The sequence below is a fragment of the Chlamydotis macqueenii genome, chromosome 1 (assembly GCF_036417535.1).
Source record: "Chlamydotis macqueenii isolate bChlMac1 chromosome 1, bChlMac1.mat, whole genome shotgun sequence".
NCBI classification, from domain to species: domain Eukaryota; kingdom Metazoa; phylum Chordata; class Aves; order Otidiformes; family Otididae; genus Chlamydotis; species Chlamydotis macqueenii.
Window position 1 is genome coordinate 120,745,627 of NC_141556.1, and position 232,327 is coordinate 120,977,953.

The following is a 232,327-nucleotide window of genomic DNA, read 5'->3' on the forward strand; positions in this document are numbered from 1 at the left end:
AATCCTTAACAGGTGGCCTGAATTTCTTAAGTTATTCAGAAAACAGCAGCAGCTCCTTACATTGAGGTCAGAACTCAAAGCAGGAGCCTGAGTTCATATGCTAAATCAAGAGGTATACACATGCACTTGTATATGCGCGCGCACGCGTGTGTGTATATATATATGTACACACACACACACGAGTTGCAGCACAAATGGGGAACAAGCTGAAAGGGCTGGATTTTACTGCCCAATAGTTACAGAGAGTCTAGCTCAAAAGAGAAGCAACAAAATGATCAATAACTCCTGAAATCTAACCTTCTAATTTTCATGATACGAAGGGTAGTCAGTATAGGTAGCCCATTGTAGCCAAGTGACAGAAAGGCAAAACTGGTGGAAAGAGTGGGTTTCTTCTGAACTCCTCACATTCCTCCCCTGCTCCATCACAGGGTCCCTCTGATGGGCCACAGTCCTTCGTGAAACTGCTCCGGCGTGGGTCATCTCTTCCACGGGGTGCAGTCCCTCCAGAACAGCTGCCCCAGTGGGCCCTCCACAGGCCACAGCCTCCTTCAGGCATCCGCCTGAGCCAATGTGGGGTCCTCCATGGGCTGCAGGTGGATCACTGCCCCTCCATGGACCTCCATGGGCTGCAGGGGGACAACCTTCTCCACCATGGTCGTCATCACAGGCTGCAGGGGAATCTTGGCCAGGAACCACATTACTCCTCCCCCTCCTTCTTCACTGATCTTGGCGTCTGCAGCCCTTCCTCTCACAAGAAATTCTTCGCCATCGGGTTCTCTTCACATCTCATTCACTTCTCATCTCCTCTCTTCTTGCAGCCAGGCTGGGCCGAGTTGGGCCCAGTCGGCTGCCCAGTGGGAGGCCAGAGGGTGAGGCCTGCAAGGCCCACAAGGCTCGCGCCTCCCCCTCTCTGCCCGCACTCAGCTCCTTCACATCTTCACATCTTCTCTTCCTTTTTTTTTTTATTTTTTCTGTTTTCCCCTTCTTAAATACATTATTGCAGAGGCATCATCATGGAACATTCTGCTACCAATTTACTCGGCCTTGGCCAGCAGTGGGTCCACTCTAGGCCCGGCCGAGTCCACTGAACAAAGGGGAGCAACTTCTAGAAGTTTCCTACAGAAGCTGCTACCGGAGCCCCCCCCCACTAAAAAAAAACCACAGGAGGTTACAAAAATGTATCAAAACCATATTCTCTTTCCTAAATAGAAGAGCAAGCTGAAATGTGCAGGGTCATGTGTGCTGTGGTGACTGTCACCCCGCCGCAGGGTGCGTGCGTTCAGCTGGGCGCCAGCTCTTCACTTTCCTCTTGTCTGGGTTAGGGGTTTGGAAGGAAGATAGTTTGCTTAGCACTGAGAGGAATCCACTACCACAGCTAGTCTGCGTGTCTGCTTGCAAAATGGTGCGGTTGCTGAAAGTGGAGAGAAACCTTCTGGTTTCCTTGCCCTGATTTTTCCAGTGGCAGTTCTCAAAACAGGAGTCACCAGCGCAGAAAGGCAGAACTGGGCTGACTGACAGAGTTGAGATGCAGGCAGAGAAGCCTGAGAATGTGCGTTTTTAGGACTGATACCTGTATTAGAGCTACATTAGAGAGACTAACTTTCCGTACACTTCACTGTCAGGCAAAGCACAAGACTCTAAACTTACCCCAGATTTCAGGAAATAATTTTTTTGCGTAGGATGAAATCCCTCTCCGGCAAAGCACCTAGTAATGGTGAATGGTGAGATTCCCTGAATATCTGAAGTAGAACTAACATATCTAGTTCTCAGAACAATTTTCACATCGCTGTCATTTGAAATGAGACCTCCTGGTAGAAAGGTTAGAGATGATGTAAGTCATACCGTAACAGGGAAAACAGAGCTCCTGTATTTGCCTGCTTGAAATCCTCTAATAAAATAATGCATCTATTGAAGCAGCATCTAAATGCCATTTCTGTGTGTCATCAGAAAGGAAATGTTATTCCCAAGCACAGACTGGTTCCTATACACAGATTTTTTTCAGCCTTCCCAGACCCATAGAGGCAATCAAAATGGATGATTAGCAGGTCTGGTATGTTCATCTTATGCATTCCTGTAAACATCAGGAACTGCCTTCCACATTGTTTTTGCTGTGTCCGTTTTTCAAGCACAGTTGAAATTGTCCACATAAATGGGTTCTGCTGAGAACAACAACAACCAACCCTGTGATAAACTGTCTTGCTAGTCTCGTTTTTTAGGCCAAAAAGTGGATCTAGTAAGCACTTGGGTGCTGCGTGACTTTCCAGCAAGTTTAGTATTCTGTGGCATTGAGTATTTTCAAGCAAATTGTCCAAGCAATTACTTTGTGAATTACAGTTCGATTCACCCAGAAACAAATCTTGGATCGTTTCGGAGCATGCAGCCTTTGCTGGACTCTGGCCGCACAGGTATCCAGGCTGTCTGCGGCAGCTAATGCTCCCGGGGGATGTGCTGGCTGGCGGAGTCTGGGCTGGGATGCCAAGAGCAGGATGCTTTCACAAAGTGATCTGTGGTGATGGATTTTGTGTCTCAGGAGGACTTGGCCAAACTTAAACCGTCTCACCTTTAGAATATGAAGCAGAGCTGGTTGCTGAAGCTGGCAGGCTCTCAAGCAATTGTGTCAAAAGAAACACGGAGCAGAGGTATCCAGGGAGCAGTGGTGGCACTGGGGAGAAATTAGACTCTAGAGCTGCGAGAAGAGCATGCGGCTCTTCCAGGGTAGTGCCGGGATGTCTTAATCTTGTAGGAGGTTTGGATATCCTTGTGGAGGACTCTGTGGAAATTCCTACAAATAACAATCAGCAATGCAGGAACAGCTAGTAATGGTGATGGTTTGCATATTGCAGTATGATGCTATAGCATGCTAGCAATATTTAATTCATGGTAGCCACCACATGTCTCGAGGGCATGTGTGTTAGGGGGTGGGGGGCATGCTCATAACACGTGCCATACCTTAAAGATTTTTAGAGACTGACACAGGCACATGTGCACACAGACATGTACATGACCCAGGCACACCTCTGAACAGCAGCTCTTCGGCAACAGGCGCAGCGCTTCAAACGAAACTCCAATCTCAGTCACTGTGGGAACATGGTGTGATTGGGTTGGAGGAGGGGAGAGGGATGTGTAGAAGACAAATAGACTGAAAGTACCATTTTATTAAGAGAAACAAAGCGATGTGTTGCCTTTGGCCTTGTCCCTAGCAAGCACAAGGGTCAAGCACTCATACGCTCCAAAGCAAGCAGGGCTTGGCGTCTCTGCAGGAATCCTGTTTTGCTGGTAAGTGGTTCTGGCTCTGTGGCTTTTCTACTGCTTGTGGGCACCGTTCCTTGGCAGAGGGAAGGCAGAGAGCTCCTGCAAGCAGTGTAACCAGAGCTGGATGGCAAACGGCGGGAAGACTGCACCGCTCAGATGAAATGGGGCAGGGGGAAAAGCATGGAGCCTCTTCAGCCATGGCGGGTGAGGACACTGGGGCAGATCGTGGGGAGCAGAGCACTAATCAGAGGAAATGATGATGGAAGAGCAGCGGGAGAAACCAAAAAGAAGAATAAAAGTGCAAGGAAAAAGCGTGGGGATGAAGAGAAGAGATGGGTACAATGTTGTGCCCTTCTTAGTGGAGAGCTGCTGGGTTTACTTCTGTATGTTCTTGATCTTCTCAGTTTCTTGTCTGAAAATTTGTTTGCTGCCTATTGGAAGTTTTTAGGCAGTGGCTGAGAGCCAACAGTGCATTTTCATCAAACATTTGGGCAGAGGGAGAGATTTGAGGAGTGGAAAACCTTTCCATTCAGTGTCCAGGTTGTGTGGAAGCAGCTGAAGGTGGGAGGATAAGGATTTTAAAAAAATATCTGGGTGAATCCAGTGAAATCCATTCCAAGAAGAAGGAAGAAGAAGAAAGAAAGGAAGAGGAGGATGAAAGGCTAGGAAGGAGACATGGCTTCAGCTGTGCTGGAGTGCGATGGGAGAGGATCCAGCCACTAAAAAAAGCTGCTCTGGAAGAAGCTTCCTACTAAAAGACAGCCACTGTCACACAGGGAACCCTCAGGGACAGCCACGAAGGTTGTCCCCGATGATGGTCCCTCAGCTACTCTCAGTTTTGAGGCTAAATACAAGCTGCAGGGCTACGTGGTGATGCTGGGTCCTTCCCTGCGCAGGAGCTAGGAGGGGAAGCACAGGCTTGAGCTGGTTTTATTTGTCTCTTGCAATATCTTGGACTTTAATGTTCACATCTCAAAACCAATGTTACTGGTCTCAGGGTTCGCCTGGGACCACCTCCAAGAAAGGGAGGGTGTGGGAGCGAAGGTATGGGCTGAGACCCAGCACTGTGGTGAAAACTTGGGCTGTGCAGGGCAGAATCAAATGGAGGATCATAGAATCATAGAATCATGGAATGGTTAGAGTTGGAAGGGACCTTCAAAAGTCATCTAGTCCAACCCACTGCAAGAAGCAGGGACATCCCCAACTAGATCAGGTTGCTCAGAGCCTCATCCAGCCTGGTCTGGAATGTTTCCAGGGATGGGGCATCCATCACATCTGTGACAGTGTTCTACAATTCGCACTGTAAAAAATTTTTTCCTAATATCCAATCTAAATCTACCTCCCTCTATTTTAAAACCATTACCCCTTGTCCTGTCACAACAGGTCCTACTGAACAGCCTCTCCCCATCTTTCTTGTAGGCCCCCTTGAGGTACTGGAAGACCGCTATCAGGTCTCCCCGGAGCCTCCTCTTCTCCAGGCTGAACAGCCCCCACTCTCTCAGCCTGTCCTCATAGGAGAGGTGCTCCAGCCCTCTTATCATCTTCATGGCCCTCCTCTGGACCTTCTCCAACATGGTCCATGTTCTTCCTATGTTGGGGGCTCCAGAACTGGACACGGTACTCCAGGTGGGGTCTCACCAGGGCAGAGTAGAGGGGGAAGAATCACCTCCCTCGACCTGCTGGCCACGCTCCTCTTGATGCAGCCCAGGATGTGGTTGGCCTTCTGGGCCACAAGGGCGCATTGCTGGCTCATGCTGAGCTTCTCATCCACCAACAGTCCCAAGTCCTTCTCCTCGGGGCTGCTCTCAATCCATTCTCCGCCCAGCCTCTATTTGTGCCTGGGATTGCCATGACCCAGGTGCAGGACCTTGCACTTGGCCCGGTTGAACTTCATGAGGTTGGCATGGGCCCACCTTTCCAGCCTGTCAAGATCCCTCTGGATGGCATCCCTCCCTCCAGTGTGTCGACGGCACCACACAGCTTGGTGTCATCAGCGAATTTGCTGAGGGTGCACTCTATCCCACTGTCCATGTCGCCGACAAAGATGTTCAACAGGGCCGGGCCCAACACGGACCCCTGAGGGATGCCACTCATGACCTGTCTCCACTTGGACATCAAGCTGTTGACCACCACTCTCTGAGTGTGGCCATCCAGCCAACTCCTTATCCACCAAATGGTCTGTCCATCAAACCCATGTCTCTCTAGTTTAGAGAGAAGGATGTCGTGCGGGACAGTGCCAAAAGCTTTGCACAAGTCCAGGCAGGTGATATCCATTGGTCGTCCCTTGTCCACCGATGCTGTCACCCTGTCATAGAAGGCCACCACATTGTTCAAGCACGATCTGCCCTTGGTGAAGCCATGTTGGCTGTCACCAACCACCTCCTTGCTCTCCATGTGCCTTAGCATGGTTTCCAGGAGAATCTGCTCCATGACCTTGCCAGGCACAGAGGTGAGGCTGACTGGCCTATAGTTACCCGGGTCGTCCTTGTTCCCCTTTTTAAAAATGGGGGTTATGTTCCCTCTCTTCCAGTCATCGGGGACCTCACCAGACCGCCACGACTTCTCAAATACAATGGCCAGTGGCTTGGCAGCTTCATCTGCCAGTTCCCTCAGGACCTGCTGATGGATCTCATCAGGTCCCATGGACTTGTGCACCTTCAAGTTCCTCAGAGGTTCCTGAACCTGCTCTTTGAGTACAGTGGGCGGTTCTTCATCCTCCCAGTCCCTACTTGTGCCTTCCACAGCTTGGGTGGTGAGACAAGAGCCCTTATCAGTGAAGACTGAGGCAAAAAAAGTCATTGAGTACCTCAGCCTTCTCCATGTCCTGAGTAACCAGGACACCGGTTTCCTTCCGGAGGGGGCCTACATTCTCCTTGGACTTTCTTTTGTCCCCTACATACCTATAGAAGCTTTTCTTGTTGCTTTTTATATCCCTGGCCAGATTCAGTTCTGTCAGGGCTTTAGCCTTCCTCACCCAATCCCTGTCCACTCGCACAGCCTCTTTGTGGTCCTCCCAGGCTACTTGTCTCAGCTTCCACCCTCTATAGGCTTTCTTCTTCACTTTCAGCTGGTCCAGGAGCTCCTTGCTCATCCACGCAGGCCTCCTGGCCTTTTTGCCCAACTTGTTCTTCATCAGGATGCACCTCTGCTGAGCTTGGAGGAGGTGCTCCTTGAATGTGGACCAACTTTCCTGGGCCCCTCTTCCCTCCAGGTCTGCCTCTCATGGCACTTGGCCCATCAGGTCCCTGAAGAGGCTAAAGTCCACCTTCTTGAAATCTAGGGCTGAGAGCTTGCCGTGTAGTTTCCTTGCTGTCCCATGGATCTTGAATTCCACTGTGTTGTGGTTGCTGCAGCCAAGGCTGTCCTTTAGTTTCACATCCCCCACCAATCCCTCCCTGTTGGTGAGTACCAGGTCGAGCATGGCACCCCTCCTTGTTGGCTCCTCTACCGCCTGCAGGAGGAAGTTATCATCCACACATTCCAGGAATCTCCTGGACTGCCTGTGCCCTGCCGTGTTGTCTCTCCAACAGATGTCAGGGTGGTTGAAGTCCCCCATGAGGACCAGGGCCTGTGACCGTGAGGCTGCTCCTATCTGGCTATAGAGCGCCTCGTCTGCTCTGTCCTCCTGGCCAGGTGGCCTGTAACATGGAGAAAGGATGGAGAAAGGGTAGTGAAAAATATTTACAAAAAACAAAATCTGGTTTTTTGTGTGGCACTTCCTTCCCCCATAACCTACTTCCATTTCATTTTCTGTAATACTTCAGACCTGCCCTTTCTCCTGACTGTACTATTAATTTATGATATTTACTGTTTTCCTCGGGAAATGGAATCATGTTACTGCATGAAAATCTGAGTTCAATTTTGTTCCTTAGTGAAAGTTTCTGGCTTTCAAAGTTTTTCACGTATGTGACCTGGATGAAGGGTCAGGTTCAGAAAATAAGACAAGTAAAAAGAAGAGCCACAAACGTGTTATTTGAAAGCAGATGTTAATGATTTCTCATCCAATCTTTAGAGTTTCTTTGGTCATGACCTATGATTTTTAGAAACAGCGATGATGCCAATAAAGAGACGTCTGATGGGTGATTGTCTCGGTAATGCTCCAGGGGAAATGCATCACTGAATTCAATGTAGTTTTGGAAACTGCAAGAATAGTTAAAAATTTCCCCATTTCATGCAGTCTTCAGTATTCTGGTGGAGCAAATCAGGCACTTTCTGTGCTACCTGAGGCTTTTGTCATCCTTTTCACACAGTGTCTGTGGCTCAGTTCTGGCCTCCCACCCTAAAAGATAAGACTCTTTAATCTCTTTATTGAGAAAATTTGCTCCTGCCTTTTAATGGAAACAGCACTGAATGATCTCTGCAAACAGAACAAATATGGGGAAATATTTGCATTATAGGAAAATGTTATATATTTGAGCTATTATTTAGCTATCTAAGAAGGTCTGGTGTTTTAAAAATGACGTTGAAATAGAGAGTCTAATTTTTTATGTACTGCAAGAATTGTACGAAGTCCCTTTATACTGCCGCCTCCCAGGAATTCACACTGCTAGCTCTAATTTTTACGGGATGCAAGTATGATGCAGTCGAGGTACAATCTCCCACCCAGGGTCTGAACTTTGCCAATGGCCCTAGCTTGCTGAAGAGCAACCCCAATTAGTGAAACATTTTGTAGCCGTTCCTGCTGATGAGATGGTGGGTCGGTGTTATAAGGAGGGGGTGATCGGCAGCATGCCGACGAGGAGGCACCCAGGGATGAGTCACGGATAAAGCAACGATTGCCTCCTGCTCTGCCCACATCAGGTTTTCAGCCCAGACACTAAAGTGCATGGATCCCCCAGATCCCACATCTCCTGAACGTATGGAATACGTTATGCCAGGCTGGTACTGGTATTAGCGACCCTTTGTTCACCTTCGCGTTACCAAGAATTTAGGGTGTCGGAGGTCCGCTTGTCAGAGAGATGGAAGCAGATGATTTACAGTGAGTCACTCAACAGCTCTGTGCTGCTTAGATGGCAGTCTCCCAAAACAGGCATCTGAAGTAACTTCACTTTCCTACACCGTATAAAATGCCAGGCAGTTTTCCTCAAGTCAAGCCATGTATCGCTTCCCTCCCATCTGGGAGCATGCTCAGGCTTTCCTGCCAAGAGCGTGAGCCAACCTTGCCCGGCAGAGGGAATTGACTTTTCCACTTCTTGGCTATCACCCCTCTGAATGATCTAGCGAGTCACTCCAGACACAGTTAATTTCATTTACTTTTTTTCTCATCAGCTCTTGAAAGTTCCAGTTGCGTCTGCTCATTTCTTCCATGACCTTATGAAACACACAGCTTTTATAGCTGGGCTTTCCCAGAAGCTCTCTACCAGGGATCCGGCACGCTGACTGCGTGTGTCGTTAGCAGCTAGTTAGGGTCTGCGTGCCTAAGTATGTATTGCGTGCTTCATATCGTATACCGCAGGGCCGAGGGCAGGACTGGAAGGCACTCAGGTACTCTTGGCTCCGTGTCAGTACTTTAAATGCAGGGCTAGGAACAGATAGCTGGGTTGCAGAGATGGGAGGGGAGTGAGAAATGAAGGGAAGAGGTGGAACATGGGAAGTAGAGATGGAAAGGAGCCTGAAAATCAAGCAGATTTGCTGTGACGGAAGGGGGTGCAGCCAAGGCTCTCCGTAGGTGGATGGCAGCACACCACACCATGGCATGGGGTACGGCAATGCCCAAAGTCCTGGCAGGGAGAAGGGGTCGCCTGGGGAGGTGATGCAAAGCACTCTTAGCAAAATCAGGACGTAGGGTTATCTGTGCCATTGCATTTCAGGGCCTTTGTTGTGGACCTGATGCTAGTGCTGCAATGAAAAGAAACGCTTGTGGAGGCTGAGCTTCCTCCGCACCCAGCAGGGATAGGCAATGGGTTTGCACCGCTGGGAGACCTTCAAGAAATCAACCTGGGGACCTGCCAGGTATTGCAAGTGCTTTAGAAAACAGATTACTAGAAAAAAAAAATTGCTAGCATAGAGCTGGAGAAAGGTTTTGTCCTCATTAGACAAAAGAGGAAAGTCAAGAAATGCTAGATGCTGTAATGGACACATGCTTTCATAAAGTGGAAGGATTGCCTGTGGCTTGGGACTATTCTCCTTCTCCAAGCCAGTACTGCACACATGGACAAGTATTTGTGAGTTAACAGGGTTTGCTGTTTTCACTTTCTCAAAATTTGAGCCTATTAACTGGTATGTGTGAGTGTTGAGACACAAGCGAGAACCACTGGTACCAGAATTCTAGCAATTGTAAACAGAATAAAGGCAGTATTATCACCAAGGTGGCCAGCGTTGTTGGATTAAAGAGCAAGGTTGGTTCCTGAGTAATACTGCATCTCCAGCCCACGAGACTCTATATCTGCATCCTGGTGCCCTGGACCAGCCACATCAGGAGATGCCACAGCTCCTTTCCAGCTTACGTGCCTGGGGGTTTGCCATGGAAAGCGGGATGCAGGCAATTATGACTGCACCGCGTGGATTGGGGCTGGGTGGGGGCTTAGGTGAGCAACGAACACAAATGTTGCTGGAGTTAAGAGTGAGGTGAAGGGCCAAATACAGGCTTTCAGGGCCCATGTAGACAAATCATGTAAAGGTCTGAGTGTTAATAATCAGTTGTTCTGTAATTAGAATTAAATATGATCATTTCCAGGACAGGTCCTGTGGAGCTTAACATGAGCAGGCAATGCGCCCTTGTGGCCCAGAAGGCCAACCGCATCCTGGGCTGCATCAAGAGGAGCGTGGCCAGCAGGTCGAGGGAGGTGATTCTCCCCCTCTACTCTCCCTGGTGAGACCCCACCTGGAGTACTGTGTCCAGTTCTGGAGCCCCCAACACAAGAAGGACATGGACCAGTTGGAGAAGGTCCAGAGGAGGGCCACGAAGATGATAAGAGGGCTGGAGCACCTCTCCTATGAGGACAGGCTGAGAGAGTGGGGGCTGTTCAGCCTGGAGAAGAGGAGGCTCCGGGGAGACCTGATAGCGGTCTTCCAGTACCTCAAGGGGGCCTACAAGAAAGATGGGGAAAGGCTGTTTAGTAGGGCCTGTTGCGATAGGATGAGAGGTAATGGTTTTAAAATAGAGGGGGGTAGATTTAGATTGGAAATTAGGAAAAAATTTTTTACGATGCGAGTTATAGAACACTGGAACAGGTTGCCCAGAAAGGTGGTGAAGGCCCCATCTCTGGAAACATTCAAGGCCAGGCTGGATGAGGCTCTGAGCAACCTGATCTGGTTGGAGATGTCCCTGCTCCTTGCAGGGGGGTTGGACTAGATGACCTTTGAAGATCCCTTCCAACCCTAACCATTCTATGATTCTATGATTCTAAAATTTCCATATACAGCAAGCCATTTGCTTCCCATAGTCTTATGGAAGGGAGCAAGAGCTGGACTAAGAAGGTCGGTCATGCTCTGCAACAGGCATGATGGGGGAGCTTACGCTGGTATAACCATCAGTTTAGCCGTTAACAGCGTAACCACCATGGAAAGTTAATTCCTGCATAGACTTCACCCTGACTCATACGTTTGTGGGGGAGAAAAATCTAGAAGCAAGAGTGGTGAAGCACCAAGGATGGTGAAAGGAGGAAGAGAAGACTGAGCAAAGTAGGGAAGGGGAAACCCTCCCAGCTCTAGGGGCAATCGGGCATTTTAGTGGGTTTGAATGAAACGGTGTGGACAGATAAAGCAGTAAGATGAGGCTCTGTGGGAATGTTGAGACAGACAGCCACATGCAAGAGACCTTCAGCTGAAGGAGGGGACCTGCAAGAGAAGGAATTAGTGGGCAAGGGAAGCAGTTGAGAGGCTTAAATATGGACCAGGTAAGGAAAAACATTGATTTATTTAAATTATTTTTCTCTGCTTTTTCTTCTAGGCAAACTTTGTTCAAAATATATCATCTTCCTTAAAGTGGCTGGCTTGAGTCATGCTCTGGCTGCCCAAGTGATTTGGTGTTGGGTCCAACCCCACACAGTCTCCCTGGGAGGGCACAAGGCGGGGGCAGGCACCGCAGGTAGGGCACTGAGAGGTCTCACTCCATCACAGAGGGCAAGGAGAGCCAAAGGGCAGCAGGGAGTGAGGAAAAAGGGTTCAGGGCTGACATATGGAAATGTGTTTCTCTGAGGAAAACTGAGCTGGAGATCTTTCACTGAAAGGTTTAACTTTTCTGGCTTTTTTTTTTCCCCATCACAATCCCTTTGAAGATTACCACCCTACTTACCCCAAGTTTGGATGTGCAGCTGCTCGCAGCAGGTTGCAAGGGGCACTTGATTTCTTGAGTGCTGCAGGAAAACTAAATTTTAGAGAGGCTGGGGGTCATGCTCTGCAGCGGGTGCCACTGTGTGACCACAGTGACTTTAGGACTGGTGAAGTGAGCCCTGGAAACCCTATCCCATGGCTGTAAATTGGTGACTGGGAAAAAGATGGATTTTGGGAGACTATTGCAAAAGGATGTTGCTGCCTCGAGATGTGTCTGGCAGGGGCAGCTCCATGGAGGGGCCATGTGGGCTGGCAGACCACCGTGCTGCCCCCACCTTGTCCTTGATTGCTCACTGCCTCCGTCCCTTCTGCACAGTCACAGCCACAGTTGGGGCGATGGACGGGATGGGGACGGTGCCACACCACCCCAAATGAGCCTGCATGGAGAGTGTCTTGGGCAGCCCTCTTTATCACTAAGCCTTTTCACTCACCCTTTCAGCAGCATTTGCAGCAGGGGGGGATCTCGACCCACGAAAAGACAGTGCGGATGTGTTGTGCCTCCACAGCAGTCAGTCCAAGCGCAAACCGGGTAGGATCTGAATGAATATCCTCCATTTACACCTTGGAAACCCTAATAAAGCTGCCTCTGAGCCACATACATGGAGCAGATGCCAGGACCAGGAGCCAGAGGCACCTTTTTTTATTCCTTGGGAGCACTCCTTGGGGTAAGTGACATCTGGCTGGGGCGCTGCCAGACCATTGGGCCAAAGGCTTAAGCCCCAGAGCTCTCTGAAAGGCACATCTACTGGGGAGGATGGCGTGCACAAAGTGGTGTGTGTTGGCCTCAGTAAACAACTGGGCAGAGAAGGCAAAGCTGAGCTGTGCAATTCTTGACGTGCCGCCTGCGGTCCGGGGAGTAATAGCCTGATGCTGCCCATGGCTGTTCAAACTGCTTCTTTAATTCAAATGATGGAGAAATGTCCTCTGGCGTTCTGTTGCCAGGATTTGGCCCAGCTGTTGAACAGTTGAAGGGTTCCTTAAGATGCGATAACTCTTCCAAGTCATTTTCAGCCACGTTACACAGCTCATAATGAAATAAGGAGATTTGAGAGGGTTAATCCAGCTGAGGGAAGGCAGAGACATCATGGGCCTGTACATCCTTTTTGATAAATGCCATCTTTTGCCACCTTTCAGGCATGGGCCTGAGCTGTGCCTTAGATTTCAGCAGGCTCTTAGCATCATTTCTGAGAGCTCAGCTTTCGTAGATTCACCTTTACATGAAAAGTTATTGAAAAGTGCAGTAGTTAGCAATTTTACAGCAAAGCCATTTTTTTCCAACAAGTATCAATGTAATTAAGGTGGGGGAATGTGTGCAGGTGCTTAAGAAACACAATTTGAATACACAGGGACAATAAGTATGACAAGGAGAGTGGAGACGCAAGAACAGGACCATCACGTGGATTTCAGAGCCTGTCTTTTTGCTGATTGGAGAAGCTGGTTGCTTTTTAAAACAGAAATCAAAAGGTAAGTGCTCACCGGTGTGAGATTCTGTTCACTGGATGTCTCAATGTTGTGTGATCAAATCCTGCAAGGCACCGGTTACCTTGTCCAACTGCTCTTGGAGCAGGTCATCACGGGGGGAGATCTCAGACCCCTCCTCTACAAGACCAAACGCCCCATCTGCGTCCCCCAGTGTAAGTGCTCTTCCTGCTTCTTTCTAAATGGCTGCATTTTTGTCATCACGGCCATCTTCCTCAGGTACCTGCTGCTTGTCGAGGTCAATCAAGTCACTCAGCAGTGAACGATGGAAAAACAGGGTTAAGCAATGCTTAGCAGAGCAGGGTATGAAATGATCGGTCGCAGAAGTCCTGACTGATGTACAGAAGCAGTGGGGTTGATGTGGAAGGGCTGTCACAGGGGGAGAGGCTGCACCCACCACAAAATAGCCATGGGGAGAGCCTACGACATAGCCTAGGGGATTAGCCTCCAGGATAGCTTGCAGGATAGACTGTAACATAGCCTAGGGGTAGCCCATGGGATAGCCCATGGGATAGCCCTCCAGGGACAAGGGCTCTCTCCTGGAAGACTTCAAGTGTCTGCTCCAAGCTGGTAGAAGAAATATGTGAAGCAAAGGTTTGCACATCCCAAGAGAGTCACCTTGGTGCTGGCTCTGAGAGGGCATTAGGAGTACCACTGGCTTCAGTCCGAAAGGCCATCCTAGCTCTGGCTCCCAGACTGGCTCTGGGACCTGTTCAGCCCCACCGGCTCTTAGGAATCTGCTTTGCACAGCAAACGAGCCCTGGCTGTGTGTCGCAGGGGCAGCAGAGGCTGCACGTCGTGCCGTAGTCCACAGGGCCACATTGGCCTCCTCTGCGGGTCAGTTGTGTCTCACTCAAGTGGCAGCAAGGGCCTGGAGGTGGGCAGGGAAGGCAGCACCAATCCCGCTCCCACAAGCCTGGCTCTCCCAGGCTGCAGCGCAAAAAAAGGCCGGGAAATGTTTTTGCAGCTCTTCCAGTGGAAGCCTCAGAAAACACTGAGAACTAGTGCTTGCAGGACGAGCTGTTTCCAGCTGCTGTGTGTGCTTGCAGCCCGTCAGACAGCCCACGAAGGCAGAGGAGCCACTCTCTCCAAAGCTCCCTTCCCTCCACGACCAAGCGTCACCCACCGCTCCTGCCGCTTCGGCTCCTTGCAGGCACTGCTGTACAGCACAGACAGGCAGCTGATGGCATTTGGCACCCGCTCAGAGAATCGGCTGTCGGATGCTTTGCTCCCTCCTGGTTTTCGGCTGCGCCTTCCCATGGGAGATGCCTTTGCCAAGATACTTCACGTTCCCTTAAATAACAAATTCCTCTGCTTTGGGGGGTGGCACGGGTGGCGTTGGGTGACAGCATGGGCTTTACACTTTCTTGGTGCTTCTGGAGCTTACAGGGGGAAAAAAAAAGCTGCTGCTTTTTCTTTCCATTCTTGTACTGATAACAGGAGGGATGTGGGAATTAAGCTGCTGAGTTTGGGCGGTGACGGCCTGAGCCCCGGCCACAGCGAGTGTCTGAAAAGGCACTTCCAGAGCAGGGCACGGCTGAGAGCCTGTCACACCGCTTGCAGGGTGCGGGCATCTCACCAGAAGGATCAGCGCCAATTAATAATTACGGTCCTATTTCAGCATAAAGACAAATGACTTCTCCCACCACCCTGGCGAAGGAGGTTTTTCCCCCTCCCCTCGGCCCTCCCAGGGGATAAGCGCCACTTGGTCTTGTGTGTGACAGGAGCTGGGCAGCCCCAGGGTCAGCGCTACCATGCGGGTGCCCAGCAGCTCTCAGCCCTAAAGCCGAGAGGGGCTGTTGCTATGGGGATCGAGAGGGCATTTGCAGACAGCATCCGGAGCCTGTGTCTTTCCCCATCCGAGGCAGCTGGATTTGGAGGGAAGCAAAACTAAAAGGAGGTGGCTGAGAGAGACAGAGGCACAGCAAAATGCATGCATGTTAGAGGAGGGACCTTCCCAGAATGAGAGTACAGTGGGATACAGAAGAGCGGGGACACCGAACTGTCAGGCAGCGGTGACTCGGCTTAGTAGGATAAACCTTGTTTTCTGCTCTGTTTGACACTGGAAAAAAGTGCAAAACTATAGCAAGATGGGATCTGCCTCCTCAACTTACCGGCCCAAGTGTATTTATTTGGATATTGATGGAAGAATTCAAAAGGTACTTTTGCTGTTTTTCACAAAGTAGTGGCTCCGGACGCAGCAGCGGCTGCAGGCTCCGTTTGCTGCACGACCTATTTCTGTCACACGAGTGAGACGCGTGTTTGCATTCAGCACCGTTGCGGGCTTCAAAATCTCTTTTTAAGGGGAAGAGGGGGGGATGTTGAGTGGCTTCTGCTTTGTACACGGGTGTTTATTTAAAGGGGAAGGGGAGGATGGCAGCAGGGGAGGGCTGGGCACTGCCAGCTCTCGCTGCCTGCGTGGGGATCCTCGGCTTAGCAGCCGTGCAGGCTTCCTCTCCCGGAGTGGCGTCGCGACGTGTTTACAAAGTTTTGCTTGCGGAGAGGTTTTCACCCAAGCAGTGGGAGCTGGGAAGCACGAGGCGCCCAGTTATTTAGAGATCGCCTGCTTGGGGGGGGGTTTAGCGATGGGCATTTTCCTACCGCCGAAAGCAGGCAGGTGCCTGGCTGCTGTGGGATGGGGTGTGCTGCTGCATCGCCGGGGGGATGCGGGGTCCCCGCCACCGTTGCCAAGTTGTTCGTAAATGGCCATGAACGTTAATTAAAACTTCCACTTCCATTAGCCTGCCTTGTTTGCTTAACCACGGTTCACAGCGCAGGGGAAACTGCAGGGGAAATGTATTCTGGCTAAAAGGGAGAGCTTTGCACGCTGTCGAGCTGACAGCCCACGGCTTTTAAACAGAAACAATGCCGCCGCATTTTCGTAAGTCGCCTTTTTCTTCTTTTTATCAGCAATTCTTTGGCCACAAACCAAGTGCCTTTTTTGTGACAGAGTGAAAGTGGCCGTGAGGCTGAAGAGCAAGTAAACTCTGACTTGCAAAATTCAGATCTCTCTCTCTCATCTTCCTGCTCTAAATTTTCATTTCACCCAGCCTCGCCTTTTGTTTCTTCTTTGACAAAGCAGCAGCAAAGAGACCCTTTCCCTTCCCTCCCCTTTGCTGTACGAGTGACCACAGAAATGAAGTAAAGGGGAGAGCTGATACTCACAGTCCTGTCCCACAGCGCATGCCTCCATTGCCTACAGTCCCCTCTGCCACTGCCCTGGAGACCCACCGTGACTGCCAGAGTCCCATCCTGAGGAGCAAGACCTGGGAGAATCCAAATCCGTGCCAGGTTCCCCAGAGCAGGCTGCTCCTCTTCGTCTGTTTCGGAGGGCTTAGACGTGACGGTGGTCACTCTGCCACCGCGGGCTCCTCCGTACCGGTGGGCAGGAGTGTGCCAGCTCTGCTGAGCCAACGGCACCACTTCTCTTTTTGCCGGGGCTTAATGAGTTGGTTGCCTGATGACCCCCCAGAAGCAAGGCTTGTACGGAGCTCCCTGACTCTTTACAGTTCAATAGGAAAATGTGTTGGTATTTTGAAAAGATGGTGAGCGTTCCCATAGATGTTCATAAAGCACATCTTCTGTTGTCTACTCTGGTTTAAAAAAAAAAAAAAAGAAAAAAGCATTTCACAGAACCAGTCTCTGGAGAGTAGTTTTGACACTAAAAATGCAGAAGAGACACAGTTGCATGAGCAAGCAAATGCAAACTCCAGCAGCATTAAGGTTTTTTTTCTCAATAAACGTTATCTGTTTCTTTTGTCAGATGTGAAATTCCATCTGTGCAATGTTTGGAAGGATTCCTGCAGTAAAAATGCTGTGTAAATGGGGTTCACCCAGGGGTAAGCAGGGCATATCTCAGATTCTCATGCTTCCTCAGTAACAACATCATTAGAAAGAAAAAAAAAAAAAAAAGCAACCCATAATCTTCCAAGGAATGCAGTACTGGAGGCTTCTAAAGCGAACTTATTAAATCAATGCTAAACCACTCGTCAACCCACTAACGGGGTATGAGCTTCATGATAGCAGCATTTGTTGAGTTTGAAAGGGCTCAGCTCCAACTTGCAACTGGCTTGCAGGACATCACAGGGTCGTGCAATAGAACCGGGCATCATACGATAGTGTTCATTGTGATGGCAATTATTCACAGGTCATTTTCAGTTTCCACGGCCTAATCCCGAATTTCTACCAGTGGAGCTGCAGGACATGCTGCTGACTTTGGGAGAAGTTATTTCACCTTGGTGCTGGGGTAAATGAAGGGACAAACCAGGCTCAGAGAGCCACATGCCGCATCGCCCAGAAACCTGCGTGTCGCAGATGAGCACTTGAAAGTGCTCTGTGACAGCGGTGTTGAATTAGGCTAAGTAGGTTTGTGTGTCAGCAGGTCCACAGGGACACAGTGGGGAGGGCAAAGGGACGCGGTGACTGTTGGAGGAGAGTTTGCTGGCTTCGAAACCTTTCTCAGTAGTCGTTGAAATAAAGGAGGCACCATCAGCAGGTGAGGTGTTGAATGCAAGACCGTGCCCGAGGCCAGCATGTCCCCAAGGAAGAGCAGAGGTCCATACCTGCAAGGCCAGGCACCGTGAACACCCAGGAGCCCTCCTCCTGCAGAAGCGGAGCGAGAGGCTGGGAGCAGAGGGGAGCCCAGCTCTGTGCCGCTGTGCATCACTCCTACATCATACTGAGGAAGCCTAGCCCTCACCTCAATGACTTCCTTGGCTCCTGCTCTCCCCCCTTGGCCTCATCCCGCCGGCACCCGCAAAGGCTCCTGGTCACTTGTCAGAGTGATAAACTGACCTTTCAGAGGCATGGGCAGGCACAAAATGGTCATCACCGAAGCTGACCACAGGGATGGGCCCTCCTCCAGTGGGCAGAGGGGACTGAACATCTCCCCATGCTGGAGCAGCAAAGGCTCTGCTTTGGGAAGGACATGAGATGACCCATCCCGGCCCAGCAGACACCAACTATGGAACCTGCCACAGGCACCTGAGCTCAAGATCCCCAAAGGGGTGGCTTTTGTGTTCACCAGCAGAAGGCTTCAGGCTGCTGGTAGCTGTGTCCTGGCTAAGTGGCAGAGGATGGGGGTCTTCTGCCAAGGTGGTGGAGGTGGAGCCGAACGTGAAGCAGGAGGTGGAGGGGACAGCCATGCCGGGGCTGCTGGAGAGGGAAGATCAAAGGCTTTGCAGCGTTACAGCCGCATAGCGAACTGAGGCTCTGTGCAAACCGGCTTCAAAGAGGTCACTTGTTCTCAGAGCTGGTTAAAAAAACAAAGTTACAGCATAATGTGCTTTCTATCCAGCACCTATGTAAAGGAGATGCATGCCTTGGGGAAACAAGCACTGCTCAGTTTATTTATTTTTAAAGGAGCCTCTTGCCCAGAGACACCCAGCAGTTCATTACTCGCTTGCCTGGACGCACACCTCCCTCTGTGCTTCGCACGCGTGCCCCGGGCTTAGCACACCCGTGAAACACGTCCGTGTCCCGCCGCTGCCACAGCCTGGCCTGCAGCCAGGCAAAGGAGAAGACAGTGGGACGGGGGGAAGCCATGGCCATGTTTCATACAGGATAAGGAGATCTCGTAGTACCACCGTGGATGGGGATTTCTTGTTGTTCTCGGTGTGCCACCAGTTTGGATCAAGCACCCAAACGCCCAGCCCGCCGGCAGAGAAGTGAGGTTTGCTGCACCAGACTTAAGCTGGATCTGGAATCTTATTTTCCCTCATAAGGTTATTAACCCTTCGGCTGCGTTTTAAAGAAAAATTCCTATTGACTCTGTTTCGAATTAAAAATCCACTAGCAAGAAAATGTTCTCCAGCTCATGCCCAATTTTTTTTTTCCACAAAGAAACTACTGGGGAACATTTTCTTTTGACCTTTGAGATTTAAATGGTAGCAGAGCTGAACCAGCCAGTGGCCTTATTCCTAGGTGGGTGGCTTCATGACTCTCATTTTAAAATGTCACAGGTGGTGGCTTTGCTTACTGAGTTGTAAGGAGTTCCTCTGAGAAAAATGCTTAATTCAAGAGGATTTCTGTTTCCAGTGTCTTAATCAACATCATATTTGTAAGAAGGATGGAAAGTTAGAAGGGTACAGAGCCTGAACTAAATGGAAAAAAGCAAAGGACTGCGCCTTTGACAAGGACTCAAGGAAATCACTCAGGGTGGTATTTTCTTCCCCTTCAGAAAGCACATAAAGAATTTTTGAGTCATTTTGCTGGTTTACTGAGTCATTCTGGATGCCAAACACAGAAATTACCTTCTTTTTTTTTTTTTTCTCAAAGAAATGTCTTGAGTTCGACTTTTCTGAGTGTCTACCGTACTGACCTGTGGACCATCCACAGGCAGCGTTCATCTTGGCCCAAGGTCCACGACAAACAGAACAAAGCTAAGACTGCATTTTAGGGCTGTGGTTATTGCACTGAAACGTCAGCACAATAGGAATAATTTCTGTCATGTGAGCTTTTCTTTTTAATTAAAGCAACAGCAACTGTGGCTAGATGCTAACAAACCCAACAGATTTTTCCAAAGCTCACTGTTCTATTTTTAACACGCCAAACTGGATTCAGATTAAAACCGAAACACAGCAGAAAAATAATGGCATGGTGATCAGTTCAAGGCGACTAAATATTTTTGCATCCCCGTGACTCTCGGCAAAGCAGGGCAAGCATGCTCTGTGGTGCCCATGGAACCAATCCCCATCTGTTTGGACCAGGGATTTAGGGCAGCACGTTTTCAGCTGCCAACCATCAGAGGCATGTGCAGAGGGGAGCTCACAGCCAGCCAGGACGTGGACACCTCTGGGGACAGCTCTGCCTGGTCGATGTTCACAGGTTCTTCCCACACATGGACAAGCCAATGTCAAACCCCACTTTAGTGTGGTGAGGCATAAGTATGTTTTTGTGGGATCAAGGTCATTTTCTTAGTGCTGGCCGATCTCTAGGGGTGAGGGAGGGTGCAAGGTAGCACAGCTTGAGTCTGGCCAATGGTCTTGGCTAACCTTGGCTCTCCGATTTTAGCTGGCCCCAGTGAATTCAGGGTGGCTGCTAAATGTTCTTGTTGTAAATCAACAAGAAATGAACAGCAAGTTCCTAAAAGTCCATCACATTACAGCACATAAACATTTTAAAGAGTAAAAACGGCTTAAAACCAAGCTTTTAAAAAAGTGAGAGAAAATGTCGTACCTGAGGCCTCTCTCTATCTCCTGCTCCCCCTTCCATTTCCTCCTCAGTGAGGGCTCCTCAGAGCATTTAAGGTGCCAGACCAGAATCCTAGCATAGCTCCATAATTCCTGCATAGCTCCGTAATTCTTCTGTACCCATCACCCAGAAAGGCTTGTTTACTGCTCTTTATCTTTCATGTGCAGACTATTATAGTTATTACAGTTTATGTTCACATTAGCCAAGACAAAGTGTAGGTCTAACACTCCCCTGCTAGCCTTACCTATGGATTCAGACCAGCCAATCATAGCAACGTACGCTACTCACATACAAACTCTTTGGGCTTAACACAAACAAGATGTCCTGGTTCTGGCTACGATAGAGTTAATTTTCACCTGAGCTGGGAGAGGAACCAGAGCTGGTGGCACCTGTGGCTGGGGCACAGAGCTGGGATAGTTCACTAATTAGCCAAAAGCTAGGATAGTTTACCCAAATTAGCCAAAGGGCTCTTCCATCCCATGTGACATCAGGCTCAGTGTATAAACTGAGGAGGATACTAAGGAAGCTGAGCATCAGGATCAATTGTGAGATATTGTACTGTGAATTACATGCTTTGTATTTTCTGTTATTAGTTTTGTTTTCCATCTCTACTTTCTTTTCCTCTGTTGTTCTTTGAAACTGTTTTTGTCACAACCCACAAATTTTGCCTTCTTTTGTTTCCCAATTCTTTTCCCCATACCACTGGGGTAGAAGTGGGGGAGGGAGTGAGCGAGCGACTGTGTGGTATTTTAGCTGCGGAGTAGGGCTAAACCACAACACAAGACAAAACCATTTTGTTTCTATCACCTTTCTAGAGAACTTACTTCTACAGCTCCAAATTGGCCTTTCACTGGCCTCTCACCCTACCTGCTTTTCCTTACTCTGTTTATTAACATCACCCTTCTAACAGTCTTATATTATCAAGTGGGTTGTAATGTCAGATGTTAATTGTGTGAGTAGTTTTGAAACAAGCAGCCTAGCTTCACTCACATTTAGCGAGGACATTTAGTGCTAAAGCATCCTTATTATCCAGTTTATGAAATATTTTAAGCTTATTGCATTAATGTGCTACAGGGTTAATTGCACTTAGTACTCCATTAGCACCAACTGTGTGCCCTTTTTATGTTAAGTAAAGCCAGAGTATAAACACTTCTGTTATTTGCCAAAGATTGCAGTACTTTTATGTCTGCTGCAGAAAATACAAAAACTTCCAGCTCAGCCTCTCACAACCAGCCTCGCTGGTCCCTGGCTGCATTCTGCCTTTCATCATTAGTCCTGAAAGACGGAATAGTAGCAATATGTCCCTCAGTATAGTCAGCAGGTTGGATTCCTCTATGAGCCCCAGTGACTCTAAGAAGTAGTGAGATCCTTCCTTTCTCTTAGTCACAGAGCCAACACTTGCCATGCTGTCCCACTCAGTAGACCTCCAGGATTGCCCTGGGTGTCACACATAGGAGGGTACAGTAGACATTTTCTCTTTCCTGAAAACAGAAAAATCTCTTTTCCCATAGCTCTGTTCAGGGATGTTATAAGGATGGGAATTGCGACTTACCGTATAGCCACGTGCCTCAGGATCCTGATACATCAGCTCTGTCTGGCAGCTCCTGTTTCTCATTTTAGGGTAATGTATATAATTAGGAAATGAACAGGATTCACCCCACTTAACTGTTAATTGTAGCCATCTAAGAGTTAGTGATGACTGCTGCAAGCTAGTCACACAGGTTCCCCCGTAGTCAGCGGGGAGGCGGGTGGTACCTCCAGAGGATGATTCATCCCATCTTAAACCGATTTTTGGAGACGTGTGGGTTGACTTACCCTTTGGAAGTTGTCCTCTGTCTCTACTAGCAAGAGAGGGAGTCTAGCAGAGCAACATGCATGAGATGCCAAACTTGTAGGTGTTTGAACTTACGTCAGATGAATCCCACCAGTATGTTTCACTTAGGTGTCATGTTGAAATGAAAGTTGTCAAGCCGCGTTACTGCTCGAAGGTAAGCATGAATCAGCAGGACTGCAGAGCTCCGATTCTTGGAAGTAAAACATCTACGATGCTCCTTATCCTCTAACAGAAGTGGTGTTTGAAGACCTTGGGGGAGCCTTCATTTTTCCTCAGACTCTCAGCTGAGGGCTCTTGCGCTTTCTTCCCCACACACGCACATGAACACACACACTTATTCTCTATTCCTCTCTTAGAGAAGCTCCTACTGCATCAAACAGATGGCAAATCCAGCATACTATTTTTAATACTGCCTAACATTTGTAGCTCAGATAAATTGAGTGGTTTTCCAAATATCAACTGTTAATTGGTAAGAGAAATAAAAAAAAAAATAGGTATTTTGGATGTAGCTGGGCTCTTGCTATGCCTGTATCTGAATTCAAAGAATGAGAAGCCTGGGAGATGTTTAAATGTGGGATTTTAGGTAAGGCTTCTGTTGGATGTTCGGAACTATGACTGATAAGGTCATTTATCACCATTTTTTTGAGGAAGACCTATTTGTTTCCACATTTAGAAGGACAAATTCCTTCCAGTGATTTCTACAGAGTGGTGTCTAAAAGTTCTGGATCCTGCTTCATTTTGATATGGACAACAAAGACTGCTGCAGAAATAGATAGGAAAAATCACAATGAAAAGTTTAATGTCAGCCTTCTGCCTTAGCAATTCAGAAATCCTCCATGAAAGTGGCTGTAACAGAAGCAGCAACAATTTTCACAGTCACTGTAAGATACGTAACTGAGTTTTACCTGACTCTTTTCTGACACACTGTCCTTCAATCTCATTAGTGAAAAATTATCATTTTAGACTGTTTCAATTCTGTACTTTCAGCCCTGACTGAACTTTTAGCACTTCGTGATGTCTTTCATTCCGCTCAGTGAGCAAAGTCTTGAACACAGAAGGTAGGGACCAGCTAAAGGAGGTAGGACTGGGAACTGAGGATAGGCTGTCTTTGAAAAGATGTCTCCATTATTTATTTAGGAATTTTACTAGGGTGAAAAAAAAAAAACCCTCAATCACGAGTTAAATTCTTGGAAGAAAACTCAGTTATCAACAGCAGATCAGAACAAGATAACATTCTGGACAGGGTTTACAGTTTACAGAGAGGATTAGCTGTTCTTAGGATCAAATATAGAACAGAAATTGGATTTATAGGCTGTGTTTTTACCCATCCTATCTGAAAGCAAAATATAATGTGATTATTTGTAAGCTGGTAGGTTGCAGAGTGTATGCACTATGGTCCCTTAGTAATATCTCCATCACAATCCTTAATATTGAACTGCTCCTCTGAGTGGGAAAGCCAGCCAGAGTGGCAGGGCTCTTAATCTCTACTCTTTCTGAGAGAGCTTTTAAAATCCTTGTCCTCTACCAGATGGATTAAGAGACAATGGCCCCTTATTTCAGAGGAAGATGTTTCAAAAAAATGCAGAACTGTCTCCAGGAAAGAAACCAGTCCCACAGACGTGAGCTCTAGGCCAGGAACCAGGCAACCCCATCGAGTCATGCTGTCCTACTTTGCAGTCACTGCATGCGTCATCGAAATATTATTTCCACTCCAAAAAGCCTCAGTTATTATTCATTCTGCTTTTCCCCCCTTTGCTTCATGTTACTTTCCAAGGCAGGCAGACAGCATTCCCCACTTAAATCAAATGGCTACTTCTTGGTCTCGATGGAGACTTGTTAAAATGATCAAGCATTCATGGAAGACCAGTTTTCCTGTCATTTTTTTTCTACATACGGTAGAAGTTTTGCTAACAGTTACAAGGACAGAAATCTGAAATAATGTTAACTCTCAAATGGGAGTAATGAATTGTTTGCAGATGCTGCATCATTTTTGAGGAACGCATTCTTCATCCTCCTGGCACAAATCCAAGGGAGATGCAATTAACAGCATTTATATGTGGTTCATTTTCTTTGTGGTATTTAGCCTCTGCAGGCTGAAGCAGAGGCCTCTGTTTCCCTTTCCCATGCAGAGTATCGCCTCTGTGATTCTGCTTACATGGGTTTGACTCCGCCTTTGCTTTCAGAAATGACACTGGCAAATGAGTGTCTTGGGTTGTCTGGTCTTGCAGGAGACTCTCATACCACCAGGCAATATTTGGGTCCCCGTGTCCACTCTTTCTTGTAGGAGGTGCATCAGGAGCTGCATCCTTTGCTTTTTTGGGCTGTGCTGACCTGCATGACTATGCACTTTTTTGATGCATGTTATGGAGAAACCTGGCTGTGCCCTGTATGTGCATGATCTTGGCCTACTGCCACAGCTGTAGAAACTGCTACAAGCAGTGGCTTGGCACCCAGGCATAGGAACAGGGACCTAAGCAAGACAATGACTGTGGGTCTGAGACAGGTTTGAAGGGAGATGAAGTCCCTCACTGCTGACTGTGGGTCTGGATCAGACCCACAAACAGTGTCAGAAAAGTATCATCACGGTGACCTGGGCTGAAGAGCAAAGGCTTCAGGACATCTGCCCAAGTAAGGACATCTTTACAAGACTGGATAAGATGCTCGCTTCTCCACCCAGTGCCAACACGGCTGCCTATCCTCAAAGCTGCACGTCAACCATATTCCCTGGTCACCAGAGAACCCATGTGTCCCATCTGGCTGAAGTATGGCTGCAAGCCAAATGCCACTGTATTGCCTTCATGTTGCTAATGTCCCTGCAATGATAATGGACTTTGGGCAAATAAGATTCCTATACTGTGCTGGAGCCATCAATAGTACATAGTACTGTCCTCCTGTCTCTCCAAAATACATTCCAATTGTATTCCATCAGCACAACTGACATTATTTGGAACATAAACCTGCAGGCAGTAACAGGGACAATCGCATATTGGTGGGAAACATCTGGGGCTGGCTGATTTGTTTTAGAACAGAAGTTGGTCAGAAAAGCTCAGCAGGTTGCAATAGAAGAAAACTTTAGTAGCGTGTGCTCTTTGATTTAAAAAAAAAAAACAGCTAGCTGAGGACAACCATCCTGAGATGAGTATCAAAGTGAGGTGGGTGATTCACAAATCCACTTTTAGCAAACTTAAGTAAAAATGCCAAGTATGGAAAGCTTAAAAGCATGTATGGAGATACTATTTTCTAGATTATGAGCTATCTACAGTCTGTTTTGCTTCCCACTCTTTCGCTATTACATACAGTAAAGGAAGCATTAAAATTCATCCTCAATGCATTGAAAGCTCCTGCTGCTTCCTGTAAGTCAGGCCAGCTTTCTTACCTTTAACGTTTCTAATTTATTTTTTTTTTTAATCTTTTCCTCTCTTATCTGTCCTGGTCAATAGTAATTATTTCCAGAATAAGAAACCTCAATACCTGAAATAGCACTCCTGGCACATCACAAGCCTTTACCCTCTGTTCAGCCGCAATTAACATCATCTCCTCAGTTACTGTGTGTACTGGTTGTTGTACTCCCCAATACTCTGTCAGCCAGTTTTAGCAGCTATCACCCTGATAGGATGCTGTGTTCTGCTAGGAGCTGGGTTTCAGCCCTATCTGAACTCGATTGACTATGTTTTATTGCTTTGATTGCTGCTGTATTTTAATAACCAAGGGTCAATCACTGGGCAAAGCACACCCAAGCACTAATCCCACCCATTTCCCCGGTAGAAGTTACTAACTACATCAGCCATCAAGTGCCCTGATGTTTTATAAAGTAAAGATATTGCCTGGTGTGATCTCATCTGGGTCAGAATACAGGGAAAGTGGGTGTGCATGCACATATCAATCATGACACCTCTTGAGGTGACCATCATTGTTCTCTTTTTTTACCTCAAAACCCCTAATGCTTCCTTCAAGAGTAAGAGGGCTCCTCACTACCAGTCAAAACTGAGGTCTGAAGCCTTGTTTCAGCGTCAGCTTGAGTGTCAGCGCATCATACCCCAGGCAAAACAGGACTCAAGCAAGCTGACCAGATCTTGCCATTTTGTCCCGACTCTCCCAGTACTTCAGGCTCGTGATGTTCCAAGCTGTGAGCAGTCCTTAGCAGCTCCTCAGTGGCAGAGCACCCCACAGGCTGTCCCATGGCTTCACCATTGCCAGCGGCAGAGGTCCGGACCAGTGCCACGCGACACCCCTGGGTGAGAGATTTCCCCCGGTGTCTGTAAGGCACCTTAGAAAAGGCACATGGAACCATGCTACTGCAACACTGCTACGATTTAGGAATTAAAGCATTCAAGGGCCAAGACTGCTGGAGTGAGGCTGCAGGCTTAATTAACTCCTGGCACCTATGCCTTTCGGAAGAATCTTTAATTAGATGATGACACACTATTTTTCCAGCGTGGTCCTCACCTTGCAGAGCACATGGGGCCTGCTCTACCAACCAGATCCTGGAAGGGCGATGACCGCCCCCACTGCCCGCAGCCCCTGCCTCCTCCTGGCAGCACGAGGCGAGGCAGCAAAAACAAACCATTTGAAGGCCATCCCAGGTGATATGTTCCTCGTTTTCTGGGTCACTAGCCTCAAGGCTGAGCTGTGGGCATGCACATCCCCTGTGCCCACAATGGATGGCTATGGAAAATGTGCCTGACAATATGGGATGTTATGGGTAGTCATGGGAGGTGGAAAATAAGGTTTCCAGCAATGCACAGGCAAGGAGAGGAGACTCTTGACATTGATCTCCCTGTGCTTCAGACCTTACCTGCGAAATATCACTTTCTTGCTCCTCCTGAGTTTTGCCATTAGGTGTCCACAAGTCCCTCTGAGCTGCTGCATCCTGAAGGCTCCGGGGAGACCTTATAGCAGCCTTCCAGTACCTAAAAGGGGCCTACGAAAAAGCTGGAGAGGGACTTTTGACAAGGGTATTTAGTGATAGGGCAAGGGGTAATGGCTTTAAAGTGAAAGAGGGTGGATTTAGATTAGGTATAAGGAAGAAATTCTTTCCTGTGAGGGTGGTGAGGCACTGGAACAAGTTGCCTAGAGAAGTTGCGGATGTCCCATCCCTGGAAGTGTTCAAGGCCAGGTTGGATGGAGCTTTAGGCAACCTGGTCTAGTGGAAAGTGTCCCTGCCCAGGGCAGGGGAATTGGAACTAGATGATGTTTAAGGTCCCTTCTGACCAAATCATTCCATGGTTCTGACTCCATGAACCCGGTTGCTCTGTGGCTATTTCTTCTTCAAGGGTGCAAGGGAGCTCAGCTCCAGTGCTGGCCAGGGAAGCTGCCCTACCCCACACCACCACTGGCCTCTGCAGCCTGCAGCTGCCCTGTTAACACCAGCAGCCCCCAGACAAATCATCCCCGCTGCTCGCTGTTGTGCCTGCCTTTGAGAAGATGGACCTGACTGCAATGAGGCATTTTACTTCCAAGACAGGTTCGAAGCCTCCACCATAGTCAATCAAAAGTGACAGGCTTTCTGCCCCCCTACCCCAGCTGCAGAAGAGCTGCAGGAAGCACCATCATCCACATGTCCTAACAGACGCAGGAGTCTTGGGGAAACTTGTGGCATGGGATCACATCATTGAAGGCTGCATCACAATGGGATCAAGGGGATATTGGGTTCCCAGACCCACTGCTTGAACAGACTTCTCCACACAGGGGCTGCCTGGTGTGTGTGGAAGGGCAGGGGGATTGAGGGGTGCTTGGGGGCATGGGAAGATAATAGTGGCAAATTTTGTAATTCAAGGTCTGAGCTCTGACCTAACAGCAGGAATGATACAGCCTGACAGAGTGTAGGAAATTTGGCACAACTGGTGGAGGAAAAAAAAAAACCTTGGTTCTGTTTAAAGCTAGCTTAAGCTGGTATAGTCCAAAAAGCAGTGCCCTTTTATACCATCCAAGGACCTCCCCAAATCTGGGCTGTTTTTTTCCTAAATCTGGGTTTTTACAACCTTAAATTTACCATTGTTATCACCCTGCAGCAATACTACGTTATGAGACACCTTTTGCTCTCAGTTCACATACATTTCTGCTCCACTTCTGACCAGCGCAATTAGGTCTCCAGCGCTTGCTTGCTTTATTGAAGAAAAGCACAGGTATTAAACAGGAGTAGGGAAATATTCCAGCTCACAAATCAAATAAGATAATTGAAGTGGTACAATAAGCCTCAAAATTAGCCCAGTTTACCCCTGAGCAGAGTTTATATCTCACTTGGAACTAAACGTCGTTTCTCTTCTTTGTCTTCTTTTTTTTTTTTATTTTCCCCTGCTGCTGTTCGGTTTGGAAGGTGATCTTTAGTAAATATTGCAACTCCAAAGATATCATGGACCTCTTCTGCATTGCAACAGGGTTACCAAGGTAGGTCTCTTTTTTCATTTATGACATTCATTTAACTTTTGTTACTTTACTTCTGGGAACAATTTAAAGACAGGCCCCAAATGATTCATTTACCTGCTATTCAAGCTTCTCTCTCGTTCCAGTCTACTGGAAGAAGAAATTGGGGCAACCCAGAGAGCAGCAGCTGGAAAAGTACATGAAGCTCAGGCAGGCGTTGAGTCACCTCAATGCTGGCTGTGCCTGAAGAACAGAGTGGAATAGAGCAGAACAGAAGAGATACAGTCAAAAAAAATAACAGCAAGTGCAGAAGCCAAGCCCTCAGTGCACATGGGTTGTGTGCGGCTACCGGTTATCCCTCAGCGCTACATTTTCGGCCCTATTGAGTGAAACATAACCATATGTTTAGAACCTGACTTTTTAGGCAAAAACTTGGGGCCAACGAGAAGGTGATAAGCTTTATCTTTAGACAGACTACAATCTAGTCCCAGATATGGGATATTCAAACAAAAAGTATCCCAGCAGAAGCATTTTATAGAACAAAAATTTCCCCAAATCCATTGCCCAGGGCAAGTATTTCCTAATTTATGTTGTCCTGCAAAGTCCATGCATCTCTCCTGCTGTAACTTCCTGCAGGGTGTTTCTCTTACCCTCAAGCTGGAGAACAGCATCCAACTTAAATCTCTGTGCTGTGAGGGAGCCAGGGTTGGGTGTCAGTGTGTGTCGAGGTGGGAGAGGCCGGTGCATGGTGGAGGGTGGCATGGTCTAGCACACAGCCACTTTTGCACTGCTTATCTAGGGCGGTGGTGCAGGGGGAGGGAAGCCCCTTACTCACATCTAGAAGGAGGCATCTGCTGTCTGTATAACGGACCTTGCGCAGCGCAGGCTGGATGCACAGCAGCATGCAATAAGCTGTAGTCTTTACCTGTGCACAGACAGGTTCACAATACAGAAAAAATAAGCAAATCCTTTAATCATGGGTTTATTGCATGACTCCAGCTCTAGGGATTGAAAGATAAAATTGTCTGTATTGACTCAGAATTTGCATAAACTGATGAACAGAATTAATGTCCCTTGCTGTTTATCCTGGGCATTTCCTCACATTTGACATTGGAGAGGTTAGTAATTTTCATTTGCCTATGATGTCAAACATTTCCACTCATTACCTAGAAAAACTTTGTTTAGCAGTTTTAGTCATTCACGAACAGGGTGCATATTTGTCATTTTATTTTAATCAGAAGACTTCCAAACAAGTGCTCTTTTCAACCAGGCTCCTGGAGCCAGAGTAAACCTCCAAGGTTTACACCTGAGCCTATGAGATCACCGCTAACACAGTATGAAAAAAAAAAAAAAGGCCCCATATTCAGCAAGACATTTTTTGTTTTGTTTGGTTTGGTAAAGGAGAAACTAGACAATTTCAAGACATTCATAGCAGCAGTAGTCATTTGTATAGTGAGTCAATACATAGCTGCCAAGCCAATGTATCACAAAACATAGCTTTTTAATAGAAATTATTAATTGATGAGTCAACAGAATAGATGAGTTAGCAGAGAGCAAAGTCTGTTCTGAGATCAAAGGCGGGCACATTTAACATTTTGCCAGAAACACCTCTGGTAATTTAAATGGGTGAAGCATCAAGCCTACCCTGTCCTGTGCTTTGGTCCTTTCTGCACCAAGGAAAAATGGGTCCGAGACAGTGCCAGGCCAGGCCAGGAGTGCTGCAGGAGAGAAGCTGGCTATGCACTGTATGTAGCAGCACAGAATTTTGGCCAGCATTTCTAGGTCAAATAAACCTCTTTGAAACATGCTTTTCAGGAACACAACAATCTCCCTTCTGACAGCAGACAACTGTATGGTATCCATTGATCCCACAATGCCTGCAAACTCAGAGAGGTAAGCCTTGCTGCAAACAGCTCTTCAAAATGGGGTCAAGCCCAGGGGAAGGGGTGGTGGCTGCCTGCAGGTGACTTCTGTGTGCAGTGGGAGGTGAGCAACTCTGGAGGGAAGGAGATGACGGCAAGAATTGCATGGTGGCTTCCAACACTAATGCCTGCTGGTTTTGAAGATTTTTGCTTGTTATTAAAGTAGGAGTAACAGTCTGAGGAGAAAAATACCACTTTTAAGCGTTTAATGTAGAACATCTGTTCCCATCCCACTCTGTTCGCTGTCAAGGCTCCCAGCTCCTTTGTTCCCCCACTCCTTTATTGCTCTGCTAGGACACAACCATGACATTACTTGCAAGTTGAAGTCAAAGTCTTTGATGAGGTTAGGTCTCTTCCATGCTGGCTTTGGCCCTTCCCACCTCCAAATCTCTTTCTCTTTTTCTCCTTGGCTTCTTCTTGCTTGTTCAGCCTGGCACTTTTAGTTTCACTCTGACTGCTTGCAGTTACTTCTTCTGCTGTTAGTTACTTCATGGCGTATTTCATCATGACTTATCACTGGTATTACTCTCACTGACAACATGTGGCAGAGCCCCAACGGCTGGGAGAGATCTACAGCACAGGACAATGCACAAACATGGAGCAAAAAGATGATCCTCACCACTGGGACTCCCTTGTAACCTACAACATTTCCTCACCATCTCAGTCCACGGGCTATCAAGGCTTGCCAAAGAGGAGCCATTTTTACCATGTTCACTGTATGACCATATGGCACAAGAGAGATCTCTTTGTATCTAGTTCAGTAGTAAATCGGAGGTTTGTGTGTTCATAAAAAGTGCCCAGCGCATATTTGAACTGACAGGTTTTGAGAGAGCTTAGAATATATTCAGATAATTCTTCCTACTTCTCAGGGAGTACGGATGTGAAATGCAAACTGCTTTTTGAGTGTTACTAACATCAACCCTCTCTGACTCTTCCAGGTCTCCATACAAAGTGATACCTGTTGCCACGGGGCAGCTCTCAGGTAAAACAACCCTCTTGAACTAAATTTACTAAAGCTGAATTTGCAAACATTTGCACATGGAAATTACATGGCTATGATGCGAGAAAGGAAGATGATGGTGTCACAGTTGTAGCTATGGCAGAATAAGAAGCGTTTGATCACAGTGTTCTGGAGGAAAGCTAAAAAAAGTCCCCAGATTTCAAAGTATTTGAGGGTGAGGTGGAATGGCTGGGGTCCAGGGGACTTTCACAGTGCTTAGCTCTGCTCTGAGTCAGCACCACTGATGTCCCAGGGAAAGTCTTGCATGGAGTAGTGCTTTTTTTTCAGGCAACATAGACAATTTTTGAAAGTCTGTCCTGAAGGGTTTTGTTAAATTTGTTCATCTCTCAGCAAAGCTCTGCTAAACAGTTGAGCACATTTGAACCCCAAGTTATTTCCAAATGGCTGAGGAGAGAGCATAATTTCTGTGGTGGGCATGGTCGCTCCGTGTAATAAATATTTAAATATACCTGACAAGATTAAAGAAGGTCTGGATGAAAGAACACATCTGGAACACATTCCCCAGCACACAGCACTGTTGTACTCCACAGGCAGGACTGAAGTGGCATTTGTACCATTTGTCTCTTTGCTTGCCAGTGTCATGCTTAGGCCAGTAGCTCTCAGACACTAGAGCAGAGCATTTGCTTGGGGCTATTCCTGTAGAGATCTGGCTCACGGTCTCTCTCATCTGTGCAACTGCAGTATCTCCTGCCACTTGCTCTGAGGCAGCCTGAGCAAGAGCCCGAGCCTTGGAGCTATAGGGAGAGGCTGTGGAGCTATAGGGAGAGGCTGGCCACTGAGGCAGGGGCTGCAGGAGGATAGGAGACGTCAGCTGGGGACACAGTTTGGAGCAGTAAAATGGGAAGATAGGAGAGACAAGGGGTAAGAGGTTAAGATTATCTTGGAAACACAGAGTGCCCAGAAAGAACAAGAGGGAGCCAGAAAGTCTGGGGCTGGAAAAAGTAGTTCGCAGGAATGGGTGAGGCTCTTGCGACAGGACCAAGGCAGTTTTGCTGGTCTCACCTTGTCTTCTTGTTAATGCAAATTGCAGGTCTCACCTCTTCTTGCTTAGGGTCCTGTGTTACACAACAAAACACAGTGTCTCACAGCACTGTCTTTTTTTAGATGGGGAGGCGCAGGGAACTGAAGCCACCCTCTGAGGTACCCGCATCCGCTGTGGCAGAAACATCTGTAGGAAAAGGACACAGCAAGGCAGTGTAGGAGGATGTGTCGGGGGGATGGAGAGGCAACAGCAGGGAGCTTGTGCATGCAGAGAGCAAAGGCAAACAGAGAGCATAAAGAACAAAGAAGCTAGGAAAGAGGGAAAGACTTTATCACTGTAAGATTTGTGGCGAGGCATCACCAGGTCCCATGTCAGTGGCTGCCGCTGTGGTCAGAAGGAGGTAGTCAAAGCCGAGGGATGCAACGTGACTGCTAAGCGGGGAGAAACTGTCTCCTAAACTATTTCCTTATTGTAACAAACTCTGCTGGAACAACATCACTCTTCTGGTCCTGCTTTATCAGGTCAGAAAAGGTGGGGTCGTAACTGGAGCATGTGTCTCTGTGTACCAGCTGGTGTGGGGAACCAATAGCCATTTGCCCCAAAACGGAGAAAGACCAGCGAACAGGGCTGGCAGGACTCCACTGGGATATGCCACTGTGTCGTACCAGCCGAGAAGCTGATCGAAAGGCTTCCTAGAAAATCTGCCTTTTCTTTTTTTTCTTCTAACACGAAGCTAGCTGTATATTTTTATAAGATCATGTATGACTTTTCGCACTCTCCCAGGGCCCTAATTTTTCACCCTAGCTGACAGCACATGGCTCTGCTTTGTGCAGAGCACAGCTCACTGTGACTGCAAGGTCTCTCCTCCCTCCTTGCATCTTATAAAGCAAGGATTTCCAGAGATCTAAGCTCAAAAGGGCAAGAAAAATTCTGGTGGTAGGTTGCCAAAGCATAAGACAGAGTCTGCTGTGGAAAGAGGAAAGTTGAGCTGAGTGTGATGGAACTAATGTTCCTTGGTATCTGTTTCTCTTTCACATGGGTTGTCATTAATCTTAAGCATTCCTGACATTTTGCTGAGAGTAGGAAGAATAAACAGAGTGGGAAGTTGTTCCTCTTCATTAAAAGAAAAAGAACTCAGCTCTGTTCTAGCCTTTGCTTCTTAAACAACTCTGCCTGCGTGATTCTGCTTCCCAAAGCAACTCATCCAAATACATGCCAAAAAGGGGGTCACCTCGATTTTCACAGCAGTGGGAGGTAATGCACCTCTCTTCAGCAGTCTCCCAGGCAGCTGGAAAAGAGTGACGCATGCTTCAGTGGAACAAAGGCTGTAAAAGGTGAGACTGGAAAATATGATCCTTTGGGAGGAAAATATAAGCAGTGGCTTTTATCCAGCAGAGGAGATATCCACTGGAGTCCTACTAAGAAACTGTTCATTTCCTGGCCATAGTCATGGGAGAGGATTGGAATTAAAAAAATTATTATTCCAGTGAGTGTCCGTTGGATGCAGCGGCGATCGCCATATCACTGTTAGGTCAGTTGTCTCCAAGGCAAAGGCAGGGGCCCAGCTGGCCGTCTCTGAGCCTGTGTGGCCGTTGCATCACGTGCTGACCCTCCTCCCATGGCCCTGCACCAGAAGGCATATGCGGTTATCCAAGCAGAGCATCAAACCTCTGGTGCAAAACCCTTCCTTCTCTCTGAGGTGTTTAAACTTACAATCCCATCAAACAGGCATCTTCTCTATCCTGACAGTGGAAAAGCTCTGGTCTGCGTCCTCATAGTGGAATGGGCTCAAAACTCACAAACCAATGGCTGTGTTGTGGCTGTAATTAGTAGAGTTCAGGCACTCTGCAATTTTTATGGAGATGCCAATTAAATGGACAAATCCTGAAGTCTGTTCATTTCTGATATTCCAGAGAAAGGAGCTGTTGTGGAGCTCAAGTGAGGCTGACCCACTGCAGTCTTAAAACAGGGGGAAACACATGCAGGGGCTTTCCTATCACTCCAAAGTTAGGGCAGCAAAGCACGCAGGTGGCTGAACAAGTCCTTAAAGATCTCACCGGGGACGTGACCTGAAAGAGCATGAGATGTGCCGAGCTTAGCCCCAGCTCTCTCTGCACCTCTATCTCCAGCTTGTTCTGATGGGTCCTTCAACACAAGCATCATCCCTAAGGAAATGGTTGAGGAAACCCAAAAGAGCAGTGCCCGATCAGGATGGAGGCCAAGACGCGGGGAGAGCTCACCACCTGCCAGTCCTTGCTCAGCAGCCTCAGTGCCAGGGGAACCCCCCCAGCACATGCCAGAGCCACTTGCCCAGGCTTTGGGCAGCGTCTTCACCTCCCACTTCGCTTGCTGTTCAGTTATTCGCCTTTTTAACCAACAAGCTATCTAGCACTTGCAAGGAGAAAAACCCAGGCTCTCTCCCTAGGGATACTGGCTTGCAGTGCTAGCTCAATCAAGACCTGTGTAGCTGCCTGCTAGAAGGCTCACGTAGGAATCTGTGGTAGCCCTGCCTTGCCTGCCACTGAGCCCAGTGACAGCTACACCAGAAATCCACAGGGACTGAATGATTAAATACACAGGCACTTGTGCAGATTGCTACTGGTAAAGAGACAGAAGCTTGTCACTGTGTCTAAATCTTCTTATTCTCGGATCTCCCTCTTCTCCTTTTGGAGCATATTCACGCTCACAGCTCAGGCGAGAGGGAAAAGGCAGAGACTGAGAGAGAAAAAACCTCCTCCTGCCTGCTGCTCCTTACATGCATCCCACATGGATGTGTGCATCAGGATGGGGGCAATCAACTCCTTCAGGATTACTCACATAAGCAGGGACTTGCGTGCGGCAGCCCAAATTAACCTGAGCTGTCAAGCAAATTTGGCGCTTATTGTGATGCGATTTACGGACATAGGCCTGAGCTTTAAGCACACCCCTTCCTGAGGCTTTTGTCCACCTGGTTGTTTGGTTTTTAAATTCCTCTGACTGCCCAAATCCAACCACAGAAAGGGAAATACAGAGAGGAGCCCGAGCCAGAGGCACAGGCACACACGAGAAAGAGAGCGTTTGGCAGGAGTTCACCAGCCTGACGCTGGCAGGGAAAGGCAGGTGCCCATGTCCTCCCAGCCTTGCTTAGCCACAGCAGAAAAGGTGGGGGGAAACCAACCCACCCCCACAACCCCACACGCTCCCTGCTTGCACCCCGTTGCGGCTGACAGGATGGCGAGGGGAGTGAGGAAGGGCAGGAGGAAGGAGGTGGCTCCCTGGCCGTGATCTCGGAGGGTAAGATGGAAGCGGAAGAGTCACTGCCAAGCAGGGCGGTGTGAAGCAGAGGGTGCATGCCAGTGGGTTATAAACCATCTGTGTCAATGCACGCACAACCTGAGCTGCCCCAGGCTGTACCGACTCCCCGTCTGGCGGGGAAGGTGCGCGCTCCCTGCCAGCCCTCCGATCCGGCCGTGGCGGGGGTCGCAGGGAAAAGTGCTGCTGCCGTATTCCTCCGCACCTCATTTCTGCCCAGACCTGCTGGAAATGGGGCTGCCAGGAGGGAGGGCAAAATGACTCTTTGCTCAGCTCCCTGCTGAGCTTGGCAGGGGCCAGTGGGCGAGGAGCCGAAGTCCCTGTGCCAGCAGCAAGCACGGGAATAAGCTGCGGGAAGCCCAGAGAGGTCCGAGCTGGCCTGTGCCCTGCCCAGAATTACCGTATTGCAGCATCTTTTGGAGGGGGGTTTTCTAATTTTCATTTGTCAGCTCTAAAACGCCCTGCATATTGTGCAAAAATCTGACTTGCTGAACACTTGCATTTGCAAACGCTGCACATTCACAGTGCTGGCGGGAGGTGAGCTGAGAAGAGGGTCGCTGTTGGCTTTTGGGTTACTGCAGGCAGGAGCTGGTGACCCTCGGCAAGATGCATAGATGGCAGGTGCCCATGCTATGTGCAGGAGGATTTTATTTTCCCAGAGGGAATCACAGCAAAAAAAAATGAAGCAACTGAGGGAAAAGGTAACTGCATGCACCTGGGGTATCAACCCTGCCCAGAGGCAGGAAAAAAAAAAAGACGACAGAGAGTAATGGAGGGAGTAAAAGGACACCTAGCCTTCCTGTTTTACAAAGCAGCGGACAAACAAGACTAAATGATGTTGACGTGAGGTCTCATTTTCTTCAGAATCAGGTGTTAGCAGAGGTCTTCCCCTCGGAAAGGAACAGGGCAAAGAAATGGATCTTTGTCTCTTTAAGATGAGACGAACTGCCACTCTTAGTCATATATCTTTACTGCACCCTAGGGTTATAAAAACATACATCTTCATTTTGAAAGTCTTTTATTACATCCATAAACATCAGATTGCAGCTGACTGTTCCCTGGATGAGAATGTCCTAGTCCTCCAAGTGAGTTTTGACAGGGGGAGGGAGTGAAAGTTAAGATTTTTTTTTTTTTTCCCTTGCTGGAACAGTGTTTATAGGGAACTTGTCAGTCTCTGGCATGCTACAGCCACTGTCAGAGAGCTGAGCGGCACCGAAGTGAGAGGACACGGGTTTCTCTGCTTATTCTCACTGTTGGACTCGGGTACCGTCCCAGGTGCTGCATACGGTAAGCTTTCCTCCTGTCTTAAAGAGGACGGAGCGTTTGCTTTGTTTCAGCTCTTGGGTTTGCAAATGGGTTTTGTGAGAAAATTGGAAAATGGGTCTCTGAAAAGAACTAATCTCTTCATTTGTTCTGCTAGCCACTCCACTGGGAGTCAGATCACAGCAAAAAAAAAAAAAAAAAAAAAAAAAAGAGTGAATTAGATCTGAGACTTTCAGAGCACAGAGTGCTTGCTCCAGGGGTAACACAGGGGTAACAGCCAAATCGTTTTGGCCAGAAAAGTTAATGTTCTTTACAAGTATTTCTGACATCTCTAACATCTGAGGAACTGCAAATCCTTTCAACAGGTACAAGAGCTATTATTTAGAAATATGTTGTAAATGCTGGGCTGTATTTCTGCCTGATGTGTTTTGCCTGGGTGATTGCTCCCTCAGGCAAGTGTAGGAAGTAGCTTCAGAAACGCTGTCAAGGTACATGGGGTATAAATGGGTGTTCTGTAACCTGCGGCGAGTGCATACGAACACGCAATGTTTCCACTCCCTGCGCATGAGAAACCAAGAGTACATCCAAACTGCAGGCACGAGAACGACTGCAGCACAGTGCAGTTTAAATTAGCTGGTGGGGGGAAGGGGGAGCAATCTCAAAAGAGCAGCTCGCAGCCTAGCGAAGGTGATTTATGCTTCCCCTGTCTGTGTGAATACAGTGCGGACAGACTGAAAGATGGGAAAGCATTGCTATCGTACTTCCTTCCTAAAGCGTACTGTCCCTCAAAATCTAGGGTCTTGTTTTAAGGACTTGCTCGCTTTTCCCTGCAGTAGCGATTGCAATACTGTGATGGTCTTGGGAAGGGGCTAAGACTTCACCAGGCTGACTTTTCCAAGCTGGCTGAAGTGCTGGAGTTGGCAGTGGGAGGTGGGGAGCTACCAGTGCGAGCGCTGCAGTGTGGCAGCGATGGGATCCCCGTGAGTGCTGCCCCGCGGCAGCTCTGGCCAAGTTACACTCTCAGTGGAAAAGGGGTGGGGAAACTTGTGCTCTGCTGTGTCCATCCCACAAACTGGGAAGGGCGGACGTCGTTCTGCAAGGATAATCACTGTGACATCTCACATTTTCCTGAAGTTTATGCATAGCAGTATGATCCTTATGAATTTGCACCAACAAATGGGTCTCCAGGATAATGTCCCAGTTAAATCTGAAAGGCAAGCTGAGTTTTCTTGTGTTCTTAAGATTTTGTGTTGTTCATGGGCACTCTGGCACAGTGTGCTGATGGTGTAGGGGCACTCCTTGAGAGCCAGACCTTTCAAAAGTGAACAGTGATTCTGGGTGTCCCACCCAAGAAATGCGAAAGGGGTCTCTTTTCCAGAGTGCTGCCTTAAAACAAGCCACAGCTCTCAGAGACTCAGCACCCCTAAAAACACTTCTGAGAAACCTTGACTGTAATCTGCAGGCAGAGGAAAGCAGGTGAGACGAGGAGTCATTCCCAAATGCTGTCACTGTTGAAAGGACCAGAATGACGTTTTGGCTAAATGCCTTTCCATCAGAGCTAGAAGTCTGGGGACACCACTTTCCCAGGGGGGTTGAGGATGTCTTCTTTCCTCTGTAATTTTCTGTTATGTCTCTCTCCTGTTTTTTTCAGAGAAAGAAGAATTGTTCCAGAATTTATTGGGACAGATTGCCGAGCAGTTCTCGAGGTAAGAAGCTGAATATCATTATTAATTTAAATGATATTTCTTTTATCAGTCAGAAGTGAAATTTTCACAAGAGGCAGAGGGGCATTTAAGATCGCTTTCAAATCCCACTCTTCCTGACAAATTTAGGCCTGGTACACAGGTTATTTCCTGCTGACAGCAATATGGTATCTTAAACCAAAAGTGATTTTGGCAATTATCTTTGATCTAAAAAGGAGATCAACTATTAAATATAAATGTTCTTATTGTGCTTCTGCCCTTTTAGGCAGCAAAAGGAATGCTTCCTCGCTGAATAGTCAAATAACCTGGTTTGTTTCATTTTTCCCTTTATCACCCAAACATGTCTCTCCTCTGAGAGGATTTCTGAACATCTGTATAGCTGCTTAATTTATTCCAGCTGTTTTCAACAAGACAGATCTCTCCCACCATGGCTCCGCAAATCACCAGCATAAGTCAAAAGGAGGAGTGCTTCAGAGTTTGCAGACACCAAGCTGCTGCTCTTGGGCAAAGCATTATCAATTTAACTTGGCTTCCCTAGGGGGTACAATAACAAGTCACTGCCAAGAGAGGGGGTGATGAAGTGTTGCAGAGCAGCAGTACATTCCCAGGGCCATAACAAAATAATTTGTTGTTAATTTTTCTGAAAATTAAACTCAAGTGTATTTTCTGCCCAAATTTTAGAATTTCCATGGAAAATTTTATTTTCCTTATGGCACCCGCCATTGGACTGATCAGTCCTCTGGAAAATGTAGACATTTCTAGAAAAAGTCCTTTGTACCTAGGGTAGGTACGGCACTAAATGTATGACATTAATCCATGAGGGTTTTCTTTTCAGGGTTTTTAAAATCAATGAGCTGAAAACGGAAGTAGCTAATCACTTGGCAATGCTGGAGAAAAAGGTTGAATGTGAGTATTCGTATCATCGTGGGAACTGGTGCCTCTGAACCCCACTGCCTCCCTGACCCCCTTGTACCCCCATTCCATCCCGCTCCTCACAGCCCCTCCACTTTCTCCAGTCACTTGTAATTTGTCCAACCTTGAGCCCAAAAGGCGGGAGGCCAACCCTGGGGTGAGGGGCGGGGAAGGAGGGAAGCTGCCGATGGTGGCATCGGCTGGTGGGACGAGGCCAGGGAGGGACACCTGGCATTGCAGGCATCCAGAGCACCCCGGTGGGCTCCCCTTTGAGGGGCAGTCAAGCCCCCTGCTGAGCTTTGGTCTGGGCCACATCTTCCTACTATGTCCCTGTGGCAGAGGGTCTCCACCGCCCGCCTCCCCGTCCCCCACCTCCAAGCTCCCCGGCCTGCCCTCCCACATCCCCTCATGCCCCAGCCCTGTCTCCCCCTCCCCACCCCCTGTCACCTCCCCTGCACCCAGCAGTGACCCCCCTGTGCCTCTGGACGGGCACCCCCTGCAAAACATGGCCTCCCTAAAACACCAGGGGCCTAGAGCTCGCTGCTGCATTTTGTAATTAATTAAAGGATGGCACCGCAGCTGCCTTCCTTCTACTTGAAGTCAGATATTTGCACAGGTCAAACGTGTTGTCTTGCAGAGAGACTTTCTCCTTTCAGAAATGCATTTACGGAGTATTAAGCAGTGGGGCCAGTCCTCACTGCTGACAGAGGCCCAGCGCCAGCAGTGAGACCTGACGGTATTTCTGCTCAGTGTCATGTCGCATGCCTCCTGCTGCCAGGAAAGGGCCCGAGACGGAGCGAGGCCTTTCCCCGCAGCACGCGTGCACACTACACATGCAGCACAAATACAGCGTGAACACCAAAGCACCCATAAACGTAGTGTAGCATGGGCCGAAATACAGCTGGAGGATATGTCTCGTTGTCTCGCGAGGCAGTAATTTCTGGGCTGCAAACATGGGGTTCACCCCTCGCTGGTCATATCGCCCAGCAGACTACTAGGCAGCATCAATTTCCTTGCTTGTTCAGTGTTTTAGCAGTAACACAACCATATTCAGTTACTGTGCGACAACCAAGTTAACTTCATCTGGTCAAAGAGCTCCTTTTCTGGTTCGTGGGATTAATTTTTTCCTCCTTACGCAGCATCTGAGTTGTTTTTCAGGATATTATGCAGAACAGAAAGGCAGAGAAGGAGTATGAATAAGGCACTGCCACACAGCACTGTTTTGACACCAAAGGCCGCGTCCTCGCTGACACGCAGCATTTAAGTCAGGAGCGGGCAGAGTCTTCCCCAGCATCACAGCTGCAGCAAGCACTTTCTCACTAGAGCCTGCTGGAGAAAAAAAAAAAAGTTTCTGGTTCATGGAAGAAGTTGTTTTCTTGAAATTTCCCCTGACCAGAAGCTACCTTGACCCTGCAGCTGCTCAGTGAGATTGATGCTTTTGTCAGCAGGGAGAGGAAAAAATGTCCTTATTCAAAGAGCAGCTGCAGGGGAACCTCTCCCAGAGGCCACCCCAGGAGCAGGCTCCTGGTGCGGTGGGAGCCCTGCGGCAATGTCCGTGGAGGGGTCACCCTGCAGCGTGCCAACCCTCAGCACAGACCTCTCTCTCTTCAAGGAGCCCGGGGAGCAATCCCTCCCAGTCTGCTTGGCTGCAGTTTGCCCAAGGCTCCACTGATTCATTCTTTCGTTCAAAAGAAAAAAAAAAAAGAAGGAGGAAAAAAAGAGAAAAATTAGCTCAGTCACTGCATTTTCTGTGAAACTTCTGACCAACTCCAGTCCTCAGGGCTATGTGCCACCGACAGGAGCAAATGAGACAAGCATTCCTTCCTATCCCACCTGGCATCCTGGGGTGAGCAACTATCCCAGCCAGTTAGGGGTTGCTTGTACCCAAGGACCCCCTGGGACCCCTGGCTGCACCCTGCACACACACTGCCTTTCAGCACTGGCAGCCTGCAGCAGTGGAAGGGAGATAACAAAGATTTGCATGCCGCTGCCAGTGGGGAAGGGTTGTGCGTTTGCACTCTCTGGCACTTTATTACTGGTTTAGGGAAGGCAGCGTACCCAGAGCTGCTGTGCCATGCTGGTGAACTGAATTCGCTGGTCCCCAGACAAGGCTTCTTTCTGTAAGTGGGTCTCACCGCTGATGGAAATAGCAGCAGATGTAGCAATCTGCTGCCATTCTGCCTGAGCGCTTGCGATCGTATCTCCAGCAGCCTCAGCCTGTGGGAAGGAGCTCCCTGAGTTGCCTGTCTACATGTGCACCCATCTGCTCAAACTTGGACTTCCAGAATTTGCAGCAGAGCCAAATCCACATAATTTTGAAATAATCTTAGGCTTTCATGTTTAAAAAGCAAAACTGTGAGAGGAAGGGAGTGTCCAACCTCCCTGCTCGAGCTGGGCTCCCAGAGGTTGCTTTAAGAGCCGTGTTTCAGTGCTGGATTCAGCCCAAGGATTTCTTTAGACAGCACAGGGTCTTTTCAGAAGGTATTTCTTGCTGCAGAATAATATAATGGGCCCTTAATCAGTGCACATGACAAGGCCATTTATCATTTGTGAGCCAAATGTGAAAAGAATTGTGCTTTTGTTTTGCCTTTTCTCCTACCACCTTCAGAGATCCCTTTTCCACAACCTTCGCATGTGATCTCCAGGATTTCTTCCCCAGAGGGGATATGTGTGTGGGGATAAGTGCTCATGACAGCGCTACATCTGCACCTCGCATAAAATGTTCTCAGCTTCCTTCCCATTACTGTCTAGAGACCACATCACAAAGATGTGCTTCAAGGAGCCAAATCTTTTAACTGATTTTTAAATCCCAGCTAAAGCTTGTGACTTCCCCTTGGAAAATGCATCCATGCAGGGCAAGCACTGGGAATGCTTTGTCCTGTGGCTTGACTTACTCTGCTCCAGTGTTTGCACAGCAGCCCACACATGAATAAGGAAGCTGGCAAAAACCCTTTACAATTTGTAAGCATCACATCTACCTTAGGAAAATAATTATGTAAATTCTCTGCTCCCCTGGAGAGGTTTGGCAAGAAAACTAGAGATGCAATACGAAACAATGCTCAGGGCTGCCATTTTGCACCATAACTCCTTTTCTCTCTGCAGTTGCCTGCCCCAGTATCCTGTCAGTCCAAAAACTCCGCTTTGCTTCCACTGCTTCAAACAGGCACTGGCCACCATTTAGACAGCTTGGCAAATAGGCTAAGGAACTTCTCCTGGATGAATGCACCAGGGTGGCACATAGCAGCACAGGGCCTGCAGATCAGCTGCAGCTGATCATCTGCAATTGAACCAAGTACCCAAAAAAGTGCAGCCAGATATCCAGAATGAAGGTATTGAATAAGTAGGACAGCAGTCTGCCTGTATCATCACACTGTGATCACCCAAAGAAATTGGTTGCAACAATGCTGACAAAAAAAAACCGTTAATCTGGAAATGGGATTTTAAAGTGGGGGGTATCCCTGCAATCAAGCATAAATCAAAACCCTTTTCCTCTCCTCTCCTAGTATGTGGCATTTTGGGCTCGGTTCATATACCTCTCAGTTTTTCCCCTTCCCCAGTTCCAACAGCAATCTTTGTTGTTACCAGCATAAAGAAAACAAAACTGAGGTCTGTGCTTATCTACAGAGTTGTGCCCTTCCAAGGCAGTTTTTTTATCACTTACATGCTACCCTCCAGAGAAGTGTGATTTTGCCTATTATTTTCTAAGAAAGTGGCTGAATACTGATTGTACGATTGCACGTTCCCTCCGAGTTCCCTGAACCACAGCTTGTCCGTGCAAACAATGCGTTCAGTAAACAAACGAGCTGTGAAATGATTGCATGTACTTAATAAATGGTGCTGTATTATGTCCTTGAGCATGCTGATAGTTCAAGGAGAGGGAAAGAAAAGGGAGAATATTCTCATACTTGCGCTGCCTTAGGTTCTCAGAGCTACGTGGAATGAAGTGCATTGCTGCATAAACAGGCGATCAAACTTTTTGCCTTGTGGCTCATGTAATTACATACAGAAGGGGAATATAGGATTTTTCGTGCCGCATGCAGAAATAACCTTTGATTGCAAAATTGATTGGCAAAAAGAAGTGACAGATCTTCAATACCTAAAAAAAAAAGAAATCAATCGTTAGAGCAGAACTTTTCAACATTTCTCTCTCGCTCTCTCCTGCATTCTCACTTTGGTTTCTCTGTGTCTAGCTATGCCTCTCAGAGCTCCTTAATCTCTGCATGAACTTTCAAATTAAAAGCTTTTATCTTAATGGGAATTCTAATCCTGTCGGGACATGTTTGCCTAGCTGTGCTTATCATCCCATCACGGGAGGGTTTTTTTTTTGCTCAGGATTTCCTTTGATTTGGGTTCTACAGCAGAGAAGTGAAGGCACCGGAACAGCTGACTGCTACTAACAATTGTGGAAAAGCTGAGACGTTATAGCCATTCTGTGAATTAAAATGCTGTAGCTATTATCTAAAATTGGCAGCAGAGAATTCCTATGGGTTTTCAAGATATATCGCTTTGGCAGCACCTGCGTATGTGAGAACTGGGGCAGACTGTAAGAGCTTGCTGGCTCACTGGATAACCCCACTGTTAAAGCCCTTTGAAATTTTGCACAATTGTGAAACGAGATCCTTCGACTTTCGCCATGGTAACACCCCTGTTGTTTTCCTTTGTTGACAGTGGAAGGCTTGAAAGTAGTGGAGATTGAGAAATGCAAGAGCGACATTAAAAAGATGAGGGAGGAAATGGCAGCAAGAAGCAGCAGGTAAGTTCTGCTTTGGACCTAACCAAAGAACTAAGCATCTGGTTTCAAACTCTAATGCAACGTTTCTGCAGAATTGAGTTCCTTTCTGGGCTTAGGTAAAGGAGCAAGGAAACAAATAACCATTAAGGATAGGGGCTTTAATTCAACATTTGAAGATCAATAGCCATTCATCAGTTAAAATAGCTCAGCCCACGAGAATAGAGAAAAAGGTCTTGCAACAGAGAGTTATTTTTTGCCATACAGAATGGGAATTTTTCATCCAGATTTACTGGGAGAGAGGGAATAGGAAAAGAACTGCAAAGTGCGTTGTTTGGTTGGGAACGCTCGAATCAGTTCCAATCTATTCTGGGAAAATATCAAATAAATATGTAGCAGCTCTTCTAATTATGATCTCATGCTATTATAAAACATCCATATCAAATTCAACAAGAAATTGGGAATTTACTTTCTAATTCAAGGGCTCACTGTGATTGTGAAGCTTGGTTTTGCTGTAATTAAAACATCAGCAGAAAAAATAGCATTTTGTACGGTATGTGGTCTCGGCTGGCAAGTCTGCACTCTGTGTCACTGAAATAACCCATTAGTACAAAAACACAATCACTATGAGATTGTGAGAACTTCTGTGAAGGTTGCTGAAGAGGGATATACCACGTTGCTCAAAGTGTGGGTAAAGGGGACTTTTCTCAGCAAATGTAATTGTGTTATCTTGGCAGCTTCTCTCTTTTTCTTCATTTGGGGTCAAATTCTCTGACCTTTAATCAAAGCTGTTTCCTATTGAGGGCAATGTGAGATTTGCTGAAAGAATTAGGCTTTATAATCACTCGCTTTTATAAATTTTGCTCTCCAGATGTGTCAGGAGGCACAGTGTTAATACATTCCTATTAACTCTAAGGCCAAATTCAGCTGTCATGCTAGCATAAATGCAGAGTGACATTATTAACCTTGGATCTGCTCCAGATTGATACCCGTAGGATGGATTGCAGTTTTCCCCATGACTTGCATCATTTCTTGTTCAGGTGCATGAGGAAATCTCATTAGAAAAATCAGAGTTCAAATTGGCAGCAACCGCAAAAATATGCATGTTGATTTGTGCCGGGTGTGAAGTGAATAATGTGTGTGCCCATGCGTACGTCTACTTTTCCTCAACTATTTTGTAGGGAACTGGGAGAGCTGCATTTACGAGCATAGTGACGCACAGGCAGATAGGGAATTAAAACCAAAAAAGAAGTTATGGCAACTTCACATTCACCCAGTTGCCACCACACACATCAGGAAGCACAAGACTGTCCCAGCAGCAGCCATGACTCATTCCTGTCCCAGATCTTGTCACCTTACAATCTGTATTTTGTAATATAAACAGCAATCTGTTAGCAAGAAAAACAGGAACGGGGAGTGCTATGTCAGCTCAGTGCAGCTGTCTCCAGCTGAGGTGTAGCCTTCACTGAGGGCTTGTAGTGAGATATGACAGCTGCCAAAAGCCAGAGACCAGCATGGAGCATGATGCTGGAAAGCAGTGATAAAAACCAGTGCAGTGCTCAGCAGCAGGTAGTGCTGGGCACAGATGCCCAAGCTAGTTTCCTCTGAGTTCACACTGCATAGCTGCTTTCACTGAAGCGGGAGCCTAACTTGCTCTGCTCAGTGTCACTTTGTGCCATATCGATGTGGCAGCTGCTTTTCACGGCTCTTCTTGGTTGCTTTGCGCTGAGTCTTCCTCCTCCCAGCTGCACAAAAGCTCCTCCTCCTTGCACAGAATTCTGCCCGAAATTATCTGTACCCTAAGGGCTTGGGTCTCAAAGCAGCAGCTAGACATGGCTAGGTTCAGTGGAAAACCAGAGGTGGCTACCAGTCACCTCTTTTTGCTTTAAGAGTGAGGAGAGGATGCTCCTTGGTGGCTGGCCATTCAGAGGGAGTCCATTGGGAGCTGCTGAGGAATGAGCTGTTGTTCCCTATTCCCCAGCGACCCAGGCTCCACAGGAGCCATGCCACTAGCCCGCGGTGACCCCAGCCTAGAGGTGCTTCACCCCAGAGTGGCTGAGCAAGCTCTCTCCCATTGGCATGAGATACATACGTGCTGGGGGGGGGGGGGGGGGGACAGAGACACCCCAGGGCAAGTGGAAATGGTTTTGCTCCTATTAGATTTCTCATCCCTTGTGCAATGTCATTTGCTAGATAATGCATTACAGTTGCAATTAGGGATCACATCTGAATTTAATTACTGTACATAAGTATGTGTGAGTGCATCTATTCCTTCAATAATATCACAGTGTACACAGCTGTATTCTTGTATGTTCACATTTTCTTACATTTGTTCTTACATTACCAAACAACAGAGTGAGGATGAGCAGCTAGGTTTATGAAAGTCATCACAGCCAGTGAATTGTGCATCTCTCCTCTGCAGAAGAGCAAAGCAGCCCCATTTGTATCCCCTCAAACTGCTTTTGTTGCTAGTCTGCTTTTTGCACTCACTACTGGCAGATGCTAATAACATTACAGTGCCATTTAAAATCATGATCATTTGCAAATACAGTTTTACATTTCTAAATGTCTGATGCATCCTGGCTCTGGTGTGTTCCCTCATGTGGTAGGATGAAGGCTTCAATGTTTTACTACAGCTGGGAATTAGAGAGAGTTGGCTGACCCTCAGCTAACCCTGGCAGCCAGTTCCAATTAGGGCAAGGAATGCCCCAATCTCACTATTTTTATCCTACTGTTACCCCGCACAGTGGAGTTTTGAGGAAACAGCTTTAGAAACGATTAAGACAGCTTTTCACTAACTGAGAATCTCCTTAAACAGGGCAGGAAAAGGCAGCTGGTTGAAGCCAGCTGACCACCATGAGCTGTAAGATGACATAACTTTCGCCGGATTCACACACCACCATCAGAAATGATAGTAGACATCAATGTTAAGGGGAGAAAAGAAAAGAGACCCAGACCAATTCCCAACAGAGAAGAGAAGTGCTAAAAAGAGATGTAATTCAGAATATGTGAAATAATTTTTAAAGGGAGAAATAAAGTTAATGGAATATTTTGGTTGGTTTCTTTTAGCTTCATTTTGCAGGCAGCTTGAAAAATGAGAAAGGATAATCCAAATGTTACGACTACAGGGATAAATGCAAAATGCAAGCAGATCAGCCTCACATCAGAGTTATTAAAGTCCATGTGACCAACTGCCTGGGAAACACGTGATGAGTTAAGGTATCACGACTGCCGTGGGTGTTACCACAAAGCTCTTAGTTTTAATGTGCCCCCCATGGCTGCAGGACAAGAAACTGCTCTCGCACTGCAATGCAGCGACCTAGATGTTCCGCAAAGGCTGTCAGGCTGGTGTGCGCCTCCCACTGTCATGGTCCTCTGCTCAGATGGGATAGCATCATCTTGGCTCTTCCACACGCAGAGGAAGAGTAGACAACTGGCAGTGGGTGCTGGTGTTAATAACTAAGCAAGTGTTAATTACCTATAATTGCTGTCAGTGGCTCCCTTCCTCCAGGACTGGGGAGCCAAGCAGACTGCGTCTGCCAAAGTTGTGCCTCGCTGCTGTTGTCCCACCTGAAGGGCACCAGACAAGATGGTCATGCCATTAAAAATGGATGGTCTTACCGAAGTTTTACGAGGCCTGGAGCTAGGCTGCGATAAGCCATGGGCTCAGTGGGTGCCTACGTGAGTAAATAAGCACAGGCGTGCCAGTGTCCATACTCAGTGTGGCCCCCGGCAGGGCTCTGCCGTCCTCGGACAACTATGTCTGCCAGGGTCAGCAAGCTGCTGGCTGAAAGGAAAGTTACTTGGCTTAAATAGAAGTGATTGGGTATTCATGGATACGTGCGTTAAGACAGACATGAGTAGACGGAGAAGGGACGAGGGGTGTTGCACAAGGGAACAAAACCCTAAAGAGGGTCACGCTTTTGAAGCATTTGAGCAATACCACATTAGAAAGGGAGAGGCTGGGAGTGGGGTGATTCTCTGAGTGATCCCTACTGAGATACCAGAGTACTTCCCGCATTTGTTGAGGCACTATGGTTCTGTTTCCACAATGTTGAGAGCTGAATATTTCATTTCAGGACTAACTGTCCCTGCAAGTACAACTTTTTGGATGAAAACAAGAGGCCGACTCCCCGGCGGGATGTACCATCCTACCCAAAGGTACCAGGCAATGCTTGCTCTTCTCATCATCCTGCCACACACTTGCCATCCTGACAAGTGCTGGTTTACAATGATTGACTCCCTAACCATCTACCTCCTAGTTATTCTAAATTCAGGGCCTCATCAAAATCCCTGGAAGCCAATGGAAAAAGCTGTTGTTGCCTGCAGTGACTTAAAGTTGGATCCTCAGTAGTCTTTAGTACTTGCAGGCTCATTAGCATTTGAAATGTTAATGAATATTTTGCATTCGTCAACATTTAACGCTCTTTTGTCTGGTTATATTTGTTTATTCTCCATGCTCATAGCAAACAATCAAAAATAGCCTATAAGGGTGTATTCTAATTTAAAATAGTGCTGCTGCCTGTTTTTTTTTTATTTAAAATTTTTTTTTTTAATTTAAAAAGTAATTTATGGGAATGCTTCACCTAGGGAAACAAAGAGAAAATGCTATATTGGATTCTCTCCAGAATGATTCATTGCCCCCATGAAAATGAGTTAGTGTATTTGCTAGAGAAAACAGTAATGCTTGAAGAAAAATGTCTACTCGGCAAGTACAAGTACAAATCCATAGTGATGAATGAGGCTGAAACCATGAAGCACACAGGATCTTTGGTCCTAGCACTGGCAGTCTTTGCCCGCAGGAATTATTCAAAGCTGCCAGGTTACATCTGCTCAGTGCCCAGCTCGCATCTTGACAAAACACCAGCTCACACACGTGCAAATCATAGTTTTACAGTGGGCATTTGCTTGCACACATCAAAGCTGACTCAGCCACTCTGAAGTTCGCGTGGTCCCATGTGATGCAAGTGTAGGATATGGACACGCATCCTTTCATATTTATCTTCAGAGCCTCAAAGAGCAACAAATTCTAAGTTCTGCTGTTTATTCTGAGAGAGAATATATGTCATGAGACTTACATTTCTTTTAATTAACTTTTGCCCAAGAGGCTTGTGCTCCTGACACTAACACGTTCTCGCAAAATATAGCAGTTCTAAACCAGATGTTTTCCCTTTATATCTGTCAAATCCAGCTTTGATGTACTGCTATGATATTAGGATCTTGAATTAGCAACAAGTGCTACGAAGAGTTGTGCTGATTGACTGCAGAGTAAACTGGTAGTCTGTATTTCTGTATTACCCCTAGACCAAAGCTCACAGGAGTTTTAGTTTTAGGAGTCTGGGTTCTGTTTGACAGATTTGCAAAATTTGTTATCAGTTGTCAGCTGCTGGATTTGTCCCACATCAGTGACGCTAGGAAGTGATGAGTACACTGAAAGATGTCATTACGATACTGTTATCAAGTAAGAAATCTGTACTGCTAATTCACAATTTTCTTGCAGAACATCATATTAAATGTACATTATATATGCAAATGCAAAAATCATTGCCTTCTCAAGAAGGAAGAGTAATCTTCAATGTTATTCTTCCTTGGATTAAATATCAACAAATGTGATGGATCAGAAAATTTAATTCACCTGCTCAGTACAGTAAGCCCAAACTAATTAGAGACAGTCGTGGTAAATGGGCCAACTGAAGCTACAAGGTTTTCTGTCCCAGAAGGCTCTGATCAACAGTCTTGAAAAGATGAATGAATAGAGTCCAGATGTCCCCTGGTCTTTTAACCCTCCACATTCATTTTTTTTTTTCATTTTATGTACAAATTGTAACAGGCTGATGAGCGTGATTTTGTTTTAAGCCTCTGAGTGTAATGATAAAAAATCACTTGAATCTTGCAGGCTGACAACCAATTTGAAAATGGGGGCATTCTTGAAGAAGTACTCAAAATGAGAGCATAAATCATCTGAAAGTAAATATATCATACCCACCAGCTAATTTAACAGTGTAAGCATAGACACTTCACACAATCCAGCCTGGACATCCTGGCATGACCATGAGCAACCAGTGGGGAGGCTGAGGAAGGGCAGGCAGGCAGAGGGAGAGATCAGTTGCTTTCTCCTTGGGAAATGTGGCCAAATCCCATGTGAATGGAACCCCAGGAGTCCCAGTGATGTGCCAATAGCAGGTCCCATGGCGGGGTGGGGGGCCCTTACTTACCCAACTGCCTTTTTGTCTGCAGTACATGCTGTCCCAGGAGACCATTGAAGCACTTCGGAAACCAACCTTTGACGTCTGGCTGTGGGAGCCCAACGAGGTAAGGATGCCATGTTAGCTGGGTTAAACACTCTTTCTGAGAGTCAGCAAGGCCAGAAGAGCCCTTTGAGATGGTCTGCAGAGTTTTTCCCCTTTTCTGGCCTTTACTCTCTGTACTTTCTTTATTTTCATATCACACCAGAATACAGTACTTTTTCCTAACAGATGCCAGATAGATTATACTGATTATCGTATCCTGTCTCGTCTTTATTTTTCCTTTAATCTCTTCCTAGTAATGTCTGACAACTGGTGCATTATCATTACTGCCATATGAGTTCTCTCGTGCCGTTTTATCTGAACAAATTGATGTCTAGCAAAGTGTATGCTTAAGCACATCATGAATAACTCTGCTCAAATCAGTAAAGCAGCGTGCTGCTGTGTGATGCCAGGCAGAGGTGCATGCATTGATTCACACCCTTAGGCAAGGTTTTTTCTGCAATGTATGGCAAAGAGGTTGCAAAGCTTTGTGCACAGCCTATTAGTATTTTCTTATTGCTTCATTTTCTTATTTTTCTTATTGCTATTAGTATTATTCAATGTTCGTCACTTGTATGGCAGAAGGTTCTGGAAGGTCCATGTGTAAACCTCTGTAGAAACTTGAACGGGAAGGATATTTCTGTAATGGTCAGCTTATAATATAATGTAAAACTAGATTCAGCAAATAGAAGCAAATCTCACCTAGGAAAAATGTAAGGGAGGGCAGGACTAAACTAGGGTTTTAGTGTTGGGTTTTTTCCCAAGGGAAAGGTTGGGTAGTTCCAGCAGCACCCCCAGCAGCAATCACCTTCATTACCTTCTCAATCAGATGTTGTGCATACAAGAGTCATTCTGGCCCAGCACCTGTAGATCAACATGACAAGGAAAAATACCCCATACTGCACCCACAGGAACAGCATTTTCCTTTCAGGATATTTCCTCTGCCTAGTAGAATAACAGAAGGGCTCTCTGGTGGCTTTAGGTCCATCTGCCATTCACAAAGGCTGGCAGAGCTTCCCTCGTGCTGTCCATGCCAAGCTGAGGCTGGTGCTCTGCATTTACTGCTCCCTCTCCAGCCTCTTTTCTCTGTACCACAGCCATACAACTGCTCAGAAAAAATGGCTTGCCCCCAGCTTTTGAATGCCTGTCAGGTCTTCACAGCAAGAGAGAATTACGACCTGCCAGGTGGACCATAACGCTGTTGGCTCATTGTTGTTCTGACTATTAAGAAAGAATAGGGAGAGACAAAAACCATTATCCATGGATTCTTGTGTGCTGAGACATAGTATTTTAGCAGAGTAACTCATTCAGAGTACTAGGAAACACTATATGGTGGCATGAAGGAGGCTAACAAGAGGGTGCGGAGATTAGACATGCCTTGCAAAGAGGAGTGCTGCTCAGAAACAAGATACTGCACAAACTCTGGTGAGTTGAGCACCATACGGGTTTTTCTCACCCTTTTAGCTCTGGTTTATGTTTACAGAGATTATTTCAATTCTGCCAATGCTTGTTTAGCAATGAGCATTTGCTTGCATGCTCAGTGTCAGGCAGGCAGGTTATAAACTGTAGTCTTCTGTAAGCAAATTAATAACGTTGTGCTCTGCAGCAGCTCAGTAAACAGAGCTACGCAGCAAGCTTGCATTCTCTTTCTCAAATGCCCACTCACTTTCGAGCCTTAGAAAAGTCCCATATTCAAGCTTTTGCTGTTGACCAAAAAAGCTGAAAATGAAAACTGAGATTCTCGTGTGTTTTGGGACTCAGAGCCACTCGCTACTCACCCAAAGCTGTCTTGGCAACAGCTGGAGGGAGATAGGCATTTCTGAGGGTAATTAAGCCCTTCTGGATCAAGTTTATTGTCTTGGAAAGTCTTTTCTGAAACTATTAGAAAACATATATTCTACCTCAGGGACCAGGAACAAGACAAGGTGGTTTACAGCAGAATGCTGGCCTTGTGATCTGAGCACAATTCAGCTCGTGACATTGTCCCTCAAGTCTTGCAGGAAAGTCTTTTTCTTCCTGTTCAGGTGACTCAAAACCAGCCCCCTTGTTACTGCATGAACTACGTATATTCCCTGGATACATATAAAGTTTCATTAGATGAAATCATTTTTCTGGAGAGTTTTTAAGAGCCTAAATAACAGAAACCTAAGTAAAAATGTCTCCAAGGCCATATTTGTGACGTTACACTGATCATGTTAGAACTCCTGGATCAGTCTACAGTCTAAGAACTGCACCTGCTAGTGTAATGCCTCCATTTCATCCCCTGCAGGTTTTGCCTTCAGAAATGGGAGTGCAGATACATAAACTCCTGAACTCCTGGAAATCTGTTCATTTCTGACCAGTGGCAGCTGTTAAGTGCCCAGACATATCAGATTGTCAATACCTTGCTTTTGCAATATTTTAAAACCCAGAAGATTAACCAGGAGTGGTAGTGCTAAACTACCTGCATCCCCCTTCCTACCACAGAGCAGATGTTGTCTAAAAGAGCGGCCTGCCTTTGCGTTTCAGCTGTTGGGATTCATAGTTACACTTCAGGGAGTGGATGATCACAAACCTGCTGCAATTTTGTAGAATTCTAATGGGAGATCTTTTGTTAATCAAGAAATTTGAGCTGAGATAGTGAATTAGGTCTTTCCAGTACCTACAAGTACAGGGGGCCTACAAGAAAGATGAGGGCAAACTCTTCAGCAGGGCCTGTTGTGATAGGACAAGGGGTAACGTTTTTAAAATAGAGGGAGGTAGATTTAGATGGATATAAGGAAGAAATTATTTACACTGAGGGTGGTGGAACACTGGCACAGGTTGCCCAGAGAGGTGGTGGATGCCCCATCCCTGGAAACATTCAAGGCCAGATTGGACGGGGCTCTGAACAACCTGATCTGGTTGGAGATGTCCCTGCTCCTTGCAGGGGGGTTGGACTAGATGGCCTTTGAAGGTCCCTTCCAACCCAAACCATTCTATGATTCTGTGATTCTATGATTTAGGAACTCATGAGAATTCTTAAAGAAAGAACATATTTTCACATATCTGGAATAAACATTTCTTTAAGGATCTCTTATTTTCTACTGTCATATTCTATACAGCTAGGCCCTGATCCATTTCTCTACAGCTAGGGCCTGTGGAGTCAGTGGAAAAACTCACTGAGCATTAGAACATATCCCAGCTGAATCAGAAAAATGGCAATACTTTTTGTGAGGAGGAATTGCTATGATACGCATGAATCAAAATTACTAGAGAGAGCTGGTGTAATTCAAAGCCCTGCACAAAACCTGTGAAGTCAACAACAATCTATCTACTTCAAAAAGCTTTCAGAACCTCTCTGTCTCCCCTTTTGCACCATCTTTAATCATGCAATCTTTGAACATCTTTCTTTCATCTTAACAAGAGGGCTCTGCAATCCTTCGGTGCTTGCAGGGAGGAAATTCACTCTGCAATGTGTGGTAAAGTCAAGTGCTGTTTACCAAGCCAATGACCTATCTGTTCCCGGCTGCAGATGCTGAGTTGTTTGGAACATATGTACCATGATCTTGGGTTGGTAAAAGACTTCAACATCAATCCTATCACGTTAAAGAGGTGGCTGGTAAGTATTTAAAACTACTGATATGTGCAATTTTTCAAATTCAAAAATCAATAAACAAAACATTTAGTCATGGAATTAACTTGACTCCCATGAGTAATCCCACAGAAAGCAGTCAATCTATGCAAATTCTTAAAATGTAAGTACTTCAGCAAATGTTTGCATTCTTGTGGTAACAGATGACATTTTTTTTAAACTGTTTTACATTTGTTTGCTGAGCTTTCTATTACTGAAAGCAGTTCATTTCTGTGAATGCTCTTGGTACCTACTGTAAATGGAGATAAGTGTCTTCAGATATGGCCAAAAAAACCCCAGTACATGCAATAATCGTTAAATATCCTAAATCAGAGAGAGATAAAGAGCAAGGCAGGAAGGAAAAGGAATTGCTGAAATGTTAAATAATTTTCTTTACCTTGGTCTTTAATGTTGACAATGTTGCAAAGATGCAAGACATGATAAAGATGAGATCATACCAAATCTAAGACATCTAAAGAAGAAACACTGGAGTATTTAAAAATCAATAAATTATCAGGTCCAAGGGAAAGCATAAGAAAGATTTTGCTAAAAAGCTGAAGAATGTACTGGCTTTCTCAGGAAAACTCATCACATTCCTAGAGGACTATAGAACAGTAAATATTTTATCCATTGTTTAAAAAGGATCTAGGGACAGCCTGAAGAATTCTGGTTAGTAGAACTTACATCTCTGCCTGACAAATTGATTGAAACAATAATTAAAACTGTCACGATGCAAAGTTAATTATATACATGTTTCATATGATTCCTGTAGTGAAGGATTGTATCTCACTAATCTCCTCTAATTGCCTGAAGAGTAAGGACAGAGTAGAGGGAACTGGTTTACATGATTGATGTAGACTCCCAGAAAGGCCTGAAGAAATTCCACAAATTCAGAAGGTGGTTAGAAAACCCACAGCAAAATACTGACTGGATTCGGCATATCTCAAAGTACAGCAAGAGCAAAACAGCTGGGCACCAGCGTACGCAGGGCAGTGGCTGTCACTGCTTGGTGTGCTGCTGCTGGCTGAAGCTAACAAGGCATTAGGCTGATCAGAGACTGGAATAAGGGATAAAATGGACTGATGTTACCATGTGTCCGTAGAAGGCATAAGGCTTACCTGGAATTTATGCCTAGGACTGGTTAAGTCTTTTTAGAAAAATAGTATGAGTACATTAAAGGAGATAGAAAAAATGATTGAGACCTAGGGAATCTCTCCTCGAAGAAGGCAGAGGAAAAGCTCAGTGTTGTTGACCTTAGAAAGCAGCTGAACAGAAGGGGTGGGATGAAACCAAATGCAATCAAGGCTAGCACAGAGTAGATAAAACAGAAAATTTCCTCCTCCTATCTCACAGCCTGAAAACATGGGAAACAAGGTGATATGTCCATGCACATCAACGTGCCACCCACACACATTACTGCAGGCGGCTTCCTATTAGCTTGTATCTCCAAGTAATTCATTACCACTAGCATTTAAGACAGCCTCATTCTGAATGAGGGGAGTTTATTCTGTAAGACAGGACAGGGTGAGATTTCCTTTCTTAAACAGTAGCTTCGAAGAAAGAAAGCCTCAAGGACTCTGCTTCAAATTATGATACTTCCCCAGGCACAGTACGGGCACCAGTTTCAACTTAAATGGGTGAGAAAAAGCCACCTCCTGCGTGTGCTTGCTTTCTTGCTCCCACATCCACCGGCTACAGAAATGTTCCAGAAAGGGGAGGAAAGGATGACTAATACAACCCAGCCGCTCTAGCCCTTCAGTGCTGTGAGTCAGGAGTCCCCTGGGATGCTCTGGGGTTCACTGCTGGATGTGCACGTTACATCCCTGCAGTGCTGTATGGTGCCTGGGCATGACCACGGTGTCGATGTGGAGGCTGTGTGATACTGCCCACCACCTGTGAGCCTGGCTGCCAACCATATTGTGCCATCAGTTATTAATTTTAATATAACATAATGTATTTCTGAAGTCCTTGCTGCAGCATAATCTGAATAGCTTTTGCAATCAAGTCCTCAAATACTGAAAAAGCCTTGAAAACCTCCAGTTCTCTTGACCTCGTCCAGAGCTTTGAGGTTTCCTAGAAGTCGGGTCCTAGGTTGAAGGGTTTGATCTTGATGAGGCTTGAGGACTTTTGAAGTAAATTCACTATTTGGCTGGAGAAGGGGACACGGATTCCTTCCATGTCATTAATTCAGGCTCAGTAGAAGGACGTGCATAAGGGCTTTTTAGGGTTCAGGCTATGGAGGATTCAGCAGAAGGGGTCCAGCAGTGCTGCTGATGCTTGGCTCTTTTGTGCAGGACAGGATACCAAAAGCTATTGGAAGAATGACTGTCGCACGTGTCAACCCAGCTGTGCCAGCTTCACTCAGCTAGCCCAGCTGACAGTAGCGAGGACACGTGGAAAAACAAGCTTTAGCTTACATTTGTAAAGAGGGCACGTAGCCAGGATCTGTAGAAAGTTAAAACACACAAAAATCAGTCCTGTGTGCCTATGTGGCTAAATCTCTCCCCTGCTGCCTAGCGTAGAAAATCCACTCAGGTATGCTAGTGCATGTTGTTTCACATCTTCACTTTGCCAGGCAAGACATCCCAAAGTGCCACCTCTGAGCATTTGCAAATGAAATAAAAACTACATTTCAGCCTTGAAGATTTCAAAGCTGCAATTTGCATTCATAGAGAGCTGAATGGGGATGTACTTTGAGTTCTTTACACACCTCAAAGTCGCTGTTTAGCCACCGCACAGTTTGAAATACAAATTCAGGATGAGAGCACAGACTCTCATCTCAAGACTGAGATGCGCTTGCAGCTGTGCTGGGATGTTTACCCATAGCTAGCTGGTATGAGAGAGAAGTCACTATGAGCTTTATCTGCTGACAAATTATTGAAAGGCAGTAATCTCTCACTCTCCCCCAGGAAGTCAGAGAGTGTCAGAGGGCCTTGTGCTGTCACTCTGTCCTTTCAGAAAATAACACCAGGCTCCACAGGACTCATGTAGGGATAGACAGTGCTTCCAGGGAGGCTGGGAAGCATATGTAATCATGTTTTTGTGAAGAAAGAGCTCTCCTGTCTCTTACTGCTTCGTTCCCTCTCTCTGCAGCTGTGTATTCATGACAATTACAGAAACAACCCCTTTCATAACTTCCGGCACTGTTTCTGCGTGACCCAGATGATGTACAGCATGATCTCGCTCTGCAGCCTCCAGGTATGCCCCCCACCTCAACAACATCACTCCGTTTCCATCATGGGGCACATGTTCATTCACTAAGCATCATGACACCTGGACCACTTTTCTTGCAAAACAGGCCACCATCTTGCTATCAAGTGATGAGCTTGGCAGTAGCTGCACTTGTTCAGTCCCCGGGGAGAGGAGGAGAGGTGTTGCATTTCCACCTCTGGCTGCCCACTCAGCCACCCCATCTCAGACCTCAAGCAGCTACAGAGCTTTCTGAGGCTGCTGGGACCTACCTTCACCTCCTGGATGTCCCAAATTCATACACTGAAGCTCTTTTGACACTCTGATAGCATGAAACATTTATGAATCTGATCCGAAAGCCTACTGAATTATGGTCTGTGGATATGGTCTTGTCTTCATCTGTGACACAAAATGTTCACACAAGAGGTTTTCTCCAAATGTGTGCTTCCACCCGGGTGAGCTACTGCAGATAATGCCTTGCATGTACTGTATGCAAGATTCCCATTTGACCTGTACTTTGTCCAGAACTATAGGCATCATTTATTTTCATTGACTGGATAACCTGTGCTTATATATTAATTTCATTTCTATAAATATATATACATATATATACACAGGTTTTATTCAGTTATAAAACCTCTTTCTTCTCCATAGTTAAACATCTCAGTTACTGGCCCAAGTCTATTTTCTCACCAGTAACAGTATGAAGAAAAACAGGCTTTAATGGAAGTTCATCCTATTCAGAAGCTGCGGGAATGCAACACTTACTTAATTTTTCTCGCTCTTTTCATAACTTCAGTTAATACAGAATACAATAGCAACTAAGCTATATTCCAGCCCTCCCTTAACTAATCAGGATGCTCAAATGACTTGTAAGAGACTGTACGAATATCTCAGTGCTTTTATATGATCTCTGCAGTAATAGCAAGTTTCAAGCAAATTGCCTTCTCTGAGCTGCTGTTATTTAATGCAATAAAGGCAAATCTGAGTCATTTTTACTGGAAGGGAAGGCAGAATTCTCTTTCTTGACTGAAGTAAATTGATCTATGGAAAAATACTTTGATTTGCTCAGAATTGCATTTCTCTAAAAAGTAAATGTGGGTGGGTTTTTATTTCTTTTCATTTATGGGGATAAGGGAAGCAGAAATTTTAGTACTACATTAATGTTTTGTACAGGAGAAATTTTCCCAAATTGACATCCTGATTCTCATGACTGCAGCAGTATGCCATGACTTGGACCATCCGGGCTATAACAATACGTAAGTCTGCCTCTTGCTTTCTCTGCCCTTAAAATTTATTAGGAAGGTAATACCAGCTGGCATTTTTGGTAGATCAGGTTTTCCTTCTCACAGCTTGAGCTGGCCATGACCTTCCTCCAAGGCCCTGCTGTTCACTCACACACAGGCCAAGGCAGATCTTCATGCAGAAAACTCAGGTCTGGGTTAGGGTTGCCAGCTGTCCTTGGCTCTGTAAGGAAAATTCTTTTTTCAGATTTCTATTCCAACACTTTCCCCCACTCCTGAGAAAACAAGGTAAAATGTTTCACAGCTGAGGGAGAGGGCATAAATTATTATAGCTCCATTGACTGAAATGGAATAATGATACTAAAATGCAAAGGGTGATTTAACTTACACATTATTTCATAATTGTAAATCATGAAGTGCGTATTATTCTATTTATTATCACATGAGGAAATTAGAATTGTTGACCCATGAACACTTTTGTGTGCCTGTATGTGTGTGTGAAAAAGAGAGAGAGAGGATTAATTTATTTGTAGTCATTCATTAAATAAGGGTAGAACCCAATTCTGACTGGGATCAGTGAGAATCTCTCTGTTGACATTAGTGGGAGGCTGAATGAAGCCCAGACTTTTCCTTCTGTGTTTGGTCTATGTCATTTTAAGCTACAGAGATTTGGTAAAATTAAAAAAAAAAAAACCAACAAAAAAACAACCCTACAGGGGAATAGTGCCTGAGATTATATTAAAGTAATATCTATCTTCTCTAAAAATCTGACTTAGTATTAACAATCAAACAACAAACTACAGCTAATTGAATAAGTATTAAAAAGAATGTAAATAAAAGTAAGCAGCATGGTTTAGAGCAGCTGGTGTGTGTCTGCAGGAGTTCTCATTGTTTTTCTTCACATCAGCTATCAGATAAATGCACGAACTGAGCTTGCGGTACGCTACAATGACATCTCCCCACTGGAGAACCACCACTGTGCTGTGGCTTTCCAGATCATTTCCCAGCCAGAATACAACATTTTCTCCAACGTCAACCAGGACCAATTCAAGCAGATAAGACAGGTATGAATGCTGCTCCCATCTGTGTCGTACAAACTGTTCCTGAAGATGTAAGCATGCACAGATTTCCCTGCTGTACAATGCCAGTGAATCACTCTCCCTAGAGGGTAGGATTGAAAAAGCCCCTCACACTGGAAGGATCCAAGAGGGATTCTTGGAAAATTTCCAGAGCAGCACTCCCTGGAATGTCTTGCTGAGAAATAATGAGTACATCCTGGCTATTAAAGCCTATGACATTTTGGGAGCAGATATTTATATTATTGAAGGAGCCAATTAGCTCTGACTGGGGAACGATTAAGCTCTCATAGAAGAAGTTTATGCTTTAAGATAATATTGTATTAATTTTAAGAGAGGCTTCAAAATTGGGAAAAGATTTACAGCAGCAGAGCACTTGTACTGTTGGAAGAGGCTCTGGTGGACTGGGAGTCATGACAGTTATCTCTGAGACAGTGAACAATGCTACAATTGCTAAGGGCCAAAATTTGGTCTTAGTTTCCACGTTACACCTTCCTTACACATCAGATGAAAAAGCAGACCGATGTAAGGGCTCAGATACCAGTCTGGTTGGAGTTACTGATTCTCCCAGTGCATGGGAAGCAGGCATGGGCCCAAAATTGAAAAATCTGTATGAAAACCCACAACTTTAAATTAACCCCATGTTTTCCTATCATAAACTCGACCTAGCAGGAGGATACAGAGCTCCTAACACATTGGCTGCATCTGGGTATTTCAAAGCCCTTAATCCAATAAGGATGAGCACAGAGGACATAACATATCTACTGATCTTCATCTCTTCCCAGGGCCACTAAGAGTCAGCAAGGAAAACCTATAGTGCTTTCCAAGGAGCCAAAAGTGGATCTTGGCAAACAGAATGTGGCTTTTAAACATCCTGTTCCACAGTTTGTTTTTCCACAATTAGTCAATCAGAAAGGAAAAACCTCAGTGCCTCTGGAATATCACACCATGTTACAGATCGATCCAACCATGATCTTCATATACCATGAACTCTTTATAACCCTCTTCCAGTTTGCTTGGCAGTTTCAAGTCAGAAACTTCCTCTTTCAGTGTTAACAATGTAATGCATCTGAGGCTTTTTGTGTGTAAGAAAGACCCTATTGCTCTGCAATAGTATACTTTCTAAAGAATGTCAAGTTATTATGTGAACATGTTTTCTTTGCTAGGGGATAATTACGTTAATCCTGGCTACAGACATGGCGAGACATGCAGAAATACTGGACTCTTTCAAGGAAAAAATGGAAAATTTTGATTACTCAAATGAAGAACACATGACCTGTGTAAGGAGGTTTTTTAGATTGTTATTTTTCTATGCATAGTGTGAAAGTTTGTAGATTAACATTTGTTTGTTTAAAAACCAAGATTATATATACATTATCAAAAACATTACAATATACATTATCGAAACCAAATACTTCCTACATCCTGTGCCCCACCAAAAAGAATTAAAATTTGGAACTGCTCTATATAATACAGATTATTTTGGCTTTAGAAATCCTGGAGACCCATTTAGAAATCCTGGAGGCTCATCAAGAAAAAAAATATATTTTCTCTGTCAGGATACAAATTATTATTGTCCATTATGGTGAGGCAAACAGTATCCACAAGAGTACAAACCCTAGTTTCCTCTACTTCCTAATCCAGTTGTCTTTAACATCCAGGGAAGCGTCTCCCCAGCTGCCACTGCGTGCTCCACAAACCAGTTCATGGTCACTTGTGGCTAAATCTCTTCCTGCAGCAGATAAGTGTGGGTCCCACTGTGACACATCCCAGTGCTACAGACAGGGAAACTGAGGCAGAGAGGGGATAAGTGATTTACACAGAGTAGCCGAGAGACTGGAATAGTATCCAGATCATTTAAGACCTCTGATTTAATCCTAAAATTGTCCTTTCTGTCTGAAAACATTGCCTCCCATTGCATTGTAAAGACACAGGTTCTGGCGAGGGGGAAAAGGGCTGGCAATAGGACTGCAGTACTAAAGTATTATCCTCTTTCAGCTGAAGATGGTACTGATAAAATGCTGTGATATCTCCAATGAAGTCCGCCCAATGGAAGTAGCAGAGCCCTGGGTGGATTGCTTACTAGAGGAATATTTTATGCAGGTAAGAATGGGGGAGAGATTAAATTGCACAGATCACTGCTTTTCCTGAATCCCACCTCAGCTACAGGTGCTCTGCTGTCTGGCAGCCCAGGCTAGCTCTAGGATGGAAAGACTTCTTTTACAGAAAGCGGGAGAAGGATGTCAGCAAGAAAAGCTGTTCAGAAAGCAAATGAGTGCAACTGACTGTAATTTGCAGATGAAAGACAATAGCAACCTAGAAATCCTAATGCTAGCAGACTGAAGCTTGTTCTCTGTAAAGTGGCTGCCTTACAAGTTCGTTTGAAATATAAATGATTTTTAAGCCAAAAGGGCAAAAGCAGCGGCAAGAAAAAGTTGTCAAGTAAATGACACCAAATATCACACAACAAGAAGTTCAGGGAATGTTCCCAGTTTGTGAACATTTGCCTAAAGAGAGAGCAGATGACTTGCTGAGGTGTGCAAAGTCAGACTTTAAGCTCCCCAAACCGCTGCTCCTCTCACTGGATTCCCTGCTGGACACAGTTTCTGCCTACATTAAAAAGGATCCCTGGAAGAGCAGCTCTCAGCTGCTGCCTCTGGCACGTGAGCTCCGGAGCAGCGTGTTCGTACTGCAGCAGTGGGATCTCAAGGGACACAGAGGTGCAGTGCTCTGAGGAGGAGATGCCAGAGCTTTCTTGTGTGTTTTGTCCATACCTTGATAGGGTGCATGCTGAGGAGGGCTTCTCACACCTCAGGTGATGTGTCAGAAACACTCCTTGCTCCCTGCATCTGCAGCTTTTTTACTCAAAATTACAGTATCTGTGTGCCTTACTGTTTTGGCCACCCAGCAAAAGCACCATGTGCCAAAAGGCCCAATAATTGAGAGATTTAAGTCTGTTACAGGGTATCTTTTTTGCACACACAGTCTCTGACCTTATGGCACATGAACCCACATAGAGACAGTGAGTTATGTGGTCAAGTAGCTTGGTAAACTCACTGCAGTCAATGGAACTGTTCTCCATTGACCCAGCTAGCCAGAACTAGTTTTAATGATTAGTAAAGAAGGATATGTAATTTCTGGTTGAATAGTCCAAAATAATCACCCTCTGGAGAATTATGAGGAAATTAAAGATGTATTCCTTCTCTTCCAGAGCAGCAAAAGCCATTACCACCTTTCTGAACGCTCAGAAATATTTTACCTCACGAGTCCCATGGGTTTGCAAAGGGGACCAGGTTACCTCATTGTCCTCTAAGCCTGGAGGTGAACACTTTCATGCCAGCACCATGCAGATGTAACTGAACAGAGGTTTCTTTATTCAGATGCTTGCTCTCAACAAAGCAGGATACATTGGCCCAAGGGAATCACATTGCTATTCTGTGCTATCTTCAGACACCACTGAGATCTGTACCTGAAGGCTACTGCTCTTTAGCTAGTGATCTGCTCAGTACCTTCTTCCCCTCACAAGCTTCTAGCCAAAATTAATATTTGTTAACTCTGGATTTGTTCCAGAGCGACCGAGAAAAATCTGAGGGGCTTCCAGTGGCACCGTTCATGGACCGCGATAAAGTGACCAAGCCGACAGCGCAGATTGGCTTCCTGAAGTTCGTTCTCATCCCCATGTTTGAAACAGTAACAAAGGTAAGTTGCCCAAGACTGGATTCAGAAGTGGGGGCATGCAGAGCTTCAGCATTTGCTCCAACAGGTGTTTAGTTAGCCAGGGAAATGGGGATGTACAGTTCACATTTTGCCTTTCAGCCCATTTCTAGCATGTACAGAGTAATGAATGCAAAAAGAAATGTTGATATTCTCTCTCTTGTTTTCACCTAGCTATTTCCAGAAGTGGAGGAGGTAATGCTCCAGCCCCTTTGGGAATCCAGGGACCGCTATGAGGAATTAAAACAGATAGATGATGCTATGAAAGAGGTAAGCTCTAAATATCTTATTGGTAAAGCAAACATTATGACTGAATAAGTCAAACATTATAATTTAATAGCAGTTTAATTCCAAAACAGTAGGAATGCTTATGGCATGAGAGATACCAGGCACTGCACAAGCACAGCCATGGGAAGGGAGCTGCTTGTAAAAGAGGGACCTGAAGAAAAAATCCAGAGGGCAAACACCTCTCCCAGGAAGGAGCTACATTTCACTGGAAAGGAGTAAGCCCGGGCTAGATTGCAGCAAAATGTCCTGAGGTCAGGCTGTTCAAGGCACTGCACCAGCAAGCATAAGTTTATTTTCTAGGAAGAAACTTCTACTGACATGGCTACCATTAAGGACGTGCCTGAAATTTCATGAGGAATTATTTTTATACATACAGCATCTAGTAGGATTAAATACACAACCAATGCAGCCATTTTATGGCCAGGCTGAGCAGGGACTTCCGTTTACAGAGTGTCTCTCACTTTGACATGTAAAGCTTAGAGGAGGTAGGATATACACGTAACCACATTTGCTCTCTCTGGCCACATCTGCATTGCCTGACAGGGCAGAGACCGAGGCCAGGCCCTGGGCGCAGGTGCCCCACACACGCAGTTCAGCAGCCGGCGTGCTGGCCTGGCTCCCACAGCACCCTGCAGCCTGTGGCACTGGGCCTGCACGCCTTCCTTGGATGCCTCTTCAAGTGCTTCTTTTCCCTGCCAAGGCAGACAACAAAACTTGCCCAAATGACATCACAGTGTAGGGGTTTTCTGACATGAACAGATTTATCATGTAGACAGGATACCCCATCCCTGGAAACATTCAAGGCCAGGTTGGACGGGGCTCTGAGCAACCTGATCTGGTTGGAGATGTCCCTGCTTCTTCCAGGGGCGTTGGACTAGATGACCCTTGAGGGTCCCTTCCAACCCAAACCATTCTATGAGTCTATGATTCTGTCAGTCACTCTGTCATTAAAATAAATTGGGAGGTGCTCTGGAACACTAGTTGGGCCGATATTGTTTGATATGTGGGAAATGAAGGTTCACTCACTTGATCATCCCTGCCTGGATGAGGGGAATAGTAGCTTTCTGGTGTAGCTCCCACCCCCATTGCTTGGGAGAAAGAGCTCCTCAGCAGCACAAATACGAAGGCTGGTTAATCAAAGAGCACATGCTTTGAGGGCACTAACTTATAAAGGAGAAGCAAGTCTTTTAGGCATTCTTCAGTTTAGAGTGGAGCATTTCTCAAAGGAGGGAAGAAGAACTTAAATATGACTGCCAGACTTTCTGAGTCCTATTCATCTTTCAAGTTGAGCCCAGATTTTACTTCTGCTTTATAGAAGCTGTCAAAACAGAAATGTTATACAAACTGATGGAGCTTTAATTATGGTGTATTGGCACAAGAGGTCTTAGGAAAACAGGAGATGCCTGAATTCAGAAATATCCTGAAACAAGAGTAGTTAGTTAATAATTCAAGGGCCTAGCACGGCAGATGATGAGAAAGACTGAGGGCTGTTTATTCTGGACACACATCCAGAGCTGTTTGAATGAAAAGGTGCCTGTGGTATACCAAACTGCTGCCTCTTATTTCCCAAGAAATGTTGCACATGCCTTGTGCAGAGATGAGCGTTTGACTCACAGCAGGGGTGGAAAGTGGCACTGTGTGAGTCAGGGTATTAATACTGCTTTGCTCTTCATTTTAGTTGCAGAAAAAGAAAAGTGAAAGTTTGACCACCGGCAGTACTGAAAAGTGAGACGAAGAAGCCTTTGAGGACAACGTAAGCCCTGAGGTTATTCTGTTTTTGAGAAATGCTGTATTTGCCAAACAGATGTGGTGGCTACATCAAAATCCAACTGGGACCATGTATGCAGAGAGGTGGCAGGCACAGGTGCGCTGCCTGCCCAGGCGCCTTGTCTACAGCCTGCAGCCTGCTCACACAGGCGCTGCCGCCGTTGGGCACCAAGGGCTCCCCTCACTCCGGCGTGTCCATCGCAGTCCCCTCGGCAGGACTTCCCCTGCGGACATTGCACAGGTTGCAGCATGGCTCAGATCTTCAGCAGCTTTGCCTTTTTGGTGACCATATTGACCACAGCCCGTAGAGACAAAGCGGAGTTTAGCTAAAGAGCCTTTTCTGGGAAATGATCCACTGGCATCCAAAAACAGAAGAAAAAGTTGTTTTAGTCAAGATACTGTATATACGTGTACAGCAGTGTGCTAATTACAGCATAGATGAACAGATGCTTATATTCTGACAGGGGTCCTGGCATATATTTTTGTTTGCCTAGTAGGCCCTAATGACACATTTCTCTGTATTATTCTCTGAATTTTGTAGTGTTCACAGTACATTCAGAAGCTCAGCATAGTGGATGCAATTTTTTTGTTTGTTTTTTACACTAGCGGAAATGAGAAGAAACCTTAGTAAGTTTGCAGGTTCGCTTTGTGGCCTGGTACAGCTAGATGTCACAGGATCCTTCAGCACGAGCAAATAAGGGAGCGCAAAGCTGAAACCACTGTGCAAGCATATTTTTATCCTCATGGATGCAAAAAGCAACAACAAGAAAAAAACTTCAAAGATGTACAGATTTTTTTTTACTTTTAAACTGATCTGCTAAATAATATATTCTTCTACAGAAATGGATGTAGTACTTGTTTTCTTTTTGCATATGTCTTCATGTAAGAACTGTCTCTGTTCCTAAAGACAAATGCTTTCATAATGAATACAAGGTAAGGGGCTGTAAAGTGGAGGGGAGGATAGGTTCTCCTCAAGAGCAGATGCTCTAGAAACATTTTTTTGTTGTATATTACATCATAAGTGCAACACCAAAAGAGCTTCAGTTCCTTGATGACTTTGTAAAGCTTGGGAGCCAAGCTCCGCCTGGAGTTGAAGTCATGCAAACAGACAGCAGGCAATACTGTGAGCAGCTCCTGCACACCGCCTCACCAAACGGGAGGCTGGAAGAAATCCCCCTTCCCTGTGCCAGTGAGAGGTGAGCCACAGCCACGCTGCTCACCCACTCGTGGTTTCTCTCACCGGGGAAAGGTTGCCCTCCCCAGAGATTTCAGCAGACAGGATCAGTTCCTATCACGGCATGGCTGCTGAGACCAGTGATTCACATGCACCCTGGCTTGCTGGCATTGCCTCCCAGCAGCTGTAGGTAAGCAGCCAGTGAAGCATTATGCACGTTGCTCTGGTCCTCCTTGGTTCAGTCCCAAGGCTGCCCCATCAACATTGCCCAGTGTGTTAGCAAGAAGGGTAGCACTAGCATTATGCCTCTGCGATGCTGCAAGCCACATGCATTGTCTTAGCTTGTTTTTCAGAAACAGATGAGCAGGTGGGGGCCAGTATTTCCCCCCATGACCCAGGAAGCACCTTAGGAAGCTCAGCCTCTCTGGCAGGTGTTTAGTACCAAGCTCACCACTGAACAACAAACCCTGCCTCCTGCTTTAGAAATTCAGATTCATTTTCCTGTTGTTTCTGCAGATTAATTCTGAGCTTAACTCCTTTTTCTCCCTCAGAGCCATTTCCCATGTTTGTTCTCTTTCCTTTGCACAAAACTATACCACTTCAGCTACTCTCCAGTCTCTCAGGGAGATCAATATTACCTTGAAACATCCATCCCTCTATCCTATTCCTGCTTGCGTATTTCCAGAGACCCAGGACAGACCAACAGCTAGTTCTCTCTGCTGGTGCCTCTTTCTGCCTGAGCTTCCTTCTCCTTTAAACAGCTTTTTGTGTGTGTGGTTTTTAGCTTCCTGCTGCAAACTAGGAAAGGGTCTAATCCCTGGATATGAACAGTCCTGGAGACCGCAAGGGAGATGGGAAGATCCAAGCACAAGGTCAGCTCAAGCTACACAGACATCTTCATGAATGGATGAACTAAATACTAGTTTTGATTAATCTCAAACTTTCAGTACTTGAAAGTTGGATCTGAATTATGTGACTTGGGCCTTTTTTTCTGTACTAAATCTTATAATCCAAAGTACATTGTGACCGAGATTGCTCTGCTGTGCAATTCTTCACTTCCTTTTCACAAATAAATCAATTTTACCATTTCCATTCAAGTGGATCTCCATCACAAATCAGCTCCCGAAGCAGATAGGCTGTGCAGGAGCCATAAGCAATTGCTTAGGATATGCCAAGTCCTTCACTGAGCTAGTTACATTGATAAGAAAACCTGCTGTAGGAACTTGACTACATCCTCCTCCCACTAAAATTGTGTAAGACTTAGATCCCGATACGAAGTTTTGTTTCAGTTGGAAGGATTTTCTCTAAACATAAACCCTAATCCAACAAGTATGTATGCATGCACTTCCACAACCCTAGTCATGGGCCCTGGCGTACAGTAGCTAACCGCATAGTGCAGGCTCCTTAGCTTTCTCTAATTGAAGTGCATGGGAGTTTGAGAACGGATGGCCCTTGGTGCTTGTTTTGGCTCCATCATTTTTAACAGCAAACTGAAAACTGTTTACTTGAGAGACATGATCGGAAGACGTTGGTGAAATCTCACTGACTTTATTGGAGCTGCATCAGAAACGTGGGGAAGGGAATGCAGTCCGTCCTCAGGGCAGCACTAGTGACTGTCATGGTGCTGCCATGTGCTGCGCGGCTTACTGAAAGAACGGGCAACATCCAGGCTGCTATTCACAGGCAGCTGTAAAAAAGACCACGTGCAATCACAACCAGCTATTGGTATAAATGGGAATACCACGGCATTTTTAAATCTAATTTGCCTTTATAATATTAGATTTCTAAGACACAATCGTCCCAACATATGTTTAACCAAGGGGAATGCAAGGCATTCTTTCATAATTCTAGTTTCTTATACTTTTTCCATAATATTTGATGCTGTGATTCATATGCAAATTAACAGATTTGAGAATCTTGGCAATCAGTCCATTAAAATGTCACACATTTTCAGGATGACATTTTAAAACTACACTTAGCATGAAAATTAAGTTTTTTGAGGCAGCCAGACAGATGTCTCAAATGTGATTTAATCTTTTCTCTCCCTAATCCAATGAATAAGAGTGAATATTATATCTCAGTGTTGTTCTGTCAGTTCTCTGTGCCTTACAGAGAACTTTCTACGAGCTGCTGCATGCATCTTTTCAGCATCACAACAGTGCCACATGCATCCCAGCCTTACATTGCTACTCCTATACTTGTGATCAAAGCTGAACATGAAACAGATTATAACTATTCCATGTCATTTAGCTTGGAAAACTAACAATGAGTCCTGTGATTCTACTTCCTATTTTTTTAAAACTATGAGGTCCCACAGCCCCATACTTACTTCATTTTTTAGCATGGCTTTCATAATGGGATCACACTCAGGCTATAGTATAACTCCATGTCTCGGGAAGGAAAAAGCTTTTTAAAAATGTGAATACCCCCACAGCAGCCAATTTGCAATGAAAATTTAGTGTGTGTTAAATACACAGGTTATGTAATGCCAAAGAAGTGTCTGTACATGGAAATTGTTAATCTCAGGGCTCCCTCTGAGCAGCAATAATAACAGCATCTGTTCCATATGGGAGTGAAGCTGGTACAGAGTATGATCCCATCAGGAGAAGCACTGTCAAGCAGTATTGAATTTTCCAGTTTTAAAAGTGAGCTTTTACTGCAAACTGCCCCTTCTATCTGAAAACATCTGAAGAACAAGTCTTAACTTTCTGTCTGGTTTGTGGTATTAAAAGCACACACACACTTCTTTTTTAGCCTCCTAGCATATTGTTGTCTTTTATTGTGAAGGTTTCTGTGAGACAGCAGACACAGTGGGGCAAATCATCTACTCTACTAAGGTAAAATCTCTGCATAGTTACCGCTTTCCCACACTACCATCTCCTCGATTTCCCTGAGGCAAGGAGCCTGTTAGTGACAAGCAGCACTCAGCCCCAGCCTGCAGGAAGGACACATGTGAAAGGACAGCTCTGATGTAAGGCCATCCAGCTGCTGCTCTGATTCCCAATAAAAAGAAAAAAAAAGACTTTCCAAGAGGTTGCTCTGGAATCAGGCACATCCCAGCTCCAGGCTGTGGTCCAGAGGACACCAGGTATGTCCTGCCCTCCTGAGCCACCCCTTTGTGCGCACAACCCTCTGCCATGCAGCACCCTTGCGATTAAGGTGTTCAGCACCAGCAAAGTGAAGCAAACACTTTCTGAAGTGTGTTTAAAACAGTTTGGATGCTGCTTTTCTAGGCAACTTGGCAGTGCAGTGGGCAATCTCTCCTTTCTCTCAGCTCTCCAGGGGAGTGCCTAGGCAGAGGTAAAGTTTGACTCTGGAAAACTGGCGCATTGGAGTCTTGGTCTGTGTATGGGTGTTATGACAGCACAAGAAACCAATAAGTCCTAATAATAAACCTAGGTCTGCCACTGGCTTCAAATACCACCTGGGGCAAGTCACCAAGCTAGGGCTTCCCTCTCCTTTCAAAAAGGAGACCCACCTCTGTAAAGAACTTTGTGGTATTCAAATGTAAAATGCTCCTCAGTGCAAGAACCAAGAGTTACTATTTTCAGAAAACATGACCTCATAGTAACTTCTGGCCAAAAAAGACTTATTAGATGTCCTCATAAAGGAAGAAGCTGCAACCAAGTCAAACATCTTTCTTCATGATCATGTTGTAGTAGATACAGTTCTTTGCTAGCAAGAAGTCATCTCACAGACACACAAAAAAAAAAGCTTTCTGACGATTTTGGCATGTAATCAGGAATTACAGGTGTGCTTAGGCACATGCACACACACAAAATGCCTATCTGTAGACATTTTTATAATACCACTGTTGGCTCTGTTGCAAGACAAACTTAGAACCAGGAGGGTTTGGAAAGTGTAAATTAGTCTTGTCACAGCCAACGTTTGCTATAATGTCTCTGAGGAAAAAAAAAAAAAATATCTGTTTTCCAAACTGTATGGAAGCACACTAACTGCTTGGCTGACAGACCCAGCAGATCCTCATCCCGAAAGGAAGCTCCAGCGTGACAGGGACTTGGAGCAGCTCTACTCCTTTTCTGCATGAAAAGAGCTTGCTCTCAGCCCATTGAGGGTGTTCTGGGCTCAGGACAGCTGGGACACGCTCCAGGCTGGGAATTGCAACAAGTAAATCAACACAAAAACATATAAATCGTCCTCAAATCTGTGTGCTCAAGCCATGCCTTCTAGCATGCTGAGTTAACAGCTCCCCTGGTTAACTTCTGCAAGCCAGATGCCTCAGATACTTTGGGGTTTTTTCCAGGCTTTCCCAGCTAGGTTTAGTGTTTAGCTGTGCATGGCTCACTCCTGGTGTCTCCGGCTGTTCGTCTACTGCAAGACCTCCCCTGTTCCCCACATCCAGGAGGTGAAAATGTCCCCCCACAAAGAACTGTTGGTGACAGACACATTGGACTCTTGTGCCCGGCCATGATCGCCCTCAGCAGCCAGTACTGCAAGGGCCTGAACGTAAATGCAAACGACTGGCAAAGTGAAGGCCACACGAACGGGACGTTGTCTCCGGGGTCATTCTGCTCCTTCCAGTTTCATATCAAGGAAGCTGGTTGAGGTTGCTTTTTGAAAGGGAGCTTCATTTTTGGGCTGGATGGGGTTTTTTCAAGCACTTTTCCATCTGGCCTTCCAGCACTTGGTCTGTTTTTCAAATCAACATGCTGGAAACACAGCAGCCATGTTTGCGCACTGCTGCAGTCAGTGCCTGGGGATCATCCAAGCTTTCTGTCACACAAAAGCCACCTTGTCAGGCCTTTACATTGGGGGCCGCATCAAATGGCACCAGAGGCTGAAATCCCCTCTTGCCGTTTAATTATAAACGTAGCCTGCAAGTGGGCCTGTGGCTCTAGAAAGCGTGACAGACAGACACTGCCAGACAGGGTGGAGGCAGTGGCAGCATGGGCTCTCGCCATGGGCACCAAGCTCCTCCAGGGAACTGCAAAGAACAGGCTGCCAGTCCTGGCTGAGGCCCTGAGCCACCACCGGCACCAAGGCACCCCAGCAGCCCCCATGGGAGGAGATGATGGGGGAAGAGGGAGCAGGGTGCCTCTAGGCTGCTATGGGAGTTCCTCAACTGCCACCCCCAGCCTGCCCCCTCAGCCCCTCAGGTTCATAAATGAAGGGAAGGAGGGGAGGGGTGGGGAAAAGCCTCTGACAGCCTCACAGCTTTGCGAATAAAAGCTACAGGAATAATAGATTTTCCGGTTTGATGAGCAAATTCCTCCCTCCCTCTCCCCCTCCAAATTTCTGCACTAATTGAAAGCTTAAAATGTCATTCTCTTTACTAAAAAAATCCTCAGCTAAATGAAAGGAACATTCAAAGCAATGCTTATATGTTGCTTCATTTTTGAGCTATTATTTCCCTTCCAAAAAATGTTATTAATTTTAGGTGAAATTATCCTTGAAACAAACAAACCCACAACGTCCCTATTAGCAATGGTTTCTATCACGTTTCCTTGCCCTGCTTTGAAACAACCTGCCCAATTTCATTTCAACCCTCAGGCCCTCCAGAGGATGGCGAAAGGCAGAGGACGGGGGTCAGGGTGAGGGGGTAAGCGCCTTGCACCCGAGAGGAGGCCAGCGCACCCCAGAAACGGGGGAAGAGCCTGGAATGGGGACTGGTGGGCCCAAACCCCACTCGCACTGGGAGTTTGGTGCCTCCTTCCCCACGGGCAGCTGTGCCCCAGCCGCTTCCCAGCACCGCCCAGGTGCCGCTGGGGTTGGCCGGCGGGGTTTGGCCGCAGGGAGATAGCTGCTTATCTTGGGGAAGAGCTGAAGAAATATGTTCCTAAAGGTTACAGGATAACAACTCTGAAACACTCTGTACTGCAGAAAGTTCACCCGGGCGATGTGCATGTCATAAATGACAATATCATTTCTTCCAGGCTGTGGGTTTTTTTTCCCTCACTCAAGACTTTGATCTTCCTCATCATGCTGGCTGCTGCGTGTGTTGCCAAGGGCAGATCTCCAGCTGCAGTGACTCCTCCCAGCTCCTCCGCTTGCAGAGGACAGGCCACTTGCTTTAGGGAAGGTGAGCCAAAGTTGTGTCATCCAGAGCTGGCGGAGGCTGGCCATGCTCTGCCAGAGAAGGGCAGCCAGTTTCGTCTCCTTCTGTAAGGCAGCCTGAGTCCAGGGATATCCTGGTTTGTAGGACTTCAGTGGACAAAAAGTACAGGAATCTCCCCTTTATTGATAGAGTTTCATTCTATTCTACCAGCTGTTTCATTTATTCATCCTGTCTGGTGATGTATTCATCAACCTGTGCTTCGTGTTGCTGTTTCCACCAGTGCAGAAAGCATCAGCTGCTGCCCAGTCACTGCACGGTGCTACGCACCTTCATGAGAGATAGGGCTGTGACAGGTCACCAAGCTTCATCCCCTCGCCAGTACATTTAAAAAGCAGCAAAAATGCATTCCCGTGCCTACATCTTATTTTATTTACATATTTTTTTAACTATTTTGACTAAGGAGAAAGTTGTGAAGGCTCAGGTAGAGGAACCCACAATTTTGAACTGCACTGATTATAGGCATTCATGTAGCTTCGTTTTGGTATTCTACAGAATCAAGGCTCAACATGTGTCTTTTGCATGAAAATACATTAAATTTAAGCTGATTAATATAAAAAGTTTGTACTAATTAGTATGGTAGAGCTCGTCCTTTTAAGCATCAGCTATGCAGGCTAACTCGGGAGGTTTACTTTTTTCAAAACTGAGATTAAAATCATTATTTCCAGCATAATAACCTTGTAACACTTCTGAATTTATCTCTAGGACAAAGGTCTTTTCTCATCCTAGTTGTTAAAATTTAACTAGGAAGACAATAGTAATCTCAAAAGATACATTGCCCACGGAGGGGGATTCGGTGGCGTGACTTACAAGAGGAACTCAAAGTCTGCAGAGCAAGAGTGGTGTTTGCAGACTGTAAAAGTGAATAACAACCTCTGGGACATTCTTTCAAAGAAGACGTGAATCCTGTCCTGTGCTGCATGAGAGGATTTGCTGTCCATACAGTGGGGGTCAGAATCAAAGCCCGTTTCTCAGATGGGGGTTGCTTTATTTTTTGAAATTTTTTTTTGAGCCCTGCCTTGTTGAGGGCTCAGCAAAAAGTTAAGTTTCACCATTGTAAGTTAGATCAGAATTTGTTCTCTGAATGCACGTTTACACAGTGCAGTCTTCTTGAAGCTGTGGGCAGGTGCCTCCTAGAAAATTAGTTTCTCTGTAAACAAGCCAGATAATCAAGAGCAGATAAAAGTGCCTGGGTTAGCCCCGGGTATGTGTGCACATGCTGCCCTTAGTCTACTATCCCAACAGTTGCTGTATTTTTACTGCCAGGTGACTGGCAGCATAGCCACAGATGCTCTGTGCTGTGGGGCTCCCCATTTCTTCCTTGCCCAGAGCAGGAGGAGGAGATATCACAGCAGACATTAGAGGGTGATTAGCAGCCAAACCCTTTTACCATTTTCCTCAGTGCACAGCAGGAACATTTTGGTCTGCAAGAAGAGGAGCTCATGCTCCAGCCTGCGTTCCCAGCAAGGCCAGCCCCCTTAAAGCACCACAGTAGCACAGCTCACCCTTTTTCGGGTGGTAGACATGGCAATGACAAAGGCACGATACCGATAAGGATGGCAGCACAGCTGTGACCTTGCTGTCAACACTAACACGTAGGGAAGCTGGCAGCTGCCAGGGCAGGGTTAGCTCTGCAGCAGGGATGCAGCTATAGCAAAAGGAAGAGCAAACTTGGCAACCCCAAAATCCACATCCCATGATCCCAGCTTCACCTTTAGCCTGCCTGGAGGGGGAAGGGGTCCCAGGTTTGAGGCTGCACATGTCTGTTCTGCCAGTGCTGCTGAGACCCTGAGGGGGTATCAGGCTTGGGAACGGCAGGCAGTGGAGTCCCTGCTGAGGACCTACTGTTGCATGGGGTCCATGCAACATCCACCTCCTACAGCAGTGGAGGTAAGAGCTGGCACTGCAAAGTCAGAGGGAGATAGGACATCAGCACCCCTTACATGGGCTTTGCATGTAAAGAATAAAACTGAGGACAGTGCTGCTCCTAGCTAAGGAAAAAAATGCCAGACTCTACTGCCAAGTAACCAACACAGAAAATAAGAAGCACTGGTCACTTGGACACAAGACCTAAATGCCTTCATGCTGTTGGTGTGTTTTTCCAGTCACAACACAGCATTTAACAAAGTAGGTCTGGCAGTTAGATTTGCATACAAATTTGCACACCAGCCTCATTAGACAAAATCCCAATTAAGCATTCAGTGCACACAAGCATGACAGATGCGCAGGCCTAACAGGTGTGCCATGTTGTGCTACGTGATGGCTGTGGTCTTTATATCAGACATGATTATACCCTCATCTGCCCAAATATGGATTCATTAGCTTGCATCAGCTCCATCCATTTCCCACGTTGTCCAAATATGAAACCTTTTATCTTCTCCAGTTTCTCATTTTTTCAGAATTATATTATTACCTACTCTATTCCATTAAGAACTCATTTTTTAGCCCATCTAAATGTATTCCTATGTACATAAAAGCTGTATAATAACAAGGAAACATATAGGAGCCTGACGTTTCTTTTTATGCTGGTACTTACAGTTCAAAATGTCCTAGAAGAATATTAATGATGTCTGTCTTTCACAGGTGAAGGAGACTAACCATCTGAAAAGACTCTCCATCTTTGGAAGCGTGCTGCACCTAGCATGCCATTTCATTATCCTTTCACAAAACATGTTGAAATCCCTTGGATGATACCCACATTAGTCTTCACACTCCCAACTGGACAACCAGTGTTAAAGAACTGCCAAAGGAGGATCAGAGAAGAAAACTAGGCAAAAATTTTTACATTTTCTGATTCTTAAGGAGTTAGCAGGGTGAGGAAAGTAATAGCCACTGTTCTCAGTGACTACATGGTGCTGACAATTAACAACTTTTGTAACTATCATGTCTGTAAAAGCCCCTGATCTCTTCAAACGTCTCTGCCAGGAACAGAATTCCGTAAGTAACGAGCATCAGCTGCCCATAGGCTCCAGCCTTGAGTGGCCCCACAGGCAAAGTTCCCCAGAAAGACAAGCAGGCTGCACAGCCGCTAAATTCACAACAGTTAAAGATGAAGCCAATGCTTACCCTCTCAACACTCAGACTACTCTGATTTTTTTTTACAGCATTTTCTTCCTCTAGATCAAGTTGAGATTAACCTGTTGGCAATTCTACATTAATCACAAATCCTAGTGAGGATCTCTGATGTGAATCATCCCAAACATGTTTGGCTCAGTTGCAACCCTGACCTCAAATCTTAGACTATATCTACCAAGTCTAAACACTGCTTCTGCGGTCTCGCTTTAATAAAAGCGGTTATCCACATGGGTATGTAAAAGAGTAACATTTCACTAGAAACCTCTCAATTTAAAATTTATCCAGCTTTCTCCAGGGACAACAATGTTCCACCAGGAAACAGACATCTATATGGATAAAATGAAAATGGGTGTCTCCCCTTCCTAGAAGAAGTTAGAGTACATGTCATTAATTCTCTTTTCACTTCTAATCCCACATATTACTTTCTGCTGGAAGACAACTTCATACCATGGTAGCCCTGAATTGTTGAGCAGTCTTCAAACATTAGGAGAAGCATGGTTTCTACCTCAAGGAGTTGACTGCATAATCCGAAATGGGACGTAACTGAATTTGAATGGTAAGAGGCGGGAGCAAAGCTTTTTGTAGTACATGCCCTAGGATGAGTGAGCAGATGACGGCAGTGCTCTGATGATGCTGAATGTTCTGCAGCAACAGAAGACTCCTCCTCCCACCCTCATTGCTCAGGTAGGTCCTACTTATTAACCTCTGTGTGTGAACACAGTGCTGGTACAATCTTTGGTCACCAAGAGATCTGAGAGAGAAGCCAGGACAGTCATGGAGATGTAGAACCCAATCAGTACAACACTAATTATACCACTCCAAAATGAAGTTACCAGTGCAAACCCATTTGCAGTTTTTTCAGTTGAACTTTCTTACTTGGCTTGTGGCAGCGATGGTCACAGAATGTTTCTTCTGCTGTAGTTCAGGAAAGATTTGCTGATTGCACCAATGCAAGCCATGGCAGAGGATGCAGGGAGTGATGCAGCTCCCTTGTACCCAGACAGAAGCCTGCTAGATAACTCCGCATAAAGGTAATCTGTTCACTTCTCGGAGGAGCGTGGCTGAAAGCTCGGATCCAGAGAGCCTTTCCCTTCCTCCCCTAGACCTTGCTGGGCCTGGTGTCACTCCTGCCTGCTCAGCTTATCTATTGATTTTAAATAAGGATAATTTAGATATGCTTTCCTCCTGCGTTGCATAATTTTATTGTTAAGTGGATGAGCTGAGCTGGGAACACTGCGCTCAGCTCAGTTAAGTGCAAAGAGCCCATTAAACTCGCAAGTGGGACAAAGCAAAGCACACTGGGGCAAAAACCGGGCTGGCTTTACCCTTCCCAGGAAAGGTTTTTCCTGTAAATGGGGTGTACTTGACTAACCACAAGCATGTGAGCTGCAAATCAATGACTCCAGCTGCCCAGGGAACAGGTCAGAAACGTCATTGCAGAGTCATGCTCACACACTTCTACCACCTCCCAGGCGAGCAAGGGCTCCGCCAGCTACAAGGGGGGTGCGGCTGCATTTCTTCCAAAAGGAGCGGCCTTTCCCCCCACCAGGGCTTAAAACAAGCGACCAGTGCTCACTGGGACTAAACTCCCTAAGGGACCTCATTCAGCCAGAGCAGACTGGGCTGAGCCTACGTGATGCGTTGCAGGAAGAGAGGAGGTTGCTCTGTCCCCACAGGGAGCCCGCCCAGTGGAAGCTGGGTGTGGGTAGGGAATGTGCAGCTTTAGATAGCACCATGCTGCAAACTGGGTGGACCAGCTTGAGACCAGCGCTGCCAGTAAGGTGAACGAGATACGTGAACTGGGAACCTCGTAAGAATTACAGTAGTTGTTATTAATTCACGCATGGGTTTCCCCTATGCTATCTAGATAATGCTGCGGTCTGTTTGGCTTCCCAGAAAGCATTAGAATAAGCAGACAGGGTGAAAAAGCCTCTTGCTTTTTGATTCATCCAACCCATTTTCAGTGCCTTCCTAAACATACTTATTGCTTATTAACAGGAAGCAAAAATGCAGCAGCAGCTTTTCCATGCTGGCACCTGGTACGTCCAAATGCAGCTGCTGTACCCAACTGTTTGCCCAAGCCGCTGCATCTCACCAACGAGCACGTTGAGTTTTAAGCCATTAACGTTTTACGCAGCGGACTCTCTATAGCTGCAAAGGTGAAACTGTCAGGAGGATTCTTCTCTTTGGATTTCTTTTTACTGTAGATCCTTCCTGTGCTGGGTTACAAAACCAGAACAAAACAAGCAAAAAAAAAAAAAAGAGATGGCTGAAACGTCCTGCTGGCTGTACCACGGAGTGTAGAGAAGGGACAGAGCCTAATTTGATATGACTGTTTTTGACAAGCAATTTGAAATCTCATATAGCTGGTTTTGCACTGAGCAAAGGGGAATCACTGGAGTCTTTTGTTCTAATTTGGCTATCAGTTTGTTGGTTTGTTCGGGGATTTTTTTTCCATTTCTATTTTTGGGGTTTGGGAGGAGTTTTTTGGTTTTTTTCATTAAGGCAGTGACAAGAGTGGGAAAAGGCTGAAAACTCAGTCTTACGACATAATGACAAAAGTTCCTACGTCTTTGTATTAAAACAAGCAGGTAGAAACTATTCTTCTCTCTAAAGAAACTCTCTTAAGAAATTTCAGGAAAATTGAGAACTACTGGTTGATTTTTATTGTTCTTTCTAGAAGCTGCCTGATGCAAACCAGTTCTGCCTTGTTTACAAAACAGTATTTCTTGGCAAAGTATTCCAGAAACGCAGTACATGCAAATCTTAAGACAGTGACTAATTATCCCAATTATTATTTCCTTGAAGATAAGAAGCCTTCAATTTCTAATGGCTGGTTTATTTGCTGAATACTGATGGCCTAGATATGATAATTAATTATTATTTGAGGTTAATCTAAATGGTACATAGATAATATGAATTCTTGCACAGACCAGGAAATATGAAAAAAAATCAGATCAATGTTTTTTATTTAAATAGCTGGTGTGTCCAATGCAGTGATAAAGGGGAAAAGTCAATGGAGAAATCTAAGACACCTAGCATTGCAGAAAACTAACTAGAATTTATATCAGATGCTGCCATCTTGACAACGTGCTGATGAGAAAATATAGTAACACAGTTCTTATTTAAAAGCACAAAACACTGGTGGGTTACAACACAGCTGTAAAGGTAGTTAATCAAGCTACATGCCTAAAAACTTGCACAGACGGAATGCTGAAATGGTTTAATTGGTGTTTTTCACATTAAGTACTGTGTTTCATAACTGCCTTTCCCCAGTAGCCACTTCACAAAGGATTAACAGCAACAGCTACTTGCTTACACCATGCTCTTTTCTTTAACACAAGGCATAGAAAACTCAACAACGCCAGTGTATACTGCTCCCTGGCCATCGCGCAGGATTTAGGTTGTCCCCTTCTCCTCCCACTGCGACTGAGAGGGGCGAGCGCCACAAGCTGTTCAATGGATATTGCTCTCTTCCCATGTACAAGTGAAGTTTAAGCCAAAAGATGACAGCAAGATACAATACAAGGTAGGATCTCCTTACTTTGTGTTAGAGAGCACTTTGGGTCTCCTAATAATGTTTGGGAGTTTTTTATTTGTTTTATTTATATATATCAGACTAGGTCTGACAGTGCAAATTAAAATTTCCATTCCAGATGAGACTATTAAATTCTTTTTTGCATCCCTGTGGACAACATGCAGAAATACTATATCCTGCTTGTAGATGGAAATCTGATCCGTCTCAGACAAGTGAACAAGCATACGAAGCTTTTCCATCGAGAGCTAGAGCCTTGCTGTTAACAGAAGGGGGGCTCCCTGACTGTGTTAATGTCATATTTGCTTCTACCTGCATTTGCTTCATGCTGATTCTCTGGAGTTAATACATCCACCTAGCTCTCATGTACTGTTTGAATTAAAAGGGGAATTAAACAACCAGCAGTATCTAACTTCTGTATCCCATGACATCAGTCCCACTGATTTTAATAAACTCTTACTGAAAGTCGTTGAGACTCGAGGCTGTTAAGTACTGATTAAAAAATGAGGGGTGACTGCTCCCAGGTATTCAAGTTATGCACCCAGGAACACCTGTCTGATGCATGCACAAACACACAGCCATTATCCCTATTAACAGAAAATGGAGGTGGGGGGAAATATAATGGTAAAAGAAATATGTTGCTGGTGCTGTGAGCTGTCTTGAACACAAAGCATCAGGTCACACAACGCATTCTTCACCTGCCTAATGGTTACTCACAGCTGTGGGGCAGCCTCTGAGGCACCCATAGCCTGGTAGCTCCACTTGGAGATGAGCTCTGATGGATTTTAGCTGCTAATCCCTGCAGGATGCGGTGGCAGCACACCACAGGCTTGCCAAGTGTCACACGCTGCACATGAGACTTCCACAATCACCAGTGGTGGTGAGGTGCATTTGCCCACATGCTGGGCATGGCGTCCCCAGCGCTGGCTGCAAGCTGTAACACTGCTGCTTGGGGACCTCAGCACCAAAATGTAGCTTGCACTCAAAGGTGCCCAGGAGAACCGCTGCTGCCACAGCCCCTGCTGGGTGCGTGACACAGCATGAAGTGAAGGATGATGCTGGAGAGAAAAACAAAAACAAAACTGATCATAGTGCAGAGCAAAAAGTCTGCGAGTTCTTGTTTTGAGTGTCAGGGGTGGAGACCATTGCAACTGTGCGCTGCTGCTGAGCTGTGCTCTGCACCCTGCTCCTCTGCTCAAAGCAGCCACGTGCCAGGTCAGTCAGCACCGACCTGTGAGTGATATCCATGAATTAATTTTTTATGAATTTACATAAATGAGTTTTGATTAAATTTTCAATTAGGCAAGGACAATGAATATTTTGTGAAACAGAATCTGACTTGAGCAAACCAAGTTACTTTGTATAAACAATCCATACCCTGCTAATGACTATATCCCTGAAGAGGAACAGAGCAACTGATAAAGAAAGAAAGAAACATCTTGCCCCAGAAGGTGCTGAAAGCTGGATGAATGTCAAAGGAACACGAAATAAGCAAGGATCTGCATGGGAAAGGGAGAACCAAGATAAGCAGAGAGTAACACGGCAGACGTGGCCCTGAAAGAGCAGGATGTTGCCGTAAATCTGCCAGAACAAAGAAACACCAAGATAGATAGGCTCAAGGAGAGCAGACCTGCCGAAGAAGTCCAAACAGATAATGAGGGACCAGGAGCATGAAAACATTTATTAATTAAGGGGATGTACATCCTTGCAGGTGCATAACATTGATAAAGATTGTGAGTAGTCAACAAAACTCCACTAATTAGTGTCCTTAAAGTGAACTCCCTCATTATAATATGAAAACTACACCTCTAGTGCTAAAATTGCCCCCTCCTCAGATTAAGACCCCTACTCACCAAGCATGCATAGTAAATTTTAGAAGTATTTTATCTTTAAACTAATGTAAGGAAAGAACTAACCATTTGCAGTTAAGTAGGTGTGACTGAAAGGTGGAACTGTTATTCTGAATTGTATAAATATATTATGTGATTCCAACCAGGTGTGCTCGTTTTGTGGATTTACCCCTAGCACCCATCTCTACATTGAAATTCAATAAATAAATACCTCTGCTCTGTGTGTAAGACTGGTGTACTGCACACCCCATAAATGAACAATGGGACAACATGAGAACTTGCTACCTGCATGTGCATGTAGGTGTGCCCTCAGCCACGGCCTTTATGTGCAGGCCCCTGCCTTCTGCAGTGACATTTCATCTCCTTGCAATGCTTGGTTTATCACTCAGCTGCTCCTTTGCCTTCCAGAGTCACATTAGTCCCCCAAAATTGGGGTTTTTTTCCCCACAGAATTTCTACTCCGACCTTGACCTGACTGAGGAAAGGGGATGTGCAGGTCACAGGGTAAAAAGTGCTGATGTGGGATATCAAGCAATGACCCACTTCAGGAGTGGAAGAGCCTTTACTCTTAGTTCTTGCAAGCCTTTACAGAATCCTGGTGTTCAGAAGTGCACGGTAACTTGTGCAAACACATTGGAAACAGAGATCTGTTGGCCTCTAGAGCCCTTCAATTCTCTAGCCATTTCTCTTCAGCCTCTGCATCTACAACTATTGACAAATCACATCCAGCCTGTTTTTTCTCATTGGCGAACTACCACACTCAGCTGAGTCATCCTGGCTTCGTTCACACCGCATCACCAGGACTGAAGGCAACAGGGACAACCAGAGTTAAGCCTGCAGGGCTTTTCCTTTGCAGATCAAAGCACTTCCTACAAAATATTTCAGCGAAGGAAGCTGAAGCAGACTTTGCAGTGTATCTAAATTGGCAGCAACTTTTTATTAGCCTGAGGGTATAGCAACTGTATTGAAGTGGGATTTTTTTTTTTTAAGAAAGGAACATTTTTGTTTACAGACATTTCTGTTCATAGAGTAAATGTGCTTTCAAAGTTTCGTTAAAAATGTAAGGATTGTTTTAAAGCATGCTACTGGACTGCATTTGATTAGGATTCCTTCCTGCCACAACAAATTAAAAAAAAAAAAAAAAATCACTGTTTAATAATGTGTTGCTGAAGGGGTTTCAGTGAAACCCAGCAATGAAGGTAGGAAGCATATGTTTCGGTTTAAAATGCTGAGGAAAAGAAACTCAGTATTTCTTCAACTTTTTCCTTACCTGCAGGGGACTTGCACAATCAGCACAAAAAAAGTCTAATGCAGTGTGCGGTGAACTTACGTGGCCTACAAATATTCCTGGCAATGGTGTGAGAGTTGCCAGTTCTACTATAAAACTACATCCCAGCTGACACAGTCCCTTTTTGCTAGGCACACATACTTGCTTCAGTTCAAGTTCAGAAAATAAACACAAGCAAGTGACATCAGGTTTAACCACTAGAAATAAAAAGTTCAAATAGCAGAGAGAGAAGTGTTCTCTCACTCTTCGTAGCAGTGGTGTTCACTCCTTTTTAATGATTTGCATTGTGTCTAATCCTTTTCCATGGAAGGTGTACGCACACTACAGTGGATTTAGACCTTCCAGCAAGTTTCCTTCCTCTGATCACTTTTCTCAGGCCCCTTTCAAGCAGTCCACAGACAAGCACAGCCTCATAACTTAAGCTCAGGAGCTGTCGGCATGCCAAAAAGGAAACAGGAAATGGAACAGGAAAGGAAAATTTGCAGGAAAAAGAAAAAAAAAGGTCCGAATTGTCTGCCAGATACCATATCTCAAGTCACTCCCACATGCCATGATCTGTCATGAGTTTAAATGTTGGAAGAAATTTTGGTTTTCTTCCAGGACAGCAGGCAGAGTGAGGATCACAACAGCATCCCACAGCCAATGAAGATGACTGCCAAGGCCTATGCTGCACTGATAAAACCGCTGGGCAAAAATATCCCTCAGGGGACAGTACAAATCAAGAAACTACCCAAACCAACTCCTAGGAAATGGCAAGGGCTCCACGTAACACAAGAGCCTTCAGGCACTCGGGGTGCTCAGCCAGTAACCCCCTCCTAGGGCTGGGTCTCCAAGCTAGGGCAGCTATTTGCCATGAAAGCCAGGGAGCCACTCTGCCAGGCCAGCCTGGTGGTGCAGGCACTCTCCTGAAAGACAGAAAAACACATTAGCTCAAAAGGCTTTGCTTCAGATTACGTGAAGTCAGGTCTGTTTATCTCAGCAGATTCTCTAGTAAGAGTTATTGTACCTGAGGGGTAAAACTCTCCATCAAGCCCAAACATACCTACCTACCACCTGGTCCTTTGTCCAAGAGCCAGCGTAACCCAGGAGCACTTGATTGATTTGGTGATACCCAAACATGGTATCGCCACTCACTTCAGAACCCCGGTTTGTGGATATTGAACAGAGGGGACTGAACTGCCACACAAGACCATAATCTTTGTGGATGTGACACTGCATTCTTATGCCATGTAACTGTACACGTAGTAGAAACTATTTCACCCCAAGGCAGCTACTGCCAGAACTGAGGCTTTTGACCAGGGCAGACAACACCACTCTCGACACTTCACAATTTTTGTTCAGAGACCTTTGCCAAGGCAGAAGGTTCTTTACTCGAAAGTAATCACCAAAAGAAATCAGACCCCGAAGGTGAAGGACTGGCTCTGTACTAATGCACTCAACGCTCTATCCTTAAGAAGGCATTTCCAGACAGAAGGAATAGGAGAATCCATGTGACACCCTACAGCAGGAGAAAGACTCATGGCCTCTGAGACACACAATAAGGACAAGAATGCAATTTTGAGCAGAGGTAAGTAGCAAGTTCTGCTTCACTGCTTAATATCTGATATTCTCAAAATAAGCTACATGTCAACGATGTCTTACACATTAGTGTAACTAAAAGTTGAGTGCAAAATTTTAAAGTGTCCAGATACTCCAAAGAGGACAGCTACATAAAGAGACCTAGAGAACTATTCATGGTTCATAGGCAAATTCTGAATACTTTTAATGGATTGTACAGATTTCTATACCTGGTTTTATGAAATACATTACATTCCACATAGACACAATGCCATCTGGTAGACGAATGCCTATCTTCTGACCTGTGATGAAGCAACAAGTGATCTCATAAGGCTCTCACTGATAACTTTTCAGAAAGATGTATTTCTTGGCTAATTGAAACATGAAAGAGTTCTTGCGGAAAGAAGCAGAATGCACTCCAAGCTTTGCTCATAGGCCTCTCAAACCATTCTCACAGACACACTAGGGTCATATTGCAATAGATGGATCTTCCAATAACACAAAGCTGACTGATACATTTTACTTTTCGGTGTATAAAATCTATTTTTATACTTCTTCCTATAGAAATATGCCACAAGTAAGAAGCAAGGGATTGGGAGCTGGGAAGAATCCCTACTATATAAATGGAAAGTGAAGGGTAAAAACAGAGATGGTGAAGTCTCCGCTAAAACTTTTCATATACAGCATGAATTTTGCTACATTCCCTTTCCCATAGCCAGGTACACTAAGTTAGTTACATTAACTAACAGACCTTTTAAAAAGTTAAAAACAAAATGAAACAAACAAAGAAAAAAACCACACCAACTTTAATCAGTGCACTTCCACCTGAAGAAGAAAGCCTGAACACAGTAGGCAAAAAGAAAATCCTGTTTCAAGGAAAATACCATCTCCAATATTCATATATCATGCATTAGAGATTGCTAGGACTGAACTGCTAACACTTGTATGCTGCTAGAAGCTGAGGCATATTGTAAATACATTTTCTGCGGCAAGCAGGATATTGTCTTATCAGGCTACCTGAAAACCTGAATCCAAACAGAAGTTTAAACCAGTCTTCTTCCATAATTCATTTTAGATTTAAAAACAGTCTGCAGTCAGAGCAGTTCCTTTCAGCAAGGCAAAAGTTACAAGCTAACAACGGGGTCATAGCGATGATTCTTCAGTCTTCACCTTCTTTGTCTGTCCATTCGAATCACATTGCAGATTCTGCTTTTTCTTTTTCTGCTGCTGTAACCTTTCTTCTTTCATGTGTAGGCTGGAGGCCATGTTATCAAACGAAATCTTGTAGAGACTGCTGTAGTGGTTCTCTGTGCCAACAAAACCTGCAATTGGACAAAGCAAGCACAAGTGTTAATTCCCTTAGCGGTCTCACCAATTACTTCCTGTACTATAATTCTAGATAGTGACATTTCAACTCATTTACTGTGTTCCTATCCACTTTATTAAATATCAGCAAATTTACGCTGGGTAAGCCTGATTTGTGTTGGTAAGCACATGTCCTGCGTTCACATAGCCAAGAATAGCTTCCATTTTTAGGCTAAAAAATTCGTCACAGAGGCAAGCACCTGATGTTGAGGTGAAGAGGGCACACAGCTCTCTCTACATGTTGGACACTTGCAGACTTCAAGGCTTTTGTTTTTAAAAACGACTGCTGTTGCAACTTACTGTTCGACATCCCACTGGAGTTGTTCCCCAAGATCTAAGCACTGCAAAGGGTGTATGCCACCTAACTGTGCTTAGCTGACTTGTCTCCTAGAGCATTAACTTAAAAGAAGCCCAAAGAAATAGACTTCAAACAGAGAGGTCCTGCAGCGCATGCACATTCCTGAACACTCATCCCGACAGTTCTGTTACACCTTCTGTGAATCCAGCATATTCCTCACACCATCTCCAAGACTGTAAGTTTAGACAAAGTTTAACAGGGAACTAACTATTATCCAAAAAAACCTCAATCAGATTGTTTCCGTAGAGAATACAGAACGGAATTAGCTGGCTAGGTCCACATTCCTAAAAATTGTTAGTGGTACCTGACAAAATCAGTTACCTCTAGTTCTCTTTGTATTCCTACCTCTTCCCACTTCCAAAAATTCTTGATCTTAAATGCCAAGTCCGGATTACAGAAGTCCAGTATTTGCTAGAGTTTGGTCCTGAAGCTAGAGTGCTACTGCACAGTAATGTAAATACAGCATCCCCTTGTTTCTTGGTAGACAAACAAAGCAACTGGTACTCAGCAAAGCACAAGATTTTACTTTAAAGGGTCTTGCACTCAACATAGTAACCAATTTACTGGCCTTTGGCCCTGGGAGAAATTGTGTGCTGTCAGTTTGAATATCCATGCTACTCTCTACTTGATCAGTTTACACTAAATCTTGCTCTATCTTTTTCTGGGATCAGTTGTAACAGAATGTCAAATGGTTCAACGTGCACTTCAGGATTGACCTATGCGTCTTAAAACCCACAGAATCAGCAATCAGGTGAAACAAGTTTACAAAAGGACAATACGCAGGCATTAAGACTGGATTCAAACAATATAATAACCACCTTTTTTAAAAGAAGTAACTACCTTTTCAAGCACTAATTACGCACTGGAATAAGTGCCTTGTCGTACTAATCAACAATAATAGACCCTGTCATCTGAGCAGTCCTCCTTTCCCAGCTGCAGCTGACTACCATGTATCACAGTAATTTGCTACACTGGCTAAATATGTTCAGAAACTCTTCCCCGGACTGTTCTTTTTACTTCTCTGTTGCCTATTTTCACTCAGACCTCATACTTCTAATTATCTGCCTGGCTCTAACTATCAAGTCTGCACATTTGCATGCAAACACTCTCCCTTGCAAAGGAGCACCTCGCTTCCTCTTAAGATTTCAAAAACTGTACCAACTCAATGACCAACTTAATGACAGCTACACTCTAAACCATCCAATACTAGGTATTAAAGAGACTTTACGTTAGACTGCACATTCTTGCAACTCTTCCATCTTTATGTATGGCCACCAAGACTAGAAGACCAGTGGGGACTGTAACACCTTTTTTAAGGAAGGTTCCCAGTCTCCCAGCAAAGTACAGGAGAAAAATTTCAATTAATCAACTCTTAATACATAATGAGATATCCACTAGCACATCTCACAAACCTTCTCTACCCTGCAGCCACCACTGCCATAATTTCAGCTTCTAAATAAAGTTGTGTGGGTTTTAAATACAAAAAAAACCCAGAAACATAGAGTGGTTCTGAACTAGTAAGCCGTGTATTACTTTTCTGCCAGAGACTGGGGGTGGGGCAGAAACCAAGAAAAAAAAATGAACCAGCCCTGGTATCAATCAGTTTCATCTGTGATACCACCCAGGGTCACACCCTCCAGCCACAGCATGCTCCACATAATCTGGTTTGCCAAGGTGGACCCGAATGGCCCATCTTTACAGCAAAGCTGCTCCTCCCACAGCTATTCCATTCTTACTGTCTCCACTGCACTTCTGATAAAGTGTCACGCCCAGGTAAGAGACGACAAACAACAGTATTCGGTATCACAGCTGTAAGACAGGCTCCAGCAGCTCTGTCACGGGGTGTTTAGATACATCCCCCTGATAAGGGGTCTATGTAAAACAGTTATAGCGCTATAATTCAAATCTAAATACCTATATCATTTTGTGATGACACACTTCATGATCTACGCTGGCTTCCATACCAGATGGAGTGAGGAAACTGAGAAAACTGAAAGACTAAGCGACTTCAACAGCCAGCTGAACGGACCAGAACTCCTATTTTGCACCTAAATCTTACGCTTTCTCTGTAAAAAATTGTACTGCTGGGCCTTTAGGCCAAATTTCTCACCTTCAAACACTGTCCAGTTGTCTTGAAGATATTTTGACATCTTCTGTAATCCTTTGTCATCAGTTACAGGCTAGGAAAAGAAGGGACATTGCATGCTATTTTGGGAATAACAATCTCATATTTCACAGCACACTGAAAAATGCAACAGCTCTCAGATAAGCATAGTGCAAGGAGAGCAAGTGTAAGCCCTCCGTGATCTCTTTTAGGGTCCTTTTTTCCAGGGCTACTATAGAAACCTGGCCCGAATTCTGCTGGTGAAGCTTTGCAGGTAGAAGAGAATGGATTCCCATTTACTAATCTGTGAGGAGAAGGAATATCACAAGGAACACATAAGGGTCAAAGAACATTCTTAGAAGTTTCATTTAAAACCTATACTATAACTATCCCATAATTAGCTCAGGACTAAAGAGGATAACAAGCAAGTTTCCAGTTGTTTAATAGGCTATTACAGAGAATGTGATAGCACATCCCTCAAATTTGACTCCTTAGTTTCAATTAAAAAAAAAAATCCCCTTAATGCTCCCAGAATGCCTTGTTCCCCAAAGAATCCCTCAGAGACAAGCATAGGAAAGGCTGTGTAGAAAGCACTCCTGAGCAAACCACAAAGGGATTTTGTTGTCTTGGGGGTTGTTTTGGTTTTTTTTCCAATAATCAAGTGTAGCACACAGAAAGTACAAGTAATGGTTTAAAATACTGAGTGCAATGGCTGACAACCACTCTGCTTGATCCCAGATGCCAGCTTTACCAGAGAAGAGACTGGTATTCGTAACAAGCTCTCAGCAGTTTCGTGTTATACACAAGTGAGAGAACTAGAATGAGATGTGCATCTATGACTTTTACTCAGTCTCAAGAGATAGAGAAGTGTGCCATTTCGCTTTCATGGAACACAGTTTAGTCCATTTTTGTTATGGCCTCAGGACAACGCACAACATTCAGGATGTTGGCATTAACAAAAGTATCTACCTTCCACTGTCCATCACATGGTCTGTACAATAGAAGAGGAGCTTCACTGTCTTCCTGCAAAATCCACAGATCTCCCGTTTCCTCAAACGCGATGTCCCAAACTTTGTGTTTCGAAGAGATTTGCTGTTTGTGAACTAGCTGCTGGGCAACAGCATCAAGTTGAAAGATGTAGACTGTGGAAATACTTTTGAGAGGAAAAACTTAATTATCATTATTACCAAATCCACCTACAGCCATGACTTGTACAGCAAACTACAAACACCCACTCTAATTTCAAACAGAGCCAAAGCAAAGTCATTGGGAATTGCAAAAAATACCCTAGCACTTCAAGGGAGTTTGCTTACATGATCTGAAGCAGAAGCTGTAAATATCTAAAACGTTAAATGGCTTTTCAAGTGTTATACGAAAGACAAAGCAGACAAGGATGCCTTTTCTTTAGAAGGAAAGGTAGTAAAAGGAATTTCATAAGGATTCCTAAGGATTTATATAAGCAGTGTTGCATCATAGCACACAGGACTTCACTTGAAGGAACAGGTAGCTGAACACCAGTAAAAGTAAAACAGGAAAGGAATTACATGCCAGGGAGAGGAGGAGGAAATGAGAAGGACAGGAAACCTTGACAAGACTGAAGAACAGGACTCTGGGACTGCACTCATCTCCATCTCTCCCATCAGCACTCACTCCTCTAACAGCCACAGCCTCTGTGTGCAGAGCTTCCTAACTTCCCTCGGACAGGTCCCCAGTGTGCCAGCTAGGACACCTCAGCTCCCTCTAAACAACACTGTTTAGAAATGCTGGGCTACGGAACTGGAAATAAAAGCCTGATGCAGAGCACAGTGGGATACAGAACTGGAAATAAAAGCCTGACGCAGACCACGGCATGGCCTCTGGGCTAAGTGGCACCAGCACAGCCCTCAGCTGACATGGCTTCCCCTTCCAGGGCGAGTTTAAATGCCCATGCAGAAGGCATGATGCGAAGCAACCAAGGCTCCTTGCTCTGGCAAAGAGCAAGCCCACCAAGGGGACAGATTGCCGATTTCACAGTACAGGCAGCTCTAGCAATTTCTCTCTTTCCTGTTGGCAAGCTTTTATCAGTAAGAACAGCTTCCTTGGCAGGCTTAAGGTGCTATGGCAAGAAGAGGGGAAGAGGGCTTGTCCATCTCTGCAAGATATTCCCCTGCCAGTCAGACTTGTAAGGTCCCTCAGTGCTTGGGCCCTTCAGCTCCCAAGTGCTCTCTCTGTATGCAAATACACACATTTCAAGCCAAAAGTTAACACACTCTCTTCACAGTTTTAAACTGAAGCAATGCTGTGGTTTTAAACAGAACAGCTGAACCATTACACAGGGGCAGAATATAGTAACAGAGGTTTGGCCGCTGTGCTGCCACAGCACCCTGAGCAAAACAGGACCCAAAATACATGGGTCAGGTGCAGTGATTTAGGGAGACATCCTGAGCAGAACTCCAATGCATCCTAGCTTTGTATTTCCTCCCGTGAGGGAAAGGCATCACCAATTCTGCCAAACTTAACTAACCTGGGTAACCCTTGCACGCACCTCTGTGTGCAGACTGAGTACAATAAGGACTCAGAGGCTCCCTGAGAGCCTGGGGCACTCAGAGATCCACCGTACCAAGTACTTCAGGCTAGAGGAAAGTTAGGATAGCCAACAGGGAAAGCTGCTCTTGCCTTTGCAGGAGCTGTGATTATTTTAGCCATTATTCCATTTATTCTTACCGGTCACACAGAACGGCAACATAACCACCTTGAGAGTAGTAGGTTATTCTTGACACAGGGTACTTCTATTAGGAAAAGAAAAAGAAACATCCTTGTAAGTTAAGACCATTTACAGGCAGAAAATTCACATTCCATTTCATGTCTTACCCTTTAAAATTTAGCAGATGTCTTAATTTACAGCAAATTAAGTAACATAATTACCTTTAAACTGCAGTCAAGTATATTTTTGTACCAGTGTTTGCTGTTCTGTGAAGTCTTCCACACTTCTCCCTTCACAGCCATCCAAATAGAGATCAAAGGTAACGGTTTTAGAGAACTACTCTTAATAGACAAACTAACAGATGAAGGAAAAGCACACCACCTTCAAACAGTCTCTCCTGCAATGCTAATGGCAAAAACATCAACATCAAGCCTTCTCACCCAGGATATCTATATTAGAGATTATAAAAACAAGCCATTAGCTGCTGTTATGTTTGTTGAAAAAAAAAGAAGATAAGTCATGCATAGCTAATATCCTTGCTGTGTTGTCTCTGTTTTCAACTGTTTCTGGGGGAAGCCATACTGCTCAACAGAAAACATGTTCTGAAGAACAAGGCAAGACTGCCTGAGGCCATTTTTCTCATTAAAAACAAACAAAAAATTCCACACCCAACAACAACAAAACCCTCCACATCATACCCCTAATAATTTAGAAGATACATAGTTTTATCTGGGAGAGAATCAGAGAAATACCTTTGTTTCACAAACCATTCTACTTGAAATATATAACAACTGATTTGAGGCTCCTCAAGTGAGCAGTAGGAACGTGGGAGAAGCAGAGAAATTGCAAGAAGATGCCATAGGGTGCTTTTTCAACAGTATCTGTTATGTAATGTGAAAGATGAAGCTGCAAAGGCAAAAGGCTGGTTCTCAAGTATATTTTATAAGCAGTCATAACACCAGTACTTCTGATTAATAAAACCTTCCTACTAAAGAAGTAGTGAGTTATTCCCTTTAGGGCAGGAAATACATCTTCTTGACACTCTACTGGCAGAATTCTGATGCATCCTCAAGTCCTCTTTCCTTTTATCCCCTTTCCTGCCTTCATGTCTTCCTCTAACAAGACACTGGTCACTAGACAGAACCTCTGGTTCACCAACTTAAACTGAATTTGGGAGTAACCACGGGATTTTACCCTTTGAGCTACCAGCTGACGTACAGGCATTGTCAGGGTGCTCGTTTCAGAATTTTGCAATCAATGTAGGAAAGCAAAACAAGCCATACAGCTTCCAAACATTCAAGTCAGCAAGTTTAATACCAGAAGCTATTTTGTCAACAGCACATGATGATAAACCAACTGTGGGAAAGAAAGTTAACTAATGGTACAAATATAGCTGAAAACCAGGGTTACACAGTGCATTCCAGCAGACAAAGAAAAAAAAATAAAATCCATTGTGTGATACAATCTCACAGGGGGGAAGCAAGAACAGCAGCATGCACATACTTTTCACTCACATACTTGATTGCCTGTTCGGACAGAAGAGAAGCCTTTATAAAAAACATTATAAAAAGGATTATACGTTTCAGAGCTCTTGGGAACAGATGGGACTAATCTCCTGCTACTCTGCAGAAATACTAAGTTGTTAGTCCATATTTAGCATTGGGACCCAAGACTCTGTTTAACATGGACACAAAAAATGCTTATGGTTCCAAATGCTGGGTAGGATGAGTGGGCTGAATCAGAAAGGTTCTCTGTAGCAAACACATCTAAATGTAGTTATTGCAGTATGGAGCCATTTACACTGCAGCTTTAGAGTAGAACTGACAGCTCCTATTGTAAACCACCAGTGGGTTCTTCAGACATTTGAGAGAACCAGCCAAGATACATATAAAAAAACCCCAAACCTGTGATACTTATTTCTAATAACAAAGCTCTGCCTGTCTCATGAGAAACCTGCAGGGCAAGTGCAGCAATGGGAAGTGCCCACCTACACAGCTTAGTGCTTTGTCAGAGAGACAAAAGGTTCTGTCAACTTGAAGTATGCAGCAGCTCTCACCCACCCTCGCTGGGGGAGGAAGGAGGCAGCTTTTTTGATTTGAACCAAGTGTTATTCACAGCTGGACTGAGACAAGAAAATGCATCTTCTTTGCAAGCTCTTTCCTTTCCATGTGGGAGTAATTTAACAATCAGCAACGTGAATACAAGCCCCAGAGTAGCATCTAGTTCAAGGACAAGCCTATGAAATCATCTAACTTAAAGAGGAGCTACAAGAGCCGTTTGCGATAAACAGATGTTCACCTGATACTCTCTGAACTTATTCAGCATTTATATGACACTGTTATCAGCCTGCCAACACCTTAAAATTAACTTTTGATGTAATCTGTGAAAGGAGGTGACTCTATGAAAAATTAATGTACTGGAGCACTGGGGTAGAGTTGTGCAATTCACGGTCTGGACTTTAAACAAGTTTCTGCTGTCAAGAGGATCAGACGAGGTGAAAGCTCTGGAGCAGGAAAAATATTTATATAGCACTATGGAATTAGAGAATTACTTCCATTCTAGTGGGAAAAATGAACTGGGGATCTGCAACCCATCAGCTGAAATTAATGCCACATTGCTCAAAAATACTCCTGCATTCCCAAAACAGACACATATTCATCATCTGCCAAGTGAAATCAGTGTACGTTTATGTGCTCACATGACCCACCATTACTGATGATTCCATTATCATCGTGCTTCAAGTTGCGTTTCACAAGCTCCAGTGCGTTCACAGTGGTTATCAATGGTAAAAATGAAATGCAACATGAAAGAAAAAACACTTATATCCCCATCTGATCTTTGGTTGCCAGAGTCATTTGCAGACAGCGTGCTAACTACAACCTACGAAGTGCTGACTCGAGATCATACCCTTAAATTCAGACTATAAATGTCACATTAGGTTGTGAAGATGATCTTTGATACACCTGGAAGCACAGCACAACTAAATACTACCACCAGATGTCATCTCTGTGATTTCTAGCATTATGATGCCAGCAAAACAGTCTTCCTTCCCCTTGGGTCCTGCTTGCCATTGAGATAGCTATTGTTTTGACAGAAGTACATATTGACAGCTGTGTAGCAATACAGCACAAAGGTGGCAATGCACTGCATTAAAATTTTAAATCTGTCACTTATCTATCTGTAATCACTGGGACACTGTCTGATCACTGTTCCAAGTATGCACAAACTCTGGAAGTCAACCGAGTCTTCTGCACCCCCACCATGCAAATTTAGTGTAACCAGAGACAGATTTTTAAAAGCCTCTAAGAGTTGGCAGTAAGCAGAATTTTGAGGATTCAAAGAACAGGTCAGCCTGAGGCTTCCACAACCACCATCAGGAGACACTAAAACATGCCAACGGGTAAAACAACTGCAAAACCCTGCAGGAATACAGGTTATTAACTGACATGTTATATTTACTGACTTACTCAGGTTTGTGGGTTTTCCCTTTCTCTCATTGATTACTCACACTGGGGTAAAGCAACTAAACAGAGACTTCTCAGACAGTCACAGGGAACCCCAGCTTTCTACTGAGAGACTCCATCAGTGTGCAGAGTATCCTATAGAAGGGACTTTATCAGGTATGTTAGGAAGCAAGAAAAGTATTACTAAACTACATCCAAAAGCATTCTAAGAGAGTTGGAGCTTTCTGCCCGGAGCTTTTTTTCTTCATTTTATTTTAAAATTAGTTCCTGCTTACAGCAACAAGTTTTTTTTTTCCTCTAATATTTGTTACTTTATCCAATTCAAGGGTTATTATACAGTTTAGTAATGTTTTTGATAGACTTATTTGTAAGCAACAGACTTAGGGTTCAGTGTGAGATCAAGCACCGTTAATTTACAACTTATCATTTTGCAAGCTATCTTGCAAAATGATAAGCCAGTCTAAGCAACAAGTACCATTTTAAAAATTAATAACAGGATTCTCCACTTCATAGCTAGTTGCTTAGTAGTCCTCAATAATCCAATAAAGCTAGAAGGCAAAGTATTTTAAAATAAAACCATTCTCCCCCTGCAAAAGAAAGGCCTCGCAACAATACTGCGGACATGGATTTGACAGCTATCAAACTATGCTGTTCCAACAGAGCATTCTTACTAGCTACGTTTGAACACAAAGCTAAAAGGCTTTGGCTTTGAAACTCCCTGAGCCACTTATTTCCAGAAGGCTATGTGTGGCAAAGTAATCTTGTAGGTTTGCCTCAGTCTTAATTCTCCCTTTCTCACTCAAATCCTGCTGCACCCAGACTACAAGAGGATATCAGCTACATGGACTTGTCACCTAATTTGGTACACTCGTTTTTTGCTTGTGAAAAAAAAACAGCAGTAGCTACTTTGATTTGGATTTCAAGCACTAGACTCAAGCTGAAATGAGGCAGAGACCTCATGAATGTGTACAAGAGGTCTCTGGCTCAGGTGTGCTTTAAACTGTATTTCTAAGTTCAGGAACAGGTCAAACTGTCCATATAGACAAAACTCTGAATTCCTGCTAACAGGAGCTCTAGGCAAAAAAAACAACATTTCCTGCATTTAAGCTTTGATGCTGTGATGCAAGTGCTTGCCCTCTTGGGCTTACGTACAGACAATAAGTTGCATGTTATTAGTCCAACACAAAGAACAACTTGCTGATGTCCTCTGCGCAGAAAAAACCCCTGAGTTATCAGGTCTGTCCCTACGAGCTTGGTCCTTCCATAGGCTGTGCTCCTAGTTCAGTTACTCAGAATTCCACTAACAAGATCAGGCCAGACCTACATAAATGGTAAAGAATCTCCAAGAGATCTCCAAGAATGGCTCCTGACTGCTGGGAGAGGCTGCACACAACACACTTCAACTAACCTAAACCACAACAAAATACAAGGGAGGAAAGATAGAACTTTTCAATTCCATTTCAGCCTGGATACAAATTCCACAGTGGTTTTGCCTCAAGAACCACGCATGGCTACAGGCGTCTCACTCACCTAACAACTGGAAGACAGCTGTGGTCTTCAGAGAAAAAAGTATTTTTAGAGATTCACATGAAAAACACACCCAGCAGGATGGATAGCAAGATGAATAACTCTAAAACGACCCGGCAGATTAGCGGCTGGCTTAATATGATGTACACAGCAGGGACAAGAACAAGTGCTGTTTCATTGCTAATAGGTTGTATGCCAATTCACGTGACAAGAAAGAACAAAATCAGAGATCAAGCACTACCAGAACCACTGCTTATATCAGATCAGCACCCAAATCCCAGTAGCACCATTCATGTACAGGCTGCAGGATAAGGAGAGCTCCTAGGGTATTCGATTTTCATATGGGTCTTGTACATTTTTGTTTTGGATACTGCACAGCTTCAGAACAACCCAAAAGGAACAAACCCAGTGTTTTGACTCCACAGGGCAGTGCTGCTGCAGGTGACTGGTTACAAACATTACAAGGCTTCTTTGTGCTTAGATAGAATTTCAAGTGTTAAAGTTGCAATTTAAGTTGTTTAAAAATGGGTGAATTTTTAGATCTTTCCAGTGTTACAGGATATTTTCTGGCTAAGAGAATAAGGAATTTATGTTTTGGAAAAAATAGCAAGTAAAGACTTTGTCCAGCATGCAGAACTTGTATTTGGGAAGAATTACAAACAGCTTCTTTTGGTCACTGCTTGGCACTTTTTAGAAACGCATGCAAGACATAGGAATGGACTGCAGGGACTTTCTTCCTTTCCCAAAATCCCAGGCTTTTGTAACAGTTTCTAGACCTCACATAGCTTCCAAACTCAATGAAAGAAGGGAGGCACCCCTAACAAAATGCAATAAACATGTCTGGGAGTCACAAGTATCAGGAAGACAGCAAAAGCACTAGCACACATGGGTGTACCTGGTCAGTTTTGGTTGTCTCAGGTTCACAGATGCTGCTTAGATGACAGCAGTACACTTCTTCCCCACTTTTGTACTCCCAAAGTCTCAGAGTTGAGTCCTGGACAGACAGAAGCAGATACAAGTTGATTACTAACAGCACCTCAGGCAGAGAGGCTACTTGTGGCCTTCAGCTAAATCCTATTTCCCTGAAGAGCTTCCCACAGAAGCTGCTAAATAGTCACTTAGTTAAGACCTCAAATTGCAGATAAAGCATTTTAATTAACATAATTTTCCCCTCAATTCTAAATTATTCAATCATGCTAACTTTAATTCTCCTTTTGAAGTGGAAATTGGGTAGCTTGAGGAGTGCATTTCGACTTTGTCTCAAATAGCACAGTAATACATGTGCTCAGCATTTTAATGGCAAGTCTTTTAGGTTGCCCTTCTCCACCCCTGTTCTTGTTATCATCCAAATTCTCATTTGATTTAGTAACCTCCTGCAGAGAACCTAAACACCCCTCTGGAAAAACAAAGTCATCAAAGAACATTTGCTAAGAGAGAAATACAGCTGCACACAGTACTAATGCTAGAGTTGCTTAAAGAATTAGAGGAACAAGAGACAAGAGCCTTAGAGAAGCAAGATCAGCTGAAACAAAATGCTAAGAATTACTATGGTCTTCACAGAAAACATAATTTGTTTCCTATGCAGTTTTGGTAGGCTGGGATACAAATAATATTTTTTCCCTTCTTTTAGACCAGCTCCATCTGATCTCTCTACAGGTCTGGCACAACAGCAGGATCCAATCAATTCAAGAAAAGGGCTGAGGGGAGGGAACACTCGCTTCAGTCCTCATCCAGACATTGTGTAGCACTGCCCTGCAAGCTCTAAACAACATGCACTGGATGTCCTATACAGACACAGAGACAAGGACATAATTCAGAACAAGTCTCACAGGGGAAAGCAAGTGGGAAGCTAAAGAGGGAAGAGTTTTCTCATCTTAAAAGCTCTAAAAAAAAAAAAAATCCGCGAATTTAAGGCTATTAATTCTCAAGACACTCACTATCATAGCAGGCTGGCATAATATCAATTTGATTCAAAGTTTTTTAAATAGTCCAATGATTAAAGATTGTCTGTGCTCCAAAGCAAGAGTTAATTATGAAGAAACACTGAGGACTTTGTGATTTTTCCAACCTAGAGATCTTAATAAGAAGTTAGCCTTGCTGTAAACACAGTAAACAGCTCTGAAATGATCTAGCAATAGAATGGCTGAACACTGAACAGAAAGCTGAGAAAGGGAGGGACGGAGAGAGAGGGTGTGCTGGAAACCACAAGAGATTATTCCCAAGGAACCTGGGGGAAACACAAGCAAACAATGGTTTTAAAGTCTAAATTTTAAAGAAAAATACTTTTTTGAAGGAATTGCAATACATACCCCAGAAGCTGACAACAGCAGATCAGGATAGTTGGGTATTACAAGTATTTTGCTTACAAACCTAAAGGGAAAGTAGTAAAAAGTTGAACTTTCTTTTGCGTGACACTCTGGTCTTTAAACACATGCAGCAAGAGAAAACACCAATTTGAAAGAGAGCCTTATAATAAACAAACAGATTCTCCATATCAAGCCAATGAGGAGGAAGAAAAAAAAAATATGTCTACATTACTTAATATAGTATATATACTACACAAACCACTGACCGCTTACTTAATAGAAAAAACTATTTCCCCATCTGCGACTAACGACTTCCTCCCAACCGAGAACATCGCCATTTACACTAAAAAATGCCAATGGAGACAGATTTACTCGGGTACCATGTTCCCCTTTCTCAATTCATGATGCACATTAACAGCATGAATCAATTGATGCTTTTAAAACACAACAGCAGCAACAATTCAGCTTTCAGAGTAGCACATCTCTCCTATCACAGCTGGAGATAATTCAAAAGCAATCTCTACAAAATTTTAAAACAAGCATGTGGCAATTTACCACCAGTGTCTAGATTCAGCCAGAAACACTGTTTTTCAGAAGTACATAACACTGCTATGTCTACCACAACTGCTGCGTAATGAGGACCTGAACTTCTGGAGTTTATTATTATCTTAGAGCTCAGCAACTTAAAATGTAGGGACATAAGCATGACAGTCTTGCTTTTGAAAACGGGCATAATTTTAAGGCTACTAAAAAAAAAGAAAGAGGAAAAAAAATAGAACGACAAGATTTGGTCACTTTCATGACAAAGCAATAAAGGGGAAGTGCATGCAGACATAATAGATCCAGCAAGAATCACCGTGCGCTCCACTGAAAGAAGAAAATCCAGGAGCGTGAAACAAGAAAACAATTATAGCTGCTTTGTGTAATCCTTTGCTTATCCATTCCTAATTTAAATACTGAATTTTTATTATATTTAAACCAATTTACATTAAGTGTAAATTAATGAACTCCTTGTGCAGACACAACAGCCCCAGTTTAGAACTATCTGACCATCAAGTTCTATTCAATAGAAAGTACACCTGTGTACACACAGAAACCGACCCGATCAAAGACTACTTAGCTCCTTAACAGGAGTAGTCTCTTGCTTTTATGCTATGCCAATTCTACACACGTTAGACTACCAAATTATATTATTAAAATCAGATTGACACTGCAAATTAACCCGTGTACTAAATGTTCTATTAAAACACCTTGGTGGACAAGTTTGGATAGTTTGCTACCCATATCTCAAGTTCCCCAGTCACATCATCTTTCTTTAACTCATTTCTGATATAGCAAGTTGATTGCACCATGTTGCATCATCTTATGGAAGAATGTGCCTGGAAGGGCATTGTTATCCCTCAGTTACTCAGCACTCAGACAAGGAGAATTACTTGCGTTCTCTGCCCTACGTAGGGTGATGTCTTCTCTGCTACCTTTTCACTGTGAACTTCAAAATGTAGCAGCAGTCACACAATAAAACTTGCAAAACTCCCCTACCTTACTCAAAAACCCTAACAGTTGACAACAAAAAACCTCCAAAAGCCCACAAAACCATGTAGAGATGGGAAGTAAACTCAAAAGACTTTGAAAATACCACAACTGACAGACATTTTAAGCAGTAAAATGTAGAGGGAAATGTCTTTTTAAAGTCTATTTGCCATTTGAGTCTTCTTCATGGAAAAAGACTACTGAGAAGAAAAGGGAAAGTACAGTCCCTTCTGTAGGCTGAAAAGGGAGTACTCATAACCTGGACAGAAGACAACCTTATTCCTAGAGCAAGAGAATGACTGGTCTTCTATTAAGTTAGAGCACATCTGAATCACATCAGTATAGCTAGTAGGTTGCTCTACTGCCTTCCACTCTACAGATCACTGTAACTACAAGGACCTTCACTTGAGGAAGGGGAAAAACAGGTTGCCCAGAGAAGCTGTGGATGCCCCATTCCTGGAAACATTCAAGGCCACGCTGGATGGGGCTCTGAGCAAGCTGATCTGGTTGGAGATGTCCCTGCTCCTTGCAGGGGGGTTGGACTGGATGATCTTTAAAGGATCCCTCCAACCCAAACCATTCTATGATTTTAAACATAGACCTAGCTGTTGTTTAATATGATTTGTGGAGACAATACTTTCATTCATTGAGGCGCAGTGAAGAGCTGCACACAATAACTTATGCACACAGCAAACTTACTCTTTGTGTCCCAGACAGAAGGATACAATATAATAAGGAGCCTTTGCCAAGCTGACTCTGATCTTCTCATCTCTGTCTGCAGTTATGATATATTGGTCATCAGGACTCAGTGCCTGTTGGTAAAGGGAGAGCTTTAGTGCCCAGTACTTGAATAGTTTTTTTAGTATAATTCTTCCTAAAGCTAAAAAAGATAAGCAGTGAACTGTTTCTCCTGAGCCTGAATGGAACATGCAAGCAGTAAGCCATGGTTTTCCACCAATAACGGAAGCATAAATGTTTTTGACAGCTCTCTGACTAAGGCAAGTGACACTGACTACTGGGTCCAGTGAAAGCCACTGAGCTTCCATGGCACAGCAGAAGTCCCACCGCATCTTAAAAAGAAAGAAACATCACATTGAAGAGCTCAACTGACATGACAGACTGGGTGAATTCCCATATACATTTCATCACCAAGTCTTCTGTGACTGTAACATGAAGACTTTTTAAACACTCACGCTCCCAGAACAGATAACTCTTCAGTAAGCTTATTTTCTCACCAAACTCTGCAGACGCAAACTCAGTAGGAAGAAATACAGACCACACTTGTATAAAAAAGAACTCCCAAATCTGGGACAAGAGCAACAGTGAGACCCAAGCATAAGCAGGAATGCAGGTTTGTACACTAACTATATGGAGGCACATCCTTACCACATCCAATACCAGAGACAAGTGACCCAGCTCAAGTTTTCCTTCTGCTTGGGGTTCTGTTATTGAGTAAGAATAGACATCGCCAGACTTGTCTGCAATCAGAATCTTATCCTCTGCAGCTGTAATAGTCAGGGAAGTGCATCTCCTGCTCACGGACCTGAAAGAAAAATGGCACAGTTTGAACAGCTCTGGATGGCAGTTTCAGCAAGTCTGGATTAAGACACAGTTAAACAGACTGAGAAACTGGACAAAAAGCTCTCAGATGCAACATTCTTGAAATGGCACCAGTGAGAACAATGTTAAGGAAGGGTATGGGGCTGAAATATCACTTCTGAGACCTATCAAATTATCAAACTTTGTAATAGCAAACATCTGGGGGGGGGTGGGAGGAAAAAAAGGAGAGATGCTTAAAGCTGCATGCCTCATTTTGCTTAGGTACTTTCTCAACTGAGCATTTGCCTAGGCAGCCTGCCAGTACTCTAAAGAAAGCCAGTAGACTATCTTGCACTCTGCATAACAAAAATACAAGTTAAATACGTAGAAACGAGAAAACAAAGTAGGAGTTCTCCTAGTAAAAGTCCTTTGCAGCAGCACATCTAAAAAACGTGTTGAAACTACTTCTGCAGTTGCCACTTCATACTGTAAAAGGCAGTCCTTCCTTGTGAGCATCAAGGACTCTTCCTCCTCGCAGAGTCAGAGAGATACAGTTTCAGGATACCTCGTCCAGGCGAAGCCCTGAGCTTGAACTCTGACTTTCCTTCATCATCTGCCAGTGTAGCAGACAACGGTTTTCTTACAACTTTTCGGACAAACATAAGGACCATATGTACCAGAAAACAAGTTTTAGAAAAGGTTTAACCACTTAGTCTGGAGAATGCTTTTGCAACTTATCAGCTACCATTATTACTGCTATTCCTTTCTTTTCAGAACACCCCTTTTCCAAAACTCTCTACATCCTGCGTGTTAACATAGGGCTGTGTACACTAGGGATCATAGAGAGTGGACACTTCTATTTACCTACTCTGAAATTTGGTGACCATCTGGAGGCAAAAGAACATGCTGTACTTCAGACAGGAAGACAGAAATTCTAATACTTTCTAGTGACTGTTTAATGGAACATCGTAAAAATGGGAAAATGTATAGAAGAAAGCCTACTAACACATTGCTGGCTCAGGCAACAGTTTCAAAATAGGTTACCATGCCAACAAGAAAAAGTCTTGCTCCAAGTTCATTGTACTGCCTTTGATCTTAAACACAAAGATTCTAAACTCCCCCTTGTTTGAAAACAACTTACTAGAAAAGCTAACACAGCGTGAAACCTTTTATACAGCCTGCCACAAAACACCGACGCAGGTTACATAGCTCAACTTTGGCATTCTTTTTTTTTCATGCAGAGACCCTTTCGCCTGTATTCCCAGTCTCCTAAAGGAAGCAGTGACATTCCCAAAAAATCCAGCTGTGGTCCCAGTTTATCTTTCAGCAGAAAACTGAAAAATCAAAAGATTATCCAACGGCATATTACGAGCAAGACATACAGCACAGAGCAGCAGGGAAGACAGAACACAGAATGAACAGAATTTGCCATTTCTGTTTTTGCCAGTGCTTACTTACTCACTACAACATTGGTTAACACACCAAAGGCTCATCATGTACCGTACACACACAGCCAAGCTGACAGAGACTCCATTTTCTTTTGCAACCAGGGCCTCACATTTGTCAGAGCCCACCAGAAGAAAAGATGGCACATGCTGAAGGAATGTCCTTCATGGTCTTCTTTTTATAGACAATTGTCACAAGCAGCAGCAGCAGAAAACTTGTAACTGGAGGACCTCTGGTGGACAGCTACAGATTGTTTTCTCAAGAGGATCATACTACAGAAGGTAAACAGTTGGCAGGCTCTCTAAACATATGCTTTTAGGGGAGTTCATGAACACCCCAAAACATCTTCTCCAAATCAACAGGAATAGACAGTGCACTCACTAAACTGCTCAGTATCACTCTTACAGGCCCAACTTCAGTGTTCACTAGGAGTGGGTAAAGTTTCAGTTCTTAAAAGATGCAAATACTATCTTTTGGCATTAGAAAAGATATTATCCTTTCCTTGGCCAATGATATCAACATCTGCATTCCCATTCTTGATGCGGGGCACACCACGCATCACTTGACAAGTATCTATGAATACCCAGTAACATTAACATTGTTTAATTATAAGGGGAAAAAAAAAAAAAAAAAGGAAGCTTAGTGATAAGAAATGGCAGCATCCCAAGTACTACTATTTTATAATTCTAAATTAATTAACAAAGTGACACGCAACATCCTGCTTCCTTACCTGACGCTAACACATTCCCAGGAAGGCTTTGTATGGAACAGAATGAGACGTTTGCTGTCATCTGTCAAGGCAAAATAATCTCCTGATGGGGAGAATGCAAAAGCTAGGATGTCATCACTTCCTTTATCTGTCGTTTTTCCATCCTGTCTAATAGAGAGAGGGGGAACAACAGTTCACAACCTGAGAGTTACTGAAATCCTTAAGAAGAGAAAGTTGTTCTCACACCAACAAGAAGGAGCATGAAGAAGAAAGTATAACAGTAGATTTTTTTGTGCTTAAAATGATGAGCCAACTTGAACATTAATACAAAGAAAAAAGCCAAGAAAAAGAAAACTCATATAAGGCCTAAGTCTGTATCATTACATGTTTAAAAATACATGCTAGGGTTTGTGCTAGTAGATCTTGACGCAAATTTAGGAGTAAACAGGAAAACTGACTAAAAGTAAAACAACATTCAGAGGTTGAATTTAAACTAAGAACGACTTTTTCAGTTTTGAAATTTCATGCCTTGGGAGAACAGACCTGAAGGAGTTGCGTACTGGTTTGTGTTTTTTTCTAACTGTCTTAGATGGTCTAATAAAAAATACAGTGTTTTCCCATAAATGTCTTCACCAAGAGAAGTCATACAGAATCACTGAAAACCAGTGTTTCTCTAAAAAAGAAAAAGGTGTACAGTCTCCCCTCTGGGATGAAACAGAAACAAACAACAAAAACCCCATACATATATATCCATCAGGGTTAGCAAAAAACACCCGATCATTGCCTGATTATGGAGTCATCTCATTACTTTCTTCTATTATCTTCACTGCCACATAACCTCACAAGGAGAGGCACCCTCTAGGAAAACAGCAGATTGCCTAAGCAGATTTTCTCACCCTTTATTTCCTAAGGTTGTCTTCTCCGCATTGATGCAATCATACACGAAGAGATTACCATCGCTGCAAATAAAAAACAACAGACTAAAACCACTGTAACTAGAACAACCGTGAGTTTAACTAGGAAAAGTGTCAGCTCTTTTGTAACATGCTTTTATTTTGCAGTTATTTGCGCAACTGACCCCTATCTTGAGGAACCACCTCCGTGGAACAGGCTCCCAAAGAACTACAAATGCGATAGAACTTTAAAACCTTGGACCGTACACATATGCAAAAAAAAAAAAAAAAAAAAATCGTCATGTGTTGGCAAAGTAATTGTGATATTTCACTTTTGTCAGGCTTGATGTATTTGCCACTAGCATTTACCCTGCGGTTCACACACCGTGACGTGCATCTCATAGTGCACATCCGTGCTACAAAACCGTTAAGATTAAGCAGCTTTAAAGCGGTATTTCAGTAACAGAAACCGCACATAAGGAGGGCCTAGAGGCCTGGGCTCGGTCACGCCGGGCTCTCCCAAAAGGCAGGCGCAGGCAGGGCCCCTTCCACGCTCCCACCAGCTGCTAGCAGCGAGCCCCGGCGGGGCAACCCCCGGCAGCGAAAAGCGGGGGGGGGGGGGGCCTCGGCCTCGGCCTCTGCCCCTCAGCCCCGCAGGCCCCACCCCGCAGCCGCCCCGCTCAGTACCGACCCGGACTCCTTGTACCGCGCTGCCAGGAGCCGGCTGCCGCCGCTGGCGGCCATCAGCGCCCCGCGAAGCGCCAGAGCCGGCCTGGGACCGGGGCTGCGGCCCCCCCCGCCACCGCCACCGCCACCGCCACCGCCACCGCCACCGCAGTCCGCCTCCATCCGTCAACCCCGCCACGTGCGCGCCCCGGCGGGCGCAGGCTAGACGCGTCACCGCGCGAGGCGATGACGTCAAGGCCGGCTCGAGCCGCGCCTGCGCGACTCCGTGAGGGGAAGCGTCCGTCCCGGCAGTGCCGTTAAGATGGCGGCTCCCTCGCTGCTGGGTTGCGGCCGGGCGGCTACCCGCAAGGTAAGGGGCAGGGTGGGCACCGGACGGGGAGAGGGGTGGTAGGGAGGAGCTCCTCGAGTGCTTGGCTCCTCTCGGTGGGACGTACCTAGCCGGTCACGTTGTCTCCCCCGGGCCCGGTGCGCCGGTGGCGGTGCACCGGGCCCGGGGGAGGGAAGTGCGCATGCGCGGGGCGGAAAAGCAGCCCCGCCTGTCCACGCCCCTTCGAGCAAAGGGGGCTGGCGGCGTTTCCGCGCATGCGCCCTGGGTTCGCGGGACCGGGGGGTGGAGGGGGAGGGGGTGGCTCTCCAGGGCTCCGCGTATGCTGGAGGTCGGTTTTGTCCCGCGTCCTTCATTTGTTTTTTTACGGTGCCTTGCAGGTGTTGGGGCTGGAGGCCCGAGGGCTGGCCCCCTCTGCGGCGCTTTGCACCAGGTCGGCGGGCTCCGGGATGCCGCCAAAGAGTAAGATGCTTGTTTTGTCCTGAGCGGTGGTGGGGTGTAAATAAATGCAAAGGGGTGTTCAAGCAGGAGAGCCGCCTTTTCTGGTGCTCAGACAGCAAGGTAGCAGACTTTCCCTGCGGCCTTGGGAGGTTTCTGTGCGCTGTGGTGGTGCCCAAACCTTTAAAAGTTTATCAGCCCGTCAGACTGAGAAGCACCTGTCTGAACTTCAAGTCCCCTGCTTATCATTAAATAGGCAAGAAGAGCTTAAAAATGGTCATGGCTGCATCTCTAAACAGCAGCTACTTAAGATGAGAAAGTGAAAGGTCAGCACTGTGTAAACAGGGATTTCTGTTCAAACATGGTAAGAAACCTGAAAGTAAAATCTGGTAGGAATGGGTCTGTGTGAGTTATATTTATAGGCCAAGCTATGAGCTTGACACTAAGGTGTTTACCTTCACCTTAATATGTTAGCTGCTGTGATGCTTGACCAGACTTAAGGAGAGTTACCACTACGCTTGTCCTAATACAAAGAAGCTTTGCAATTTGTTTGAAATTTTATGTAAATGAGCATAATGAGTTACTTTTCCCAATGGGGTGCCTAATCTGGTTTTGAACTTCAGATATTCCTCCTTGTCTTTTGAAATGTTTAGATTATGAGAATAAATAGTGTCCCATTTTACAGAAAGAGAGAAAGACTTGCAAGATCCAAATATCTGCTCCAGGCAACAGTGTCAAGTAGCTGCAGAAAACTATCACAGCCCTGTTTTATTAATTTTAGTTATAATGCTTCTCGCCCCATAGCTTTGCAAGCAAATTAAAACATGGACCTGGGTTTGCATGCAGCAGTGCATTTGACACTCAGAAGTATTTGAACTCCTTCTGTCCATGACCAAAGTCAAAACATGAATACAAATTTCAAAGAGGGATATCTTGTGCAAAATGCTGTTTGTAAATAGAGGCTCACTGATATAGTGAGTAGGCTTTCCATCCTAAATTAGAGATCCGGGTGGTTAAACAGCAAAGCTCCATGGGACTATATGTAGGAGTAATCAGATTTGTTGACAGCTTCTTAAATACCAAGGCAAATAAAAGCTTTGTTGCTCCATTAAGAAAGCCTTTGTTGCATAGATGGGTTGCTTGACTGAACAACAAATCCCTTTTAATTATAATTTTAAAGTTTTTTGCATTATTTTAAATGTATTTGAGATGTACTTTAGCATCAGTTTCTAGATTAGCTGTCCTGCAGCTCTGATTTCAGAAGGTGTCGGGAGACTTCTTAGGCCACCTCTTTTAGCCAGCTGCTGCCTCTGCAAATGGTTAAGGTGTATAGGATGCAGCTGTCTTTTTCAGATTCTAACTGGAACAGAGCGTGCAAATTTTCTTTACTTTGATAAAGTGGTCATGTTTGCTTACGAAGTCAATGATGGGGAATAGACCTGTAATTTCTGCCTGCCACCTTTCTGAGTGGGAACATGTTTTAAACACATTCCCATAATGGTGCTGATATTAGAAGCGTCTGTAAGAATGCATCTGGGAATAATATTCTTGTTACTGATTTGGATGTATTGTTCTTTTGACAGAGCGATGCAAATATAGATCAGGTGGTACGGAGTTTGACGTACCCTAACTGAAGTGTCTGTACCAGTTGTATTAGACATTATGATTAAAAGCTGAAACATGTTTCATTTTCACATATCCAAATATTACCGTTCAAAGTATTTTTCCAGTAACATCTACTGTTAATGGTCAAGTTGGCTGCCTTCTTGGTTTCATAGGCTGTCTTAACATTAATACTACTTCAACTTTTGCTCAGCTTTCACTTGTCTGTCATCCCTTTGGGTATTCTTATGTTAGTTTGACCTTCCTGTATGCTTCTTTGAAGAACTCTTGAATCCTGTGTGATGTTTCCTCACGTATTAGTTGCTGTAGGCTGCTGTTTGGCTGTGTTAGTCTGCGCAGGGAGTCAGGCTTCTTTCAAAGGTGACTGCCCATCCTCCTGCTTCCCCCTTGCACCTTCCATCTGGCAAAGAGAAGTATCTATCTGAAAATACTCAAAAGTATTACTTGTATAGTAAACTGATTTTTTTTTTAATTTGTATTTATGTTAGGAACTCTGTATTTCTTGCTTAAATACTTTGCTTTTAATTTCATGGGTCTGTCTCTTCTGTGACATTTTCATTTGGACTTTGCTAAAGACTTGCTTCTTTTCAGAACTAATTTTAGTAAGTCTTTGGATCATACAATACTAGTAAATTTTACAACTGTAAAATACTAGTAAGGGGGAAAAGCGTATCTAGTTTATGGTCTTGTAAAGTAGATCAGAGTTTCCAAGCTGTGCAGATAAATCTTCACAATAGACTGGAAATCTCTTGAATTACACTGCTGGTTGGAAGTGGTGCAACTCATAATGGAGTTGCCTTTGCTATAGCAAATTTTATCAGTGGTGTATCTTCTTAGTGTGCTCCCAGTCCTCTTTGTCCTCCTGTTTTCTGTAACCACAACAGTATTCGCTGCTTATCAGCCTCTTGAGGATATCATTTGCACAGGTATCCAAGCGGTATTAGGTACTCTCTGAAAGGGCCTGAAAGTTCCTGCTTTCTCTTCAACTTTTGGCTCCTTGTCTGGAGAATTCAGCTTAACGAAAGTATCCATGAGGGAGAAGAAATAAAGGCAGGCTATCATGAAGCATTATGAGATCTCCTAAGGCTTTTTTTACAAAGGGATCTCAAACCAAAAATAGGAAGTGGAAACAGTGAAGACTGGAGGAGAGAAGGTCTTGGAGAAATAATGTTAAACTGTGTTAGACACAATTCAGTTGGTATCTCACATGGACACATGAACAAGTAATACTTTCATGTGCAGCCTCAGGTATCTCTTATTCCACTACTGTGTCTCTTGGCAGTCATCCCTCCCTACTGCTTTAAAGATAACTATTGCAAGAGGCTGGCTATTGCTATGTCTTCTGCTTCGCTGGCTTGTTCGTAGACAAATATTATCTCTGTAGCAGCATATTTGAAGAGCTGGGCTAACAAGCAATCTTCATGTTCATCTGAGATAGGAAGGTGTCTGTAAACCATTTTCAGTGATGCAGAATTGAAGCATAGAGGCAAAACAGCTCTCATGAGGAGTCTGGCAAAGCAAGGTGCAAAAGATGTTATGTTATGAGTTTCAGCATCGCAGCAGCAAAAACTGTTAATTGCTCAATACAACTCTATTTTCTTTTACTTAAAATGTCTTAAAACTTTCTACTTCATAATACTTGTATTTAGTGTAATAACTTCTTTCAATTTACTTTTTGTACCAGATGATCTCAGTAAGTTAAAATTGTATGACTAAAATCGCTAATTAACAGCAATGTTGGGTATAATGATGATAATCCTCTTTATGCCGTTTCCTAGATGTGGTGGCACCACAGGGAAGCACCAAGCTGCTGGCCATCAAGGCACCAGCTGAATTTCCTAAAATGTTGTCTTCTAGCTCTATCCTAGTATCTGCAAACAAAGGTGAGAGCCTATCTAGTACTAACCTCGAGGAAGCTTCAAAACCTTCTGCCGAAGACATGAGGATGTTCATGTCAAGAAAAACTGTTGTTGCATTTCCTCAGCGAGTAGTTGTTTCTTCCCTTGAGGAGGACAACCTCACCACACCTGCAACAGAAGGAGGCTTGAGGGAAGAGTTAGTTGAGGAAGAAACTTCATCTTCATCCAGCTCAGATTCAGATTCTAGCTCAGATTCTGAGGGAGAAGGTGATAATGATTCAGAAGTTGCCATTAAAACCAAAGTTGAGTTTCCTAGACAAGATTCTGTCTTTTCTAAGAACATAGCAGTAAAGGCATCAATCCTAGCAAAAGAAAACTTGTCCCAGAAATCCTACAAAGAATATGTAGCTAAGAAGAAGCCACGCAAAACAGCAACTGATGTGTCTCCTGTCAAACAGGTTGCATTTTCTAAAATGTCAAGCAGCCATGAAACATCAAAATCCAAAGCAAGAGACCCCAAAGTAAAATCAACTCTAAAAGACCAGCAGAAGCTGGTCTTAAAACCACACACAGCTGAAAGCCATGACCTGACTGATGGCACTCATAAATCTGATTATTTGGAGGAAAAGTCCATTGGAACCCAGGTAGCAGCTATTCAGCTGAAAGGTTCATCAGTGACTCGGGAAGACAAAAAGCAAAAACTGGTATCCACTGGAGAAGAAAAAAAGGTGAAGGAAGACGAAAAGCGAAAACTGGTATCCACGGGAGAAGAAAAAAAGCTGAAGGAGGCACAGGTGTCAGAAGCAGAAGTAGAATCTGCTCCTAAACTAGAAGAAGAGACTTCTGAAAGCACAGTGTTGATCATGGGCACTACAGCAAAGGAGGAGACCATTCAGGAAGCAGGAGTCCAGGCTGGAGAAAGAAGTACGATAGAGGGTACAGCTTTAAATTATTTGAACTGTATTGATTCATCTGGGCTAGGGTTTAAGCTTTTTTTAAAGGGTTTCCAGATCTCTGTTCATGATGCTCTGCTCTTTATACTGAAGCTAACTGTGCAGCTGCGACTTTCTGGAAGATAAATTCTTGTTCATTGCTAATTGTTATAAGCGCTCAGTAATACTCAGTTTTCAGTTATGCTGTGAAAGGAAGCGATCTTCATTTCACTGTATTTACTTTCATAAATCAGTTACTTATAAAATTAAAAACAAGATTGTTTCCACTGTGAACAAAATCATGGGGTTTATAGGACAACATTTGTTTTCCTTCTTTTCTCTGAAGGATTTGGTAGCTGCGTTTCTCCTGACCCAAATTTGATCCCATCTGATTTTTTTGCTTAAATCCTGCTGTCTTTCTTTTCTTTTTTTTTTTTTTTTACTATCTTGCAGTGTTTCAGATTTCAGTAGGCTTCACGAGATCACAGTGTAATACCAGAAATAGGTATTGATTCTGAGATTGGTAGCTGGTGAGTCGTGTTGAAGTAGCACGGATTTGACTTTATAACCCAGCTTTTGTAGTGAGTGGGGGAGGAAACAGTGATATGTCTTAGGAAAGAGCATCACGCACCATATAATCTCCCTAGCTATACTTCCCTATCTAACTTACTCTTCTTATTTACTACTGCTCCTGTTAACTTACAGTTCTCATTCCGTGTATTTCAATAGCAAATGCCCCTCTGTCCTGATCTGTATTGACTTACCATTCTTGCCTCTCAACTTTGGCAGCATACCACTCTTAAGACCCCCATCCTTCTGGCTGCTGCTTTGAATTAAAGAATTTGCCTGCTTGGAAGTAAAAGCAGCATAATTGTAAAGCTGCCTGAATATCACCCTTCAAGTGATAGCCTTGCGGAAAAGGCCCAGGAGGTCCAGGTTGACAGCACGTTGAACATGAGCCAGCCATGTGCCCTTGCAGGAAGACCACAAGTGGTAACCTGAGCTGCATTAGGAGGAGTGTTGTGAGCAGGCTGAGGGAGGTGATCTGGCCCTGGTGAGATGCACCTGGAGTGCTGTGTTTAGTCCTCCCCAGTACAAGAGAGATGTGGAGCTACTGGAAAGAGTCCAGCGAAGTGTCACTAGGTTGATGGAGGGACTGGAGTATCTCTCCTGTGAGGAAAGGCTGAGAGAGCTGGGACTGTTCAGGCCGGAGAAGGGAAGGCTCTGGGGAGATACCCTCAATGTATGTAAATACCTGAAGGGAGAGTGCAAAGAAGACAGAGCTAAGACTTTTCAGTGGTACCCAGTGACAGGACAAGATGCAGTGGGTACAAACTGAATTACAGAGGTTTGCCTGAACATTAAAAAAAAAAACCACTTTTTTTTTTTTTTTTTTTTTACTGTGAAAGTGATGGAGCACTAGCATAGGTTGTCCAGAGAGGTGATGGAGTCTCCATCCTTGGAGTTATTCAAAGGCTGTCTGGACATAGTCCTGGGCAGCCTCCTCTAGCTGACCCTGCTTGAGCTTTTGGGGTTGGACCAGGTGACCTCCAGAGGTGTCTTCCCACCTCAACCTTTCTGTGACTCTGAGAAGTGTCTAACCAGGTTAATTGACAAATAATTGCTTTTGTACATCAGTTTCCAGGATACAGTGCTGAGTAAAAGACCTGCCTTCTGTTTTAAGGGGTTAATCAGCTTATCATTTGATCTTAGTACAGGCAAGTTCACACCCCTTTACTGCTGGTGTAATGTCTTTGGTTGCCAGAGGGTAGCAAAGAGTCAAATCTAGCTGTACCATGTTTGACAACATCACTGGTATCTCCAGGCATATCTTCCTTTTGAGGCCACCTTTGTGAACAGCTACTGCTTTTCCATGCTTAATGTTCACAGTTAATGATAATATGTTCTGTAATCTGTGCTCATGTCCTTTTCCTGTGTTCTTTTGTTCATCTGTAAACTCTGCAGCAGGCACACTGAAGATGTAAAAGCAATTTTTCCCATTATAAACCCGGATGTTATGGTGATGTCATCTACTTTGTAGAGCAGGCTTGCTAAGCAGTCAGCAAAAACTGCTGACTTTAACTGCTAAGTAAGTAGTAAAATAGTAGCATGGAAGAACATCCTGTGAAATGCTTGCTCTTCTAAGAGAGAAAGTATAGATGAAGTCTGCAGTATGGGGAGGATAAACTCGGAGATAAATTTTTCTTTCAGGAAGCCAAGTACAGTGTATTTGGGCAGGAAAAATGAGACTCCATCTGCTCTTCTTCCTGAGCATCTGTCTCTTAATTTGGAACAACTGTCTCTTGCAGGTTGAATGTACACTTGCCTACACTTGCCTATTCTTGGGGCTATTTGCAGCAAAGACTGCATCATCTGGCTTTTATATCTGTAGTGTTGTCTCCTATGAGCTGTCTCAGTAGGAACTGAGCAGTAGGCACAGCGATATTTCCCTTCACGGGTTGTGTGTGGTGTTGTGCTGAAACCATGGCTTACTCCATTGCGTTTCATAAGCAAATCTTGCTAAATGTTATGGATACATGCTCTTAAACTGAAAACATTACACTACAATAATGATGTTATAATTAAAGGGAAATTCTGGTGTTCAGTTGCTTGAGTTCCTGTATTTCTATTGTAGACAGTTGTATTACAAAAAGAAGCTTAATACACTCTAACCTAAACCACTACATACAAATTTATATAACAAAGCTTTTCACTAGATTATACTTCTGTCTTTCCTGTTGTTAAAACTCTAGGTATATAAGAATAAATTAATATTGGGAGTAAAGCTTTATTTTGTGCAATTTCCTTGATTGTAAAATCAGCCCATAACAAGAACCTTCTATCTAAATGGTACTGCCTAAATTTGCATAATATTCTAAAAGTGTAAGAATTAATGTTGACTTTAATGTGAAGTAAGGAGTTCTGAATAACTTTATTAGGTTATGCTTTTAGGAAGAAGAGCTGATATAAAGTTTAAAAGTATATATTTAGAAGAAAGGAAATTTACATCAAAGGCTCTTGATATATTACTGTTCAGTATAACCACATTTGAAATTAAACTCTGGAGATCTCAATAATTCCATCATTTCTCCCCATGGAAAAAGTTCAGTCTGAAAAATAGTTCTAATAGCTGTATCACATGGTCTGACATGATGATGTATCATTTGTACTGCTGCTTTGCCTCTCCTGGCTTGCTAAGAATGTCACCTACTGTGCTGGCTGGAGTAAAAACCAAGGCAACTATGAAGAAGCCAGAAAATGCAGACATATGCCTTTGAAATATAAATGAACTGTTCTGCCCTGTCCTCCCCCAGCATTAGGTGGTAGTTTGGATTTGAAAACCTGTGAACCTGTGCTGTCTTAGATGACTTATACTGATTCCTTTTCCCCTACGGCATACTAATGTGCTGCTTTAGGACCAGATAACGTACCAGCAGAACTCAGTAAACTTATCCTTTGTTATAGTTGCATAGTTGCTGACTTTTTTTTTTTTTTTAATGTTGACTGTATGAGGGATCTGACAGTATATGAAGACTGACTCATTAATTAAGAATATTGCCCTCTGGTGTGGCATCCTTATAGTCACCAGTTACTGTTTTTTTTTTTTTCACAGAGACCACAGCAGCTGCTGAGCCTGCTCCAGAAGAATTTGATAATTCTACCTACAAGAACCTTCAGCATCATGAATATAACATATATACCTTTGTTGATTCTGTGGTGGTTCTCTCAAAATTCAGGCAGCCTCAGCCATCTTCTGGAAGACCATCACCAAGGCACTGAAAGAATCACATTTAAAAGAAATGCCCAGATAGAATGATAAATTGTTCTATTTAGCACTGCTGCTTCATCTGTATTATAAATCAGATAATAAATAATAAATAAATGCATAATAACTTATGCTTGTGCTTTTGAAGAGTTCTTCTAGGTTCTCAGAGTCCCTCAGTTCTTGACTTTTATGAATGAATTGTAAATGAATCATCACTGAATAAATAAAGCTTTTCTACCTCTCAGTATATATTATTTGGTAATAGTGTAAAAAAATTCTGGCTTTTCAGAGTCTCCAGACTTTTGATACTGACCATTCTTTCAGTACTGTGTCAAAGAACAGAACAGCCCTTGTGCATATGTCTGTTCAGTATGTGCCATGATTTTGGTAGGTGTTGTTATCGCTGTAATGCAGTGAGCTGTTCTCCTTGCACACAGACGCGTTCCTAGCTCTGAAGAGGTTATGTTTACTCTGGATTTGAGGTTAAAATCATTGGCTGGAAACAGTATAAGAAGTATTCGTCTCCTGTGGCAAGAGTGTATGTTTTGTGTTAGTAGAGGAATGTAAGTTTATGTAATGTGATTGAAACATCCCAAAACCTCTGCTGTTGTAAAGGGAGCACATGCAACTTCATTTAATCTTCTGTTGGGGTTTCTAGCATCCAGGTTCTGCAGTAATTGAAATATCTTAAAATGTAAGAGAATCTCACTGGGCAGTTCCTAATGAACTACAGTACATTGATTAAACTTTGAGAAATAATGTATTTCTATGGCTAGAATCACTTGAATGTTATTTTTTTATTTTGATGAAAATAGCATGGTAAAATCAGCTCCTGGTACTAATTGTTCAGTCGGGTTACTTTTTTTTTTTTTTTTTTTCTTCTCCACACAACAAAAGTTAAGATTGCTCTCCAGCTTCACTCTTGCTCTGTAGAAAATGTGAGAAATGAGGCACTTCTCAGTACGTGTTATCAGCGGTTACAGTTGGTCTCAGTAAATTTTGTATTTCCATCCTATTAGTAACAGTCTTCTGCCCTCTGGGAAAACTGCATTGATGACCACCAGCTGTTGTGGGTTTAGTTCCATTTTGGCTTCTTGTTCATTGGGGGGGTTTTGGTGTTAATTGGTCTTTGAGCAGTTATACTTGCAATAGCTCCAGCATTTTCCACCACCTATCTGTATTCTTTCAAGCAACAGAATAAGCAAGATCAAAGGGAAAACAAAGTCAGCTTTAGGAGTCTCTCTGGGTATTGGATGCAAATCCCTGGGTGCAATTAGTAGAACAGCTATTTTATACTCCAGCTTGGCAAAAATGTGGTAAGAAGGATCAAGAGGCCTACATCAATCTGCTCTGGCAAGCAATTTTATTGTCCTGTAAAAACTAAAAAGCATATTACTGACTCTATGAAATTTTAAAATCAGCAAATGTATAAATCTACGTGCTTAGGAATAAAGAGCAGAAAGTAACTTGGAGGCACCAGTGGTACCATGTACACTGTACTTGTAAAAGTGAAAGAAATTTGCTGTTAACATGAAAGAATAAGGAAAAGGGTATTCCTTTATTAAGGGCCCACCGGAGGGCCTCAGTGAAGCTGCTGCGTTTTGTTATCAGCTGAGAGTCGGTGTAGTAACCCGAGCCCTGTAGCTTAGATCTGCGTTGCCGCTGAACTGTGCTCCTCACTCTCTTGTGATTACAGAAGGAAGCTGCAAATTGTCAGATAGCATTTAAACAGTAGAAGTTACATGTAGTCCATTATGCTGATGCATTTACTAAATCTACCCACAGTAGCTGTGGCTGTTAGCTGTTTGGAGTCAGACTTGTTCACCTACTGCCCTTTTTATTTCGAAGGAGGGTTGGTGTTATAAATACTGACTTAATCAGCTAAGGATGAGTGGGTTGAAACAGAAGTGAGTCTTGCTTTCAGTCAACTCCTACACTCTCCTTAGCAGCATTTCTAGCTGAGGATATTCTAATCTGTATTTGAGCTAGGCATTTAGCTACCCTTGTTTCACAATTACAGAAAAAATTAATGCTGAATGCCCTTCCTATCCGTATAATCCTACCTCAGTGTCTTCCAATGATCTTTCCTGCACCTCTAAAATCAAGCTGGAAGTCAAGTAACTTTATAACTCTTCTGGTACATACGGTGCATGTCTTACATTTGTTCTGTTCAGTGAAGCAGTCTGCTCCAGGAAGGGCAGATAATGTGAGGAAGGGCACCAAGACTTTTTCCCACTGTTGTGTTTTCCTGGACTTCAATGAAAAACGTTTAATTTTTTTTGTACTTAGCCATTATCAGATGTTATTGTGCTTGAGTCGTATGCTAGCATTTACATTTCTAGCAGGATACAATATGCTCAAATTCTGTAACGTTAGTGAGTAACTTTGTCTTGCTGTGCTAGGTACTTCTCAGATACAGTCAGGGACCTTGTTTTAAAGAATGTGTAATCCAGGATATTAACATAATTCCTGGAAAACCTCAAATGTGAAAGAAAGAAATTAAGTCTCAGCTTAGTTATTGTGAAAACTAGCTCTTCAGAACCAGCGTAAACTTCAGAAGTGGAGTTTTCAGTGTAAGTACTGTGTTACTGTGGGAGTACGTTAAAAGATGGAAAGTGGAATGCACTAACTTCTCATTAAAAAGACTAAACAACTAGTTTCCTTGTCAAAGGGAGTGGTTTTCAAACTTTAAGTCCTTTGGCGTTGTTCTTTGGGGTTTTTTTTTTTTAGTGTAGCAAACTTAAGTTTCCTGCTAATAAAATTGCTTTTCATAATTTCTTTCTGCTTAGATCCTTCAAACGTAACTTATGAACCCAGAAGCTTCTGGACAGCAGTTGAAAACCCACTAATCCGAGGTCCAGAAGTAGTAATGCAAGCAGAATTTTACAAGGTTAAGATTTTTTTGGGGGCCTCCTTGGTGCCTCCTTTGGCATCCAGCTGTGGTAACCACTGCAATATATAAGGCTATCTTCAAGATTTATTTTAAATTTAAGAAATGAGACTTTTAACTGGGTGCACTTACAGATGTTCCGCAGTATATCCCCAGCTTTCAACAATCAAAATGCATTCAGTGCATCTTGCTCTGTCTGGTTTCCTGTAAACTCATAAGCTATAAAAAACCTGCCCTTAGTCTTTTCTCCCACCACAAGAGATGCCATCATCTAAGCTACTTGTACACTTACATCAGATCTGCTCTTAATGTGTTAAAAAAAATGATAAGATGTTTTAAGGCTATTGTGTTGGGTTTGTGTGGCAAGGTTTTGGTAGCGGGGTGGGCTACAGGGCTACCTCCGTAGCAGCTGCTTCTCTGAGAAGCTGTTACAAGCTTCCCATATGTCTGATAGAGCCAATGCCAGGCAGCTCCAAGACAGACCCACCACTGGCCAAGGCCAAGCCTGTCAGTGATGGTGGCAGTGCCTCTGTAATAAGGTGTTTAAGAAGCAACCAGAGAGAAGAGTGAGGATCTGTGAAAGGAACAACTCTGCAGGCACCAAGGTCAGTGAAGAAGGAGGGGGAGGAGGTGCTCTAGGCACTGGAGCAGCGATTCCGCTGCAGCCCATGGTGAGGCTGGCTGTCCCCCTGCAGCCCATGGAGGTCCACAGAGGAGCAGAGATCCACCTGCAGCCTGTGGAGGACCCCACACTGGGGCAGGAGGATGCCCGAAGGAGGCTGTGGCCCTGTGGGAAACCCATGCTGGGGCAGGCTCCTGGCAGGACCTGTGGACCTGTGGAGAGAGGAGCCCATGGCGAGGGCGGTGGGGATTGCAGTCACTTCATCATGTGTCTCTGCTGCTCCTTTCTCCTCAGGGGGAGGACTCTTCACACTCTTCCCCTGCTCCACCGTGAAGTTCTTCCCATGGGAGACAGTTCTCCGTGAACTTCAATGTGAATCCTTCCCACGGGCTGCAGTTCTTCACAAACTGCTCCAGTGTGAGTCCCTTCCATGGCATCAGAAGTCCTGCCAGCAAACCTGCTGCAGTGTGGGCTCCTCTCTGGCTACTTCTTAAATAATTTATCACAGAGGTACAGGAGGACAATCGGCAGTGAAGTTGAGCCCTGGAAGATAAGAAAGGGTGGGGGAAAGGTGTTTTAATATTTAGTTTTTATTTCTCATTATCCTGCTCTGGTTTGATTGGTAATAAATTAATTTTCCCCAAGTCAAGTCTGTTTTGCTCATGATGGTAATTGGTGAGTGATCTCTCCCTGTCCTTATCTTGACCCACGAACCTTTTGTTGTATGTTTTTCTCCCCTGTCCAGCTGAGGAGGGGAGGGATCAAGCAGCTTTGGTGTGCATCTGGTGTCCAGCCAAGGACAACCCACCACAGCTGTCTCAGGATGACGTGCAGTTCTTCCTTCGGCTACTCATGGTAATGAGAACATGAGCTAAGAGCAGTCACCAGGCTGTCCAAGTCTGCTGAAGATCTGCAGAAGAGCAAAACTTCTAAGATTTATGTTGATCAGTGTCCCAAAGCTCATAAAGTGCTTTGGTGAGATTTTTGGGGTCTTGTAGCATTTGGAAAGAAGAGCAGGAGAAGCTGGTGAGAGCAGGCATTTGTCTGTTTCAAACAGTTTTAATTCCAATTGATGACTGTTGTGCAGTGAGTAAGTGAGTAGAAAGCATGCTCACAGTATCCTGTGTTAGCACAGGAACATTAGAATCATGGAAACTGATGTTGGAAGGGACCCCTTGAGATCATCAGTCCTCTACTTTGTGGCAGGTGCAGTTAAACCTGTTTGTCCTGGACCTTGTCCCGTTGAGTTTTGAATATCTTCAAGGATGGAGATCCCGTAATGTCTCTGGTTACCTTCTCCAGTATTTTAACACCCTTGTGATTTAAAAAAAAAACAACAACAAAAAAAAACCCTTAGCAAGCAAAACCTTTACCTGTTACCTAATTGGAGGATTTGGTTTTCTGACACTTGTCCTTACTACACAACTCAGACAAACCTGGCTTTGTCTCTTCTATACCCTTCTAGGAGGTAGTTGAAGGTAGTAATAAGGTCTCCTTTACTGTCTTCTTCAGAAGAGATAGATAACCTCAGTTCTTTCAAGCTCATCTTGTGTGACGTACTCCAGGTCTATTTGCATCTTTGTGTGGTCCCAGTGCATTCTCAGTGCATCCTACATCTGTGCTGTAGTGACACAGGTTGCCTAGGTCCCTGAATGTCTTCCTCCCTGTGGCTTATGCTTCAAGGTATAGCATACTGGAAGGGGGCTTATGTTCATTTTCCTAATTTTTAGTGTGGCAGCTTCTGTAGTGAATGGGAAGGAACCTGGGAGACGCCCATTCTTCAAGATACTACACAGCGACAGTAGTGCAGGGCAGGTTCAGATCCCTGCTGTGTCCTGCTGTAAAAACAAAACAAAACAAAAAGTCTTGGAGTCATTCTTGGCTCCAGTATTTGCTGTCCATCTGTGATTTATGACCCTCCTATGCTATTCTGTATTGCATGCTGTTGTTTGCATACAGACTCAGACAAAAGGAGCTAACACAACAAGGGCAATACAGGCACTTTAGTACAGGTGCTTTGAACCTCTGAGTGATTGACTTTACAGTCGTGATTGTAATGTGGCTTTGTTTGTTCATTTGTTTTAATTCTGTCCTGTGAAAGAAACTCCTGTAAACTCTGGATTATTTTAGTTAAACTCTGAGGACTCTAAACAAAATATCCCGTCAAGTTTCCAGGTCATCCTTCTCGTCTCATGTGGTCCTGTTTCATGGAATTATAAATACTTATTTATCTTTTTCATGATTCTATGGTTTTGGTGTTCACATATTATCCTTAGTGTTCATCTCAGGATGATACCACTCCCAATACAACCTGCACATACTTTTGAGCTCCCTTATATTTTTTTTTTTTTTGCCAAAACACATTTAATTACATTTGGAAATTCATACCCACCTCTGAAAGTCTTAGGATACGTCACAGCTTTGGGATAGAAAAGACTATGTTAATGCATAGTTAGGGACGTAAGTTTAAGCACGTGTGTTTACGATAATAAAGTATCCCACAAACTTTGGATCAGTGCATGGAGTCAGTGGGTCAGCTCTGAAAATTTCTTTTGGGCTCCCCTGTGCTCTCAACAAACTTTTAATTGCAAACTAGATGAACAGGGACATGATAAAATCTGCAGTATCACAGAATACAGCCTATATGCATGTTAATTTCTAATACTTACAGAACCCATGCTATGTATCTTAGTTAAAATTACTGCCTGAAATTCTTAGTGTCAGTCATGTCATCTTTGTTTCTCCAGTGTGACATGGCTTCAAAGGGCTGACATGGCTTTCCAAATCTGAGTGTTATAAAGTCTGGATAGATAGTTCCTAAAGCAGTTAATGTCCAGTAATGTAAAAAATGAGCTAATTAAGATTATTTAGGCTTTCTTTTTCTGTTGGTTGAGTTTTTTTATTCCTTTTCAGTTTCTGTCTTACCTGTCCCCGTGGTTTTGAGGTGCTCTTGGCATTCCACTGGGCTGTCTGCACAGCGGAGATACACCTGGTTTCTAAAATCTATGACAGCATCTGTCTATCACTGACGAGGGAACATGCAAGCCGCAGCACACCTTGTACTAGCCAAATGCTAATGTCTTGTATCAAAGAGGGCAATAGTTACTTTTCCCTGGAGGCTTGGAAAGGGACTTGAAAGAACCACCCCGTCACGCTTTCATTTCTCATCTTCATGCACTCCTTTTCCAAAAAGCATCTCCTATGCTTAATTTAGTTTAAAATCATGCCAGGCTAGGCCATTCTAAACTGTATTGATGTTTCCCAAACTCTCCTGGGGTATCCCTAAAAGTGAGCTATATTCTATTGTTTGAGGACTGGGTGAAACGTAAGAGGAGCTGGAAATAAATTCAGAATATAGAAAACAGAAGGATAATGTAGGAACTGAGAGCAACAGTAGTCCTCATCGCTCAGGTATTGGACTGGCTTTGGATCATTTGTGAGACCCCTGGCTGCCTACGTAACTGTTGGCAAGTCGCATAATTTCTTGGGTTCTCACCCTCACTTTCTAGATGAGGAGTTAGTGGTCCCAACTTTTTCTTTGTATGTCTCATCTATTTAGTGAGGAACTCAGAATAAAAACGAGGAAAAAAAAAAGAAAGATTTTTTTTCTTACATTTTCTGTGTCGAGCGTGAACATCGTTTAGAAACTCTGAGCTAGCTGAGCTTTTCCCAGGAGACGCAACACTTATTAACAGCATGACAAAAATACACTTCAGATAGTCTGCGCAGAAATGCCAGCAATTTTGAAATTGCATTCAGGCAATGGCAAGGCCGTTTAGATACAAAAAAAGCTTTACAACTGTTCCAAATACTCACTAGTGGAAGACTGTTAACAGACGGGAAAAAATGGGGAGGTGTCCAAAACCAGCAATCCACCCTGGTGAGAAATCCAGCTGCTGGGAAGTGGAATGGTGCTGGAATTCATACCAGATTGTTGTCTCTGGACACCAGTCAATGGCCTCCATCTTTTATATCACCCTCCCATTAGCCGTAAGGATTCGGTGTTTTTCAACTCCTTTTCTCTTGGTGGCTGGATAAGGAGAAGGAGCTTTTTCCCTCCAATCCTTGCTGAAGAACCATTTTGAAGCTGTTGTCCGGGGGAGCAACATCACTACTCTCCCCGACTCCTTCCTCCCGAAGGTCACCATTGGGCAGAGAAAAATGGACCAGTCCACCCTTCCTCCAGCTGCTTAGCTCCTGCTGCATGGTTGTTTACTGCTGGGCCCTGAGCTGCTTATCTTCGTAGTCTTCCTCCCCTCTGAATAACTTTAGGATTTACCTTTAGAATCAATGAGGGCTTTCTTTGGCACAGTCTTGGGAAACCAGCATGTTTGAAAATCTTGAGAAAGACACCCAGTTCCCTGCCCCTGCAAATTTGAGCTGACTATAAAGAAAAGAGAACTAAAGAAAAAAATAATTAGGAGTTCTTTTCCTTGATGTTACTCGTACTTTTATGACTGTGTTTTTTGAGATTTTCCACATAGCCTCTAGGTAATGGGGAGGCTATTTTTTTGGACGTTAAGATTTCAGGTAACAACTACAAGATTCCAGCTGCTCGGGCCTCAGGCTTCATGATACTCACCGATTTATGTGCGCTAATATTAAAGAGATTTGGCAGCACTTCAAGCAAGCGAGTGAAAACAACGTGTTTATTCTAAGCTTCGCTCTTGCCCTTTGACTCGATAGCGGCTGTGCAACTGGCCTGGCTGCTCAGCTCCGCTCTGCCGGAGCATGGGAAAAGCAGGAGCAGCAGCAAAGAGACAGCTGGCTGGCTGCTGACTTAGAAAGACATCATTGCGTCATGGCGTGCTTGGTAAGTTATCTTCGCAATCAGAAGGACCAGGATTTTCCCCTTTTTTAAGCGGGAGGTAGGTGCTGCACAAATTGACCATGGGGATTTGGCTGCATCGAGTAAAGCGCCCTGTTCATCGGTGGCAAAGTGGTTTTTCAGCCCTGAAATGTAATGCTTTTCTGACCCTTGAAAAAAAAAAGATTTCTGCTGGACGCCTTTCGAATCCCCTTTAAATAAACTGATTTTAACCTTATTAGGATTTTCTTTTTCATTTTTAATATGTGGATTGTTTGAATGGAAATACTAAAGCCAGCACAAGCAATAAAGGTGGATTGCCAGTAAAATAAACAGTTTGGCCTCTGACTGCACAGAGGAAGCAGATCAATTCGAGAAGACATTTCCTAAAAGTCACTTCTCTAACTTCAATACTATTCTAATAGCTGCTTCTTATTTAAAACTTGCACTATTTTGTAGCTTACTAATCCACACATTTAACTCAGCGTGGAAGTGCAAGTTAATTCTGCTTCCAAAGTGATACTGATAATACGAAGGGCACTAAACTGATACAGGAAATACAGAATGAAAGTGAATGGGAAGCAATAGAGAAGTATTTCTGAGACTCCAAAAAGAGTTTGCGGATAACAGATAATGAACAAACATGAAATAGTATTCATATGTGTATGGGAAGCTAGTAAAATTCTGGCTCTGGATGAATCTAATGGAAAAATTATGATGGATTTCTGTCATGCTAGACTTTCGCCTTGTCTCTTTAAAACTCTTATGGTGAAACTCGTGGGGAGGTATGTCTTGCCCAGTTCGCATTTACTGTTGTAAAAGTATACATATGTAGAAGACTCACTGGTAGGGAATCACATATGGGACTCTATCCTTGAAGTCACTAAGCCGGTGAGTGTATTTTACACCTATTTATGTTGAGTGGGCTCAGCAACTTGGATGAGGACTGTAATGTCCTGAAGGGCTGACTTCATAATTTGCGGCTGTGTATATATTTCCTTCATGAAACCACATTTATGCTTCTTTATTATCATTATTAATTTAAAGGTTTTTAACTACTCGCAACTCCTGTTTCTTTTTCCGTAAACCTTGCTACCCCGTCTTCTGCATTTTGACTTTTTAGATTTAAAATCCTGGCTATGGGGTCGAGGATCAGGTTGCTGGCTGGGGACATCTGGATGGATTTGAGATCTGTGCATATCATAATCAAATCTCTTAACTATATATTTTGAGTCCGTGTTTTCGTTCTTCCTCTGTATTTCTCACTGTTTTGTATCCTCTCTATTTGCATCAGTATATTCAGTCTCAACACAATTATATAAAAATGGTTTCCTTATGCATGGTATGAATTTTTATAGCTTTGCATTCACTTTCTTTCTTTCTTTCCATCATCCCATTTTGTGTTTAAATAGGTAGAATGAGTTAGTTAATACGTACACAGGGACTGCTCCACCACGGACCGGAGCTCTAAGTATCTCTGTTAACACAGGCTTTAGCCAAAGAAGTTTACAGCATGCAGAGGGAAAAGGTTATTGTTAGTGTAACTGAATAAGTATTAGGGTTAATATATAATGTATAGGTCTATGTAATGGATAGTTTTTATTCATCATAAAATGTTCAAATGACTTGCAGATGTATGACTGCTGCAGCTGTTGCAGACCTTGTAATGGCATTAGGCTCTGACTCAGAAAGCAACTTGTTTGCCAAGAGATTCTGGCAGTGGCTACGGCCGTGATATTCCCATTGAAAAAAGTATTGTCAGCAGTGGAGATGGTGACACAAAACTGAGCTGGGGTATGAGAAAGGGGCAAGGCTGGGTCTAGGTACAACAGGAAAATTAGGGTTCTGAAAGCTTTCATTTGTTTTATGTTTAATTTTATCGGTAGCATCCTACCACTACGTGGTCTACCGGAGAAGCAGCTGGAATTTGTAGTCACCACAGATTCTGGCTACATGCAGCTTATGTTATACTAATTGGGGAAAAAACACAAAACACCAAACCTTTGATAATGTAAAACTTTGCTCCTGAGTTTTAAAAAGAAAAAGCAGGCTACAAGTCCCTACAAGTAGATAGAATTGAATCTCACCGTGCAAACACAGTCTGACATGGAAACTGTGCAGCGTGGGAGCTCAGCTACTTTCTGCCTTTGGAGACTGTACAGTCAGGGAATATGAGTACTCAAAGGAATGCCACCATCCTATGGATCTATAAGGTACGCTGAAATAGTACTGAGGAAGAAAAAATATCCCGCGTCTTTTGTGATTGTTTTCCTAGGTCTGATTGATTGAAGTAAAGAAAATAATGGAGACTGACATCTGAAACAGGCACACATTTTATATGTGGGATGTGATTTGGAGGTAAACACGCTGTGTTTGGTACAGCTTTTTGATCCCTGTGCGACTGGAAAAGCGGAAGCATGATCATTTTTAGAAGGGAATTGGAGGAGGCAGTGCGAAACAAAAGCACAATTTTGTCAGGGTTTGGTGATAATACTCAAAAAGTAGGCTTGAGGGAAGCAAACCCTAGAGACAGCTGAACTGTAAATCTCTGAAATGGCAAGGGAGCGTAGCAACAGCCACCTCACAATGAAGAGCAGATTTCGTCGCTGCCTTTTCTGATGCTTTGAACTACTTGTGGAGTGTATGGGTTAGGTATGAAATGGACTGCAATGCTGACTCTTGCTTTCTATGAACAGTTACAAAGCCATAAGCAGTATTGTTTCTGGCACTTTTTGAAATATCTCTGCTGATTCCAGTGTATTCTTTCTGACTCTGTTCAATGCCATATTTATGAAAGTAAAGCTACCAAAATATACAGATTATTAGAAAAGGCATGCAATCTATATGAACTTCTCTTATTAGATTTAAAAAACAAAAAAATCCAACCCTTATTGATGTGACTTATGCCTTACATGAGTAAAAGCGAATGAGTTGCTAATAGCTCTCTTCTCCAAGGCTCAAAATTTATTGGATAAGAGAAAAAAAGCCAGCAAGCATGGCTGTGTTGGCTGTTGGCTGGGGCTGTGAGCTGGGATCCAGGCCTCCCCTCTCCCTGGTAAGTGTGCTGCTCCATAGATGTGGGTTACTCGTTTAGCCTGGACGAGTCTTGGACAGCAGACCAAGGTCTGCTGCAGAACTTTTACCAAGGTCCCATCAGTGTGAAGCAGTGTGTGACAGCAGTGGGCTGTTGGGCACACCAAGCAATTCATGCTGCCTCAGGGGCTGCACTTCAGCTCCTTCCTAAGGGCACAGGATGAAGTATCGGGCTTTCTGATGGTGGAAGGATGTGACTTGGCTTGGACATAGGGCATGGTAGCACTTAGGGCATGGTACAGGGCAAATTTTATTTCTGGTCTGCTTCTAGATCAGATATGCTTAAATAATCCTACAGAGCATCATTCCATTGTTGTCTGCACTGGACAATAAACACTATGCGCCATGAGGAAGAATCTCAGAAATGGATGGGTGCAGCTCCTGTCCCAGGGGGCCTTATAGCAATGGTATGAGGGATGTGGTCTGCAGATCTGTGGGACTTCATGCACCCCTTCTATGGGAGGAAGCTTAAGTCTCGCCCTGGGAATCTGCACCCACTCTGGCAAATAAACAGGATGTGGCAAACTGAAAAGAGCTGAAAAGTCACTGCCCTGCAGCTTCCAGGTTAGATGGTCCATGGGCAAGGTGGGTCTGTATCCTCAGGCACTGCAAAGATTCAGGAGCACGCTTCTCGGGATGTGCTGGTGTGGCATAATGCATCTCTGTGCTGCAGATCCCCAACCCAGGTCTGAATGGGCCAGTCTTTCTTGGAGGAAGGAGCAGACCTTGGCAGGCATACAGGCTTGGATCCCAGAAGCAGTATTGCCTTGCTAGCATAGCATTCAGTCTCAAGCTAATTTGCCTTGCCTCTCAGCCCACCAACTAACCCGGGCACAGCATGAGGTTAGTATTACTTCTACTGCTTCCAGATCCAAAGCTGCTTCATGCAGAGCCAGTATAGGGATCTCTGTACCTTATTGCTCTGCAAGCTGTTGACATATCCTTTCTTTCCTAGAATGTTTTCTCATCAATAAATCTTAGAAAAAATGTCCAGAAAGTCTCGTATCTCCTCTTTCTTGTGAAGAAAGGCTGACTTAGGTAGTCTAACTCCAAGAGAGGCTCACTGGTGAGCAAAAGGACATTATAGAATTGCAATCTGTAAATGAGCTCAAAAAAGGGAATAGAGAAATTAATGGAGAAGTCTGCCAGTGGACATTGAATACAATGGTCTGATTGCAACTTCTGGTTCAAAAAGGTGGTAAACTATTGACCCCAGGAGCTCTTGAGATACACCAGAGGAAGGCTGACACAGTTGTTTTCATGTTTCTTACACTCTTTCACTAAGCACTTACCACTGGCCACTGTTGGACTCAAGGAAGTTTGACCCACATGTACACGTGGAAGGAAGGATTGCCCTGCAGTTAAGAACTGGGTGCCAGCACGGTCCATCCAGGCTGTCATGCGTGCACATATTAGCCTTGTATTCGGATGAGAACAGCCCTTCATGTTGAGGAAGAGCCCGAAAGCATCAATGGGAATGCTGCCCCCAACATCAACCATCGGCTGATCCAGATCCCGGTCCAAATGCATGACTGCTCCAAAGAGGAAGGGATTCAGCTAGAGGTGGTGGTAGGAATGTGTGTCATATCTGGAATGACAGTGTGGATGTGGGCCTGGAGGATATGCTGTAAGTACTGCAGTGTGGACCATCAGAGACGAGCTTGTCTACTTTCAGCCCATGGTAGTTTCCACAAATCCCAACTTGGCGGAGACGAGAAGGAGAATGTTTGTGGAACACTTCTGCCCTTGGCATTTTCCTATTTGCTTTTAGCTCAGTGCAGACGTTTGTGTGGAGCTCAGCTTTTCTTTTGCTTTGTGCTAGGAGCTCAGGTGCCTGGCTAGACAGTTGCATTAGGCAGCAAAGCACCTAATCCTCGCTGAGGGCCACCTAATCCTCTCAGTTTAATGACCTTCTACTCCTTCAGATAGTCCCTTCTTTATTTTTTTCTATTTGTTCAGCAATTTATTTCTTTCCTCTTCCATTTGCAAAACAGTGTCGGGAGCAGGCTGGCTGGCTGGCCATTCTCATTGCCTGTTACCAATGCCTCTCAGTTCTTCTAGGCTCCAAAATGCAGAAACCCATAAAAGCAGCTGGAAGTAAATGAGTAATGGAGAGGAAAGACAGGTCTCTATAGACTGAAGAAAGTGCTCTGTAGACCGCTGTTTGAGAACTTCTCATTAATGCTTCCTGGTTATTTTTTCTGCATTTCACTTTGCTGAATCCAAATCCCGCTCGCTCACGCTGATGGGAATTGTTCCACTGATTTCTGTAAGAGTTGGATCTAGCCCCTAGTTTGGAAGGTAAAACTAGTCTCACTGGTTTTCTTTTATTTCAGTTGGTTTCACTTTCTGCTTCTCAAGTCCCAGAATAACGGGAAAGCATTCACAGTCCTCCATGGTGAGATTCATACAAAATATTCTCTTTTTACGTGTTTTTTTTTTTAAATAAAAATCAAGATGTGTATTAGCAAGTCCACCTCTGTCCTTCTGACTCTGCTTTTCTGCCCCTCTGCCCGTTTTTTTTGCTCTCCTGCCTTTCCACACTGAGGTAAATGAAAATATATTTTTAAGTATAACACATTTTTGAAGAAACTTTGCAGCCAAACGACAAGATGCTCTCAACTTTTGGCATCATTAAAAGCAGACAGTTTGCTCTCAGAAGGTAATCTGTTTATAGTATCTCAAGTAGAAAAAAAGATACGTTGGGTTGTGAAAGATGTTTGTTCCATCACCATGGAAGTCCTCATGCAGTTTCCAGGGCAAGGCATTGCATGTGGGGAGGTGACAGTGGATTTCTACATTACAGCTCAGTCTTCAGCATTTATGTAGAAGCTGTACTTTTATGATGAGCTCTTTTTCCTAAAATAGCAGTTTGTTCAAATTAACATCTCTGATAGCAGAAAGCGAGTGATGTAGACTGTGGTACTACAGAAGGAAACATTAGCTTATAGAGCTTTGGGGTTTTATCCTCCAGATCACCTAAAATTCTTTCCAAGTAACGTGTTAAGATATTGGTAATGAAGTGACTCAACCCTATAAACAGATGGAGTGAAGTAGTATGCAGCCAGTGATTCAGCTAATGCACAGCTCTGGAAATTCAAATTTGACTTAACAAGAAGAGAAATGTTGAATAAGAGATTTATAATTTTTCCTTTTTTTGAAGGAGGCTTTAAGTACATTGGTTTTTTTTCTAATGAAAAGAGAGGGTAGAAAAACACAGGGCAATAATAGCTTATTGAAAGGATGGCATCTTGATCCTCACACAGAAACTCCTTGCAGTAGTACTGCACTGCAGAGCCAGCTCTTGGTCCGAGCCCAAGTTCTGCTGTGGGACATGAGCTCTTAATTTCTCCAGAGGGAGTGTTCCCAGCTGAGTTACACGGATCTCCATGATCTAGTTCAAGCAAAAGCTTGCCATTTATTTAGACTGAGTTAACTCATTAATTTCAACTTTAAAATCTTAAAAGCCATATCCATTATAAAATAAGCTACACAATTTTCCCAGGCTCCTCCTATACCATGTAAAGTTGTGGCTGCAGATGTGAATGTGCTGTGCCTGCAAAGAGGGTGTGCAGAGGTTGCTTTTTGGAACGCTCTCCAAACAGCCAGAGGATGTCTAAGTCATTGACATGCTTGATTACATTTTTTTTTTCCCTTGGAGTGACAACAGAAGAAACTGGTTTGCTGCAGTGGCCTCCCATTGTTAAGAGATCAGCACTTAAAAACTCACCTAATTATTATGGAAATCTGGGGAAAACCCGGCTCTGTTTAGATTATTCCAGTCTTATCACTTCAATTACAGTCTTTATTCAATAAGTTATGAGAACAGATTACTGCCACCTGCACGGAAGCCCATCCCTTCACCTCTATGTAAATGTTTCCTTTGCAAGCACACAATCAAGAGCCATGAGAAGTCTCCTTTTTCTGAATAGGTTAAATGCATATGAATGTTATATTATGCACACAGTTGTAATATTTAGAACTAGGAAATTACTGAAGGATGTCAGAGTAAGCCTAATTTGTCTAGCAACTGCACGTAGGATCCAGTTTTGCCATCCAATACATTTACACAATCCTACAATCACTAAATTGCAACGGAAAGTGTGTTTCAGAGAACAGATCTGGGAGAACGCTTTTCTCATTTGGTGAGACAGGACCTTCATAGCTTAGTGTTTGCAAATATTTGGTCCAACTGTGAGGAGTGCTCTTCTATATCTGGGACTGTTCTCAGTAACCAAGTAAGGTCCTGACCCTACAAACACACCTGTGCATGCTTTAAGTAATGCGCTGTACTTAATGAGCATATTTAATATGTACAATGTGAAGAAAGTAACACAAGTTTGAGAATCTGAATATTCTGTTATTTGCAGTGACAAGCCTAAATATTATAGAACCTCATTTTTATGCACTTGTAATTTGCGATGACAAAATATTAAAATGGCATTTCATGGCATGTAGCTTTTGCTTTTTTAGAAAAAAAAAAAAAGCAGCCCTCTCACCATTGCATTTAAGTGAGTACATCCATACCAATGCAAGTTCAAAGCATAAAACTACATCAGTTGTGCAATAACCCTTATAAAATATGCAGTACGGAGAATTTCCTCATGATTGCTGTCTTCCGTCCTGTGTACTTGCAGAACTGATAAGGGACAACACAGTTTGTTTGGGCAATTATAAACAAAGAAAGAAAGGATACGTATCCTTTCCCTTTTTGTCTGGTAGGGTTTTTTGTTTGCCTTTGAATCTTTCATCTCAGTTCCTTCTTCATTCTTTTCCCCTGCTGCTCCTCTCTTCCCAGCTCCTTCTGTTTTCCAAATGTTGCAAGCTTCTCTCAAAAGCCTTGTCATTTTTAGCGCTTTTCTTAAATCTTCATCTCCTGGAGTCATTTCAGCTGTGATATTTTAAAAATTAAGCTTAGCTTTCCAGCCTGCAGAGGCTGTATCAGACAGAACTGAAGATAAAATGAAAAGCAGGGACCTTTTGACTGGTTTGGAACAGTGCGTTCAGTGAGTTTAGAGATGGGCAGCTGGAAGGCACAAGTGAGATTAAACGTGATTTTTAGGTTACTTTCTGATGGGAACGAGATTTATATGGTCATGTCATGTAGGTACAAGTATATTTTGGGGAGTATCCATATCATTTAATAACATTTGAACCTAGCGATTTACTCCAGATAGGATTAAAGCTGTCAGAATAATTTAGTTTCTGTAACTTCCACGGAAATATGTTGTGGAGCAGGGAAGATGTATCATGTACTCCTTGAATGATGGAAAGTCTGCAGCAGGAGCCTTTAGGCAACAGCATCCACTGACTAAAGAGAGACCTTAAGTACACCACAACTTCGGAAGAGATTTCGGTGAAAGCCGGCACCTTAGACCCTAACATTACCAAACCATGAGGCACAAACATGTGGGGAACCACACTTTCTTAACTCTGGTGCTTGGGGAGTCGTGTGCTTTAAGACTGAGGGAGTTAGAACATTTATTGCTATGATGAAAAGCGTAAGAGGCTGAAGAGAGTAAAGGATGGAGCAACCTTAATTGCAAAGGAGACCAAGAGATGGGATTACTGGGGTGAGGGGAAGGCAGCAGATGAGGAATTTCTACACCTGTAGTGTGTGAGAGGGGAGCTGGGAAAGAGCAAGTGGCAGGCAGGAAGGAAAGAAAGAGTAAAGGGAAAGAGGAGAAGAAAGGAAAATTAAAGTTGGAAAAGGCATCAAGAAAGCCTTTGAAGATCACTGAGAGAAGAGATTAAACAAAAACTAAATTGGTTTGAATTTAATCTGTGCTTTCTCAGAAGAAATCAGTGAACTCTTATCCAAAGAAGTGCAGGCAAGGCAGAAAGAGAATAAAGGGTTTGCAAGGAGAATCAAATTTGAAGAAGAGGCAGGTCTGGGCCTGAGAACCAGTTACTTTTAAGCACTGGTTAGTGAATGTGTCACTAATGAACGTGTCAGGGATAATGAGAGATGAAACTTGTGGTAGAAGAAGCCAGCCAGTTCCTGGCCACAGGAACTCTATTAGAGATGTTGTTACATGGCGAAAGAGGAGAAATAGAGAAAGAGGCTCTTGTGAGTAAGACAAACTAAAAGTTTGTTGTGGTTTAGCCCTAGTCACCACACAGTTTCTCGCTCACCCTCCCCAGCGGGATGGAGGAGAGAATTGGGAAGAAAGGAAAACTTGCAGATTGAGAAGACGACAGTTTACTAGAATAGCAAAGGAAAATTACAGTAATAAAATATAAGGATACTAAAATATACAAAATGAATGATGCACGATTTCTCACCACCCAATGTCCCAATGACTGATACAGCCCATCTCAAGCAGCGATCATGGAAACAAAACTGAGCAGCAAGCAAAGGAGCAAGACGGAGTCAGCAAGGGAGAGAGATGCCCCCCCAGCAACCCCCACTTGTATACTGAGCTTGACGTTTGCGGCATAAAATACTGTCTTTGGCCAGTTTGCATCAATTATTCTGGCTGTATCCCTCCCACTTTCCTGCGCCTACATATTAGCAAGACTTGGGAAGCCACACAGTGTCCTTGGTCTCATTAGCAGCAACTCATAACATCCGTGTGTTTATCAACATTCTTCACATCTGAAATCTAAAACAGGTCAGCCGCTGAGAGGAAAATTAACTCCATCCCTGCCGAAACCAGGACAAAGTTGTATTTAAAAAAAAAATCTTGTTTATATAAGTCATTCACATTAACTTTGAGACCTGAGTCACACACCTGAGCACTCTGGATTAGCATCGTTCATTTTCTTTCCCACTCTCTCTGCTGGGTGTACAAGTTCTTTCTCTGTTCACAAGCCTGACTTCCACATGGTTCTGACTGTACAAGGAAAAACGGCTTGAGAACGAACTCCTGTAAAGGCTCCAGACGGTCTAGCAAGATGATGAAGCGACGGTTTTGTTAGCGGACAAATGGTGGCAGTGTGCACAGAGTGACTAGATTCCTGAAGACCGAGAGCAACTATGTTGGCTGAGCAGGGTCTTGACACAGCAGTTACACTCGGAGGGCTGAAGGCAGAGCTGGCTTGCAGGAACATTTCAGTAGCCGTTTCTATCGCCAGTCTATTAGCCAGATCTTCTTTCCTGGCCCAGGAAAGTGTTGTATGAAACAAACTAGGTGGCTTGCTACTATTAAACCAACAGAAAGAAGGGCATGGACCTTGAAAAACTGTAGGTCATTCCCAGTTTGTAGGGATACAGGATAATCCAGTAGATTCTCAGCTGCTCTTCTGCAGAGGGACTACAAAACCTGAAACTAAACCTGCTTCGGTTTTGAGCTGAGCTTCCCAAGATGAGATTTGCTCTGTATGTATCAACTTCTGCCCTCCCCTTGGTCGCTTTTGCCCCCAGAGAGAGAGGGAGAGGTTGCTAAGATGATCTTTCAGATGTCTTAAGAACGAGGAGCAAGGCAGAGACAAGAGATCATCTCAGTGACCCGACTGCAAGGTCTACGTTCCAGCCCTTTCGCACAGCAGAGAAGCAACACGGGATTTTTAACTATCCCAACGGCAAAATGGCTAAGCCACAAGGCACGCCTCTGTCAGAAACCAAATCTCCCCGATTCTCCTGCTCCTTACTTAAGAAGAGTTCAGGGAAACAGGGCCAGTTTAATGGTGGTGGAACGGGAGGGAAGAGCTGTGATAGCGCTGTTTTCTTCCAAGTAGAGAAAGGAAGCAGAGTTTCAGTAAAAGGAAGAAATCTGTACCCAGCACCTTTATTTCGGGTGAGGGCAGGACCTCAGGTCCTGGGGATACACTGGGTGCCGTGCAGGGTCGCCCCTCACTCAGAGCCTCCTGTAGGACCAGGGTTTGGGAGACAAATGGGGGCAGGTTTGGCAGAGGAAGGGTCACAACATGGCAGAGGACCTGCCCAGCAGTTTGGCCAGGCAGTTGCACCACACACACAGAAGGCAGAGGAGAGGTTCCCCCCGAGATTTTGGGACACATGCCGGCCACAGCCTTCGGGGAGGCCTCCCTGGCTGAACAGAGGAAGACGCTGCCGGCCCCTGCCTAACGGCTACCGCCCTCTCCCCGCGTGGCCGAGCCGCTTGGTATCTCCCTTCTTCCCCCACTAACCCCCCCCCCAGGAGATGGTTTCGCCTCCCCCCCTCTCCTACCCGGGGGAGAGGCGGGGCCGGGCCCGCTCCTGCTTCCCCGCCCCCTTCGTCCATATTCATGAGAGCGAGCCGGGAGGTGCCGGCGTAGGGAGGTGGCGCGCGGCAGCCCCGCCCCGCGGCGGGGCGGGGCTGCCGCGCGCCACCTCCCTACGCCGGCGCGTGCCCCGCCCCCCGCGGTGAATATTGATGAGGCGTGATGCGCGGCGTGGTGTCGTCTCGGGCGGCGCGGCCGCTGATTGGTCGGGTGCGTGTGTGCGCGGTGACGCGTGTCGCGGCGGTGCGGGTCCCGATTGCTGCAGCCGCTTGTCAGTGTGACGAAGATTGGCACCCAGGTAAGCGCTGTCACTCAAACCCGCTTCCCAGCCAGCCAGCCATCCATCACGGCGCGCCCGCCGCCGCTGCCGCCGGCCGGGCCCAGGCGTACCACCAGACCGTGGGGGGGGTGGTTTGGGGAAGAAGCTAGAGGCGGGGGGGCGAGCGGCGAGCCCGACACGCCGAACAGCGGGGAGGGGGCACCCGCACTCCGCAACTCGCCCAGAGGGGGGTTAGGGGCGGTGGCGGGCCGGCGCGGGGAGGGGAAGGAGTTGGGGGGGGGGAGCAAGGAAAATTCTGGAACGGCCGCCGTGTAACCGTTGTCGCTTGTGGGCGCGCGTCGGCGGGGGCGCGCAGGCGCCGCGCGCGCGGGGAGGGAGGGGAGGGGAGGGGAGGCGAGACGGGGCGCGAGGGAGCGCGGGCCGCTGCTCGGCGCCGCGCGGAGGGGACGCGGCGGCCGGAGGAGGAGGAGGAGGGGGGGGGGGGGGGGGGGGAGGAGGAGGAGGAGGAGGGCGAGGGGAGGGGGGAGGCGACGTGATACTTAAAGGGCCAGCGCCGTCTTGGCAGGCGTTCCTCTTAGGGGGGCGGGGAAGGGGCTCTCCGGCGTCCTCCTCGCCCCCGTCGACCCGGCCCAACCCAGCCCAGCCCGGGGAGCCCTCGGCGCCCTCGGCCGTGGCGAGGATCAAACCGCCGCGGCAGCTGCCTCCTCTCCGCACCTGCCCCGGCCCGAGAGCGGGGGGGGGGGAGGCGGAGGAGAGGGGCTGCCGACGGCAGTTGGGGCGCTGCGGCCGCGCATAGCCCCCGTGGCGGCGCCGTGGGGTGCCGGCGGGGGGGCGGTGGTGGCCCCCTGCCCTCCGCCCTTGGTGCAGCTTCGGTGGCGGCGCGGAGCCCGGCCCCGGCCCCCGGGAGAGCGGGTGCTGGCGTGGCTTTGGCTGTGCTTCCCCCTCCCCGCCGCCTCCCCTCTTATTCATAGAAAGCAGATTCTGTTAGCGGCTGGCACTTGGGGCAGTGTGCGCAGTTGTGGCGTGAGGTGGTTTCTTCCTCTTATTTTTTTTTTTTTTTATTTTTGATGTGACCTCATTGTCTCTTGGCTCGGTTACGAGTAGAGGCTTCTTGACACCTAGACCGAAGCTTCCTGAGTGTTTACACAGCCGCAATTAGGAGCTGAAACTTGACATTGCCCAGAGGCCCTGCTTATGATGTGTGTAAACAATAATAAATCAAGTGCTGGTTTTATCCTGAAATATTGCCTCAATTAGCCACATGTCCCAGGTCTCCGTGGAGTAGTTGATAGCTTTCCTTCATTCCCGTAACACCAGCTGGATGGCCCAGAGTTCGTCAGTTAAAAATATCAGTAGTTCAGACGTCTGTGTGATACTCCTCAGTATAGCTTATCACTATCTTTTAAAATTATTTCTTAAATATTTCTGTTGTCCTAAATGGGAACATGTAATGGCATTTTAGAGACACACTCACAGTATTTTTTTTAATCTGCTGCAGTTTGTGACCTCTTTTTGTCAGTTCCATGGAAGTAAATGACTAATACGGTTTTGGGAGGGAGAATAAGACTCCAGGTCTTGTATGATACCCTTATAAGTGAATTTTTATGCTATGCAATGAATTACTTCCCCCCCCCACCCACCTTCCCCCCCCCTCCCCCGTCATATGCAGTTAAGAGCTGTCCAGGCAAGATTCATTTGTGTCCTTGCCCCTATTTGGAATATGATTTGTGCACTCCATTAAGCAGACCACAGAAATGGGGAGCATGGACGGTATGTTCTGGTCTGTGGATGCTGGAAATACTTGAGCCAGTATCCTATGGAGAGTGGCAGGAGGGTGTAAGTCACTGTCAATGTATGCTAAATGTATCCTCTAATTATTTTTTTAAAAGCCAAGGAATTCTTTCTTAGTCTTTACAAAAACATGCACATCTAGTTAGTTCATAATACTGTTCCTAGTTTTATTCTAGAGCATGCTCTGCACAAAGTTTCACCGGTGTAGTTTAGTTGTTACAGTTCCCCTAATCAAACATAGCTTAAGAAATTTATGCACCTCGCTATTCTCCGTATTGTGAATACACTTATAGGTTATTTCCTTTCCTCTATGGGATATAAACTGTTTATCGTCTACCTATGCTATGGTGTTATATCCCTTTAGTTATGTGTGTGCAGTTAAAGTGATAGTTTCTGCAGTTGGGGAAGCACCAAAGTCTTGTTTAAGACTGAGTCCTGGTTAGTCCCTGTTGGCTGCATGTACACGTTTCATGGATTATGCTAAACCAGGAAACAAATGGTTGTGATTGTATCCGAAGTCCTTCTATGTACTTCCAGACCTTGTCATCACTAGAGTATCAAGCAACAGCAAATGCACTTTGAGTGCATTTTCTAAATAACTCCCTAAAATAAAATTGCAGAATTATCTTTTTCTGAGTCTGTGTGTAGCCATATGTAATCATTACATCTAAGTTTTTAAAAACTGGTGAGGAAGAAAAACCCAAAACATTTCACATTTGATTCAGTCGAAGAAACAGTTTCGCACTTCTTGGTATGTCATTGCTTTCCGTCTGTCCAAAATAAGTAATTCTGGTTTTCCATGTATGTTCTGTCTTTAGTTTACTTTATGAAGTGTTTAGTGTGTTTTTACTGTTGATTGTTAGCACTTTACATATTTTCTTGTCATCTTATGATTAAAGTATCCACAGGAAAACTTCAGTGTAGGTTTCACTATGTTTTCTTAACATAAGCATCGATTAAGTGGTGAAAGGCGTAGCTCCATTTACTTAATTTGCAAGGTAAAGATAGATATTGTAGAGACTATTGCACTGAGACTTTGAAGACTGATACTGTTCATTCTCATCGATCTCCTGAGTGATTTTGGGTCATGCATATATATATATTTTTTTTTTAATGTGTGCCTGTGTATCCTTCTCTACATAAACTGAACAATAATACTGTCTCATATCTGAAGTGGGTCTTATTATCGTGTAGTTAAAGCAATGTGCTGGACTGGAATTTATCTTGTTACCATTTCCTATGTGCTAATAGGAAAACCGACATTTGTGTATGTTGTTACGGTTGGTTGGGGTTTTGTTTGGTATTTGGAAGTTTCACCTTGGCATGTAAAAAGTTAGTCTAATATTAAATAACTTAAAGCCTTGATTTGTACTCTTTCTTAATCTAGAAACAGTTTTAAAGATTTGGATTGTCTTTTGAGGATAAAAATAACATTTTAAAACTAACTCCTAGCAGTCTTCCATTAGTGCAACTGAAAACAGTTTTAAATTAATGAAATATACATGTTTATTCTAAATATTTCAGTCTTATAAAATAGATATGTCTTCTAGAAGCTGTACTTTCTTTTTCAGAATTTTGCTTTCCAACTGTATTTTTTTTCATACCTTTCCCTGTATTGTAAATGCAGTGCTGTCATAAAGTCATAATAATTCTGATTGCTACCACAGCAAGTTTAAAAGTGTTTAGGAGCAATTCAGTTTCCTGGAAATGAGTAACTCTTTTGCTGTTATTAAGCCCTGTACTAACGGCCAAGTGTGAATGATCCACAGAACCGCTATTGGGATAGTGAACTGCTTGTTCTAATGGCTCTGTTAATGTCCTGAATAAAGGGAGATGTAGTCCAAATTGTATTTCAGAATATTGTGTAGTGGCCTGGGAGCCAAATGTTACCTCTCCAAAACTGGCACACATGTGAAAGCTTACAATAAAGCAGATTAATATTTTTATTTTGGTGTAAGTAAGACTGAATTATTTTTTTTGTGTGAAATATAAAATTCCACAAATGTTACTTCTCTCTTGCAGCAGCTGGTTGCTTCAGTCTCACTTGTTGAAAGTGTGTAGGTTCACAAATGATAAGTCTCGGGGGGGGGTATTTTACTGCAGCTCAATGCTGTACAAAATGTAAAACAACTTACTGCTCTTCTAAGCGAGAGTATTCCAAGAGCAAGGAAAAAAAGCTGCTGATAGAGTTTTTTCCTTTGCAAACTTGCTGCCAGATGTTACCGAAGTATTTTACCCAGGCCATTATAGCTCTCCCTAAGATAACTGAGTGCTGAAATAGCCAAGTTTGTTAGCAGGTTCTTCACTTCGTTCAGTAAGATTGTTTCATGTCATAACTGTAGAACATGGGTATCATCAAATGGAACTAGGAGTGGGGTAGAAGATAAATGATGACACCAAGAATTTGGAAATAAAGATCTTTGTTGTTAATGGAGCACTGACATGTTTTTACACAGTTGGTAAAGGGCAGTAACTTGGTTCCCCTGTCAGCAGTGTGGTGATACCAAGGAGTGTATATTACTGAAGGACAAAAAGAAAGTTGGTGTTAGAAGTGGAAATAAAACTTAGGTCTGCTTGTCATCACATGCTTGCTTATCATCCTTCATATGAACATGCTTGCTTGTTTTTAATCTAGCAACTACTCCAAGCCATGTTCTCATTTTTTTTCTATATATGTGTATGAAAGATCTATTTGCTGTTAAACAGGAAGGCCATTTAACTACTTAGACAGTCAAAAGGTGATTTTTGGAAATGGGAGCTGACTGACTGTGATAATCGTGTAGTATCCCTTAGCCTGCTGCACATATGGGTCTTTAACTAAAAGAGGGATTTTTTTTTATTTTTTTTTTTTTTTTTAAAACCACCAGGTCCAATTTATATTTTATATGTGAGCTTTTGGAATTGCCTGTTTTTTTTCTTAAGGACATAGGAAGCTAGAAAATGCGGCTGTACTTCACATCCTGCTTAGCTCGTTTTCAAATTAGGTAGCAAACAAAACAAAGGGAAAAGGATATTGTAATAATTATTACTGAAAAATAAAGTCCAAGTCTTTTATGTTCAAAGGAAGCAGAGGCATTTATGAAACAGAAATTGGATCATTATGCATGTTTTACATGCCTAGAGAATAGGGGAACGAAAAAGTGTATGCTATGTTGTATGTTTTATAACTAAGGAACTTGAACTTCCAGGTCACTTTATGATCACGTAATTTATATATGTTCTAGCCTGTCTGTGTGTGTTGTAGACCATGATAGTAGCGATGCCAGCAGTAAGGTTACCTGGCTTTTTTTTTTTTATTTTGAGGTGTTGTTTTTAGTAGCCTATTTCTTAGTCATACTGAAATTTGCCATGATGAGTATGCTTGAGCAGAAGTATTCTGGAAACTTTAAGCTAAAATGACTCAACGTTTTGAAAGTGACTTTAAGAGAAAGTAAATGTGTTAATTTAAATGAGGGGGGAAATGCTTGTTTGGCTTATTTAAGAGCATATCAGCACTTCAGTTCTGGAATTCAGCCTTTCAAAGGAGAGAGGGGAAGAGAGTGTAAACATTCACACATAGCGTATGGCTGTTCCTTGAGAAACTTAACAAATATCAGCTCTTTAAAAACTGGTTCACACATGTTACGCAGCAAGTATCTTTTAACTAAACTATCTGAATATTCCATCTAACACCAGTATCTTCCTGTCTGCTGGTCCTTGCATGTCACCTGACTGTGTAGTCATCATCTGGACCAAGTAGTTAAGCATGGTGCATCCCACAGCAGTAGGCGATGGGTAAGTTTAATTCTAAATAGTCTGTCTTTATCTGTGCTTCTCCCCCAACCCCAAAATGCTTAGGCAGCGGTTGTGCTCATGGAGGGATGAAGAGTGGTGTTTGGGGAGAGGCAGGGGACAAAGATTGAAGCTTGGTGGAAACACAGGTAGGCCCAGGAACCTGAAAAGGATGGTACTAGCAAAATTACAAGTGGTCAGAAGTGGCGGGAATGAGAGAGGGCAGGAGGTGAGAAAGAGGATAAGCTGTACGTTGGTGTGGAAGGAGCAGTGGGGAAGGGTAGTACAGGGCTGAAGAGCAGGCTGAATGTAGATAGAAAAGTAAGGGAGCTTGAAGAGCATTGGCAGCAGGAATTGAACACAGCACATTTTCCTTGCAAAAACTACTTGAACTGATTGTTTCTGGTTCAACACTGCTAAAGAGTTGTGGACAAAGTGGAGCAGGAAAGGAAGAAATTATTATTTAATCACAGTTTTGCAAATAAAATAACCGTTCACTTTACAGCCTAAACTTAGTAGCAAAAGAAAATTGTTCATGGGGAGAGGGAAGATTCTGAAAAAGTTACTGACCCATTGGAACAGAATTTGACAGAGTTGCAGGACCAGGATTTTGTGTCACTTAAGTTTATTCAGATAGTCCAAGTTAATACTTGGTTCATGGACAGGCTCATTATTTCTGAAATCGTAAAGGGCATAAAAATTAAATAATTGACAGTGGAACATCTTAATCTTGATGAAGTGTTTAAATGCCAAAAATGAGTAGATGGGATTTTCTTATACATTCAACATCTTGAGTCCATTATAAATGCAGTTATTAGTTAAATAAAACTCTTCATCATCCTTTAACTGTACTTCAGTAGCATTAGGAATTCAGTCTTTCATGGAAAGAATCATTAGAAACTTTCATGGTTTTATAATAAAAATGTTGGAAAACTTACACATGCTTGCATAAACTGCTTGCTAACATTGTAAAGTATTCAATAGCAATAAAAGCATAGTGAGATCAGTGGTTATTCTGTGTCTTCTTTATGAAACCGCATAGTATAAACACAAAACAAGATTAATTTCAGTCATAGTTTATTGGGTGCTGATTCAAATAATGATTAAAATAAAATTTCGCATTGCTTTGGTTTAATTTGCCTGGAAGGATGTGATAAAATGAGTGTCTCCAGAAGTAAGAGATTCACTACATGCTCGAGCAAAGGTTTCAACGGCAAAGGACCAGAATCCTGTCTAGCACATACGCAAACTTGTTATTTATCCATGTGGGGAATGCTGAGGAAATGTGGAGGGTGGAGTTGTCTTTTTTTTTGTTGTTGTTTTCTTTTTTTTTTTAATGAAATTGTGTTTGAAGAAGTAATTAAATATCATTAAGTAGGAAATTTGTACCAGAATCAGTTCCAGCCGTAGGACTGCGGATGCGTGGCCTCGGGTATGTAAGGGGTTTTTGGTAGTCTTTCTAATGCAGACTTTCTAATGCATGTTAGCGGCAAGGCTGTCCTCTTGATTTTTGCACCTAAAATGTTATGATGACAGCACACTGGGTGAATACAGAGTGGAAGAGAATACTTTTCTGTCCTGTGACAAGTAGATATGTGTGAGGATTCACAGGCAAAAACCATAAAAAGTCCTTCAGTTTGCAGTGTTAACAATACGGAAAAAAAAAAGGTAAAGGAATCTTCATTTACTATGGGAATACTGGAGATGAATGAGGGAGTGATGGGAAATATTTTTGCTCCCTCATACCCTAATCCCTTGAGAATCTTGGAGCGATTAAAGAAGGGAGGTTTCCTTTCCCCGAAGTTTTGTTTTCCTTTTACCAAAATTTCTGTTTAGTCCCCTTAATTCCTTACTTTTACTTTATGGAGCTAATAAAGCAGGGTCAAATTACAGTGTGAAATGGGTAGGAGAAATTGAGATGCTGCGGGAAGTTACTTGAATTTGAGAATCTCTTAATAGTTAGAGGAATGAGATTTTCATTTTGCAGAAGGTAGGAGAGCAAGCTGAGGATTTCCTTCTGCAATGCCAAGGGCTACCTGGAGGGAGGACACCTAGCATACTGAGGTGACATTATTTTATGACTAGGTTGGATAGGGTTTCTCATCTTTCTCTTCCTTGTTGTTAAGAAGCGCTATGTAACTGGCAGTTACATGAACCATGAACATGAACCGTGATTATGCATGCTTTCCAAGAAATGTGCTGGTGTAAACACAAAGGATGCATGCAGAATTAAGGAGCTGAAGTTCTTCAGAAGACCCAGATGCCCTTAATTCTACTTCTGTTGTTGTGCCTTGAGAAATTTATATTATCTTACGCATCCTTAATATCCATTTTATTAGTTACCGCATATGCAATTTTGGCTTGTGAAGCGGCACATTTTTTATGATACTTTTTTTTTCATTTTTGGTACTTGCAAATAGGGGAATTTCCAGAATTCCCTTAAAATACTAAAAGCAGACTACACACAAGGAGTGAATCGCTAAAGGAACGCACATCTCTTCCTGAGATGGCTTGGTTTTTGTCATGCTGTGTGACATTGTGTGGTGATGCTTGGAGGATAGTTTATGATATAAATACTTAGTATCGCTTGTTAAGTTCTGAAATGGGATTATATGAGAAGAGGATGCTATGAAAGATTAATGGGAAAAAAAAGCGGTATATGTAGTGTTGGAGAGGTCTTGCTGAATAAAGTTAGTGTTATATAGTGTATATGTTCAAAATCCTGCAGGCAAGGAAAGATTGATGATAGCTTGTAGTGTAGCCTGTATTTCTGAAGAAATTTAACTTCAATGTGGTGAATTTTAATTTATTTTTAATTTTCAGTTTCTTTAAGTATAATGCATTCAGTTTTTTAATGTAATCACATATTCATCAAGATCAATATATAAATAACTTTATTGCACCACTAACAATAAAAGGGAAAAAAAATTACACAAAGTAAATCTCACTTTACTGCAACTGAAAATTGGTTTTGTGGCTTTTTAGGGCTTGTCTCCCAGGGAAATGGTCAGCATAGCTGTTGTGTAATAACTGTGTAGCTGTATCTATGTAGAGCAACTCCCTGAGGCTGGTATTATATTCCTGAACAGGAACATTATCTTTCAAAAAGTATAATATTCTAAATAATGGCTATACTTTGTGAGTACGTAAGATAGAGGAAATGGAATTCACCTTGCTGCTGAATGAGGAGTACATTGTCATTGAGCAGATTTAAGAAACTTGTATGCTTGAACTTCGTATTGATTTGTTTGTCTTAATTTTACTGAATGTCTCTTTGTAGGCTGATTGATGTAGATAGGCAACCACCGCAGCAAAGGCAGAATGAACCCCTGATGGCATATTGTCATATATACTCTACACATTGGTTCACCATTATTATTTGAATCTATAAAAACATAAATATATCTTGATCTTAATGTCTGCTAATGTTTGTATATGTGAATGTATGCACGTCTTTGTTTCTTACTAGCTGACATGTAAAATGAGAGAATGACTGAACAGAGGGTTCTTCCACGTTTGAATGAACAAGGTTATATTTTACTTTGTAGTAAGGACTTCAATCGTGATACGCTTTGGAAGTGACCAAGCAAGTTGCCCTTGGTTTTGGTTTCATAGTTAAGTGTCTTCTTTATTATGATAACGTGACTTTTAAAGCTTGTCTGCAAAAGGAATAAAAAGAAAAAATGAATTGGCAATACCGATTCCAAGTTTAGGCTTCACGGTGCCTCGATATTTTCTCCATCCTTTAACAGGTGTACCTGCTCCCTGTTCTTGCCCCCACTGGGGTATGCAAAAGGACATAACATGCAAGCTCAGATCTCTCTTGTTTCCTTCTCTGTTCTGTTTTAGGGTAGACTCTAGTCTTAGTTGCTGTCAAATGTCTCTTGGAAGAAGACAATATGACTGCAATGTCCTCTGGCTCCTTCTCAGCCAAACCTTTTCCTCTGCAGAATCTTACACTTGAGCCTGCATTTCTTCAGTATCTCTTTCTTTCTGCTGCTGGATCTCATGTACTGTCTAGAAACTTGCCATTTTGAGAGTTTCAGCTGAAGGCTTTGCAGGCAGGGGCTGCTTCTTCAGACATGGAATATTTTTGACTGATCAGATCTGGTGGCAGCGGCACTATTGTTTCTTTGCTGCAGTTGCTTCTAAATTAAGGGAGCAGGTTTTTCAGATTTGCAATGGTAAAGTAGTTCTTCTTTACGCCTATGCAGAGACAAGGAATAGATAATCCCAATTTATCTGCCAGTGACCTACATTCAGAAGATGCTGTGAATAGCAAGATGTCCTCTGCGTGAAAATAGCCTAGTAAGTTGAGGTGGGTGAAAATGAGTACCAAAATTATAGTAGAGAAGTATTGTACGAAGAAGGGAATAAGAGTGTGCACTGTCTTCTCAGAGCAGAATTAAGAAGTTGCAAAAATGAGAGAAGCCCATTCTTTGGGGACATAGGTCTTTGACAAATTAAGAGAAACTGTTAAGAACCCTGAATGTGTCATCTGCCCCTTGAGGCATTGAGGCCAGGTATATCAGTTTGGACTGAAACTCCTTCTAGCTCAGTATTTCATCCCTAACCAATGACAGAACCTTCTACCACCTTACAGCTCCTCAGAGTATCTCCCCTGCTCTTGTAGAACTAGGTTTCATGAAAACCAGAGATGTCAACTGTATTGAATGGGCCTTAGCATTTTGTTTTTCTATGAACTTGTGTGAAAAACATTACTTCTGCAATAAGCGTGGATAAATTTTGGTTCTCAAATCCAAATACCAACTTCATTTCACTTTTAAAAATGTTGGAGTTACTTTCATTCCAGGTCTTATGCAGTTGGCAAAACTAGGAACACAGGAACTTTGTCTATGTGAGTAATGGAAATAATCTGATTCACTATCTCAGCTGTGTGTTTTAGCCATCATATCATTTCAGATGGCTTTTGTGCAACTTTAGTGTCCAGAACTTCCCCTGAGATAGTTTTGCAGGCTTTTCTTAATGCTTTCCAGCAATTGGGTTTTCTAAATATGTTTTCACAATCTTTGCTACTTTGCTTTCACAATCATTACTATTCTTTAAAAGTAGCTTTAATAGACCAAACAGGTGCTAATAAATTAAATATAATTAAAGTAATTTTGAGTAGTGATTTTTGGAAGGCTTTTTAAAATTGCAGAATAATCCTGTAGCAGAACCTGTCTTCACAGGACACTTGATCCTAATAATGGCTCACGTCCCTTCCTACCGTCTGTCAGTTTTTTTCGAGTAGATTACTTGATCATAGCCATCATTAGAATACATTCAATGGTAAAAGCGAAGCATGATTATAAAGGAGACTCAAATTAAAAAAAAAAATCTTTAATCTTTCTTCATTTCATGCTTGTTTTTTTACAACACTGGTGAGTTATTCCTATTTGCATTTTGTAATTTTAGTTTTGAGATGTGTCTTGTCTAGTGCAAGCAGAGAGATGCTAAGCCAGAGAGTAAGATATAAAGGTTGAACAGCAAGTGAGTTAGCAGTCCAAATGTAGCTTTCTGTTAGAGGTGTCAGATAAGATAAAGATAAGTATGGAGAATGAATGGAGTAAGAGGAGGGAAAGTTCAAATAATAGCATGGGGTAGTGGGTGTGATTACAGATTATTAAAAATTTTTTTAAAATTGCAGAACATGATAAAATCATATAAATGTATTTAAACTTGAGGAGGGAACCACATAATAAACCTAAATATTTTCTTTAATCATATTGTCTCCTGAATTGTTGTTGTCTCCTGAATGTTTCTCTATTGGTTTTTAGGTTTCTGTCCTCTACGTTGTACATCAGTGGGATTCACTCGGCTGGAACAAGATGTCTTCTTCAACTCATTGAAGGAAAGGGGTGAGCAGCTTTCTCACAGCCAGTATTTTATCTCCTTTAGAAAGCAGTGTGCCCTGGAAGCAAATATCATATATTTGGATGAAAAGTGAAGCCAGTTCTAGGTGCTTTTCATGTGTCAAACAGGCTTGCTGTTTGATTTTTGTTTCTTTTTAACTTTGTATGTGAATATAACGATCTATGTTACAGAGCAAGTGCCAGGACTAAAGTTAAATAAGAGTGAAAAAATAGGCATGCTGAATCTGCCAATCATCTGTTTCTCTCTGAAGAACTTCAAAGGAATGTGTATAGGGGAAAATTAGAGGGAACAATTACTTGTTAACAAGTCTGTTGGGTAGTTTCTTCACAACCCTAAGACAGTTAGTGGTTAGTTTATACCCTGAAGCATAACTATTTATATCTCTTACAAACATCTGTTGTAGCTTGTATATGTTAAAAATGATATTACTGAACTCCAACAGCTTACTTGCACCTTATGTTAATGTTACTGGGTGGTCCCTTTGCTCTTAATTATGAAGGAGTAAGCAGAGCAAGTGAGGAGTGATGTATGTTAAACGATCACTTTGTTTACGTGTTTTAGCTAACCTTTAATCTCTTCTCTGAGATACTCCTTAACTTGCGCAAAGTCTCCACATTTCTTGTTATGCTTACCCCTCTTAATTTAGCTTCCTTTCTGCTCTACATTTTACCTTCATACTTACTTTTATTAAAGGCTTGAATTTTTTTCCTTTTACTTTGTTTTGCAGAACACAATGCTTTTATTAATTCCCTTTCGCCACAGGTATCAATGGAGTTTCTGATTGCAGTTCATGCATCAGCTTCCAGTTTACATGACCTTAAACATTTCCTTGGGTTTTCCTCACACTTTGTTTTCAAAATAAATAGAATGAGAGTTAATTCTGTTCTGCATGGAGCAGACTGGCTGACTCTGTCAGCCTCTGGTTATTTTTTTTTTTTTTCATTTGTAACTCTGAATATAACACAAATGCACAGTTTTCCTTCTACTCTCGATTTCTTTAACAAAGAATAATTAGCATTTTTAAAGCTAAGTTGTCCAGAAGTCATGTGTTCTTAGGGTTTAGAATATTATACTTTTAGAAAGATCAAGATACCTTAGGCCATACAGTATTGGCTATAGCTGTGCTGGTTAAAGATGGTCCTGCTGTGAGTTGATAATCGCCACACATGAGCCAGAAATTACCACACTAATAGGTCAGCCAAGAGCAGGGGTTGTATGAGTGCACAGCAATGTGCTTCAGACAAAGTCAGCTGGTTTGCATCATAGCCACCTTTAACAGTGGGCTGAACTAGCCTAGCTGACTTGATGTAAAAAGGATCAGAAATCCTTCACATGTTCTGTGGGCTCAGTGGTAGAGCTGTGGAAGTAATTAGCTCTGGCAGGGTGGCAGTGATAAACATCTGGGAGCAATACCAGCTTCGTCTAGCATCGTTGTTTGCAGAGTGAACATCTGCTTAGGCTGTGTATCTGCTAACTGGAACTGGATGCTGTATCCTAAATTAGGTTATAAAAGCCAAATGTGTAAATACCTTTTCAGTTGTTTTTCTTAAAGTTTAACATAGTTTGTATCTTACTGCTACTGGGTAATAAGGAGATGTTTCTCTTTAGTGAACCAAAGTAATTCCTCAGTTAATTGCCTCAATTTAAGTGTGTGATTAGCTCAATTTGTTCTTCTTGATTTGCAGTAGTTGTCTTCACTAAATCTCATCAGTTCCTAACTTGCCTAGTAGTTTAATCTTCTTCTACTGTAATTATAAGTCAGAGGGGAAGCTCTTACAGGAAATAAAGGATATACCCATGTAGAATTCTTTCCAGGCATTCTCCTGGGAGAGGATAGGGCAAAAGTCCTTCCTTGATGAAATAATCTATGGATCTGGCTCAAAGCTGTGCACCTCTTTCTTCCTTCATGTGACCTGAGGGATTTCCACATGTCAGATGTCTCTTCCTTATGGAGATCTGGAAGGAAGGGTTAGTTCAGCTTGTCTGATTCTCCAGAAATTCTTGCCATGTCCCATTGTCTTCACCACTTTACACTTTGTCTCTGCTGCTTCCCTCTCCATGTTGTTCTTTGTGTCACTAATATGATCTCACATCCTTGCTTATCTTCTGTGATTGTTTTATCTCTCCTTATTTCTTCCTTTCTGACTAAGAACTTCATCTTTCTCCCACAACCAAACAATTTTTGACAGCATTTTGTGAGAAACTTCTTCAGCTTCTAAAATAATCTCTGGATACTGTTTACTCTTTCTTTGTTAATCTGTTCAACTGGTTACTTTTATTTTGAGGGTAGTCTGGTCTATGCTTTGGATATCACAGGCACAAATTAAATGTGTGACCCTTTGAAAAGGAAGGAAAGTGGCATTTTGTATGTGCCTTTTTCACTGTATAAAGAAAGACAGACACTAATGTCCTGGTTGTAAGCTTCCATTTTTGAAAGAAAGTAAATGTTTAGACATAAGACAAATGCGTACAGGGCTGATGTTTTAGAGTATGTCCCCTTAAAGTATTTTGAAAGACATCTCACTTTGCTGTTGTGGCAGATGCTCATGTAATGTTAACATTAAATGATTCATAACTATTAAAAAAACTGAAGTACTTCTATCAGTGAGTCCATTTATATAATTCCTATTTTTTTTTTTTATTTTGATGGAGAGATCAGTAGTATTTACAGAGTTTTCAAGAAAGAGATACTGATGTTCTGTAAAGACAGACGAACTAGAACCAGAAAATACTTTCATTAAAGCGATTAGAAAAACTCTAAATTCAGTCTTTACTCTTTTCCTGTGTAAGCTGTATTCTTAAGAAAAAACATACTTTAGTATAGGAGTCCATAAACTGTAGCAAACCTCTTAGCTAATATTCCACAATATTCTGAAGATGATATGTGCATGTTGTCTACACATAGAAACTCTGCAAGCACATGACCCAATGCCAGAACCAAGATCAGCTCTGTCTACTCATATTTGTGGTTCCTGAGATGCTTTTGTGTGTGTAAAATGTCATAGACTCCCAAAGACTAGCAGCTCCATTTAAGGATGATGAGTGAAAGTCAATAACCTCGTTTGTAAAGGAAGTCATGCTTATGTCATCCTGGTGAATTTCTCTGATCTTTAAAGCTGAGGGTTTGGTTTTTTTTTTTTTAAAAAAAAAAATTGCAGTAATGCTTTGGAATCACATTTTGAATAGAACTTCATGCAAAGTAAGGCTTGAGTTTTGTCCTGAGGAGTTAGGTTTGTTTCTGTGCCTCAAACTGTTAAGTAAACAAAGAAGGTAATCTTGAAATTTGTCCTCTGTTTCCTAAATGAAACATTTACTTGAGACTATTATAATTCATAGGGGAAAATAGCCAGAAATGTAAAAATTTCTTTTCAAAATGGTCCTATGGTGTAGTAGTATGCAATGATGAAGGAAAGATTGTAAAATAGTTGAGAAATTTGTAGTGATTGAGCGCATTACAAGGAAAAAAAAAACATTTTGTTTCAGATGTTGAACTGGTGAAAATTCTAAAACTTTGTTCTTCAATACTGACATAAGTGGAAGAGAGGAGAAAACTTGGAATTAATACCTGATGTAATATTTTTCAAGACATGGACTCTGTCTTCTTTTTTTAATTATTAATATTTTTCATACTAGCTAAACATTAGGACTCCTTTCTGTCAATGAAAATTGAGTTCTATCGTAATATTTAATGGTAATAGCTTAATGAATTATGTGATTTCAGTTGTAATGGCTGCTAATCTGACAAGAAAATGAAATGTAAATTAGTAATTTGATGGATACACTCTATCTGGTGGTGGTGCTGCTATGCAAGTTTATTTTTTTTTAGTTACAGGATGTCTAACTTTGAAAAAAACATTTAACTAATGTAGGCATCAAACTCCAGCTAATGCTTAAAGGGAATAACATACATAGATTTACTTGTGTTACAAATCCTGTTAAAACTAATATTTCCCAAAGTATCAAATATCTATGAAAATGAGACTTCTAAATTCCTAGATCACTTTTGAAACTGTATAATAACATAGGCCCAATTGTTTGAAAGTTGTTAGATATCGTTCTGTTTTTTGTAGAGCCTTAAATGACTTAGCTGGTAGATTCCTGATGTCAGAAGTTATTTGAGACTTTGGTTTCTGAAAGTAATTTCAGGCCCTAACTTTAGAATGTGAGTTTCATACTCATAAGTAAATAGCTTATTCCTTAACACTTTTTACATTTAGTTTATCAGTTGCAGACTATTGTTATTTCAGTTACAGTAATGCTCAATGTGTTGTTAGCCTTTTCAAAACACAGAAACATAAATCTTTGCTTGTTTCTAGATTTTATGTATTATGTTAGAGTAAGTTAATTAAGTAGTGCAAAAATAAATGCTAAAGTTTACTTTAAGTTTGTGAATGTAAAAGAACCTCATCCTCTTACTAAAAATCTTACATTAAAATATAAAATTATACAATTAACATTTTGCTGATTAAACCTGTTGCATTTTCCAGCAAAATGGGAGTTGGTTGGTTTGGTTTGGTTTTTTTTTTTTAGGAAAATGTACATATCATTTTCAGTAAACTCACAGATTTTTTGGGTGAGATGTGCATAAATCTTTATCTTTTAGAGCTGGATTCTAAGTGGTCACTTTTGTAATTGATTTTTTTTTTTTTTCCCCTTAAAGAGTATTTGTTCATATTTATGATGATTTGACCTAACGTTTTATTAACCATGATGGCAACACAGACATTAAGTATAGACAACTATCAAGATGGACAACAGGTAGGTGTGTTTTTCTTTCTGTATGAACTAAATACAGTTAGCAAGGGAAAAAAGGTAGTGACTTTTTCCTTAATGCCTGCTTTGGCATTGTTTTAAGTATCTGATCTTGTTTGTAAAACAAGAGCTTTACGGTGATAAGCTGCTATTCTTTAATACTTGGTTACTTACTAAAGGCTTAGCTAATCTGCTGTAGATGATTTGTGTGCTATAATGTTCCTATCTTTAGGGAAGTCAAATGAGCATCCTTAATATTTTATGTATATGGTATTTCGGTCTTCTTGTATGTCTGCAATTACAATAGATAGATGACGCTTACACAGTTGTAGAATTGTTGATCTTAGGCAAGTGAAGGATAAATTTAATTATCTAGAACTATATGCTGCTTTGACTATGTTTAAGCTGATGCAATTATGCTACAGGATGAAAACTGGTAAAATACTTAATTTTAATGAGGTTATTCATTAGAATTGCTAATTAGAAAGCTGATCAGTGGGCTTCCAGTTTCTTATTTCTGTTAACAAACACTAGAATAATGAAACATACTCAGATATGTCTGATCATGATGTTTCTTTTTTGTACAACAGGCTGTATATTGCAACTATTTGAATTGCTAAATTAAAATACTGTTAATTGGAGACAAGTCATGCATTGGCCTGTACTCTGAAGACCTATTTTTACTTTACTCTGTGTCAGCCCTAAGCAGTAAATACAAGTACTTCTGTCAGCAGATGGCAACAGTGGTGAACAGTCAGAAGAAAAACAGCAACTTTTCCCTATACAAAGATACTTATCTGAATGCAAAATGGGATTATTGGTTTTGTGTTTTTGTTGTTTACTTCTTTTATTACAATTTAATTTCTCTCTCTCCTCTCACCTACCTTACATCTTTTACTTTATTCCCCCAGCATATACATGCCATCCTGTGACATGTCACTGAAAGTACTACATGTTTTTGTAAATAATGGATTGGAAAAGAGTATCTTCTTTCTATTTGTTTTGTATTTTAAGCTCTCAGTGACCAAGACAGACAGGTAGTTTGAGTGCCTGCTGCGTTTGTAATTTGGAAATGGCCCACAGAAAATACCTTGCAGTTTTAAGTGAGCTGTTTCCTTCTCCTAGTAAGATAGAGCCCTATCTGAAAGCGCTCTCTGCATTCAGACTTTGCAGATGTATGGTTCAACATTTATAATCACTTGTAGGAGTCATCCCCTTTTATTTTACTCCTCCTTCTTGTCATTAGCCACAAAATGAGTCCAGTAGTTGCATCTTTTTTGCAAGCATTCTGGATTAAAAATCATCTGTGCTTGTTGAGGAAGCTTTTTGTGAGGCAGACTGCTCTGTTCGTTAGGATATGCTGGCATTTTCTCAGTTTCTGGTTTTGCTAGGAGATGGCTTGACCCCGACAAGTAATAAAGCACAAACTTTTTGGTTCTCCTAGACTTCTTGTTGGGAATAGTATAAATACCTTTTTCTTATGATGTGTGGAAATAGATTAAATTCTGTCAGAGTCAGATTCTGTAATAGTTTCTGGAGGCCAGCTCTCCTCTCGGACAGTTCCTGTGAGTGATGTGATACCTCTCATGGGAAAAGAGGGCAGAGGATTGCATTCTGTACACTTCCTTTCTGCAGGTGTAAATTCTGGCTGCCTGATGATACCTAGAACAGTGTCTGTCCTCTACTGAAGGTGAAACTTGTTAGGGTTAAAGTAGAAGAAAAAAAAAAAAAAATTGCAGTGATTTCTTGTCTTTCTATAGATGTTCCCAGTGCTCAAAGGGGAGAAAACCAAGAAGTTTGGATTGGGGGGTGGAAACTATGGCTTTCAGAGGTCAGGTTCCTTTAAAACCTTTTAGTCTGAAAGATATTTAGCTGGAGGTGGTGGGAAGAGCACTTTCAACACCTTCAAAGCACCTCAAAGGCATTATCAGGCCTAGTGCAATTTAGGAGGCGTTCAGTAAAAGCTGCAGCTCTATGTTGTTTTTCCAATGGTAGCGGATTGTGTAACTGGATGTTAAATGGGTTTGTAGAAGCAGTTACTGCTATTTTTTCCGGTAGCTTGATATTCCTAAAATAATTTGTTATTATAATATAGAAATTTGAGGGTCAAGGTCAGGGGAGGTTATGCTCCTGATAACTGAAAGATTGGAGAGAGACAGAATATTTCAGTTATTTGTGAGAAAATGTGCATTTTACGGACAAGAAAAACTTTAGGATCTCTTTTTTCAGTATCTTGGATATAATATACAGTTAGAAATAAGCAAAACTTAAAGAGTGGAAACTTTCCTTCCTGTTGTTTTCATTCTAAAGGCTTTTTATGCAAACATCCCCATAAATTTTTTTGAGAAAAAAATCCTGGGTTTTGCTAGCCTATTCCAAAAATAGCCACTTCAGAGACAAAATACTTTAACAGTTTACTAATATCTGTCATTCCCATTTTAAAGCTGAGTGCTGAAATTTGAAGTGACCTTTATGCTACCCATCAAAAAGTGTCAAGGGTTGAAAGAGGGGTTTTGTTACTGCTATGGTTTTTTTGTGTAACTGCCAAGTCATACCAACCTTCTGGCAATTTAGTAGCCCTTTGCATCACTATTTCCTTAGCAAACAGTACACTTATTTTACGTCAAGCATGCAGATTTACTTAAACGTACTCTTTTTTTCCTACAGATGCAAGTAGTAACAGAGTTAAAAACTGAACAAGATCCCAACTGCTCTGAAACTGATGCAGAAGGGGTGAGTCCTGCCCCTGTAGAATCTCAAACTCCAATGGATGCAGACAAGCAGGCCATTTACAGGTAGTAATGGACTCATGTTCTATCTTTTGAAGGGTAAAGAAGAGAGGATTTTTTAAAAAAAATTAATAATAAGTAGCTTAAAATCAGATGATCTCTTGGCTAACTGTCTCAGTAGTTTGCAGGGAAAGAATGAGATCAAATTAGCTTCACTGTCACTCTTCAGCCAAAAAAACCCCTTCCCTTTATTGTCAGATCCTTCAATTTCAGCATAGTTTTAAATTATATCCTAAAAGTGTCTGCCTTTAAAGCACAGGTAAAATTTATCAAGCTACTCAGACTGTTGAATGATGGTCACTATTTGTTATACTGTAGTTTTTAGCTTTAACATGAGATTTTGAGTTTTATTGTAATTAGGTTGATCTTTACTTCCTTTTCTTTAGGGATAAGTCTATTGCCCAGTAATTAGCTCAAACTGGATTAAATAAATGTTGATGTATAAACACACTAATTTGAGCTTTTCCAGTGTTAAGTGCTGTGCTAAACAGTATGTTTGGTTTTGATGAGGTTAAGGCTTCTTTCACTTTTAAGTGCTTTATAAAGACATAATTATTGCCAGTTTGTAGGTAAAAAAAAAAATACAAACAAAAAAACTGAAGCAGAAAGATGTATCCACAGATTTGTGCTAACAAAATTCTCTTCTGCACTGTTCATGATTTCATAGGAGGCCTCCGAGTACAACTTGGATACTATTCTCAGTTCTGTAAAGTTATTTATAATGTATAAATAAGGCCCACATTGAAGAAGAAATTAATTTTATCAAACTTTAGTTCATAATTTAGATTTGCATTCATCCTATTTGTAAATCCTAATTCTCATTTCTAATGCACTCTATTAACATATCTCTTGCCATTCAATTACAGTTAATTAAATAGTATGTCGTAGCCTTTTAGCTCATGATTGTTCTCTTTATTTAGATATACATATTTTTCTGCTTTACTTGCCTCTAGAGTGTGTGGTAAATCAAAATGAAAAAACCCCAAACTTTCATCATATTTTGCTATAGCCAGTGGTGTTACATGCAGTTTCTTCCAAGACTTTCAGTCTCTTACATGAGTGACTGTTACCTTATGTGAGCTAGATGTTTTACTTTTCAGTGGTGTACACATAAGTGAAAATACTTATTCATGTATTTTTTATCTTTTATTCTAGACACCCACTATTTCCCTTGTTAGCACTATTATTTGAAAAATGTGAACAATCTACACAAGGCTCAGAAGGCACAACTTCTGCTAGTTTTGATGTAGATATTGAAAATTTTGTAAGGAAGCAGGAGAAAGAAGGAAAACCCTTTTTCTGTGAAGATCCAGAAACTGATAATTTGGTAAGTATAAGCTGTTTCTTTTATTTCTGAAAGAGTCCTCACGTTTTCCTCTTCTTCCTTATTTCTGATCTTGACTGGTGCTTATAGTTTCTACTCACATTTTTTCTTCCTACAGGCAAGTCTTCTTTATGTTAATGCTAAGAAATATTTTTTAAAAAATTTCTTCCGACCCCCTTTTTCCCTCTTATCTGTAAACTTATATTGGGCCCTTCAGAGCTGTTTCCCATTCTAAACTGGCTGAAATCAGTGTATTAGATAGGAACAGAAACCTGTGCTTCCCATAGCCAAGCTGACTCTGCAAATCAATTTTAGAGTGTCAGGACATGTATTTATCAAAAACATGTCATCAGTATAAGTTTTTTCCAACTATTTTTTTTAATCGGGGTTCATTTAGTTAATGTGGGAGAAGAGGTGTTATAAGATGAGTTTAAAAAGTCTTTAACATATACAATTTTTTTTCTTATGTGTCATTGTTTCCTTTAGGCTTTCTGAGTGTCTTTCCTATCATGAAGTTGTGATTTCCCATTCCCTTAGTCTCCCTCTTGAATCTCATCTCTAGAGAACACCTCTCTTGGCATGCTAGTTTCTAAACTGTCTACTTGCCTCCGTCTCTTTAGAGTCACGTTGCAACTAGATTTTCTCGTATTTAAGAGTGTTAGAGTTATAGGAGTCAAGTGTTTTGTTTCATTTTTCAAAACTTGTTCCTTTAAGGGGACTATGTAATAAAACAAGTTTTCTTCCTTGGGTCTGCCTCGTAGAAGAAAAGGCTACTTAAAATATTGAAGTTCACAAACAAAACTAAATTGATGGGAGGTTGTAAACCACAGAAATGATAATGTTTTAAAGCTGGTATCTAGAAAGATTGTGGGCAAGTAAGGTTTTGTATGGAACACTAAGGTAATGTACCTGGAGAAAACTCTTAAACAAAACCAAGACTTAAAGAAGAAATAAAAGTGAGATGCTGTTTAGAATTGGCAGGTCTGTTGCAGTGAACAGCATATTAGGAGGGGCACATATTGGTCACAAAAAGGGGTAAAGTCATTTTGCATAACTTGATTTATTTCCAAGCACTTTATGTTAGTGTAGTTAAGTTCTGGGAAGATAGTATTTGAATAGTGCCATGGAAAATAAAACTATAAGAGTCTCTATGTATAATTAGACCAGTGTGAGAGTAAAGAAGGCAGAAGATAGTATGTTCTAGAGTGAGGCAAGCTTTCACAGCTCTAACTAAAGAAACATTAAAAGTTACCTTCTCAGCTACTTGCTATATCCTTTAAACTGTAAGTTACAGTGTCCAGGATTGAAATATCTTAATGCATTGCGTCAGTGATCTTAGTCTGCGTAAATATAAAGTCACTTTAGATTAAATCTTCTTCAAGGGTGGATCAAGTTAACACAATTCACTTTGCACAAATCCACCTGCAAGAGTGCTTTCCCTTACAGCTTTGACTGAGGAGCTGTTTGTCTTACATAAGCTTTTCTTTCCAGTTTGGAAACGTTTAGCTGCTCAAATAAGGTTTTTGTGTTAGAAGGTGACCCAAAGCAATGCCCTTCAGAATGACAGGAAAGCAGCTAAAGGAGTGTCGTAGTTCAGCCCCAACGGGGACCAGACTACGAAGTCTCTCTCTCACTCCCCCCACTCTCCAAGAGAATAGGAGGAGATTTTTCTGGTTTTCTTTTGTTTGTCAAATCTCCTCCTATTCTCTTGGAGAGTGGGGGGAGTGAGAGAGAGACTGCGTAGTCTGGTCCCCGTTGGGGCTGAACTACAACAAGGAGGAAGCATGCTATGATACATAATGATACTCTCAGTGTTAGTGTGAAGATTCCCAGTTTATAAATGAAGAACAGAAGAATAGCCGCTATCCACTTTGACCGAAGTTACAACTAGAACAGAATTGAAGTCCTAAAATCTTAATTTAATACCTTAATCATTAGATCTTGATGGGCAAATTTTGATGCAGCTCACCTGAGAAATATTTATTGATACAGACAGTGACAGTCTCTTTAGTTTTCTAAGTAGAAAGAAGCGTTGACATGCCTACTAGAACAGTTCCATGAATAAACCCTGTAGCAGAGTGACTGTTGTTACTATAGGAATTAAAAATAGAATATGAGAGAAGCAAAATAAAGGCAAAGGGAAATAAGTGATAATTCTCTTCTTTAGTTACTGCCCTAGTGTGAGCAGCAATGGTGTGGGGTGCTTTGCTTTTTAAATTTTTTTTTTAATCTGAAAAGTCAGTGGTGTAATACTACATTTATGAAATACTTGTAGCACAATATAATGATTGTCTTACATTTGTAAGCAGAAATAAGTACTTCAGAAGGGTTTTAATGAGATGCTCTGTCTGTGAAGAGTATGGCTGTTCCATTGGGGTGCAGAAATCCTTTAAGATTCAGGACGACTGGTACCATCATTTTAGATCTTTCTTGAACAGGAAAGCACTCGAGTAAATTTTTAGGGGGGGCAAAGTGCATTATTGAGAGAGAAGGAGATAAATACTTTAAAGAGCTGTTAACTTCTGAGGAAGACTTAATCTAAGCTAAAAACTGCAGTTCATCACAGATGCTAATTTGCATATCTACAAAATCTTGTGCGACCTTTGGTTGTTAATGAATGAATTGCACATAGAATTCCCCAAATAACATATAAGTTTCAGGATCTTGTGGTTTGACCCAGTTATCTAGAAAGTTGTCTATCAGGAATGCTTATAATTTTGGAATTCTTTCTTTCTTTGTCTCTTTTGCTCTGTGATATGTTTGGGTTTTTGTTACTGATATCCGTTGACACCTCCAGAGTGCTTCTTGCACATCAGCTGTGAATTTGAAGACACCAATAAAATTTGCCATGGCTTTTTCTTCAAAGACTTTTGGAATATACTTGCCTCCAGTACTTTACTCAAAAATGAAAGTTAGTTCTGTTTTGCATGAAGCAGATCTGCTAAGCCTCATATTATTTTCTTAATTTGCAACTCTGAATTCAACACAAATACACTGTTTTCCTTTATCTCTCTAATCTCAGTTTCTTTTCAGAAGCACATCTGAAATCAAATAGTTGGAACATAGTAGTTCTGGCTCAGTGGACGAGGAAAAAGCAAAGGATGTGGTTTATCTTGACTTTAGTAAGGCTTTTGACACTGTCTCCTATAATGTTCTCATAGACAAACCGATGATAAAATATGGATTAGATAAATAAGTAGTGAGATGGACTGAAAACTAGGTGAACTTCTGGGTGCAAAGGGTTGCATTCAGCAGCATGAAGTATAGTTGAAGGCTAGTCATTAGTGGTGTACTCCAGGGACTGATGCTGGAACCAGTACTGTTTAACATCTTCATTAATGACCTGGATGATGGGACAGAGTGTACCCTTGGCAAGTTTGCATATGTTACAAAACTGGGAGGAGTGGCTGATGACCAGATGGCTGTGCCACCATTCAGACGTACTTTGTCACTTTTGGAGAAATAGGTAATCAGGATTCTCATGGAGTTCAACAAAGGGAAATGCCAAGTCCTATACCTGGGGAGGAATAACCCCGTGCATTGGTGCACTCTGGGGGCCAACCAGCTGGAAAGCAGTTTTGCAGCAAAGGACCTGACAATCCTTGTGGACACCAAGCCAAACATGAAACAGCAGTGTATCCTTACAGCAAAGAAATTCAATGTGCTTGGGCTACGTTAGGAAGAGCATTGTTAGCAGATCAAGGGATGTGATCCTTTCCCGCTGCTTGGCACTGGTGAGACACATACGGACTGCTGGGTACAGTTCTGGGCTTCCCACTACGTACTAGAGTGAGTCCAGCAAAGGACCACAAAGGTGATAAGGGGACTAGAGCATCTCTCTTATGAAGAGAGGTTTAGAGAGGGGGGACTGCTAAACGCCCGCAGCAGTGAAGGTTTGGTGAGATATTATCAATATATCTAAATACCTAATGAAGGAATAAAGAAAGTCAGTGGCCCTGAGCAACTTGCCCTAGTTGGCCTTGCTTTGAGCAAGGGGGTCAGATTAAGCAATCTGCAGAGGTCCCTTCCAAACTCAACTGTTCATTGATTTCTGTGAGCCTTCAAAGCTCGGTTTCTCAAAGATCCTGTGTGCCTTGGCCTGCTTCACATGCTTTTGGTTGTAGATGGGTCTGCTGTGTTCAAACAATCCTTCCTGCCAATTGACTTGTTTGTGTTTTTAGGGGTGACAAAGTCTCTTGGTTTATGTGGTATTCAATTTTGTTGATGGGCTGCAAAAATCTCACTGATTTTGCTTGAGATGGATGAGGAAGTATTTGTTTGTCTTGTATTCCGTGGCTGCTGAGGTCAGTACTGTTTTAAACTGGAACCACATTGCAGATCAGAAATCTTTGGCATTGAACTCCTGTTCTGTAGTCGTATTGTTAGATATGACTTTCTGTTACCAGATACCAAATGAAATCTGAGTGTGGCTTGCCCTCTGCCTGTCCTGAAGGCTGGGGACTCTGAACAGCTGACATTCTGGCAGACTGTTCATTTTGTCAGGGGCAATGAGCAGAAGAGCAGAAGAATTTCTGTCAAGTTGTGAAATAGCTCGTATGGTTTTCAGCTTCCTTCAGCTTTGAAATACTGGTGCTTGCACAGAGAAAGCTGTAGCTGGGCAGTTTTTCTGTCTATATACATTTTTATATAGGTTAAAAATATCTTTTTGGCAGAGAGGGATTCTAATATTGTGCACCTTTGTTATGTCTTCTGTTCTTGCTGTCCCTCCCTTTTTAACTCTAATGTTAAACCAAAAATTCACTTGAAAGGGGAAGCTAGTGAAGACAGAAGGGTGGAGCAGGTGGGCCAGACAACTACTTGCTTTCCACCTGTACTCTTATCTAATCCCAGCAGAGTCAAACAAATAAGGTGTAAATGCTTGCTCAGTAGCAATCATTCAACTTGGAGACAGAGCTAAACTGAGATGAATTTAACATTACAGTACTATAAAGAGCCAAATTCAAGTCCTACCAAGTCTTGCCTACAGTAAGGAAATTGGCTACTAATTCAGCTGTTTCAGTTTTTTCTTTTACTTCTTTTGGAAGTGGTGTGCAGAACTCAACTACACTGCACAGTTTTTGTAACGGAGCTTAAATTGCTTCAAAACAGCAGGCTCCATACTGCCTATAGGCTAATTAACTAGATAACAGAAATTTCGAAGGGTCACAGATACTGATTGCAGGGCCTCTTACAATCCTGGCAGTGTTTCACGTTACGAAATGCCTTGAATATTCCAAAGGAAAAGTTTGGTTTTTATCCAGATGACCAGAGAATGTTAATCTGGACGGCACAGGCGTTTGATGAGTTTGACCAGTAATGAAGTTCATTAAGAGCAGTATAAGGTTGTTCTAACTTGAGTAGCTCTTAGTAAGCGACGGTCTAGATTACCTTGTTACTTTGGTATTATGGTTCCCATTCTAAATTAATTGGATTTCCTGCATTAGTAGTATAAAGGATTTCAGCAGTGGGAAATACAGGTGGCATCCACCTGAAACTTAATTTTAAGGGTATCCTTATATTGCTAAGCCTGGCCTGTAAACCAAGTTTCAGTCCTGCTTCATTATCTAGATGGAGGGATTCTGTTTTTTCTAGTTAACCACTCCAGCAGTGTCAGTTGGTGATCTTGAAGCAGCATGGCAAAGGGTTATAGTCAACACAGAAATAGTGTTACTAGGCCTTCTACTTTTGCAGAGTCTTTCCCAAGTCTGACTTTGTCAGACACATTGTCAAAATAGGGTGTTTGCAGTGAAGTGGATGAGAACTTTTCTGTAAATATTGGTGGCTTCTGGATCGGGTCAGAACTTTGGTGTTAGGCTTCAGCATATTTAGAACAGCGAGAATTTCTCAGAAGAGACTGTAGAATTTGAGAAGAGGTGGGAAAAATGTAATTTTCTTGTGGAAGGTTTTTTTGGTTAAATGAATTTTTGATACTCTACTCTGAACAATGGAACAGGTTGCCCAGAGAGGTGGTGGATGCCCCATCCCTGGAAACGGTCAAGGCCAGGTTGGATGAGGCTCTGAGAAACCTGATCTGGTCGAAGATGTCCCTAATCCTTGCATGGACCAGATGACCTTTGAAGGTCCCTTCCAACCCTAACCATTCTATGATTCTATGAAATGACCTGGATTAAGCATTTTTAAAATATATTTATTGCTATGTTCCTATTCTTTTTCTGTATGTGCATTCATGTAATAGAGTCAGCAATGGTTTGTGTTAAAAAAACCCTCAAAATTACATTATGGCTTCCCTGAACCATGAGATTTCAGTTGTTTTCTCTTTCTTTGTCTGAGAGGTGTATAAGGTGCCTCTTTACCTTCCAAGGAAGAGCGTATTGCAGGAAAATGCAAAGTTCAAGTCTAAGATCCATTGAAACAATACTGAGAAGATTCTGTGCTGGCTCCTGGACAGATTTTATCAGCTTGCTTTGAGATGTAGGAAGTCGTTCTAGGTGTGTCTTTACTTTTAATGAAGATTCATCTTCCAGTCAGAAGAGGTAGTTGTCTTTGGACTGAAACTCTCTCAGGAGTTTCCTGTAGTACATAAACAAAGTGGCTTTTCTCTGGTAGTTACGCGTTTGCTTGCTGCAAACAGAAGTTTGAAACTTCCCTTCCAACTTCACTGGCTCTGACCACACAGGCTAGACTATTCAAAGAGGTAAGAGAGAGTGGTACAAGATTATGATTTTTTGCAGTGCATACTTAGCTCTTATGGCACAGCATATTATTGGAGCCAGAATTGTCCTCATATCTTGGAATGTCTTCTACAGGTTTCTTCTGTTTTTTGACAGTTTTGTTCTGTGTTCTGATTGTTGGTCACTCATGCTGTCTCTGTCTCCATTGGTCTTCTCTGAACTTGATGTAAGTGCTGATTAGCTGCAAGAAGTGCTGCAGATTTCCCCTTTTCAAATCTTAGTCCCTGTGGCAAGGAAGTGGAAGATGAAGGTTGTGGTCATGTTTTACTTACTAGACTGGAAGCGTGCGTTCTTTCCCAGAGCTTTAACTTCCTCCGTGTCTTTTTGGATTGTTACTTTGCATCCACCTTAGTCCTTATATCAAGCATTAGAACCAGAAGAGATGTATTTGCTGTTAAGAATCAGATCTTGGTGGTCTGTATTGCTAGCCAGAGGTTCCCAAGTACACATGCTTCTTTCTGAAAGTGCGCTTGGCTGTGTCCTTATAACATGGAGTATCATCTGTTGGAGCACCTTACCCTTTGCCCCCTTTACCCTTTCTTTTACCCACTTCTCTTTATTCTCCATTAGTATCCTTTTCTGCTTGGAACTTACACAGATGGGTTCCTCCATGTCTAAGAAGTTGTTCAGCATGAGTTTTGCAGATAATTTTTAGAGCTTTCACAGATTACATTATGTCTTAAGACATTCAGTATATAATGCTTCTTTGTGGCTCACTGTTAGCTCAGCTGCTGCAGAAACATTATGTTGCCTCAGGATGGTTCCTACCTCTTGTGCAGCCTCTCTTCAGAGTAGATGGGTGGCTTTTTTAATTCTCTCACATTCATAGGACCATAGGCTGATTCAGGTTGGTTTACAAGTTCAAGAGGTCTGTAGTCAAACCTCGTGAACAAAGCAGGGTCAACTGTGAAGTCAGAGCAGATTACTTATGGCCTTATCAAGTCTAGAAACAAAACAAACAGCAGATGTTAAATACACTCTCACTTTTGTATTTGAACAGGACACTGCCTTTTTTGAAGACCCCCGAGTTTTTTGTTTCGTTTGGGGTAAGGATTTTTGGTTCAGTACCCTCTTCTCAAAGACTATTCTATTGAATTTTTAGTTACATCAGGAAAAGTTGTACTGGTGGTGAAGCTAGCTGATGTCATTTGAATATTCTTGACTGAACAAGCCGTGCTTTTCTATTTCTGAAAAGTCTTCTTACTATTGTAATGTGCAGAACTGTCTCATAAACCTCTAGTCCTACTCTTCCTAGCTATGTCTCGTAGCTGGGAACTCAAAATAGGGGAAAGAGATTATCAAATCGAAGCAAATGAAAACAAAATACCGCCTCTTGCAGAGTTAGTGTTCTTCCCCTGAAGACCTAAATCACTCTGGAAGGATTTGTTCAGGAAGGTAGGTGAGCTGTGAATGTATGTATTTTAGTTGTTTTTTTTGCAAAAGAGAAGAGTAATTTTAGTGAGAAGATTACTTGTCAGTGTGTGCAGATTCTTTCATATATGTTGTCCACATATATATTTGCTATATGCTTATGCTATGTGCCCTGAAATCCGTAAGAAATTGTGGGTATGTGTTTATGATAAACAAAGGTGAGCTGGTAGTGCATAGTCTGTTCTATGCGCTTTGCACCATGTGCTTAAGGCACTGCAAAGAAAGGACACAGGCACAATCTAAATTATTAGGGCTAAAGACGTCTCCAGCTTTAATATTTATACATGAATATGCTCTGGATAGCAGTTTTAGCAGGAACTGGACGTTTTTCCATAATCTTTCTTTCTCTGCTTAGTAGTTTTCCATTATCTTTATTTACAACAGTTTCCGCAATATACATGTATCTCATGTTTACTTCCGTCTTTGTGCATATCTCTGAAATGATGCTCCTGGTTTATTTCTCTGCTGAAAAGGCTGAATCAATTGGGTTATAAAAATTCTTTGTTCTGTGGCATATTCTACTCAGTAGCGCTAAATAACAAAACCATGGTGGTTGTAGATTTTTAAGGTATGCCTTTTAATAACACAGGAATGAAATATTACTGCTGTTGCTATCTGTCTGGAAACATTTATTTGTACTGCCTTTGTTCAACAAGAGTGGTTTTTGTCAAGAGCTTGACTTTTTTTTGTTTTGGTTGGTTTGGTTTTTTTTTTTTCATTTAGTTTCAAGGAAAAGACTTCTGCCAACAAATTTAAGTTTCTTCCACCCATGCTGCAGAGAGCAGGAGCCATATGGCCGTGATTAGTGTAGCTGTAAATGAGTAAATAAGTCCTGGTGACAAGCATGGCATATTTACAAAGTTTTGCTTGCCTTCCTATCCACAGTCGCGCAGCTTCCTGTAAGAGTAGTGTGACTGTGTGTGGCTCTGCAGAAACCTGAGTAGTGTTACTAATTCTTTGTTTATGGTTAATTTTGACTTTAATTCAGTTTTCACTTCGAGTGTCAGCCATCAATTTGAAACTAAATTTAAGCTGAAGAGAAGACTTTTATTTTTCCTCCAAACAAATGCTGATAAATAAATAATATAAATATGAGTAATGATTTAAGAAAACAAAACAAAACAACCTCCTGACTCAGCAAAACTAATCACTAATACAATCAAATATTATGTGCCTAAAAGCATATTTTTGTACCTCAGTTTTAGCTGAATATTTAAAGCATTCACTAGTATATGTGCTCTGTGTTGGTCTACCACACATGACAAATTTTATAATTTAAGCTTTTTTTGTCTCTGAAACTCTTTTGGCTTTTGCAGTATTAGAGAACAGTTGTTAATAATTCTGAAAGGAGCAGAATATATTTAAACAGAGATGACCTTTGTTTTGTGGTAAAATCTAGTTAAAGTTGCATAGTTTTAACTTAGCTGTGTTTAAAGGTACTTAAACACAGTTTAAACAGCAACTACTCCTGAGGGCTGTTTTAGAATACTGCTGTTTTATATACTTCAGCGCTAAGCCATTGCGTGTATTATTTCAAAGGCTTTTCGTGTCATAGGTCATAAGAGTTACCAGATTTTTAATTTGGATCAACTGCCGCAAGTCTACAGCTCAGATTTTTCTGCAGCTGTGCTTTTAAAGATATATGGGTTGTGGGTTTTTTTGTTGGTTTGGTTTTTTTTTTCTTTCTAGCCCTGAAAAGGGATAAGATTTCCTTTCTTGTTACCACTTCATCGTTTTTCTCTCATTTATTTTGACGTAAAATTGTCTACACTAAGTGAGTGTCATACAACTGGAATACCTTCTACTGAAAAACCAGGGAAAAGATCTGTCACAATGAAAGCTAAAGTCATCATGGTGGAGAGGGGAGCACGCCCAGAAGTTTGCCTGACTTGATCTCCTTCAAGTGCTTTGAACAAAGGCAACTTCAGCCTGTTAGAAGTAATAAGGGGATTAGTTAGCAAGCTGTCATTCTGGTCATTGAATTCTGTGCTCTGGCCAGGTAAATGACCTTTTGTATAGGACAGATTTTTCCAGATAATGCTAAAATCGAGCTCTGCGCTATGTTTCAAAATCATAATCTATTCAGTGTCATAAAACTGAAGGATATTTTTCTCTGAGATCTAGCATAGCGAGTAAATGTTGGGAATGGCACACGGTATAAAAAAATCAAGTAATTAATTACTTTGCCAATGTGTTATGTAGATATTTGAATGTCCTGGATTTCTTACTGCTTTATGAAAATTTAGACCATCTGGATTTGGTTTAAGCTTTTGGTCTTCTGCCATGACCCTTACAATCTCCTAAGCTATTTTTATGCAGTATGTAATACCATTAGCTGTCCAAGCTTACAAGCCTTTTTCTTGCAGTAAGTATGATAAGTATTCTTGTCACATACATATCTCCTGTACTTCAATTTTTTGTCTCAACATGGTTTTGTTATTGCATTTAGTGCTTTGTATTTAATGGTTTATATTTCAGAAACAGTCTCCTCACTGAAAGTTCTTACAAGATTTTACCCCAGAGTTGTTAATCTTTGACATACTATCGTAGAGGAACTTCAAAGCTCTAGGACTGAAGAACTGTTTGATTACATTAAGCTTTGTTGAACAGTGTGACAAACTTTGGGACTTCTTTATTCTGATTTTATAGAAAAAGAAAAGCTATTGGTTTTTTGTTATAGGTGAGATGGCAGGCCGTTTCCTGTACCTTTCACCCTCCCTAGCAATCTGTGTGACAAATTTATGCTGAGTCACAGAAGGGTCTTCTCAGGGTACCTCAAATTCATCTATACAATTTCATTTTCTTGGGTCAGGGTGTAATGTGGAGCTGAACCTGGTATTTCTAATACGTAGCTCAAGACAATTGTTGCTTACCAAGCCTGTTCCAGCTACGCTTTCCTAAGAGTATGTGTGGGTGGGATTACTTTCCTTCACTTTCAGTCTTGTGTGGTGTATGACTCGGGCTTACATGATGGGGGATAAAGATCACATGTACATGCAGGCTCATTCTGTGCTCCATGTACACCTTAACTATGCTCTGTCTTCCTAATGTGTCACATGTGGCAGAAACAAAGATTATATTGTTGTCATGTTTTGTTCCCCCTGTATGGTAGTTTACTTATGCAGTGGACTGATACAGGTTTTGTATGCAAACATATTCCTTTCCCATTTCAGGAGCATAATGATCAGCTAGAGAGCTCTAATCAACACCTAGCAGTTAGTAACTTTAATTGTATGGTCTTTGTTACTGGAAAGTAGTGTTTACCTAAATCTCATATTAAATATTTTTAAAATTAACAGTTATCTTGTTTTTAATTTTTTTTTCCAATTCTGTCCTTAGATGGTAAAAGCAATCCAAGTTCTACGTATCCATCTGCTCGAGCTAGAAAAGGTTAATGAACTCTGCAAGGATTTCTGTAGTCGTTACATTGCCTGCCTGAAGACAAAAATGAACAGTGAAACTCTATTAAGTGGAGAGCCCGGAAGTCCTTATTCACCTGTGCAATCTCAGGTGTGTTTCAAATACAGTCAAATGTATTTTTGCTTAGATTTCCTTAGGAGGATATATCTATGCTTCTATTGCTATTAGTTCGCAAATAGTTTCTGCCATTTCTTTCACTTTCTCAAAATTGTTTATTAAGAATAGAAAGAGCTGTATTTTTTGTGCACACCTGTGTGCCACTGCCTGGTGGACAAATTAGTTGAAATGTGCCAGAATACAGTCCCTTTTTTTATCTGTCTTCCTTTTATGATTTTCCCTCAGTTCAGCAAATGGAGATCTTCAGAATAGCCTGGACTTGCTATTTTCTTGGAAAGAGGCTAGGAAACAGAATAAAGAAGGTCTCCTTCATCTAGTCTGCTTCATTAAAATATTGAGATGTCTGATACTTTTTATAGACAATCTGTATTCGGGAACAAATAAACAATGTCTGATCGATTATAGTTGCAGTATTTGGAACGTGTGGCACCTGGGGTAACTCTGTAGTTATGAACAGTACCCATTTCTACATATGAACCTCAGCTTATATATTGTTCATATTACATAAATGCAATGACCAATTGCATTTTTTGTAGTAAATTTGAGTAATTGTAGTTAATTAACAACAGTTAGTATGTAGTGGTTCATGCTTCTGCTGGTAGATGCCGGAAAGTGAGCCCTGCCAAGCACCTACTAGGTATGTAGTCTTGGGGGATGGTCCTTCTCTGACTTACTATTTGATGCTATTCTGAAAAGCCTCAGTGACTTCTAAACTTCACTATCTGGACTGCTTACTTAGGTTTTGGTATCTGCAAGGGTGGAAAGTACAGCCTAAAATCAGACAAAAACAACTTTTAAAAGATATCTTTTGTATGGCTGTTACAGTCTTCTGTAGAGACAGGATGAACTGAATTTTGCATTGGTAATAGGCTTTATTCATACATATTAAGGAATGTGTAAGAGTTTGCATGGTCAGGGTTGAGTAAGAACTATCCTAAGAAGAATAAAACATATTGGGCATTTTGAATAGTTAATTTATTATTTTGAAATTGAAGGAATTAAGGTAGTAACTAAAATTCTAAAGCTTTGATGCTTGAAACAACAGCATCAACAGTCCATTTCATCTGTCCTTTTTCCCTTGTCATAGTTCAGCCCTGATCAGGACCAGACTACGCAGTCTCTCTCTCACTCCCCCCACCTTCCGAGAGAACAGGGAGAGAAAATATAAGGAAAAACGGCTCGAGGTTTGAGATAAGGACAGGGAGAAATCCTTAAAGTTACCGTCACGGGCAAAACAGACTTGACTTGGGGAAAACTATTCATTTATTACTACTAACAGCAGGATAATGAGACAGAGAACAAGATAACCTCCCCCCACCCCTCCCTCTTCCCGAGCTTAATATTATCTCTACTACCTTCCCCTCCCAAGCGGCACAGGGGGGAAGAGGGAATGGGGGTTGTGGTCAGTTCATCACATGTTGTTTCATGCCGCTGCTTCATGGTTGGGGGAAGAACTCCTCACATTCCTCCCCTGCTCCGTTGTGGGGTCCCACCCCTACGCCACAGTCCTTTGTGGAACTGCTCCGGCGTGGGTCATCTCTTCCATGGGTGCAGTCCCTCTAGAACAGCTGTCCCAGCGGGCCCTCCATGGGCCACAGCTGCCTTCAGGCATCCACCTCCCCTGGTGCGGGGTCCTTCACGGGCTCCAAGTGGATCTCTGCCCCTCTGTGGACCTCCATGGGCTGCAGGGGGACAACCTGCTCCACCATGGTCGTCACCACAGGCTGCAGGGGAATCTTGGCCAGGAGCCGCATTACTCCTCCCCCTCCTTCTTCACTGACCTTGGCGTCTGCAGCCGTTCCTCACAACAGGCTGGTAGATGTCTCTCAGGATCTTTTTTACATCTTATTCACTTCTCATCTCCTCTCCACTTCTTGCAGCCAGGCCGGACCGAGTTGGGCCCAGTCGGCTGCCCGGCGGGAGGCCAGAGGGTGAGGCCTGCAAGGCCCATGAGGCTTGCGCCTCCCCCTCTCTGCCCCCCGCTCAGCTGCTTCACATCTTCTCCTCCTTTTTTTTCTGTTTTCCCATTCTTAAATACGGCAGAGGCGTTATCACGAGACATTCTGCTACCAATCAGCTCGGCCTTGGCCAGCAGTGGGTCCGCCCTAGGCCTGGCCAAGTCCACTGAACAAAGGGGAGCAACTTCTAGCAGTTTCCTACAGAAGCTCCCACCTTAGGCCCCCCCCTACTAAACAAAACCACGACATCCCTTGTGCCGTTGGAAACTGTTTCTCTTAGTATTTATATACTTTGAGTCATTTCTCTCCTAAAATTTCTCAAGATAGTTTTATGTCTTTTCTAACAGTTGGTTTCATGAAGGTTTTCAAAGGTAATGGCTGGTGATAATGAGAAAGTTAATTCAGGTAATGATGAACCTCTAATGAAGTCTCTTTCTCTTTGAAGTTAATCCTGTGATTAAACACCAAATGTGTTTTTAAAGCCAAAATTACACAACCATGCTTTATCTCCCTAAAAAAAAAATAATGAAAACACTTAAAAAAAAATGCAAACAACTAATTGTTTTATTTTCTAGCAAATTCCAAGTGCCATCGCAGGCACACTCAGTCCCCAAGGGATTATGGTGCCAGCATCAGCATTGCAGCAGGGAAATGTAACTATGGCAACAGTAGCAGGTATGACACAGGAAAAAACTGGCACGTTGCTCTTTCATTTTGGTTTCTTTTATAGTTGTTTACAAAAAAATGCAGAAATACTTTTAAAAATATGTTTTAACTCTAATACTTGAAAAGTTCTTATAATACAATCGAGTGCCTTACTGGTTTCTGAATGTTTGTTTAATTTCTGTCTGTACCAAGTATGCATATGTGAGTGAAGGTTACATATATTAAGAGATCTTTCTGTGCAACCCTACTTCTGTTAAAAGACATTTCAGAGACTGGGATGTTTTACTTTCCGCCCCCCAGAACAAGAATTCTGTTTGACAAAAACATGCATTACCTAAAATATTGCGCTTACTATCTATCTCATTCTCTATGGAGTCTGGAATCACACTTACAAGTCTGTGAAATCTTTGCTGTCCAGTTCTACTGTTGTATGGAGATGACATTTGAATTGAAATGTTTTGTCTTGCTTCTAAGCAAGCTTTTAAAACAAACAGAAAAAAAAACCCCTTCTCTACAAATGCAACAAAACAATGCGGTCTGCTGCTACAGCATAAACTTATCCTGAGACACAATATGTGCTTTGTGGCTTTTGTGCCCAGGACCCCTATGCATTCACCAAGATTCTGTCACCTTAGTTGACTCAAACGTCTAGATGTCGCCCAGCTGACTGCCCTAACCAGTTGACACACATAGGTGTTGTTTTGGTGTTGTGCCCCTTGTTGGCTGAAGAGTTAGCTCAGTTAAAACAAAACAATGAACTATTTTATAGCCTGATCGTCATGGAATTTTCCTCTGAAAATAGATTTAGAATGCCTAAAATACAGGGAAATATAATCAGATTTCATACAGATTTTAGTGTAGCAAAGAGCACATCTTACTTACTAGAAAAGAATAGTTGATACATTCTCAAAACCGTAGTATTGTCTACAGTGCTGATATGTTTGTGTTTAAAGAGAATAATATTTGAAGGACTTTTACTTAGCTATAATCTTTGTTGCTGTTCTGTTTTAAGGGGGGACAGTATATCAGCCAGTCACTGTGGTCACTCCCCAAGGCCAAGTAGTGACACAAGCACTGTCACCTGGGACTATTCGGATCCAGAACTCTCAGGTTTGTTTTAAGGGCTTCACTGAATAGTACTCTGGGTTGAAATAAATCTCACTGGTTTCAAGAGTTTTGGTTTAAATTTGACACACTGGCAGAATAAGCTGTGTGTGCTACACATAGTAACTACTGTAAAATTAATGCGAGCACTGCTATAGAAGTTACAAGTTGTGTAACATGGCATAAGGTCCCAGACAGGTCTCCCTTGCCATGACAGGTCATCATAGTTCCTATTTGTTAAATTTCTTTTTTTTTTTTTTTTGCTGATGGCAGAGCAGTATAGGTACATGGATTTAAGAAGAAATTTAATAAACACCACCCCCAAACCCAACAAACACCCCCCTGCCCCCAACAAAGGAACCCTCTGAATTAACAGACACTTTTTCAGTAATTGAAACTTTTCTAATTGTTGAACTAGGTTTATGGATGGATAGATTTACTACGTTGCATTATGGTGCCACACTGCTGTTGTCAGAAATTTGATTTTATCATGATGGCAGCCACTAGTATTGTAAAACTGTATGTTATTTCGAAATTTATGTACGTTGAGAAGCATTTTGCCGTAAAACCTTCAAAATACTCAGTTGAGGCTATGGGAGAAGCTCACATTGGGCTCATTGTATCACACCCTAAAACATGAGGGCCAGCACTCTCTTTTAGGGGAGGCTCTTAAGAGTTGGATTTGGAAAGCTCAAAGAAACAACTAAGGGAAAGGAAACATGAAATCTAGACCATCTTCAGTTGCGGAAAACCTTGCTAGCTTTCTCTTGGAGCAGGAAGTGGTAAATAAAATCTTACAGGAATCCAGATTCAAATAAAAATGTGAACAAGGAGCTACCATCTCCGCAGCATAAAATTTGTTGGTAATCACTGACTCAGTCTTCTCTTCTTCCTTCTTCTGACCTTCCAACTGAAAAAGTATGCTTAGAGTATTCTTTTTATTGGCAGTATAGCGTATGTACTTGCCTGTATTCTTCCCTAGAATGCATGCAGTTCTGTCTTCAGATACCTTTCAGAAAGAAATTTGTAAAATTACTCTCCTAGACTGAAGTGTTTTTGAAGAAAAATGCTATTTATACCTCTGATGGGAAAAAAATGCTGAGTGGAGAATAATGCCTGTAGCCTATAAACAAAAACAAAAGAAAATAGGACTGGGCCTCCTATATATATCTGTATCTGTGGCTACTCTTGATGTTAGTAGGGATCTTCAGACCCTACGTACACATAGATTTGGACCTGTATTCCTTGTCACCCGTAGGAAATGCTTCTTCAAGTTCTTCTTTTTCAGTGTTACAGAATGCTGTGGAGATAGGGGAAAAATACTGAGAGCGCGCTATTGGAAGTTCATTATAAAGCCTCCATATACAAGCAGATTATTTAGACATAACATAACAAAACATAATTTTGGCAATAGAAGTGTGTTCCAAATACTTATTTGTTGTAATTTCATAGCTTAAACAAACCTCATTTAAAACTTGTTTCATGCAGGACATAGACATAATGACTAGCTTGAAGAAATTGCTCCGTATTGTCTGAAAAACCTGATTTAGAATGATTTCAATTATAATTGTCTGAAATATAGTCTCCTATGCAATTTACATGCTGCTACTTCTAATCTCTGCGTAAGCATTTAAGAATGTGTTTCCCAATGTTCAGATAACTGTTATGTATATGATTTGATGTATCTATAGGAAGTGCAAAAGAAAGCAAAAGTGAGAAAGAAATATGAACCTTTAGGAAAGTAGTAAGAGTGTTTTAAAATGAATGAAGGGTTCTGCTGCAGATATCTTCTTGCTCTTTGAGCATTCAGATGCATTTATTTAGCAGGATTTTTAGTATCTTTGTTTGCAACTCTAGCATAATAATTCATTTTACTTTTAAGTCCTTCATATAAGTCTTAAATCAGTGCTGTTTTAGAGTTGTTTATGTTTGCACACAGTGAATACATTCAGCATTGTGTTTTTCAGTTGCTCTTCACATGTGCAAGTGACTACACAGGGAGACAAGGCAATCTGATCCCTAGGGTAATGTAGATTAGTACAGAGGATCATTAACCTGATGTGTGCTACATAGGTGGATTGTATTCTAAATTGTAGTAAATCAACATTTGGGTAATTGTCACAAGGTCACATACAGAGCCTGATAACAGCTGTAATTCTTAAAACAGAAGTTTTAAGAAAGGAAATGTGAAAACTGTAGAAACCTGATACAGCATTTTTCCTGGATAACAACATTTTTGAATGCTATTGTAGGAGAGCTGCTATTATAAGTCTTCCCTAGCAAATTAAGTAGCTTTTTATAATTTGCATGCCTCAAGACTAATTTATTTTCATGCCTTCTATAAATGAGTCATTCATACATTTATACAGGATACTGCTATTACAATGTTAACTGCCTTATTTCTTCTAAAATTATATGTGCAGCTTCAGTTGCAATTAAACCAAGATCTAGGCATCTTGCATCAAGATGATGGCTCATCAAAAAATAAAAGAGGAGTTCTTCCCAAGCACGCTACAAATGTGATGAGATCTTGGCTTTTTCAGCACATAGGGGTAAGGACTGAACATGATCAGGAGTCACAGGTTTTTATGTAACTCTTTTATGTGGTCTCTTATGATTTTGCTTCATAAAGAAGGTGAATTTATTCTGTTGTCATTTGTGGAATCTCAATTCAGTTTTCCCTGAAGTCATTTGGAGTAGTTCAACAGTCTAATGTCATTTGATTTTATTATTATTTTAATAAATATGTTATATTTGTACCTCATGATCTTAATAAACATTGTTAAAAGGGATCTTTCTTCATTTATTTGTGTTGAGAACTTAATGCACTCTACACCCTGGTTCATGGCACAAAGAAAAATAGTTCCATCTGTGTTTTGTGGGGCTTTTTCTGGAGAGGAGAATTTCAAATTTTCTGGCTTTATTTCCTTTCCACAGTCCTTCTAATGTGTACCAAGTGTGTTACTATCTACTTGTGCTTTCAGTAGAATGCGTTCCCTTTGCATAAATCCTTATCCTGAAAGGATAAATGGGCCTCAAATTTTATCACGATGTTTAGTTGATTGGTACTTTCTTTTACAACTATTTTACAACAGACAGATGATACAGAGGAAACAGCATGTATGCTTCTTACGTTACATACACTCTCTTCATCAGTTTAGTTCAGAGTAGCTTTATTTATCTAGAAAATGCTTGTCAGTATTCTCATATGACATTGCCTTTAGACAGCATAACTAATCAGATCTTATCACATGCTGTGTTGCCCAGGGATCACGCTGTTTAATAAAGACTGTCAGCCATGAGAAGCCTTTTCTTTTGAATTACACATCAGCAGTTTAATGGTATCATATACACTTCAAGGATAAAATCAGTTTTGTGTAGTAAAGCACTCTTTCTTAAATTATTTTTATCTGTGCAAGTTTGTAAGGTTCTAAAGTTTATTTTTTAACGAGTCAGATGGTCTTAATCTGTCAGTTTAATCAGTTGTAATAAAGGAGTCCTTTTGTTTGATGAGGAGATGAAACAAGCTTATGCCTTTTTTTTGTTTGCTTTTTTGTCCTGCGTAGCATCCATATCCAACGGAGGATGAGAAAAAACAGATTGCAGCACAAACAAATCTGACACTACTCCAGGTTAACAATTGGTAAGAGCAAAAAACTCTTGCTTAGTGTATGTCGTTGTCTCCACGTGCTTACAACATAGAGAAATAGTTAAGAATATTACTTGGACATCTGGAGTTGAATTTACTGTTCTACATATGTTACAAATTATGTATAAAATACAAGAATTATGCACTGATTCACAAGCATATTATTTTTATATACGTAAGATGTAATCATAGTTGTGCCACTTAAATTATATAAGAACTCCAGAAGACTTTGCAACATTAAGGAATTACATTCTGTTCCATTGCTGAAAGAGATGGAAGTACTCTCATGTCTCTTCTGCAAGTAAAGAAATTGAAGTTTAAAGGCATTTAGTGACCTGAAGCTCTGAAAAGTGTTGTCTCGTAATCATGGTTGCAAATGTTTAAGAAGTTACTGTCAACAGATAATCATTCTGCTCTTGGTTCAAAGGATGCTATCCTCTGAGCAATGATGTCTGAATGGAGAGTGTCAGTACCTCAACTACCCTAGTTCATGGTTCCACATGTGTTAGCATGTCTTGTCTTCATTAGAGTTCTAACATAATACACCTGCCCCTGCAGAAGAGAGGAGTGAGCCGACGTGCATCCTGTCCTGCTTGTGGTATTGATTCCTAAAATTATTGTGGCCAAGTCCAACAGGGCTCTTCCTCAGACTTCAAAGATGACACTGGCTACATGGCTGCAGCGGGGTTCAGGGGGAAATGCTCAAGATAGTGGCAGTACGCTATTCCAAAAGTGGAACAGTGTAACAATGCCTGCTACTAGTACGTGGTAGTAATGGACCTCTGTGGCACTGGGATCCAGTTAATGTCTCTGCAAAGCATTGCATTACATTATGTGGACCTGCCAGCTGCACCCTGCTTCCTTCCGTTCCAACTAAAGATGGGTCCTCGATGTGTTTTGTCAGATTTAGCAAGGGTTGCTATCCTCAGTCACAAGTCCTTGCCACAGCTAATTACGTTGAAATTTATTCAGTTAACTGCCGGTAGCTAAGTGAGACATGACTTACTTAAGGATTTTCTTGTTCACTAGCAGAAAGGGGAAGGGCAGCATTTTGTATGCTAAAGTAAACAAGTGAAAATCAAGGAACGAAAAGGAATTGGGAAAGATCTGAAAAATATGTTTGCCGTTGTCTCCTGGATGAGGAACCGGACCTTGGAAAGCTGGGGAGCCTATAAAATAAGTAATGCAGGAGCTTAAGGAAGTAAATGAAACCAGACCAAACAAACTAGAGAAGGCAGGGGCTAGATTTTAGGTGAACGCTAATGAGAGGGAATATCAGCTTTCTGAGCTGGGCTGTCAGCAAGTTTTCTGGTGCTTAGTTTTTAATAAGATCTTGAAATGTACATCTGTCATGCTGTCTGGAGAATTTCCCTCTCTCAGGTGTGGGGAAAAAATGCTGCTAGCAGCAAAATGATGACAGAAGTACTTTGTTAGCTAGTTTGCCAAAATCAAAGGATGCCAGTGTTCTGGGAGGAGTTCTACACATTAAAAAGAATGTCAAGCCAAGCTGGTAGGGAGAAGATTTTATATTACTTTTTTTTTTTTTTTTTTTTCAATTCCTTACAGCATACTTTGTGAATCTGAGAGAGAGAGAATTTACAGGTGACTGGTCATAAGTACTTCTTGCCTTTGATTGTGTTTAGGTTTATCAATGCTAGAAGGCGAATTCTTCAGCCAATGCTGGATTCCAGTTGTTCTGAAACTCCAAAAACAAAGAAGAAAACAGCTCAGAACCGACCAGTTCAGAGGTTCTGGCCTGATTCCATTGCCTCAGGAGTTGCTCAGCAGCAATCTAACGAGCTCACAATGTCTGATGGTAAGGAGAACTGGCTAAACCACAGATAATACAGTTAATTCCTCTGTAACGGGGAAATTAAGGGGTTTATACCTTTGGGGGAAGGGGAACTTCTTGATACTTCAGTATAAATGTGTTTTTATTCTGGAAAAACATAACAGAAATAAATTGATTTTTCCCTTTTAAAAATTTTTCTGTGTTTTGGGGGGATATTTTATTGGAATTTATGTTGAGAGACTGTTGCTTTTTTTTTTTTTTTTCCCCAAAAAAAGTTATGAAACAACAGAACAAAGGTTAGATGTGCATCTACGTTCTCTCAGTACGAGTACGCATGTCAGTTGCATTCTGTTTGAGTAGCAATATTGGACTGCAGTTTCAGTTTCATGACTCCCCATCACATTCACATTCCTTTTGCTCTGCTGGAGGACCTGAGCATCTGCAGTTCTATATATGCCTGGTGTGTCTCAGGTTGAACATTGAGAATCAGAGAAATGCAGTAGAGCCTCCAAAGACTTTGACTGAAGTAACTTCCTTAGCATCAGATCAAACAAATAGATTCAATTTAAGAAAGAGAAATAACTCTCAGAACCATCCTTTCTGTCCTGCCACCTCTTACTTTATTACTTTCCACTTTGTAGCAACTTTTCCCTCAGCCTCTGCTGGATCTGGCACCAGCTTTATCCATTTAAGTCACCTTGACACTCTCTATGAACACTCACATTTTTCTGCAGTGAATTAAGTCAGAATAATTTGCAAAAATAGTCTTGTGATGACTTGATTGGAGAATTGCTGTAATGGGTGTCTGAAACACAGCTAGGTTTAAGATTCCTGGCCAACTTAATTCTGACGTTTCCGGATATTTAAGTGTTTTGGCAACCTATATAGCTTTTACTTTAATTTAGTTCCTTAAGTTTTCTTCCTGTTGATTAGAAACAAACTCTGTTATTTATAACTATGTATTACTTAAAGTTAGAAACCAAGAAAGATGCTAAAGTACTACAATTCTGCTTCTCCAGGTGCTGTTGTAACAATTACAGCTCCCGTCAACATGAATGTAGACAGTCTCCAGTCTTTGTCATCCGATGGTGCTACTTTGGCTGTTCAGCAAGTTATGATGGCAGGGCAAAGCGAGGATGAGTCTGTAGACAGCGGTGAAGATGATGGAGGAGACCTCTCAACAACAAATATCAGTGGGCTGGTCTTGGATAACAGCGATTCTCTGCAGTAGGAAGCAAGAGTGTGTGACAAAATGTTTAGGAAAAAGAATGAACTGACTGACTGTTTTTATAGTTTGCACAGCAAACATTTTACACAAGTTTTATTTCTAATATGTTTTGTATGTAGATATAGAAGGGTGCACTTTTTTGTATTTCATAGTAAGCTTAAAGAGTGTTTTTGCAGGTGCAGCAACTTCTTTCAAATGTGTTTTTTTTTTCATTTATTTTCCTTTTCTTATTTCAGAAAATTATGTCTAGTAGTATAAAGAACCACATAAGCACCCCTTTGTTCTATGAATTGGAAGTGCTGCAATTTCTAAACAATTATGCAGATTTAGTTCGTGCTGTTATTTAACCCAGCTCTTGATGGGCAGATGATGTAAATTTAAAGCATGTGACACTAGCGTGTGGATCTTGATCATTAAGTTAAATGCATATATTTGAAAGATGCTTCTGCACCTTAAAAACTGCTAGTCTGAGGTGGACAGCAACACACATAAAAAGAAAAAGTTGATGTGTGATTCAGTAGCGAATGTATGGCAATTTAAATAAGTTTAGTTTCTCTCATAGTCCGTGAGCCTGTTTATCATTTGCTATAAAAACTCCTATTTTTACCTTGCTGGGGTTATTGGATAAAAAATATTTTTATAAATTCACTAGGAATTGGGATGACGACTGTATTAAGCAGGAGGGGGAAAAAAAAAAAAGAATTTCCAGAGGGGAAAAATAAATGTTTAGTATTCCTATTTGGAAGGTCTGAAAACTGACCCAATTTAATAAACAAGCCTACGCTAGCATTCTATGATTCTCAGCTATCCCACGGTGATATATTATATTTGATAATAGCATAAGAAGGGCCCACTGTTTGATGGGATTTTGATAGTAAAACATTGATTTATATTATGTGTAAACTGATATTCAAATTGCATTACCTCTGTATCGTGACTTGTATCTGAAGATATTTGCTAAATGAGTATTCAGGTAAGTAAATTCAAATACCCACAATTTTCCAGTTATTAGAGAAATTTAACGGTTTATAGTTTGTACAACTGAATCTGAAAATTGAAAAGTCTACTATACAGTCATGAATTCTGCTATCACTCTGCTATTTTATTGCATTTGAAATATTTTCCCCTAATACAAAAAGAAATATAACTTATGGATTTATATAAAACTTCTTTAAATCTGAAGGTTACTACTAGAATATACAGCAGGCTTTATTAGAGTAGAAAATCCTTGTGTGTCATTTAAAAACAAAGAGCTAGTGATGAGAATATTTTGGGGTTTTGGTTGTTTTTTGTTGGTTTGGTTTTTTTTTTTTTTTGTGGTAACAGTTCATTTCTTTTTTTTTCCCCGAAGTTTGGAGTCTGTGTCTGTCTTATCCATGAACACTTATTTTTGGAACTTTGTATTTCCTGTTTTTAAGTGCAAATAACAGACTCCAAGAGTCTCATGGTATGATCAATGTCCTCTTTTCCCCCTGTCCATTTATCAAAATGTTTGGTTAGATCAAAGCCATAACTTCCTTCTGGTTTAGACCAAATCTAGTTGCATTTCTAATGTGACAGGGAAAAGAATATTAGATTTTAGAATCTTTGGACATTGTATTTGAACAAAGCTCTTTGACAGATGCAAATATTTAATTGAATACTTAATTTTTGCTTCACAGAACACTCAGACGTGTGCTTAGGTCCCATTGATTTCAGTAGGATTAACACATATACTTTTTGACATGCTTAAATGGTTGGAAGCTAGTCTTTAGAGGTTGTCTTCCAAGGCAAGTATAAGTTGGTATGAAGAAGAACTTCTGAGAGAAATGTCAGTAGCATTGGCATGCATACATGGAGAATAATACTAATTTTCAATGACTGGTAGCTAGTTTGAAAAATTGACGTTGGGTTTTACTCAACACAAGTGATGTTTCTGCTATGACTTTCACTTATTCCTGGCTGAGGATCTTGCTTCCTAGTTCAAATGCTGTAGTGATCTACTCCAGCTGGAGTAGTAATTTCTGAAGGACCTGTTTTCTCCTAACTTATCTGCTTTGCCGCTAATGTGCCATGTTTGTTAAAGAGCATAGTAAAATGAATAATGAAAGATGAAATTAGGAAGACTTTGACATAGTGTAACTATTTCAAAGGCTATTGTCAAATCCAGTTTGACCCCGAAACATTTAAAAAGACAGATACCATGTACAAATCATGCTCCTTTGGAAACATTTAACCTACTGCTCCTACAAAGGATACCTGAGATTACTAGAACTAAGAGACAGAGTCTACGTTTTTCTTTTTAGTTGCTTTTGATTTAACTCCAAAAGTGCTTCATCACCCCCACAATTTCCATTACATAGTAGCTTATATTTGTCAGTTTATTTGGGGTTTTTATTCCGCCACCCTTGTTTGTATTTAATAATGCATTAATCCTTGTGCTTTTAGCACGTAGGCAGATCAGTAGTCTACTTCTCAGTGTGTACAGGCCCATGGACAAATACGTGCTTTGCCAAATGAGCCTGTGCTGGAGGAACAGGCCATTTCTCACTTTCTCTTTTCCCTCCCTGACTGGTTGTTGCTGCCTCAGATCTACCAACAGAGCTTTCACCAGCCTGCTTTGAGGTAGTCTAGGAAGCAGCTCAGCCAGCAGATCTGTTGGGGTAGCGAGTAGCCAGCAGTGAAGGGAAGGGTAAACCAAAACGGGCAAAAACGTCTGTAGTTTGGAGATAATGTGGCAATGGGTATTTGCCCACACCTCAAAACTATGAGAACTGAAATCTTAACAATAGAGAAGATATTAAAACAATTTAATATCTGTACAGCTGGCTGGAAGAGGGCTCAGGAGTATGTAGTTTATGTGCCACTTGGAACTCAATTGGAAACAACCAGGCATCAGGGTTTGCAAACTTCTGAAAATTTATTTTTCAGAGAGAAACCGTTATCTGGTTAGCCTTTTTATCCCCCCCCCCCCCTTACCTACAGCAGAAGTTTTATTCTTCTGAAATATTTGCAACCTTGTCTTCAGCTAGTTTATCAATACTTGGAACGTGAAGTTGACAGAATTTACTGTGAAGGGGGAAATATGCAATAGTTTTACTGTCAAATTAGAAACTTAAAAACATTGGGACATGAATTCCTAAGGTGGAAGAGGCTTTACCAATGTCATCAAAAGTATTGCTTAACATAGGGAACTCAATCCTTTTCTTTTAATTCAGGGAGAATTGTGTACTGGGTATGAACTGCATAGAAGTGCTTGTTCCTTTCATGGTTTTTTTTTTGTTTTTTTTTTTTTTTAAATCCTTTTTACTGTGTAAGAAAGATTGGTGGTTTAAGCAAAGCATCGCTATTCAGGAAAGGTATGTGTTTACCTTAGTTCAAAAGTCTTTATAGGGAACTTAACTTTAAACCCATGTGTAATTCCACCTCACCCCCAATTAAAGTCATATTCTTATGCAGTAGAACTAATTTGTTTTTAAATCAATGTAATTCTTCTGCAATTATCAGTATTGAAACTTGTAAATTTTTTCAACATAATCTAGATCATTAACCCAAAACAGGGTTCTCAGTCCAATTTTTCCAAGATTTCTGTAACAGGTAAAGTAATTTTCCATTGTTCTTTAACTTTAGAAACAATGCATTTTGGTAAATCAATTCCAGATTGGTCAGGATATATTTTTAAGTGACTGTTACAAAGAAATAATCATATTGGAAAAGATTTAATATCAAGAGGCATGGCTCTGGCTTCGCAGAGTTTCCTCAGTCTGGACACTGGGTCAAAGTTGAGTCCTGCTGACTTCAGGGGAACTCCGTAAGGCTGCATGTTAGGCTGCATTTACCTGCAAGAGAATTGGCTCCTTGTTCTGGTCCCTGATCACTATTAGGAACCTTTTGGAGAGCTTCCAACTTTACCTTGCCTGCATACCTAGGTTTTCTTCCAGTGGGAACCAGGGTGTGGATGAAGGGCTTACAAAGGCAGGAATTCATGTTGATTTGGTGTGCACCACGTATTGTTTTGATGTTCAAAATATGGCCAGAAGGCAGACCTGCACTGAGGAATTACAGTTCCTAGTTCCTGTGTTTTAAAAGTAGCTTCAGGTTTATGGATATGCTAGTGGAGTAGGACCATAGAGACTTAATGCATGAATAATATATCTGTTTCTCTGTTCACATGGAAACAGAATTGGAAGGCAGTTCAGCTTCCTGACTTTATTAACTTGATAGTCCAAAGGATGAAACAAAGCCTTTCCAAGGGATGGTAGTTTCATAAAACCATTAGAGTTGTGGCACTTAAACACATTAAAAACACAAAACACCTTGGCATTTTGAAAAATTGGAACACGTGTTTAATTGTAATCAAAGTCGAAGCTGAGTTGTCTTGGGAGAAAAAAATGAATAACGATTTGTCTATGCAAGACAAATGTCAAAAAAGTGTGTGAATTAGCCATTTTGAGGTGCTGTATTGTTACTGTCTTTCAGACTTCTGTTACTTGATTAGTCTTTTAAACTTTTCAGCCTTATATTCAGCTTAGTTTTTGAAGTTGAATGGGCAAAATGTCATTCTGAAGTCCTGTTGGAAATGTAACTAACCTTCATTCCCTCATGAGAATCTTGCATGTTAAACAATTAAATGAAATGTTTTGGTTTCCTAATAATATATTCAAACTCTCGCCACCTCCTAAAAACAGAGCATAGCCATGAAAATGCAGATGTAATTGTAGTGTGCAAATGATCAAATCATCAGCCTTGTGCTGAATACGCTTTGCTCTTTACTGTTCAGTGTAGCTGGACAGTAAAGCAGGTTGGTTTTGACAAACTCAGACACAGTGTGAGTTCCTTCCCTCCCTACCCTTGGCATGCTAAGCTCCTTCAGATAGGTTTTGGGTTGTTTAATTTTTAAGGCCTAAAGTAGCTTGATCATCCAGTGTAAAATGTAGTGAAATTGGCACTAATGTGCTTTTAAGTGATTGCCCAGATTATGTTATTTGTTCATTCTTGTCACCTGGAAATAGAAAATCTGTTCCTTTTCTGTGACTTAGTTCTTCAGGACCTGCTGAGTGATCACAGCTGTTTTTGCCAGAGAAAAGCAAGGTGTGAGAAAACAGTGAAATGCCTTACCAGCCTTGTGGACTACTATAAAGATACTGACTTCATATTAACAGAATCCAGTGTTTTCAGGTCCTGACAGAAGTCGCCCATAAATCTTTCCATGGGTTAGCAACATTTGGTCTATACAATTGACAATCTTTAAAATGTGAACCCTGTGACTTTTTTTTCTTGGTTGTTAAGGGATTTTAAAGGAACTGATCTACCAAGGGATAAAATTAAAAACCAGAATATGCTTCATGGATTATTTATTTTTACACTACTGTTCTCTGTGAACTGAAAAAAAGCACATTTTTAAAGCAAAGCATTTTCATTACTTTAACATTAACAGTATTGTTTGGCTGAAAGACAAGTATGTTTTTAAGAAATCCTGAGCGTAGTTTCAAAGTAGTTAACCAGTTTTTGGCCAGGGATAATCCTTGGCCTTTTACTTTGTTTGGATTTTCTTGTTTATGCAAATGAAAAAAAAAAGTTTACTAGTTCCTACCAGTAAGGGAATTTTTATTACACTTTGTAATGTAGAAGCTGCTTTGATGAAAGAATTAGCAGGTAAATAGTCCATGATGTGTGTGACTTTGGGGTTATATGTTGTTTCAAAATTGTTTATTAAAATGGCATGGACATAAAATCTTCAGTAATGGTTCCAAGCATATACGGTAGCAACTTATTTGAAAAGACTTCCCCTGTGCAAGTCCCATGTGTTAACTTGTTTAGCCAGATACACTGTAATGTATATGTAAAATTACCACATTCTCCAAGATCAGAAATCTTGAGGAAATGAGCAGCCTTTTTATTACAAGATAATATTCCTTTCTAGCAAGAAACTCAAACTTGTATCATCCAGGTGTATGAGTCTTACTCAGCAAAGACGAAGACAGACGTGAGTGCTCTGAAGATAAGATGTACTTGGCACTGAAGCATTATTTATTCCTACTCTTGCTTCCCCAGCATTTGGCAGGGTGACATCCAAGCGTGATTCCCAAACAGTACAGCCCTGAGCTGGTACACCTGGCTGAAGGGGTTGTGTGTGACTGTACCAGCTATAGCTGGTACAGCCTTGTGGTGCTGTGCCAAGAAAATAATCTTTTTACAGTTGTTCTTTTTTTTTTTTACTTATTCCAGAACATGTCCTGAAGGATTTTGGATCATATTTTGTTTTTAAAGGCTTAATCTGTGATTAACTGAGCAGTACGTATTCTAGACACAGAAATATTTGATCATTTCTTTGTCTGAAGTTAGAAGAGTGCCTGAGTAGGCTGAGTAACTCCTGGTGGTATCATTGGAAATAGTTTTAACTCCACTGCTGCCAGAGAGCAATTTTTTTTCCTTAATCTGAAGAGAATAAGAAACCAAACAAGCAAACAAAAATACAACCTGTAAAGGAGATTATTTGACCTAAATTGTGTCCAGAATAGCATATTCCTACTCTGTTGGTTTCAGATTCTCCTGAAAGATGAATCACCTTCTTCAAGAAGGCATTACAGGAATTAGAAGCCTGATTACCTTTGTGCAGCACCTGTTTACAACACAGTAATCCTTTAGTATCCAACTTAGGGCTGTTTCTAAATACCCCCCCCCCCTTTGTAGAAAACAAGAGCAATATCCTCAATGCTAAAACACGGGAAAATAAACTCCACAGGCAGTGTAGAGTGAGGATTCTGCAAAAAGTAGCAGATAAGGCTGGGACACATACTAGGTACTGCATTATTTATTCAAAATCCATATTTAAATTCAATCAAGTTCAGAGTGTGCAAAGTATGCAGGATTAAGGCTGTGGTATATTTAAAAAAACAAATTTAGGGAAAAAAAAACATTTAGATACCCTGCTAAAAGCAATGTGACCTTTGTAGGTCAGGTTTGGCTTGTCTTCCTCTTGCAACTAAGATGTGATCTAGAACTTATGAAGTAATCAGATAAAATCTCCTATGGATATTTATCTTCTCTGTTGGTTTTTGGACTTTTGTGCCACTACTAGCACAAGTTGGAGGATGAGGCCCTTTGAGCTACTCCTGACTGTTATTCCCTGCACACACTTTGTTAACTTGATCACTGAATCCTAAATATAGAGTGGTGCATATACTAAATGTGAATGTGGCAATACTATTTAATTTGGAGACTATTTTTTTTTTTGCTAAGATACAAGCATTTTTTAACTTAGATTTTTAATAGTCATGAAAAATATGCAGTTTGTACTGAAGAAATTAGTGACTGACTTTTATGCTGTTTTTGCTGTGCCTACCCCCCACCACTGCAACCTTTCACGATGAGCTACAAACTGCAGAGACTCCTTGATGTCTCAGCGTTCATCAAATTATGTTTACTATGTATTTCTGCGTAGCTCAATCTGTAACCTTGTTTGGTCTTTCAGATTTAAACGGCTTACCTTCAGCAGAGGCTGGCACACAGAAAAGACAAAGGAACTTAATTAGATGTGTGTTTACACGAGCAAAATCAATTACTGTGCAGGTACTGATTTTTCTAAGTTACTGAGGAGTATAGATGGTTCCATGGCTGAGATCCAAATTAAGGCCAGGAAGAGAGGAGAGAGTGTTTCTGTTACTGGTGTCTCACTGTATTTTTATATTAGAACAAGAGGGATTTTATTTTATTTTATTTTATTTTTTAAATCCACAAAAGGACTGTTTTGCACAGCTGCTTCTGATTAACTTCTCAACTCAGTACTGTAGCTGGATTGAGACCTGAAAGCTCTTGAAAAATTTAAGGAGCAGCATCAAATGAGACTCAGAGATTTTGAGGAACCAGGTGGGCATTTGTTAGGTAATACCTGTGCTGCCTTTTCACCTTTTCAGATGCTGGGGGAAACACAACTCCTGACTCACTTGTAAAAGCAGTGAGACTTCAAGCAGCTACAGAAAAAAAAAATAATTTTCCTCTGAGATCCTTCATTCGGCTTTCAAACAACTGGTTTTGTATTCCTGATTTTTTTTTCCCCCTCCCCCCTTCCTTTCTTTGAAAGCTGGCAATAATTAATCCTTGATTACATACCCTAGACTGTTTCTGTGTCTCTTGAGCTTTTGAACTGTGAATAGCACTGAATAATGACTCCGCAAATCACTCCAAGATTCAAAGCCAGCTTTGCTGGAAAAAGTCCAGCAACTTTACAGAACTCGGTCGTGGATGCTGCTGTGAATGCAGCATTGGAATGGTAACTAAAAACAAGCTGTCCTTCGCATAGATGAACAACATTTAAGTTAAATCACTTTAGACCTAAAACAATTTGTACATTCTTTTCCCCAATGAATGTCTGTCACTTTTGTCACGTACATGCTTTTATATAATGTTTGTCTTTGCCCCAGTAAAAGATCTTAGGCATAGAAATGTGTGTGTTTTAATACTCTGCATCACAAAATATGCATATCTTAGGGAAACATGCAACCCCCCTCCCTATTAAATCATGCAAATCCTTAATTTAAAGAAATTACACTCAATAAATGGTCAGAAAAATCCACTTCTGTTTTAAATTTCGGAAGGAAAATACATACTGAATCAAGTGTGCTTATTTTGAGTTTACCCTGAAACTCCTGACCAGTAAGTCCCTCCTCTTAATGCAGCCCCTTCCTTGCTGTTCTGCAGTTTTGAGTAAGATAACCTGTGTCAGCTCCTCTGCTCTTCCCAGAGGACATCTATTTTAAATGCCAAATCTATATTTTTGGTTCCCCCTCCCACACACACAGAAGGGAAGACTCTTATTTGTAACACAACATCAAACAGTTGGGACTTCTCTTTCTACCAAACAGTATTTGCAATTTCTTCTAAAATACCTCCATGATTTTTCACCATGGTATTGAACCAAAGTAATATGGGAAGAAGTCCCATTTAAAAAAAATCTGCTTCAGCGCAATGTCCTGGTGGAGGTTAACTTTTACTTCATAATATTCTTCTTTTTATGTTGACCCAATCACATTTGTGTGTGCAAGTTTAGTTCTTATCCTTGTGCCCTTTGCTGGTTAATACATTGCCATGCCAGTAGGCGTGTCAGCGCAACTGCATGCACTTAAAATTTCCTGTGAGGAACATGTTCAAAAGATAGTGTCAAATTTTACCCCTCACTCTGCCCCCAAATTTCAAAGAAAAATTATTTATAGTATTTCTAGACTATTTGTTGTATTTCTACTATTTCTTGTAGTCAAACCATTACCAACACTCAGCGGGTATGGTTTAGTTAAATTAGGGAATCCTCTAGGAAACCTCTGTCATATTCTCATCCATCCTGATCAGAAATCAAAGGTGTGGCATCTGCCACAGGATCAGGATTTCTGATAATTTAAGAGCATAATGCCTAGACAAAATGACAGGCAGCCATTCCCCTAAAACCACGCTTTACAGACGCAGGCTGGGGGAGCGGAGCAGCAGGGATGCTAAAGCTGTTTGCTAAACCGCCCATAAGGAATTCGCTGCTTCTGGCAGGGTATCAGAAAAGGTAGGACTTGGGCAAGCACTTTAACTTCTTGGCACTGGGTGTAGTTGTGCTGAAAGGACACCTCCTAATGGGCTTTTACTCATTAATCCTTTACCCTAACATTTTACAGCTTCATGAGACAGGAACTGAAGTCCTGTCTCATGAAGCTGTAGGTCCTTTAATTGTGTTAAAAGGACCGATGCCCAAAACGTGGTTCTATTTAAGTCAATGATTAAATCATGAATACAATGCAGAAAGGCCCTGTGAGTACCACAAATAACTAAGCAGCAGTAATGATCTTTTTCAAAGTTAGCAGACACCAAAGAAAGATGACAAACACCCCCTCCCCCCCAGACTTGATTGTGCTATATGTAAAATGAGTTATTTTTAGGAGCTGCAAATTTCAGCTTCTGACTCCATTTTCAGGGCTCGTTTCAGGAGGTACAAGAGTCCGTGTGCTGCTTTGCACTGAAGAAACACGTACGGCTCCTTGCCTGCAAACACGTGCCTGGCTGTGATGCAAAATTGCAGTGACAGTGTGAAGGAGTAGTCGTGAAACTACAGGAAAATCTGACCTAGAAAGCTATAATTAACAATAGCAGCAGTACTGCATCCAAAAACGTAGACAAGGACGGGGGTGATTAATATCGGAGAATGCAGGACAACACCCGTTCAAAGAAAGCATGCTAAAAACAGAGACGTTAAACTTAAGTGAATACTTTCTGACAACTGAACGGTGTGTCATCTTTGAACAGGGTTGTTTGGGTTTTTTTCTTTCTTTTCTCCATGTGCTGGTGCAGTTGTTAAAAAAAAAGTAACGTAATGTGGCTACTTATTTCAATGTGATAAAATGTAGGTGGAGATCCTATGAGGCTTCCAGGCAGAGGCTGGAGGTGCAAGCTGTCCTCAAATCGGAGATGGTGGCAGAGCAAAGCAGCTCTCCAGTTCACCACCTCCAACAGGGCGGGGACAGATGCACAGATGTTTGAAGAACAGCTCCTCATTGTTCCCATCCTGACCCTGTATACAGAGCATTCACACAAACCCAGCATTGTTCAGGGATTGCCGTCTGTCAGTCATTCTCTCCTGTTCCAATGTTATCAGTCACGCAAGGCGGGGGGGGAAGGGGTGTGACAGATAAGATGTGTGATCAGGAACACACAAACCCCAGCTGACCACCACCCTCCCCAGGCGACGAGGAGTCTGCCCCAATCGCTCCTGACTCTGTCTGAACAATCACTGCGCTTGCAAAACCCATGACTATACCTGCAAACCTGTCCTGATTTCCTCAAATGCACGAGAGAGCTCACCCCATGGGCTGAAATAAGCAGGCCTTGCAGGATGTGAATTCATTCAGCATTCAGCATGTAGTTAAAGCCTACACTGGGTGAAATTTCTTGCGCTGCTGGCTTCAACAGCAGTGTGGGATGCTCAGATGTGGGGTGTGGTTGGTGTGGGTGCTGTTTCCTCCGCCACCCCACAACAGATGAGACGGGAGCTCCATTCTCCCTGCTTCCTTCACGCTGATGTCTGGTCTGTGAGGTCACAGTGAGCTTTAACTTTTTTAAAAACCAAGAGATTTTTTCAACCAAATGGAGAAGAGCGGAGTAAAGAGCCGGATAAAACCCCTTTCCCAGTGACAGGAGCAGGGCCGTGAGGTGTGTGGGGCCAGGGCCTCACACAGCTGGGTTTGTGCTGGTGCTGGAGAGCCCGGGCAGCCGGCTGGACCCGCAGCAGGCTGAGGTGCAGGAACACCCACTGCTCGGGGAGGGTGATTTCTGACCACCCTCCCCGCAGCTCAGCTGCAATAAAATCCATGGTGGAAGATCTGAGTGTTCACTACCCGCAGGTTCCATGTCAATTTGCATTTGGAGTCACCGTCTACCTTCTCTAGTAACACCTACCTCAGGAAACCAGGGAGGTGTTAAGAGGTATTTTTTCCTAACCTTGTTGCTTGTTGCAAGTGATGGGTTTCTCAACTCTGAACTGCAACGCAAGCGCTACAGAAATTGCTGACTGCCTGAAGATGACTCGACCTGGTGCCTCCTGTGGTTTTCCACACCGAGCGGGAGCGCGTGGTGGCTTTTGCGAGGCCGTGTTATGTCTCAGTTAGCAGCGAGTGCTTTTCCGCACCCAGAGCAGCCCTCAGGTTCACTGCAGTTTTCTGCAAATCACACAGGCAGGAGGTGAAACTGCTGAGCGCTTCGGCTCTGCAGGGTGGGTGATGGCTGCCAGGGTCGTCCCATCCCCACCGGCGAGCTGGCCAGGCGTGGGTTGGGTGCCTGGGAGGGGGAATGCTCCCTTGCTTCCCCGGTTCCTGCAGCAGGAGTTATCCCCACTGTCCTGGCTCCACACAGAACACATCACCTTGTGTCCCCAGCATGTCCCCTTCATGTGCTCTCAAACTGCCTGGTGCAAGGCCCTGAACCAGTGTGGCTCTGTTAATCCCCAAGAGCCCTCCAGCAGTGGGAAAAGTCCAAGATGGGGGTCCCAGCCCGCTCCCACCCTGCAGCTCCCAGCCAAGGGCCATCAGTGAGGTGGCCTTGCGGAGGAGGACAGTGTGGCCACTCGGATGCCGTTATGCCTCAGGCCTGGCTTTGAGGTGTGCAGTGGTTTTTTTTTTTTGAGATGCTGAGCTTGCACGTTTCTGGCCGAGGCTCACCAGAGCCCTGGGCAGGGTCAGCCTCTGACAGTCCCAATGAACGGACGCCCTTGTTTCATCTTGAAATGCCAATTCACCTCCTTCCTCCAACCTTTTTCTAACTCTGCAACCCGAATCTCATCCGCTCAATGCTTTTTTGCAGTCAAACAGCATCAGACAGAGCAGTAGAGAGGCATATGAAAACAATCCGGGGGGCTTGTTCAATGTTTCCAGGTATACCTGGGGCCAAGGCAGGTGGAGAGAGGTTTCCCTGGCCCGAGGCTTGCCTGGCCCAAGTAACACCAGCGAACGCATGAGGAAAGTATACATGCACTTACTAGTAAAGTTTTCAAAAGTTTATTTGTAAAAATTATTTTATTCAACCCCTTGATGAAACACAATTAACACTTGTTAACATCTCAGCCTGACAAAGCTGTGTTTTCTAATTAAAATATCCTTGCATATATATATGTGTGTGTGTATATCAATATACGTCAAAGTGTTCAGGATATGCAGTTCTGCTGTATCCTACGTCTGTCTTCAGCCGTGGTAAGGGGAGAGCACGAGTGAGGACACAGTTATGGACATGCAATTTGGAGTATTCCTGCTGAACCAGGACACAGCAGGTACTGACAATGGGGTCAGTCCTGAGCAACTGCTTCATCAAGGTGGCTGTGAAAGATTGACCCTTGACTGCCAGCATCCTTACACGAGTCTCCAAGGCTTTGCTCCAGAGGATGGAGGCAGAAGAGGCGTTGGCCTCCTCCTAAGAACACAGCCATGTGCTAACCCACCTACTCCTCCAAGCTTCAAAAAAAGCCTGGAGAGTGCGATGTCAACCAGTCTTCTGACTTTGGTCCCAGCACTTTGAACTTGACAGAATTACAGGAAGCGAAAACTTGAATCTGGGAGGAAGTTTATCCAGCAAGTTCCTAAGACTGTGCTATCTACACACTATATAAACATAAACACATACAAAAGCACAATCATCTTACAAATAAATAACTGCATTTGTTCCAGTTACATGCTAGCAGCGCTCTCATAGCCCACCGCCCTGGAACAAACCTTACACAAAGAAAGCTCACCCACTATAGATGGTTTGCCCTGGTTTATAAATGACATACAATGTGGCATCCCTCTAGCGCTCTGTGGCACCGGCCATATTCATCGCCAAGTCCTCTAGGACAGTTTGAAGCATTTAACACTTTTCAGTGAGGATGCCCCAAGGTGCAGAAAGCCTTCTGCTGCCACAGAGGCCTCCCCTGCCCTCCTGCCCTTGGCCGGCAGAGAGGAGAGGTTCACTCCTTGCTCTCACCACTGCTGCACTGCAACTGGCCCCCCTGGGGAGGGCAGGTGCAAATCTGGGTGCCCCGGGCGGTGACGGTGCCGGCGGGCACCGCCATCTCCTCCTCGTCGTAGCAGACACAGCGGGGACAGCCGTCGGCCACGGGGCTGCCTACGGCCAGGCAGGTGGGGGGCAGGGGGGCGCAGAGCGGGACGCAGGTGATGTCCCCGCTGGAATGGCAGGTGCAGAGCTTGCGGGCAAAGTCAATGTAGAAGGAGTGACCGATGGGGATGAGGCCGCTGGCGAAGCCTTGCATCTCGCAGTCGCTCTCCAGGTAGGGCGGGCAGACACAGGGCGAGGGGCAGGGTGGGCAGCAGCCCCCGGCAGTGGCCAACCCCTCTGTGTCCCTCTCAGGGCATGGGGTGCAGGCACTGGGGTCGCACGTGGGTTTCGGGGCTGCAGTGCAGAGCAGGAGGCAGGCGAGTGACAGGCGAAGGGCGCCGACAGGAGTCATGCTTCTGGGGAGAGAAAAGGGGAGAGGGGCACAGGCGTCACACTGGGCATGGGAACACCAAAACCCCAAGGTCTGGACCCCCCCGAGGTTTAAAGTAAGTGGGACGCAGCCATCTCTCCCCAACGTGCCTGTTAGCCATAGCTTTCATCATCTGCAGCTGGCTGGGACCAGGGTGGTTTGCTCTGAAACAAAAGAGCCTTGTGCCTGGAAGCTCATCCTGGCTCGACTGAGGTGCCCTCCGCCTACCAGGTGTTCAGACGGCTGCAACGTGGGCACCGGGTTAGCAAAGTCCACATCGCAGGACACGCTGAGCCTTGGCACGGTTGCCCTGGCCGGTGAATGGCACTCGTTCGCCCCTATATTGATGCTAATAATTCACGTTTCAGTAACTAATTGTTCCTGGGAGGCATTTGGGCACAGACACACGAAGGGCACAAAGCAGCACTGTCTGCTTTGGCGGCTCGTCCTGTGGCCGCTACTGCGGTTGGGACCCCGCTTCTCCCCGGATCGGGCCTGGGTGTTGGCTCCCAGCCCCTCACGCTGTGCCGTTTGCCACCTGGCAGCTGGCTGCCTGCCTTTGCCAGCCACCTCACACCCTCCCAGGGAAGCCAAGGGGGTCACCTTGTCCTCCTTTCGATTTCTGAAGCCTTCACTTCGTAAGGAAAGTATTTCAGCGACTGGGCGCTCCTGCGTGACTCCACTCTTCGCCTTCGCTGGTTTTTCGGCCAGTCTGTTTCCAAACAGCAAGTCATTCAGGGGCGTGAAATCCCCTCCCCCTGCCTGCTCCCTCCTCCTCCTCCACTTACACCTCCTGGGATGCACAGCACCGCCTGGCAGCTCATGCTGTCCCCCTTCTCTGTTTTAAGGCTGAGGAGTCTTTTTTTGGACGGCCAGCTTTTCAAGACACTACATTTCTTCTAAGTGCAGCCTTCCAGATCCCTTCCCCCTGCCTGAGTGACCTCTGATCCCGCCGTATTAAACACGCCTGCTTCCCTCTGCTCTGGGTCCGTCCAGCCGGGGTCTCTTCTCCAGTTGCCCCAATTCCATCACTGCCATCACGCTGTGCATTTGATGGCCCTGATTCCCCACTTTTGCAGACAGGCAACTACTTGCAATTAGTTCTTAAACAAAACAATTTCCAAATTGCATAACTGGAGGGAAAAAAAAACCTGAAAGCACAAACCCTGTCCATCTTCAATTTGAAAAAAGAGAGACTGCACCAAGTAATTCACTTTAAAGCCTTCCTGTTGTTAAAGCAAACGCTTGCTTGTTGAAGTTACTGGTAAATGCTTCATCCTTGCTGTAAGTTACTATTCTGCCCCTTAATGTCATTCCCACATTTTAAATCTCCCGGTAACTTTATCAGCATTCCCAGCAGACTGACCGCCATGCTGAGCAGCACAGATCCCAGAGCCACTCCCCATGGAAAGGCTGCTGCTCGGTGAGGGTCTCCCTTCCACAGCCCCATGCTGAGAGCTCCTTCCCTCCCGGCTGCCCCCGGCTTCACCCACGTGGACCCTCTGGGCTTCACCCGCAGGCCACCGCCGTCACACACCATTAAGTCAAAGGTTTTGCACACCCAAACCTCTGTCCAACCCTGCCAGTCCCATCCACAGCCAAAACCTCTGACCCCACCTAGAAATGAAATCGGGCTCCTTCAACAGAGCTGATTTCCAGAAAAAACACCACACTGAGTTTGTCATCGGGCAGCTGCCATGGGAACAGCCCCCTGCTCAAGCCAGGCCGCTTTTCCTGGTAAAACATTCATCCTCCCCCTTAATTTTGGAAAACAAGGCCGAGGGATGGATAACGCACTCCCATCCCAGGTTACCTGCAGGGTGGGTGCTGGGGTGCGGTGCTGGGGTGCGGTGCGGGACCCGGAGCGACGTCTTCAGGTCTTTGCCCCGCAGCCCACCCAGGCTCTCTATTTATGTGGTGGCTCCAGGATGAATCGCTGGTGGGAGGGAGACTGGGAGAGGCGGGGAAGCCTCCAAAACACAAAAGGTGGCTGGGCAGGGCCAGCAAGATGCTTATCTTGCCCGTGGTGTTGGTTTAGTCTGTCTGGCTGCAGACTAATCCGGCATCTCCCAGCGGTCTGCAGGTCTGTCATCTCGCCCTACACCCTCCAGCTCTTTGCAGACTTCAGCCAGGGTTTCTGAAGAGTCAGCATACCCCTGCTCTTCGCAGGCTGCCGGGGGCACAGGTGTCCGGAAGGGAAACAAAAACGATGTAAAAAGCTCTAGCGAGGGCAGCCATCTCCGGAGCCACGATTCTCCCCCTCAGGAGCTGGAGGTGGGCATGGACCTTCATGGGGCACTTGTTTTATCCCTGCCTCCCCGCAGCTTCCTGGGGCAGGGCACTCTCCCACACTGCACGCTTGACGCCCACAGTTTAAAGCACTTTAGGCCCTGGGTGGCTGTTTCCCTCTGGATTAAGCTGCAGGGAACCAAGGCCATGTGTCCCAGCAGAGGAGGTTTGCACGAGTTTCATGGGTGGGCATAACAATCCATGTACCCTGGGCAGCCTGGGGTGAAAATGTCTCAGCCTGATCTAGTAATGACCTCATTGCAAACGTGCCTCCCAACACGGCAGAGCAACGGGATGAAGAGCAGACACGTCTTGCAGGAGATGGGACTGCAGAGAACAGCAATGGTTTTGGGAGCAGACGCACCCCCATGCACAGCTGGGTGCCGTGCTTAGGGCAGCAAGATGGAGTGATGCCTGGCCCTCACCCTCCTCCTGCTGCCCTCTCCCGGCCCCTTAAGCTTGAAAATCCCCATTCCTCTTGTAGACGTGTGGGACCCCCACGCCCCGCAGAAGCCAGGAGCTCTCAGCTGTGCCGAGTTGGGTGGCTGCCTCTGGCTGGATAAGTAAAATACTGACAGAGCCTCCGTGGTGAGGGAAGGGAAATGAACTCTAAAGACCAGTTATCTGGCAGGGGTTTTCACTGTGGAAGGACAGCCCTGGGGACGTGGGCAGAAGGGACAGCGGGCGGGGGGGTGCAATGCTCGGCTCTTGGTGCCGCTGCCACCACCAACGCTGTGTGCGGGTCCGAGGGGATTTCTGCAGGCGGGGCAAATGAAACCTCCTCCTCTGCTTGCTGAGGCCTTTTCCACCCCAGAGAGGTGGCAGGCAGGATGGCAGCAGCCGGACCCTCTCACCACCTGTACGCCCAACCCAGCACCCCGGGGTGCTGGCGGGGCAGCGCTCTGCCCTGGTGTGAGCTATGGAGCAAGTTTGCATCCTCAGGGTCACACTCTGTGGAAAACTATAGCAGATGCAATGCTGACATCCTCTGCCAGGACAATGCCACCATCAGATGTGCCTGCTGGGAGCAGACCCCCGCGGTCAGGGGCTTTGGGAGCACCGCAGTGAGGCTAGATCCAGCCTCAGAGCAATCCCGAAATGTTTGGAGCTTGTGTCCAACTTTATGAGTTCCCACACTCATAGTTAACACCCAGAAGCCATTGTAAATTATTCGTGGTTACTCTTCAGCAGCTACTTCACCTCCTGCCTGCAGCCGGCAGCCACCGCCACGCTGACAGCTGAGGAGGCCTAAGGGCTGTGCGGACTGAGAGGAGCTTCAGGGCAGCAGGAGTCCGGACAGTCACTACGTGCCGTTAGCCCATCAGCTGGTGGGTTGTTTTTTTTTTTCAGAGCCACCACATTTTGCACGCACAGCCCTGCACCGCAGCAGCCTGCTCGGCGAGCAAACATGCAGTTCAAATGCATCAAATATTGTATTTATTTCTGTTCAGACTCACAGTAGCGGAACATCTTTTACATAAACATACGCGTTTTCTGAGAGGACAGCCCATTAGCGTGGCTTGTCCCCCACAGCCTTGGTACTGCTAGATCAGAAGGAGAGCTGGCTTCAGCTCTTGTTTGCACGCACACTCACATGCAGCAGCAGCCTGGAGCTCTCATCCCTGCTGTGAAGCTCTCGGGTGCGACCCAGGCACCCTAAAGCTTCCCTAACCCCCCTGGGAGAGACCTGCCCAGCATGCAAGGCCGGGTCGGAGGGGGCTCTGAGCAACCTGATCTGGTTGGAGATGTCCCTGCTCCTTGCAGGGAGGGTGGACTTGATGGCCTTTAAAGGTCCCCTCCAACCCAAACCATTCTATGATTCTATGTGGAGACTCATTCCCATGTGCACTTAGAGGGGCTTGGTCTGGAGCAGGGTGGCAGGGGTCTCCAGGCACGGGCAGGTCATCCCCTGGAAGGTGCCCATGTCTCTGGAGCAGCCCAAGGAGTTGTCTCACACCTGACCTTAAAACCCATGAGGTGCCTTTGGAACAAGAGCTGTCCCACTGGGGTACTTGTATAGGAGTTGGGGGATCTGGAGGCTGGAGGGGAGGGGTCCTAATCCCCAGTGAAGGGGAGCTCCCTGCAAAGAGAGATGTGTCCCTGGCTGTTGGGTGGAGGCAAATCTCCCCTCCTTCTCTTCAGCCAGGTCTGCTGCACAGCAGGACGTAATACAATTAGGGGCATCAGGAAGGGGGTCTGGCATATCCCAGGCCTCAAAGTGGTCCAGACTCAGACTCAGTTCTGGCCTTCATGGAGTTATGGGGCACCTTAAAACTTATTCATGTGAGTTCAGAACATAGGCATGGACTAATATCCTTCAGTTTGCAACAGATTTACTAAGATAAATACAATACAATGAGGTTGAGCTAAGCAGTTTTTACTTTTTTTTTTTTTTTCTGGACAAATATGGTTATTACTCAAGCAAAAACTTGCAGAAGCTCTGATGTAGCTTGTGTCACTCAGGAAACAAAAGGCAGTGGAGGCACTCTTCCTAAATATAAATACTTCAGCATTCTATTATTTAATAAAAGTCCCACACAAACTAGATTAGATGGGAAGTACGGACTAGCCACTCAGCAGCAAGCCGAGATCAGAATTGGTTGTTGCCCCGTTGGAGCAGTTCCCGAGACATATGGAAAGACTGCAAAGCTCTTAGTGTCTTTTGAAAGCAGCTCCCCCAAACTGGATTTCAACAGCATTTAGTTTGGTCTCACAGCCCTCCTGTCACATTTGCTTTCATTTATGTTTGTTTTTATTTTTTTTGCAGCCATGGCAAATGGCTCTGTTGACCTTCATTATCAGTTCCTGGAATGTAATACTTTGACAGCAAAACTAAGATCAGCCTCTCCTTCACCTCTACCCCTCGGTAAAGAGCTCTCAGGATGCATGTTCATGAGATGACACAGGGCACAGGGGCGCAGCCATATCCCCTCGCCCGTGAGAATGAGTCTTCACCTCTTGAATGGGTTTGGTTCACTGCCCCCTCCCACGGGACAGTGGGTGAGACACTTGGAGCCACCAGCTCCCCTGGGCTGAGGAAGCTGCTTTCCAAAGGCCAGCTGCTGCTACAGGAGTGATCATTCCCCACCTGCCCAGCACCTCGTCCCCGCTACCTGTCACAGCCCTCGGCTGTCCCTTCCCATCCCTCCTGCCCATGCCTGCCCAGCAACCCACCTTTAGCACAGCAGAGTGCTGCATCCCACCAGTTCCCCCCTCCTCATGGCCCCTCCAGGGCCCTGCCTCTCCCACTGTCTCCTTGGCCCTCAAATGGAACTGGGGGTGAGAAGGAGGGTCTCTGGGGGGCGCAGGGGTGGAGAGGGGGAGGAGGGTGCAACCACAACATGGCTTGCCTTGAGCCCCCAAGAGGGCTGGAGCTTCTCATGGTGGAGACAGGCTCCAGCCCTGGTGGGACCAGGACAACGCATGGCAACTACAACCCTGGCAGTGTGCAACTCACCCCTCCACCGCCCAACTGCCAAAATCTGGGCAATAGCAACCATCCCCTTCCTCTCTCTCCCCCTGCATTACCTCTTCAGCCCAGGGAAGCTCCATGGAACCACACATGGCTATTAAACGCAATTTCTTTGGTTATCTTCTCTTTAGTGATATTCTGGGTGGCATTTAGCGGACAAATGGTTATTACATTACAATTTTCACCTAGTCATTCTGAAAAACTATCAGCTGGATTAGACCAGAGAGCCCCCTTGGGCAGGTGGTTCAGGCTCAAGGGGTGCCCCCGGCCCGGCCGGAGGAGCAGAGGTGGGTGCAGCCAAAACACTGTGCTACTTCTTGTCATTTCTGCTGACAAAGGTGAGGAGGTCCATCGCTGTGACCACACCGAACACCATCTGCTTCATGAAGGAACTGCCATTTCCATTGACTGTAAGCACAGAAAATGCCAGTTTAGTGGAAAAAAAAAAAAAAAAAAGAAGAAGAAAAAAACCGCCCACAGCTGCATAGAGGCTGCTGTTTCTTTATTATGAGAAAACCTTAACGGGGTCAGCAGCTGTCTCTGCTCTGCCTCAACAGAAATGACTGATGCAGCCTCGGTCGGGTTACTGGGATCACGTCAGGCAGGTTTTAGCTGCAGACAACGCACTCTTTACTAGAGCAGGAAATTTAATTTCCCAGGTTTTTTTACCCAACCTCTGTTCCAATCCTGGTTCTACCACCACAAAACTTTTCAGGCCAAACTAATGGGGCTCTTTAAGAGCAGCAGTGAGACGCTTTCTGCTCTGTTCTCATAAGGTCCTGTTAATAAAACAGCATCGCAACAATTGCTTTAACTATCTGAGAAATGTTTTCTTAAATAAAAAGAAAACTAGCCACCAGAGCCCGAACACGAGATAAAATGCAAGCTCCAAAGGTGTGGGAAGAAAGTAATAAATAAGGGGGTAACTATGACAGCACTAAAAGAGCAGCTCTGGAAAAGAAAATGGGTGTTGTTTGAAAACCAGAGCAAGAGGCACTGCGTACAGCTCACTGATATTTTTGGTGGATGCCATTTAATTTGTGGATTCCATTTAATTTATATCAAAATGTGATACAAAATAGATTTTTTATATTTTATGACAACACAGCCGAGAAAGGAAATTCTGCCTAGCATTATTTTTGGCGAGAGAATTGGAAATGTTCATCAAAGGCAGTTCTGAATGACAGACTTTTGTTTGCAATGTTTTGTGGGAACACGGCTGGACTTGCAAGCCAGCTTTAGAGCTGATGGGTCTTTGGCGTGGCAGGCCACGGAGGTACAAGCAGAGGGGCTGGGATGTTTGCACATGGTGGGTTTCAGAGACCCTGAGTTCAACAGGCAGCACTTTGCTGGCAGTTGATACCATGCAGGGTTGCATGTTGCTCACTGTAGAAATGCTTTCTGTGTTCAATGTGTAATCCCATAAAATTAGTATAATTACATCCTTCAGCTCTAATTTAGAAGACCTAAACATAGATCTTCTGACTGCTTTTTTCACTTTGCTATCATTTTAAAAGAAGCAACTCTCTTGAGATAAGGCCAAATTTGCACTTCTAGACGTTTTATGGTATAATTGTACTGGAAAGGTGTGTTAGGTCAGATTTGTAGTACAGCACCTGCCACCATACCTGTTTTGGTCAGGGGAACAACAAGGTGTGATCCCTGCTGCCATCGATGTGTCAGCAACCCTCGTGCTGACTTGGCCATACTGCATGTGACTCTACTGAGCCAGTTTGCTTCCTCCAGGAGGGGCTGGCCGTGCAGCGGTTTGAGAGTAACCCAAAGCTGCTGGTACAGCTGCTGTATTGGACTACTTTAATGCTGCTCCTGAATTGGCAGAGCATCCCTATACTCAGCTGTGGTCCAGGTAAGGCTTATACATGGATGCCCCAGGCTGCACGCGTCACTGTGCGTTGTGCCTCCTGCCTCATGTGCCCGGGCCACAGGGCTTGCTCATGGTCCAAGACATTTGTTTTCAGGTTTCTCGACTTAGCTTGGACCTCCAGGGTAGGTGTCTGATAACACCCAGCATGCAAGGTCCCTTAGCATATCAATTTACCCAGACCCCTCGGGGCACGCAGACATAAGGACTTCTCTTGGCTGCATCTTCAGGGGTGGTAAAGTATGGACAGGGGTGTTTAGAGAAGATGGCGCAGCCTCTGGGCATGCACAGCAGAAGATCTTTAAGCAGGAGGATGCAGACTGTGTAGTTTGTTCTCTTGCACTTACATGCCAGAATTCCACCTAAGCTTTATCTAACGTGCCCAAATGCTCATTTCAAACTTGCTCCTGGGATACTAAGTCTACAGAGGTCCCTAACATCCCCCTTGTTTCCTCTGGTGCTCACAACCAGCAAGGCAGTGATTTGAATTCAAGGTCAAGGGATGACACCAGTATGAGAGACCTGAGCCTACAGCTGTGCAGCACTGTGCCCTAAGTTGCTGCCTACAGTCCACCTTGGCTATCAGAGGAGGGGACCAAATGAATACCTTCCCATCCCCAAAAGTGTGCTTCCATGAGAAACGATAAGGTGAGGGGAGGGGATGGAGCTGATGGGTGCTTCAGCATCACCCGTGTTGGGGGACAACACAGCTTTCATGGCCAGGATCTGGGAAGTGCTCCTGCAGGACACGCACCCAGCAGGACACACACCCAGGCTTCTGTGAAGGCTACCCCCCTCTCCCCTCATTCCTGTGATGTGAGGAAAGAAAATGGGTGAATATTTGGCAGTGCCAGGGCTTTGCACCCTTCCTGCAAAGGCTCAGGAGCTGCACATGTGGAGCAGCTGCACTGACACCTACCAAGCTCAGTTTGAGAATTTCCCTCTCCCCTCTCCAACATTTGTGCAAAGCCCATGCAGTGCTTCTGCAGATACCTACACTGCATTTGCTCGTGTACGACGATAGCAAAATGGTCGTTCTCCAAGATGCAGGAAAGCTTCCCGAGGCTGTCCTCCAGGCCAATCTAAACAGGACGAAAGGAGAGATTTTACATTTTGCTTCACATTTAAATGGCAATGATGCAGAGCCTGATTCCTGCCTCTGGCTGTAGCTGTGAGTGGGCAAGGTGGCACCCAGCTGGACCAGGATCAGGTGCGCCTCGCCCACCTGCACTGTTTTGGGGAGATGGGAGTGGATGCAGACAACCTGCAAACCTGGCTTTGCTGTAGCTGAAATACAGCGCTGTCTCCCCCCAGCCCAAAGGGGATTCAAGGGCCTGCACGAGGTGATGGCTCCAGCTTCCCTAAACATCCATTTGCCTCACTCCATCTCTGGACCACTGATGGCCATCCAACCTCTCCATCGCCCTCCCCACCTCTCTCTAACTTCACCTCTCTGTCTTTTCATTGACCTCTTCTCCCAGCTCCTCTCACACCTCTCCCTGTCCCTGGACAGCAGGTGACACCAACCACAGCCTTCACGGTACCTTTGAGAACTGATCGTAGATGACCTTCGTAACGGGGTCTGAGAACTGTGTGTTTCCAGCCAGCACTGAGGTGAGGGTGTTGCTGAGGGTCACCATTCCCAAAATAAGTCTGTAAGGGAACAGGGAGGTCCAAAAGGTCAGAGGTGGGGCACATGTTTTACATAGGGGCAGAACTGCTCTCCTTTGAAGTCAGTGATGAAATTGCGGCTGCCATCAGTGGGAGGCACCAGCTTTCTCCTCATCTGAGCAGGACAAGAACATCTTTGTCCTCACAATGCTGTTGGTTGAATAGCAGTTAAAGTCTGCTAATGCAGTCTAGGACTTAGCAGCCGGGAGAAGGAAAACTTGTGAGCTCTCCAGCTGCTTATTTGTGTGGGTTTCCCACCCAGCCCTCACCTCTCCTCTGGCCTCCCCTTGCCTGTGCACTGATCCAACTGCTGAGGCTGGTGGGCACTGAATTTGGCTTTGACTTTAACTAGCTAGCTTATTTACTGGGAATTTTCTTGATGAATCTTCACAAGGACGCAGATGAATTTAACCCTGGAAACATTCCAGGCCAGGTTGGACAGGGCTCTGAGCAACCTGATCTGGTTGGAGATGTCCCTGCTCCTTGCAGGGGGGTTGGACTGAATGGGCTTTAAAGGTCCCTTCCAATCTTAACTATTCTATGCTTCTATTCTTCTATGATATTTTAAAAATATACATCACAGAATCCAATGCAAAAGCCTCATCACTGGATCAGTAAATGGGACTTTCTCTTTAGCTTCCACCATGGCTGCTTTTCCTATGTGAATGGCCGTCTCTGTAACAAGTAAAAATAGTTACCCTGATTCAGCAACAACAGGAGCTTGGTCGTATCCCTTCTCCTGGAGGATCTCAATTGCCTTTTGACAGCTGACTTCTGGGAGGAGAATGAGAGGGGCTGAGAGATTCAGTTTCTGCACCTTGATGTTCCACCACCTGTCAAAAGACAAATGGCAGCACCAAGCCGTTACTCCCTGCTGCGCGGCTGCAGGCCTTGCTCAGGGAGGCAAGGCCAGTGGAGATGAGGCCACCCAGGCAGAGATATTCTGCCTGCCTGCAAAGCTCACCCCACTCCTATCCCTAAAGCAGTAATGCTACAAGTCCAGCATGGCCAGGTCTTGTTGAAGCCAACTTTCCCTACACCCGGTGTTCATACAACTCCAGAAGCAGGGCTGAGGACAGCAGTGGTGCTGAGCTGTCCTGAATCCAAGGAAGCTACCGAGGGCTTCACTTCAAGCTCTTGGATGGAGGCCTACCAGTTTTACTTCTTTGGTTTGCATCCTTGGTCCTCAAAATGCAGCTCCTTCAGGAGACAGACGGCAGAGATGCTCGTGTGACTTACAAGGGACAAGCTATGCTTGTTTGCTGGGGACCACAGGCAGCTCCCAACTCGTCTCAGCCCTTCATCCTTGCAGAAAAGGCAGGGCAATGCTAGAAGGTGGAAGGGCCAAGAGCAATTCTAACCAGACACAAGAGGCCTTGGAATTGTACTAAGTTTTTAGGAAATATTTGGCAATAATCTTCGGTTATAGTAACCCAAGGGAGCAGGTGACATCAATAATACCTGCTGTCTTTAAAGTGAGACTAGGCACTTTCTAAACAACTAGTATTTGCCCAGCCAGATGTCAACAGGCATTAGCAGTTCGTCTGTGATTCCCTGCCTTGAAGGGACTCTTTCCTCACGGTGTGGAAGAGACAGCCAAGTTGACCATCTTTTCTGACCCACAGCTCTGGAAAGAGAAGATTTACTGTCCCCTGCCTGAAAAGACCTCCAGAGTTGTTTGAAAGGGTGCTTGCTACAGGAGGGACCCATCTCCCCACCAGCCCAGTGTTCCTTTGAACTTCAGCTGTGGCCTAGAGAGAGGAGGTTTTGAGTGGAGCTAGATGTCCACCTCAGCCATTCTGCTCGGCAGGGCTTAGGTGGCCTGGACAATGATTGCTACGTGGGAGGGGACTGCCAACTTTGGGACAGAAATGTCTCCTTTATAGACTTTGATTGGAGAGCTGGGATTCCTAATCACTCGAAAGAGTGCAGCTGACATTACAGCCTCCCTAGAGGGATCTGGACTTAATTGCGTTTTTTTCTAAGTACTAAAAGATAATACTTTCCTTTGAAGATAATCATTTCCAGACTCAGAAAGCTGATTCCCTTATCACCATTTATATCGGCGGACGTTGTCTTACCAAGGCTTGTGCTCCTGGACGTCATTTAGGAAACCATTTTTAATCATCCATTTATCATTCAAAAATTTGGACCTAGAAATCATCAACAAAGAGCGAGTCTGTGAGCCTTCCAGAAGAAGTCGTGCTTTGTTTCGTGCACTAAACCACAGCACTGCCCCGGGGCTCCCATGATTTTTGCAGCTGGCTGCTCTTAGCCCCTTTTAAGGTCAACGGGAGCTGCGGGTGCTCAGTAACTCTTAGAAGCATGCCAGCTATTTGCCTTCCTAACTTTAGGCATGCAAGTTCAAAAACTGTAGCTTGACTGATTCCTGCTCCGTGTAGTAAGTCAGTGACAAGAGGAAATAAAACCCAAGTGTCCCAACACCCAGCCCCTGGTGTTTGCCATGGTAGTATGCTATTTCTCTCTGTTGTTTATTTATTTTTTTTTTTCCTGTGAGCTAGTTGAGGGAGTCTCCCAGCTCTCGCTCACTCTGGGTGCCATGCTATCAGAGTTATTGGGGTGGTTCTCCAGCAACCCACACCACCTGGGCTCAGCAATGCCAAGCTCACTTCATTGAAGGGCCCCGTGGCTCCAACTTGGGCCATATGCAGAAAGAGTGGGGAGAGGGCTATGTGAGCTCCCACCCCACTGCTGGAAAGCAGGAGAGGAAGCAAGAAACTCACATGTAGTTCCTGACGGAGTCGGGCAGGATGACAACGCAACGCTGACCTTCCTTCAGGTCCTTGGCAGCCCGCACGGCAACAGACATGGCACTGCCCGAGCTGCCGCCTGGTCAGGTACCAAGAAGAGAGAAACAAGGTTTGGGGCTGCCCAGGGTGTAGGGCCACAGTCTCGGTGCATGGGGCACAGCACTGCCCCAGCTAATGGTGCAGAAGCACTGAGGCCAAGCAGTAGCAGAGGTGGCATCTCCTACACCAGGGCAGCTCAAGACGCTGGGAAAGGGAGGACAACTGGCCCTACAGCCTTGTAGGCTTTTCAGTCAGGAAGAGGTAAGGACTGAAGGGACGTGTTCATATGGTGGCTCTTGGCTTTTGAGACAGCATAAGAAACACCTTATGAACTTCATGAACCGCTTCTTGTGGTGACTCTGCGGGCAGGCCAAGGGCTGAAAGGTTCAATACAGGGACATTCATACCACTGCTGGCCACGCCACACTCTTCCTTTGGGTGAGGAGAAGACCATGCCAACTCTAGATCTTCTAGCTGGCATATTTAGCAATCAAAGATTGACATTAAATGCATTGTAAGACTGAAAAAAAACCCCATAAACATTACATTCATGCTTGGAATACCAGGCCACCGTGATGGGAAGACTTAAACGCTCCCTGTGTCTGTGTGCACGCATGTGGTTTGCTGCACGTAGGGGAAGCAGGTCCCTGCTTTACAGAGGCAATTCTTCCACCGGTAGTTCGAGTACTGGAAGTCACACACATTCCACTATCTGTGTGCCAATTACACACTGCATTCAAGGCAGCACGTATTTTACAGCAGGTTAATTAGCACTGAGTCACATTTTTCAAACAAATGAGGAAAGGCCCTGAAAAATGCAGTTCAGGGAACATGAAGCTCTTCACAAATATTAGTTGAGTTCAGCAAGTGGTTTCTGTTGAAACACAGTGACTCTGTGCCTGCTAGGTTAAATCAACATTTAAGCATTTCATTACAAATGGCCTGATCTTTTTCAAAACTCCCTGGATGTGAGCACTCACGACTTTTATCAGCTGTAACTACAAGCCTGCATATCATCTGGTCCTGGGTGTAAACCTATAGCTATCAGCTCGGTGGCAGGGAAGGCTGAAAAAAAGCCAATGCTGTGTAGAGGCTCTTTGGGCATAGGCAGGGCTTGTCTGAGGGCACCTGTTCATTTTGGAAAGCCACTGGGATCACTTACAGCTTGCTGGCACAGGCAGAAATACCCAGTAAGAACATCTTACACTTTCTATACTTTCCAACTTTCCTGGTCCAAACCTGGCATCTCCAGCGTGGCAACAGTTCAACAACAGAGAGTACAGCCTCACAGAGTTGTTAGCGGAGCGACAGTTTTAGCCCACCTGTCCTGCCCCAAGTCCCATTAATCCTCTCTTCAGCCCATGTAACGCTACACCACACAGAGTTAGGCCTGAAGATCCCGTTCCATGTGCAAAAGCACTCCAGTAAGAGGAGAGTTACTGCTTCTATAATTATTGTGGCCCATGAGTCAGATCTCATGCCATGGACTCACTTCCAGACCTCTGAAGTCTATGGGGACCTACGCACCAGGTTGGGGTTCAGCCATTCAGCCCTGTTAACCTAGAAGACACAAAATTAAGAGAGCACCTACCCCGCAGCGTTTTGATTCCCAAAGGTTCAGAAAGTTTGTTAAGAGAAGCAACTGTTGTCATTGGTGCTTACCGCACAATAAGCCCTCCTCCCTGATCAGCCTGCGAGACATGAGGAACGAGTCTCTGTCGTTGCATTTATACCACTGATCCACCACCTGAAGAGAAAGCAAGAAGTCTGGGTCTTGGCGGTGTTACTTCAGGCTGTCCCAACCCTCTGAGGCATTCCATTCTGGTGGTTTCCACACTCTGGTGCTGATGCACAACATCTGGCAGCTTTGAGCTGCTTTCCACATGTGTTGAAAGCAAATGCATTTGTCAGACCACTCTCTGGTCCAGAGAGTGTGTCCTTTCTTGCAGGCACACACTCCAGCCTTTCCAGCCAGCACCCTTTCCTCGGAGAGTTAGGGATGTCTGACAGATCCAGAGTTAGGATGCGGAAGAGGGAGTGGTGTTCATGATGTCCCAGATGAGGCTACACTAATGGTCCAGATTTTACCAGGCAAAATCAGATCAAACTAGAAAAAGAGTTTTGGGTTGTTACAGGTCACAGCTCTAAAGGCATGCGCCGACAGCAGAGATGTTGTCAACACAACACCTGAAAACAGAAAGAATCCGGGGTCTGGAACTGTGGGGGACCTTTCTAAGAAGGAGGCCAGGGGAGCACAGGCAGCCTGTGTTAGGGCTTTAAAGCTCTGTGCCTGGTGGCAAACGATACACCAAGAAGAAACTTCACGAGAAGCTGTGAAGGTTCGTGTTTTGTTGTCTTACATGGCTCGGATCTTGTCTTCCAGCCCATAAATGATGCGGGGTTTGTGCTCTGTGTGTGCAGTGCCTATGACAGCAAAGGCTCAGGAAACGCTAGCGTGAGGAAGAGCAGCCTCAGCACTGACCTATTCTGCGTGATCGTAGCACAGCACACTCTGAACATTGGTGAGGCTGAGCTGAGGAGGCTAGCACTGTGGCATATTCCCTGTTTGCCCCTGTATTTGGCTTCTCCTTGTAGGTCAGTTATAATCAGATTTACTCAGAGAGATGCTTTAGTGCTGGGGTCCCAATGCCCCCACCACAGATTGTTCTGCACTGGGAACATACACAAGTAGCCCTGGGGCTGGGCCAGGTGCCAGAGCTGGCTGCCTCTGAAATTGGGAGTGGGTTGGATGCAAAGCCAAGGATCAGGCAGAGGCCTCTCATCACACAGCTACTTACTGATCTGTCAAGGACAGTGGGAATAAAGTCATGCCCAATGCCCTCCACCTCGATGGTTGTGGTGTTCGTCCTGTTCATCTCACTGGGCAGAGCGACGATGGAGCCGTCAGGATCTACGCCGATGATCTTTGAGGGAAGGAAGTTTTGTTAAGCCACAAAGGGTGTCCAGAAATAGTCAAACACACACCTCAAAGGAAAAAATTACCCATCCCCTTATCAGCAACCTTTTCCTGTCCATTATATTTAATTATATAGTTATATTATATATATTATTATATAATTATATCATAATAAAATTAATATTCCTATCCACTGGCAGCATGGATAGCTTCCAGGATAAAAAGGTACTGTTTCCCACTGTCTTTTTAAACAGATCTTAGGTAGTGTTCAGCTGCTGCAGAAGTGACTGGCAGCTTAAAATGTTATCACTCTCAAGGTGTTTGTCATCACCCTTTTGGCAGAGCCTGCTACTTCCAAACCTCAACCCTCAGCATAGTGTGAGTGCTCCATAATCTGCTCCAGTGCAAATCCAGCTCATTACCTCAAACCTGTGGAAACCTGTGGCTACAGACCTCCCTTCTGGATCGAGTCGTGCTGGCCCACAGTGGCACCTCCCTGGTTGCTAATGGCTTTATGTTTGGGCTGAGGTTGACTCCCTCAGAGCTCAGCTGAAGAAGGGATGGTGATGCTGCTCTACAGGCAGTTTCAAGCAGTCAGTGAGGTTTTCTCATGCCCAGGTCCCCCTGTGGTGGGGTCCACACCATCTCTATTTGCCATTGGTGGATTGGGGATCGCTTGCACACCGGCTCCGCTGAAGAGGCAGTAACCATCAAGCCTCCAGTCTGCCTTGAAGCCCAAGCTCTGCAGAATGAGCATCTATGGCTGGTGTCAGCCAAAGCACAGAGGCTTTCACAATGGCAGACGAGAAGCATTTGCGCAGCCTGTGCCTGCCACAGAACTGCCAGAGCAGAAACCTTCAGCAGCCAGGTTAACCAGGAGCAGAAGCAGTAATGCTGTTGGCTGGGCCAGCTGCTTCTGCGCGGGATGTCTGATTGCCTCCTGCAAAGGGCAGGGCAGCGGGCAGGGGGGGATTAGTGATGGGGCTGTGGAGCCTTTGACTTCTAAGGCACTCAGATGGATCTAGGCCAAGCTGAGGCAACACCAAATTGCTTCCAAGAAAAGCCAAGCTTGGTGTGAAAAATCGAATAGGTGGCGACAACACCTGCTAGCTCAGGTGAGCAGCAGGGTTAGACTGGATCAAAAGCACAGGCAGGAAAACTCAAGGAGGGGCAAAGCTCTCAGCAGGCAGCCCTGCTGCCCAGCTTACCTTGCACTCTGGGCACTTCTCCTTCAGCTTTCTGGCGACGCCGGTGACAGTGCCTCCTGTGCCAGACCCAATCACCACCATGTGGACCTTGCCTGCAGGTCAGGGAAGAGAGAGGCTTGCAGGGACTCATCACGGCCTCCAGCACCATCTCCCCTTTATTCAGGGCCCTGCGCGGATGCGGAGCCCATATTCCTTGGCGGCTACAACCCCATGCGCGGAAAGGAGAGGCAGAGGTTGTGCTAGCGGCCAAAGCGTGGTCCTGCAGAGAAGCTCAGATGAGCTTGCAGGATCTGTGCACAGCAGATCCTGCCTCAGCACAGGGGGCTGACGGTGACCTCCAGATCTCCCACTGGTCTCCATGATTTCTACGCCTTTGGCATCTACTGGCTTAAGGGAGAGGGAGGATCTCAGCACTTCCAGCCCTTTCAAACTGCACTACGTTGAAGCAAAGCACGCAGGTGAATAGCAACACGTATCAACAACAGGCACAACTTTTCAGCTAGCGTTAGCATCCACAGTGGAGAGATGGCAGAGCTCTGCCCTGGCACCTGTATCGGTCAGATGTAGCCCCACTGGCGTCAGTAAAATTATACTAGTTTAGGACTGGTAGGAGCAGAAACAGGGTCAGGCCTTCAAAACCTTATGCTGCAGCTGCGCTGGGGAAAGGAGAACTTGTAATTCACTGCTGGCAGCCAGGAGGAGCAAATCTAAACTTTGTAGTGGAGGGAAGGCTGGGACTCTCTTGTCCTGCTGCTCCCAGACTGCTTTGCTGTTAAGATAGCTGCTCTCCAGTTACAACCCTTGAGCCCTGTTTACATTTTGCAGCTCTCCCAGTACTGGTGATAAATTTCACTTCTATCTGCACAGACGTGGATAGGGAAAGTCCTTCATCCTCCCCCAGCCATCACATCAAATGTCATTAGCCTGTGAAGTTTCAGGCTATTTTGATTTGCAAATGGACGTGATGGATCAGATGCAGCCTGCCATGCCCTGATGGACTTACATTCCCCAGTGAGGCCTCTTGGGATATCTTGTGTTGTCAGCTGACAGGTCATAGAGTTGTTGTAGCCGCTGAGAAATGGTTTATGCCTCCTTGGGTACAGCCTGAATTTGTTAAGCCTCAGGCTTTTGAACTGGGAGGCTGTAGCAGGGAAATCTTGCGGGTTCAGGTGGACCTGGAGTGGCCTATGTGAAGCTGCTACGCTCTGCACTGGTAGAAGGGTGCCTTCTCCTACAAGGAGTCCTTTTGGCCATTTCTAAACATTTAGATCAATAAACGATGTAAAACAAGCCTCTTGGAGAGAGCTATAGCCCTCAGCACATCCTCCTCACGTAGAAACAACAGCGCAGACAATACCTTCACACTGCTCCAGGATCTCCTCAGCTGTGGTGTCGTAATGAGCCAGGGGGTTGCTTGGATTTCGGTACTGTTTATTTCAACAGAGAACAGCATGTGTTACTGTGTGAAGCAGAGGTCAAATACCAACCTAGCAATAGCTCCTGGTGAGCTTTACCCAAAGCATGCAACTGTCCCCCTCCTCTCCTTGGCGTGGGGTGGACTGCAACCCAGCCAGGCCAGGTCACAGGTGTCCCTCCTGGTTGTCACTTTGGGACACGTTTCTAAGGACACTTAGGATTTGTCCACACTGGAAGATTAAATATGCCCATGAACGCTTGCTCTTTGGCACTTGGTGTCTAGTTGTTACAGAGTGGCGCGGTTGTCCTGTATGCCGCATTGCCAGGTTTTGTGGGATCTGGTGGTTTTGTTAAAGCCCAAGCTGCTGGAGGCAAGAGAGGTCCTCCGTATTTTAGTTATTGCTTAGATAGAAGCATTTTAGCCTTTTCTGTTACCTTGAAGTTGAAAACATAGCACCACAATACTCCTAAAAAGCTCAAAAAAAAACCAACCAAAAAAAAACCAACCAAAAAAAAAACCTCTCCTCAAAAACCATGTTAGAAAACTTTTTAAAAGTATCATATATATAATTTTGAGAGCTGCTTTGTCATTTAGGGGCATTTGTGGTTCATAGCACAGCCATGTCAGCTGCGCTGCAGTGTGTGCAGCCCCATGTTCACACCCGGAGACCAGGCTGCTTCTGAACAGCATATTCAGACAGTGAGGTTCCTGTTTCTTAAAAGGAAGGAGCTTCTCTGACTTTTCTGCACTATAGGGCCTCCCTGCTTGCCATAGGGATGCCTTCCTGCAGCGGGGCCAGACCAGAGGGAGAAGCACCCTCCTGTACAACAACCAGTGCTGCAGGAACTGCTGGCATGAACCGTCAGCGTTTGCCCTTTACAGCACGAGGCTTATTTTTAAGGCAGAACAGAGGCTGCTAGCCAGGCATAAAAAGTGATTTTTTTTTCAGGTCAAAGTTAAACCTGAAGCAATTTGAGGAGTCTTTGCAAGAAAACCCAGCCTCGTCCACATCCAGGCTTTGGCAGAAGTGTTACAGGTTTGGAAGCGTCCCTTATTTTGTTTTTGCCACCCCGTGCTTTACAGAGGAGCGATTAAGTTTCAAACGCCATAAAAAACTGACGAAATCTGCCTCCGTTGCCAGTTTGAACGAAGTCCCTGAACACAGGCAACCTTGGAGCACATGCTACAAACCGTGTTTGGGAAGCGAGTCAGTGTGAGGATGACATTTACCTGATCCAGGATGTGAGAATTTGGGATTTCACTTTTCAGCTTCCAGGCAACACGAATGTTAGACTCCGGGGCATCAAAGCGGGTGCACGGGGTCCTCACAATTTCAACACCCAGCGCCTTCAGAATATCGACCTTTGGGAGGGAAGAGAGTAGATGTAACGCAACCGATCCCACGTAGCGACAGTAATCCGAACCTGCGGGCTCATGGCAGCACTGGATGCCAGAGGAGCTTCACATGCAGGGGACATTTAGCATTTGGAGATACAATGTCCACTTCTCAGTTACGCTATCTCTGACATCCTCCTGGAAGCCAGGGCCTCCTGCCTGAAGCCGGCACATGGATTCAAGCTTGGCATCGTGCCCTGTCCTACTCGGAGGACAGGCTGGGGACATGGCAGACATAGGTAACTTGCTCCTCAGTGCCTGGGGAAAGGGGTAGAGGGAACCAGGGTAGGGAGCAGCATCTCCTGTGTGCTGTGGTCTGAGCCCCTGCATGCCAGGAGGAGGTCTTAAAGCTGTCATTGTCCCAAGTCCCTTCTCTTCCCTCAACAAGTACGGGGAAGGGACAACTACAAATTAGCCCTAGGATATTAATCCACTGGGAGATGTGGCTGTCTGGGGGAGAGGGGGGTCAAAATGGAAAGGTGGGTGAGTGTCTGGGCACCTGGAGATGAAGCCTGTGGCATCTGGAGGTGACATCTGATCCAGGCTGAGCTTAAGTGATATTTAGGTTGAAATAAGGATGGCATATTGGAGAAGGGCTCAGCTCTGAGCTGAGTCACGGTCCAGGTCTGGCTTCACTGGCATGAGTTCAGCTGAGCGGTTTGCGAGACTTTTGGTGCCCCAAGGCGGAGATTTCTGCCATCGCCGGGATGGCAGTTTCACCTGCTCATCAGCTCTCCTGCAAGTGACTTGAGACTCCCACCATCTTGAGAAAGCAGCTCAGACAACCATAAGCGTCTCCGGGTTAAAGGAAACCGTAGAGACATGGAGAGACCAAGTGTCAGGTCAGAGGGGAAGTTAGCAGGACCACCAGCTGCTGAGCCCCGGCGCCTGCCTGCCTCTCCTCCAGCCCTTGCCCTCGCAGGCAGCAGATATTGCTCCACTTCTCAGCAGCCACGCGCTGTGTTTGAGTAATGTGTGACCCCAGCTACACCGCTGATGCTAGATAATCAGCCAGATCATCACAACGTGCTTTTTTTCATCAAGAGGAAATCTTCTGAATAACCTCAAAGCTATGTCAGCATGCGTGACGAGACTCGTTACCCTTTAAAGAAGAGGACAGTCCGTCTCTAGAAAGGGAGAGGCAGAGGGAGACAGGGAGGGCTGTGGGGTATGACCAGACAGAGCTCTGACCTTTTCCGTGCTCATTTTCTCCGGCAAGACAATGATGCAGCGGTAACCTTTCACTGCAGCTACCAGTGCCAGCCCGATTCCTAGGTGGTGGGGAGGAAAGTGAATCAGTTGACAAGAGCATTTGGCAAGGGCGACTGACACACAGTGCCTTCCTACATTCCTCTCTCCTGCCGGTGAACATCACCTAGAGACGTTCACCGACAAGCTATAGGTGAGGGCATCCTCCGCGAGCCTCTCGGGTTGTGCGGGAGTGCCAGGGAGCGCGGGGGGATGCGCTGAGGGGCCAGCCCAGCTGCAGCATCCCTCTTGTGCAGGAGCCTGTTAGCGTGACACAGAGTGAACAGCAAGGCTGAGGAGCACTTCCCTCCTCTCAAAGAGGGGCTCAGACCCCTTCCTTTGCTTTCCAAAACAGAGGAGAGAGGAGGTGATTTTTGCTTCAGGAGTGCCTTCCCCTCCCTCTCAAACACTCTTAGCTGGGGACACACACTCACAAAGCTGCACATGTCACCCCGTGGTGAGCAGGCAAAGGGAATCTCTGCTCCGATTTCACTGGGGGTGATGGATGGAGCCAGCTGCTCCCCAGCTAGAGGAGGAAGGTGAGGCTGGAGCAGCATGTCCCTGCCAGAGGCTGTGGGGAGCACAGTACAACCCAAGTTGCCCAGAGAGGGCAGGGAGCCAGCGCAGCCCCCTGGGGAACAGCTCCAGGGGTACACAGGTACCCTCGGCCCCTTGTATCTGGGGGTTGTCCAGGGAAAAGAGGGGGCTGGCTCTGGGATGCCTGCAGCAAATGGGCTGGGAAGGAGCAAAATTCCAGGAGACAAGCCCTGTTCTGCATGGCTGGTGAGGGAGAGGCAGGGAACACGGCGAGGGATGCAGCCTCAACTCTGTCCAGAGCGCCTCGACAGCCTCTGTTGTGTCCTCTCTCAGGAAAGCACACTATACTAGGCCCACGCACATCCCTGACATGGGATTTGGGGGGGACACCAGTGCGGGGAGCAGCAAAGGGCCATGGAAACTTGCACTAATGGTCCTGTGCAGGCTGCAAAATAGGGGGGACGCTCCTCTGCTGTGCCTCCTCCTCTCATACCCCACCATAATCTACTGCCTGAGCAAGATGACAGTGACAAGGAAAAAAACCAGATGATTTACCTTCCAGCTGGTCAGGGAAACCCTCTCTGGGAACCTCTGAATACTCAAGAGCTTCCCAGCCTGAAAACACCCGGAGTTGCCCCAACTCCTCCAATTCCCGAGGCTGTTTGCCTTGCTGCAAGGTGACCCGGCAGGCACACTTCCACAGGCGTGGGATCCTCACAGACCCTTGGGAATTTCAGCCACCAGGCACCTCAGCACCCCGGGCTGCCTGCGACTGCCAGGAGGGGAGCCGAGAGGAGGATGGAGCCCAAGCTGCGGAGCCCCAAGCTGACCTTATAACTGCGCGTGCAAGAGCTCCTCGAATCCCTGTCTCTCCTGCAGCCCCTCTGAGATGCCACCCTGCCTGGTATCCTGGTGAAGGGAGCATCCCTGCCCTTCCCACCTGTGTTTCCTGAAGTGGGCTCAATGAGCGTGTCTCCTGGTTTTATAATCCCAGCTCTCTCTGCATCTTCCACCATCCTCAGGCTGATGCGGTCCTTCACGCTGCCCCCGGCGTTGAAGTACTCACATTTTGCCACTGAAAATGAAAAGTGAGGCTCCGTCAGGGACAAGCTGCAGCCGTGGGGCACCAGCTCCCTGCTCTCCCAGCCCCCACTGCAGTCATCTGAGGAGACCTCTGTGTGCTGGTCCTTTGCTCAGGGGAGCGCATTCACCATCTGCTTATGGGGTGCTGCATCTTGTCATGGGATTACCCACCAGCATACCTGCCCATAGTCCATCTTTCCCACACATTTCCTCTACCTGAAACACCCTGAAGGCAGCGGGCAGACCTGGTTAAGTCCAGGATGGGTTGAAAATCAACTGGATATATGGTAATTGCTAGGTGGAGGGTCCCACACTGGGACCACTGCTGCCCTGCCTTGAGGACTCTTCTCGGAGCAAGGCACTGTCAGGGTTAATAGCAAGGTCTCACTGCCTTTGCTGGGGTACAGCAGTTATTAGTAGGTCCCTAAAAAGATGCACTTCCGTAGGAGTGATCTGTCATCCTGAGTGTGGAGCCATAAAGAAAAACAAACAACAGAAATGGCACTTTCAAGTGTTAGACAAAATTATAATTTTTTCACCAAGCTACCAAAAAACCCCAGTAACAGAGATGTTCCGAGGTATGCACAAACTGCACCTTGGTTCCTAATCAGGCCCTCCACACTGCTAACGCTCTGGGCAGGACTCTTCTCGCCGAGATTTTGATGAGCGCCTACATCTGAACTGATGGTACTGAGCTCTGTTTTATGGACAACAGGGAGAAAGGGGTGCTTTGAGGGTGTCATTCACTTCATCCTGGCAGAGACAGCTACTTCAGGCTGACAAATCAACCAGACACTTGAGTAGCCAGAACGGGGCGGGGGGGGGGGGGGGGGGGAATCTTGTGCTCATCATTTCATTTTGTAGTGTGAAATTGCCAAAACTTCAGCTGCACAGAGATCCCTGCAGGCACAGAGATTACAAGGTAATCACATCCAGCCCTAACAGCTTCCTTGACACGGCAGCACCGCAAGCTTTTGCGTATTTGCTTGGTGAGAGGCTCTGTGCTGACCTGCAGCTCAGAGAGGACCATGTAGCAGCCCTGCCTGTCCTGTTCTCCTTCCCCTCATGTGCCAGGGGAGGGAGACATCATCCCAGCAAACAGGGTCTCCCCACCTTCCCCACTGCTGTTTGCACCAAATCTTCCCACTCCCATTAGGCGCTTTCCCCAGCAAGACATCCCTCAAGGGATAAACTGCTTCAGAGGAGGACCTAGTGTTGCAGACCTGTCCACCTCCCGCCTCCACCACCTCTGCTTCACAGTCCCCTACTGTCCCTTGAGGTCCTGTTCTGGGAAGCGAGGGGCGATGCAACATGGAGGTTGCAGGGTTAGGGGCCCAAGGGTCCCAGATCCTGGGAAGGGACCTTGTCAAAAAGCTGTGTGCCTCGTGGAGGCTGGCTGCCCCTGCAGATCCCCAGCTGCCAAACAGGACTGCAAGGTCCCGCTGTGCCATTTTATTGAGTGTGAGGGCTCATCAAGCCTCTCCTTCTTGCCCAGCTATGTGACTCTCATGAATCTTACTGCCTCTGAGACACCTGTCTTTCTGCCCAGTTTGGCTGAAATCCATTAACAGGGTTAAAAGTTACAGGAAAGGAGACTGAAAAGTCCATATGCACAGAGACAGCCTAATCTTATCACCCTTATGTCTGTAGGGGACCAGGCTAAAACCAACCCTTAGATGAGATAGCACCAGCAGGACGCTAACATCCCCTCAGGGGGAGGCCTTGGGTCCTGCTGGAAAACCTGGCCCAGCAGCCAGCACCTTGGCCTGGCTTTTAGCACCAGGGCCTGGCACGCCTGTCTCTGATAAAACCAGCTGTCTGCAGCCCCTGCTGCTCTGCCCGGGTCTGCGTTTTGGGAAGGTCCCCAAGGGAAGCTGTTTCTGCCCCCGGGATGGTGACGCAGCAGACGGCAGTGCCTGGCCTGGCTCCAGCTGACCTGGCAGAGACAATGCTGCAGCAGAGCAGAACCCCCGCTGCCTGGGAGCTCTGTCTGGCAGCCAGGGGCTATGCTGGTGTGGTCCCTTGTGGCCCGAGCGGCTTCCCATGTGGGAAGAGTCCCACCATGCCCTTCGCCCATCCCAGCCACCACATTTTTGGAAGGTTTGGCCAGGCTCTCCTATGCATGCCGCATGCTACCCCTGGTGCTGCAGCATCCCTGCCCATTGCTGTGAAGTCATCCACCCATCCCCAAATTCAGCCCAGCTCTGCTCTGAGTTTAAGTTGCTTTTATTTGGGAGGAGAAATGTCTCCACTACCATTAGGCCCCTGCTTGTTGCCACTTGAAACCCTCCTGTTTGGTCTGAAAAATGACTGTAGTGTAAGCTAATAAGCAGGAATACCCAATGTGTGCCACACCTGACCCTCCCCATCTCTGCTTGCTCTCCACAGAGCCTCTTCCGAAGCCCCCCTCCAGCACCGCCCCTCACCCTCACCTCGTGGCACGGAAAAACCTGGTGGAAAGGGGACACTCACAGAGCTCACACTTGAGCCCATAGGACTTCCCAATCTTGTTGACTCGGACCATTGGGGTGCAGCCAATTTTCTTCAGGATGTTGGGCAAGATCTTTGTTTCTTCTGGCCTGAAATAATGCAGAAAAGAAAAAAAAAAAAAGAAATATGTCAAATCAAAGCAACCATTATGCAACATGAACCAAGATAAAATCTGAGTGAGGTTTCAGTAACTTTAGCAAGGCCACTGAGAGACACTCCATCTCCAAGAGAAAATGTCCCTGTTGGCAATTAATGGTGACAGGAGCTACTTATGGTTTTCCATCACTCTTATGATGAGTTATTAATTCTTTTTCACCAAAAATAAGGTAATTCATTTTCAGGGCTGTTCTGAAATGTCTTGTTCTGAAGGCCCTAGGCCAGACCTATAACTGAGTGAAGTGACAAGAGCTGACAAGCCTTGGGATTTTATGTAGTGGGTGAGAAAGCCAGAAGGCCGTGCATAATAAAAGGCTTGTCCTCTTTCCTCCGTCCTACCCAGCACCGCCTCTGCTTTTTGCATTTTCAGCTATTTCTGGGCCAGCTGTTGCATGCCTGCCCAGGACTCCTAGACTTACAAGGATGGCTCCAAGCCATTAGAAAGGCCCAAGCCACAGGGGACTCTGCAGATTGTTTCGGGGTTTTTTTTTTGCAAATAATTAAACTGAGCTCTTGGATCAGTGCAATCCAGTCTTTCGGTTTTGATAGTCACTGTCAGCCAAGAACCACATCACAGCAATCACAACCCGAATGAAAAAGACTTGTTTGCCCAACGTGCAACTGAACGCATCTTGCCAAGTAGCCAGGGAACGCGTGTCCTTGAACTTTTTAGAAGACACAGGGAAAAGTTTGACAAGGGTTGTGTTTATTGGGGCCACAAACATATTGCCCCTGGTTGACAGCCAGCACGTCTCTCTCCGAGTGGGGTGACAAAGCCCCACTCCCTCGCTGCTCAGCTCTCCTTTGCACGGCTCTCGCCTACCATCATCCTTTGAACCTTGAACCCAAGTTATCCTTCTCTGCTATCACAGCCAGGCAGATGGCTGTCTGCTGACAGAAAGTCCATATGGTGCGGGGATGACATGCTGATTTACTTAAAGACACACACACCTTCTCTCCAGGTTTTGCAAGCGTGATGTAAACACTTCTTGCTTTGCAGGAGAGCGAGGCAGTGGTTTAGTGCAGATCTTTACTACCAAAAGGAACCAGCCTCCTTATGTCTCAAGCCCAAAAATGATGGAGTATTACACGTGTGCTGTTACCTCTCCCTCCGTGGAAAGCGTTACCACGCACACCGCAACCTCTGTTGAGTTCTGGTAAATGTGAGGCAATAACTCAATAAATGAGCTTCCCCCGACAGCTGCAGCCATTTCCCATCTGCTCTAAAAGCCACCGAAACGCTCAGGGATTTCAGTGGGGCTAAGCCATGGCACCAGGAGACTCCAGCTCCTTCAGGCGGTGTTTACCTAGAGCCTGGCTTTCAAGAGAGCAATCTGGGTGTTACATTACACGTCTAGATTGCAGAAAATCAGAGAAGAAAGCAAGGCCGTTTATTTACCTTCGGCCAGTAATTGTGGCAAATGAGATGCTAGCGGGCCCTTTGAACCCCAGCGAGGCGTGATGTGACACAGCTGGGTGCTGAGCGGCTTCGGGGTCTGCAGTGGTGGAGCCTGGCAAGGGAACGGGGGAGGAGAAGACAACCTGCGCCGCTTTGCATACCAGGCGAGCTGTGTTGGGAGGATGAGGGTGGGAACCAGAAACCAGACTGCTGTTTTGCATTGCCACAAGCTACCATCCCCTAAAAAGAATGGCCTTTTTCTCATTCTGGGGCAAATTTTCCACAGTTCCCATCAAATTCCTTTCCTATTCGCTACCGTAATTTTACTACAAAAATAATACAAGCACCGTCAGGTTCCTTCCCCAGCTGCGTGAGCTTTGTGCATGGGCTTCAAGGCAGCAGGTCTATGGACACAAGGATTGGTGGCAAACGCCTTTGGAGCTCCTAAGGGATGTGGTGGGGATGCTCTAGGCCTGCAGCTGCTGGTATCAGTTCAGGATTGCAGTGACAAGGACGGTTTTTCTCCAAGATTTCTGTTTTTGCTCATGTCACGTTATTCCATAAGGTGTCCAGGGGAAAACTGGTACTGGTGAACCAGCTGGTTCTTGCTGAGGTTATAGCAGAATTGGCTCAAGGGATCTCAGAACCAGTCTACCTCTGAAGCTTTGTGAAAATTTAAATAATTATATATTCTTAATTCAAATAACATCTTGCCTTCTCCTTTCCCCCCTATCCTCTGCTTCTGCTCCCAAAACTCAACCAAGTTTCACATGGGATCTCAGAAAGTCCAGAGATTTTTGCTACATCAGCTGCTATCTGTAGTTCACCCAGAACAGAGGAAACAAACCAAGCCTCTCCCTGCACTTCTGCAAAGTAAAAGAAATGGTGTGACATGTCCCAGTTTATTTTCTTCACTGCTATACAGTGGGTTGTTTCACTCCCTGCCCCAGCAATGATACATAACCCCCCTCAGCCAGACCCTATCGCCAGGGAAATGCCCAATGCCCAGGGCTGGGGCTGCCCCCCCGCTGCTCTGCTCCTGGCTGGGAGGTGGGATGGGCCCCGGCACTGTCCCCATCTTGCTGCCCCATGGCACCCTGATGCTAATTTGCTAAAACCCAAGAATATTATGCTGCTCAGCATGATAATTGAGAAAAAAAAACAAACCACTTTTCAGTCAGTGTTTTGACTGAAAAGAGCTGATGCTGTCCATGGGCACGAGCTGCAGGGATTGCCCTGGGTGGGAGCATGGATGCATGTTTGCTGGATCAGCTATGAGGCTGTGGAGCCCACTCCTCACTCCTTCACGAGCCAGACCCAGAGGCTCTTTTGGGCTTCACGCATGGCTTCACGCTGTGCTCTGGCCCTGTCCCGCCTGACAGGCTGTGCCTCCCGGCTGGCAGCTGCCCACGCAGAGCAGTGCCACATCTCCCACAGGCTCCAGTTCCTCACACGCTGGAGCTGAATTCGTGTTTTACATCTCTGGCACAGCACAGACTTGTCTGCAGTTCCCCTGACATTTATAGGACAGCCTTATCTTTAAGAGCTTGTCTGGGTCTGGTTTGCTGGGCCATTAAAGCACCTCTCGTCTCGTCTCGTCTGGGCGCTTTGGCAGGCTTACCTCACTCTGGGAGGAAATCGGCTGCTCTGAGGACAAGAACCGCTCGTAGCAACCACTTCGCCTTGCACGGGACTCTGGGGTCACTTATGCAGAGTGGGCAACCTCTGTGTGGGCCATTTTCTACTTATTTAAAAGCCCAGGCTGTGGTAATCTATTTTGGTGAAGGTCTCTTAGCCGTCAGTGAAGACGCTGGTGGTAGTTAGAAATCTTACACGCAGCTGATGACCACGGAGCTGTTACTGACTGTGCTGTGCAACGGGACAGGTGCAGCAGCTTTGGGGTGTGCGCGTGCATTACAGTACAGCCAGGAGAGCCAGCACTCCATCTCCTTGAGGGCTTGGCATTATGGAGTGCCTTCCCTTCAGCTGTGCAACACCAGACCTCACGGAGTTCACTTGGCAGAAGTGTGCAAGTCCCTGGTTGAAATCTACCTCTAAAATACATTCATCTTAGTTCTTCTAAAATGAGGCGCCCCAATCTAGCAGATGCTTCCAAATGTGTGCTGGGAAACACAGAGCTGAGTCTCAAGTCAGCCACATCTTTCCACAAGATTAAAGGGAGTGAGGAAGTTCTTCCTGGAGAGGAGATACTAGGTGGGTTTTGCCTTCTGGAAAATAAACCATCCTTAACGTAACATATTGTCAGACTACAGATTTCTGGTCATGACTATCCTGGATAGTACTTCATCTTCAGAAAAAGATACTGAGCTGTCTGTGCTCTGTAACAACCAGTGTGAAAGAATTACTTACAAGGGCACACAGGAGTGTGGAGACTTGGTGGCAGGTGTTGCAGCTGTCCATGTGCACTTACTGGGCAAGTTGGGAAGAATCCAAGTGCTGTCGGCTTTGCTTTCCTGACTTCCCACGCAACTGCCGTTCATGAGCAGGCAGGTCTTGCTCAGCTCCTGTGTTGTGGAAATAGAGACCCACAGTCACCTGGAAGGAAAAGAGGGCACGCAGGCACCTGGGCCATAATTGTTGAAGGCAAGAAATGACACTGGGCTGTGAAGGCGGGGTGGCCAGCCTGCATGGGGCATCCCTACCGCAGCATTTTGGAAACTGAGTTCTACAGATGCATCAAATTGCTCTTTTTGGAGTGGTATACTAAACCACATACATGGTAAACCGTCACCTGGTCATCATCTCCACTAAGTCTTCCCTGCTCTAATGTACATTGAAGCATCCCCTCCACTAGAAGATTTGGTGCTCTGTATTTAATTATTTGGTCAAGAGCACTATTTTTCACCCTAGTAGTGAAGAAACAGTGGATAAGTCTACCCAGCAATAATTTGAGAAAGCTTATAAAATGGGAGTGGGCCTCAAAGGGCCAGAGGACACCTCTACTTTGGCATCTGAGTGTATTAAAAGTGAAAAAAAGAGAATTGTTAGAAACAAAACATCAGGGAAGGGCAGCAAAAGCGCTCAGAGGTACAGAGCAAGTTCCACTGTAAAACAGCTTAAATAGAGGAGGATTCATCAGACTGGAAATGAGATAGGCAGGTGGTGGTCAGAGTGGGCTGTAAATCCTAGGGGATGTAAAGAAGGTGACTGAGAAACTCTTTTCTGTTTCTCAACATCTAATTATAAGGCAAAATGAAATTATCAGGAACAACTATAGGAGCAGAGCAGGTAAAGTGGAACCAGAAAAGGGTTAAACAAGTTTGCAAAGGTCGAGTTCATTAGTGGATTTTAAACACATGAGCCCTACTGGTACCTGCTCTATGAATGTGCTAATTTGCTGTGCTGGTTTCTCTGTGTTGCCCGTGCATACCCAGAGAAAAAGAGGAGTCTGGTTTTACAGTTTATCCTCAGCATCTGGTACTGACCAGCAGCAGAAACAAGGGTTACATGGAGCTTTGATGTGACCCTCTGCAATTCATCAGCCAATCTTTTGTGCTAAGGAAAGCAACCACACGGAGAAAAGCCACATATTTAGGTAATGGGAAGTTTCTTCTCTGGCTTGTTCACAGAGTGAATCTGCCTTGATTCAGCCTTTGTTGAATAAAACGGACCTTGCAGCTCAGTAGGGTCATGGCTGGAGACTTGTGTCTTACTCGATGATGAAAGTTGGCATTAACCTCCTTGTTGCAGCATAGCCTGCCCGATCTTCCTGCACTACAGTGGTGGTGCATTTTGCAATTAGAGCAAGTGTAATGCTCTCATTAACTTTACTGTAGTAGAAATTCTCAAGGACCTTCCTTCTGCATTTTACTTCTGATTGAGAACAAAGACATAATTTTTTAATTTGGTAGAACCCAACCAGATTTCCAACGTCAAAAAATAGGAAATACCGCATTTCCAAATGCAGAAGACTGCCTGCAGAAGGACCAAGCCTGCCATGCGAAGGGGAAGGGATGTAGGAAATCCACTCTAGCTGCTGTCTGTTCTCTGGGGAGGGAAGTCAGGCCACTGACAGGAGGATGCTGGAGCCAACATGCGCAGCACAGATAGCGGAGTCCAACGGGCGTGCGGAGCATCATCTTCACCCCAGGCTGTAAAGCCACCGCTCAGTCCCTCTGCGACACCCAGGCTGCCTGCAGTGCCTGTGAAGCCCAGCTGACTCACAATGGCCAGGCAAGCAGCCAGCACGCTGTTATGGCTGGGTTTCGATCATCTAATTAATTTGTGGCTTGACATATGAGCCCAAGGGCAGCCTTAATTACCATTTCTGCCATCCTCCTTCTGCTCCCTTGCTCACTTCACCCACTTGGCGGGAGGTTCTCCGAAGCAGCTTGGCAGGACTACGTGAGGTCAGCGCCGTGCTTCCCTGATGTTTTCCCCACTGGCCAGGAGGAAGGGGCTGCGGTTTGCTCCCTGTGCGTTGGGCTGTCCCTGAAACACAGAAATCCACCACACCGTTATTCTAGCCATGGCTGAAGGCTGAAATGGCCCGCGGTGTGCAGCTGAGCTTTCTTCTCAGCCAGAGGCACTCGGGCATCTCTCAAGATGAAGGTCAACAACCTCGTGTCGCTGCCTGGCCCTGCAACTGAAGCTTGAAGCAGGACAGCAGGAAGGGGACACTGGGCCACCTCCACGTCGGGCACTGAGCCACCTTTTCTCCTCTGGAGACAAGGACTCCAGCCCCACAAAGCAGTGAGAGACCATGGTCATGCCAAAATGGCTTGGACCCCACAGCCTGTCTGACTAAAACTCTCCTGGCAAACTGCCTCCGGGCACTCTTCCCCACCACCACCAAACCTATTGCTACTTGGGAGGGACTAAAGCAAAAAAAAAAAAAAGCCAGGATTTGGGTTGGCCTTGAGTGTATCTCCCCAAGCAAATCCTTGTTTACCTGATGAATTAACTGGGAAGGAACAAAAGTCACTTGTGGGTAAAGAAGAGATAAGCTGCAGGGTATCAGAGGCAGTTAGCACGCTTTCACAACTGAGGTCACCAGTTACCAACCAAAATGTTGGCAAACTAAATTTTATGAGTATTTTTTTTTCTTTCTGATGATGATGCTCATCTCCACTATTTTGCAGTGGAGTGGAAATAGAAGAGAGGCAGAGGGCTGAAGTTATTAGGGCTGCTTTTGCAGGGCTTTTCCCTCTTTGCTGGTATGTGGCTCCCTGCCTTGGTGGGTGCCGGCCCCTGAGGGAGGTTGGCATCGGCTGTGGGGCCCTGCACAAGCTCCCTCTCCCGGAGCTCCAGCCACAGCTGCATGGGTGTGCTGTCTGTGTCCCATTGTTCCCTGTGGAGCAGCTGCAGGAGTGACATCAGGCTGTGGGGACCACTGGAGAGGGCCTGGTGCCACCAGCCCCACTTCCAGGTGGGAGTTTGCACCCACACTTTAGGGCGGCAGCCCCAGAGCCACTTCACATTTCAACTGAGCACAGGGGGAGCCAACACCACGCGTCCAGCTGTGGGGACAGCCACCTGCCAAGCCCTGGCTGAAGGTGGGGGACCTCCCTGGGAGCTCTGGAGCACTCTGACATCCCTCAGACACCTCAGAAACAAGACATGCCCCTTGACTAGGTCAACATCTACATTCCTCTCTGCTGGAGGATTTCTCATGTAGCTCCTTAAAGGCTGGTTAACTCCTGGTGTGGTGCTGCAGGACTCCACATATGTCTGTATCCAGACATCTGAACCCACCTCTGCATCACTGTCACCTAGGTCTGGATTCATATTTAAGTTATGTCCAAAACCACTGTGGCTCTGAAGGTAACCTTAAAAACTGCCTGAAGTTTAGGAACCCCAATAGTATCTATGTGAGATGCCTGACGGCCTGAAATGGTACCAAAGGATGGGAAGAATCTGACCTTCCCGTCTTTTGGAAGCCTTGACATGACACCAGTGAGGCGCTGACGGTTTCAGCAATCACATCCCACAACCACCCAGGCCAGGTGGGAAGTGCGGGCAGAAAGGGGCACGGGGCTGCTGTGGACAGTCAGGCTGCAGCCAAGGATGGCTGAGAGGAGCAATGCCCAGTGCAAACATCTCCTCATGCTGCCTCCAGTGCAGTTTCAAGTCGCCTTACAACACAAAGCAAAGACACGTCCTTTCTCAATTACCAAAACCCTTACCTATGTTCCGTATCCCTCCTAAGCCCTGCCTGAAGCTTCAGCTGCCATCTGATCAGCCATCAGATACACCTGCCCTATCGTAGCGGCTCCGTTACTCCCTTCTAAATAGAGGAGCTTGAGATGGCGCAAGACCGGACAAAGGATAAATGGAAATATCCACTGGAGCTGGGACGCAAGCCAAGAGACCGGGCCTGATAACACGCAATCCTGCAGCTGCTGCCAGTTACCGAAAATACATGCCAAAGAGCATAGGCTAACATTTATAGAGTACTTGGCAGATAGGAGATTGCAGTTATTAGGTTATCAGGCTGCGCTGATAACTTCAAAAGGAAGAAAATCAAGACAATCATTAAATAGACTGAGGGAGAATAAGACGAACTCAGCAGGGCTGAGAGTCACCTGCGAACATGCCCCATTCAAAGCAAAGTAACCATTATCTTACTTTATTTTAAAGAAATGGTTTTGGTGTCACCGAGCAAGACAAATGCAACATCAGTTTAACAGAATCACAGAGTGACCCAGGCTGGAAGGGACCTCATTTTGTCCCCAGTCCAGCCTCCTGCTCAAAGCTGAGTCGGCACTACGTTCAGAGCAGGTTGCTCAGGGCTTCATCCTCTTGGGTCTTGAAAACCTCCAAGGATGGAGACCGCACAAGCTCTCCAGGCAACCCACTCCACCACCAGACTGACCTTGTAAAGCCAGAACCTCCTCGGTTTTCAGATTTATTCAGATCTTGCTGAAAGTGCAGACGACTCCCAGATGAGAGACAACCTTTGAACGGGCTGAGAAGCAGAGGCTACCAGATTCCTCCTCTTCTCAAGCCTCTCCATGACCACAAAGTTACCTGGTTGGGAGGCACGGCTCCCATCCCGTCTACCACTAGAAAAGCGGCGTGTTCGGTAATAGGTAAGCCATACTCACCACCTTCGGTGTATCAGCCGAGTGCCTTCAGTGTGCTTCAGCGCTGAGCTATATAAGTGCCCGGTGGCAGGGGACACCAATGAGCGGCGGTAAGCGCTCTGCAGAGGGACGCTGATTGGGTCCTGCCCCACACCTAATCATACCCAGCACCTGATTGCTCTCTGAGCGTAAATGAATGGGGTATTAAAAAAAGATAAGCAATTTATTGTTTGTTTTAATTCACACTTATCTTCAGAAGTGCTCTCAACCCATCCCCCCAGCAATTTTGTGGCAGTTTTAGAATTTCGTTTCTGATCTGATTTCGTGTCTCACGCTTAACCTGATGCTTCAACCTGGCTCGTCTGTGTCAGCATGTGCCTTGCTGAATCAGGCATAAGCAATGACAGAAATGGCTTATTATGTTAGGTGCTGTCTGATATGGACTCTCTGTGTCCTCTGAGAACCTAGGCTTATTCTCCGCACTGCCTCCAGCCCTGAATCTCTCTTTTCTCATCCTGGCTCCCCCTCCTCATGCAACTGCTTTACTATTAAACCAGCTGAGCGCAGCCAACAGCTTCTGCTCCGCGGTGATTCCCAGACATCGGCAGGGCAATTAGGAAATTATCTGGGTGCAGACCTGCTGGAAGAGGAAAAGCCCATGGGAATTTCATTCCCTCCTTTCCCTGCTCCTTCGCACAGCCAGGGCCGTACACAGAGCCACCGGCCCCAGGCTGGGACCATGCTCCCCCAAAACGCAGTCGTGGAGGAAACTTCACCACAATTCCGATGATCGGGCGAGAATAAGGCTTATTGGAATGCTTATTTTGGAATTAAACCTTTCCAAGACACGACTGTTGTCAGTATTAGCACAGGAATGACATTACCTTTGGTCTTCTTGCAATAAATGAACTCTCTGGAAAACATTGCCAGAGGTAATCCCTTGTAGAAAAATCCTGCGGGCTATCTGATGTGACGCAGAGCATGCAGGTCCCTCGTAAAGGGGCTGCAAATAACCCTAACCCCGGCAAGAATTGTGTTTTCTGGGCATTGCAGTTACAGAATAACCCAGCCACCCCTTCCTGGCCACCACCTGAAGCAGCGCCTGCTCAAAGTAAAAAAAATAAGAGTCTTCCCTTTAGTGACCAAACTGCAAGCAATGGAGATCTTCTCAGCCTAAAATGAAACAGAGATATGGATGGGCATTCAGAGGGACAGAAGAGAGTTTTGGAATAAAATACTTGGTTTAACAACTTTTTTTTTAATGAAACGTTTTCTTCAGGAAAGATCTAAATTATAAGTTTGGGGATTTTAAAAAAATTTCCCCATGTCCCTTTTTTGGGGCAAGGTAAAAGCCATTAGCCAAATTTAAATAAAATGCTCAAGTCATTTGCCCACCACCACCCCCCCCAGAGCTGCTCTGTGGGCTGGCTCTGTTTGGCATCACCAGCCGTACGGGCACGCACGCAGCCGGTTTTGCCCCTGACAGGCGAGGACAGCAGGTGTTTGGAGATGAGTTTTCCTCCTTTGCCTGTGCCTGGGTTAAGAGCAGAGGAGAAGCTGGTCCACAGGGGGCTGGCTGGGGTCTGCACTGGCACCCTTGTCCTGCACCGGCTCCCACTCCGCACAGACATGCCAGGCACTTCACAGCCCGCACACGTAATAAAAACATGGCCCCTGGGTACCTGATCTTACCTTGCCGTTCTGCAGTGCTTGTGTTTAGGGGTTATTAGGTTGAAAAAACACAGGAAAGCACATTGCACAGCTGTTTTTTCCACCACCCCATCCTTTACCTGAACCTTGCAGCTTTTACCCTGCGGGATCCCGCTGACTAAACGGCCGTGTCCTCAGGCTGGGAAGCAACAATCGGAGAGAACTTGCCAGCAGGCCATAAAAAGAGAGGGAGGCACAGGGATACACCGCGGCGACCGAGAGCACTGGGATAGTGTGACGGGAGAGTTCATGCCCGTGCAGAGGGAGAGGGCCTCTGCTTGGAAACCAGCATCGTGAAGGCTCTTTGCTGAGGGACATCCACAGTGCCCATCTCTGCGGGGTCGGAAGGGACGCAGCACTCATGTTTTAGTTCTGGGTGCTTGGGAGGACAGATCTTTTGTGACCACAGAGCCACCACTCTAGTGAATTTTTCTCCTAGAGGAGACAATCTGGTTTTACAATGTTCCTGATTCTGCTGTACCAAGCGGGAAGAAATCCAAGTTTTTTTTTTTCCTTTCCCTGCAATTTAATAATCAAAATGGCTTTGTCGAAGCAGTTGAAGCTCTGTGGTAGGGCTTGATAGGATGTCAGGAGAAGAAGGGTTAGCAATGTTCCAGGGAGGTCCAGCAGATAATTCAGGGCAGAATGAGCTTTCCTTGGCTCTTGGTTTATCTTTTGCTGTCAGAGACAGCATCTTGCTGTGAGCATTTTACTGGTCGAGCTGAATGGGACTGTGAGTTGGAATACTGATCATAATATCCGCTGTCGGAGTTACGTGGGTAAACTGGGAAAAAAAGGAGGATCTTACTTGCTGATAAACACGTTTTTCACCTGCCCAACACACTTGGTGTAAAAGCCTTATTTCAGTGCAAAACTATTCCAACTGAAACATGACCTGTGCCATTTGTCCGAAACACGGATTTTGTTAAGCCTGCCTCCCTGTGATTTAAGTCTTGCCAAAAACAGATAAAGAATTTAATTGCTCATGGCTCGACCTCACTGAGACTTCTGAGGAGCGCCACGTTTCATGACTAGCCTCACCTCAGCAGGGACAGGGATCTGCATGACGGCACGTGGTACTTGGCCTAAGGTGCACTAGCCCGGGCCTGTCACAGTCGAAGGCAGAAATGGATTAGGAAACCTTTTTTTTTTTTTTTTTTTTTTTTTTAACTGTGTTGAAGAAGCCATTCACACTCACCTGTTTCAGGAGAGGTCAGCATTTGCTTGTACAACCCACACAGGTTTTCAGTGCATCTGATGTGCCTCCTTCACAGCAGTTCTTCCACTGCTAGTGGTTGTAGGGAGAGCTACGCTCCAGAGATAGGCCGGTGTGGGGAAGAGTAGACCTGCTAGCTTTGCTTAGGAGGACGCTGGAAGAAACCCAAGGCACGAGCAGCTCCAAACATGCTGGCCTTCCCACCCTTTGCAGGTCAGACCCACTGTGCTTGCCCCATGGGGCTGATCAGCACGTTCCCAAATCCTGATGGGTCCAAAAGGCAGCGTGCTCATTGTGAACCAGCACGTTGCCTTCACTCCAGTCTCCCCACGGACGTGAAGTTGCTGTTACATGTACCACACTGTGCAGGGAAAATAGGGGTGGTCCCTGCACGCAGGCCACTCGCCCTGTTTGTCTGGGCACACAGATCCAGCTGGTTACCACTAGAAGAGGCACCAACTTTTTGAAGCCTGAGAGTTGGCAGGTGTGAAAGAAGGTTTGAAGAAGCTATGGCATATTTTTGGCTACCAAAACAGCAGTGCAATCTGCAGTGCAAGCAGCACTTGGCTTTTCCCCTAAATAGAGGTTGATTTTTTCTTAAGACTAAGGGGTGCAAGGGTGGTGGCAGGTGAGTGGGCTGTTCTTCTTATGGCCACACCACAGGTCAGGTCCTCCAGCCACTGGGTGACTCGTGGCATTTGGCACCGAACAAAGCAGTGGTTGGACATAGTGACAGCACATGGCTCTCCTCCATCGTTCCCCCCAACCTTGAGGAAGGCACAGGGACAATCCTACTTTGCAGGATCCGCTGTTTGATGCAGCAGTCATACCCAGCTGAGCAACCCTTGCCTGCAGTCCTCCCTCCCGCCCCGCTTCCAGCCATCCCTATCATCCATTACCTTCTCCCTTAAGGATATCTGGAAAAACCAGAAAACAGATTTCACTGATGTGATGTGGGGGGAAAGCTGCGTTTGAGGTGGATGTGCTCAGCAACATAGTTCACTGTGCAGAGCTAGGCAGCTTTGAGGCCAAGCTGGGACCCTGGCAGACAAGATGGCAGGTTGGGCGGCTGGGTACGAGGCTGGGCACAGGCAGGGCTGCAGCACAGCTTAGGCAGGGACTGAGGGAGAGAGCAGGGGCTTTGCAGGACCCATATGCACATAGAGCATCCCTGCATTTAACCCTGCGGCAAGTGGGGCCAGCACCCTGGTGCAGGCCAGGCTCCTTGCACCCTGGCAGGGGCTGTGCCTCCGCACACGGGCACGCAGCCACTTCCCTCTCCAAAGCTCCACTTCTGAGAAAGCCATACAGATAAAGACCGCTTTCAGGAATATTTAACGAGCAAAGCTCGAATACATCTGCCTTCACCTTGCAGTGGCAAAAGGTAGTGGTACTTCCACCAGCGACACGAGCGTGGGTTGGTGTTTTGTTTTGTTTGGTTTTTTTTTTTTCCGCAAGGGAATTTATTGCTTTTGTAAGGTAACTTTCCAGACTGAAGTCCTCCCTTTATCTCCAGAGCCAGTAGAGCAGATTGTACCCAGTAATTTTCCCCTGTGTCGGTGACCCGTGAGGAGGAGCACATCCACAGCCGGGGCCAGTTCAGTCCTATGGGTGTCATTAGTCAGTGCCTCAGAGGTCAGGAAAGGTCTTGCCTCCTTCTGCAAAAATGGGGTGTGCAGAGTCCCCTGCAAATCACAAACGCAGAGTGGGGGCCACTGCTAGCCTAGGGCACACCGAGGAGCCCTGGATGTTTCTCTCAACAGCTGGCTAAAACCACTCCTGATCTACCTCACTGGTCTTCTTTAACTGGTTCAGCTCCCTGTTCGCGACGCGGCTGGATGGCAGGAGCAGCAGCGCAGAGCTGGGCCATGGCTGGAGCAGGTGGAACTTGATCCCGCGTGCTGCCTGGCACTCTCTGTGACCGGTTAGCCTTTGGCCTTTCTGCTGAAATGCTCTCTCCTTGCACGGGTGAGCCTGGGAGCGACACCGGCCTTCTGCATATCAGGCTGCGATACCAGGATCCTTTTTGCCTCCGAGTAGACTGCCAGAAGGTAAAGGTAAAGCAATGATCTGCAATTGCTGCCGGCAATTAGGGCATTTCAATGGATCATGTGAAAAGGATGTCTGAGGTAAGGAAAGTCTAGCGTATCATTTGCTTGCTGTGACAGTCACGCTGTGCTGCTGGAATGCAAACTGGATCAGGAGTGAGAAGATAAAGCTGAGGACAGAGCGCTCTGGGTGTGTGAGGAGGCAGATGAACCGTGCCCCTATAAGAAAACCCAGCATGCAAGTGAGCGAGCCAGCAAGGAGTTCGTGCTGCGTGTCTGTGGGACTGGTCCCAGCACCCGAGGCAGGAAGACTCCCCTGCACCTCTCCACCCACTGGCCTTCCTTGATGTCTCTGTGAGATGGAACGATGTCCCAGCGAGACTGGCTGACAGGGTCTTAAGCTATTTGGATGGGGCTGAGCAAGGACTGACCGTGTAAGGACGTGGGGACCAAAAACACCAAGGGATCAGGGGTTTACTTGCTTGTTTCTTGTCCACAGAACAACACCCATGCACCTCACTGGAATTCACGCACTTTTTGACATTGTAGCTTGATGGTAATTCCCCAGACATTGCCTTCCCACAGAAACACAGGCTGGCCCATATTCCTTGCATTTACTCAGAAATATCTATCCCCTTGACCACACAAGGCACCTGTTGCTCTAGGAACTTCACCAGCAGCACCTGAGCCCCAGCTCTACATCCTGCCTTTCCTACTCCGTACCCAAACACCAGGATTGTAGTAAAGCCAGCCCTGCGAAGCAGATCGTGGGCTGGCTCACTGGCAGTCTTGCCGTACCAGCAGCTCTCTGGAGACAGAAGAAAAGAACTGCAGAGCATGGCAGTGCACACACTAAGGGAGAGAGAGGGAGAGAGAGAGAGAGAGAGAGAGAGAGAGAGAGAGAGAGAGAGAGAGAGGGAGAGAGAGAGAGAGGTCTTCTGCAGCCAACTGAAATTTCTGAGTCTACAGTCTAATTCACTTTCCACTTGAATTGTCATTAAAAAAAAAATATTCAGAGTCATTTTGCAATCAGCTTTTATTGAACGCTCTGTATTGTACATTTGTGAACACTTGTGCAATAAATACAACACGTAATATTGATTTTTCTCCCTCCTTAAAGGATAAAGTCTTCCCTTTGTCATGGTAGTGCGTTTGACAGTACGCAGTAAGAAAGGCTGCTGGATGACAGTGGCAAAGCTAGGCAACACCTAACAGTGAGCACATTGTGTGAAATTCATAACGGCAAGCAGAAGTTTTTAGAAACCATTTAGCAACGAGCTTGGTGGGCAGATGAGACCAGTCTGGCTGCTTAGAGGAACCTCAGCTAGACAGAGTTCTGGAGTCAGCCACAGCTTGTGCAAGAAGTGGGAAATAACATTGGACTGATGACTTCAAAATGATCCTCAAATCATTGCCTGATAACTGCTTGCAAAATATTATACAGATTTTACTGGATAATATGAAAGTATTTTTATAGAGCCAACATTAAACCAAAAGGACTGATATTCTCTTACAGTGACAAACAAATACAGCATAAATTGTTGATATAAATATCCACGTGCAAAATAGTTTTCAGGCTTAGTCAGCACTTGCATAAGCAGCAGAGGTAAACAGAAGATGCAGGCACCCACTTCAGAAAAAAGTACAGTTCTGTTCAAGCTCTGGCCTTGAACTTCAGGTTAAAGACCAAACAAACAAACTGCAATGTCCTTCTTGGTCCTCACAGTATTTGAAACAAAGAGATGAGTCCAACGCTAATACAGCCCTACCGCTACTAACCGGAATCAGGCTAGTAACATTCTCTCTCACACACACAAAAGCGTCATGCTCATAAGCTTTTGCATCAGAGGAACTTCAACCCTGCAGAACTCCCTGTCCTCTTCTCTTTGCTGCCTTCATCTCTGCTACAAGAAAGAGCTCTGGAAAGTTTTTCAGTCATTCAGCAACTCCATTTATTTACCCAATTTCTCAGGTCAGAGTTGCTGCTGCAAATAAGAGTGGCTGGTGGCCACCTTTTCCTCCTTGTGCCAGTGTAGAAAAGGAGACAGCTCCTGCTCTTAAACCGCACAGACAGAGCGGCACAGGTGGATTTCTTTGGATACTTTGGCTTACTTGGATTGCTTTAGACTCACATCCCCTCTTCCCTGCCAGCTCTAACCACTCCTTCTTGCTTGGTCAGCACTACTACTTGTTCTCACAACACTACAGAGATTAACAGTAAACTAAAAAACCAAATTAAAATCTTTACACTTTTCTCTGTGTCACAGGTAAAGCTACCCATTAATCTTCTGCTGCCACAACTCTAACTTCGCTCTTGTGCTGCTGTTCTGAAAAGCAACTTTAGGAACCTCCTTCTACCTTCCTCACATTTCTTGCTGAATTCAGTTAGATTGGGCACAGAGATTTTACAGGCACACACAAAAAAAAAAACCCAAAAAAAAAAAGGGGAATAAACTCCAACTACCTAAGCATCCCTCTCCCTGCCACTGCCAGTGAAGGTCTGTAAATTAAGAATAGATATGAAAATATATCCGACAACGGTATTTGAAAACATTGAGAAAGGAGTTTAGAAGGCTGGCTGAAATACTGATCTCTCGAGGGGTACAACTGACCATTCACAGGCTCTCTCTACGCTAAGAACCACAGAGGATGTTAAAAGTGCTAAGATCAAAGACCATGCCCTTAATTGTGCTAAGTTATTTATGACTCCTTGGGAAGTAGCTCTAAAATACAGCCTAGAAAAGCTGATACAGATTTGAAAACAGTGTCTTCAACACACAGGTACACACATCTGATACTCACACTAGTTCAGCCTTCCATTAGTCTGAGCACCCAGGCTGGGGTTGCTATGACAGTGAGGGGGTACAGCAAGAAAAAAAAATTATTGCACAGCACAAGGCAGGGGGAGGGGGGGAGAAATCAAGCATCATTTAGAACCAATTATTACTGAGACTGCACATTTGCAGAATGTATAGCAGTTTATTCCAGAGTCTTGGGAAAAGTTGTCTTAAATCTCAAAGAAATACATGAACTTAATATTAAACCATAGTTTAAGGTTAAGTATGGGCCATGTTACTGAAGTAACAGCGTTAATCTGAAGGGACAGCCAATTTTTACAGAAATAAACTGAACAAGGGCAGAATGGCATTAAAGAGTTATCAAAAAATCAGTCTGAGCCTTTTTATTACTACTACAAAGTTCTTAAATTTTTGAATATTAAGGTGAGAGAGAGAAGTAAAAAGAAAACAAACAAGGCTGTCACACTGCTTGCAGGCAGAGGCTATCACTAGTGTCACTTTTTTGGCTTTGAGCTTTTGCCTCCCTTCTCCAGGCCAGCATCACCCAAGGCACAACTGCACAGGTTCTGATTGGTGTTCTTTGCTCAGCACTGACAGGGGACAGGGCAACTTCCAACCTCTCTCCTCTGAGCACGCGCTTCCAAATGTACAGCAAATTCCATTGCCATATAGCAAAGCCAGTAAGGCAGAAAGAAATCTATATACAGGAGGTAGTAATTGTGATTTTTAAGTAACCCCTTTGTTTTCTCTTAGCTGACTCACAAGTCCCTTCAGGTTTGGTTTGGTGGTTTTTTTGTTTGTTTTTTTTTTTTTTTTTTAAAGAGAAAAAAAAACCAAAACACCCCAAAACCCAACTTTGCTATCCTACCAGCAATAGCCCCAGCCTAAATAGTATTTTTTACTTCAGTGGAGAGACAAGCTAAGAAATATGTCACTCGTGCTGATCAAAATCTTTATTTTTGGCAAAAGGCTAGTCGGAAGATGATTAGTGTAGTCTATGAAGATGAAGAACAGCTACTTTTCTCCTGTAACCAGAAGCTGATTCCATTCATCGTTACCCCCAATAGCAGCTGGTAGTCTGAGCACAGCAGCATACAAATAGGGCTGTCAGCACCAACACCTGCCACAGCTACGCAAGTCAAGCATTACTAAAAAATCCAGAGTTACAGAAGTGGTGGAAAGTCGTAGCTGCACGCATCTACTCCACACTACTCTTGCATATTCTTGACAGCACCAGCCCACACCATGTTTGCCAGTTACTTCCAAGCTTGGCTACAGTGAATTCAGTTAATAGTGGAGTTTTTCTCCTGGAACAAGGCGCTACAGCATAGGAGCACTTGAACAGGACTTTAAAGAATTTATATTTCTGGACAGATTACCCTTGGCTCTTCTAAAACAGGCATAAAAAGCAGCACCAAGACAAATAAGAGGGTAGGGAGGTAAGGGGAAGGTACTACATGAAGCAGTGTGATTTTTCAGAAAGCTTCAGGCAAGAAGTTTGATCTTACCTTTTAATCTTTTCACTTGTGCTTACTTATCCAGGTACAATTTAAAAAAAAAAAAGAAAAAAAAAAAAAAGAAAGGTCTGTCTTCACAGTGAAAGCTGGCGCATTGTGTAAAACAAACTCACTAGTTTTTGTTTGTCACTTCACTGTCAGGCTTCCACTCAATTCAGTTTTTCCTCGGAGCAGCTGGTTGAAACAAGCGTCAACTCCAGCCCTCAGGATTTCCTCTAGTTTTCACTGATGTCACCAAAAGGGAAAGCCCTCAATTCTTCTCTCCACACCCAGGTCTCATTTTTGTCTCCACATCGGTATTGTCTCACTTAACACCCTTGCACAGGAAAAAAAAATAAAATTCAAAACTTTCCAGAG

The 232,327-nt window shown here is 44.3% G+C and overlaps 6 protein-coding genes across 12 annotated transcripts; 3 read left to right on the plus strand and 3 right to left on the minus strand.

The window, feature by feature from the left end:
• The first annotated feature begins 15,030 nt into the window (after positions 1-15,030).
• Positions 15,031-66,216, plus strand: PDE9A (phosphodiesterase 9A). 4 transcript variants are annotated; one of them, XM_086740009.1, is made up of 18 exons: positions 15,031-15,164; positions 28,347-28,417; positions 30,209-30,286; positions 31,254-31,297; positions 38,524-38,578; positions 39,411-39,481; positions 44,156-44,240; positions 48,296-48,377; positions 50,454-50,528; positions 53,997-54,083; positions 57,189-57,293; positions 58,461-58,543; positions 59,436-59,592; positions 60,771-60,884; positions 61,603-61,707; positions 63,175-63,303; positions 63,493-63,588; positions 65,285-66,216. In XM_086740009.1, exons 1-18 carry the CDS (start codon positions 15,096-15,098, stop codon positions 65,333-65,335), a joined length of 1,557 nt encoding a protein of 518 aa, XP_086596135.1. In that variant the 5' UTR covers positions 15,031-15,095; the 3' UTR covers positions 65,336-66,216. The 4 variants fall into 4 exon arrangements, with proteins under 4 accessions (XP_086596135.1, XP_086596149.1, XP_086596155.1 ...); XM_086740023.1 differs by lacking the exons at positions 15,031-15,164; positions 28,347-28,417; positions 30,209-30,286; positions 31,254-31,297 and adding an exon at positions 36,847-36,896; XM_086740029.1 differs by lacking the exons at positions 15,031-15,164; positions 28,347-28,417; positions 30,209-30,286; positions 31,254-31,297; positions 39,411-39,481 and adding an exon at positions 36,847-36,896.
• An 18,497-nt stretch (positions 66,217-84,713) lies between these two features.
• WDR4 (WDR4 tRNA N7-guanosine methyltransferase non-catalytic subunit) lies at positions 84,714-104,772 on the minus strand. Its single transcript, XM_086765845.1, has 11 exons — positions 104,541-104,772; positions 103,853-103,915; positions 102,978-103,124; positions 100,649-100,805; positions 99,962-100,074; positions 97,736-97,796; positions 96,322-96,420; positions 90,456-90,520; positions 88,722-88,905; positions 87,759-87,828; positions 84,714-85,247 (listed from the first exon to the last, which is right to left on the minus strand). The coding sequence occupies exons 1-11, from the start codon at positions 104,696-104,698 to the stop codon at positions 85,069-85,071; spliced, it is 1,296 nt and encodes a 431-aa protein (XP_086621971.1). The 5' UTR covers positions 104,699-104,772; the 3' UTR covers positions 84,714-85,068.
• A 7-nt stretch (positions 104,773-104,779) lies between these two features.
• On the plus strand, positions 104,780-113,726 carry NDUFV3 (NADH:ubiquinone oxidoreductase subunit V3). 2 transcript variants are annotated; one of them, XM_086765834.1, is made up of 5 exons: positions 104,780-104,885; positions 105,242-105,323; positions 108,701-109,509; positions 109,561-109,717; positions 113,327-113,726. In XM_086765834.1, exons 1-5 carry the CDS (start codon positions 104,838-104,840, stop codon positions 113,491-113,493), a joined length of 1,263 nt encoding a protein of 420 aa, XP_086621960.1. In that variant the 5' UTR covers positions 104,780-104,837; the 3' UTR covers positions 113,494-113,726. The 2 variants fall into 2 exon arrangements, with proteins under 2 accessions (XP_086621960.1, XP_086621953.1); XM_086765827.1 differs by having other exon boundaries at positions 108,701-109,717.
• Positions 113,727-133,225: 19,499 nt separating this feature from the next.
• On the plus strand, positions 133,226-185,900 carry PKNOX1 (PBX/knotted 1 homeobox 1). 3 transcript variants are annotated; one of them, XM_086765868.1, is made up of 13 exons: positions 133,272-133,355; positions 138,804-138,902; positions 144,680-144,760; positions 149,437-149,534; positions 152,196-152,323; positions 153,473-153,644; positions 165,104-165,274; positions 167,835-167,934; positions 168,938-169,035; positions 171,453-171,581; positions 172,596-172,672; positions 174,322-174,494; positions 175,490-185,900. In XM_086765868.1, exons 4-13 carry the CDS (start codon positions 149,484-149,486, stop codon positions 175,699-175,701), a joined length of 1,311 nt encoding a protein of 436 aa, XP_086621994.1. In that variant the 5' UTR covers positions 133,272-133,355; positions 138,804-138,902; positions 144,680-144,760; positions 149,437-149,483; the 3' UTR covers positions 175,702-185,900. The 3 variants fall into 3 exon arrangements, with proteins under 3 accessions (XP_086621984.1, XP_086622003.1, XP_086621994.1); XM_086765858.1 differs by lacking the exon at positions 138,804-138,902 and having other exon boundaries at positions 133,226-133,355; XM_086765877.1 differs by lacking the exons at positions 138,804-138,902; positions 171,453-171,581 and having other exon boundaries at positions 133,226-133,355.
• Positions 185,901-188,743: 2,843 nt separating this feature from the next.
• On the minus strand, positions 188,744-190,320 carry LOC147602260 (fibulin-2-like). Its single transcript, XM_086740039.1, has 2 exons — positions 190,265-190,320; positions 188,744-189,647 (listed from the first exon to the last, which is right to left on the minus strand). The coding sequence occupies exon 2, from the start codon at positions 189,641-189,643 to the stop codon at positions 189,143-189,145; it is 501 nt and encodes a 166-aa protein (XP_086596165.1). The 5' UTR covers positions 189,644-189,647; positions 190,265-190,320; the 3' UTR covers positions 188,744-189,142.
• Positions 190,321-195,569: 5,249 nt separating this feature from the next.
• LOC104487468 (cystathionine beta-synthase) lies at positions 195,570-219,930 on the minus strand. Its single transcript, XM_086740049.1, has 16 exons — positions 219,919-219,930; positions 218,006-218,160; positions 214,063-214,169; positions 211,448-211,582; positions 209,914-209,993; positions 208,558-208,689; positions 207,268-207,337; positions 205,911-206,002; positions 204,584-204,709; positions 203,448-203,532; positions 201,720-201,825; positions 201,057-201,128; positions 199,674-199,808; positions 198,849-198,957; positions 198,302-198,386; positions 195,570-195,830 (listed from the first exon to the last, which is right to left on the minus strand). The coding sequence occupies exons 1-16, from the start codon at positions 219,928-219,930 to the stop codon at positions 195,733-195,735; spliced, it is 1,599 nt and encodes a 532-aa protein (XP_086596175.1). The 3' UTR covers positions 195,570-195,732.
• Between the last annotated feature and the right edge of the window lie 12,397 nt (positions 219,931-232,327).

Coding starts and splice junctions, on each gene's coding strand:
- PKNOX1 (XM_086765858.1), top strand. CDS start 149,484: ATGATGGCAACACAGACATTAAGTATAGACAACTATCAAGATGGACAA. Junction 149,535..152,195: donor ACTATCAAGATGGACAACAG/GTAGGTGTGTTT, acceptor TTTTTCCTACAG/ATGCAAGTAGTAACAGAGTT. Junction 153,645..165,103: donor ATCCAGAAACTGATAATTTG/GTAAGTATAAGC, acceptor TTCTGTCCTTAG/ATGGTAAAAGCAATCCAAGT.
- NDUFV3 (XM_086765827.1), top strand. CDS start 104,838: ATGGCGGCTCCCTCGCTGCTGGGTTGCGGCCGGGCGGCTACCCGCAAG. Junction 104,886..105,241: donor GCCGGGCGGCTACCCGCAAG/GTAAGGGGCAGG, acceptor GGTGCCTTGCAG/GTGTTGGGGCTGGAGGCCCG. Junction 109,718..113,326: donor AGAAAGAAGTACGATAGAGG/GTACAGCTTTAA, acceptor TTTTTTTCACAG/AGACCACAGCAGCTGCTGAG.
- LOC147602260 (XM_086740039.1), bottom strand. CDS start 189,643: ATGACTCCTGTCGGCGCCCTTCGCCTGTCACTCGCCTGCCTCCTGCTC.
- WDR4 (XM_086765845.1), bottom strand. CDS start 104,698: ATGGAGGCGGACTGCGGTGGCGGTGGCGGTGGCGGTGGCGGTGGCGGT. Junction 97,797..99,961: donor TTCTGTCTGGGACACAAAGA/GTAAGTTTGCTG, acceptor CTTTCCCTTTAG/GTTTGTAAGCAAAATACTTG. Junction 90,521..96,321: donor AGACAACCAAAACTGACCAG/GTACACCCATGT, acceptor TTTTCCTAATAG/AAGTACCCTGTGTCAAGAAT.
- LOC104487468 (XM_086740049.1), bottom strand. Junction 201,826..203,447: donor GGAGGAGGGCTTATTGTGCG/GTAAGCACCAAT, acceptor GTACCTGACCAG/GCGGCAGCTCGGGCAGTGCC. Junction 201,129..201,719: donor GACTCCGTCAGGAACTACAT/GTGAGTTTCTTG, acceptor GATGATTTCTAG/GTCCAAATTTTTGAATGATA.
- PDE9A (XM_086740009.1), top strand. CDS start 15,096: ATGGGATCTGCCTCCTCAACTTACCGGCCCAAGTGTATTTATTTGGAT. Junction 31,298..38,523: donor TGCCACGGGGCAGCTCTCAG/GTAAAACAACCC, acceptor TGTTTTTTTCAG/AGAAAGAAGAATTGTTCCAG. Junction 54,084..57,188: donor TCACGTTAAAGAGGTGGCTG/GTAAGTATTTAA, acceptor CTCTCTCTGCAG/CTGTGTATTCATGACAATTA.